This window comes from Magallana gigas, chromosome 3, assembly GCF_963853765.1.
Source record: "Magallana gigas chromosome 3, xbMagGiga1.1, whole genome shotgun sequence".
In the NCBI taxonomy this organism is placed as follows: domain Eukaryota; kingdom Metazoa; phylum Mollusca; class Bivalvia; order Ostreida; family Ostreidae; genus Magallana; species Magallana gigas.
In genome coordinates, this window is record NC_088855.1 from 5,910,044 (window position 1) to 6,155,000 (window position 244,957).

General features: G+C 33.9%; 17 protein-coding genes and 3 long non-coding RNA genes across 43 annotated transcripts in view; 12 read left to right on the forward strand and 8 right to left on the reverse strand.

Annotated features, from left to right (window-relative positions):
- Nucleotides 1-4,999: 4,999 nt before the first annotated feature.
- LOC105331601 (dnaJ homolog subfamily C member 11) lies at nucleotides 5,000-15,143 on the reverse strand. The gene is made up of 17 exons (XM_011433867.4): nucleotides 14,988-15,143; nucleotides 13,025-13,154; nucleotides 12,797-12,870; nucleotides 12,525-12,623; nucleotides 11,989-12,068; nucleotides 11,403-11,580; nucleotides 10,975-11,042; nucleotides 10,745-10,815; nucleotides 10,428-10,552; nucleotides 10,261-10,340; nucleotides 9,566-9,682; nucleotides 8,713-8,868; nucleotides 8,279-8,348; nucleotides 8,084-8,190; nucleotides 6,710-6,803; nucleotides 5,902-6,031; nucleotides 5,000-5,351 (listed from the first exon to the last, which is right to left on the reverse strand). The coding sequence occupies exons 1-17, from the start codon at nucleotides 15,060-15,062 to the stop codon at nucleotides 5,305-5,307; spliced, it is 1,701 nt and encodes a 566-aa protein (XP_011432169.2). The 5' UTR covers nucleotides 15,063-15,143; the 3' UTR covers nucleotides 5,000-5,304.
- Nucleotides 15,144-16,613: 1,470 nt separating this feature from the next.
- LOC105331602 (uncharacterized) lies at nucleotides 16,614-34,213 on the forward strand. 3 transcript variants are annotated; one of them, XM_034483327.2, is made up of 12 exons: nucleotides 16,614-16,848; nucleotides 16,966-17,128; nucleotides 20,778-20,851; nucleotides 21,600-21,645; nucleotides 23,736-23,888; nucleotides 24,959-25,126; nucleotides 26,429-28,072; nucleotides 28,282-28,434; nucleotides 28,968-29,087; nucleotides 30,510-30,629; nucleotides 30,750-30,850; nucleotides 31,217-34,213. In XM_034483327.2, exons 3-12 carry the CDS (start codon nucleotides 20,786-20,788, stop codon nucleotides 31,253-31,255), a joined length of 2,610 nt encoding a protein of 869 aa, XP_034339218.1. In that variant the 5' UTR covers nucleotides 16,614-16,848; nucleotides 16,966-17,128; nucleotides 20,778-20,785; the 3' UTR covers nucleotides 31,256-34,213. The 3 variants fall into 3 exon arrangements, with proteins under 3 accessions (XP_034339218.1, XP_034339219.1, XP_034339217.1); XM_034483328.2 differs by having other exon boundaries at nucleotides 17,042-17,128; XM_034483326.2 differs by lacking the exon at nucleotides 16,966-17,128.
- Nucleotides 34,214-34,818: 605 nt separating this feature from the next.
- Nucleotides 34,819-39,712, reverse strand: LOC105331603 (uncharacterized). The gene is made up of 4 exons (XM_011433870.4): nucleotides 39,519-39,712; nucleotides 37,243-37,306; nucleotides 36,906-37,033; nucleotides 34,819-35,144 (listed from the first exon to the last, which is right to left on the reverse strand). The coding sequence occupies exons 1-4, from the start codon at nucleotides 39,621-39,623 to the stop codon at nucleotides 34,950-34,952; spliced, it is 492 nt and encodes a 163-aa protein (XP_011432172.3). The 5' UTR covers nucleotides 39,624-39,712; the 3' UTR covers nucleotides 34,819-34,949.
- Nucleotides 39,713-40,242: 530 nt separating this feature from the next.
- LOC105331605 (uncharacterized) lies at nucleotides 40,243-45,403 on the forward strand. Of its 3 annotated transcripts, none has more exons than XM_066078248.1 (7): nucleotides 40,270-40,516; nucleotides 41,263-41,655; nucleotides 42,260-42,295; nucleotides 43,196-43,306; nucleotides 44,338-44,947; nucleotides 45,058-45,085; nucleotides 45,249-45,403. In XM_066078248.1, the coding sequence occupies exons 1-5, from the start codon at nucleotides 40,453-40,455 to the stop codon at nucleotides 44,352-44,354; spliced, it is 621 nt and encodes a 206-aa protein (XP_065934320.1). In that variant the 5' UTR covers nucleotides 40,270-40,452; the 3' UTR covers nucleotides 44,355-44,947; nucleotides 45,058-45,085; nucleotides 45,249-45,403. The 3 variants fall into 3 exon arrangements, with proteins under 3 accessions (XP_065934319.1, XP_065934320.1, XP_065934321.1); XM_066078249.1 differs by having other exon boundaries at nucleotides 40,274-40,516; nucleotides 44,901-44,947; XM_066078247.1 differs by lacking the exons at nucleotides 44,338-44,947; nucleotides 45,058-45,085; nucleotides 45,249-45,403 and having other exon boundaries at nucleotides 40,243-40,516; nucleotides 43,196-43,584.
- A 548-nt stretch (nucleotides 45,404-45,951) lies between these two features.
- Nucleotides 45,952-57,559, forward strand: LOC105331606 (vacuolar protein sorting-associated protein 4B). Of its 2 annotated transcripts, none has more exons than XM_011433873.4 (11): nucleotides 45,952-46,113; nucleotides 47,028-47,139; nucleotides 47,385-47,532; nucleotides 47,854-47,933; nucleotides 48,040-48,159; nucleotides 48,397-48,434; nucleotides 48,578-48,696; nucleotides 50,885-51,115; nucleotides 55,963-56,182; nucleotides 56,547-56,687; nucleotides 56,884-57,559. In XM_011433873.4, exons 1-11 carry the CDS (start codon nucleotides 46,090-46,092, stop codon nucleotides 56,983-56,985), a joined length of 1,335 nt encoding a protein of 444 aa, XP_011432175.1. In that variant the 5' UTR covers nucleotides 45,952-46,089; the 3' UTR covers nucleotides 56,986-57,559. The 2 variants fall into 2 exon arrangements, with proteins under 2 accessions (XP_011432175.1, XP_011432174.2); XM_011433872.4 differs by lacking the exon at nucleotides 45,952-46,113 and adding an exon at nucleotides 46,788-46,939.
- Nucleotides 57,560-58,750: 1,191 nt separating this feature from the next.
- On the forward strand, nucleotides 58,751-66,925 carry LOC105331612 (vacuolar protein sorting-associated protein 4B). The gene is made up of 10 exons (XM_034483339.2): nucleotides 58,751-59,004; nucleotides 59,440-59,483; nucleotides 60,682-60,761; nucleotides 61,405-61,524; nucleotides 61,770-61,807; nucleotides 61,898-62,016; nucleotides 62,161-62,361; nucleotides 65,689-65,908; nucleotides 66,142-66,282; nucleotides 66,451-66,925. Exons 1-10 carry the CDS (start codon nucleotides 58,981-58,983, stop codon nucleotides 66,541-66,543), a joined length of 1,080 nt encoding a protein of 359 aa, XP_034339230.1. The 5' UTR covers nucleotides 58,751-58,980; the 3' UTR covers nucleotides 66,544-66,925.
- Nucleotides 61,520-65,859, reverse strand: LOC117693132 (uncharacterized). Its single transcript, XR_004604386.2, has 3 exons — nucleotides 65,718-65,859; nucleotides 62,137-62,351; nucleotides 61,520-61,999 (listed from the first exon to the last, which is right to left on the reverse strand). It is a non-coding gene; the product is annotated as an uncharacterized lncRNA (long non-coding RNA).
- A 3,235-nt stretch (nucleotides 66,926-70,160) lies between the features above and the next one.
- LOC136273569 (uncharacterized) lies at nucleotides 70,161-73,578 on the forward strand. 2 transcript variants are annotated; one of them, XR_010711737.1, is made up of 4 exons: nucleotides 70,161-70,354; nucleotides 71,260-71,315; nucleotides 72,160-72,570; nucleotides 73,412-73,578. It is a non-coding gene; the product is annotated as an uncharacterized lncRNA (long non-coding RNA). The 2 variants fall into 2 exon arrangements; XR_010711736.1 differs by having other exon boundaries at nucleotides 72,170-72,570.
- Nucleotides 73,579-76,554: 2,976 nt separating this feature from the next.
- Nucleotides 76,555-97,325, forward strand: LOC105344075 (vacuolar protein sorting-associated protein 4B). Of its 2 annotated transcripts, none has more exons than XM_034483336.2 (11): nucleotides 76,555-76,620; nucleotides 77,344-77,455; nucleotides 77,578-77,692; nucleotides 78,438-78,517; nucleotides 83,657-83,776; nucleotides 84,004-84,041; nucleotides 84,228-84,346; nucleotides 84,603-84,833; nucleotides 85,177-85,396; nucleotides 93,421-93,561; nucleotides 96,966-97,325. In XM_034483336.2, exons 1-11 carry the CDS (start codon nucleotides 76,600-76,602, stop codon nucleotides 96,978-96,980), a joined length of 1,212 nt encoding a protein of 403 aa, XP_034339227.2. In that variant the 5' UTR covers nucleotides 76,555-76,599; the 3' UTR covers nucleotides 96,981-97,325. The 2 variants fall into 2 exon arrangements, with proteins under 2 accessions (XP_034339227.2, XP_034339223.2); XM_034483332.2 differs by lacking the exon at nucleotides 96,966-97,325 and adding an exon at nucleotides 94,263-96,002.
- Nucleotides 97,326-97,938: 613 nt separating this feature from the next.
- Nucleotides 97,939-106,570, forward strand: LOC105344073 (coagulation factor XIII A chain). The gene is made up of 16 exons (XM_066078250.1): nucleotides 97,939-98,285; nucleotides 99,033-99,540; nucleotides 99,814-100,068; nucleotides 100,218-100,487; nucleotides 100,609-100,727; nucleotides 101,040-101,153; nucleotides 101,485-101,659; nucleotides 102,186-102,330; nucleotides 102,734-102,837; nucleotides 103,188-103,350; nucleotides 103,440-103,543; nucleotides 103,617-103,703; nucleotides 104,003-104,203; nucleotides 104,623-104,783; nucleotides 105,282-105,421; nucleotides 105,916-106,570. Exons 2-16 carry the CDS (start codon nucleotides 99,033-99,035, stop codon nucleotides 106,091-106,093), a joined length of 2,724 nt encoding a protein of 907 aa, XP_065934322.1. The 5' UTR covers nucleotides 97,939-98,285; the 3' UTR covers nucleotides 106,094-106,570.
- LOC105344074 (uncharacterized) lies at nucleotides 106,193-120,930 on the reverse strand. Its single transcript, XM_034483340.2, has 23 exons — nucleotides 120,800-120,930; nucleotides 120,489-120,600; nucleotides 117,056-117,187; nucleotides 116,705-116,818; nucleotides 116,215-116,334; nucleotides 115,813-115,926; nucleotides 112,905-113,195; nucleotides 112,537-112,755; nucleotides 112,073-112,216; nucleotides 111,822-111,941; nucleotides 111,582-111,719; nucleotides 111,372-111,491; nucleotides 110,964-111,080; nucleotides 110,626-110,757; nucleotides 110,321-110,440; nucleotides 110,075-110,200; nucleotides 109,443-109,568; nucleotides 109,168-109,287; nucleotides 108,736-108,867; nucleotides 107,734-107,859; nucleotides 107,135-107,257; nucleotides 106,829-106,963; nucleotides 106,193-106,745 (listed from the first exon to the last, which is right to left on the reverse strand). Exons 2-23 carry the CDS (start codon nucleotides 120,571-120,573, stop codon nucleotides 106,612-106,614), a joined length of 2,988 nt encoding a protein of 995 aa, XP_034339231.1. The 5' UTR covers nucleotides 120,574-120,600; nucleotides 120,800-120,930; the 3' UTR covers nucleotides 106,193-106,611.
- Nucleotides 120,931-122,421: 1,491 nt separating this feature from the next.
- Nucleotides 122,422-139,245, forward strand: LOC105344072 (uncharacterized). 3 transcript variants are annotated; one of them, XR_010711738.1, is made up of 6 exons: nucleotides 122,422-122,499; nucleotides 123,644-123,705; nucleotides 133,939-133,998; nucleotides 134,119-134,145; nucleotides 137,226-137,342; nucleotides 139,058-139,245. XR_010711738.1 is itself a non-coding variant. In XM_011451653.4 (5 exons), exons 2-5 carry the CDS (start codon nucleotides 133,953-133,955, stop codon nucleotides 139,228-139,230), a joined length of 363 nt encoding a protein of 120 aa, XP_011449955.2. In that variant the 5' UTR covers nucleotides 123,644-123,705; nucleotides 133,939-133,952; the 3' UTR covers nucleotides 139,231-139,245. The 3 variants fall into 3 exon arrangements, 2 of the variants coding, with proteins under 2 accessions (XP_011449955.2, XP_011449956.2); XM_011451653.4 differs by lacking the exon at nucleotides 122,422-122,499; XM_011451654.4 differs by lacking the exon at nucleotides 122,422-122,499 and having other exon boundaries at nucleotides 133,939-133,994.
- On the forward strand, nucleotides 125,083-132,486 carry LOC117692802 (uncharacterized). The gene is made up of 5 exons (XR_004604113.2): nucleotides 125,083-125,419; nucleotides 127,017-127,179; nucleotides 128,269-128,354; nucleotides 129,328-129,422; nucleotides 130,168-132,486. It is a non-coding gene; the product is annotated as an uncharacterized lncRNA (long non-coding RNA).
- Nucleotides 139,246-142,522: 3,277 nt separating the features above from the next.
- On the reverse strand, nucleotides 142,523-170,933 carry LOC105340534 (deoxynucleoside triphosphate triphosphohydrolase SAMHD1). Of its 2 annotated transcripts, XM_034483342.2 has the most exons (18): nucleotides 170,791-170,933; nucleotides 168,494-168,728; nucleotides 167,293-167,359; nucleotides 166,429-166,498; nucleotides 165,932-166,092; nucleotides 165,397-165,512; nucleotides 163,735-163,811; nucleotides 162,681-162,824; nucleotides 157,075-157,104; nucleotides 155,872-155,919; nucleotides 151,812-151,976; nucleotides 151,627-151,718; nucleotides 150,309-150,365; nucleotides 148,891-149,092; nucleotides 147,261-147,347; nucleotides 146,211-146,315; nucleotides 145,963-146,094; nucleotides 142,523-145,191 (listed from the first exon to the last, which is right to left on the reverse strand). In XM_034483342.2, exons 2-18 carry the CDS (start codon nucleotides 168,714-168,716, stop codon nucleotides 145,045-145,047), a joined length of 1,923 nt encoding a protein of 640 aa, XP_034339233.1. In that variant the 5' UTR covers nucleotides 168,717-168,728; nucleotides 170,791-170,933; the 3' UTR covers nucleotides 142,523-145,044. The 2 variants fall into 2 exon arrangements, with proteins under 2 accessions (XP_034339233.1, XP_034339234.1); XM_034483343.2 differs by lacking the exon at nucleotides 157,075-157,104.
- Nucleotides 170,934-172,005: 1,072 nt separating this feature from the next.
- LOC105340538 (protein hook homolog) lies at nucleotides 172,006-174,925 on the forward strand. 3 transcript variants are annotated; one of them, XM_011446651.4, is made up of 3 exons: nucleotides 172,006-172,148; nucleotides 172,292-173,738; nucleotides 174,003-174,925. In XM_011446651.4, exon 2 carries the CDS (start codon nucleotides 172,300-172,302, stop codon nucleotides 173,287-173,289), a length of 990 nt encoding a protein of 329 aa, XP_011444953.2. In that variant the 5' UTR covers nucleotides 172,006-172,148; nucleotides 172,292-172,299; the 3' UTR covers nucleotides 173,290-173,738; nucleotides 174,003-174,925. The 3 variants fall into 3 exon arrangements, with proteins under 3 accessions (XP_011444953.2, XP_011444951.2, XP_034339235.1); XM_011446649.4 differs by having other exon boundaries at nucleotides 172,028-172,172; XM_034483344.2 differs by lacking the exon at nucleotides 172,006-172,148 and having other exon boundaries at nucleotides 172,179-173,738.
- Nucleotides 174,926-179,637: 4,712 nt separating this feature from the next.
- On the forward strand, nucleotides 179,638-185,698 carry LOC105340536 (T-cell activation inhibitor, mitochondrial). The gene is made up of 9 exons (XM_034483346.2): nucleotides 179,638-179,788; nucleotides 181,178-181,286; nucleotides 181,767-181,887; nucleotides 182,289-182,511; nucleotides 182,894-183,117; nucleotides 183,624-183,715; nucleotides 184,137-184,378; nucleotides 184,789-184,920; nucleotides 185,248-185,698. Exons 1-9 carry the CDS (start codon nucleotides 179,724-179,726, stop codon nucleotides 185,483-185,485), a joined length of 1,446 nt encoding a protein of 481 aa, XP_034339237.1. The 5' UTR covers nucleotides 179,638-179,723; the 3' UTR covers nucleotides 185,486-185,698.
- Nucleotides 185,699-186,767: 1,069 nt separating this feature from the next.
- Nucleotides 186,768-194,062, reverse strand: LOC105340539 (leucine-rich repeat-containing protein 69). Of its 2 annotated transcripts, XM_011446652.4 has the most exons (10): nucleotides 193,661-194,062; nucleotides 192,996-193,122; nucleotides 191,766-191,838; nucleotides 190,599-190,794; nucleotides 190,273-190,344; nucleotides 188,676-188,777; nucleotides 188,538-188,578; nucleotides 188,357-188,380; nucleotides 187,614-187,752; nucleotides 186,768-187,247 (listed from the first exon to the last, which is right to left on the reverse strand). In XM_011446652.4, the coding sequence occupies exons 1-10, from the start codon at nucleotides 193,835-193,837 to the stop codon at nucleotides 187,137-187,139; spliced, it is 1,062 nt and encodes a 353-aa protein (XP_011444954.1). In that variant the 5' UTR covers nucleotides 193,838-194,062; the 3' UTR covers nucleotides 186,768-187,136. The 2 variants fall into 2 exon arrangements, with proteins under 2 accessions (XP_011444954.1, XP_011444955.1); XM_011446653.4 differs by lacking the exon at nucleotides 188,357-188,380 and having other exon boundaries at nucleotides 186,991-187,247.
- Nucleotides 194,063-196,311: 2,249 nt separating this feature from the next.
- Nucleotides 196,312-215,472, reverse strand: LOC105340540 (uncharacterized). Of its 5 annotated transcripts, none has more exons than XM_034483348.2 (5): nucleotides 215,355-215,472; nucleotides 212,708-213,493; nucleotides 198,181-198,555; nucleotides 196,837-197,053; nucleotides 196,312-196,583 (listed from the first exon to the last, which is right to left on the reverse strand). In XM_034483348.2, the coding sequence occupies exons 2-5, from the start codon at nucleotides 213,152-213,154 to the stop codon at nucleotides 196,405-196,407; spliced, it is 1,218 nt and encodes a 405-aa protein (XP_034339239.1). In that variant the 5' UTR covers nucleotides 213,155-213,493; nucleotides 215,355-215,472; the 3' UTR covers nucleotides 196,312-196,404. The 5 variants fall into 5 exon arrangements, with proteins under 5 accessions (XP_034339239.1, XP_011444958.2, XP_011444957.2 ...); XM_011446656.4 differs by lacking the exon at nucleotides 215,355-215,472 and adding an exon at nucleotides 214,725-214,872; XM_011446655.4 differs by lacking the exon at nucleotides 215,355-215,472 and adding an exon at nucleotides 214,121-214,279.
- A 2,518-nt stretch (nucleotides 215,473-217,990) lies between these two features.
- Nucleotides 217,991-230,949, forward strand: LOC105340541 (transport and Golgi organization protein 6 homolog). 5 transcript variants are annotated; one of them, XM_011446658.4, is made up of 17 exons: nucleotides 217,991-218,011; nucleotides 219,598-219,686; nucleotides 221,422-222,467; nucleotides 223,227-223,365; nucleotides 223,664-223,782; nucleotides 224,414-224,576; nucleotides 224,684-224,757; nucleotides 225,021-225,133; nucleotides 225,311-225,502; nucleotides 225,660-225,768; nucleotides 226,026-226,259; nucleotides 226,751-226,876; nucleotides 227,112-227,270; nucleotides 227,961-228,477; nucleotides 228,699-228,850; nucleotides 229,516-229,629; nucleotides 230,068-230,949. In XM_011446658.4, exons 2-17 carry the CDS (start codon nucleotides 219,605-219,607, stop codon nucleotides 230,251-230,253), a joined length of 3,525 nt encoding a protein of 1,174 aa, XP_011444960.2. In that variant the 5' UTR covers nucleotides 217,991-218,011; nucleotides 219,598-219,604; the 3' UTR covers nucleotides 230,254-230,949. The 5 variants fall into 5 exon arrangements, with proteins under 5 accessions (XP_011444960.2, XP_065934323.1, XP_034339241.1 ...); XM_066078251.1 differs by lacking the exon at nucleotides 217,991-218,011 and adding an exon at nucleotides 218,509-218,597; XM_034483350.2 differs by lacking the exon at nucleotides 217,991-218,011 and adding an exon at nucleotides 218,693-218,712.
- Nucleotides 230,950-235,971: 5,022 nt separating this feature from the next.
- Nucleotides 235,972-244,957, reverse strand: part of LOC105340542 (cell death abnormality protein 1) — a 9,884-nt gene continuing 898 nt past the window's right edge. Inside the window, exons 2-11 of one of the 3 annotated variants that reach the window (XM_034483352.2) lie at nucleotides 243,872-244,087; nucleotides 243,002-243,220; nucleotides 242,469-242,618; nucleotides 241,734-241,889; nucleotides 241,442-241,585; nucleotides 240,992-241,126; nucleotides 239,961-240,101; nucleotides 239,289-239,318; nucleotides 238,956-239,046; nucleotides 235,972-238,329 (exon numbers count right to left, since the gene is read on the reverse strand). In XM_034483352.2, coding sequence (XP_034339243.1) covers nucleotides 238,242-238,329; nucleotides 238,956-239,046; nucleotides 239,289-239,318; nucleotides 239,961-240,101; nucleotides 240,992-241,126; nucleotides 241,442-241,585; nucleotides 241,734-241,889; nucleotides 242,469-242,618; nucleotides 243,002-243,220; nucleotides 243,872-244,087 — 1,370 coding nt within the window. In that variant the 3' untranslated portion in view covers nucleotides 235,972-238,241. Of the gene's footprint in view, nucleotides 238,452-238,955; nucleotides 239,047-239,288; nucleotides 239,319-239,960; nucleotides 240,102-240,991; nucleotides 241,127-241,441; nucleotides 241,586-241,733; nucleotides 241,890-242,468; nucleotides 242,619-243,001; nucleotides 243,221-243,871; nucleotides 244,088-244,957 lie in introns of all 3 variants that reach the window. The other 2 variants (XM_034483351.2, XM_011446661.4) reach the window with 2 other exon arrangements.

Sequence of the window (244,957 nt, forward strand, 5' to 3'; positions counted from 1 at the left end):
TGCCACGAAAATATGACTTACAGAAGTTTTTAAACCTCCATCTTTTCTTTCATTTTAGGATTAAATTACAATTTTTTGACAATATTAGAATTTTGCCATACCAAGTTAAAAATATAGGAATAATGGATATAGGCACAACTTGGACATTAGAATCCACAAAGTTTAAACATGTTAAACGCGACGAATTATTGATATTTGTTTCGACCATGAAGCGGAAGTTACTCGATTAATTCTACGTAGCTACAGAAAAATATTAGACTTTTCTGATGGAAAAGCAATTTAAAAAAAAATAATTCCTTGATCCATGAATTACTGAATCTGCAGAAAATTAAACATTACATGGTTTACTACCTGCGCTGTTGGTTCTTTGCAGTGGAATAACGAACTATCGCTATACATTGCATGCAAGCCAATTAAAAGTCGGAAATAGCTGTTTTAAAACCAGGAAAATTCAATCTAACAATTTGAAAAAAAAAATGTTTTCTTTGACAGTTTACATCTGTGAAGGTAGCGATCAGAGCAGAAAAAAATGTACATCACGTTTTCCAAAATATCAACTATTTCTTTTCTATAGATTTGTCTGTGTCTATAAAGTATCTTATACCCCCCCCCCCCCCCATGTGCGGTAAAGCTAATAGAATAACATTTTTCCTGTATAACGCACCTCAGTAAATTTTTAATCAAAGGAAATCCGTTGTTGTAGGTGTGTGTACGTGAATTCAACACAATATTTCAACCCACATGCTTAGCCATATGGAACTATCTTTATTGACCAGTATAACAACTGATGAAATAATTGTGAGCTCAATAATAAAGTTTTAGTACACGTATATAATAAATAACTTTTATTTATGATGAGTTACAAAGGCAAACACATTACTAAGTACATGAATGTTCATAGCATTATTAAATAAACATAAACAACACAAAGAATTTCTAAACACTTTGTCGATTTATCACAGTCAATAGCAAAGTTCTGAAAACACTGACATGTGTCCGTATGAAATTCGGCACGGGACGACGTTGTTGGTCTGTCATATCCGTACAACTTTGTATTGACTCCTTGTGTTGTCCACGTGACACTGTTTGTCTGTTTGTCGATCTGTGGAACTGCTTGTGGGTGCGTTCTCTGCCTGTTGACACGTGACTTGAGGATCGGCTGGGATCGCCGTGAGGACTTTACCAATCAGGGGGCTGGGCTGCTTCACACCTGGTCCACTTCCTCTATGTCCCTGTCGTCTCCGTCGGAGTGGTCCGGAATCTCGCCGAAGATCTCCATCTGTAGACTGCGCATCCTCTCGGCCTGTGTGCCGGCGTAGTCGTGGTACACGTTCTTGGCTCCTTCGATGACGGCGAGCTGGAGTCGGTAGGTGTACCGGAAGGTCCGTAGGTTCCTCTCCTTGGCGATGTCGTACCTGGTCTGCATCCCGGACAACTTGTAGTTCAGGAGAACAATCTGCTCACAAGCTCGCCGGAACTTGTGCTCCGTCGCCGCTAACTGGAGCCGCAGGCGGTGAGTCTGCTCCTCGCCATCCACCATTTCTACGTCTGTATCCATGGCAGCGTCGTTGTCGATCGTCACTGGGAAGGTTGGTTTAGAAGTGAACACTTGTGTTTCCATGTTGATTATGGTACTGTTGATTGCAATAAAGGGCTTTATATAGGGAGGAGGAAACAGCGCTCTCAAAATGTCACACAGAGACTGGAGCATTCTGATTGGTCCGCCGGAGGACGATTGACTGGAGATAATCGGAGTGCGATAATTATCACACTGGCGTTGATAATCATATTAAGACTCGAACTTCGTGTCACAGTTATGATTGGTTCAAATCGATCACCAAAAAGCTGTACACCCAATTAGCGGAATGTCATATCGGAATTTGTGTTAATTACAAGCAATGAGTATTTGATAACGGGACTTTTCAGCTAAATATATAACTTTGAAATATTATTTTTAAAATATATATGAAATATAATTTATCTAATATAACCAATTAAGAAAAACTTCCTCTGACTTTTAAGTGATTGCAAGTTACTTTTTCTTTATAAAATCTATTGCGTCACTAACACGATTTCATTTTGAAAATACAATATTACAAACTCGTGTAAATACCCGGTACTTTAAATATGTATTTGCAGAAAAGAAAGGCCATTCAAAATTAGACATCAGACTTTGGTCAATAATATTCCGTCAGGATATTGAATTTTAAAATACAACGAAATACTGCCTGTTAATCCGCCTTATGAACATATTTGACGATCTGTTATTTGCCGTGCGTAGGGAAAATCGAGATTCTATACATGTATATTGTCTTCTGGTTTTCTGACATGTATTTCGTCAGAAACTGAACGGTTACATGTATCTGCACTTTAACGTGTCATTATAAATTCCACACTTACATGAGCATGCACTGCATTTTACATTTGGTTTTGTTATACTTTCATGTTAAATACTGAAATCTGATTGGTTAAGACGCAGTTAATAATATTTACTATTACCCTCAGCGTTAGCAACGCACTTGGCAACGGGTAACATTAAAAAATGTTACATGCGCGAAAATTATGCGCGTACGGTTCGCTGTAGAATTCACGTTATTCCTATATAAAAGCAGTAAAATTTTCTTAAAAATTTAAAAAAAGACATTTAGTATAACAAAATAAATAGTGCCTGTTTGGGAGGATAACAGTTGAAATTGACACCCCTCGAAAACCATTGTCAACCTCCGCTTCGCGTCGGTTGACAATGGTTTTCTCGGGGTGTCAATTTCAACTGTTACCCTCCCAAACAGGCACTATTTATATAATGGTTGTTAATATGAAGTTGTTATAAAGACTCTTAATTTGTAGTGAGTGGGCAATATAAGTTTAAAAACTTGTTTTCAATCGCAATCGGGTTAAAAACACAATATAAGCGTTATATTGGATAGTATATTTATTTTGGGGGGTCGATGAGAGAGAGAGAGAGAGAGAGAGAGGAGAGAGAGAGAGAGAGAGAGAGAGAGAGAGAGAGAGAGAGAGAGAGAGAGAGAGAGAGAGGTTCTTTTTCTGAATAACATCAGTGTGGTTTCTGTTTTAACCATATGCACACGACAAAAAGCCGCCAAAGGAAAAGCAAGCTGGGAAATTTACATAAGCAATGATGCATAATACATGTACAGCATCCATTATGAATGTATAATAACGTACTCTCGGTCGTACCTCTGTAGCGAGCTACATCTTTATCTTCACCGACCACAACATGCTCTAATATTCATATATCTTTATGTTAAGCAATGGAAAATAGCTTTGATTTTAATTTGTTTCAAATAACTTTATTCGGACATCATATGAAAATTAGATTGATTTTCCGGTAGTACACCATTTGACGTTTGATTTAATTGTTCCGAAATTATTTAATAAATTCATATCCTGGATAACACCTAATTCTAAGATCGCTTAATTTTTTGTTTATTTTATTTTAAAGAAATTTTTTTTTTATTGGTTTAATATATTCTAATTAGATAACACTAACATCGGTGTCAGTATATGCCGTAAACCTTCAGTGTAATCAACAATCAACAATAAGTAATCAGAAGTACGAACACTAATTAATTAGTTTGTGATTATATTGCTAACGCGGAGTTTATTTTAGCTTGACACGGATTTCAGCTTGGACAAATCCCCGCTAATCTGTTACAAACCAAGAGGGAGTGCAGGCCAAGTGCAATTAACAGTAATTAACGACAGATTCGGTAGGACTGACGTCTGTCAGATTGGCACTCTGTAACAGTTTCAGCAATAAAATGCGGTTCACACTTTGGGTCAATTAAGTATAATTATTCGTCATTCAATGTGCGAATTTTCCATAAAAAATATCATTTTCGTTAATTCACTACTAGAAGAATAATATACACAGAAACCTGTTTGATATGAATAAGGGTATAAGTAAATAAGGATTCAATCATTTCACATTGATTTACAACAAGAAGAATATGTACACAGAAGTCTGTAAGAAACGAACAAAGGTATAAGAAAATAATGATAAAATCTTTCACATGCTGTCAAAAATTAACACATACCATTGCCATTTTTTCTGGTTTGTTTTGTTTAATCTTTTATTTGGGGTGGGGGTGAGGGGGTGGGGTTGGTCGTGGCTTATTGCAATGCTTAAATTTTGTTAATAACGTGCTTCCCGATACACAGTGGTAGTTTGTCTATGAATGCTGTATTCTGACCACACCCGGTCTGTACCTTGGTCAGTAAATCTAAGGCGGATGTTTCAAACACAGACGACACCGAAGGCTGTCCTTTGGTGAGAACAAGATGTTCACGTGCAAAGAAGTCGGAACCGCGGGCCGGAGGGGGCTTACCCCCCCCCCCCCCCCCCACTAATTTTGCAAAAAAGACATAACTATACCATAAAGTGTTTTTGCTAATCAAGATTTCTGTAAGGTCTAGCCTCACCCCCACTCTCTATTTGCTTCGGACGCCACTGCACGTGTATCGTCTGTTAATGGAACACCGTGGTAGAGAATTAAGGTCTCCGCGGGGGGTCAGGGGAGGTAAGGAGTGGGTGGCTTACCAACTGTTTACAGGATCAACACTACAGATTACACATCTGGTGATCTAAGCTTACACTGGACACGATCATTAACAGACAGAATTTTTGTGTACAGAGGCTCTCCGATAAGAGATACAATATGTACCAGAAGTTCTTCTATTGAAATTTGTCAGATTTAAATGCTACTTCTGTCACATTTTGCTCCAAATTGCTGCACATTTTAATTACTATTTAGATTTTTAAAAAGCCATTATCATAAAAGAAACATTCCATATCAGAGGAAAAGGTGGATCAATTTTTGTTGAGACATAATACAGCAGTAGTTATTACATATATGTACTACATGTGACCTTGAAAATTCAAATTGTACTAATTCAAATTACAGACTCAAAACATGAGACTTCCAAGAAAATGTTAACCAATGTACCGGTAAATCTCTTGATGAAGTCAAAACCCACATAAAACATCACTTTTATTGTCAACAAATCTTATTCAATTACACACATTCTATTAACATCACAGTTTGACTGATAACTCTGAATGCATAATGAACGGCTCCCCAAAAGGTAGAGCATCTGGTGTGACTGAAGGTTTTTAATGCCTCGGCATCCGAGAAAACCATATAATACCCATATTATGTTTACAAGTATTTAAACTGTGTTATGGAGTTTCAAAACATGCACAGGTACTAGTTATTCATGTCTCTGAGATAAAACTAATTCTGGTCAAGGAAATGCCTGTCAAAACCCTAGATCCCTTCATGGTCATTGGTGAGCAAAGGATTCATCTTTTTCATCCTGCATCACATGCCCTGGAACAAAGATAGCAGTTTGTATAATAATTACAGAGCAAGCACAATGCCAAGAAACAACAAACTTGATGATGTGACAATGACTTAATTCTACACATACACAACAAACTCTTTGTTTTTTAAATGTATGAAAATAAGATCACGTTATAAAATCAGTCAGCTGTTTACAGATGCAAGCATTGGCATGATTGATGAAATTTCCATCATGAAAGTGTGCAGGTGCAGTCAGAAAAGGAATGCATTATTCATAAAAATGAGAAAAAATTGTTGATTTGGCCACAATTGTAAGTCTACATGAGATTGACCATTAGTTTTCATCAATGCACAGTTCATACACTTGTAACAAAACTAACTAAGCTTAGCACAACACTAAAGCCTATTTTTATGGTCTTGGACCAATCAAAGGGAAACCCCCAAAGTGAAAGTTTCCCAATAGTTCATATGTACTACATGTACCGGTATTTCACCAATAGACAAAGGGACCACAAATGAATACAGCAATATGATTTATTAGAAAGACAATGTGCATTGACTGATGGCCAGATCTTACTCTGTAGGGGCAATCGGATGGGGTCTTTGTCTTCGTACGTCACTTGATGAGGTCGATTCCTAAAGTTGTAGCGAATATACAGACTCTTTTCTTGTCCTGGACACGGGTCATAAAACCCTGGCAAGTCACTCTGTAAGACACAGCACAAAGTCAAAGTGGAAATACTGTGAAATCATCATTGTTCTTAATAAGGAACCAATGTTTGTGGCATTTGTGGAATCCCTTATCCACGAATTTACATCCCCACGCACGTACATGTATATTAATACACTCAATGCACTCAAATATTTTTCCTTAAAAATAGCTTACTGGTAATCATTATAATGGTAATTGCATACGAATATTTTTATTGCTAGTGTTAATATTACTAAATTTCAAAAGTCTTTTATATTTTAGTTGATATTGTTAATTACTAATCAGAAACCCTTACTACGTATGTAGTACATAAAAATATACGCGAAAAAGGCTGCGCGCGATGCTACCGCTTTTCAGTTTAAAATCTACCTATTTTTCATCACTGTAGGTTAACATGTATGTGTATATATACAAGCTTTTGTTTAATATTTATCAAAATTATCGCAACCAACCCATGAACCAGGAAAATTTTAGCTATCCATAAAACATTGACCACCATGAATTAAAACAATTTCACAGTAAGGGACAGTGCCTGATTAATCAATTCTCGCATCCAACTTTTTTGTTTCTGACCATGAACATGAGCAGAACAATGTATTTTCATCTAGTTACATGTAGTTCATAAAATTTTTTTTCCTTTTATTAATGAAATGATTGACAGCGTTGGACGTACCTTGGTGTTAGATTCCAGGATGATGAGTTGGGAGTCAGTAACCTGAGCTTGTAGTGGGACTTTCACATCAATGCATTCTGATTCCACTAATTCACTGGGAGACAAAATACAGGCTTATCAGGTAAATCAGTTTGGTGGTGAGAAAAAATACAATTGCTGGGAATCCTTGTCTTTGTTTTGGAAATAATTTAATCATGATTTTTACTATCTTTTATACAGACATGGCAATAACTGTATGAACAAAGAATTCTGAGAAATCTAAAAGATTAATGACAATCAGTATTTCACAACTAGACAATAAGAGAGAGGGCTTGTCCAACAGACTACTGGTAATTAACAAAACCTAAATGATTGTCTATAGACTACCTACCCATCCTGCGTGACTACTAGAAATAGACAGAACATTGATGAATAGCAAGTGACTACCTACCCATCCTGCTGACTATTAGAAAGAGCATTAATGATTTCCATGTGACTATTTAATACTCCTAGATGACTAAAATGCAGAACTTCAACGACTTTCAAGTGGCTACCTATCCATCCTTGATGACTAATAGACAGCCTTAAAGGGGCATGGTCACGATTTTGGTCAAAAATTATTTTTTCGATTTGAATGTTTAAAATGCTTCAGTAAGGCATTTTTAATAGGCAACCAAAATTTGAGTGTCATTTGTTGAGTTATAAGCGAGATACAGAGCTTACAATTCCTTGCTATGTAAACAAAGCTTTCGTTTACATTTTGAACGTTGAAGTGAAAATTCCAGTTTTAGACCTAAATTGAATGTGTTAATTGTTAGGAACTGTTTATTTATGCTTAAAATGAATAAGAATATAGACAAATCTTGAAAAAGATTTTTTACTGGTGTATTGAACCTATGTAAACAAAAACAGGGCACAAGCCTTGTTTACATGACGAAGAATTGTGACCCTTGTATCTTGCTTAAATCTAATCAACGGGCACCCAATTCCATTTGATCATTAGAAATGCATTCCTAAAGCATTGTAAATAATAAAAACAGAAAAATAAAATATGACCAAAAATTGTGACCATGCCCCTTTAATAACCGTAAAGTGATATACCCAACTATCCTAGGTGACTTACACAGAGCCTAAATGACTATCAAAAGACTACTTACCCATCTTAGATGACTAATACATAGAGCCTAAATGACTACTGTAATTTTCGCCCTTCTACACTTGCAAACAGTTTTGCCCTGTATTGAATGCGCCCAAACACAGTTGTGTTCAAAGAAAAATAATTGAATCATCGGAATTCATCCAGTCTTAAATTCGCCCGCTGACAATGAGAACGAAAGGGGCGAAAATAAAACGGGGGCGAATATTTCCCTGTATTCAGTATCAAGTGATACCTACCCATCCTGGGTTACCAATCGTCCATACAAGGCCTTCAGAATAATCAAACCATTCCTGTTTGTCTCTTGCTCCAAACTTTTCTCTACAGTTCTCTGCATCAATTCTACCTATAAAATTTATAAAAATAACCATAACTTATGTCCTCATAAAAAACCCGTTGGATCAAATGGTGGGTTCATAACAGAGAACACTAACCGCCGCCTCAGCATCTTTCTTTTTTTGTTGTAGCTCATCAGAATCTCTTTCCTGTTTCTTTTTGAGATCTCTGAAATAATTGACACATTTGACATGGTTATCAGTATACGAGTAGAATAGTATGATGGATTTTACATAGGAATATAATTTCATTCTGAGCTCGGGTACATATAAATGTATAATTCTAATAAATGTACAATTATAAATGTATAATATTTCTTTGTTCATCTTGACTGAACATAAATACCCGTAAAGTTTACAAAACTCAAACATGAGGGACATTGTTATATTAAAAGAGCCCAATTTGTACTGTATTGTGAACTAAAAATTCAGTCATATCTCATCTTATCCTACAGATATACCAACGACAGTATCTATATCATTTATTCTTTAGAGAAGATTTTTTCATGGAGAACTGTGTTTCTATATCTTACTCTGATTCTTTCCGTTTGACATAAGGATCTACAATTAATTTCTTAACAGCCAAGTACGCCACAGTAGGGAGGAACGTTCCGTAGAATATTGAAGATGGCAGCACCTGCTCCGATAGCAGGATCGGGAAAAAGTAAGACTGTCGACCTCTTCGTGCACTGCAAGTAAGAAAGCCTACGAAATGTAACAACTACATGGGGAAGGTAAAATGGCAAGAAAACAATGTCTGTGTTGTTCATTGTAGACATAAGACTACCAGTGTCTCCCATAGACAAATATCTATGACACATGTATTTGCAACATGGAAGTGAAAAAATGTTCATACAAATACCGTAGACCAACAAGAAAATTAAATTGACATTGTATAAATGTAGACCATCTTAACTGTGTGGGACATTAATAAGGTATAAGAATTAGACAGAAATGTTCATTTTTCTTGTATTTTTTCTTATGGAAAACCTAGAGCGAAGCTTTGAACAATCTACAATTTTTCTGTTGGCAATCAGTCTTGAACATACATATATACATCTTTGATGAAAAAATAACAATGGTGATATTCACTGAAAACCAATTTTTGTACATTTTCTTTTAAAAATCAGCCCTATCTTACCCTAATCATATATGTACGGTAGTTCTTTGCAAAACAATTCAAAGAAATGTAGACAAAATTAAAAAGTAAATCTTTTGCTAAAACAAAGAAGAAGGAGTACATGTTTTGAAATAATTTGGGTATACTAGTTATACGAATGTAAAGAGACCATAGAATGTGAAAGTGTTAAAAATGTTCACCTATATCATTTACTGGTAATAATTCTCATGTTTTCACAAAAAAGCATATGACAGGGATTTACTCACCCAATATCTAAACTAACTCCACCATTATTTGTAATCTTTAGCTTGGCATGGATAGTGCTGAATTCAGAGATCTTCATTCTGACACCATAGGCAAAGAACCAGCCTATACTGCCACCTCTGTAGAGAGAGAATCAACCATAAATTATTTCTCATAGCAGATACAGTGTACATTTACATGCAATACACATATTTTGATAGGAACTGCCCCTCAAACTGATGTGTAGATAGAGATATGTATGAGATTTAAACATTTCCATCAAATCTGAAGAAAAACGGTAAGCAGTTAATAATTCATGAACAAACTGACTAACCCAGGTCTAACCAAATTGACCAATTACCCGTACACACACATCTGAACAACAGTCGACTGAATCACAAACGGCAAATTAGTCCTCCATCGACTCCATCTTTTCTTGTCTTGCCATATATCAATACATGTACTATTGATATTACTCAGCTCTTACTTTATAATTTGAAGTTTATTGATTGTATTCTACATGTATTTAGAAAAAGACTGTGAAGGTGAATTGGAATTGTCTAGCAGACATATCAAATATTTGAGACCTTAATCTTCAAAACATTTAAGTTCTGTTACATCAACTGTACATATATTTAACTAGGTACATGTGTTTTGTTGAACTACTGTATACATTATCAGTACTCTTTTATCAAATAAGATTTCACAGAATACTTACATAACTTCAAAATCCATATTTGAGATGTGGGTTTCAAATGATCTGCTGTAGACAGCTTTGGCATAATTACTTTTACCAACCTATCATATAAAACAGTTGAGTTATCCAATATCTTTGAAAATTAAGCTATTACCAAGTACAATTTTTGTTTCTTATGATGGTCTTACTTGAACTGTAAAGATAGCTCTATTTTTTCCATTATCGTAGTGGATAGTTGTTCGTAAACTTGGTTTGGCAGCTACTATTAAAGCCATTTCCCCCCGGAAATGACTGTCAAACTGGTTAGAGATAACTGATCAAGTAAAAAATATCAATTTATATGTATGAAACATTAAAGAAGAAAATACATGTTCATCTTAAAGTCATGGCAAAAATACTACCAAAAGAATCCTTATTGTGCAATTATTTGCTGACAATTTAAAGAAAATAGAGTACTAAACCCAGGTATTTGTAGTTTGATAGATAACAAATCTCTAGTACTCACGGAAAGATAAGCCCATCGTCTGTCTCCTCATGGTTTCGTCTGTACCAAAAAACGTGGAACATTTACCATAACTATAACAAAGAGAGTACCCTTACCATTCAAACGCTGCCATACAAGACGTGTAAACAGGAAATATAAAACTTATGATGAAACAATTTATCAATTGATGAATAAAATCAGTTATATACTAGAAATCTAACTTTTTTGGATAATGAAGAATGTCTTATTACCATCGTTTGGTCAGCTGACGATATCCTTGCAGTGCAAATGTCATCCCAGAACCAAATCCCATGTTCCCCTATTCAAAAACAGCAGATATATTTGGTTATATGCATTTATATTTACATCAATATACATCAGTACTTACTTTATAATTTTCATTTTAGATAATATATCGATATTTCCCATATCAACTAAAAAATATTTTCCAGTTTTATCTTCTTCGCATTAAATGAGGAAACTACACAAGATACTTATAGCAACAAATAGTTAGACTTTGTTGTTAAAAACAAAATTAGGAACAGATCTAGAAAAATATTTTTAAAAATCTCTACATTCAAAAAACTATAAGTTTTTTTTCAAATATAACTGTGCATTGTATTTTCTCCAACCTTTTTATTAAATCTTTACCATGAAATAACCAATTGTGTGAGTTTACCTGTAGCCACCCTTTGTCGGAGGTCTGGCGACGGTACCCAACTAGAAAATTCCCAGATCCTATTCCATTTTTGGATGATACTGTACCCCCTATGATGGTTGTGTCTTTTGCTGTTAATGGGTACTCTACAGATTGGGAGAAGCGGATCTCTGTAATCTCAACATAATTCAGGTCATCTCTGTTTAAAAGAAAAAATTGTCATCGATATGTCTTCAAGGTGTGTTTTTAAAAACAAATTACATCACTGGGATTAAAAAAAAGAAAATATCTTACTTCATTTTTTTTAATTTCATCTCCAAAGTTAAGTACTAAACAACATGCACATGCAACTAATATACTCAAGTTCCACACGTACATTAAAGGTATTGATATATTTACAAGATTAAAGAAAAGTATAAAGGGCAATGAGATATGTTTACATGTACATAATGCACATAAACATATTTATACATGCACTTATAAGATATATTGTGTCTACCTAGGTTAATTAAATGAACTGTGATGTATGCATGTTTATTGTTCCCAGGTTAACAATTTAAAGGGAAAAAACAGAACATGTGTACAGGTATATCTACAAACTACTTACTGATATTCAGAATCATATTCTTCATAATCTGCATAACCCCCAAATACATTTGTGGCATTAATGCGGACCTCAATCTCACCCTACAAAGTATCAATCATGGTTTTTTAAAAGTATGTATATAGAGACAAGCCAAGAAAAAAGCAATGCACTTAAAATATGAACAGGCTCATAGGAAAGTTAACAGTTAAGATTGTCAGCATTTCTGGGGACAAATAGTTCATCAACTTGGGAAGGGGGGGGGGGGGGGGGGGGCAAGTATTAAATTCATTATTGTATGGGTCTGACATGTACTGCAATACATGTATTATTAAAACAAAATACATGTTTCACTCAAATTAAATAAGGCATATAAGTGTAGCATCAGGGGTACAAGAGACTCAGGTGACTATTTAGTTATTGACCAGAAATACAATAATTTAAGCCTTAGGTGAATGAAATATACATGCTACCAGTGGCTTATATTGTGCTATTTTTTATACAATGCAACTTATGTAGAACAAAATATTTGAGCTTTTTAAAAAGACAAGTAAAATTACAGCTGGACTGGTCCTCTGTAGCCTGCGCTGCTCCTCCTCATACTTCAAGCGATCCAACTCGGCAATTATTTCCGCAGGAGACTTAGTCCGAGTAATGATCTGTAATCAACCAATCACATCCTGGTTACTAATCAAGTACACTTTAAAATCACATGTATATTGTGTGTGTTTACAACAAAGTAAATATACTTACGATTTAATCTATTTTTAAAAGAAATTTCATGCTACTATGAGGAGGTTGTTATAGCCCCCCCCCCCTCTTCTAGCCATACCTCAAGCCCCTGTACATTGAGTCCTTCCATTCCATAACGATTGTATATCTCTCTCTTGTTAGGATCACTTAATACTGTAAATGAAAGAAAGATACATGTACTTGTACCGGTACTGTAGACATTAACAATAAAGGCTTACTATATACTATTTGCGTTTTTTTTTTAATGCAAAATATGGGTACAGTATAAATTCCACATTATTTTAAAGAACATTCAGTTTCATCATACTTTCATAAGCATTCTTAATCTTGTTGAAGAACACGTCAGCTTGCTTCTTCTTTACTGGGTCGTGATGTCTGTCAGGGTGAAATATTTTACTCATTCGTCGGTACGCTTTGCTGATCTCTTGGTTTGTTGCCTGTCCATGTTAAATTGAACTTTTATAGATTATGAAGTCTAGATGATATGGAAGGATATGTAAAAGGAATAAATACAGTAAAACTTGTTTAGTAAGAACACAGATATATCGAAATCTCAAATATAGCGAAGTTTTTTGAGTCCCCAGTAAAATTGGTAACAAATCTTTGCAAAATTTTACAGTTAAAACAAAATCGGATATATGGAATTTCCAGATATAGCAACATTTTCAGTCCTGTAGAGGTGAATAATAATGAAATTTAACACTTTAATAACGAATTTCTTTAAAGTTTAAAAAATTGCACTAACATTTAACTTTAACACTTTTATAACAAATTTCTTTAAAGTTTAAAAAATATGCACTACCATTTAACATAATAGCGAGTGCAGCTCGCCAGCGCGCAGCTATCTCTACCGGCAAGGCGTGTGTGAAAAGAAAATTCGGACTAGTTGCACATTCATTCAACAGATTTTTTTGGCGTCAGTAAATTGGACCAGTAATGCATTGTTTTAATCATCCCAGTAGTTCCCTGTAATCACGGCAATTTTTATCACTTCACACTCTCACGAGAATCAACAAGACAATAAAAACAATAACGATGTATACACCATGTTCTTTTAATATGATAAGCAAATATTTCTAACGTAAATTAAAAAAAAATTAAACATTAATTTTTTTTTAAAAAGTGGAGGGGGCAAATCCATGATAAGTCGTTTTTCTATGTGTAAATTGAAAAAAAAATGAAATACTATTTTTTTAACATATACGGTGGGGGGGAGCTCTATGATGAGTCAAGTTTTATATGTAGGTTTAAGAAAAAATTTCTACAGTACTGCAAAAAAAGGGGGATGAACTGACGTTACAATCACTTTAAAAGAGGAGATACAGTGCAATGAATATTTATATATTAAAATCTTTATTATTCAACAACATTGTATCTGAGATTAACCTACTGTTCTACTTATAAATAGATAAATTATAACAAATCTTGTAAACTATGAACAGAGACATAAATAACATTTATGTTTATGTTATTTATGTCTCTGCTATGAATAATGAAAATTTACTGAAAATAGGTATGTTTTATTTTTTTGCATTCAAATTTTACGTTGTTAATTTTATTTTTATTGATTTATTGTAATTCATTGTTTGATCACATGCTGTGCTCGCCCCAAAGGTCGCACCGTAAATCATATTACCGGTAGTTTGAATGAATGCATTTACACATAAATTCTTCAATTCATAATCCAATTTTTAAAGGCATCAAAATAATTTATTTTCATTAAAAGCCTCAAGTAGCAAAAATTGTAGTCTAGTCACAGGGGCTCGTCACGAAGTTTTTTCAACCTTTTATATATACCACCTCTATACTATAAAATACACAACCTTGTGTATTTTATAGTATAAAGGTGGTATATATAAAAGGTTGAAAAAACTTCGTGACGAGCCCCTGTGGTCTAGTGAAAGAAAACATGTATATAGTGAATTCGCTATAGTTATTATTAAGGGCTATTAAATTCAATCCGAATTTTCTCAAATAATATTGAGTGTCTTATAACACAGAAAAATGCAATGTTAAAGGAAAACAGCACTTCTTAAAATGAAAATCCTCACTAGATCCCCATTGTTTGGGATTGCAACTTTACGAAATATTAATACATACCACCTGATTTAAACCAAATAGATAAGAATATATTTTAAAATTGTTGCAATAGTTCTAGCAGATAGGTCATGCGGTCATGTTCAAAGTCATTTTTAACGCTAATCGAAATATGTGAGATGAAGAACAAAAACTGCTTGCATTTAGTCAGTGAAACAAAAATCTAAACTTGCCTTTTTATCCACATTCAGCAATACATAAAGATCGTCCGCTTGAAACCCATCATCATCATCCATGGAAGCCGCCATGTTTGATTAGACAAGTCGTGCGTAAAAATTTCTTCGGATTTCTCTGCTGAAGTTTTTTTTTCATTTCTAGACTATGGTGGCATAGATCTGCCACCACTTGTTAGGTAATTATGTCGACTTGTCAGATCTTGATATCGACTTGTCAGATAATTTTAATGACTTGTCAAGTCTTTTAAAATGTTGACTTGTGTCAGAAAATAATCAGATTAACTATTGCCTAGAAACTCAATATTTTGTCATATTTTCAAAGCATGTTATACACTAGGCAAAATTGCTAACGCACCACCTACTACTTCTTTGATAGTTTTAGATCTGAACGCAACAAAGATTGATAAGTATATTATTTTAACAGTTTATAATAATACAAAAAATGAAACATCATTTGTTGTAATCTTATTGACCAGTTGCTTTGAGTACTGTTTATGAAACATTGGTGCCCCCCCCCCCCCCATTATGTGATTCACATATCAATATCAGGTGTGGGCTCCATTTGCTCGTATAAATGGGATCTGTCTGTCTTTTCGCCTAGTATTTACGCGACGCTTTGGAATTCTTGCTCGGTCCCTCACATTTCCGATTTGCGCAAATTTCCGGTACAACCTTGCAATTGACGTGTGGTGCCTTTTAAACACTTTGGCTACCTTAAACGACATTTTTTTAATTTGATAATCATGCTGTGTCATGTTATAGCAAATATCACCGGTAATCGTACAATTATTAATATTTTTTCTAACCTCACTAAAGGAGCATTCTGCAGAGACCATATACCAACTGTCCTGCCACGCTCATCTGCGATCAAACGCGCCATACCCCGTCTGGTTTTTTGTGAGGTTTTAGTAATGCATGCATCAATAATAAGATCACAAGAAAGAAAGTAAAGATTTATCTTTCCAAAAGAAGTGTGAGCACGATTTGAGCATTTTTAAAGAAGAGTCACGCTTCGCCGGGTTAACATTGCATCCATTTATCCGTTTGGACATTTAAATGTCTTACTTATAATTTAGGTGACTTATTTAAACATTAAATATATCTTTAAAAAATTCTAGGATGTAAATATTATTTTATTTCAAATGGTGCGTTAGCAATTTTGTCCAGTGTATAGCTCACTAACTGTAACTGCCATAAATTTACTTGTCATCATAATATATAGTCGACAAAAAAATCTAACAAGCTATAACATAATTATCTGACAAGTCTACATAAATATCTGACAAGTTAACATAATTATCTGACAGGAAAAAAAAAAATTGGCCACTAATGAGGACATCGTTTAAACAAAATTGTCTTTCATATTTTAAGTCGACTTGTAAGCAGATTATTATGTCATTTTGTCAAATATGATGCGATTCAATGCCCAAATTGGAAGTGAAAACGTTTTAGTTTTAAAAATGAAAATAAGTGACAAGTCGACATAAACATGATAAAGATCTGACAAGTCAACATATAAATTATCTGACAAGTCGACACCCAGAACTGATAGGTCGACATAATTATCTGATAAGTGGTGACAGGACTACGCCACCATACAGATAACCAAACGTTTGGCAGAACGAGATTAAACATTTTTTGGATGCGGAGAAAATGGAAAACGAAGGGAAAATGGAGAATGTTTTGAGATGTATTATTGTAGGAATTCGTTTAGATACTTGACGTTTTTGGAAGTGTGGTTAGTGATATTTACTTAAAGAACAAGTTTATAAGAGATTTTTAAAGTGCCATTGTTGATGAAGGCAGAAAAGACGTAAAAAGAGCAATATACAAACCTTCCGGAAGTGAACAGGTGAAGGTAAATAAGCTATTACGTGATTTCCTGGAAATCATATTTTCTTTGTGAATTGTTTTGATAATATTTTTATTTGAGAAATGGCAGTTAAATGATACAAAAATATTATCTAATTTTTAGTTTCACAGAACGTCACAGATATTTTATTTAAATGTGTTGTCAAAGTGAAAATAACCGAGCCTGACACGGTTAACAGGTGAAAAGCAGCTGACAAGATTACCTGAAATTTGGATACATTTTAACAGGGATATAGTATTTGAATACAACCAATAACCAAAGAATGGTAAATCTTAACTCCATGATGTTTTGACCTCATAAATCTATGCTGTTTTGACTTGGTACATGTTTAAACATACAAGGTCTTGGCTCAGTTAACATGGTTAAACCTACATGTAATATGTAAACGGTGTGACCGTTGGGCCGAGCGCAGATTTAACACAGTGCAGTTTGATTTTTGTATAATAAAATCTATTTAAAACGCACACAGTAGGATCCACCAGCATGGTTGCCTACTCAAATCATTCGTCAAAGTTAAATTAAACGTCGCGTGCTCAGTCTACATTATGACGTCATATTTCAGACGTAAAACGTCTTCGGAAATAGCCGAAGATTCTTACGTGATTCCGAATTTTTTTTTTATTTCTTATTTCATTGTTCATCAATTTAATTCATATGAATGCCAGTGTAATAAAATTGAATACTTTATTCAGAATCTTAAAGATCAGTTCCTTGACGTTAATGTTTTTATTTTCCATCTGATAATTTGAACAAGTTGTGTTTCTTGATTGAAGCACTATTGAAACTTACCTGGTTTCCTTTTTAATTTCTTTTAATTCAAATTACCTTCTATTGAAACACTGGAGCTTATTAAATCGAGTTTAGGGGCAGTCAATCAATGATCGAACTAACTTTTTAAAAACAAAATGGCTGCCAATATGGCGGCGCCCAGGGCTGGAAGAAATTTTTTTTGGCCTTAGTACCCCTGATTCAACTTTCATTTTTCACTGATTTTCTTATATATACGTGTTACCATTAATCCTCGCTTCGCTTGGTATGTTTTGACCTGATTGATGTTTTAACCTGTGATATTTTGACTGCAAGGATGATTTGACATGTGATATTTGACCTGGTAAATGTTTTGACCAGCAGGGTTCTCATTAAGTGCTGCGTGCCGGTGACCGACGATATTGCCGTCTATTTTTACAATGGCGCAAGTTACTTAACTTTCAAAAATAAGTATGATCATGTAGCAAAAAATCAGTAATGCAGTTGAGGTCTTGGGTTATCTTGTTCCATCGATTTATTAAACGTGGTGAATGTAAAATCATAAAGAGTCTTTAAGACAAAATAGAATTGCTGTCGTTTGATGCTTTCCTTATTAGATCCCGAAACCTTCTTTAAAACGCAGAGGTAATTCCGAAATTATACTCAGACAGGTTCAAGTTTACTAAGCGTTTTTTCTTTTAGGGTTTTGTATGAAGCATGGGAAGCGAAGTAAAATATAAACAAATTGATGGACCAACTGTTATAGAGATTAATAATGGCACATAATTTCCTTGTTTCCATAATTGTATGACGAATTTAAATTCGTATTTTATATTATATTTCTTTGAAATAAGACTGTTCTTTTTAATTCTTTAACACTAATGAGGGAGGTCCCTTCAGAAATCATTTATTGTCTCTAATTTTATTAATTCACAAAGTAAACACTCGAGCGTTTCTATTTATATAATAGTGTTGTGTTGTGCATGTACTATGCCTAAATAGTAGTCAGGGTTTGATACATAGTGCATGAGCCGGAGGCGAGTGCACTGTTTATCAAACCCTGACTACTATTTAGGCATAGTACATGCACAACACAACACTATTGTTATTATTATGCCGACTGTTGAATATACTGACGTCCTCTGCTATATTTAAGTAACATTAGCTGTGACATTCGAGTGTTGACAAGTCCCTATAAATTATCACTGGAAAAGCAAGCTTTTGGGTTTTTTTCAAATAAATCAATTGATTTGATTATTTATTTAATCAACAAGTTGTTGTACAATAAAAATTCAACAAAGGTTTATGTTCTTTTCAAGAAATGAGATACGTTTGGCCTTACCGAGAAAATTCGAAATGTTTAGCAGACGAAATCTCATTGAATTTTTTTCTTGTACATTCTTTATCAAGCGTCATGTAAAAAAGCGTTTTTGTGATTCTCATGTAGAATTTCTTTGAAAAATGTTCAATCAATCTGTTCAAAAGTTTATAAGAAACTTTAACTTTAAAATTACCGTCAATAATGAAGTGTTTTTGGAAAAATGAATAATTTTAATTGCTTGATGTCAGTCGTTTATATCTACGTTTTATATATATAAATACTGTTAGTTTTAATAATGGCTTATTTAGCGTAGCGGTAACGCGTTGGGCTTCAAGCTTGAAAGATTTTAGCGTCGTGAGTTCGAATCCCGCTGTTGGCGCTTGAAAGATTTTCGTTGAAAACATTTGCCATGCTCTATTTCGGCATAGTATGCTTACGCTATATAAATCCTTTAATACTATGCAAAAATAGATGAGTATTGAATATATAGTGACAAACTGACAGAAGGCATAATAATCAATTATAGGTTAATATGAGGATCTGATTTCTTTCTCAATCCCAACATGTTGGGTTGGCGCACAGGATCATTGGTCATTCCAGACCAAATATTTCGCACATAAAGGGTTAATGATGAACTGAAAAACAAAATAAAGTCTTATTCATTAGTCAATTTGTAACACAGCAATGTTAAGGCGTCCTTGTTCTAAAATACGGCTGGAAAACAATATTATTTGAATCATCACAAAAATACTTTGACTTAGATTATTTCTTAAAATCTATGTTACATTTATTGACAATGATGTTAAACATTATATTTGATGCATTTTTGTGAGTGAAATGTACTTTGTAATCACGTGACGGGCGAATCCTAACATTGCAAAAGACCTAATTAAATTTCATCAGTGCAGGTGATTAATGACATCAAATCATAAATATTTTTAAGAAAAATCCTTTTGTTATGTCATATACTTTGAAGTTTGTGCTTGGGCTTGAAATAGATATTTCGTTTATAAAAGATATTGTTGAAACATTCAACAAATCATCCAAGTAATGCACATTTTTGCTAATCAAAAGCAATTTACAAAAAATTGGGGTAAATCCGTAGGTTTCCCATGCACGATTCACATTGGTGCTTATATTCTCTACAAGTTTTATATAAAATATTTTAAAATTGTGATGATCTTTCACCTGCGCCAAGATAGTTTAAAATTTCTACATTTAGTTGTTTACATGGAGCAGGGAGAATCTCCAAACCACTAGATTATAATTAGTCTTTTACTTAAAACGAAGCTTTAAAACTGCCGATTATTTGATACTTGTGTATAATGAATGAATAAATTCTATATGTCTGGCATTAACGGCAGCATCTATGTAAAGGAAATATGTGGTTTTATTACTGGTTTGATATAATTCACTTTTAACGTTAAATATACATTCCCTGAGAACTATTGACAGGAGTGCAGATCGTGACGTCAAAGTTAAATATGACATCATATTGTATGAAAAAAATTAAGTACAGACAAGTGACAGGTCAAAATATGCCCAGAGAGGTTCAAGATGTCACCTCCTGCAATGTAAATTTTAAAAAATTACCCCATACCCCCCATTGACCATTTCTTTTCCTCCACTTAATATTGATAATAAGAACCCTGAACCTGTTACATTTCAAATCCAAGAGATGTTTCGATCTGTGATGTTTTGATGTATGGTGTTTGAACCTAATGAATATAAAATACCCATAAATGTTAGATATATCATAGAACTATGATTTACCAGTATCCATATTGTGAATTTTTTGTGTATTTATTTATAGAAATAGTGTATATTGTATTTCATATTTTTTCAGCAATAACTATGGAATCTATTGGTAGAGTTTTCATCCTGTTTGCTTGTCTCATATTCTGTCATAGTAACCGAGTAGTAAGTATTATACCTGGTCATGATGGTAGAAATATGTCATCAGTAACAGGGACGTATATACTAACGGGATAGGCAACTCCTACATTTACCATGTTTACTTCCCAAACTATCACGTGAGCCTTGACAAGTTTTTAAAACTCTGTTTAAAACCAGTAAAATATGTCAATTTTTTTTAGTAGATTATTTATTTCCTCTTGTTAAAAGAGATAGCTTTTTCATATATTTTTAATCATATGTAGTTAACTAATTTAGATATAAAGAAAATAACCATTGATTTTTACGTACTCTCGGAAATGGGGCAAAAACGGGTCAAGGGGTTTTGAGAACTCCGTCATTATTATGATCAGATCAGGGTTATAAGGTACAAATAACAATTGTAGAATAATTTCAAGATAGTTTTTTAAAAAGTTTTATAACAATATATCAGGTAACATCATAGATATATGAAGTTAAAAATGACCTACCAAATCATGTACCACGTGATTTGGCGAGATTTGCCTATCCCGTTAGTATATACGTCTCTGTCAGTAATTTAGTTTACCGGTATTACAAATATTAAAAAGTTTCACAGCAATTTGGACCTTGAGACAAAACATTTCAAGCTCATTTAAGTAAAATTTAGATTGAGTATTTATTGTCTCAATATCAAAAAGAATGTTAAAGGCTATCAATAATAATACATGTAATTCTTTAAATATCTTAATATTTTAAGTTGTATCTTTTTTTCATATTGAATTTTTCTTTGCAGAAAATAAGAAACGGCATTGAGTGTCGAACAGACATTTGTAAAATCAGTAAGTATTCCATTACTTCTGTTATTTTTTGTGTATATTAACCACTTTCAGTTATATTTAAGGATTTTCTTGTGCTGCCTCGTAAATTTATTGCTAAGCACGGTAATTGTAAACTTAAACAGGTAAACAATTTCAAGATAGAAAATTTCCTTTGATATGAATAAACAAATATGTGTATTACAGATACTATACACATTTTTATTTCCATTGAGTCATACTGTGTGGATTTACATTTTGGGTTACTCAGGGTTACAGAATTCTACAATTTGCATGTAGCTTGCATAATACAGTTTCATGGTGTCTACTTTATTTGCCCCATTAAGGCATATATGGGTAGTGTTTGTCATGTCCGTAATTGAACCTATTTTTCCACCGTCTGTTATCTTTTTGTCCATCTTGCATTGTAAACAGCTTTATAATTAGCTTAGTTTCGGAGGCTTTGCAAAATTTCTCATCAATTATTTTACAAAGACCTATGTATAGCGATTCAACTGTGTCATAATTTTATGGCCATTACCCTAAACTCACCTTACCTTGTTTGTGTTTAGTTATGTTTCTAAGACTCTGTTCAACATTATACAAATATCGACTTGGGTTGAGGGCAACATTGATTATAATAGCCCCCGAGGGTTGAAATATTGCCCAACGTGAAGCCGTGGGCAATATATTCGTTCCAAGGGGCTAATATAATTAATGTTTCCCAAATACACAGTCAACATTTGTTTTGTTATATGAAGAAACAAATCAAAATTTAATAAAGGATTTAAAAACAGATTGCTATAATTTTCTCAGCTCAACATAGAATTCCCAAATTCAATTTTACGCATTGCTCATTTCCAAAATATCAAACGGTCACAGGTGATATTCCGCCGCCCGTATGAATTAAGTTACAGCTGATCTAACTGATTTTGTTTCACAGTAATTCACGAATCCTGATATCCGTTATGATAGCAAACCATCGCATTGCACGTCAGTTGTTAACTTACCTTGACTGATTGCCTAGTATGACATCACCTTGTTTTGAAGTTGAGAAGAGTTATTTACGTCAAGGATTACGAATCAATTAAATAGGGAATATTCTCTAGATATTGTTCTTTGCAAGTCAATACTAAAATAATGTTGACCGGTCAATATTTTTCGGACGAGCTAATATTACAATTATTGAATATATTTGTCTATAATTTATATAGAGTTATATAGTGACAATGTACTACTGAATATAACAATTTTTTTTTATCAAACAGTGGTACATAAGGATAAGATCAATTTAGTTGTTATATTTGTCTGACCTTGACTTTCTCTATGACCTAGACCTCACTAATACTTTCTAACATTTTAAAAGTTCTAAAGAAGGTTAAGATGGTATGTTTGATGAGCTTATTCAAAGTGACAGTAGTGACTGTTTCAATCGATAATTTGCTCAGTTGTTATTTTTGTTTTGATATTTTCTTCAAAATTAGATACCTGTACACTTTTGTTCTATAGTTTATTGAATAAAAGAAACATGTAACAGGTCAGGATACTAACATGTTGATATCATTTACTGGTATCTAATATTAAACAAAATATTTATTCATACAAGATTTAATTTGAGGAACCATGACACCGCTGTTCATGCATACATTTGATATGTACCGGCAGTACACAAAATGTACCGTTTTGTTTTTTTACCCCATTCACTGTGTACAGATGGGACACCAAAATTTATGGAATATGAAAATTTGTACAGCTTTTCAAATTTGTTGCTAAATGCCGCCAATTTCAACTAATTGTTGCTTGCAAGACACTGGAAAACATCACCTGTGTTTGACAAGTGACCTACCGGTACCTATAGTTGTGTAGTGTACACAAACCGTCGCATGTGAAGATGTGATCTGCCAATTAGGATAATCATCTCAATATAAATCCGTATCAAAATGGTAGCTTTGTTTTTAAAAGGTAACTGTATTATAACTTTTGATGTTTGCGAATTGATAAAAAAAAAAAAAATAACCAACTTTAGAAACAAACCAGTGCATGAATCTGCCCCAACTCTCCGTACGTAATATACAATGATTAACCAATTTTTTCATTTCTATTTTACTTTTCAGATCAAAAGTTCATCTCATGTAATGAGAGTGGACAGATTGATAAGTGTGTAGATTGTCAACCTGGAACCATTATGCTTGATAAAATGGATACATACAATTGGGAAACTCCTCAAGAATGTCTGCCAAGTGGCTGCAATGAATGTGATCTATCAGGTACCGGTACATTCAATAGATAGTGCAAGGTGAAAGTGTAGGGTACAATATGAATTGTATGGTTTAATATGCTTCCATTGCCAAGGGGCCATAACTTTTTGAAACTGGGAAAATTAGTGCAATCTTTTTAAAAAAATGATCTTTTATACTCTTGCATTTAGATAGCAATTTGAGTGCATAGTGAAAAATTAGAGTTTTATTTAGCATTTTCAGTATGAAATGCAATAATTCACACTAAAGGAAAGTGTCAGAGACAGAAATTTTGATTTGTTATACAGTACATATAATATATTACCTCCAGTTTATAAGTTTATAAAAATATTATTATACCTCTGTCAGACCTCTGTGTATTTTTTTATGAAAAAATTATGACAAATTAACATGCTTTATGATTTTGACTATGTTTATTACCTTAAAATAGTTTCCTTGCTAATTACCCATGAAGTCATTGAAACTATTCATTAGCAGCATTTGATTTCCCTTGAATACCATCTCTGAAGAGATGTTATCTAACTTCCTTCTTTAAATTCAAGGCAGATAACTCAAAGTTTTCTTGGTATTATAAAATACTAGTACCTATCCACTGGTTTTTCAGACAATAGCAAGTTTATTGTTCCCCCTCAACAGCAACTATTTTTCTTAATTCCTGTCTCATGGACAATAACTTGCCATCGTCCTCATAGTCAGTGAATAAGTAGGTATATACTGTGGAATCATTAGATTTCGTGGTGGCTCAATTTTTGCTGAATTCGTGGGTACCTCTTATTCACGAATTAACCTCCTCCACGAATTAATAAATTAGGGTAATAAAGTCATATTTCCTTTGTAGGTTTTAGAGAATACACGAAATTCCGTCCCCATGAACTTGTAAAACGATTTAAGCAATCCACGAAAATTGGCCCCCACGAAATTTAATGATTCCACAGTATTGATACTTGGGCTGAGGGAATAAAACTTACTTTGTTTCATCATAATTAACTCGCTGTAGGTTCTCTATCTTCACCATTTATTGTAACCCATTTGTATTTTTAATAGAGGTTGTGGAATGTTTTAATTTCTCTTTTCACCAGAGGCTGTGCTGGATAACCCAGACACTTGTGGAATCTCAGAGATGGCCAGATGTGTGTGTGATCTTACCAAGCTCTTCTACGGGGAAAATAAACATGGAACAGCCACTGCCTGTACGAAGAAGACCGGGGACCTTTGTAATCGACCGGGGATACAGCTGAATCAAAGAGGTGTGTACCACTAATTGTATACTCACTACCCAGTATACTGTAAAGATTGATTATTTTCAGGTTTCTTATGATATTCAAAGTATATTTTCATAATTGTAAATATATTCAAAGCATATTTTCATAAATGTACTGATAAAGTACCAGTAAAACAAGTCAAGCATTAATTACGTGAAATCACACATATGGTGTAGTTTCTGAGGATCTTGGCAAAATTCTTTAAAATATTCTGTTAAATTTTACAGTTGTAATGAAATCTGATGAAGTGATTTTACAGATATAGATGAAGTGTAACTGAGCAGTAAGGAATTCTAAAAGACAGCCGTTTTGTTTAACAGATTTATTAAACGTTTTAAAGCATTGACCTATAAACAAAGAAAAATACATTAGACAAAATACAATTTTACATGTACATTCAATATGTTTTAGTTTCGATATTTCGTTGATAAAAAGCAACCGTTACTTCAGTATTCATTTATATGGTAAAACATGTTTTGTAAGAATTTAATATTAGAACTTACAAACAAGTTTCAGAAATTACAATGGCAAGATTAACTGCAAAAATACGGTAAAGTATAAACATAAGCATAAATAATATGCCCTAATCACTATCATGGTAGAAAAGAAATATATAACTAAATATAATATTAACATACCACAAGATGCAGCTGATATACACTGGATTGTCCGACGTCAAGAATGACGTCATTGAAAATGAAATACTGCCCAATTTTGTTAGTTTGAACGGTTACTTATACTAATAGAGAATCAAATTGGATAATATCATGAACCAATGAAATTAAAGAAGCATACGCGCACAATAAAACTTTAGATGAATAATATTTAAGAATATACTACACAAAACGAAAAAAGAAAATCCAAAACGAATAAATACATATGAAATAAATAGTAATAAATCTGTTCTACCACAGAAGGATTAAGTGAACACTAGCTTTTTAGATCAAAATTTGTCCATTTTCTGATGTCAAGTGTTATTCCTATGCTTGTTAATTTCTCATATGTAGAACCACTAAGTCAGTATCATCCAGCTTTGGTCTAAAATTTTGAAAAAATCTGAAAATAGGATGTGTGTTTTATTTACTGTATAATCTACTTTTTGAAGAACTACCTTGTTAGGAAAGTCAATATGTGTACTTGCACTTTTTTATTTGATTACACATGGATAATAGCCATTATACCGGACTTACCCAAAGTAATAATGTTGAAAGGAGAATGTGAGCCCTGCATATTGTTATGCATTATACACATTATCATACTTTATCCAAATTTTTCTGATGTTAATAGGAGAATGTGAGCCATGCCCTGCAGGGACAGAGAAGACAACCAATGATTTCAGTCTATGTAAGAATATAACGGAATCCAGGATCCTTACTACAATAAGACCTGGGACAGGTTATCAGCCCCCCATAACAACACCCAGTCCAGGGGGGAATATGTCTCGGTTATCACCCAAAGAAGACAGCATTGGTACCCCTGGTATTGTTGGTATCACTGTTGCTGTTGTTGTGCTGCTTGCTGTTTCACTAGGGATATTTGTCTACAAAAAAAGAAGGCATCCTCAAGAAAAAAGCCCATCCTCTAATAACATCTCCACTGATGGTTCCTCTGGAAATAGCGATGGAAATAGTGAGAAAAGTTTATTGATGAAGTCTCCTCCATCATTAGACTTAGACAAGAATGACAACAAAAGTTATGTGAAGCCCACGGGAATGGTTAAACCCATGATAAGTGTGGACAAATCTAAAGATTGCGAGGACGGAGATACTCATTTTAGTATTGAAGATGAGGTAATGCACCAAGGAATACCACGTGGAAATTTCATGGCTGGAGACAATGAAGAAAGAAGTGAACCATCTATCCCACTGGAAACAATGGGTCCAGAAAACAGCATCACTGACGTGAAGGCTGAATATTCAGCAGATGAGACAGATTTGAAAGTCCCTGTTGCAAGTGTGAGGGGAAGACCTGTTGATTATAACACTACTGTAAAAGCATTGTATTCAGGAGAGACTCAAGTGAAACAAATTGTGACTGGTCCCTCTGATGGAAGATCTCGTAGGGTTGGAGCTTTCCCATTAGGGGAAGAAACCGTCTTGAAGCAAGTTGGAAGTGATAATTCAAGAGCAGTGTGTCAAAGTGACAACACAATGGTTAAACCTTTTGTGGTTTCGGGAGACACTGCTGTAAAACAAGAGGGACCCGATTTAAGTAAAAAGAATAGTGAGGTGAAAATTGGTTCAGTGAAACCATCTGTGTTTCTAGAAGAGACTAACCCCAAATGCTATGACTCCTTGGACACCAATAGAACAGTACCAGTGAGTCCATCTACACCAGAGCAGTTTACAAACCAAAGAACTACTGCTGAACACAACCAAGTTTATGACACAAACTTTCCAGATATCTCAAATGGAGAGGAACATTCATCCCCTCCCATTCAAGGACAAACCCGAACCTATAACTCCAGTCAGCAAAACTCCTTCCAGCCTTCAGTGTGCCATACCAAAGCTGAATCAAAGGCCCTCAACACAGAGAGGGTTCCTCCTTCTGTTGACACAAGACAATTGTCACAAAACAATACCAGTGTTAATGCTAAAGAGTTTGTTGCTCCACAAACTCAAGGTTCCCTTAGGACTTCCGATCAAGTGTCATATAGTGATAAAATCCATGGTCAGAAAAATTGTGGGTATTTAAAGGACGGTAACACAACGCCAGGGGTTTCCTCAGTAGGAGTGACCTCACACGGAGAACCAGAGAGAGGTGGTAGTCATGACGATGAGGGAGGAGCGGAGGAAGGGGAGAATCTTTCCCCACGGACAGGTAGTGGTCTGATGACCCCAAGGGTAACCCCTATCTGTCGTCCACAGAGAGTGGAGCCAGTAAGAGCGCTGCAGATGACTGCTGTACAGCCCAGTCTGCAATGTACTGTTGGTAAGTAAAGGTTCATTCCTATCTGAAATTTATTGAATTTTCCTTGATGTTTATGGTGAATGTTAGACTATTGTTTCTGTAAACAAAGGAGTTAGACTAATGTTTCTGTAAACAAAGGAATATATTACCCCTGCTCCCTCCTTAAAAAAGTGAAAAGACCTTCATAATGATTTAAAAGGTGTTCTAAAAATATCTGCTTTCTCTTTAAGGATCAGTTGGCCGAGTGAATTCCAAAGAATATGATCAGAAGGAGGATTTGAATCCTCTGCATAGACAGATTTCTGGCCAGAATTCCAGTGGATCTATGTGTCAGAACTCAACTGTTGAAAATTCCACAGCCTCATCTTGCTACGGCACAGCAAGTAAGATAAATGTTCATTGCATCTGTGCCTTTTGTTTGGAATGTTGTCCTCATTGCCAATGATTATCTGTATTGAAATTACTGAGACTGTTCAAAGTGAATTCTACATGCAATTTAAATAACAAAATTAATATGGTTGGTTGATTAGATTCAAAGAAGCTCAGAACAAGTGATTTTTATTAACTTACATTACTTTTTACAAATACTTTGAGCATTCAAATCCCAAGAAGTCGAGCTGATCTGCCATTTGTACAGCTTTGATATTGATCCTTATCAAGATTGTTTAAGATTGTTATCATATCTCTTTGTAAGAAATATCATGTAGCAAACATAGCAAATTGTGTAATACATTTATTTTATGAAAATAATAAATGCATTTTTTTTAAGCACAACAATGTTGCTTTTATGAAAATAATAAATGCATTTTTTTAAGCACAACAATATTACTTCATAATTGCCTCTTTTGTCTGATTTGTTTGCAAATGAAGGGAACCAGCAGTTCTTGTTACATTGATGCATTTATTAAAATTGTAGGGAAGTCAGAGATGGAATCCAGTGCAAAAAATTATTACTCAGTCCAAGGAATTCCCAGTGAAGCGTGTTCGCCAGAGCCAATCGTCATTAATCCGCTATTGCGCTCAGAATCTCACGAAGGTAACTGTTGTATTAATGCGTGTTGTCCTTTAAGGTTCATCAGCTCTTACAATACATATATACAACCAATAACAGTTATGAAGTGATTATGACATAGCACATACAGGTAACTCTCGATGGCTCGAACTTCAATCGAGTCTAGGGTCCCGATTCTTTTCCCTATATAACTAACCAAATTTACTCTTGATTTCTCGAACTCTTGATCTCTCGAAACCCTTATTCCCTCAAAGTCAAACTGCAGTCCCGTTGTTCATAATCTATAGTTTCTTACTCTCGATACCTCGAAGTCGCTGTATATCTCCAAGCCTTATACCTAATTACCACCTACTTGGTCATTTAAATGGCTCAAGGCGTTAGACGCGGGACCCGTGTCACGGATTGTTTATTCAGGCGACACTTGCCCTGCAACGTGATAATTGTTTGATGACTTAATATACGGATACCTAATCTATAATTATCACAACCATTTTACGATAATTTGGAGACGCAATGAAAATGAGAAATTAATTGAGACGAAATGATAATATTGAGCCATGGTCAAATTTTAGAATTATAAAACTGTTAAAAGTATGCTTATCAGCATCATTGTCATTGTAATGATTATTGCTAAACAAGTTCTTATAGCTGGTGAAGGACCCGTACAGTGGGAACAATGGGTGATTCTCAGTTATCACATTTATGACATGTCGATCGTCTCGCAGTCCAGTAGTACTGAGCAATCTGGTCTCAATATGATGCATAAAATAAATAATTATTATGAATTTATTCAATAGTTGTTTGTATTTATTTTAAAAACATCCTGTATATTTTAATGAAAAGAAAACCTTTTTTAAGCATGTGCATAAAGTTAGCACTAAATAAATGGCTTAATCATAACATCCAGTAAGACTAATTTTAAAACCCGTCGGTCAACCAGGAAAATTCCGTACTCTTGAAAACTCGAACTGTTGAAACTTCGAAGTTTTTCCTCGGTCCCATGGACTTTGAGCTATCAAGAGTTACCTGTACCTTGTGGGACTATAAACTTGACTTTCATGGTCAAAAAACCTGCATCAATCTTTAATTTTCTTAGCCCAAAAATTTAAAAAGCAGATTTTTTTTTAATGCCAGATTTGAGGTCCAAAGTATCAACTTGGTGTTAAAAATTGAAAAATTTGAGATATTTACCCCTTGAAAAATCAACAAAATAAATGTTTCAGCATTTGACACAATGCAACAGTACAAAGCCTCACTATTTTATAGTTCTACCTGTAGTAATCCCACTCATTAAAGGGTCATTATACTGTTACCTTAAATTCATAACCACAAAAGTTTTTGGAAAAATATTGACAGAATGATACATTCTTTTGATTGGTACATATACATGCAAATTGTCATCATGATTGAATTAGTTCCACTAATTTTACACATCAACTTTGACAGCCAATGATTCTCATCAGCCAGTGACTTACAACATGATGCACAACAAATCCTTGGGACTTAATGGACTAATGGCTGCCCCTTCACTGAGACCTGACTCCTCTGATAGTGTTTCAGGGATAGGTAATGCAATTTCTCTGTTTTAAATTCCAAGCATATCTGAGCTAAATTACTTTTGAGGTAAGTTTGCTCCTAAGCCATGCGATTTACTCTTTTGATGGTATCATACTGTCATATTTTCAGCCGAAAACCGAGATATGCCCATGGTGATCAAAAGAGAGGAGATCCCCATGCCAGCTAGATTCGAGGAGAGCAATAGGCATCAAGTAATCCCCAACTACCAGGTAAGGAACCAGTAAAGTCAGATTATTGGGCTCATAGTCCGTAGCTCTTTTATCAAATGATTTAGATTCATATTTTTTGCAAGGTACCACCAAGGATCATTAAAATTTGTCGATGCACCTCAAAGTCTGACAAAAAAATAAGCATTTTATGGCCATCATGATTTTTTGTTTCGTCTTAAAATATATGAGAATTTTTGCTTGTTCTACAGTTTGAGAGAAATGTTTTTAAGCTCTTTGACTGGTTATGTTGGATTGGGAATTTGGATAGTAATATATCTAAGACTTGAGTTTATATAAGTGTTACTAGGTATTTACTGGTGTGGGTTGAAAGCTTTTGGTACAGTTTTATGGATTTTATTCTTTAAGATTGACCCAGCGACTTTGGAGTCCGGATACTGTTCGTAACCTGATGATCTGATGAATGACAGCCTCTGACCTACCCGCTGTTACCTCTAATGTACTGGAGCTTTCCATCTCATCACCTTAATATCAACCAGTTCCCTTGAATATGGGATAAGTGTATATTGATTGCTATGCAATGAAAAAGCCTACCACGATATTATCCCATACATTCCTTATCTGTGTCCTTTGTCTTAGAGATTGTGTATTGTGCTTTAATTGCAATGCATGTTGTACGTGTACAGTGTAGTGAGTAATCCGCAGCAATGAGTGCCATAATATTTTAGCCGCACATATTCATGTACAGTATTTTGCTTTTCTTTGCCAGCAGAGGGAGTTGCTCAACAGATTTGTAACATTGTAGCTCATTGAGACTTAGTGAGCTGTTGAGCAATGTGTTCAGTACCTGTGTACTTAGAGGTGCCATCAATGTGTATCTAGAGAATGAGCTGTTAATCATGAAATCTTTGAAAATTTTAATCATGACGATCATCTCAATAGAAAATACCATTAAATCATGAACTGAATGAGATAATCAATTGTTTTATCAGATTGGTACATACAATACATATATGTAGTTTTTGTAGTTACTTAGTGAATGAATCTTTATATGGAAAAAGGTCCATAGAATTTAATTTTGCTTACCAGTATATATTAATCAGTGAATACACATTGTATAACAATAGCTCAGCTTCTTGTATGGTCATGTCATTCGACAAATCACTTAAATTAAAGGATGTATGCATTAGTAACAATATGTTACATGTATGGTAGTTGCAAAGGGTTAAGTATACATGTCAACTTGATAAGTCTGAAATTTACCTGTTATCAGTCTTAAAGTGCACATATATGCACTAATCGAAACATCTACATTTTGAAGATGATTCCATAAATTCCATTACATGTAGCAGTGAGAAAGTCAATTATTTAGTTACAATTGACAGAACTGCTAAAGCTAAGTGATTTTACACAGACTTGGCTATTGAATGGAACCTCCTATTTTCTGACATTGTTCTATTAAAGTCCAATGTATATATACTGGTAATCATACAGTTCTTGCCCATTTGTAATGTCCCGGTATACCCTGCTTTATGAGCATCAGCAGTAGTGATGTTTTACATTTTGTATGAACATGTGCATTAACTTAGACTTTTTGTTAAATGGACAGTTTGTTGTATATTGTTACCAGTGCATATTATTATTCTACTCTAATCATGGCTCCATATGTTTTATTAAGGTTTGAAAATATTTTTTCTCAGTTAAAACAAAAAAAAAAAACTCGTACAAAATGATAATGGTATATCTTTTTCTGTATACGTAAATTTGAAAAATGTGATCATATCAAATACCCAAGAAAGCAGAGTAGTCCATGTTGTTCATGGTTTAATAGAAAGCCGTGTTTTATGCCTCTAGGTGCAGCCGTTAGACATACAATGTAAAGTTTGCAATATAAATCATTGTTTTTCGTTTAATGAATCTGATTTTAAGGTCTTAGAATGAAGATTAATGCTTGAAGTGTATTTTTACATAGATAGAAGAGCATATTTTATAAGGTGTTTGTATTTTGATATGGATAGTTTTAAGTTTGTTTGATGGAAGGTTGTATGTGTATACCTTTTTTGAGTGTGATAAAGGAATGTGATGGTTAAATTTTAAATGTTTTTATCAGTTCAATGACAAAATACATTTACTTTACAAACCAGCATTTTTTTAGGGTAATAGTTTTAAAACTGTGATAATGTAATTTTTGGGAGTTTTTTTAAATCAACTCTCCTATGCAGTCACTCGGACAAACCGAAAGTAAAACAGTGTTTGGACCTCAGCACAAATCATTGCTCCTGACAAGACTTAGTTCTTGAAAATAATTGATGAATTCGATGTAATGTATGCTAAAGCATTGTTTTTCAAGGAAACTTATTTACAAATACCTTAAAAATAGTCAGATTTTAAATGGTACGAACAATTGAAATATTTTTTGTAGTCGTATGTATTCCTACGCCAGAGTTCAATATAGTCTCGTTCAACTCGACGCTCGGCTGTCTCCATAAACCCTTGTTGGAGATTTACGGTGTCAGCTGAGCATTTGGTTGAACGAGACTAGAGTTCAATATTGCTTGGATCCATATAATTTTCGAGAAATATTTCTATTACTGATAAATAGTTTGATTGAATTCATTTTATCTTTAAATATTATTTAACATGATTCATATGGATGTTTCTCGACATTCTAGTCGAAAGGGTTAAAAAATTCATATTAATATAAAAATATGCGTAATTCAAATTACCGTAGAAACTAAGTACACATGTACTTGTCATGCAAAATAACATATCATTGATTTTAAAATAAATAAACATTGACAAAATAAACTCCCGCCAGTTCTTCAGTACTTTGATTGAGGATCTGGGCCCTTGGTTCTCTAATTAAGTATACTGTTAATCTTGTAAGACAAATTTGAAGTAAATTTTCGTTTAGGTTTGGTAGTTTTTACTTTTAACACGTCTAACTCAGCGTTGTTATGTGTACACCCATGATTTGTTCTAGCAGTAGGGAGCGTTACTGAATAAATTCATGTAATATAGCAACTACCTGATGTTTGTAAAAAAACATGTTGATCTGTTCAAAGGTTGTCTGCAGTATGCGTACACCGGTGCATTAGATTATGGTTGTCTGGGTGGGGAAAGTAAAAATATCCTCTCACTGTGATATATATATGTTGCATGTTTTGTTTATGTTGTGTACAAGGTTTTGTATTAGAAATGATGGAAAAGTGAGTGTGCGAGTTCTATGTAATCTGTGTGTTTAAATGTCTAGTCTTTTTTGAGTTTCATAGAGTTGTAAACCAGTATGTTTATACATTTGTACTTGTAATAATCTTGTTGGCATTTTATGTTACTTGCTTTTTGTTGAATGAAAGTGCACATGACATATTGCATTGCAATAAAAATTTCACAAACATCACAAAATTTTGTGCTTCATTATTTTCTAAAAATATTATTAATTAATAACCCCAAATTAATAAAATCTTTTTAATACCTTTAATTAATATAATGAATAGACAGTGTCTTAAGTTTTAAATTTTTTTGAAATAAAGCAAGCTAAGGGTTGGACCTCATGCACTTCTGCATGACTTTAACCCCTTACTTGGCCTACAGAGAAACAATCCCTTCTTAGAAAAATTCAGATGCTAAATTGACATTTCATCGGGATTAAGATCGGGATCAAAAACCACACATGCATCAAGCAAGGCATGAGACTTTGTTTATGTTGGAGTTACATGTGCTTAAAAATCAAGCCCAGGCCTTTTAACCCCCCTCTGGAAACAACACACATTAAAAATTCAGATGACCTTGCATTGTTATAAAACTGGGATAGTCAGAAATCATAGCATTGTTTTTCATCTCATAAAAAAAATCAGCTCCTGCCCCAAATGGAAATGCTCCAAATTCAAAGGGGAATTCAGGAGTTATTTTGCCTAAGCCATTCTTTGACGTGAACCTTCAGTGAATTATTGTAGTGACACCTGCATACTGTTTACCCTTGTGGGATTCAGTTGAAGAAAAAGAAAGAATTCAAAACTAATTCAGTTTATTAATTTTTTCATAAACATATCCATTCTTTCTTAGTACACTTACTGGTCTCAACACTTTGAGAAGTAAGCATACATTTAAATACAGATGTAATGGTTTTAGTAATTAGAGTCTATGAGGTCAGTGCTCTCTCGGCCAGAACCCTCTTGGCATTTTCTTGCTCTGATGCAAAGTCAATAGCTTTTTGCTTCATTATAGCATCATTGACTGTCTTCTTTTTCTCGTTGGCTCTGTCAATCACCTTTCCAAACTTTAATTTGGCGAGATAGAAAATGAATCCCCATCCAAACACAAAAAATAAACCAACCTGCAATGTTAATATACACATATGATGGTGAGTAATCAATCAGAAGTATTCAAATAGAATATTAATGTACCTTACTGATTAAATATGTGTAATATTAAAATTTGTTATACTTTCATGTTAAATACTGAAATCTGATTGGTTAAGACGCAGTTAATAATATTTACTATTACCCTCAGCGTTAGCAACGCACTTGGCAACGGGTAACATTAAAAAATATTACATGCGCGAAAATTATGCGCGTACGGTTCGCTGTAGAATTCACGTTATTCCTATATAAAAGCAGTAAAATTTTCTTTAAAATTTTAAAAAAGACATTCAGTATAACAAAATAAATAGTGCCTGTTTGGGAGGATAACAGTTGAAATTGACACCCCTCGAAAACCATTGTCAACCTCCGCTTCGCGTCGGTTGACAATGGTTTTCTCGGGGTGTCAATTTCAACTGTTACCCTCCCAAACAGGCACTATTTATATAATATCATTCTATATTAAGAGAATTATACATTAATACTAGAAACTATGCAATATCTCATAAAACACTGGTAAATAAAGAAGTTTATCTGCCTCCTACTTACTTTAACTTTGGGTACCAAATATACTACCAATACCCCTGGTATTCAGGTAAAATTGAAACCAACAATTACCTATCATGATAGGCATAAGTTGCAAAACATTAAATATAACAATTCAAGAAGTTCTCAAGGAGAAAACTCTATAATAACAGCTTGTCCAAAATACCAGAAGTTTTCCTGTTTTTTTTTATGATTTTGATAATTCATTTGACAGAAAAACTTCAAAAATATAATTTTACTGAATATTTTGAAAATCAGACTGATGAACAATAGTGTTCTTGACTTCTTTTTTCGTGAGATTTCAATAATGCTCGAAATTAAAACCAATCTCTAAAGTTTGATAGAATATGTTCAACAGACTGTTTACTGGATGTAGATATTAGTGAGCAGTAAAATCATCGTTTTATGAATTAGTTGCGAGTGAAACATTTGATTCAACTTGTAAATATTTATAATTGAACCAAGAATGCCACCTCCAGTTGAAAGTGGCAAATGTCCAGTTTTCCTAATGCCTCATGTTCTGACATTTTTCTGGCATGTAAAATATCAAAATCATGAAAACAGACAGAAAACGTCAGAAATTTCAAACTATATAAGAATCTAAAATTGCCACCTAAAATGAACATCATATTTTTACTGTAACGGTACTTATATGTTTTCTCTGTACACATGTACAAATGAAGTTTCGATATTCATGATTTTAAATTTTTTTCAAAATGCCCTCAATTCTGCAAGATGACATCATAAAGTCAACCTTTTCCAAACATTTTTTTTAGTTTTTGCCTATAATAGCTTATTTTAAGACAATTTTTCTTTCAGAAAATATTGAACACAACCTAGAACAAACAAAATACTTTATTAAAGATTTATCCATCCAAGACTAATGACTAACAGAAAGATTTTATTCAATTGTTTAAAGCTGTGTCCTATATTTCCCATATATGGCATTTGTGGGGGGTTGGAGAAGGGGAATATCTGATATTTATGTTTGATTGAGGTGAATGTGGGCTCTGTAAGAACAACACAAACACTTATAGTGGTAATCTGGTCTGAACTGACAGTGAAAAGACTCAGAAATTAAAAAAAATTCTTTTCTTTCACTTTCTGGAAGGGGGAGGGGGTTGCCACAGTACAAAATACTGCCTCACTGTTTTAGGTACTCGTGAAACATGCCGTATATATATACTTACATGCCACAATCCTCGCATTGAGTACTGGTTGAAATGATAGCGGAAATAGCCATATTTTGCGAAGGCCAAGTCGGGCATAAATCCATCTGTAGACTCTTCAGCACAACGATTCATTGGAAGGCCCTTGTCTGTCAAAAATGTATTTGCACTATGTTAGTAATGTTAGATTTACAATACTTATTTTAGAGTAGTCCATGTATCGTACAACGTCACAATCCAGATCTTACAAAATTGGTTTGACGTTAAAAAAAAGTTTTACATAGCGTTATTATCTTATATATGCTAAGTGATTGTTGAAATAGATTAAAGTTGTCGAAAGCAGAAAAGATATACTAACCCAAAAACTGGTCCTCTTTGAACTCTTTGGGTAAAAAGTCATATCGTTTGGGTGATGTTGGGGGCTAAATGAATACAAACAACAAAAAGATGAAACATTTAATGTCCTTGGAATCAGCACAAATAGTTTTGGAAAAGTACAAGTTTTATGTAAACAAAAATGAATTTAATGCCATGAAAATATTGACAAACAACTTTTCAATCATGCAAGTTGATTTTCTTACAGAGATGGATTTCACTCAAACTTAGAAATGAAACTTTTTACATACCATCAAATACTATTTTACATTTTTTTCTGAATGACTTTAAATTTTATTTTTTTTTTACCTATTTCCTGTTAATTTCTTCATTAAAATACTACATATCTTAATACTCACGAAAATTGAAAAGCAAACCAAATAACAATAATGATTTATTGTCTATTCTCAGATTTATCACACATCCCTAAATATTTTTTTTTGTATTTCATTTTCTTTACACTGAGCAGACCAGTCAGTAAATCTAAAAAAAAATTGTGTCATTAATGCCCAACCCAATAACTGACTGGTCTAGAATCAGTATAATACGGTACATCGAATTACCGAGATGACAGAATTTACAGAAATGACACCTGAAATTACCAGAATGACACTAAAATCTACAAAAATGACACTTTAAATACATTAAAATGGGAATATATTATATTATCTATTTTTATCTTTCAGGCAAATGCTTCATAACCAAACAGAAATAAAAACCTCAGTTAAATATCGTATTTATTAAAATCAAAGAACAGTAACTCTTAAAAAGACAATAATGATTTATTGCTTATATAAAATAAACTAAGGAGAAGAAAAAACAATATAAATTAGTAAATTTTAATTAACGATATATATAACAATCAATGAGGAATTTTAATTGCATGCTTTTACAGTATCATAGGGTCCAATTACATGCATGCCCATCTCATATTTGTTTAACGATCCAACCATTTTCCGTCTTGCAAGTATACTATTACCAACTTTTTACAATAATAAAGACATTAATTGATATAATTTAAGGTATTCGATGTATAACAACCACATTTTGTACCTTATAAATGAATGGTCCAATATTCTTAATCATGATATCATTTTGAAGGTGTTATCAAATACAAATACTCCACCAAAGGAATTTTCAAAATTTTGATTATGGTCCAACTAATTACACCTTGAATTTTGCATTGAAGTCTATGGGCAATGTATGTTTTATTAAGATATTGTAAAAAGTAACCTAAAATTCAAAAAACTCTTTTGGTTAATACATGCATAAACTTTCTCTTTATTTAAATATGAAATAAAATGAATCATTTACCGCAGATATTTTGAGAAAATTAAAATTTTGTTTTTTTCATCAAGGGGAAATAACTCTTTAAAAAAAATTTAAAGTGCAAAATGACCAGCTCCTTATATGTTTTCTGTCATGTGAATTTGGTTCATTTCACGTTCATAGTTATTTAGCAATACATATTTAACTAGTTTAAAATGATTCAAAATTGTTCAATATCCCTTCATTATACATTGAATACCTTAATATATTTGTGATGAAAAACATTTTTTATTAATGTCATTTCTGTAGATTTTGGTGTCATTCCTGTAATTTCAGGTGTCATTTTGGTAAATACTGTCATTTCGGTAATTCGGGTTACCCAGTATAATAGTAATATTTAGAAATGCGCCACAGGTGCTTGTCACATTTATACCATCCATACATTAATTCCATATGTATTCATTGTATATCTGGGTGGGCAATTGGTCCCAACCTGAAATGTATTCAGCAGAGTTGGTGCTAGTGAACCTTCACCAAAATTGTTGTTGTAGGTAAAGGGGATTAAGGTGAGCATTCGCAACCACTTGCTCTGCTGAACACACCTCTGACAGATGAATGCACGAAGCAAACAAATATTAATGATTAATATAAGTGATCCAGTCGTTTAGGATGTTATTATACTTTTTGAAGACCTAAAGGAATAAATTTTTGCAACAGCACTAAAGGTTACATACTTTAATAACTGGGTACATAAACACAAATGTTTAGCTGGAATTTCCTCTGTTATACTTCGAAATTATCGTTAACAATTTTGCAAAATGCATCAATTAAAAAGTCAGATCAATAGAGTAGATGAAATGATTTCTTGCAAATTATTAAGACTGCATGAAGACCCTAAAAAATCCGTTTAATCCGAGTAAAGACCATCAGCATAGACGATGAAGACAGTGTGCATTAGTTGACAGTTAATTCCTTGGAAACTTAACTTACCGGTTGAAACAATGACTTGATGTATGGGTAATTGTTCAGACTGAACATTCTGCCAATTCTGGCATACATGTTCTGCTGAAACACATATCTCGCCGGGTTCACCATGGCTAGCTTCAAGGTGATGAATATGGCGACCACGGGTGCATTCGGAAAGCCTCTGGCATGAGCCCTGAACAACGGAGTTCCGAAAATCTTGGGCGATGGGCGGTGCTAAATACCCAGTATCACCCGATTAAAAATTGATTACGAATTAAATATTTTATAGGGTAGTGGTAAATATATGTATTCATTATTCATACGGAATGGGATAGTGCTATGATTTAAAGAGATAAATCAAAAGGGATATATAAAATTATTTTGATTTACTCAGAAAAAGATCTCAGAAATCACTCTTAGTAAATTTAGATTAAGTGCACATATAATGCCAAATTAAGAAATAACAGATTTTGTAATGCTTGCAATACTGATGTATTTAAAGGGTGAAATTCATTGTCCTTTTAATAAAAATAAAATAAAGCAAACTTTCTATACAGCATTTGTACGAAATTGCTTAATTGGTTGGCACATAATTTTATGTAAAAATATTATAATTGACAAAAAAAAGAAAAAAGAAATGCGACAATTTGGGATGGGGGAAGGCTAGGTTAATTAAACATGTTATCAGATTTTCTCAGAGAGAGAGAGAGAGAGAGAGAGAGAGAGAGAGAGAGAGAGAGAGAGAGAGAGAGAGAGAGAGAGAGAGAGAGAGAGAGAGAGAGAAAGTGTTATGGTAAATTTCTTTCACGGCTTGGTGAATACACCTAGTGGACTTTGGGTCAGCCAAATCTATTCGTACTTGGCCAGATATATTTCTGAAGTATAACAAATTACCTGGATGTTCAATTGACCATGAAAATGACCCCTTCGTTCTCGATGTGTTTATCGATGCAGATCAATGGAAGAAGTAAACTTTCTCCTACACACCATCATTCTATACTTTTACTATGCTATTTTTCTTGGTAAGTAATATTTTTCTATAGATCTATATCGAAATTTTTAAATTCAAGCTTTGGTGTGAATTGTTGATGTGTGCAGATCTCGACCGTCCCTATTTATTCAAAGAATAAACAAACTCCCAAAGTATTTATAAGACAGTTTTACGCATATAATCACTAATTAAAATCGTATTGGCATAATTAAACTGTATAATGGTTACATATGAATAACAAATGCATAGCAGTCACAGACTCTTAAATATTTAATCTATAGATTTATATGAACTACTTATGACGATCATAATTGTATGCATTCTTATAACAATCTTGTCAGATCCACATCTCATTATATATTCCAGGACATATATAATATACAAGTCGACAGGTGCGCGTTTTTTTCTCTCTGTGCATCTTAATGCATTAATGTCACATCATGGCATAAGAACGCACTATCTGTATCAAGCTGTAATTTGTACCTGTTACACATATACTGTTCAGAAAGACAATTAACGTGTAACGGTTGGTCGAATAGAAATTTACAAACCCAACAGAAAATCACAGCGCTATATAAAAGAAATTACAATTCACGTTTACCTGTAATACAGTTTGAAAATTATCAGTGTAGAAAAACTCATGTTGATATATTATATTATTTGGCTAAACGCGTTTTAAAAGCTTTTCTGAGAAAAATTAAATATATCAAATGCATTGCTAAAATCAAAATATGCAAAACAGTAATAATACAATTCAACGTTTGTGTAATTTCATAGAATTTGCAAATTCACAAAACATCGCCATAGATGTCGCCCGGAAGACCGTAATTCACGGGGAGGAGGACCTGGTGATCACGTGTTCACTCCTCCGCTACAGCGAGCTCCTGAAGGTGGACAGTATACGACTCCTGAGGAATAGCTCAGGGGGCAGCGAACAGGTCATGGGCACTCTCACGGACACCCAGCGCCCCCTGCCCACACAGATCCCTGGGGTCAGGGTCACCGGCTCCCTCCGTCCCCTGTGGTCAGCCAAACTCAGCTTTACTCTGGCGAAAGAATTTGTAGATTGCCAAAACGAACGCGCGGGGTATATGTGTTCTTTGACGGGTATGGACCAATCGTTTATACCGGTCCAGCAGTTCACCGAGCAAGTACCGGTAGACGTGGCAGGTATATACACGAATGTAAAATACTGCATTGTATAATGCGCGTAAATATATCTCCTAATTTTGCAACACTCTCGTGTAACCTTGGTATGTTTCTACATGTATATTGTCCAAAGAATTTATTTATGTTATCAAAGCATTTGAGTCAATTCTTAGTAGTTCTTCAAACTAGATTGCCTCCTGTTCAATTTTAGGAAAGAAATTTTTACCTGTTTATCTGTTTATCTGTTTATACTAATATAAAATTGGAAATATATATGAAATCCCTCTTCACTGGACTAAAATACGACTAAGATACAACAAAGTTTAAAAGCTTTCACAAATTTAAGGGATATCTGCATGAATGAACAGAAGTAATTTTTACGCCAGCTACAGACAGTGGACATTTGATCGGAAAATGTTTGGCTCGGGTTAGCTAAAATCTACCAACAACAGTCTGGTTAGCTTTGCATGCGTACCAATGCGCTTTTTTAACGTACGTGCATGATCGACGACTTACAATGTATTACGATCTGTATATTATAAACCTTATCCTGACTTATCCTACAAAAGTGCTTTCCGGGAAATGTTTTAGAATACGCCACTCTCAGATTTTCTTTCCCTTTTAGTTAAATGCAACTCCCAGAAAAGGGAACCTACAGCTTGTAAGTACTTGACCAAGTATCTAATATGTTAAGATTTTTTTATAAAGATGGAATCTATTTAACTAAAACCAGAATTTTTTAGAGTTAAATTAGAGAATTATTTTCTTTCAGATACGGTACATGTTTGCGTTTTAAAACTTTGAATTCCTTTTTACATTGTTGAAAACACTGTATCTATTTACCTTGTTCAGTGAAATATATTACAAAACAAAGCCACCTGACGCTGTATATTTCTCAAAGTAAAATATATTCACCCTATCTAATAACAATGTACTATCAGGTAGAGGGTAAATATTTTTATTATGGGAAAAATATATAACGGTAGGTGCCTTTGTTACTGATATACTATATATGTATTTTGTAAAAATGATAAAACCCTTATTCATAATGAGATTTCTCTTATTTTTCATGTTACTAGTAGAACAATATTCTCTTATCCATGCATGAGACCCACTTGTCTCTCTTAGAGAGAAACATTTCTTTACTCTCGTAATTTCAGCGAAGAGAAACTTGTCGTTTACACAATGTGTATACGGTAAAAATATGACAAGAGAAATGGAAAAAAATATAGAGAAAGAGCTATACCAATGTTTATTCTATAGAAAATTTCACTGAGGTGAAATATGTTTTTAATAAACTGCCTTGGCATTGGCATATTTTTTGGAATTGAAGAGATTTCATTTTATCGAGATACATCTTTTTGATTTAAAAATAAAACGATATCTTTCTTAATGACTTACCGTATAAATGTATATCCATGGTCTAAAAATGTTCAAAATGGAAAAAGAAAACCCCATATTTTAAGGTTACGGATAAACAAATAATTGTCATAAAACAAAGAGCGTAAGTGTATATATTTTTGAATACTACAGAGGTTTGTTATACTTTCTTTTTCAATAGGTTTATACAAGCAGACACACAACGAAGTGATCGTTATTGGAATAACCGTTGCCATAGCAATAGTTGCCATTGGAGCCGGTGTTAATTTTGCGGTCTGGAAAAAATATCACAGTAAGTTGTTCAATGGTACAAAGGTTAATCTTTGCTGTTTCTTGACTGATCATGAGATATTTTAATTTATTATACTTTCATGTTAAATACTGAAATCTGATTGGTTAAGACGCGGTTGGTAATCCGTTCTATTACCCTCAGCTTTAGCAACACGTTTGGCAACGGGTAACACAACGAATTGTTACATGCGCGTACATTATGCGCGTACGGTTCGTCGTAGAATTCACTTCATTTCTATATAAAAGCAGTTTTATTTTCTTTATAAATAAGACATTCATTATTATAAAATAAATAGTGCCTGTTTGGGAGGGTAACTGTTGAAATTGATAACACTCGAAAACCATTGTCAACCTCCGCTGTGCGTCGGTTGACAATGGATTTCTCGGGGTGTCAATTTCAACAGTTACCCTCCCAAACAGGCACTATTTATATAAAGTTGCTCCGCTTACGTAACTTATTATAGTCATCTCAAAATAGATGCATTTTACACCCGATGGCCAAATAATACCCCCCCCCCCCCCAAAAAAAAAAGCTTACAAATAAAGCACATCTGAATGCTTTTCTACAATCGAAATAATTACCACTCTCCCTCCATTTATACATGTAAATATACTAGTATTAAACCATGCACCATCGCCCATGGCTAACAAAGATGGTATTAAACTCACGAAAACCAAACACACATCAAATACAAAATTCGGGTATTTTTTTCTCTTCAGCGAGTTTTAGCGACATTGTAAACCCACTGTAAATGAATGAGAGAGTAAAGATGATACATGGTCATGATGTCGCATCTGCATCGACTAAATAATATATTCAGTAGATGCAGTCCACATCATCTTGATTGCACTATAGTCGAAAAAAGTTCCAGATATGCATTACCCGTAGTTTAAAGTGATGGAAATATGTATAACGTGATCAAAACTTCTGAGAAGCCCGTTAGTGAATATATTTACATAAAAAAAAAATATTATTTCAGCATCAAATATCTATTGCATCATTGTTTAATGCGTCATCTTTGTTTCTTGTAGATGTTCTGAAGAAGTAAGACTAAACGCTGAACGGAGGTTTAAATTAATCGAAATTAGACTATAATTTTTTTTTTAAATAGAACCATTTTAACAAGACCTTGGACTTTCGCTAGGACGTAACAATCTATTTCTGGCGTCATAACAAGTTAGTTAAAACGACGCTGATTTCAAGTGAAAAATACGCAGATTGATGCTCTTCAAAAAGCCATGGCCGAGTGGCCAGCAATGAAATAGACAGGCCTACGTCACATTGCCGTTTGACACAACTACCCAAAGTCCAAGCTGTTGTTAAAATGGTTTTATTCACCTTGCACGTACAATTAGTTTATAAAAGTATCAAAGCATGAAATATGCAAATGAATATATTTCTTACGGGAAATGTGAATTTGATAAGATCGATAAAAAGTTAAAATTATGGGTAAACCTGCACAGGAAAAGAAACATGACAGTTTCAATGTATAATAACACATTTAATGATTTACGTAACAGTCTAACTATTGGAAAAATAAATCTGTGGATATTGCTATTATTTAAACACTTCAGTATTTTCTATTTTCATACAGCCACATGAAACACACAGAAAGAAGACAAAGCCAAATCGCGAAGCAAGGTAACATTTAGATTGTAGAGAAACTGTCATTTTAAAAAATCTATAGCCTTTGAGATTAATAAAAATGCATTTGTATTTTACATGGTATATTTTCGTTGTATTTTTTTCAGAAACCGAATCCACCTTAAAGCGAGAAAGGTCTCTCTCTCTCTCTCTCTCTCTCTCTCTCTCTCTCTCTCTCTCTCTCTCTCTCTCTCTCTCTCTCATATATGAATGAATGAATTATAATGAACAAATGCAACAAGAAAGAACTTATTCGATCTCATTAATATATCATATTGGCTTAATTTTCGGTCCACAGACCCCATTACTCGGAGCTGGACATTCCGGAACAGGAACAGAACACGTACGACGTCCTCAACCCGTACATAGAACCGGTCTCCCACGGGCACTAAACGTGTACAATGTACTCATATACAGCTTTAAAGCTTTGCAATAAATATGTTTTTATACAAACTTTTTTTGTTTTTGTATGTGCTTGTTAAAGGGGCATGGTCACGATTTTGGTCAAGTTCTATTTTTCTGTTTTTATTATTTACAATGCTTTAGGAATACATTTCCAGTGACCAAATGAAATTGGAGAGTCAGTAGTGAAGTAATAAGCAAGATACAGAGCTCACAATTCTTTTTCATGTAAACAAGTTTCGTGCCCTGTTAGATTAAAATTAAGGGAACCTTATAATAAGGTTAATCGCTAATTGGGTACAGCACATTATTTTAGTTTTAATAAATTGTTTTTTCAGAAAGATGAACAGAGCGTTATTTTCATATACATTGGGAACATTTCACGCTCACCAAACCGTAGAAAGAGTTTAATTTTAAAAACCGCACAAAACATGATCCTGGTGCAATATGTATTGTCAGAATGAAAACGTATACACTGTGAATTATTAAAATTGCAATATCACAAACAAACTTTACGAATATTTTATTCAACACGCTGTACACGTTAAATCAATAGGAAACCAGTCTACTTTCCGGTAATTATGCCCCTCGTGAGATATGGTCATGTGACACGGAACTAGACAGGCTACCATCTTGAAATGAATCAGACGAGGAATTGATAAATAAAGGGTGTTTAGACCCTAAATTTACTTGATTATTAGTTTCATAAACAAGTATTGCTATACAAATTAACATCAATGTCTTCAGGCAATACATTACAGGTAAAGTACACAATTATTAATCCCAGGAATTTGGAAATACTTGCACATTACATGATCAACTGTTCATGGAATAAATTTAGCAATCGTTGTTTATATTTTATGTAATTTATGGTATTTACAATAGGTCGTTGATTTTGAGAAAGCTTCACAACAAATTGTGTCAAAAGGAAAAGCTCATGCAAGTGTCACAAATCACAATCAATTAAAACGTGAGTTGAGATGCATCTACTGTCTCGGACAGTGTCGGACAGATGAAGTTGAATATTTGTTGAAACTAGGGTTATTAACTAATCAAATCCCTCAAAGAACCAAATATGGGATTTGATCAAATTTACTGTGTCTCAATTCTTGGGATAAAATATGTTAAATGCCTTCAGCGTTTGAAGAATTTTTTTTAAAATTATGATACCCTATAACACTTCAGTATTATTATAGTATCTCAGACTATTTCTAAGTCTTATCATCGTTTGAAAATGGTGGTAAATAAAGAATCAAACCTCACTTGGTATTTCAAACTATACGGTAATTGAAAATCCTGTTTTATTAAGGGTATAACCAATGATGTTGTGCAATGTCTATAAATAGAAGTCTGCAAGTCCCATGATCATGATGATTTGCATGTGATATCTAACCAATAGTGGCATGACCATAACAAATTTCTTATTCAATATATATGTATAAAGACTGGAATTTGGCTTCCAAAAGCCATTTGTAAAATACATCTGCAGCTGCGGTTGTTCTTGTGATAGGAAAAGACGCCATAAATTCTATCTTTGGACGTTATGTTAATGGACATGGAGCCTATATACCTGGCACTGCTTTACTTGTAAAAACAAAAATTACATTGCTTGGCTTTATAGAAATGTATGAAATGTAAAAGATTTTTTTTTAAAATGTGATAATTTTATTTGTAGAAAGCCATAGAGCTAGTAACCAAAGCCACTGAAGAAGACAAGAACAAAAATTATGAAGAAGCTTTACGACTGTATGAACATTCAGTGGAATATTTTCTGCATGCTATGAAATGTAAGTATTACAATGAATGAAATCTATTTTGATATACATGTATATACATTGTCATTGTACTTGACATATGTACATCTACCATACCATTATTTCATTATTGTTTTTTAATTATATGTAACAACCTATGCCATATAATAAATGTCTTGTGCAAATTAAAAATGAGTGAATGATAAATTTTATTAGTAATGTAACAGCTAGCGTGGAAATTCATTGAACCAAAAGTAAAACCCATCAAATTGTTTCAGATGAGGCACAGAGTGAAAAGGCAAAAGACAGTATCAGAGCCAAATGTGCACAGTATCTAGATAGGGCAGAAAAGCTGAAGCAGTTTTTGAATAAAAAATCTAAAAAGCCTGTTGCAGATGGAGGAGGGTCAGGATCAAATAATAAAGGGTAAAAACAAATAGTCCTCATGTTTTAAGTGTAGCATCACTTGTTGTAGAGGGGTGGTGATATCAAAACCAAGAAAGACTAGTCCCACATTGTTAAGAAAATAACTCAGTGGAAATGTTGTATGCTTTAATTATGTTTAACCTTTTGTTAATGTATTGATAAATTCATATCAATTTTTTAATTCGAAAAATACATCTAAGACTTAACATATACATGTACACACACATTTTATTGCATTTTTCATACAGATTATGTGTGCATGCAGGTTGTAATTGATGTGTGTTATTTTGATGTGGCTGTAACTTTTTTCCACCGTTTAAGGAAATCTGCAAAGAACAATGAATCTGAAAGTGATGAGGAGGAAGATCCAGACAAAAAGAAGTTTTCCAATCAGCTATCAGGTTTGTCTTGAAAATTTTATTTCAAAATTTTGTTTGATTAAAATACTGAATGACATTAACATATACTGAATGCATTTTTAATAATGTTTTCCTTACTTTATGACAGGTGCCATTGTTATGGAAAGACCAAATATAAAGTGGGATGATGTTGCTGGTTTACACATGGCTAAAGAAGCTCTTAAAGAGGCTGTCATTTTACCTGTAAAATTCCCTCACCTGTTTACTGGTATAACATTTGTTGTTTGATTATTTACAAAGGCTTAAACTTAATAATTTAGTCAGTTAATGCTTGTTTTATGGAACACACCCAAAATTTATGATTTTATTTTCACTTTGAAAGATACATGTAATATATTTGTTGATGGTCCCTAAAAAGAAATTTATTGTAGTAGCTGTAATGTATGTTTATTATAATAACTGCTAATGAGTATTATTTGTTAAACACATTTTCCTGTATTTTCAGGTAAAAGAAAACCTTGGAGGGGGATTTTATTGTTTGGAGTAAGCATCTCTATTATATTGAATATGTGATAGATTAATTGGTATAAGAGGTCTGGTTTAGTCAGATAAATCTATACAGTATAAAAGAATCCTTGTCAAAAAAAGAGTCGCATGTTTATAAAACTTATTTTTCTATACTTCAGCCCCCTGGTACTGGAAAGTCTTACCTAGCTAAGGCAGTGGCTACCGAGGCAAACAACTCCACATTTTTCTCGGTGTCCTCATCAGATTTGGTGTCAAAGTGGCTGGGAGAAAGTGAAAAGTAATATTTCTCTCAAATTTCCCTAATGCAATATAAATGTTGTAAAATGGATTCTAAGATGCATGATTATACTTAGTTCCATCTCCTTTTAAAGAAGAGTAAATATGTTCTCATATTAAACAGTATCCAATTTTCACATTCTTAAAGTGATCTTCATTTTTAGCTCACCTGAGCCAAAGGCTCAAGTGAGCTTTTCTGATCACAATTTGTCCGTTGTCTGTCGTTGTCGTCGTCGTTGTTGTCGTCGTCGTCGTTGTTGTAAACTTTTCACATTTTCATCTTCTTCTCAAGAACCACTGGGCAGATTTCGACCAAATTTGGCACAAAGCACCACTAGGTGGAGGGGATTCAAGTTTGTTCAAATGAAGTGCCACGCCCTCTTTAAAGGGGAGATAATTGAGAAATATTGAAAATTTGTTGGTATTTTTCAAAAATCTTCTTCTCAAAAACTATTCGGCCTGAAAAGCTTACACTTGTGTGGAGGCTTCATCAGGTAGTGTAGATTCAAGTTTGTTCAAATCATGGTCCCCGGGGGTAGGGAGGGGCCACAAGAGGGGGATCAAGTTTTACATAGGAATATATAGAGAAAATCTTTAAAAATCTTCTGATCAAAAACTATCAGGCCAGAAAAGCTCAAATTAAAATTGGAGCATCCTTAGGTAGTGTAGATTCAAGTTTGTTCAAATCATGGTCCCCGTGGGTAGGGTGGAGCCACAATTGGGGGATCAAGTTTTACATAGGACTATATAGAGAAAATTTTTAAAAATCTTTTTCTCAAAAACTATTAGGCCAGGAAAGCTCAACTTTGAGTGGAAGCATTTTCAGATAGTGTAGATTCAAGTTTGTTCAAATCATGGTCCCCGGGGGTAGGGTGGGGCCACAATTGGGGGATCAAGTTTTACATAGGAATATATAGAGAAAATCTTTAAAAATCTTCTTGTCAAAAACTATTAGGCCAGGAAAGCTCAACTTTGAGTGGAAGCATCTTCAGATAGTGTAGATTCAAGTTTGTTCAAATCATGGTCCCCGGGGGTAGGGTGGGGCAACAATAGGGGGATCAAGTTTTACATAGGAATATATAGAGAAAATCTTTAAAAATCTTCTTCTCAAAAACTATAAGGCCAGAAAAACTCAAATTAAAATGAAAGCATCCTCAGGAAGTGTAGATTCAAGTTTGTTCAAATGATGATCCCCGGGGGTAGGGTGGGGCCACAATTGGGGGATCAAGTTTTACATAGGAATATATAGAGAAGATCTTTAAACAAAATTCTTTTTAAAACTATTTGGCCAAAAAAAGCTCAAATTGGCGTGTAATCATCCTCAGATAATGTAGATTCAAGTTTGTTCAAATCATGGTCCCTGAGGGTAGGGCGGGGCCACAATGGGGAATAAATTTTTATATATAGAGAAAATCTTTAAAAGTCTTCTTCTCAAAACTATTAGGCCAGGAAAGCCCAAATTTGAGTGGAAGCATTCCAAGATCATATAGATTCAAGTTTGTTTAAATAAGAGTCTAGGGGTAGGGTGAGGCCACAATGGGGGATGAATTTTTACTTAGGAATATATAGAGAAAATCTTTAAAAATCTTCTTTTTAAAGACTATTTGGCCAGATAAGCTTAAACTTGTGTAGAGGCATCCTCGGGTAGTGTAAATTCAAGTTTCCAAAATCACAGTCCCTAGTGGTAGGGCGGGACCGTGATGGCAGTTTGAATTTTTACATAGGAATAAATAGAGAAAATCTTTAAAAATATTCTGGGAAATATTTCGGTCCAAAACTCAGTACTTAGTGTGAAAGCACAGGTTATGCAGATTTAAGTTTGCATGATGAAACCATGATTCCCTAGAGAAAAGCGGGGCCACGTAATGGGGGGGGGGGTGGGTATATAGGAATAGAGAAAAATCTTCTTACAGGTACAACAACAAAAGGGGCTTGGTATTTACCAAAAAATAAGAGGTGGATAAAATTTGGCCGATTTTCAATTTTTTTAGCAAGATCTACTGTACTCAGTTGTCAAGATATTTTGATACTGTAATGCTAATTTGATCAGAATTAAGGCAATTGTTGCTCAGGTGAGCGATGTGGCCCCTGGGCCTCTTGTTGAAATATGTTTTATCTTTTTGATTTTCAATAAAAAACCATATAGGAAGGAAAAATCTCTTGAGGTAAAATCTTTTGTTGATTTTCAGATTGGTAAAGACATTATTTTCGTTGGCTCGTGAAAATAAACCTAGCATTATATTCATTGATGAAGTGGACGCACTGTGTGGATCGCGTAGTGAGAATGAGTCTGAGTCAGCTCGTAGAATCAAGACCGAGTTCCTGGTCCAGATGCAGGGTGTAGGAGTGGACAATGATGGGGTCCTTGTGCTGGGAGCCACCAATATACCATGGGTCCTAGACTCGGCCATTAGGAGAAGGTAGGAGTTGGAAAGAATGGCACAAAACAGATGTCATAGTCTTGAATCAATTAACACCTAATGCAAGTTCAGGGATAGGGCAAGTGAACTTAAATTCTGACTTGCCCAAATGTAAAAATTGATAGCCCAAAATTACAATATAGTAAGAAGACGACACCACATTTGTTAATTTAATTTAAGTAACCCACAAATATGGTGACCAAATACATTCTATTTTGTAAGCTCAGCTAGTTGCTGGATAAAACATTGATAGACCAGAATTTTTGGCATACTGTAGAATCATTAGATTTCATGATGGCTCAATTTTCATGGAATTCTTGGGTACCTCTCATCCATGAATTAACATCCACAAATTATTAAATATGGGTTATAAAGTCATATTTCCTTTTGTAGGTATAAGATAATACACGAAATTACGTCCCCACTTACTTGTAAAACTTGAGCAATCCACGAAAAATTGGACCCCATGAAATTTAATGATTCCACAGTATTAGGGCTGTCACAGTTTCAAACTTTTTTCGGGTCGGGTCACAAAATATTCGGTTCGGTTTCGGGTTTTTCAATTCGGGTCAGAATAATTTCACATTTTTAAAGCCTTATGTACTACAAAGGATTATTAGTAAAAATTCATTATGAAGTTCCTTTCTTGATAATTTTAAATAAATTAACCTGTGGTCGATTTTCCAATGCGTCTTTTGTTTTAAGATAAATCTTGATGCTTATTTTAATAAATGGTTACAGGAAATTTGATAAATCAAATATGTTAACAAAGTATGCATTATTTATGATTTGAAACGAGTAAAGTCTAATGATATGTTCGTGTATTTTTGAGTTGCAGGTAATGCACACTGTGTTCTGTTTTCTGTAACCACGCTGATTTCCCCACATTATTTTGCATGGATTTGACTCCTGGATTTCCTATTTCAATCTCACTATTATTTAATCCAGAAAATTCTTACCCCAAACATATCAAGTAAGAAATATTGGCAACATGTTTGATGTCCAAATCCTAAGCCACCATCTTTGTTAATAGAACTAGTTTTTTTCCTTTATACACAGGTATATTGCATGATACTTTTATTTAGGATGAGAGAATAATCATCGGTATACATGGTCAGTTGTATACATGACAATGTTTATGAAAAACAAGCAAGTCCACACTTTTGAGCCTTCTAATTTCGACGCCATTTTTCATAGAATACTGATTCTATTACATAAATCGGAACCGAACCGAAATCCGGAAAAAACAGAACCGAAACCGAACCAAACAAATTGTTCCGTGGTTCTCGGTTATTTCGGGTACCCATGACAGCCCTACACAGTATTGAACCTTATCAACTTTTAATTACATGTCTTGTTTAATTTTTCAATGGATGCTTCTCCCCTAACAAATTATTAACGGAAAAGACTGCAAGCAAAGGCATTCGAAGTGCAGTCTTTGCTACCGACATATTTCATGATCAAGATAACTAGTATAACAATTATATTTGATCTAATAAATTCTGTGCCTATTAAAGCAAATAAGATGAAACTACAGTTTTATTAGCTCACCTGAACCGAAGGTTCAAGTGAGCTTTTCTGATCACCCGTTGTCCGTCGTCCGTCCGTCCGTCTGTCTGTCTGTCCGTCCGTCTGTAAACTTTTCACATTTTCAACTTCTTCTCAAAAACCAATGGGCCAAATTTAACCAAATTTGGTACAAAGCATCCTTATGGAAAGGGGGTTATAAATTGTTAAAATAAAGGGCACATCCCTTTTCAAAAGGGAGATAATTGCGAAACATTAAGTATAGGGTGCATGTTTTTAAAAATCTTCTTCTCAAGAACCACTGCACCAGAAATGCCAATATTTACACAAAAGCTTGTATATATAGTGAAGATTCTAAATTGTAAAAATCGTGACCCTCGGACCAAAACTGGGGCCCCAGGCGTGGTTCAAAGTTTAACATAGAAATACATAGGAAAATGTTTTAAAAATCCTCTTCTCAAGAACCACTGCACAAGAAATGCCAAAATTTTCACAAAAGCTTTTATATATAGTGAAGATTCTAAATTGTAAAAATCGTGACCCTCGGACCAAAACTGGGGCCCCAGGCGGGGTTCAAAGTTTAACATAGAACTACATATGGAAAATGTTTAAAAAATCTTTTTCTCAAGAACCACTGCACCAGAAATGCCAATATTTACAAAAAAAACTTGTATATATAGTGAAGATTCTAAATTGTAAAAATCGTGACCCTCGGACCAAACCTGGGGCCCCAGGCGGGGTTCAAATTTTACCATAGAAATACATAGGAAAATGTTTAAAAAATCTTCTTCTTAAGAACCACTGCACCAGAAATGCCAATATTTACACAAAAGCTTGTATACATAGTGAAGATTCTAAATTGTAAAAATCGTGACCCTCGGACCAAAACTGGGGCCCTAGGCGGGGTTTAAAGTTTAACATAGAACTACATATGAAAAATGTTTAAACATTTTCTTCTCAAGAAATGTAATGTTACAAGGAACTGCTGTTCAGGTGAGCGATGTGGCCCATGGGCCTCTTGTCAAAAGAATGTAACATAAATATGAGATGAGGATATAATATACAATGAATTTTATATAGCAAGGCATGTAGAATTAGATTTAATAATTGATTAAGAGTTAATAATGGACAAATTATTCAAAATCAACACTGAGGCTTTTCCGATTTTCTGTATGCAAAGTTGTATAGTGAAAGTTTATTTTTACATTTTTAAATTATTTCCTTCAATTATTACTATTAAAATTTTTACTTGCCAAGTCAAACAATTAAGTTAATAGTTTCAGTTGGATGAAATGATGTTTTACTTGCCCCAGGCAATCAGACATCCATTATTGTCGATCCTTGCTAAGTTGTATATGTGTCAATGAGAACGAAAAAAATCATTTTACTTAAAAATGTAGCACTGTTCATTTAATTATTTGGTGAAAACATGTTTATTATATCATTATTGTTTATTAAGTCTCCCAAACGAAGTTTGGAGACTTATTGTTTTTGTATGGTTTCTTCTTCTTCTTTCCCTCTGAACTTGTCCGTCGCGTTTCTCAGAGATGGCTGAACAGAATTGTACAAAACTCTAGGATACGTTAGGCCTGCATATCTAGATGTGCACGCTGGTTTGATTTTTGGGAGTTGATTTTAATCAACTCTCCTATGCAGTTACTCTGGCAAACCGAAAGTGAAACAGTGTTTGGACCTAAGCACAAATCATCACCGCTGACAAGACTTAGTTCTTGAAAATAATACAAAAATTTGGTGTAATGTACGCTGAAGCATTGTTTTTCAAGGAAACTTATTTATAAACACTTTGAAAATAGTCAGATTTTATATAATACGAACAATTTAGATATTTTTGTAGTCTAATGTGTTCCTACGCCAGAGTTTATTAAAGTCTCATTCACCCAGGCGCTCGACTGTCTCCGTAAATCTTCGACAAGCAAGTCGAGCGTCTGGTTGAACGAGACTTGAGTTCGATATCAATAGTGCTTGGATCCATACGATTTTTAGAATTGTTTCGATTACTAATACAGAGTTTGAAATCTATCTTTAAATATTACACAACATGATTCATATGGGGTTTCTCGAAATTCTTGTCAGAAAAGTTTAAAAATTCATATAATAAAAAAGCGCATAATTCAAATACAATTCAAATACTAGAAACTAATTGCCATGCAAGATAAGTTGATTTTAAAATAAATGATAATAAAATCAACTCCCGTCTGTACTTCAGTACTTTGATTCTCATTTGGGGTTGACCAACCACTTTTCTGGGGGGGTCAATAGGTCATGGGGTCTATCATTGAACCTTATGGGAAAAATCTTAGACTCTATTGTAAATGGTTATAACTTTAAAACGGACAAAAATAATAATATAGGGTTTTCAGAAACATATATTGCCTGTTACAGGCAATATAAAGGGTTTATTAGATCTGACCCCTGGGGTCATCCCCACCCCCAGAAATTGGAAATGGACATATATCTCAGAAACTGTTAGAATCCTGACACGTAAACCATATATATTTTTGTTCCATGTATTAAGGGGGACAAATGGTATGTAGGTCATGGGCCCTGGGGGTGGTCCTGACCCCCCTCAAACAGGAAGTGCACAAATAACTTGAAAATGGTTAAGATCCCAACACCTTAACCATATATATTCTTGTTCCTTGTGTCAAGGGGCATAAAATGGCATGTAGGTCAGTGGCCCTGGGGGTGGTCCTGACCCCCTCAAACAGGAAGTGCCCAAATATCTTGAAAACCGTTAAGATCCTCACCCCTTAACCATATATATTCTTGTTCTTTGGGTCATGTTGGTTCACCTGATGTATAGTAAAGGACCACTGGGGAACATCATGAAACTTCAGATATAAAAAAAATCAAGTTCTAAATCTTTTTGTCTGTAAAGTTTGACCCATGTGGGTCATCCTTATCCCAATGATGGCATTGTTTGTTTGGGAGACTTTATAATAGCCTCGATTATAATTACATCTTGTTATTACTTGTGATTTTTGTAGAATTAAGTATACTACACCTTTTGGTTACTGTGGTTTCATTAATATTCAAGGGTATCAATTTTCGTGGATAAAGTGAAAATCACAATTTCAAGGATACGTTAATTCGTGGCCAATGATCCTATCAATACAAAATGTTAATAGAAATTGCACTTCAATGAACATTTAATTTCGTGGATCAACTTAATAACGAAATCCACGAAAATTGGTATTCAACGAATATTGATGAAACCACAGTATTGCAATATCATGATAGTATTTGAAGTAGCATGAGATCATTTTGAAATAAATTGTGGAAATATTTTTTTTTCTCAGATTTGAAAAGAGAATTTATATTCCCTTACCTGAAGCCCCTGCAAGAACAGAAATGTTCAAACTTCATCTGGGAAACACCCCTCATTCAATCACAGAGGAAGAATTCCGAGAACTTGGGAAGAGAACGGATGGGTACTCTGGAGCTGACATACAAGTCGTGGTCCGTGATGCTCTGATGCAGCCTGTCAGGAAAGTCCAGACAGCTACACACTTTAGACGAGTGAGTCGAACTCTGATATTAACATGTTCTGAATCAGCCGAAGAATCTTATACAATGCTTGTACAAAGTAATGCACTAAATGATCTATTATTTGTTGATATGCTACCATTACTTATTTAGATGACCCCACTTAGTTTCTTAGGAAAAATTTTAATATTAAGTTATTAACCAGATTATAATGATAACTAAACCCAGTTTATAATGTGCCACTTCACAAATTGACTTGTGTTTATTGAGGTGCTAGATGATCAATGGCTTACACTGACTTGTGTTTATTGAGGTGCTAGATGATCCATGCCCTACACTGACTTGTTTGTTGAGGTACTAGATGATATACTACTTTTATATTCACCTGCTTGTTTAGGTGCGAGGTCCATCACGAGATGATCCTAATGTGATAGTGGATGACCTTTTGACCCCTTGTTCTCCTGGAGCCCCTGGGGCCATAGAGATGACCTGGACAGATGTGGAAGGAAGTAAACTTCTGGAGCCCATTGTATCAATGGTATGTTCAATCGAATGGAGATACCATCACATCAAGTTTCATTCTTATTTTTCACAACAAAATTGCTTAACTTAAACACACTCTGTATTAAACTACTGGAATTGTGAAAATGGAAATGGAGGAGTTATGTATTAATTACACTATTTTGTTGTATGCAGTTTAAACTACAATTATAAAAATATTTCTTTTTTTACAGTCTGACATGTTGATGTCATTAGCCACATCTAAACCTACAGTGAATGAAGCAGACTTAAAGAAACTGGAAGAATTCACTGCTGATTTTGGGCAAGAAGGATAGAGAGAGCCCTAGATCTCCCAGTGTTCTCGTTTCTTTTTGTTTTTAGTGTGCATAAACCCAAATGGCAACAGAAGACATATCTGGTGTAGAATTCTGGTCTGCCTGTACACACAATATCTGATTACGTATGGTATGCCTGTGAGAGATGTGAATTGCTCATGACTTGGATATCTAATTATAGACCTCATTATACCCTGTTTGCCACTGAGCAGTAACAAATAATGCTGTGATAGAAATGAGTATATGATATCCATGTGGTTTTGTGACTTTTCTTGTTTAAACTTTTTATTCTTTCTTCTGAAAATCTTTTTCATCTGATCTTGTCCATTCTGTTGAATGACTCGCTCAGACTGCATTTTGTTAGACTACTTCTTTGATAGGAAACAGAACTTGTGAAGGGATTGGTGCATAAGCTGTATGCTGCATTACACGCCTTATGGTGAATGAATGTTGCCCTGTCTTATTTGTTTCTTGTACATTTACCAGTGTAAATATTGTGCTGAAAGGATGTGCTACACATTTGTATATAACTGTTGATAGACATGTAGAATTAAAAATCTTGATATAGATCATCTGAAGTAGTTGTTTATGCATAGAATCAAATAACTGTCATGTTTTATAAAGAAAGTATATGTGTAGTTCATTACCTTGCTAAACTTATAATGATGTGTCCGCAAAGGACAAAACATTAAAAATTTACAAAAACAAAAATGAATTTAGTTGTATTGCTGTACGTGTAACCTTTAATTAGAGGTGATTTTGTTATAAGATCATCAGTCAATCAGTCTCAGTTCAGGAGTTTTTTTTAATTCTTTTTTTGTCAGCGCATTTACCGCTGTACAGATTAAAAAAATGTAGGCTGCAAGGATAATAATATATTAGCTACAGGTCCGTAGCTCTCGATCTGAAAAAAAAATCGGATCGACGACCTTGGAGCTACTGTTCCATACATATTGAAAGTTGCAATATTTATGACGCACAAAAACTTGAGCTAGTTTTGGACTTATTAATCTTATTTCCATACAAATTCCCGGCGATACATTACAGGTATAATATACGACTACCCAGGATCAGTACTTGCACAGTATGTAACCAACTCTCCTGTGAAAATTAAGCAATCTTTGTTTTTATTTTAAGTATTTGATTATATTTTACATTTAAATGGTGCTCTTAATGAAGTTTTACAAGTTCTTGTGTCATAAAAAACGAAACAAATTTTACTTAATATCACAAATACCAAAAAGTACAACAAAAAGATCTTCTGTACATGTCTCGGACTGATGAAGTAGAATTTTGGTAGATTTTAGAAAAATCAAATACGAAGTTTGACTATCATTTATATATCATTGATTCGTGGGCAAAAGCAATTTTTCTATAATTTTAAGCTTCCAGCTTTTTAAAAAGCTTCAAAACTAATATATAAATCATCCTTGCAGTGCATTTTAATATTTTTTAGTTTCGTTTGTTAATTGTTGAATCATAAATGCTTCATGTTTGTGAACAACTAGAACCCGCGTGGTATCTGATGAATTATATGACTGACATGGAAGTCAATTTTCAATTCAGTTTATTGACATCACTATCATATGTTGGCATACAGTAAAATGAAATCTCAAAATTTTGTATCATTGTGCAATGTCTATAAATAGAAGTCTGTAAGTCCCATGATTTGCATGTGATATTTAACCAATAATGGCATAGCCATAACTAATTTCTATGTATACATATATTCATCAGTCAGAATCAACGAAATTTTCGATTGATTAAAGAAATGTATCTTATAAACGACGTTACAAACTTTGCCTAAATCCGTCGCGAATGTAAACATGCCACCATGTTGTGCGAATAATTATTGCAACATACTGTTTGTGTATACTATATAAATTCGAAGGGAGTTTGGTTTCCAAATATCCATTTGTAATGACTCTGCAGTGGCATGCTCTTGGAACTAACACAATCTGGAAGACATGAATTGTGTCTTTGGACGTTATTTTAATGGACATGGATCCTTTACTACCGGTACTGCTTTAAAGGGACATAGCCACGATTTTGGTCCAAATTTTTTCTCTATTTTTACTGTTTACAATGCTAAACTATCAATGCATCCAAAATTTAAATGTCAGTCGTAATAATTCTTTAGTATACATGTAAACTAGACTCGTGCCATGCTTTAGCTAGCTGAGCTTTGTTTATACATAATGATTAAAAAATTGTGAGCAATGTGTCTCGCCTACAATTACTCAAATATTTGGTTGACTATTAGAAATGCCTTACTGAAGCAATGTTAACATTAAAAACGAAAAATGGGTTTTGACCAAAATCGTGACCATGCCCCTTTAATTTACTGTAGTAAAATTAAAATTATTAAAGTTGAAAACTTAGCCTTATCAGCTGTTTATAGAAATGTAACAAATGTAAAAGAATTTGATAAAAATATGAACAATTCTTTTGTAGAAAGCAACAGAACTAGTAGCAATAGCCACTGGAAGATCAGATAGGTAAAGTTAGCTACTATATATTAACTGCATGGCTACTGTGGATGAAAGAAAAGTTGGCTACTAGTAATTAATTACTATGATGTTAATTTCTATCTGAATTTATTATTATCATTCCAATAGGGTACTTGATCCAAGGTTAGAAATGCAACATTAAAAGAAACACTGTTAAATTATATACATATATTTACATTTACCGAGTATGATTCCCTCTACTTGGTAATATAAACGTCTACCTCGTCCTCTGAATAACATAGATTTAACTTCTGGAACTCAAAAAACTCATGTAATCTCGTTACCCACTAATTCTTTATCTTACAATATCTCAGTTTTGACAAATTTGTCCATATCATTCAAGAAGCTTCACAATTTTTATATAAAAGGGAGATATCTTCTAGTGTTGTTAATGTCATTATTCTACTTAAGGTCGTTCAGATAATTTGGTGATAAATTTATTCAGATATCCCTCTTAATCTTGACAGCTACCAGTTCTTTATCATATTATCATAAAATGTCTCTTTTTGATATTTTTTCCCCATATTTTCTCAAGTAGCTGTATATATTGATTGAAGATATCTACTAGCATAGTTAATATTAACATTTTACTAAGTTATCAAAATGATATAACTCTCAAGTTATTCAGATATCTATTTTAATCACGTCAGCTAATAGTATTTTATCTTACATGTCTCATTTTTGACAAATTTGTTCATTATTCATTTTCAAGTAACTGCGTATATAACTGGCATATATCTTCTTGTGTTGATAATATCATCGTTGTACCATGTCTTCCGCATAATATGATAATAAGTTATGCAGATATCTTTTATTTTATCTCGCCAGCTACTAGTACTCTCTCTTAAAATGTCTCTTTTTTGACCATTTTGTCCTTATTGTTCAAGTTACAACTGCACGAGCGGGACCTTTCTACAGTATTTTGTACAAAAGAATTGATGTTAATGAGTTGTTTGCTCATTTTATTATCAAATCAGTTTCTGTAAATGCACAAAGGTTAAAATCAATATTTCATTCCTGTTGTTTGATATTTTAGAAGTGGTTGTAATCTATATTTTACCATTTTACTGGTTATTTACTAATTTTTTTTGGTGAAATACATGTATAAGATTATGTCCGTGCATGCTGATTTGATTTAATATGTGTTATTAGGATGTGGTTGTAATTTTTATTGTTGCTGTTTTAGGAAATCTGCAAAGAGCAGTGAATCTGACGATGATGAGGAGGAAGATGCTTACAAAGAGGAGTTTTCCAATCAGTTATCAGGTTCGTCTTACTCTTTATTTCATTTGTGTGCTCTTTATTTGATCTGATTTGTTTTTCATAATTCCCATACGATGCGACATTTTTCTCTGGAACCCGAGCCAATGCTTGGTCAATGGTCAGTGATCGCCTTCCTACTGCGTCACAAAATATTGTTGATTCTGTGTTGTATTTAGAACTCTTAGATCATTAAAAATCTAACGAAGACTAGCTCAAGTTTCTTTATTAACAAGTGTATCGAAAGAACAAGTAATATCATTGAATTCAACAGTTAATCTGCATTGGCTAAGTGAGAAGACACCGCAACATTATACGACATCCCCGTTAGGGCATTAGGCTCAAGTATTAGGGCCAGCTGCACCATCATTAGGAGTCTAGAAGCCGTATTCACTAGTCTCCAATACTATATAGAGCATTAGAATTAGACTCCAAGGATTAAGACATTGATTAGGCTAATTGGTAAGGCATTTATATAACAAAAAATATAAACATAAATGATTTTATTACACTTGACCTAAAATGCAACAAAACTTGTAAAACATAAAACATTACATTTCTTTATATTTAAAGATTTACTAAAATTGACATAATTAAATTGTAAACACTTTCATTACATTTTTCTTTCTCTTTTACTTTTTTATGATAGGTGCCATTATTATCGAACGACCAAATGTAAAGTGGGATGATGTTGCTGGACTACACATGGCCAAAGAAACTCTCAAAGAGGCGCTTATTTTACCTGTAAAATTTCCTCACCTGTTTTCTGGTATATATGTATTTATCATTTGTTGCTTAATTATTTGTCAAAGCCTAATTGTTTATTAAACACTTGCTATTTCATAAAACACTCTTATACATCATTTATATACTACAGTTCATGTATAATGTCAATGGATTTGACTAAAGTCATTAGGCAATTTTATTTTAGAAGCTAGAAGGTACATATTTATTTAAGTAGCTCTAATTAAAGTATGTAAAATATATTAAGTACATTTTTCTGTATTTCTATAGGTTTTAGAAAACCTTGGAAGGGAATTTTACTGTTTGGGGTTGGTACTTCTTCAATGTTAAATGTGTCCATTTCAAAACAAAAATCAACTAACGTTTCAATTTATATGATATGTTTTTCTATACTTCAGCCACCTGGTACTGGAAAGTCCTATTTAGCCAAAGCAGTGGCTACCGAGGCAAACAACGCCGCATTTTTCTCGTTGTCCTCGTCAGATTTGGTGTCAAAGTGCCTAGAAGAAAGTGAAAAGTAATTTTTCTTGCAAAGAATCTTAATTTACAATAAATGATACATTGCATACCTAATTAGACTTTATTTCATCCTTTTTTAATTGAAAAAAAAACCATGTGAACCAAAAAAAAAATTTACGTAAAATGTTTTGTTGATTTCCAGGCTGGTAAAGACATTATTTTCGTTAGCTCGTGAAAATAAACCTAGCATTATATTCATTGATGAAGTGGACACACTGTGTGGATCGCGTAGTGAGAATGAGTTCCTGGTCCAGATGCAATGTATGGGGGTGGACAATGATGGGGTCCTCGTACTGGGAGCCACTAATGTACCTTGGGTCCTAGATTCGGCCACTAAAAGAGGGTAAGAGTTTGAAAGAAGGCCATAATAGAAATGGTCTAAATAAAGTCGAAAGTCATGAACCGCTTAAAAAACTTTTTAAATTCAATTTTCAAAAAACGCTTTGTTTAAAAATATGGTAAAACGTATGAAAATAAATGTTATAAAATTCTTTTTTCTTGTTATATGTATAATAATGCTGCAAGCTTTCTAATATCTGGGATAATAGGTATTGTTTTTAAAGTAAAAGAAAGAAATTTCAAAGAAATTCAATTTTTAAATTGTTTCAATAAAAGAGACTATTAAAAGAGACTATAATTTGTAACAAATAATTACACTTGTGATTTTTTTGGTAGTGTACAACTCTGCACTAACATTTTTATCTGCTTATTAGTGTGTTACATACGGCGGCGTGGAACGGCCAGATGAAAAAATAAAAAATTCTTATTTGTTCGGACAAATAAGTTATTTGTTCGGACGAATTACGATTTGTTCGGACAAATAAGTTATTTGTTCGGACGAATTAGGATTTGTTCGGACGAATTAGATATTTGTTCGGACGAATTATGATTTGTTCGGACGAATTACGATTTGTTCGGACGAATTAGATATTTGTTCGGACGAATTAGATATTTGTTCGGACGAATTATGATTTGTTCGGACGAATTATGATTTGTTCGGACAAATAAGTTATTTGTTCGGACGAATAACGATTTGTTCGGACGAATTACGATTTGTTCGGACGAATTAGATATTTGTTCGGACGAATTAGGATTTGTTCGGACGAATTATGATTTGTTCGGACAAATAAGTTATTTGTTCGGACGATTTAGGATTTGTTCGGACGAATTAGATATTTGTTCGGACAAATAACTTATTTGTTCGGACAAATTGGGATTTGTTCGGACGAAATAGGATTTGTTCGGACGAATAAGTTATTAATAGTGGTGCATGTATGAGAGAGAGAGAGAGAGAGAGAGAGAGAGAGAGAGAGAGAGAGATGTCATAATCATGGATACATAAATGTGAAAAGTCTAATCAGTTTACATGATCATGCGCGGATCCAGAAAAATTTACCGGGGTAGTGGTGGTGGTGGGGGGTCTGATAGATAGTTTTGTTTGCGGGGTGGGGGTGCAAGGCCCCCCGACCACCCCGGCTCTAGATCCGCGTATAGATGTATGCCAACTGTAGGCAGCGCAGGTTTTTTCTTTGCTAACTATAAGTTTTATTTCGCGCAATGCCAGAAGAAATGATTCCAATAGTCATAATTATATGATTCCGCAGGTGGATTTCGATTGTCGATGTTTATATTGAAAATATAGTCATTCTCCTGTTTACTTGGGACACTGGACATACGAAATTATCTTTCGCCTTAACTTTATACATATACATGTATACGATCAAAGTTAACTGATATGCTTCGTGGAATTGTAATAATCGCACAATTACTTAAGTGACTTATAAAACAAACTAGTTTTTACTTATACTTTATAATATAAAGACTACATGTATATTTAGACTACATGGATCTGCTCTGGTAATGATGTAGTTGAAAGGGGGGGGGGTCAAGCCACCCCTTTCCTTCAAATGATAAATTGCTAATAATATAGACATAGGTGTTACATGTATACTATCTGACATGTATGCAATATCTGACATATTGTGCTGCCAAGCTCAATTTTCAAAATCTATCTATCTAAAGGATTGGAGTTATATTATCATGGTGCCATGGGTTTCCGATAGTCTAAAACTAATGTTAACCTGAATGGTTGTCTCATTAGCCAACTTTGAATCTATTTCATTTTTAAGATCAGACATAGCATCAAAAATCGTCGATACAAAATCAAAGTTAGTCGTCATCATATGCAGTTTTTATCTATAAATAACCTGGATGCCGCATTCGACAGATGAAAATAGGCGTCAGATGTTTACGATAGTATGATTCATAAACAATATTTTTCAATAATAGTTAAGAAAATGAGATACAACCTTTTGAAAATATTGTATAAAATTGTCAATTGTTTTGTAAGCTTTTATTTCACCTTAAATCGTCCAATTATTTTAATTTTCCCCATAACTTGATTCAATCAGTTATGATTATTCAATCAGTTATGATTATTGATAATGTTTTTATTTGCACTCCTAAGATTCCAAAAATAGGAAAACTTTACAAAGCCATATGATAATTTTAACATGCAAGTACGTCATCAGAGGTCTATTTGACGGACAATAAGTATTTTTATCATTAGATTCTATTTTTATTACTTTTTTGCATTATAGTTAGGATGTTGGGTTATTTTGCTGACTTTATATTATAATTAGTTTGTTTTATAAGTCACTTAAGTAACTGTGCGATTATTACAATTCCACGAAGTATATCAGTTAACTTTGATCGTATACATGTATATGTATAAAGTTAAGGCGAAAGATAATTTCGTATGTCCAGTGTCCCAAGTAAACAGGAGAATGACTATATTTTCAATATAAACATCGACAATCGAAATCCACCTGCGGAATCATATAATTATGAGTTGAATTGACTATTGGAATCATTTCCTCTGGCATTGCGCGAAATAGAAACTTAAAGTTAGCTAAGAAAAAACCTGCGCTGCCTACAGTTGGCATACATCTATACGCGGATCTAGAGCCGGGGTGGTCGGGGGGCCTTGCACCCCCACCCCTCAAACAAAACTATCTATCAGACCCCCCCCCCCCCCACCACCACCACCATCCCAGTAATTTTTTCTGGATCCGCGCATGATCATGTAAACTGATTAGACTTTTCACATTTATGTATCCATGATTATGACAACTATCTAATTCGTCCGAACAAATCGTAATTCGTCCGAACAAATAACTTATTTGTCCGAACAAATCATAATTCGTCCGAACAAATCATAATTCGTCCGAACAAATCCTAATTCGTCCGAACAAATATCTAATTCGTCCGAACAAATCCTAATTCGTCCGAACAAATAGCTAATTCGTCCGAACAAATCCTAATTCGTCCGAACAAATAACTTATTCGTCCGAACAAATCGTAATTCGTCCGAACAAATCCTAATTCGTCCGAACAAATAACTTATTTGTCCGAACAAATCCTAATTCGTCCGAACAAATCCTAATTCGTCCGAACAAATAACTTATTTGTCCGAACGAATCCTAATTCGTCCGAACAAATCCTAATTCGTCCGAACAAATAGCTAATTCGTCCGAACGAATAAGATTAATTTTTTTTCTCATCTGGCCCTTTCACGCCGCCGTAGTTACACCATTTAAAAATTGCAATATAGATCATAATGGTGTTTTAAATTAGCATGTTAAATGATGGAATATTCGTTCTTTTCCAGATTTGTAAAGAAGATCTACATTCCCTTACCTGAAGCCCCTTCAAGACTAGAAATGTTCAAACTTCATCTGGGAAACACCCCTCATTCAATCACAGAGGAAGAATTCCGAGAACTTGGGAAGAGAACGGATGGGTACTCTGGAGCTGACATACAAGTCGTGGTCCGTGATGCTCTGATGCAGCCTGTCAGGAAAGTCCAGACAGCCACACACTTTAGACGAGTGAGTGGAACTTTGATATTAACATGTTCTGAATCAGCAGAAGAATCTTATACAGTATTTGAACAAAATACAAAACTACATGACCATTATTTGTTGCGGTCCTAGTCTGCGAGATAATAAAATTCTTACACAGAAGACCCTGCTTAATATAAAAGTTCTCTTTTATATATCAAAAAGACAATTCCTCATGTTTCAGTATACGTTCATCTTCTCAAATTTACTATTTTGTTTAGGTGCAAGGACCATCACGAAGTGACCCCAATGTTATAGTGGATGACCTTTTGACCCCTTGTTTTCCTGGAGTCCATGGGGCCATGGAGATGACCTGGAGAGATTTAGATGGGAATAAACTTCTGGAGCCTGCTGTATCAATGGTTTGTTTTATTGAATAGAGACCATTAGATAAAGTTTTTTATCTTATATTTTATAAGAAGTAATGCAAAACTTTTATGTACACTATGTGACTATTAAAACTGAAGAATTTTAAAAGTATTCATTTCACTGTTAATGAAATTACTACGTTTGTTAATTGTTATTTACAGTGCGATATATTGACGTCATTAGTCACGTCTAAACCTACAGTCATGGAAGCTGACTTGAGGAAATTTGAAGAATTTACTGATACCTATTTATAGACCTCAGACCCCTGGTTTGCCATTGAATACATGGAATCCATGTGATCTTGTAAATTTTCTTGTTCAAATCTATTAGAGTCTTTATCTGACATTGCCTATTCTGTTGAATGACTCGCCCCGACTGCAATTTGTTAGACTCTGCTTCCAAGATGGTGAACACAACATGTAAAGGGATTGGTGCATAAGCTGTTTGTTGCATTAAAGCGGTGAATGAATGTTCACCCTTCTTATTTGTTTACTGTAAATATTGTGCTGAAAGGGTGTGCTACACATTTGCATTAAACTTTATTAGAAATGTAAAATTAATAAAATTTGAAGTAGTTGTTAATGGACAGAGTCGTGTTTTATGAAAAAATATGCTGAAAATACAGTTTTAGTTCATTACCTTTCTAATCTTCTAATGATGGTGAGTCTGAAATGGACAAAACAATAAAAATATACATAAACGAAAATGAATTAAGTTGTTTACTAGTTTCTGTAGGTTTAATCATTTTACGCGGGAACAATGATTTTGGCTCGTTCAGTCAGATTTTTTTGCGACTTTGCGCTTTCTTTCTTTTCGCCATTAAAATCACAGTACTAAAACATTCTTTTTAATGATCAGAATAAGAATGATTGATACTTTATTGGTAAGAAATGATAATTGAATGTGCATATTTAGGAATTCGGATTACATTTTACCCCAAGTTGAACTTAAAAGTTTGACCATTATTAAATACTAAAATATAGTTTAACAGCGCATCTCGTTTGAAAAAAACCCTGATTAGAATATCATGGAACTTGGTAATTTATACTTAGAATATAGTATTTATATATGCTATTTTACAGGAAATTTTAATTTCTTCATTTTTTAAAAGTGGGTTTTGCAAACGAAATATCCGGTTATTGAAATGTTGAAAAAGACGGAAGGGCGGTCGGGCAGTTGCCAAAAGGACTCCCCTAATGGACGGATAACTTCTACAGCTATTTACATAGGAAGTTTGCAGATTAATTGTACATATATCAGGATCAGAGGTCATTGCCAAAAACATTTATATAAGTCGGCAACGCGGGTTAAAGCTGACATGAATTCATAAATACGCATTATTTCCCTTTTATCTCCGACTACCGCCATATTAGTTGTCGATTTCCCATTGTTCTGCTCATCGCTACACACCCCCTATATAAGACCGAGAGCACTATTCATGCTTCACCGCATTCAGGTATTTCATACACCCGAACACGTTACCTTGGACGAAAAGACGTGTAGAAACGCGTTTTGAACAAAAATAATATGACAGCCATTGCACTGATAAGGAATATATCCAATGAACGACGAAACAAGACATACTGAAATCTAGGCACATAAACATAAAAAATCCTCGATATTTGTAGACCCTTTTCCTGTTTATCTTATAACATCGCACATGCGCAACCACACACTGTGGGTGATCGAGCAATGTCAATGATCGCATGGAAACGGAGCGTTTTTATAGAACCGATGGAAAAGAGTCGCTGTTACATTGTTACTTTCTTGGATTTATTATCATTTAGCTACTGGGTTGGATGTAGTGCCGCCGGGGTTTCAAAAAGATGCAGACGTTGTGCAATCTGTATCGACGACACACGTGTTCGATGTGCATGTGAAGTAAGGCAGCATTGTCTGTGCAAAATGAACGGATACTAGTACCTTGGAAATTCTATCAAAGAATAAATATATTTTGTATTTTATTGATTGTTGTTTCCTTTATTCTCTATTGCAAACATTTTACTGCAATGTGTAGTAGATGCATTTAGAAGTCCGTGCAACCTGAATTCCTCGATCGGAAAGCAACCGACCGTAACTTTCTCGACCAGTATATATACCCCAGTGGCAGTAGAGGAGCGATCGAAACTAATATGGCGACCAAACGCTTTTATGAATTCATGTCAGCTTTAATATGTTGTTTTTTCTGTCGCCCTCTTCATATTCCGCATGGATCACTAAACATTTTATTGTTTAGATGTCCTGTATTGTTAGCCATTTATACACTGTTAAAGTTATTCTTTAACTTGATTTTGTATCTTGCAATAAAGTGGTTATATCATTAGGTTTTAGCGTAAAATTATAATATGAGGTGGTTAATTCATTGAATGCTATAAAAAATCTTATTTTTTATTCAATACATAACATGCGTTAGCGGCTTATGTAAATCTTTTCTTCGATGATTGTAAACTAAAAAAAAACCAGCTAAATTTTCTCTTATTTAAATTTGAGTCTGACATCGTCATTATTATTTCTTACAGTCCATGATTTTTCTTGGTTCGCTGTATGTTTCGACCAATCAATAAACGGGGCGTGTAGATTTCAGTCTGGCTGTTTCTATAGAGCTATGAATTAACTATAAGTTTCCGCAGAAAAAGAGAATCATCTCGGTATATGTAAATTTTTAAACAATAAAATGCTTTCTTTGGTGATTCATTCGGGATATGAAGGTAGTGACATTATCAAAGAAAGCATTTTATTGTTTATATTAACATCTTTCTTTAGCTAATTAATAAATTGATTATAAAAAGTTAGTAAAATTCACTAAATTACTGTTTCGTCCAGTCCGTGAGTTAATTTACTTAGGTCGCTGTAGATTCAGACCAATCGATAAACAGGACGTGTCAATTTCAGTCCTGTCACTTTCAGCCGCTGTAGATTTCGACCAATCGATAAATGGGGCGTGTAAATTTCAATATGGCTGTTTCTATAGAGCTATGAATTGACTATATTTTTCCGTAAGAAAAAGAGGAAATTATACATGGTAGATGTAAATATAATGGGATAAACTCATTTATAAAGAGAAAAACTCCTTATGTGTTTTGTCAGTCGTTATGCCATGTACATTGTAGTACACTCTTTATGTGCTGTTGCAAAATCCTGTAAAAGAGCAACATTTTGACATTAAATGATAAATTCTTTACTTGCAGTATTTATGTCATTTACTTCTTTGCTTTTGTCAAGTCAATATATGTTGTGGTCATTATTTATATAGTGTGCTAAATTAAAAAATGACTATGTTTTGAATGTAAAGTAAAATTTTTGTTTTCAACTAAAAATAATGTTTTATGTTCATAATGTTATAATTTTGCACCCTTACCTGTCAAAGCTATATTAAATATTTCTCTCCGTGTGTTCTATGATGGACAACAAGATCCTCTGTAAATTAACTTTAGTGTTTCTTTAAAACTTTAAAATAAGAGTCCGTTCCATTTATTAAAAATCTATGTGAAGCAGGGCTTAGGTCTGGGCAATTACAAAGTTTGAATTCATTCCGGTTAAAATTCCGGACTTTTTGAACTTATGTTTTGACGAAAATTAATTGATTTTCATAATCATAGGTTTTTTAAAAGAAGAAGTTTCGAATTGAAGAACAATTTTCATAATATTTAAGATGACTGACTGCTCTCTCCTTATTAATCGATATTTAAACACAAAAATAGAGTCTTTATCATTCATAAGGTATTACAGATAAGAAAAATAGGGCAAACGAAACGAACAAGGTACAGGGCGAACAATGATTATGACAAAGAAACTTTATAAGTCGGAGCCAATATTCACGGTTTAGGACTCGTCAAATCTTTTTCCTAGAACACAGGTCTTGTCCCCTCGGTGGAATTTGACCGGCCCTCATTCATGATAATGAACGATTACAACTATTACTCTCGCGTTATTATCGGTTACAATTTGAGATCGGTTTGTCCAAGGTGAGTCAGCAGTATGGGATTTTACTTACACTGCGAAAAACATCGTTCTAGACCGTGGATCTTGGCCCCTTGATGAAATTTTTACAACCCCGCAGTCATAGTAAGGAATGATTCTGTTACAATGAGCTCTTCATTATAAGACTTAATATGGATGGTTTATATAGAATACGTTTAGTTTCTTCGTCAAGGTTTGTGAGTAGCTGAGCGTATCAGAAATCCATGACTCGGTAAGATGTTTTGGTATATCCCAAGCAATAAGATGCAGGGGGTATAATATATAATGTTTAACCTGTTTGTCCATCATTCAGTCTGTCCAACAGTCTTTAATTCTCTCTGCCAGTCCTTTGTTTTTGTCAGCACAGATTCAAATTACATTATTTTCCGGAAATGTTCCCATGTTAAACTTACTTAAAGTTTGTCCATTTTTTGAGTATTGAAATAGTTTTACGGAGCACCTCCTTCGAAGCGTGATAAATTTGATAATAATCCGTGTTGTTATACCCCTGTAAAACAGTAACTATAAAACTCTATACGAAAAAAAGTCCAGCATTTTGACTGTTGGAATGGAACTGTTAGATTAGAACTGTTAAAATCGACTGTGGGGTCACAGTCCGCGAAAACGTGTTATTGATTAGAAGGGGTATAACAAAACAGTTGTTGACTGTGTCTCGGGCAACAGTTGATCTGTCGGACCAGCTCGCGCACTGTTGTTGACAGATCAACTGTTGCCCTCGACCCCAGTCAACAACTGTATAATATATCATTAGAAAGCTATTTAGTATGCTATTTTACATGATAAGTATGCTATTTTACATGCTAATTTAATGAAAAAGATAAGAAACATACTAGTACATGTGCATATTTGAGCCAACTTTGACTTGATTATTTTTCTGGGATTAATGTTTATTTTAATTTTTTGTACCCAGCCATGCATCATGTGTAACAGTCCAGTAATGTTGGAGCACTAAGTGTATGTATTGTTCACGTTTTCTTATTTCATTACAGGGAAAGCAAAGAAGCATTGTCATATAAATCTGAATTCTCAAGCCAATATATTACAGGTACAGTATAAATAACCCAGGAAGTACTTGCACAGTGTTTAAACAACACTCCTGTAATTTAGAAACCCCTGTTTTTGCTATAGGTAATTGATGATGTTTTACATTAAATAATGTGTTTAAAATAACTTTTAAACACTCTTAAGTGATAAAAGACCTACGGAAATTTCTCATCATCACACACACTAAAAAGGCAAGTAGAATTTATTTATTGTACTCGTCATGGACTGATGAAGTTGAGTTGTACATTGTTAAGAAAAAAATATGGTTGGTGCAGTCCTTGTAAAAATTAAATTTGAACTTTAAATGCATGCACCATTCTTGCTGTTGAAATAAATACATGTATTTTATAAATTGTTGAAAATTCTAAAAATGCCTTATGTTCCTAAATCAAACATGATCGAAAGTGAAGTCTAGTTTCAAAATGAAATTAATGATAAAATTCACATCTATGGATATATATAGAATGTTCAAATATCCTTTGTTTAAGATCTACAACTGTCCGAGTGGCAAATATCATAATATGAAAAAAAAACCCCACATTAATTCTGTCCTTGGGCGTTATGTTCATGGACATGTCGCCTATATTTAAGACACTGCGTAACTTAAAATCCTCAAAATTATAAAGTAAAAATTCTTCATAAAAATCAATTTTATAAAAGTTCAAAAATGTGAGATATTTTTTTTTGTAAAAAGCTAAGGAGCTAGTAATGAAAGCTTTTGGATACGATAAAATTAAAAAAAAAATTAAAGAAGCTTACCTTTCCATGAATATTCAGGAGAAAATTTTCTGCATACTATGAAGGTTCATGTTAGTATGATAATGAATGGAATCTATTTTGATAAGTGTTCTTTAGAAGATGGAGGAAAAACAGGATGAAATAACAAAGCAAATTGAGGAGTATCAAGATGAAATAATAAGGCATATGGAAGAGAATCAAGATCAAATAATAAGGGAGATGGAAGAGAAGCAAGATGAAATAATACGTGAGATGAAGAAAAAGCAGGATCAAATAATAAAAGAGATGGAAGAGAGGCAGGATCAAATAATAGGACAGATGGGGGAGAATGAGGATCAAATAATAAGGAAAATGAAGAAAAAACAGAATCAACAAATAAGGCAGATGAAGAAAAAGCGGGATCAAATAATACAAGAGATGGAGGAGAAGCAGGGTCATATAATAAGGAAAATGAAGAAAAAGCAGGATCAAATAATAAAACAGATGGAGGAGAATCAGGATACTATTAAAAAAGGCAAGTTAATGTTACAAGTCTTTATGTTTGATATATATATATATATATATATATATATATATATATATATATATATATATATATATATATATATATATATATATATATATATATATAAAGCACTGAATAGAATCAACAACACTGGGCATCTTTAAAGTGTCGGATCTAATATATAGATACTAAGCCAGTAAACTGAATATAAAAAGCACTAAAAATGGCTAACGACACGAACAATAGAAATTGTCAAATTTGACAATTTCTATTGTTCGTGTCGTTAGCCATTTTTAGTGCTTTATATATATATATATATATATATATATATATATATATATATATATATATATATATATATATATATATATATATATATGATTAACGTCATACAAAAGGGTGGTGAAAGAAGAAAAAATCCTCCCAGATTGTGCTTTTGAAAGATAAAAAAATGTTTTAAAATTGCATAAGCTTTGTAAAGGGGTGTAACTATTGCTGTGCATGCAAAACTTCAGCAGTTCTAAGAAGCTGAGGAAATAATTGTCTGGCATTGTAATTGTATGGATTTTTTTTAGTATGGACATTTGAATATCAACCCAGAGGTTGAATTTTACTATCCAGCACTCGTAATAATGTTTGATATAATTAAATCATCTTATAATTAATATTTTGTTAAATACACATAAGTTATGCAACTTTATATGTAATTAAAGAAGCAATTACCTGGTATTTTATTTTACAGTATTTTGCACCCAACAATTGATGTTATTGCATTTTTCTTAGTATGTATTTGTATGTATTTGTTATTTAATTGCTAGTTCAATTCCCAATTTTTTGGAACCTATTTTAGACAGGAAAAAAAAGCTAAAATCTAAAAAACCTGTGGCTGATGGAGGAAAAGCAGGATCAAAATATAAAGGGCAAGTTCATGTTGCAATATTAATGTTTTTGTGCAAAAAGATAAAATAAATTAATTGACATTGCAAAAGGGGAGTGAAGGAATGCAGCTTTTGAAGCATGTCAAACCTAAGTAGTTGAATGAATCTCAAGAAAGTTCCACATTATCATCTCAAGTGAGCTCTCATGATTACTTTTTACAATTTCGACTCCCTCTCCAGAAGAACTGGACCAATTTTTACCAAACCTTGTTCAAAGCATTATTTGATAAAGGAATAAAGGTTTTGATAAAGGAATTCAAATTTATCAAAATGAAGGAATGCACCCTTATTCCACGGGAGATAGTTGAGATTAATTGAAAATTCATGGTATTTTTTTTCAAAATTCTTCTGAAAATCCAATTAAACAGAAAAACTTTTACTTTTATGGTAGCATTATCAGTTAGTGCAGATTGTGTGGAAGACTTTCATAATTATTGTTACCTAATTACTGATTTTTCCGTTTTTAGCTCACCTGAGCTGAAAGCTCAAGTGAGCTATTCTGGTCACATTTTGTCCGTCATCCGTCTGTCTGTCCGTCTGTCCGTCTGTAAACTTTTTACATTTGTTTTGATTTTCGTTTCTTTTTAATTATTTGTGCTTTGTAACCTGGGAACTATCGTCTGTATTTTGTGATTTTTACGTATCATATCAAACAAAGACTTCGATAAATCAGACAGTTACATGTAACTGCTTACCTGTGCAAATTAAGCAAAATCTGATGTATTAACAATGTACTAAAATACAATTCATTCTATCCGTTATTCGGTATGATCTTTTGCGTAATTGTAGATTAATGCAATGTGTTTTGTTGAGATATTTCTCGAGTTTATTCAGTTTAAATAGAGTTTAATATCGCTGACGAAAATATGTAGGTATATACATGTATATGATTCATTTTGAAAAAATAAATTGTGCTCTTTATTTGTTATAGTGTTTCTTACAGTATGTTTTTAAAATTGTTTACAATTTCTATTTACTAAAGCAATATTTGAGTGATATTAGCTTCGAATAATAGCAAGATACAGAGATTTGCTCACAATTTTATGTTTGTACACATATCTGAGGCCATTCTTTTTTTTCATTTTAAATGCTGAATAGTAAATACCAAGTTAAAAATCTAAATCTGAATGTAATAAACTCATGTGAGCAAAATATGACTCAAACCTAGCAGAATTGTGAGCTCTGCATCTTGCTTATAATTCTACGATTGACGCTGAAATTTTGGTTGATCATTAGAAATTCTATATGAATTAGAGTATGTTAAAAACTGGTACAAAAGAATTAAAGGATGATATGCTGTATATAACTACTCTCTGGGGCCCCTCTTTATACAATGAAAAATGTGAAATCTACAGCAATTTTGATAGTTTTTCAGACACAAGTAAATAAAAATGACAGCGTTAAAACAGTTTCCATAGTTCTGACACATTTCTGTTGCTGGGATAAAGGAATTATCGCTATTCCTAAGAATATATTACAGCGGAAAATTATCCTGGTTTGTAGCCATTTGTTATTTTTGAAAAAAGATGAAAAAAATGGGTGGATCAATCTTATGTGACTCAAGTTATAAAAGTCACACGAGTTTACGCGAGGTAAACAACAGTCATTTAAATATAATGGAGAAGACAATTCAATTTTTGAATGTTTTAAATTTGAAGAATTGAGCGCATTGAGGTACAATTTTATTCTTCACATCTATAGGATTTTTGAAAATAAAATACAATAACTATTTTATTATAATTAACAAAAATACAATAACTAGTAAGTAGTTGAGGAAGAAAATTTACCTAGTATATGCTCTCATTTATTTTGTTGATCGCTTTATAAAGTGGGGAGGGGGGGGGGGGAGGGCAGAACGAAAATAAAGGAATTTGGAAGTTAACAGTGTACCCCTACCAAATGTTTCGTTTTAAATCTTGCGTAGGATTTTCTATTCTGGGTAAAAATAGTATTCCATGTTCCATGAAGGTACAATGTCAAAGATTACGTGTAAATACCTTTTGAACGCCCATTGTTGCTCAGCTGAGCGATGTGGCCCCATGGGCCTCTTGTCTCGATTATGACAAAGATGACAGAGCACACGGTGGGTGAGACCGGTCAGCAGAGGATACTCACTCTCATTTTTTAGAGGTCCGTGTATGCTCAGCTCCTGTTTTGTATTTCATCTTTGGACATTTGATTTAGACCACTGTTTGTTATCACCGTATATCAGCTGGTCTGTAGCTCCCGATCTGAAAAAAAAAATGGATGGACGACTTGGACTATGTACAGTGCCACTTATTAAAAAAAATTGTATATCATCTGATATCATCTCTTTACTTGCCGCTGATAGTCTTTTAAACACCTTCACCAGCACTGTAAAGTGAATTGGTGCAGTTTGTTTACATGTCTAAATGGCGACTCTCGATCTCGATGTAATTTTAACATACTTGATTTTCTCAGATCGGTAGCATGTTCCGGAGAAAGTCTGAGGCAAGTAAAGAGACGATATCGGTAGTAAATTGCATGAAAAATTTAATAGTACTAATTGTTTTCACAGAACTTTCGTATAAATAAGGTTACTCAGTCCAAAACTAGCGCACGTTTTGAAGACACAATTTTTTCAATGTGTGGCATTGCAGGTCCCAGATCGTCCATCCGAATTTTTTTCAGACCGAGAGCTACAGACTTGAAGCTAATTGCAAACAAGAACAATCCGAAAGTCCTAGGCTAAATCTTACCTAACCAGAATTGATATTCAGTAAACGACTAGATCTCATTTTGCAACCTATACATCGTTCTGAATCGATTGATAGATAGGTGGAATTTTTCAAGGTCAGAGGTAATTTTTCGTTGCGTTGATGCGTTTGAAGAATTTTATATCTTAGGATATTATGTCGCAAAAAGTAGGCTTTTATTTTTTTGTTTTATGTACGGTGAGATATTGGAACATATGAAAGTTTTACAATGCTTTTAAGTGTTTGATTCATAATAAAACATTTCAAAATAGAATGTTACAAAAACTGTTGTTCAGGTGAGCGTTGTTGCCTATGGGTCTTTTGTTTTAATTTTATTTCAGGGAAAACAAACAAGCATTGGAATATGAATTAACACTAGAATCTTCAATGTCATCAAATTCTTTAGAGGTACAGTAAAGTAAATCTAGAAAGTACTCGCAAAGCGTATATCCAACTCTCCTGTAAAATATAAGCAAACATTGTTATAACTAAGCGTAAAAAAAGGCAAGCAAATTTCACTTTTCGTAAAAACTAAAAAAAAATGTCCACTTGCGCAAATGAAATTGAATCATTATGCAATGTACATGTAAAGAAAAAACAAAGGTTTATCAAGTTCATGTAAAAATTATATATGAGCATTAATTATCCTTTTTGTATCGTTGATTTGTTCACAAAACCGATTTTTTTGCTTTAAGCTATTTAAATGGTCAGAAAAATATATTTCTTTGTATTACATGTATTTATGTTTCAATATTTTGTCTGATTAAGATACTTATTGACATAAACGTACATTAGTAGTACACATTTTTTGGAGTTGAACTATGTTCAACTTCCCTAGGCTGTCACGCTAACTCAGCACAGGAATAATTTGTGTGGAACAAACTACTCAATAAAATGTCAATACTTTTTGAAAAAGGTACTGAAAATGCTTCATGTTCTAAAATTTCAACAACCAAACCTCACTTCGTATTAATGGAAGATAAGATTTAAAATAAAATTAATTTTACTTGCTCGTGTCGTTAGCCATTTTTAGTGGAAGCCTTTACTCTCTGTTGCCCTTTACTCGTAAAACAAAAAATTACGAACGTTTATTTGATAAAGAAGTTGAAATGTGAATAAATTCTTCTGTAGAAAGCCATAGAGCTAGTAACCAAAGCCACTGAAGAAGACAAGAGCAAAAATTATGAAGAAGCTTTGCGATTGTATGACGACGCAATGGAATATTTTCTGCATGCTATTGAATGTAAGTAAATAAACTGATAAAGAATGAAATCTATTTTGATATTTTATTTTTAATAGTGATGTAACTAACAGCTAGCATGGAAATCCACTAAACCAAACAAAAAATGCATTAAATTGTTTCAGATGAGGCAGAGAGTGAAAACGTGAAAGACAATATCAGAGTCAAGTGTGCACAGTATCAAGATAGGGCAGATAAGCTGAGGCAGTTTTTGATTGAAAAATCTAAAAGACCTAAAGGGTGAGAACAAACACAAATACTTGTTGTAGAGGAGTGGTGATATTAAAACCAAGAAAGACTAGTCCCACATTGTAAAGAAGATTATTAAATGGAAACATTTTATGTGTAACGGTATTTTTGAATTATATTATTCTTCTGTTTTAATTTTTATGATTGCTCTCCGCGAGCAATGTCATTACATAATTGACCCCGTTTAGAAAGATTGCTCCTCGCGAGCAATGCATATCATGTATATATAGGACGGTTAAAATTACGGGGGGATTTTATTATTTTTCTATTGCGGGAGATACATGTGCAGTGCAGTTCAGCCAGTGATGTTTTGATATTTTATTTGTGAAACTTTAGATTTTTATCGTGATGTGATTAACTGTAAATAATTTACTTTGTATTTCTATTAAACTTAAGCGTATGCTTTAGAGGTTAGAGCATTATAATCTCAAGGATTTAACTGGGAATTATTAACATGTTAGTTATTTACCTGTGGATTTCGTAGAATAGAGCCGTTTACCGCTCGACGGCGCTACATATGCTTTAATTGTCTTATGTTCAACCTTTTATTAATGCATTAATAATTCATATTGATTATTTAACCTGAATAATACACACATATCTAATTTAATTTTTCAAACTTGTTATTTGTTTGGTTATTCTCTAAGTTTTTGTGAAATACAAGATTGTTTCATTCAGGTTAAAATTGATTTGTGTTATTTAGATGTGGCTGTAACATTTTTTTCCACTGTTTTAGGAGATCTGCAAAGAACAATGAATCTGAAAGTGATGAGGAGGAAGATCCAGATGAAAAGAAGTTGGCCAATCAGTTATCACGTTTGTCCTGATTATCTGATCTGATTCAGAATTCTATTTCAATATTTTGTCTGATTAAGATACTTATTGACATAAACGTACACTAGTAGTACACATTTTTTGGAGTTGAACTATGTTCAACCTCCCTAGGCTGTCACGCTAACTCAGCACAAGAATAATTTGTGTGGGGCAAACTACTCAATAAAATGTAAATTATGTATTCCGCGTTCAAATAATCCGTGTTAATCGATATTGATAAAATACACGAAAAGATGAATATGATGTTATTAATATCAATTTCATCTTTTCCGGAACGTCTTTTTATCCCAAGGAACCCCAAGGATACCCGAGGGAACCCCAATGATAGAAAGTAATACCTATTTTACCCAAGGGGTTCTCATTAGAGTGCAAGGGTCGCCCCTCTGTACTCCAAGGATACCCCATGGATACCCCAAGGAACCCCAAAGATACCTAATGATACATATTTATAACTCTTGATACACCATAGAACCCCAAGGAACCTCAAGGGATACTCTAGGAATACCCTTATATCGGTAATATGAATTTTATAATTCTTGATACCCTATGGAACTCCAAAGATACACTAATAATACAATTTTATATGTCTTGATACACTTTGGGCCTCTTTGATATCTAAAACAAATCATTAGGTATCCCAGGGAACCCCATGGATACCCCAAGAAATTTAAAGGATACCCTTATAATACGGATTCATAACACTTGATACCCCATAGAACATCAAGGATACCCTAATAATACAAATTTCAAATTCTTGATATCCCTGAGGACTCATTGTTATCCCTGACACACCCTACAGATACCGGTACTCAATTATGATTTTCAACCGATTTGACAACACTAATTGTTAAATTCATCCAAAGTGAACAGATATTTTAAGTCAGGAGTAACATTATTTTTATCATACCAGTATATATTGGGGTATCATAAGTTTTCCTTGGGTTACCCAGATATGTTTTTATGATATTCCATTGAGTCATTGGGTATTAATTAGTAATATGTTTTACAGTAAAACCATTGGGGTGGTTATTAAATTCTTTCATTGGGGTACCAATAGTTAACCTTTGGACTCCAATGAATATCCTGGGGTATCAATAGTTATCAATTTTTATCATTGGGGTATCCTTGGGGTATCGGGAGTGACGCTTGGATTTTTAATGAGACCGGCCTTGGTTATCAAATTTACTTTCCATCATTGATGTATCTATGGGGTTCTCAGGGGTACCCTTGGGGTTCTCATGGGTATCCTTGGGATTTATTTTGGTTCTGTGGGGTTCCAAAGGGTGACCCTTGGATTCCAATGAGACCCATCAGGGGCGGGGTATTTATGGTTATTAATTTCTATCATTGGGGTATCTGTGAGTTTCCCTGGGGCATCCTTTGGGTTCTTACGGTTTACTTGGGGTACCAATTGGTGACCTTTTGATTCAAACAAAACCCCTTGGGTATCAATAGTTATTAATTTCTATCATTGGGGTACCTTGGGGTTGCTTGTGGTGACCCTTGATTTCAATTAGACTCCTGGGGTATCACTGGTAATTAACTTCTATTATTGGGATTCCTTTGGGTTCTTTTGAGTATTCTTGGGTTCCTTGGGGTACTCAGAGGTGACCCATGAACTCCAATGAGATCCCTTGGATATAAATAGGTATTAATTTCTATCATTGAGGTTCGTTTGGGTATCCTTTGGGTCCCTTGGGGTATCCTTGGGGTTCCTTGGGGTAAAAAGACGCACCTCATATTTTCTATTCAAATTTTTATTTAATTCTTGATAGATATCTGGAGTATAATGAGTTATTGTTTTTGTTTATGTTTTGTAACGAAACGTGCTCTTAAAAGAAGTGCTCTTGACGAAACGGACACAGTGGCGCGAAACCGCTTTGCAAATGAGTACAATGAAAACTAGTTCATTGTTTGTTTTATACCTTTAAATTAATGGATACCTTAAATATATTAGAACAATTTGTATACGAATACCTCACAATTTTTCGTGTGAAAATTCATAAGTTTAAATTTTCGTACATTTAAATATTCATACACGATAGCGTCATCAAGTTTTATTTACATTCGAAGAAAACTGCTTATAGGAGAAGAAAGAAAATCAGGTTTTTGCCGAATCCTTTCAAAGTCAAGGTAAATGCTGAAATAACGTTTTACTGCACGAATTCGTATTTCCACCAGAAAGTCAGCAATTCCGTTAGATTAGAGCCGTATACGTGCAAGCCGATGTTCGATGTTCACGTGTTTTCGTTTTAATTTGTAGTTAAGGTAGCATAAGGCCTACGTAAAATTTTCTGATTACGTTTAAATCTATGATATAAGAATCTAATATTTGAATATTTTAGTATGAACCTGAAAAAAGACTTTTGTCATAATTTGTGTGTTTCATATCTAGTGTGTTTTGTTAGTCTGCGAATCTGAAAGTTATAATAATTGAAGTCTTGAATGCACTGGATCACAAAATTAAAAAAAATTCTTTTTTAAAATGTGTAAATGATATGACGTTGATGTTTTATTGGTATTTATTAATTTGTGCAATAGTATTTACTATGACTGTACATGGTAGTGGTCTGTGAAATCATTGTGCTGCAGGGTGTAAGAGGCAAAGTTTTATGAGTTTGCAGGTTTTTATTTCGTGAAGTCGAGAAAAAAGAGATCAAATGCAAGTATGGTTTAACTCAAAATGTGATGTTGATTTCAAAAAATAAAGAACATATTAAGAGTTAAAAAACATGGAGAGGAAAAAATTATCATTGATTATTGAGATTAAATCGTTAAGCATCCAATGGTAAATGGAACAAACAAAGAGATGAACATTCTGGAGATGAACTTTCAAAAGAGAGGAATTTAATGCAAATCAAGGAAATGGGAATAGAACAGTTATTTTACTGACATACATCAATAAAAGGGAAGGGCGTATTTATATGTGTATGTTCAGTGTATCAAATTATTATGAGGGAATTTTGTTTTTGAAATTAAAACCAATATGCCAAAGAGATAAATATCACCTTCTTGTTCTAATGAAAGGAAGTAACAACAAAAGGGTGTTTGTGGTAGCAGTGATGTTGAAACAAGAGGCCCAGGGGCCACATCGCTCACCTGAGCAACAATTGCCTTAATTCTGATCAAATTAGCATTACAGTATAACCTGAATCTACATTATCTGAGGTTGGTTACACGCCAATTTGAGCTTTCTTGGCCAAATAGTTTTTTAAAGAATCTTTTTAAAGGATTTTCTCTATATATTCCTTTAAAAATGTATCCCCCAATTGTGGCCACACCCTACCCCCGGGAACCATGATTTGAACAAACTTGAATCTACACTACCTGAGGATGCTTCCATTTTAATTTGAGCTTTTCTCTGGCATAATACTTTTTGAGAAGATGATTTTTAAAGATTGTCTCTATATATTCCTATGTAAAACTTGATCCCAAATTGTGGCCCCACCATACCCCCGGGAACCATGATTTGAACGAACTTGAATCTACACTACCTGAGGATGCTTCCATTTTAATTTGAGATTTCCTGGCCGAATAGTTTTTGAGAAGATGATTTTCAAAGATGTTCTCTTTATATTCCTATGTAAAACATGATCCCCCTATTGTGGCCCCACCCTACCCCCGAGGACCATGATTTGAACAAATTTGAATCTACACTACCTGAGGATGCTTCCATTTTGAATTGAGCTTTCCTGTCCTAATAGTTTTTGAGAAGAAGATTTTCAAAGATTTTCTCTTTATATTCCTATGTAAAACATGATCCCCCTATTGTGGCCTCACCCTACCCCCGGGGAACATGATTTGAAGAAACTTGAATCTACACTACCTGAGGATGCTTTCATTTTAATTTGAGCTTTTCTGGCCTAATAGTTTTTGAGAAGAAGATTTTCAAAGATTTTCTCTATATATTCCTATGTAAAACTTGATTCCCCATTGTGGCCCCACCATACCACCAGGGACTATGATTTGAACAATCTTGAATCTTCACTACTAGAGGATGCTTTCATTTTAATTTGAGCTTTTCTGGCCTAAAAGTTTTTGAAAAGAAGATTTTTTCAGGTTTTTCTGTATATATTCCTATGGTAAACTTGATCCCCCAATTGTGGCCCCACCCTTCCCCCGGGGACCATGATTTGAACAAACTTGAATCTTCACTACCTGAGGTTACCTCCACACAAGTTTAAGCTTTTCAGGCCGAATAGTTTTTGAGAAGAAGATTTTTGAAAAATACCAACAAATTTTTAATAATTCTCATTACCTCCTCTTTAAAGAGGGCGTGGCCCTTCATTTGAACAGACTTGAATCCTCTTCACCTAGTAGTGCTTTGTGCCAAATTTGGTTGAAATTTGCCCAGTGGTTCTTGAGAAGAAGATGAAAAAGTGAAAAGTTTACAACAACGACGACGACAACGACAACGACAGACAACGGACAAATTGTGATCAGAAAAGCTCACTTGCCCCTTTGTCTCAGGTGAGCTAAAAGGTGTTTTTGGTGATTTTCACCAAGGTTCTAGTATATTTCCAGAATGGAGTTGAGGAAGACAGTGTGTTTCAAATGCACTCATCAATATTTTGTACAATTTAAAGGAAGTTCTGGATTGAACTTCAGGATATATAGATTTCATTTTGAAAAATGGAGATGAGCTGTATCAGCACGTTTGTCAGTATGCTACACATGTTTATTTAAATCCATGTGATCTGCCAAAATATTTTTGTTTTAAAAACACATTGTTACGATGCGTGGTCTCGTCCACATTCTTAGGCAATATTAGTGAACCATTTGTGGAAAATGGTCCTTTTCTGTCCCTAGAGTCGGCTATATCTATGTGTTTTATTGATTCGCCTCGAACAGGTATCTTTGTTTGTAAAGAAACGTTCTTAGCCAGCTGGACAATTTCTAACTTATGGGTCAATGTCAAAGCAAAATTCTTTGAACTGCTTATCTTTATATTGTCTATTATTTAAGCAGGGCCCTTTGAGATGGCGACCATCTCAATGTTGTCCAGTAATTATTCTACATTGTACAACTACAAACATACTAATGATATCAAAATTATGCGAGTTCAACTCCCATGAGTACTTTCAGTACTTTGATTAATATTGTTTTCTTACTTTACGATAGGTGCCATTGTTATGGAAAGACCAAATGTTAAGTGGGATGATGTCGCTGGTTTGTACATGGCTAAAGAAGCTCTTAAAGAGGCTATCATTCTACCTGTAAAATTCCCTCACCTATTTACTGGTATAACATTTGTTGTTTTATTGTTAGAAAGCTTAATAATTTAGTAAGGTAATACTTGTTTTATAGAACACCCAAAAGTTATGATTTTATTTTTATTTTGAAAAGATACATAAGAATTATCTGTTGATGATCTCTAATAAGAATTTGTTGTGGTAGCTGTAATGTATGTTTATAATAATAGCTGCAAATCAGTATTATTTGTTGAGCACATTTTCCTGTATTTTCAGGTAAAAGAAAACCTTGGAGGGGAATTTTATTGTTTGGAGTAAGCATCTCTATTAATACGACTTAAGCGAGACCTCTGTTTTCAATATTGAATATGTGATAGCTTAAATGGAAATTGAGGTTTGGCTTTAGTCAGATTGTATCTATGCTGTATAAAAGAATCCTTGTTTAAAAAAAGAGTCACATTTTCCTCAGTTTATATAATTTATTTTTTTAAATACTTCAGCTACCTGGTACTGGAAAGTCTTACCTAGCTAAGGCAGTGGCTACCGAGGCAAACAACTCCACATTTTTCTCGGTGTCCTCGTCAGATTTCGTGTCAAAGTGGATGGGAGAAAGTGAAAAGTAATTTTTCTCTCCAATGTCCCTAATGCAATATAAATGTTGTATAATGAATTCTTAGAGGCATAATTATTACTACCACCTTACTTCCATCTCATTTTAATAAAAAGTAAGCATGGTCTCACATTAAACAGTGGCCAATTTTCACATTCTTGAAAGTGATCTTCATTTTAAAATAAATTTTATCTTTGTGACCTTGAAAAAAAAATCATATTGGAAGGTAAAATTCTTTGAGGTAAAATTTTTTGTTGATTTCCAGGTTGGTAAAGACATTATTTTTGTTGGCTCGTGAAAATAAACCTAGCATTATATTCATTGATGAAGTGGACACACTGTGTGGTGCGCGTAGTGAGAAAGATTCTGATTCGGCTCGCAGAATCAAGACTGAGTTCCTATTGCAGATGCAGGGTGTGGGGGTGGACAATGATGGGGTCCTTGTGCTCGGTGCCACCAATAAACCATGGGTATTAGACTCGGCCATTTGCATAAGGTACATGTAGGCAGTTGGAAGAATTAAAGAATTGCAATTACTAAATTGATTGCCATGAACACTTAATTCAAGTTGAATGCTATTTGAATGGAAAGGAAAAATACTTTTAATATTTGCACCAAACATTTTTCTGATTTTGAAACATATATTCTTGCAATAGTAACAGATCATGACACTTGTGAATTGATTTTAGAACGCAAATTGTAGCAACACATTCATCTTTAATTTTCAATCCATTAGTATATTAAACCAGTTAGACTTCGGAATATAATTATAGCTTTTTTTAAATGAACATGCACATGTATCATTTTAAATAAATAGTGAAATATTATTTCATTATCAGATTTGAAAAAAAGATCTATATTCCCTTACCTGAAGCTCCTGCAAGAACAAAAATGTTTATTAATTATCTGGGAAATACCCCCCATTCAATCTCGGAGGAAGAATTCTGGGAGCTTGGGAAGAGAACTGAAGGGTATACTGGTGATGACATACAAGTCGTGGTCCGTGATGCTCTGATGCAGCCTATCAGGAAAGTCCAGACAGCCACACACTTTAAACGAGTGAGTGGATATTTATTGGTCGATTCAGAAATAGAATCTTATGCAAAACTTGTTAAATAACTTGTTTAAAATACAGTACTAACTGAAACATTATTTGTTTCTCCCTCACATGTTTGGTTCAGGGTTAACAAAAATATTTATCAAAAGCCGTGGGAAATAAAATCAATGTTTGCACATGTTGCATATACTTGCATAGATCTGTACACGTTGATGTTTAATAGGTTTGTGAAATACATGGTGAAGGGGGTTAACAACTCATTTTGTTTTATTTGCATTTATAGGAGAGCTCGTTTTCAAGAACGAGAACTCTTTATAAATTTAAAACATACATTACGTCTTTCCCCTTATAAAGTTAGATACTTTCAATTAACATTAGATTTTAGATAAAGTACAGTATTAACTATAACACAAATATTTTGAATGATGTATCAGTTCGGTTCAGAATGAAAACTAACAATAAAGTTAAATCGCAATATCGTGCCAGAAGCTTAACACACCGACCATTATGCACATGCACAGGTTTTTCGGCTGGTGGTTTGAAATGAGAGGTAGTTGTCTCTGGGACGGTATTTGGCCGCATTTTTGAAGTTGTTGATGTTTCATCGATGCTCTGAGTGGCCTTTGAACGCAATATAACATCGGTATATGCAGGAACAACATCTCTGGAGACGAGGTTACTTGACTGGTTTCCTTCCGTATCCTGTCCTGTACTTCCTTGAACACAGGTAGAGCTCGTTTCAAAATACCGTCGGTTTTCCCACTTGGTGACAGCCAATGTTTACGTCAGTCGCTCGCTAGACTCAGTTAGCCGGTAACTTTGCCGGCATCAAAAGCATGCCGCCGTCACAACAACGCATGCGGTAGAAACAGTGCAATTACACTAGAGATATTACACTGCAGGTCGGAAAACAATTGTTCTGCTTATTTATTATAATATATATTAAGTAGTATTAATATGCATCATTGAAATGAATATATAAAAAGTATCATAAACATACGCAGACACTCAGAGAGAGAGAGAGAGAGAGAGAGAGAGAGAGAGAGAGAGAGAGAGAGAGGATTAGCTGGCTAAGCGTGCAAGAAAGCTTGTCTAAGTAGTAGTAAACCATTAACAAATTCCTGGAAAAAGTTATCTAAAATTGAGGAACGTGTCGTCTGACCTTAAGAAATCAAAATACAAGCAACATTTGTCAGTAAACGCATGTATATATGCATGCATATATACTTGCATGCATGCATGCCTTTTATAAATCTATGTCAATGAATACTAAACAGTCGTTAAGACAGTTCTTTGATGCCGGCAAAGTCTACTATGGTCGTACTGCGTCTGAGTTTTCGGTGGCATGTCTTTGATGCTGGCAAAACGACGAGTGTCTGGATTTAGCGAGCTGCTGACGAAAACAAGACTGTCACCAAGTGGGAAAATCGATGGATTTTTGAAACAAGCTCAAAGTATAAAGTAAGATGTATTTCATTCCCCTGCAGATCTTGTACAATCGCTTCTTAGTCTCTTTCAAGAGCTAACACGAATCTTTGTAGACTTGGAGGTGTAGATAATACATGTTTCTTAAACATACTTTCCAAAGGATTATGGTCCGATTTAACTAGCACTCTGTGTCCATAGACATAATCATGGAATTTCTTACTCTATCTGAGGATATCGATGTTGTGTTTCTGTCAGTGCGCGCGATCAATACGTAACTAGCTTATCATCCTGAATAAATACGGTACCTAGTTCTTTAGAACTGGCATCTACAGACAACATCACTGACTTGTTTGGATCAAAGGATTAAATGATAGGTGCACTCGTTGTCATGCGTTTCAATTTCTCTTAGCTTTCTTTCTGTTCACTTTTTCATTTCTAGAGAGTATTTTTCTCAAATAGTTATCGCAACGGACTGTAAACTTCTGATAGATTGGGCATACATTTTCCTAAGTATTGAACAAAGCGCATGAATGTGTGCAAGTCGTTCACATTTTCTGGACTCTCCATTTCCTGTAAAGCTCGGACTTTTTCAGGGTCAGGTTTCAGACCCGAGTCAGTAAATCTGTGTCTTGCGAAAGTCATCTCTGAGCGGCTGATCTCACACTTGTCAACGCTGAGTTGTCTAATGTTGTTTCGATGCAGCAAATCGTTTAACCGTTTGTTATGTTCAGCTTCTGAATAATTGCCTCTCTTCAATCGAGATCCTGAATCATTTTGGATATGGCACGTTGAAACACTTGAGATGCGGACTTGATCCCAAAGGGCATTTAAGTATATCGAAAACGTCCAAACGAAGGATTCTATGTCTAGTTTCGAACTTTCATCACAAGTTTGTTCTGCCAAAATCCAGATGTAGCCTCTAATTTGCTGAAAAGCTAGGATCCAGGCATCCTAGCTGCAACTTCTTCAACAGTTTTCAAGGGACATTGTTGCTGGTGTTGGCACGGTTTATGTCGCGATGATCAATGCAAATCCTTATCTTTCCATTTGGCTTAGTAACCGTCACAATGTAGTTGACCCATCTCGTCGGCTCTCGTTGCTCCACTATTACTCCAAGTTCCATTCTGTCCAGCTCTTCCTTGACCTTGCCCCTCAAGGCTATTGGAATCTTGTGTGGAGTATCACTGGCTGAACGTTTTCATCCACTTTGATTGAGTAAATGCCTGGTAAGCATCAAAGTCCACTGATGAAGTCCTTCTTCTTAGTAATCTTAGGAAATGTCATGTGGCACAGTACGGTTTCTTTTCTCGATGCTGTGTGTTCGCTGAATGATTCCTAGTCTAGAACATGTGTCAGCTCCCAGAACAGGGTTCACAGTTTGGTCAATGATATAAAATTTCACAAACAGCAGGAGTGCATCATTCCATACACAGGGTAGTATAACAGTACCAGCACAAAGAATGTAGTTTCGAGAGAATGACTTCAGTTTTGAAAAATTTTCAGGTTTTTGTCTATTTTCTTGAGATCAGCTGTAACGAAACATTGCACTGAGCTTCGGAGTCAAGTTGAAAGTGAATATTTGTGCTCTTTACCTTCACTGTTTCATACCATTCAGAATCATGAATTTCACCATTAACATTCACTGTATCAATAAAGAATTCTTCAACTGATGCAGGCACGTAGCATCAGGGGTAAGGGTGGAGGGGGGGGGGGGTTGCTTCCCCCCCCCCCCAACTTTTTTGGCACTGCAACATTTTTTCTTAAATGTACGTACAAAAAATAGAATTGATATGGAGTTGCCCCCTCCCTCCCATTTTAAGTGGAGCATGTAAAAAATTGAATTGAAAATACAATCAAAGTACTGAAGTACTGACGGAAGTTGATTTTATCGATTATCATTTATTCAAAATCAACGATATGTGATTTTGCATGGCAAGTAGTATCAGTAATCGAAATATTTCTGAGAAATTGTATGGATCCAGGCACGATTGAACTCTTGTCTTGTTCAACCAAACGCTCGGCTGTCTCCGTTTATCAAGCAAGAGAGACTCTATTTTGTCGGATATTAACGGAGACAGCCAAGCGTCTGGTTGAACGAGACTACATTGAACTCTAGCGTAGGAATATATACGACTTTACAAAATATCTTAACTGTTTGTACAATCTAAAATCTTATTATTTTCATGGTATTAATAAATACGTTTTCTTCAAAAACAATGGTTCAGAATACATATTATCGAATTTATCGATTATTTTCAAGAACTAAGTGTTGTAAGCGGTAATGATTTGTGCTTAGGTCCAAACACTGTTTCACTTTTGCTTTGGCGGAGTAAGTGCATAGGAGAGTTGATAAAAATCAACTCCCAAAAATAAACAGTGAAATTTTAGTTATAGGTAACCCCCCCCCCCCCCGATTGTAAAGTAACAGTTTTCTTTTTTTAAGTCAAGATTTTTGGATGACTCTGCCCCTGTAACGAAGAAAATCGACCCAGGTTGAAAATTGACCCGGGAGTATTTTTTCAACGTTGAATATTGACCCGGGGTCATTTTTCAACGTTGAAAATTGAGACCAAAAGTCGTATACCCGGGTTCATTTTTCAACAGTTGAAATTTTTTTAAAAATCTGAATACCTCTACACGTTGAAAATTGACCCTGTTGAAAATTGACTCCAACTTCAGTCAACTGAAGTAGAATTTGTTCCACCCGATATAAATGTAAGGTTTATAATTAAAAGCTCTATAAAGTTTTAAAATTGTAATTATTTTAATTGTAATTTTTATTGTATTGATTATTGTCCGTTACATACATTGTATTTTGAATTCGTTGATTGTTTTAAAGATTGATTTGTCCAATTGCAGTCATTAAGTTTAGAAGTGAACATTTATTATCTATTCATTTTACTACGTAAATAAAACACAGAAGATGATCTTTTTTCCTTCCGGATGGGATGGGCGAGTTGGGCTAGCATTTTTCTTTAACCTATAATTGATTTTTATTCCCTCGCGGGACAGAAGTTTAAGGTCACCAACTACAGATAAATTATTAGTCTTAACTGTCCGATTTTTTTGTAGTTTGAAGAAAATGTTTTATTTGTTTTCAAATGTACTAGAACAAAATGAAAATTGATGTCTTTATGTCCAAAAGTACACAAATTAACATTATTTCTCAAGAGTGTATGAGCTGGCACCTACAATGAATATCAAATATATCTCTTAAAGCCCTGCATCCTTTCTGAAACTACTTATCCCTTAAGGTGGAATAACACACCTGGAAAAATTCACTCAAATTAACAGTTAACTATTTTATTATGGAAGATATAATGATAAATAAACTTTACATATGTAGAATAAGTGAAAAAGGGAAAATCTCATGGAATATACTATCCACTGTCAATTAGGAAATAGTGCTAGATGTTTAAATGCTGACCTTTATAAAGATTATTTTCCAATACTTATTGGTTTCATATTGAAAATGCATTTTTTTCTTTCAATGCCCTAAAAATGATAAGGAAAGAAAAAGTCTATTTTATTGCATATCAAATTTGGGCATCCAAAAACGTATAACTTTTGACTTATTAATTGCTGTCTGGAGACAATGATATTTCTTATGCTAAAAAATCTGCCTTAATATGTAAGTCAAATGATGTATCTGTATATGGGTTTTGCTTGATTATTCTTTCTCTTCTTACCTATTTACCATTGTTTTGTTTGTTTGCTTATTTTATCTGCTACCCATTATTTATATTTTCATCTACTTTATGATCATATCGAGCATTAGTATGCTATCTTACATCCATTTATTAGATAAGCACTAGATTAAAAGCTGCATTGAATTAGATTATCTGTAATAATTATTTGTACCTTGTGGTACCTTATGGTGAAGGTTTTCATAGGCATTACCTGTTGTCTGATCCATTCATGTAATATATTTACATAATAAAATATGTTCAAATGAAATCAGTATCTCTATTTTCAAAAACAGACATCAACCCCCAAATTTCCCTTTATCAGGATATAATGATTGTCCCTTTATTGATATAAGCTTGTCATATGTCTAACAAATACAAATATTCTTTTTAAAACAATATCTTTGAAACATAAATACCACAAAAACAGCGGTGATATGCGAATAGTAAACTACGAATAAAATAGTTAATACATAATTGAAGGGATAATATGTCAATTCGAAAAATAATCAATGAATTGTTTCATTGTTTTCGTCTGCTAAAACATGTAAATGTAGAATAAATATGAAAAAAAAAATCCTAAATAAATTGAAGTTATAGATTATGATTTGTTAGTTTGTGCTTATTTTGCCGTTGAATTTTGAACCGGTTTCATGATCAAAATCCCACGATGCGTGTCAATTTTCAACGAAATGGAGTCTGAATTCAACACCTTTGGTCTCAATATTCAACGTTGAAAAATGGCCCCCGTTTCAATTTTCAACCCGGGTCAAAATTCATCGTTAACCCCCCCCCCCCCCCCCGTTTTCAAAAACGATGCTACGTACTGTGATGTGTCTACTGCATGCATAGTCTTTGATCTAAAGTTTTTGTTTGAACTAGCACCAGCACACTTATTTCCTGCGTGACACGTAACTGCAAATGGGTTAGGATTTTCCCACTTTCTACAAGTTTCACCATATGCAGGATATCGTTTGGCCACAGTATTTACAGTCTTTCACTATCAATATCAATTTACTTTCACTTTCAGTCGGTGCTGACTTCCGGCTTTGGTATCCTACCTTTCTAGATTCCATGTACCGATTTGTCTCCCATAGACTGTATTTGCTGCATAGAAATTTCACATGTACGCGTAAAGTTAGTAGTTTTCTCCAGGGTCAAGTCTGAACCTTCACCAATGCATTTCTCATGTACCTTGTGATCCTGGGTACCGAACACGATAGCATCTAGAATCATATTTTCCTGATCCTGATATCCACACTCTTTCACAAAAAGACTGAAATTGGCGAGAAATTTTTCAAACGTTTCTCCTTCCTTCTGTGTCCTACTGAGGAACTTGTATCTCGAATAAACACGATTTGGCTGATAGGTTCTACGTTGAATAGATATCTCTCCCCGTGTCGCCTATCAGGTAGTTACAATGATCCTCATCCTTATTTTTGCTCAGTGGGCCCTTTCTCCAGAATTCCACGTGTTGTAGAAACTCCATAAGGCGGATTTTATCATGTTTATTGTTGCTCAGGCTCCCATGGACCCCTTGTTTTAAATTTTATTGAATCAGTATTCATCCTTGTTTTTACTTTTAAAGCCACAAAACATTATGACTCATCGCAAAAATTTGAAAAAAAAGTCTATATAAATGTAACGAAAAATACCTCTGAAATGTTGAGAGTGTTTTTAAAGCTGAATTCATAAAAGTATTTGGTCACCAAATTAGTTTTGATCGCTTTTGATCGCTCCTATACTGCCACTGGGGTATACTAGTATAAACCGGTTTTGAAATTTACGGTCGGTTGGTTTCCAATCTAGACATTCAGGTTGCACGGACCTCTATATGCATGAACTACACAATGTAGTAAAATGTTTGTTATAAAGAATAAAGAAGCCAATAATAAATTAAATACCCAATATATATTTATTCTTTGAAAGAATTTTTAAGGTATCCGTATTATTTTGCACAGATAGTCACCATGCAACCTGAATGCCTCGATCGAAAAGCAACCGATTGTTACAAAAACTATCTCAACCGGTATATATACCCCAGTTGCATTAGAGAAGCGATCAAAACTTACATGGCGACCAAATGCTTTTATAAATTCAGTCAGCTTTTACGGAGACAAACGAGCGTCTGGTTAAATGAGACTAGAGGTAAATATTGCCTGGATCCATACGATTTTATTAGAAATATTTCTAATACTGAAACATACTTTGAGAGAATTAAACTTATCTTTAAATATTACACAAAATGATTCATATTGTGTTTTCCCGGAATTCTTAAAATTGTCGGAAAAGCCCAAAATTTCATAATTATAAAAATGTGCGTAATTCAAATACAGATAAGAAAGTACTTGTCATGCGGAATTACTTATCATTGATTTTTAGAAAAATATATTCGATAAAATCAACTAATGTGTGTACTTTAATGCTTTGATTTAAACTAACTACAAACTGCTCATGATTCTCATCATGCGTTTCGCCAGCAGAGAAACTAACATACCAGTATATAATGTGCCACTTCACAAAATGACTTGTGTTTATTTGAGTGCTAAACTCTGTCCCAAGATATCCTGGGTTCACATTTTGCTTTGGATGATATTTATCAATACCTCAGGGTTCAAGCGATGTACATTCAAAAGTATGAAAAATTTCCAAGATATCTCAGACGAAACGCCCCTGTTTGCCTCTGAATTTTTCCGAGTGAAGATGATAATGTGTCAATAAAGTTATCTATGAAATTATCCCTTTCAACTATGCCAATTGCACTCTCACAGGTATCTGTAATTTTATCAAAAATCGTTCAAAAGTGCTGCATAAATATCTTGGGACAGACTATAGATGATTCATGGCTTACATTGACTTGTTAATTGTGGTACTAGATGACATACTACTTTTATATTGGCTTACTTGTTTAGGTGCGAGGTCCATCACGAGATGACCCTAATGTGATAGTGGATGACCTTTTTACCCCTTGCTCTCCTGGAGCCCCTGGGGCCATGAAGATGACCTTGACAGATGTGGATGGAAATAATTTTCTGGAGCCCATTGTATCAATGGTAAGTTAAAGGGGCATAGGACCTCACGATTTTGGTCAAATTTTATTTTTCTGTTTTTATTATTTACATTGCTTTACAAAAGCAATCCTAATGTTCAAATGAAATTTGGGTGCCAGTCGATGAGTTTTAAGCAAGATACAGGGCTCACAATTCTTCATGTAAACAAGGTTCATGCCCTGTTTTTGTTTACATAGGTTTGATATACCAGTAAAAATTCTTTTTCAAGCTGATTTGTCTACTTTCTTATTCTTTTTAAGCATAAAAAACAGTTCCTAACGATTCACATATTCACTGTAGGTCTAATACGGGAATTTTCACTTCAACATTTAAAATGTAAACAAAAGCTTTGTTTACATAGCGAAGAATATTGTACGCTCTGTAACTCGCTTAGAACTCTATAAATGACACTTAACTTTCGGTTGCCTAATAAAAATGCCTTACTAGAGCATCATACACATTAAAAGCGGAAAAATAATTTTTGACCAAAATCGTGACTATGCCCCTTTAAATCGAATGGAGATACATATACCATCACATCAAGTTTCATTCTTATTTTTCACAACAAAAATGCTTAATTTAAAACTCTGTTGTGAACTACTGGAATTGTGAAAATGGAAATGGAAAAGTTATGTATTAATAACACTGTTTGGTTATATGCAGTTTAAACTGCATTTAAAGTATTTGGGTGTTTTTTTTGACAGTCTGATATGATGATGTCATTAATCACATCTAAACCTTCCGTGAATGAAGCAGACATAAGGAAACTGGAAGACTTCGCCGCTGATATTGGGCACTTTTATTAGGATATTTTGTGAGAGGAAGGGGCCTTAGATCTCCAATTGTTCTTGTTTCTTTTGGTCTTTAATGTGTATAAACCCAAATATAAACAGGAGACTTATCTGATCTGATCTGTATGGTATTCTTGTGATAGAATTGAATTGCTTTTGACTTTTACACTCGTAGTTCACTGCAGAAAGAATTGAATATAATATGATGAAAGATGCGGAAAGCTAAAGAGCAAAGAGTTATACCGGTATATCATATCTATGTAATTATTAATATGGGTTTCCTATATGCGTAATTAGCTATTACAAACTGTATGAATAAGGGAATTAAATCTTGTGTAACTGCCAAGGGTTTTACCTCTTAAATGTTTCCTTGTACAGTGGTTGTTAGCAAAGGTGAAAATTTGTCACATTTTATTTTATTTTCACTCTATTTTAATGATATAGAAGGAATTTTATCAACAAATGATGTAAAGGGTTTGACATCACTATCATGTATCAATTAGAAAACAAATGTAATTTGTATTTAAGACATTTTGTACTATTTTATGCAGATGATACAATATTATTAGAAAGTCTTGATTATCTTCAACACCAACTTCATGTTTTTCAAAGATATTGTAAAAGCTGGCACCTCAAAGTTAATAGTGATAAAACAAAAATTGTCATATTTAACAAAGATAGATCCAATGTTGACTATTCATTAAAGTACGGAGACATTAGCCTAGAAATTGTAGATGATTTTAAATACCTCTAAGTACATTTTTGTAAAAAAAAAAATAGATCTTTCAATCTCAATATGAAAGAACTCTGTGAAAAGGCTATCATGTAATGTATAGTTTAAAAGGCAAATGTAGATATAGAATATGTCAATTGATTGTAAATTAAATATGTTTGACAAAATTGTGAAACTTATTTTGCTATATGGATGTGCAGTTTGGGGATTGGTAATATTGCACTGGTTGAAAAATTACATCTGAAATTCTGTAAACATAACTCGGACGATATCCATTAATAATTAATGTTAAAGTCTCCATGATATGATTGCAATGTAGAGTAAACTTAAAATATTGAATGATTGTGGTCTATCTTTTATTTTGTAACAATAAAATGTAAAATATCCAGTGGCTTAAGAAAACTGTTTTTCATATCCTCCTAGACCAATTCAAGCAATCATGGAATAGCGAAGTGCACAATTCATGCAAAGGTTTATAGTTTTAAAACCACGTTATTCTTGGAAAAATACTTACTGGATATGCCTTTTAAATATTAAAATGTTTTTGTACTTTAAAAACAGGTAATGCAAAATTGCCTTTAGAACGAGGTAGATGGTATGATATATCTCGTAATACCATATGTAACTATAATTGGATAGGAGATGAATTTCCTTATTTTTTCATTGTACAGATATAACAATTAAAGATAAGAGAGTTTTATACATTTTTCTATACACAACCAAGTGTTTACACATTTCAACATTTATTTAATACGAATAAAAAAATGTTGATAAATCTGTGTAAATTCATTAAAGTTATAATTGAGAGAGTTAGCTCTCTAGGTTAGCTACCAATCAATCATACTTTTTCCCTTTTCCTTTTTTCATATTTGCATTGTCACTCTCCAATGCATGCAATGTATCAAGTGTATTATTTTTCAATTGATTCTTCTTAATAATTTATGCAGTTAAGAGAATAAAGAAAATGTCATTGTCAGTGAAGATATGATTAAACGTATGATGTAGTAGTACTTTATTTCCAAGTATTTCCCACCGTTCTGAGATATAGTATTTTCTTGGGTTTTTTTGGCCAATCCTAGGTGATATACTTAAAACATCGTTAGAAGGTCATTTAGGATTATCATGTTTGCTATTTAATTTTTTTCCCCTGAAAATCAATTGCCACAGTGTACACACGGTAAATATGCAATTCGCGTTAATCGTAGTGTATTTAAAAAGCCAAAATAAGACTAAGTGCCTCAAACACTGAAAATAATGAAATATAATGAAAAAAATCAAAATGAAATTAATTTCAAAAGTATTATGTCATGATGCATAGTTTCTATTTTAAAGCATTAAACATTTATCAAGGAAATCACTAAAAATTATTTAATATCATCTAAAGTTATCATAGGTAATTATGATTACAGAAAGGAAAAGCAATCTAATGCATACGATTACTTTTAAAGATGGATGCAATCAGCTTAAATTGTAATCAATTACTTTAAAAATCAAATGCAAACGTAATTTAGTACATTACTTTTTAATTTATTTGTAGTAGCAACCCAGGAGTGTTGGGTGTATGAGCACTTTTTCTTAAATACCTTATGTATTGTGTTCACGATTTAAAAATGCAACTTAAAAAATATATTTTGAAATCTAGTCTTTACCTCATTATACACATCTTAAATCCTCAAATATTTTGGACATTGGTATCTATGATGTGTATCTTTCTCTTTTCAGTTAAAACGTACGCTCTTGCTTAAAGAAAGATATCGTGGCAAACATTAAACACGTGTTTGTTGTAGTTGTTTAATTGCATATCTTTAGGCCTTTCTCTTTAGTGATAACATTTTTAAAATGCTTTTTTTTTATTCACAAGAGTTTTGGACGTAATGTTTCAGATTCCTGTTGATTGAGATAGCCCACTACACCAAAGCGTCACAAGATTGTGAGGATTGTAAATTTGTTTTTCATAAGGATGGCAATCTGTAACCGGTTTACCAATTACTCGTCAAAACGATGGTAACCGGTCACAAAATCAGTTATCGATTTGGTTGAATATCATTATACATGTGGCACGGTATTTTAAGTTTTGCAGAATCCGAGAACAAATCCGTCTGAGGCTTTTGTCAATATTTACTGATTGAAATTGTTGAAAGTCATTTTTTAAGATAAGAAAATGCTTTTTACATGGTTGATTTTTTTTAAAATTTCCTTTTGCATTATGCTATATTTAGTAATAAAGTCATTTTCTGCTGATCTGAGAAACCATTTCAAGGAAAAGTGGTGTATAAAAACACCTCCTGAAAGTCATCTACTACTCTTTGTATTTATTTATTTATTTGTTTATTTATTTATTTATCTAGTATTTATTTATTTATTTATTTTTTTACTTTCATACGACCTTTTGAATGCCTTTCATTGCCAATTTTTTGCAATTTGAAATTCTTAAAATAGTGATTATATTTCGAATATGAAATACTTTTACCTATATGATATCGCTAATTGAAGGTGTGCCACAAAAACGAACACCTATCTTTTCTGCAGGGGCTACACATGGCAGACGTTAACGATGTTTGTCAAAACTTACAAGCGTCTGTAAGAAACTCCTCATAATGGTGAACTGGCGGGCGATGCATCAGTTGTAGATCTGGTGACATTGTGAAGTGTCCACATCAAAGGACCCGTCGCGTTCCGAGAAATAAAAACCGACACCCCCTGGCAGAGACCACGCCCAATAGCGGGATCTCTCGGGATAGTGTCAAACACAGCGCAATTAAACTCAAGCGCCATTACACTTTTTATGATACAATGTTCATTTTGGTATTCTTGTTTAATCTAATATTTAAAACATAAAATTTCATGTTTTTATATCTATGTTAAACGAAAATAACTGTATAATTTTAGTAGATTAATTGACAGCGCAGAAATCAACTGTATAATTTTAGTAGATTAATTGATAGCGCAGAAATTGGCAAGTATACAGAACGTCTACATTACTCCTACATGAGAGAAGAGTCTCGCCCTCAGCTATACCAGCCTCGTCCCTTTTTATGTCCATGTGTTACTGTAGAAGTGGGAAAAAGCAGAGCCTCTGCAATCTTTGCTTTCACGCCTTTATTTGTATAATTTCCTCCGTGCAACACATGGCTGAATTTTCCAGCGTGACGGTTTGTGAAAGAAATTTTTAACGTCCAAGGAGTGCTCTTCGTCACCAAAACGTGAGTACTACGTTTAACATTGAAGATAAGATATTGATTTGACTTTGACTGAATGATTGATCATATCAGCTTCTCTCTCTCTCTCTCTCTATTAAAGTAGTTTGTTCTGATAACAAAATCATCATGTAATGCATTTCTACAACAAAATATGTTAAGAAAACTAAGCAAACTTGATCAGGATTCAATGGGTGTTAGTTTCTTGTCTTAAGTTGTTCAGTGCGTTGTATATAAGTGATTCAGAGTTCTAAAGTGAATTAATGTATGCCACGTATTTGAAGGAAAAAAGCAAATTAAAACAAAGTGTTTTACCATGATCATTCAATTGTCGGTCAATTTTATTGCGCGGAATTCAATTCATTTTGATCATCGTAAAACAGTTTTGTTGTATTTTTTTTATTGATTTATTTTCTCCAATAAAACTACCGAGTGAACAAAAGTAAGAGTATGTTGTCTTGTTTGGGGAGGAGGAACACCCTGTTCAAATTCTAATACGATTTCTTTTGTTGTAAGCCCCAGGGTTTTATTTGTGTTTTGTTTTGTTTTTGGGTTTTTTGGGTTTGTTGTTGTTGTTGTGTGTGTTTTTTTCTTCTTTTTTTTTTTAGAAAAACATGTGAATTTTGCATTCCGTACCATATGTTGTTTAATTGACCTATGCATCGTGTATCTTTTATATACAAAATTACATATTAATTAAATTGCCTAAGGAATTGATTATCCTGATAACGTATTTAGATTTTTATAAAACAGATGACATACGAGACTTGGAGTCCTAACAGGCGATTTAACCCGCCTTCATACAGCGACTACCGTCGTTTGCGAGATGACAGACTTGGTGGAAGCATGTACAATGATACTGGATTTAACCGGGTTCCCTCTTTCCGGAATCGAGCCTACAACATTCCTGTAAACATCGACATAAATCCGACTATGTCGAACCCTCGGTCGACCGACAATGTTATTCCTGTAAACATCGACAGAAACCCCTCTCGCTCGGCCGATACTTTTATTCCTGTTAACATCGATAGGACTTCAACTGTGTCGAACCCTCGCTCGATCGACTCTTTCATTCCTGTAAACATCGACAGAACTCCCGCAGTGTCGACCCCTCGTTTGACTGAGCCTTTTGTTCCCATAAACATCGAAAGATCGCCAGTTACAACTGTAAACCATGGCACGGCCCCTGACTACTCCAATCCATCGACTAGACCGCTAGAAAATGGAGGACCTACTTTTTCAAGGGAACCAACTGTTTCTTGTATTTATCATTTTTACAAAATATAAACGTGGAAAGTTTTACGAGTGGGCGAAATATTATCACTTCACGAAAATCGTTGCTAAATGATATAACCATTGTAAACTAAAGCATAGTGGGTTTTTTTACAATTACTTCAAATTTATTTATTGAGTCATATTTCTATCAAAACCTAACTTCGTAAAACTATCTACGTTTGAAGTATTTAAAACATTAATATTTGTTGGTGATTTATATAATGTTTAATAACAGTCATGTAAGACTTTGTTGGAATAGTCGACAGATTTCCTCGACCTGCCTATGACGATGATTATGATGCAGCGGACGATGACGTGTCCTCAAACCGCGCCAGGGTCTCGGCGATAGACATTCTGAGCGAGGAGAATAGCAGGCAGCACCACACCGAGAAATATGACGCGGTGCAGGCTGGTGGCCTCGTGGTCAGGAGAGGACAGCCCTTTAACCTTATGCTGCAGTTCGACCGGAAGTTTAGTCTGAAGAAGAACACTCTCAGGCTGGTATTCAAAACAGGTACAAGAGAATACAGAATCGTTAACGCGTAAATACAGTCTTTGGAACACTCAGAATATTTTTTTTTTAGAAAACCCAACAAGTGCTAAAGAAGGTTTTCACAATTCACATATTTTATAAAAAGTGATTCATTTTTGTATCTGCTGTAGGTTCGAATCCCAAACCAGGTAAGGGTACACATATTCAATGCCTGCTGCAGTCGGAGAGGAGAACCACAAGTTCCAGCGAATGGACAGCTGTCCTTAAGAGTCGCCACAAGGAAAATAGCGTTGTTGTTTCGGTGACGCCTCCTGCTGACTGTATTGTCGCAGAATGGCGGCTCACTGTGGAAAATATCGTGTCCAATTCTGTGAAACCTAGAGCTGTGAAGTACACTCTGAGAGAGAGCATATTCATTCTGTTTAATCCTTGGTGCAGAGGTACTATATCATAAGCATTTACAATTTAAATTTTGAATACCTTACATGTTTGTATTTTTCTCAACCGATTCAAATTTCTTTATTTTCTTTATTTCAAACTCCATGGTTGTTGAATTAACAGAGGATGATGTATACTTTCCGGATGTGAGCAAATTGGACGAATACGTGTTAAACGACAGCGGAGTAATCTTCAACGGCGACGCGAAATACGTGGGACAGAAACCGTGGTTTTATGGTCAGGTGAGTTGTATGTACTGATGCTGCCGCATACAAGTGTTCCACTTAAGTTTTGAACAAGCTGGTTGTATTATGTTTACATGTTATCTATAATAACTATCATTTACAGTATTTAATATTAAAATCATCTTCGCTAGCCAATGGTCTACGATCAACTCCGCTCCTACACGTTGTGGAGGAGAGGAGTGGGTCGTAGGCTCTTGGCTAGCTAAGATGTATTGAAACATAAAACGATTCCTTAGTTTGAAAATTCAGCGTTCAGTAATAAATATTCCATAATGTGCACACGATTCTAAAACTGAAACTTTATTGCAGTTTGAAACGGGGATCCTTGAAGCCTCTCTGTTCTGTGTTCAGTTGGGATTTGACTCGAAGTTTGGATACGCCATGTCCAACCCTACCCGAGTGTCCAGAATCATTTCTAAGATCGTAAGCGTCAATTTCAATTCGTATCCAATTTAAATCTTGATCACATGATCAAGATGGGAAATTCAAGATATTTATACTAGTAGCTGCATATGACCGATTCTCGAGCGAGTACCAGTTTATTTATCACACTGCAATGAAAAACAATTTAACTTTCAAAATTACACGGAGGTGGAGGCAATAATCGGTAATTGGCGAGAAATGGTCTTTACTAGTACATGTATAAGCTATGACGGATTCAAATTCCACAAAAACAATGCATTTGAAATATTAGTTTACACGATTAAACGTTTTTACCTAATTAAAACTGAGTTTTTATTTATTTTCCGTGAAGGTTAACTTTAATCAGGACAATGGTGTGTTGGTCGGAAACTGGAGCGGAGACTACAGTGGGGGAAAGAGTCCCTCCTCTTGGAACGGAAGTGTGGCCATACTGCGGGAGTTTGTCTCCTCAAAGAGGCCCGTCAAATGGGGGCAGTGCTTCACATTCGCTGGAATCGTGACAACCAGTAAGAACAATTAGCTATAATAAAGTAAAAGAGAACGCGCTTCTATTCTTTAAACTGTTCAGTCTGATCAAATACATGTACGGTAATGGAAACCTATCGATACTAATGTCTTTTATTAATTTTCAATCTAAAGCTGAAAATGATTACATGACAAATTATTTGTCATGTAATCATTTTCAGCTTTAGATTGAAAATTAATAAAAGACACTAATGTGGATACACTGAAATGAATACATACTTTCATCGGTTTAGAATTTTCAAATTTTACAATATTTTAGTAAAGCAATGCATTAAAAAGTTTAAGAAAGGTATAGGTCTAAGCGGGATTTGAACTCATGACTGACAGCTTTGTAGTTAACGCTCAAACCTATTTCGCTACGTTCTAAGTAACAATATCTGGAAAGAAAAGAAATATACTTCCTTCCATTTTATTTTTTATCAGTCCCCCACCGGTTTAACCGTTTGGCCGAGCTCCTCAAATTCTCTCTCTCTACACGGTGATTAGTCTGTATCTATACGGTTTCAGTTTGCCGAGCTCTAGGGATACCGTGTCGGACAATCACCAACTTCTCCTCTGCACATGACACGGACGGAAACATCAAGATTGACATCTATGTGGACGCCAATCGGAGAGAGGTGGTGCCCCCGAGCCAAGCCAGGGAAAGCATTTGGTGAGTTGTTTCAACCAGTCTTTCTTTGCTTGGGGTACCTGCTTGTATTTCTTAGTACACTACCCGTTACCTGTTTTTTAACATACTTATATAGTTTTCGGTATGTTTAAACAGGATACCAATGTGTTCTCCAGCGCAGTGGGTAAATTCACAGACCAAAAACGAATTATATATTTGATATGATAACGCACTGTTTACAAAATAGACAAAAACAAAATCTTTAAGCTTTGTAGCGAAGTAGGAGTGTTTTACAAATTTTTCTCACGTTACGAGTTTTCGTAAAAGAACTAATATTGAATGAATTAATGGCGCTGATCAAAAATACGAGCTTATATATGATTATCATGACAAACGGGTTTGGGAGATGTTTAGTAGTTACATGTATCGTGTGCCCCTTTTGTAGGAATTTCCATTGTTGGAACGAGGTATGGATGGAGAGACGCGATCTTCCGACAGGTTATGGTGGATGGCAAATCATCGATGCCACCCCACAGGAAGAGAGCTCTGGTACAGTGTATTCATCAATTAGAATTAATAATGATAGAATGAAGTAGTACCGATCCTCATGCAGTACTATAAGCAAAACATAAAGCGGTAAAAAAAATAACAAAAACTCGTCTTTTAATGCTATGAGATAGATATAAGTAGTTCATACATATCCAAATGCAGTAAGCTAAACAAAAAGCGGAAAAAACAATAAATAAAACTTGTTTTTTTATTTTATCTTTTAACATTTATTTGCAACACGTTAACAAAAATCTGCTGATTAATATCAACCTTGCCGTCTGCACCAGGTATTCAATAGCTGCCAAAACGGCAACAACTTTTATTTTAAATCGCAACTTACACTCTTTCAGGTTTTAACCAATGTGGTCCAGCATCATTGAAGGCCATTAAAGAAGGCAGGTGCGAGCTCCTGTATGATACACCTTTTGTATTTGCGGAAGTAAATGCCGACAAAGTAGTGTGGGCTCGAGGGGAAGGAGGAAAATGGTCAATCGTCAGTCTTGACCCGTCAGCGTGAGTATTGATGTCATAAACAAGAGAGTATCCAAAACAATTATTTCAATTTCATGAACTACATATTTGATGTTTCAATGGACTTTCAGAATAGGTAAAAAGATCAGCACCAAAGTACCAGATGGACTTCCGGTGAGAGGTGGAGGAGCAAGAATCCGCGAGGACATTACAGACGAATACAAATTCCCTGATGGTACATCACTGCTCAATAAAACACTTGTAATGCATGCTCAAACGTTGATTTTAAAGTAAAATTTGCATTTCAGCTTCCTTACGAGAGAGACTGGCTGTGAAGAAAGCAAGTCGTGCTCGAGATGCTGGAGCTCCATACATCAACGAAAACAGCGTGGCAAGTGCTTTCTAAAAATATATCAATTAAGTGAATCCAAGCGAACGTCAAAGTATAAATGTATAGAAATAAAATGTTCAAAAGACTATTAAAGACAGTACAATATTGGTTTAGATTTTTTTAAATACCAGTTAATAGAAAATTCACCTAAAAACCTCAATGCCTTACATTTTAATTGATGAAAGTTGGGAATAAAAATTATTTTACCATATTCGCAATGATATGTTAACCTTTTTAATAAAAAAAAATTGATCAAACCGAATGACATTTCATGTTTACAAATGGATTTGATACTCTAGGAAGACGTGCGCTTCCACGGTTTTGTGGACAGGAACTACGTCACTCTGGGCCAGGATTTCGTCGTGAGTTTCTCCTTCACCAACACTGGGGGCGCGGCAAGGACCATCAGCGCCAAGATGCTGTGTGAGACCGTGCAGTACACGGGGGTGCGGGACCGAATCATCAAACAGCAATCCTACCAGCTCCCGGTGTCCCCCAGATCAAGTCAGTTACTTCATACTAATATTGTTCATTACGTCATTTCTTGTTGTCTTATTTAGTTAGTTTTCTATTTCAATAAAGGTTACTTACATGTACACATACAGAATAAAAGCACGGATATTTACTCCACAAATTCATGCACAGATAACTGGATTCTTTGTATACTCAAGAAAAACAAACGATTGATAATGACTTATTCTCTCCTTATTTAGTTTTTAATTAATTAAACACGCACATAAAATTTGATAAGGTTGTTTGAAAAGATATCTAATAATGATTGAATCAACCTTATACAGCATATCATAGAAATCACATCTTTACTTGACAATGTGATTCAGTTTTAACAGCAAATTACACCTTAAAGAGTTGTCTAACTTATTAGAGAGCAAGGGACCCTTAAACAAAACTTTAACTCTTTACAGACGGTGAAATGTCTATGGAGGTTCCAGCGTCCGATTACTTGCACAAAGTCAACGAAAACGCGACCTTTAAAGTCTCTGTGGTAGCAGAGGTATTAGAGACTGGCCAGTTGGTCACATGGGATGATGAATTTCGACTTCTCAAACCGGAAATGGGAATTGAGGTACAAGTTATGCTTGTCGCAAAAATCATTTTCGTAGCTTTAAACTTTAGTTCTACTGAAAAATGCGAGTTTACAGACTGTGGACCAACAGGTCCCCTATTCAATATCTAAAGTTATCAAAATTCCATCACCTTGTTTTAGAAAATTATAACAGCATACGTTTGTGTGTACAGTAAATTGCAAGCTATCTGCATGCTTGCAGCTGCAGCTCTACAGTCTTTCAACCCCAATTTTCTTGTCAGTAATGCTACACTTCAGCATTTGGTTAACGATTTTTCGCAATTTCTTCTCATTCTCTGGTATAAGCTTTGTATAAATAGCGTGTTTTAGCTCGTTTATTGGTGTGCTGATACTGGAGAAATCTCTATTTCTGGATCCCGCCTCACTGTTGTCTATCAGTCTTTATTTGATGCCATACAGTTTCTAACGGAATTATTGAATGCTAACCTGCACGCTATTGGTTTATTCCACTTAGAGATGTGCTATCTATCATTGTAGGTACTCTCATCTTCCGTGGAGGTAAACAAGCCATTCCAATGTCGCCTGAGGTTCCAGAATCCATTGAATACTATACTGAGGAACTGCTCTATAAGTGTAGATGGACCAGGTATTGACGGAGAGTTCGACCAAAGGATCAGGTCAGGACTTACATTATCATTTAAATACAGTGCAAACAATTCAATTTAAAGGATATTTTACAGTCGATTTAATCGTTGTTGATTTGTGGAGTTTGATTTAAAAAATAGCACAAAGAACGTTAAAAATTACACAAACGATACAAAGAAACTGCTTAGATATGTACAACAAACTTTATTTACTTATATGTAATTTAAACAAATTAATGTTAATGTTTTTACCTTGGCCATTGTACCTTTACTTTTTCTATTTCATTATACCATGATTAAATACTTTGTTTTTAAACATTTTTATTACCTATAAAGACAGGCGAAGTTAATTCAATTGCGTCGAAATTTTTAAACATCGATTTTTTAACCATTATTAACACTGTATCTTGCTACCAGACCGGACTGAAGAAACACCATTATAATTCTTTGCATATTGCAACACAAATGTACTGCTGTGCGAGGTCTTAAATATATTCTTAAGTTATTTACAATTTCGATTTCTAAAGTGATGTGGCACCCAAAACTGAATGGGTAGCGGAAATGACGATGACCCCCAAAACAGCTGGGCGGAAGCAGATCACAGTGACCTTTAATAGTGACGTCATAGACAACGTCAGTGGATCAGCTGATGTCATGGTGTCGACATCTTCACAGAAGCATGGGCACTTGTTCCATTGTTTTTAGACAGAATATGATGTCAATCATTTATTCTTTTACTCACCATTTTACATATCACTTGGGTTTCTTGTACATGATATTTAGATAAACAAATACAAAAGCAACTATAACATTAAATTTTTTACCGACGATTTGTCCATATCCATAACCTAATTTAAAGCGATGATTCAGAAAAAGAACCGAAATAAATATTTGTCGTTTTACCATTATAGAAGAAATTGAAAGCAATGATATCAATGGGAAATTTGTATATATTTGTGTATTTGTATGTTCTTATTATGCATTATCATATTATATTATCTTATCAAAGATGCGTTTTACATGATTAAAATAACTCCAAACCAAGCTTGTTTTTAAATCATGTAATTACACTATATCATCATTGATGAAGAAAATAACGATGACAATTCTTAACCACGGTCTATTTCTAGCATTCAATATCGCAAGTTAAGGTTGTTTCCTAATTTTGGAATTTTTAAAATTTATGATTGTCAAAAAATGATTCCATCTGACTGTGCACACTCCTATGGATAACAGTTTAGCCGTGACTGGATTCCGTACGCCTTGCACACACAGTTATTGTATGTCCGTCCTCCGACCACTGCCGGAAACCCGCGTTCCCCCTGTTGTCTACAGTTATCGTTCTTGTCTTTACATACTACAAATTTACAAGATACAACGTTAATAGACATCTTATGACATTACTTGAATTCTGTGAAGACTTTACACTGATATACTTACGAAGTTTTTGTGTTGAGATACGATAGACCCCTTTAGTGTAGGCGCATTTCAGACGTAAACACACTTTGTTAGGTTTGTACAAATAATCCCACTCCTCGCCAACTTCTCGGCAATTCCCGTCCAAGTCTCTGCAGGCTAGAAACGGTGTGTTTTCGTTGTAATCTAACTATTTCATATAACATTCTAACAATTTCTTGTTTTATTTTCGATTCAAGTTTGAATAATATAAATTTCTGTAAATGATAAGCCTAATGTTAGATTATAAAGTAGCAAATTATTTTTTTAAACCAGAAGCAGACTCCTTACCTCCCTTTAACAGTTTGTAGGCAGGACGATTTGAGCTTTTGTCCAGAATACAGCCGTAGTTGAGGCATCCACTCCTCATTTCTTTGAAGCCAATCTCTAGACACTTGTTATTCACAGAACAACCTAGTACGACAAAAATTGAAAAATTCAATTAAAAGTTCTATTATAATATCAATACTTTAGCATTGAAATTATTTAAACTACTTACGCAGGAAGCAAGAACCTATAAATGCACCATGTATACTAGTATACTTTTGAAACAAATTGAGTGACTAACAAAACTATATATATTTCTTTTAAATATCTATTCAATCAAGATATGCAAAGCAATACATAATATTGTTTGTCTTCCTTAGATGTGCTAGTAAAAGACTAGTATATATTACAGTACTATCTAAATATCATAGCGCCGTGTTATAGCGATGTTTCTGTTACATGTATAAGTGTGACCTTATCGGTTTGATCAGTGACAAATGTGTACCATTTTGTTTTGCTAGTGCAGTAAATACTCAAATGTGAATCGTGCCTGATGAGAGCTGAAAATTTATGAATAAATTGGCATCTGGTGAGATTTATAAATAGCATTGCATGGCTGTTACCTCGTAGTTTTGCTGAGACAGAGCGGGAGTATCCCTTGTTGGACCTGTTGACTACACACTGCCTCTCCAGACAGCCCGAGTCCCACTTCTCCCCTCCCCGGTAACACACCCCGCCCACCGCACACCCTACAATGTATCAATGTCATCTAATGAAGCACAGGTATCAAACACAAATCCCACCCACCGCACACCCTACAATGTATATTGTTTTGCCAAGGACTAGAATGTCTCGACGTCATTGGATGAATCGCGTCACGTGGTTGCCTTATAATCCTACAATAGCATCCATGTTTGCACGAACGACTGACGAGGAAGGTAAAAAATTAGAGAGTTAATCTCTGAATTTAATTAATTTTTATATATAATCTTTTGTTTGTTTACATATCAAACTGTAGGTCCTCGACAAAACAAAACAATTATTAGGTTTGTTACTGACTGTTTACAGAAATTTGTGGTGTCGGTAAAGTCCATAACATATGTCAGTAACAAACCAAATCAGTAATAATATCATTGACAGAAGCAGATATCAAAACACAACCCCGCCCACTGCACACCGTAAAATATATCAATGTCACTCAATAAAACACATGTATCAAAACACAAACCCCATCATCGCATCAATATATCAAAGTCAATGAATGAAGCAGGTATCAAAACACGAACCCCGCCTACCGTACAGCCTTCAATTACCAATGTCAAAAAGAACTGTGCACTAACTACCGGATGGTATATACAACATACGACATTCTTACGGTATTTTTAGAGTATGAAATGGTCATGGATCGTGGGCATTTAGACTTTATCGATTTCCATGAAAAAATCTACTAGTATATTAAGTATAGTTTATTGCTTTAAATTTTATAATATTTAAAATTTTCAGGTAGATGTATATCTGATTCGTTGATCACCCGGCCTCCTTAGTAAAGCCGATAATTTATATCCCATGGAATAAAAATTGTAAGTAGAAAAATTAATGTTTATCAAAATTGCGGTTGTCATTACCTACGTCTACGATTTTTATCTGGGGTATGACTCGGCCATTTTGGTTTGAAATCCGACACCCATAGGTTACACAGTTGCCGGGGTTGGTCCAATTGCCACCATCTTTTCTGCATTCATTTTTGTCAAAGCATCCTGTATGTTATATCAAGGAATTAGTATAATACTAGTACATGTAAAATGATATAGAAGAGAAATATAAAAAAATCAGTTTTGATTATCTTTTTATCATTAGAGTAAGCTTTACGTTGCCTTGAAAATACTTAAAAGCCGTAAATTGTTTTCAGTTGTGTTTTGGTTAAAAACCGTCGGCGTTTATCAGTAAATGGATCATCAGCTGGTCTTCAATATTATTTTGAAAAAAAAACAACAACACTTTTTTCTACTCATTTTCACGATATTATAACACAGTCTGGACACACACATCGTACCTACCGTTGGCGGTGTTCTTCAGCTCCGCTCTGCCATTGTTGGACACACATCTGACATTGTTACAGTTCTTTCCTTCACCCTGACTCCCCACCGCAATACAATTACCGTCCTTGTCTTTGCAGTCTGCAATAAACCCAACATTAAATTATCTCCCAGCCCTCTTTGAAGGTCATTTAATTAAAAACAAACGAAGTTTTTCTGATTCCTACTTTAGAGATGACCTCTTTAGGTTATTTTTGTTTGAAAGTTTAATTAGTGTTATCCCTCTCTGTTCAGACCTTGACTATAGACAGCCATCTCGGAGCGCCTGAACTGTCCCTTCTTGAAGACACGACAGACGTAGTGCGTACAGTCGTGTTGTCTAATCTCGGTCTCGTTTATACATCCATCCTTCCACTTGCAGCCTTATGGATACAAAATCAAGTAAGCCGAATCTGAGTATTATTTTTAAATTACACAATTTTATTGGTTAAAATTAGATCACATGAACTCGGTAAACCTCCCATTAACATTGCATGCAAATCTGTATCTCGCGAAAAAAAGGAAGATATGATACAAACGTACAGTATTAATTTTAAGAGAGTTACTATATTGATAACTATGGTTAGCCAAAAAACCATGTTTTTGTCGTATTTCCATTTAAAGGCTAATTAGCTATTAAGTGATGACAACCATTTTTCATCACAATCTCAACTGCATTGGAATAAGCAGTACTGACCGCTAAAATATTTACATTTTGTACCGAGAGAAACCTGATAATACTTTTCAAAACCCACTTTTTATAGTGTTAACTATTTGTTTTTTCATTCCCATTTTAGTGAAAAGTTGAATGGTTATCCAAATACATTCTTGGCAGATTTGTAAACATATTTTGGATCAGTATCCTTATAGTATATTTTCAAGAACTTACCAAATTCCACGATTTCGCTGCCAGAACTGTAGACGTTTCCGTTTCTACGCCAGTAGCACCGCTTGATGGAACAGCCGTCTCTGTAGGTTCCATTTACTGGGACACACTTACCGTTCACTTTACAGTCTGGTTTAAAAGACATACATTATATTTAAGAATACGTCGTCTATCCATTTCTCAGAGAGAGAGAGAGAGAGAGAGAGAGAGAGAGAGAGAGAGAGAGAGAGAGAGAGAGAGAGAGAGTACCTGCATGAATGACGTCCATCATAACCATGTTCTTTTTCCTGTCCACTTTACATTTTCTTTTCACACAGTCTCTATCCATCTGTTCTCTTTCTTTATAGCATCTACCATTAAATTTGCACGCTGGAGGTAAAATAACCCAAACTTGCAGTGGAATCTGATAGTTTTTAATTGCTTTCATGAATTTGAGACCATGCAGTTGAAGTTAATTTGAACATAGAAGCTGTATTTGGCAATGTAATGTCAAATACGTGAATAAAGATGAATGCGAAGTTATTTGTAGTATGAGTGATATTATATGATATTACCATATTTCTTTATGTTCGTCTTTATTTTCAGATTTCCTGATCCAGATGTTGTCAAAGTACAGTTCATCACATGACAGCTTTGGCTTTTCCACGTGCTGTTGATGTCATGGCATTTCCCGCCTTCATTACATCCTGTTGATGAAGCAAAGCATCATATTGCTTTTGATCCGCCGTGTTATTTTGAAGCCAGTGAACTTAAAGGTTACAAATCCATTCGCAACAATCATTGAACGGATTCTATGCAAACATTACTGTTATCTACTCAAACTAATTCTAAAGGAAACATTCTTCTGCTCTAGTGGTTAATCAATGCGTTATGTGACGTGTGTGTAACTTACCCCCTTTGTAGAAGTCGAGACCGCAGTTGGAGGAATGTTGCTCACATCGATACGTGACGCAGTTCATGACCTTTGTGGTATTGAGGGCCAGACATCCGCCCATTCCGTCACTACAACCTACATGTTACTCACTGGTTAGTTCAATCCGTACACTTCATCACAAAGAAACATTACATATGTTGCTAAATACCTGTTGTTTGTACTACATAAACCGATTTCTATACACACTATGATACGTTTGCCACGAGATTATTAAAAACCAAAAATGTCCAAAATGATTTTCATGTTTATTTGGTTCTTCGTATAACGAGTAAGTTTTGCACATTTGCTTTTTAAAAAAATTCTCTTTATCGAATCTAAGAACATCCCCTTGTTAATTGATAAAAACCAAAACCATTGTCGACATACCAGCACGGACTAGTTTGTAGTATGGTCTGTGTACTTGTGGGTGCATCCTGCACTGCAGTTCATAACATCCGCGTCTTTTGCTAAATCCAAGACCTCGACATGTACTATCGTCCATACAACCTGTCAAAGACAGGCAACCATCAATACAAACTCCTTAATTAAGTCTATCTCTATTTATTCTGAATATCAGATAAATGACAAACGGCTTGCCTTCGTGTTCTTTTTTAACCTTGTACTTGGGATATGGTCCGTCTTTCTCTTTCTGACATTTGTACCGGGTACACATACCACCCTTTTCCTCCGTCCATGTGGTATTTTCTGGTACACACTTCCCGTTCCACTGACAGCCTAATCTTGTCCAGTTAAAAAGCAAAAATTAACCAAATGGCAAAAGCTTCTACAAACAAAATATTTCATTATTGCAATGTTGCAAGGTACTGTTTTGTTTACCGCCCTGTAGGACTTTGAGGTAACGAAGATTGTTTTGGTAGCTTTCACAGTTATATAAAACGCAGCTTTTGGTCACATTTTTTCCCACTTGTATCATGTTTCCGTCTTCATCTTCACAGCCTTAAATAATTTGTTTGTTTTGAGATTTTGATGATAGTTTCAAAATTTTGATTAAAAAATGATTACAAAATTGACAGCGATCTCTTTTACATGTAGAGTAGAACAATGGAAATTTAAGGACAAAAGTTTACCACACGTTATGGGAGTGTAGTAGCAGAAATATATGACGGTGTTGTTGGTTCCACGCTTTACTTCCGGTAGAGAACCGTTCTGGGCTACTTTTGTGTTTACATTCTCATCATCAAACAGAAAAAACTCCAGCTCGTGAAGCATGCCTTTGTGTAAACAAATCACAGTTTGGGGAAACATTAAAAAAACAACAACAACAAAGACACTAAAAACAATTAAGACAACATACACAACAATGAAACTGTGCCTTACTGTCGGCGATGAGTTTTATCCATTACAAAAGAAGAAGGAACAATTTCTTTTGAACTGATATATTTAATTTGATTCGCTTTTTAAAGATATTAGTTATTGTACGCTGGTTGGTTTTATTTAGCCATATAACCAACATAACAATCCCTCAAACGTATAAAGAACTTTGAATAAACATGCCACGAGCTACAATATGATGATGTCAGCAGTAGCTTACCCCGCACCGACTGGCATTCCGTGCTACCATTGGCCATAAACAAAACGAACGGTTGATCTTTGGGTAAAACTATTGGTGTTTCCACGTCACCGTCAGATCGGCAACAGAAGAAGAACCCCGTGTCTTTTTCATAAACACCATCTGGTACCGATCCATTCACACTCTGCATAAACTCTAATCCATTCAAATCGTCCATCAGAATAAACCCTTCATGAAATTCTGTTACGTTAAGGAAAATAATATTTTGTTATTTACCATCTATATACATGTATTACGAATTTCAATGAACAATATTTTTTTGCCTTGGTTTTAACATTTTTGAGTGTCAGGGTATGCATTAAATTTTCTTAGATTATAAACAATGTCACCATTTGGGCATTGGCCGGAGACTCGGAATATACAGTATTTCCCCTCTTCCCAGTACGTTTGATAGCGAGGCATCGAGAAGGGGTCTCCCGCGTGGTCGTGGATGCAGAAGTGGTGCTGGAACAGGATCCTGGAGTAGTTGCCATAGAGATGAAACGAGAACGAGGGCATGGAGTTGCCATTACTGTAGTGAAGCCGGCTTCCGTTGCTCCAAGCTGTCGGCATGTCGTTACTGGGGCAACCACTGTCCGCCATCAATAATCCGTAAGGCCCCTTTGGCCAGTACATGACCTCTACAACATAGACATGACCTCTACAACATAGACATGACCTCTACAACATAGACGATATTGTGTTTAAATTCCAAGTAAGATTGAGTGGGTTGTGTTCAATAGTGCATGGATTAAGTGTCCATTACATTGCCAGAATCAGTCTAATGAGCTCTAGAATTACATAATATACATGTTTGAGTAGATTGATCTCTAGTGGTGAAGTATTAAAATGAACTGAAATTTATGGATTCCTTCCAAGAAAATGTACATGAAGTTCAAGTTTTTACCTAATATCATATTTATTAAATTTTTTGATATATAGTTTATCAAAAGATAGCTGCAGGTCTGTAGCTCCCGGTCTGAAAAAATTCAAATGAATGACTTACCGAGAGATACAGACCTGAAGCTTATCAAAAAGCAGCAATAAATAGAATTTGAAATAAAAATGCCAAATAACACTAGACAATCCATATTATTAGTTATAAATCGTTTATATTCTTACCATTGGTAAGTTCGAATTATCAAGGTCTTCCGTTTTGCAACGGAAGACCTTATTGTTTTCGTTCGGTTTCTTTTTCCCTATTATTATTTTTTTTTTCTTACAAAATTTGTGCAGGCGATTTCTCGGAAATGGCTGAACCGATTTTCGTGAAACTTTCAGATCTAATAGATATTAATCCGAACTTAATATAATTTTTTTAATTTGATGACGTCATTTCCGTTCTTGAGAAAATGACGTTTTAGCGATTTTCAGAGGGTCGGCTTGTCCAGGGATCTCCTCCTAAACGGTAAAAGATATTGAGTTCAAACTTTCAGGGATTGTTGACAAGAGATTGTAGATGTGCAATTTGGCATTCATATTTGTCATGCTCAAAAGGCGTTAAAGCTCGCCTGGTCACGAAAATTGAAACTAAAAAAACGTCGTAATTTTTCATGGTTTTCTTAGTTTATCTCTTTTCTGAAAAATATTTTGTTAACACATGTAATACAAAAAAAGTTGATATTTACGAGACCTTTCATTTGATATCAGGAAAAAGGGGCTGGACCCTAAAATTAGGGGACCAAAGGGCTCTAAAGTCTTTCATCTGTAGCCCTTTACTGAGGGATATTTTGTGAACAATTATAGAAGCAAATATGTTTATTTTACAGTTATGTATCCAAGCAATGAAATGATTTTATCATGTGTTACGTAATTAGGGGTTTTTAGGGGCCAAAATTCCAGAATTTTGATCACCAATATTTCAGAAAGGAAAAATATTTTGAAATGCAGTATAGAAGAAAAGATGCTCAGAATGATGTATTAGATCATATGCAATTTTCAAAATTTCGTTAAACGGCCCCTATAAGGAGTTGAGGGATCGGCCCCTAAAATGATCTTTCCCGTATATCTCAAGAACGATAACGAATTTCTAAACAGTTGTTGAACAAAATAGGTTGTGATTTAAATGACCTTTTATTTGATATCAAGAAAAAGGGGCTGGCCCCTAAAATTAGGGGACCAAAGGGCTCTAAAGTCTTTCATATGTAGCCCTTTACTGAGGGATATTTTGTGAACGGTTATAGAAGCAAATATGTTTATCTTACAGTTATGTATCCAAGCAATGTAATGATTTTATCATGTGTTACATAATAAGGGTTTTTTAGGGGCCAAAATTCCAGAATTTTGATCACCAATATCTCAAAAAGGAAAAATATTTTGAAATACAGTAAAGAAGAAAAGACACTCAGAATGATGTACTAAATCATATGAAATTTTCAAAATTTCGTTAAATGGCCCCTATAAGAAGTTAAGGGATCAGCCCCTAAAACGTTCTTTCCCATATATCTCAAGAACGGTAACGAATTTCTAAACAGTTGTTGAACAAAATGTGTTGAGATTTAAATGACCTTTTATTTGATATCAAGAAAAAGGGGCTGGTCCCTCAAATTAGGGAACTAAAGGGCTCTAAAATCTTTCATCTGTAGCTCTTTACTTAGGGAAATTTAATGAAAGGCTATAGAAGCAAATATGTTTATCTTACACTTATGTATCCAAGTAATGCAATGATTTACTCATGTGTTATGTAATAAGGATTTTTAGGGATCAAGAGTCCATAAACGATGACCACCTTTATCTAAAAAAGGAAAATATTTTGAAATGCAGTATAGAAGAAAAGATGCTCAAAATGATGTACTTAACAAAATGCAACCTTCACAATTTAGTTCAGCGGCTCCAATAAGGAGATAATTATAAGGGACTGGTCCCTAAAACTTTTTTTCTCAGATATCTCAAGAACGGTGACGAATTTCTAAACACTTGTTGAACAAAGCTCTTATTCCTGAAACAAAATAGTATCTGGCCCTTAGAATGTAGACCCTGTTTTTCTATTCTAAATAATGTTTAGCTGTTAAATAGTAAAATCAAGATCGAACATATATCTCAAATTCTAAAATCAGACGGAAGACCTCCTCGTTTCTCGCAACGAGATCGTGTCTAGTTATTCTTACTATTGGTAAGCTTATGTTTTTTCCACTTATTATTGGAAAGTTTACATTGATTTTTACCCACTATTGGTAAGCTTATTGGGAAGTTTACATTGATTTTTACTCACCATTGATAAGTTTATTCAATGGTAAGTTTACATTGATTTTTACTCACCATTGGAAAGCTTCTGGTAGGTGACGGCGTTGGACGTCTCCATACACTGGTACACGGAACATCCGTCATGCCAGAAGGAGTTCAGTGCCCGACATTCTCCCTCAAACGTACAGCCTACAACGAGACAGGTGCCCTGTCCTTACTTTGAAACAGGTACTTTGTCCTCACTTTGGACAGCGAGACAGGTTCTCTGTCCTATCTTTGGACATCAGAACACATCGAGAATTAGCAGCAAGATAAACTCCATGAATGTTTATTTATTTGCATGCATTATTTGATATATGCTTTAGTCTCACATCATGTAAAATAAAATTGATCAAACTCTTAGTTCGGCTGTTGTAAAATGCAACAACAACTTATAGAATCTCGTTAACAAAACATAGATTCATATTTCCTCTTTACCTTTTGACAGAATTACCAAATGGTAGCAGGAACCATTCACAATTTGACACTCAACAGTGTCACAGTTTTCATAGAATCTTTCCCCCACAGTGCGGCAGTTACCGTAGGAATCTAAGCAACCTGTCATAAAGGTAATTCAAACAAAGTGTTAAGAAAAAATGAATTATAAATACATGTTGACATTGTTTAACGGTATTTATTTTTCAGGTAATCCGCTATGCAAGGATTATTTTAGGATAGAACCATATCAGACATCTCCATCTTTAAGAGCGAAACCTCATTGACTGACGACATACTCTTTAATTTGATAGAGAGCAATCTTTCGAGTTTTTAACATAGTTTAATATTGAATTTATTGATTTATTAAATTGTTAAATTAAAATTGATTAAATCACATTGTATCAAAATTGGTTCCATTTCTGGGACTTGCCAAAAGATACCAAAGATTATCTAATTTTTAATTAAAATCATGAATGCAGGCTAACCTTACCTCCCTCCACTAGAGAGTAGTGTGACATCTCATCCCTGGTGTAACACTGGTAGGTGAAGCACTTCTCGGTCCAAGTAGTGTTCGTGTTTTTGCATTTACCTTTAAACTCACAACCTGAACATTGCACGTGATTACTCAGAAATTTGAAAGAACATACTTGAAAAATTAGATAAATCTTTTATTTCAGCAATTTACCATTATGCTCGTACGTTTATGTCGTTCTTTTTAAAGTAAGATTTTTACAGTTATTTTTAAGGCAAACTTTTCCCTTAAAATATACATTAATATTGGTTTGGACATGGCAGGGTTAATACAGTGATTTTCTTTCTATAAAATGTAAACGAGTATGACCTTCTTTGATCGGTCTGTAGAATCCGTTGACACATTCGTACACGGTGCAGGGCTGGCCCTGTTTCTTCCACTGCTCGCCGTGGTCATAGTTGATGCCGTCCATCAAACACGGACAGATCGGCTTACAGTCGCCTACAATTTCATTGAAAGACAGAAAAGTCTACATGGGTCTAAAGGCCAAAAAGTCAAAGATTTTTCCCAACAAGAGCTATTATCAGTCGAAGAAAATTTCATTTTATCAGTGCTGAAATTAACTGAGTTAATGTTGCAAATGAAATCTAGCGAACAATATGTTTACAGTTTAAAAGGTCACGAATTAAAAAAATGTAATAATAACATTTACAAAAGTGACATAAAAAAGAAATTCAGAGGTTTATATATTCAATATCAATATAATTATAAAGTTCTTAACATTAATATTTTGATTGATTTTGTGTCGAGGTTGCCGTCACTACTTTTCTTCTCTCAAAATTCATCATAAAGACGTGGACAATCCATACAGAGCGCTTTTTTAGTAACTATCCAGCTCATTACTCATAAGCCTCTTTTATCCCAATTGAATATTACAGGTGATCATCTTACATGTTTACACGCACTATGCATGTTTATCATGAATAAAAAAATACTTTCTTTTAATCAGTACTGATTCATATATAGGCATGCAATATAATATGTTTTCATTTTCCAGAGAGAAGCGGAGTACAGGACCCCCCCCCCCCCTTCCGCCCTGATCCTCAATCCTTATGTTTAAGCAAGGAAACCAGAAAACATGTCTTAAGGCTTGATAATAACCACATAAAGCTTAAAGATGACACATCAAAACAGATTACTCCAGGGAATTGCTTATGGATATTTTACAACGTAAGCTGGCAAACAATAAATATCAGCCCAGTTATCTTTTATGGGGGATTATTGTTAGGTAAGTTGACTGCTGAGAATCAATTATATCTCAGCACGTTACCTTGATAAAAACGGCATTTCCTCGCCCTGCGCTTAAGAGTCATATAAACATATAAACTTGTAATGTTGTTTTCTAACGGGATATAAAATCTTAATTTTACTTCTTTTTTATCTGAATTTTTAAGGAAATATCTCTCATAAAAACAAAAGGAAAATAACAGCACATGTCTATGAACTCTGTCAACCCTGATGATAATTCCATGCATGGACCACCCCTCTGAACTCTTCTCGTTATCATGAATAAATTCATGCTCTATTCCGATTGGCTTCTTTACACTTTCGTGGAGAAAATCTCACCAAATATGTTTTTGCTTACGCATTTATCTATCAATTACGTCTTATAACGTGATCGTTATCTCCGCAACAAAAAAAAGTTTGTTTCATTTTTCTCATGGTTAAAATTGGAATCAAATATTTATAAAAACGATGAAAGAGTCAGAACGACTGGCCGTTGATTTCCGACTATGAAATACCAGGAATCTATAATGTACTTTGATTTTGCTATTTTTCAATTACATTTTGGGTATTCATTTAAACAATAAAATGCTTTCTTTGGTGATTCATGTGGGATATGAAGGTTCTGCATTTGCAGAAAAAATACGTACATAAACCGGATGAATCATTAAAGAAAACATTTTATTGTTTATATTTACATTTTTTTAAAAACAAATTAATAAATGGATCATAAAAAGTAAGTTAAATTAACTAAATTTTTGCTAATGTACATCAGTACGTTATATAAAAGACACAGCCAATCCGTCTATTATAGGATTATTTCGTGCAGCGCGTGGTTTCCATTAGGTCGCCGACCAAATGTTTCGACCAGTCGAAAAACGGGGCGTGTAGATAAAAGTACTGTCGGTTTTAATAAAGCTATGAATTGCAATCAATTTTCGTAAGAAATAGAGTGAATCAGACTTGGTGGATGTAAATATATTACAATGTTGAAAAAAAAATGTACAAGTTTGTAAATAAATTAAACAAAACTGGCGTTGTTCTTGAACTTGATAACTTATTGAGGGTAAAATCAATATTTTTTTATAAAACAGATTCCCCAATGACATGTGAATGAACTTTTAAAATCAACTAAAAGATTCTCTTTTCCTTACATACTTTGATTATTTAAATGTTCGTTATAGAGGTAAGAGAAGTAGGCCGAATCAATTAATTTTTGGGCGTCATCATGATAACTTGTATACCCATGAGTCTTGCGTTTTTGAATTACAGACTGTAAGTATTTTTATAATGTATAAAATATCCCTCTTTCGAGATCTGTTGTACATGATGAGGGTATATGTAGATTATACCTTTTCCCTAATCTTTTATTGAAATTATAGGTAATGTTTAGGTAGTTTGCAGTGATATGCTTGAGATCGTAATACACTAGAAGTATAAAAAAATTAAATATAAACATTTTTTATTCATTTCTCCCGTGGTTAGTGTCATTCAAAACTAGAATTACCTTTTGCTTTTCTAAAATTTAAAATTTTATTTTTCAATACATTGTATTATCTTATGAAAGAACAGGTGCCCTGTAGGGTTACATAAAGCTCTCGAACTATTTGCCCGCATGTCTTTTTAGTATTTCAAAAAGGTCTTGTTTTTACAAATACTAAAATTCTTAATATGAAAGGAACTATTCTCTGACATGTTATAGAATATACAAACAACTTTCAGGGTTGTTGTTGTGAAATTAAGGATTTAGCTTCATTCTTTTTTACTATTCTTTGGGCAAAATATATAGTAAATTACACACTTAAGCAATGACAAAAATTATTGGGTTTTTGTCTGTTTGTTAAAACTTTGATTAAGATGTTGCGTTTACTGAGTTATAGTTGCAGCTAATAGTTATAAGGAATACAAAAAGAGAGCGCATATGTGTAAATTTTAAATTTACTGGCTGGTTGTCATGTTGTAAATTTTGTATTTACACTCACCCAGTAAATTCAAAATTTACAGCATGACAAATGTATATATACAAACATAAATACTAGTAGTTACTACAAAGTAGTAAGCTTATAACTCTGATTGGTGTTATTGGTTGACTGTGCATGTACAAAATTAAAGTAATATGAGGGTAGATCGAGATTCAAACATTATGTTTCCAGTCTTTCCTGTCTATAGATAGTTTTTAAACTCCTACAGGTAAAAAAAGAAATCAACCCCATAAATACTTCGAAACATATCAGACAAAATAGTAATAACTGATTAAGCGTACAGCTACTAAGTTGTTTCACTTTTAAAAGTAACCAATAAACATATTGTGACTTATTGAATACCCAGTATCAGAATTGATTTGGAAGTTCTATAAGTTTTTCCAACGTATTGTCATTTGTTTCATGGCAGAAAAAAGCGTAATTAGAGTTTCTTGCTTTCAATTGTAAGTAAAGCGTCACAAGAATAAAAGTTTTTTCTTTTTAAAAATATCACCCCAATTTCCAAGTTTTAAGATGAAAATAAAAATCCAGCTTACCCTTGCCGCTGAGGAAGTCAATGGGATTACTTGGTAGTGCTGCACTATAGCTGACACTGACCATCAGCCATAGCAGAATTGTCATTTTCCGAGGCCTTATTACAGCATCATTCTATGGAAATGTACCAAAATCGTGTTATTTGTGAAAGAAAAAGTTATAACACATTATAAATCAATTAACGATGTAGGAACGCGTATTTAAATGTCCTGCTCTGCTAAGAAGCGTAAAAAAGCTTTATGTTCAATTACATAATATAAGCAGTTAAATATTTTCTTCATTTGCTAATTTGACTTTAATATCTTTTACTGACCTTTGAATACACACAAAAAGATTTAATTACTCGGCCCGCGATTCCTGTCCTGTCTTAGCGTTAATCCGACACCCAAGCAATAATTCCTTCAGAGGCGTTTTGATATCATTTTTTATATTTAATCGATTCCTCCATCCACATCTCTTAAGTCGACGCGCAACCAGCTGTTTCCAACCTAAGTGGTCGCCATTAGGGCTTGGTCAATATACAATACCAGCTACTGACAACTTTTTAAGGCCATCTCTAAATCAATTAACCAGGTATTATTCTTTATATTTACATGTGTCTGAAAGGCATAATTGATGATGAGGCGCCATGTGATCTTATTATTTAAGTTAAGTTCTTTGCGTAAACATTTTGGTAAGAAATCAAGTACACTTTTTCTTATTTCTGGGTTGACCTCATCGTCTTTTAAATATTATGTTGCAAGTTTCTTGCTTAAACACTAACATCACTATCAGTTCACGAAAAAATGTAATTATATAGGTATGATACATCGTATATATGAATTAATAGACTGCACACAATTTTTAAACCGACTGTTACATGTACTAGTGATATCGCTCGTCACAAAAAGAGTGTTTACGTGTTCTATGAATTAATATTCGAATTTCAGGTTAAGTTGAAGGGGATCGATGAGCACATTCTAAATGATCGTCACGTGACTTTAAATAGATCAAAACAGGAAGGTGTGATATCTAGCAACAAGTATTGATATTGCATGCATGTAATATGAAATGTGATTTATGTAACTGAGAGGAGATTGTTGATGATTTTCATTTTATATTTATTTGTCAAATTTATCATAAAACAAGAATATTTAGATAAAATAATGAATTTGTTTTGTAGCACAAATACAAGGTAAGTTATTTGGGAAAGTATAGCGTCCATGAAGACTTTTGATTATTCATATAAATACGAAATTTCACGCAAGGACACAATATTTCTTAATTTTTAATTGACTCAGTTCAAAGGACGCTCAAATGCACAATCAGAAAAGTCTAGTTCCACGGTTCTTATAGATAAAGTAATCTGCCCTTTTACAACTTAATGAAATACGATTCTCTGAAAGGCGATAACTTGTGTTTATAAAGGGCCTTTACGTAAATGGAATTCTAATACCGTTGTTTAAACATTGAAAAAGTGCACACTTTTTTGCACTTCATCATGTACTTTTGCAGCTGAATTCAACAGTAATTTTATACGTGCAATATATGTACTTTTAACATTTCGTGATTCTTTATGAAATTTTATATACGTCAGCGTAGCAATCATTTTCTTTTGATTCAGTATTTTACTATTTATGGTAGGATGAAAATTCCAAGAAAATTCACGTGCATTGCAGGTACTATTTTCTAAGATAGACTAACCATAACCATCATAAAAGATTGTTTATTTCCGAGTTTTACACGTAACGTCTCATGTTTACAGTCAATTTTGACCAATCATTTTTACTAAAAGCTGCAATTGCGTCAAAACACTACAAACCACATCAACAAATTGCCTTCCGAAAAGTTATATGACTATTCATAAACCAGAAGTAAAAAAAAATACTATTGCAAAAAAAGAAATCAAATGTATATTATTCTTAACAGAACGTTGTTTCTGAAGACGAACATGAACATAGAGTGTGGAAGATGTCGGCGGTAGATCCAGGGAGTGGGAAGGAATCCCCCCCATTCTCAGAAATACTGTCAGTAGTGAGTCTTCATTTTAGAAACGCAGTATGAAGGTAGCTATAGCTTTGCAGGAAAATAATAATATAACATACATGCGCGGATCCAGAAAATTTTTCCAGGGGGGGTCCGAAGGATAATTGTGTTTGCCAGGGGGGGTCCGAGGCATATTTTCGCGATAATTTTACTATGTAAATTTAATAAATTTTCATTTTCCAGGGGGGGTCGGGACCCCCCCCCCCCCGACCCCCCCCCCTCTAGATCCGCGCATGAGTCATAACCCGCGTCGGTGTGTCATGTAAATTTTTCAGCAGTGTAAATTCTCATTACGGTCGATCTGAACGTTTCATATATGGAGAAGCAAATTCTCCATGCGTGGCGAACAACATGCACGTCTGCGGGGTTCGTATTGTCAAGAGAAAAAAAAAGAAAAAAAAAATACTTATTGGATGTAAATATATTGGTTGAGAACCCTTTGTGTATCTGGATCCGACAATAAGCATACATTGTTTGACAAAGGGAAGAAATAATTAAAATTATCTCCTTGTGTTTTTATCTGTAAATCTACGCATTTAAAGAAAGCGTAAACCTTATTGTTCAGGACTGTGTCACGTGGTAGGGAAAACAAACAAGTACATTTACACAAATAATCGAAGAAATTTATGACAGTTACACAAATTGAAAAAAAACCCGCCAATATATAAAACTACAGTTTGAAGGGAGTTTCTCGCCGCCAACAATGCCAGTGCGCTTAAAACAGGAATTGTCCGATCCTACAAATATCTTACCCTGGTTCATCCCACTTATGGATACTAGAAATACCCTGAATTCTTACCAAAATATCTTTTACACAGTTCATTTTCCAAAAATAGTCATTAGGAATTTACCAAATATCAATATTCCTTTGACATGTGAAAATTAAAGTACTGTTTGTAGTTTTAGTACTTAGATTATACGTATATCACTAAATTGAAATTCTGTCCAAAAACGCAAGAAAAATTTCAAAATGTTAATCAAGAAACCAAACTCATCAAATCAAAAAGTTAATGCAGGATTCGGGTCGATCGAAATTATATCCAATTCTTAATGAATGTATGTCATACAGAGGCCCGCGGGGGGCCGAATCTAGTGGTTCGACAGTTGAACATGACATTAACCCATATTACAGAGAAATACCCTGATCCCTAACACGGCAGCACGACTTCCCTATCCTCGGATCAGCTTGACAAGGTAAGAACAATTTCAATCGGCTTCCTTATTGACAAATTTCTTTAGTTTTCCCTTACTTGTGAAACTTTACAATGAGAATTGCTGTTTGGATAAAACAAACGCAATTCTTTCTTTTCCCTCTTCTCCTCTTTCCCTCTCATTTAGAGGGAATTAAAGATATCATATCGCATTAAAGATATCATTCCGTCCATAATAATTCAGAGAAGTCATGCTATTTTTGCTGTAACGAAAATAAACTTTCTGCCGATTTGAATACCAACTTTTCAAACGTATACCCATAAATTTACAAAACTTCAAATGTAAATTAGATGAGTGAAAAATTTAACCATTATCATGTTTATAAACGTAATGAGTGAGTGTTAATGTATCTGAAATCTACTGCCATGCAACAACTTTACTTTATTTACTGTAACAAAAAAAATCATCGTTTTGAGTTCATCGACAAAAATTTAATTTATATAAATATTAACAAGTTTTCAAATAAGTCTTATCATACATAAGTATATTACAAGATATTATATAACACGTTTATAAAATCAGTCAATATTTTATGTTCATTTTATCATACATATATACCACTGCACGAAAAGTCGCGTTTAATATAATTTTATAGATTCGTTTACCAAATTATATTTCTTGTTTTTAATATAATTTGTGTATAACGTTATATTATATGCAAAATATAATGTCATTTACTTGATTGGATTTTATAATAAAGTATAATTAGATTTAACGCGATATACAACAAGAAAAATGTAGTTTAATAGAAAAAATTATACGTTTCGTTTAAAGAAAATTAACATTCATACGTAAATACATTTATACATAACGTTTAATAATGTTTCTGGTATTCAGGAAATATATATAATAATTAATGTGTCAATAATATGTTATTTTATACAGAATAAAATGTTGTTTACGTACTCATATTGCAAATACACAAAATCGTCTATATGTATCAATGTATCTGATATTATGTTCTGATTTAATCATGGGAGGGGTTCGGGACGGTAAACACAAAACATCCTAATGATTATTTTTTCAGACACGTATAAGTAGATTAGATACAATACACAAAAAGGCATAATAAAGTTTAATAGAAAAAATATATAACTATGATAATTTTAGTTTGATCTTTATATGTGACTTTGCTTATACTTGAAGTTTAACTAACTAAAGTTTGATTTGAATTAAATATACAACTCACAAATAAAAAATATTTGACTATAACAATTGATTCAGGATGAGAGAGAGAGAGAGAGAGAGAGAGAGAGAGAGAGAGAGAGAGAGAGAGAGAGAGAGAGAGAGAGAGAGAGAGAGAGAGAGATAGTTTGTTTAACCACTACGCGCATGCGAATCAAATTAAGCCAATCAAAAATCGAGAGAATTCTGAACCCGCCAAGCTGCGTTGGAGATAACATGTCGGATTCGAGTGAAATAGCGAAGTAGATCTATCAGAATTTTGTGCTCTTGGACTGATGAATCATCAGATTCATACATCGACGAAATCTTTAGGAAAACATCCATTGTCAAGTGCCGAAAGGGAAGAAAAAGTCACCACCATGCATGGCCATGTCAAGCAGGTAGAGCGCTCGTGAGAAACAAGATGGCGAAACAGTTCCACAACATCAGTCCTTTGCCTCAACTTCTGTTCTTACATGTAGCAGCACCTTGGAGATAGATTCGCCGGCCAGTAGTACCAGTTGTTTAATAGGTATGGTGGTGATTACGGCATCGATAAAGAAGCGTCCCATTAACACATGCTCTTGTAATTTTATAGTTACTTCCCCTTGTGAACATGATTATTTCCCTTGTAAGAATTACAGTCAACTCGTAACCAAACTGATTTGTAATCAAATAGTCGGATAGTCCAGGTGAAAAATAACTTCAAATTACATGATTATGCCCACAGTCATATCTTTTTAATATTGATATTCATTTAAATAAATATTGTCGTGACTATGTCATATTATCAAATTACCATATTATCTACCGGTATAAGTATTTGTACTCACAGATGCTTGGGGACGGGAACCCAACCCCCATATTCACCCCCTTCCCCCCCCCCCATTCACAAGTTATTTTTTCACCATTTGACACCTTATGAAATTAAAGAGACCATCATTTCCAGCCGGTCAGTACTTTTTCAGTTATGAGCCCGTCCTATGATATCGCGGTAGTTAGGCCTATATTATTTTGTCATAAAATCTATCAATACGAAAATATTTCCAGAAACTAATATTTTGTGAGTTTATATACCTCAGTAATGTTTAACGTGTCTGTTTACAATGTCTAAAAACATTCCGACGTCAAATGTCAATTTCAGCGCGTGCTACTATAAGTAAACAGAAATACCGCGATACCATAGAACCAGCGATATCATAGAAACAAGTATAAATAATTTAAGGATTTCCTAGGGAGGTGTCAAATTTTACAAAATGGTGTCTGCTGACATTGCAAATTCTTTGCTTTTTATACCAGGGGTATATATTTTATTTCTACATAGCTTTTGCGTGAGTTGTGTTTTTTAAATGTAGCATAAATCAACATATAGTTCAAAATAAATGATAAAAAAATAACTTGAGAATGGAGGGGGGGGGGAGCAATGATTAAACACACAAGTTTCAAATTTAATCAATGTTGATTATAATTTGTCCCAAGTTATTGCTTCCATCACTTTTTGATGATTTTTTATAAAAATACACCTACACTCAAATAGAAGTACAGTTGAAATCGATGAAATGGAAAATATATCAAAAATATCTCCATTCAATGACATATCATTTTTCACTCATAAAAGTTCACAGGAAGGTAAATAAATTTCTTACGGAAATTTATAATAGGAAATGTCTACATCTTATCACCATCTGGAAATCTCTTGGAATATATACCTTGCACAATTTTTCAACGTTATCCAGGCTATTTCATGGCTGGTGCAATGTAAAATCCCCATAGACTATTTTGAGTTGTATATTGAGATCTGAAGTGGCAAAAGTCAGAGGGATGTTTCAAAACAGATAATCTGAAGATATCTCGTATCTATTTTGAGGATGAACATAATTTGAGCACATAGGTATTTATGATTATCAAAATATCAAGAAAAAGTGAAAGAAGAAAAAAACTCGGGACAGAGTGTAGCTATTAACCAAGAATTGCTACCCATTATAGTCACAATCTGTAAACTATTGATTAAGAGTCGGCTTGGGTATACGAGTCGGTTTGGGTACGACTTGACTTGATTCCCCTTTAGAGGCCTAGAATAACTCTTCAATGCCTGTATTTTGATTTATTTTCACTATTTTGATGAATAGCACCAGCATCGTGGCCTCTTTTCAAGTTGAGAAAGATTGAGTTTCAGCAGGAAAAAATCTTTGAGGGGCAGAAGGAAATCATCGCTATATACTCTCTGAAAGTAATCCATCGCAAAAGAAAGGAAATAAGAAAGTTACAATATGTGTACCCAGCCAAGTACATGTAAGTATATTTGATGTCAATAAAATATTGGTCTGATTTGCTATATTTAACATATAACCGCAAAAAATATAGGGATGGGACAATACACCAGTGCATCACAGTATATATTTTGACGATATTTGGATCGATACATTTACCATTAATACAGCGATACCGTAGCGAACTTTTTTTTTATTTTCCAAAAATATCCGAGCTTCATATATCAGCTATTTTAAGTCCGCGCGCCTAATATGAAAGTACAAAGATGGCAGAAAACCTCGTAAAGTTGTCGTGATTTGTACCAAATCTGCTAAGTAAAGTATCGTCCCAGCCCTGAAAAAATTCATGACTGAATTGAAGCTGCAGATTTTTTTTTCAGTGATTAATCTATTGTAGCTTTTTGTTTAAATGTTTTTTGAATTAGGTTTTGCTGGAATCTTGTTTGGGGGGGGGAGGGGCTAAGAATTAGTGGATTATGTGGTACATTCTCTGACAAAAAACAGGAATTAAAACAGTAGGCTTCATCTAAACACAACATTTTACAAAGCTTTGGCTAAAATAAATAAAAGAATTGGGTGATAAAGCCTTTCATTTTTGTTGTACACCTGATTTCCACACCTAAAACTCATGATGTTCTGTATACCTTACTGATTTTTTTTTTCATGTTTGAATGTAATATTGCTGAGACATAACATACATATATTTGATAAGCATAAATGTTGGGACTGGCTTGTATATTAATATACTGTGGTTTCATCAATATTCGTTAAATACCAATTTTCGTGGATTTCGTTATTAAGTTGATTCACGAAATTAAGTGTTCCATGAAGTGCAATTTCTATTAACAGTTTGTATTGATAGGGTCATTGTCCACGAAATTACGTATCTTTGAAATCGTGACTTTCCCTTTTTCCACGAAAATTGATACCCTTGAATATTAATGAAACCACAGTATATTCAATCATTCGTACACATCTAAAATTTTTGTTAATTGTATTATACAGGCTTATACTGTATGTACATGTGGAGCGTATTGAGAGGAGTTATCTCAATATCAGCAACTATAATTGTATGGCCTTGGTATGATATTTTGTGAATGCATACTTTCAGATTGCTGTGCATGATGGATACTCCCATGGAATTTCCCTAGGATTGTAGTGAAAAATGAAATCCGATGATGGAAACCAAATATTGAAGTAAAACTTTTTAAAGAATTAATAACTTAGACCACACCAATAAAAATTTTTGTTTGCAGGGTTCGTCACTAACCTTAGTCCGTTAGTCACAGACTAATAGATTTTCATATGGATTAACAAAATTTCTGTCTAGTCAGTCCGGTCAAACTAATAAAAAGTTTTGCTAAAAAAATGTGTAAATTAACAATGTGTGATTGTCGACATTTTAGTGGAAAACCCTGACTGTATTTTTATTATCTAGCATATGATACATTGCAGTGATTATAGAGTTACCGAGCGAAAACAACAGAGGTATGCAGGATATTATGGGTGACTTGATTATTTCTTTGCCGTAAGGGGATGTCCGAGAAAATTAATAGGTTACAAGCGCACGTGTTCACAACAACAGCTTCGAAAGGGACGCTTATGTGTTTTAAAAAAATAAAGGTGAAACGAATCTCCTGTGAGTTGTTTAATTTAAATGAATTGTTTTACGTTAAATAATTTGTGATAAATTGCTTATTATTTTAAACAGATTTTTAAAGAACTTAGACATTGAAAAGAACAAGGTAGCTCATAGCCATGATCTAATTTGCATAGATCTATTTGTAACATCTGTAATAGTGGCATAAACCTAGTACACAGAGATAGTGAATACGCAGCTCTTTGCTATGTACTGCATAGCACAATACAACTAAACGTGCAATACCTGTAAGAAAAGCATTATAGTGTATATTATGCACCCCTTTCTTACAAATGCTATTTAAAAACTCCATACTCTATATAAGGCAAATACGATAATGCTTTTTAATTGATTTCTGACAGGCACATAAAATTGCCTGCGGACTAGTTAAAACGAACAGGCACTAGTCCGGCTGGACTAATGCATAAAACAGTTAGTGTCGAACCCTGAGTTTGTCAGATCCCGCACTCTTGTATTTAAATAAAACTTTACAAATAATATTCTAAATTTTGTTGCAATGTTATATTTTAGATGCAATAAACAGATATTTCCTGTCTATGCAAGATAAAGGAAGGAGAGAGTTGATTCTTTCAAGAAAGGAATGGAACTGTATCAAGGAAACAAGGGTATGCCCAATTAAATGCACTGCATGTTTTGAGAGTCTAGGCCATACATATGTTCAAATGTCCCTGTTTACAACTGCCAAAATCGTGAACTTGTATTGAAGTTCTAATTTATGCTGTATTATATACAGTGACTGTTCTATTGATTTAACTTACCTTTTAAGATTAATAAGGAGTTTTGATGTATAAATCGCATTTGCAGATAAGGAAAGAATTAACAGAAATGTAAATACTTGTTATTATGCCCCCTTCAGACAAGGGAGGGAATACTACATTGCTGTTGTTGATCGGCCGGTCCACCAACAATTTCCTTTAACACAGAGGTTGCTCCTATTGATATGAAATTTGACACACAGATTCATCATAATAATATTTTGGTCAAGTTTGATTTAGAGTCTAATTGAGCAATTTTTGACAGAGTTATGCCCCTTGGATATGGGAAAATCCCAATTATTTGCTTTTTCGTTCATTTCTTTGTAGAGGTCTCCAAGGAAAAAGGGGACAATTGTGTTTCACAAATATCTCTTGTTTTTTGAAATATATAGTCTCATAACTGCAATAGTGTCTGCAGACAAATTTTCATGATGCACAAACGCCTGTTACTCCTCTTTCCAAAAACAATGATTTAATGCTTAAATAAATTGTCTGAGGAATTTAAAAGAAAAGCCTGAACATTTTACAATGTTAGCTTTTTAAAGACAATATTTGTGTATAAACATGTGTATTTATGTGTGTATATATGTTGTAGAAAATGGAAGTTATACTATAGACAGGCTGTCGGGCTGTATTTAAACAAAAGACCTTCTGGGATGAGGAGAAAAAGAAACAAGTAGAACCTGTATTTCTTGTCGAGTACTTGATGATGTCATCAGAATATGAAAATGATTGGGAAGATGACACAATATATGAAATCACATCTCTAAAGTGGCGCTCTGACGAATGTTTAATTGGACACCAAAAGTTCTGCTCTGAAATCCAAATGTTCAAAAAGGCAAAGTATAAGACGTGTAAGGACCAACAATGAATCATCTAGAGACAAACCAGAAAATATATCAAATGAACAGAAATGTGCATTTGAGATTTTTAAAAAAGTTGCTACTGTCATGTATAATTAGCTCACCTGAGCTGAAAGTTATTATATGGTTTTACTGATATGCAAGCATTTTGACATATACATTGTTGATTGTATAAGATTGTTAACTCCGTCCCATGGACAATTTTTGTTCCTCGCAAGAGGTTCATATTTTGATGTAGGTGTATTATCCATGTATAAAGAGTTGTTTAACACTTCTTGAGAACTGCAAAGCTCAATATGTGATATGACTGTAAAATCATTGCAAAATAGCTTGATGTATTGTTGTAGTATGATTAACCTAAAAATATGCTGGGTATTTTTTTAAATACAGGATCTGATATTACTTGTTCAACTCATACTGTTATATAAAAGAATATTCATTGTGTATTTTTTTATTGTTGAATTTTTTTTTATGGTGATCAATTACAGATTAAATTTGGCCATTATGATTTTCAATTTTTGTCATATTGGCATGTAACGAAGTCATACTTTTTTTATCTCAATTTATTTACAAATATGTTTAAGTTTATTTCCAGTAATTAGTGCATACATCTTTATAGCATAATAGAAGTGAAGACAATAGGAGGTTATTTATTTTTAAAGGGAGCTCTGTTGGCAGTTAGTTGCAGATCTTGATACCCAAGTAAGAGAAAGGTGGCGTCTCTGACCGATCCTTTTGCTCTTGCTTGTGGGCGAGTGAGGCTTCCCTGTAAAAGGCTTGTATAAGTTTAAAATCATAGATCAAATTATAAACTAAACACATATATAAGTGATATAAAGTGGTTATTTTAATGAATATTTTATCATAATTTGTTTCTTTTGTTTTGAGTAAGGAGTTAAAGACGAAATTTTTGATAATTTATTGAGTAGAGAGTAGTTTTTATGGACATCTAGGCAGTTATACAGGACTTTTTGTATGTATATCTTTCAGAGCTTGTTCCTGAATCTTGGGCGTAGACTAGAAAATTTACGGAAAAAATACAATTTTTATCTCAAGTTATTTTAATCTACATATTTGTACAATATTCACTTATATAATTAATTAGCTCTATAGTGAACAAAATTTGTTGTTAAAAATATACAGGAGACAATGCAAGAGTATTTTGAAAGGGCTTTGCTGGCAGTAAGTTGCAGATCTTGATACCCAAGTAAGAGAAAGGTGGTGTCTCAGACCGATCCTTTTGCTCTTGCTTGTGGGCAAGTGAGGTTTCCCTGTCAGTTTCTTACAGATGCAAGGAATAAACAGACAAGACTTGATAAGACATTTCTGAGTAAAATAATGGGGAACTGTTTTCTTTTTATGATAAGTAAGATTGAGTTGAATATTATTAGTGTCATAACTATATTTTACATTCTGTACATGCATATGCCAGACCTTAATAGGATAGACTAGAAGAACTTTAATTGAAAGTGAATTTTAAGCAGGAGACAATGAAAGGTATTTTGAAAGGGCTTTGCTGGCAGTAAGTTGCAGATCTTGATACCCAAGTAAGAGAAAGGTGGTGTCTCTGACCGATCCTTTTGCTCTTGCTTGTGGGCGAGTGAGGCTTCCCTGTCAGTTTCTTACAGATGCAAGAAATAAACAAGTCTTGATAAGACATTTCTGAGTAAAATATTGGGGAAACTGTTTTCTTTTTATGATAAGTAAGATTGAGTTGAATTTTTATAGTGTCATAACTTTTTAAAATTTTGTACATGCATAAGCTTGATCTTATTCCAGACCTTATTAGGATAGACTAGAAGAATTTTATTGAATTTCCATGATTTAAATTTACCATTTCGCCAAATTTTGATAATCAATTATTGTTTGCATTGGAAGTTTGTGTAAATTAAAATTACTTTATATACGTTCAAAAATGTTAACTGAATAGTCTGGACATTAGAATATGTATTTTTCTTTTTTGTATAATAAATTTTCAATATTATAATGTAAAACCTAAGAAATTTTTTTTAAAATCACATGAAGTGTTTAAAATTAGAGATGCACATGTACATCCTATTATTGAACAATTTGGTATTTGTATGCATCATATATATAAATATATAGGGTTTTTTCAACGCTATTACATATAATATGATTGTTAATATATATCTTCTCTGAAGTGGTTTTCATGGAAACTCTTATCTATTTGCAGTTATGAACTATAGAGTATGTATGTAGTATGTATGTTTCTATGAAAACAAGCTATTTTCAAAATACATGTACTAGGAAAGAGAATTTGTGTGTGCGTGTGTATGTATTTTAGTGACCAGTATATAAGTAAAAAAAAATGATTACTTCAGTATTGTCAATTTTCAACAATTGCTTTTCTTTATCCACATGCATTATATAGAAAAACTGACTTTGTCTTGTAATTTATGTTGTATATGAAAATACGCAAGTTAAAGTAGAATTTGTTATTTGCAGACCATGCAGCAATTTTTATGGGTCTGTTTCAGTTTTGTTTTTTTTTCCTACTAGTCCATATAGATTCCATTATTTCCATTTAATGTGTATTAGCCTGCATTTGCTTAAGTCAAATGTGCATTTCACAATTCCAAATTTGGACATTTTACCTAAGTATTTTTTAAGAACTATATCAGAAATTGTAATGGCATCCATTTCATATGTATCTGATCATGACGTACGTATATATTGTAATTTTCTAAATTGTGACTTTTATGCTTAAAACTTTGAAATGTTTTGCTCTGTAAGAATACATGTATTTTTTTTTTTACATCATCGAGACTTTAACATGCAATAAAATCGAATCTTAAGTGGACTTGTGTGTGATTTTAATTTTCAAAAATGATAGCAAAAACAATTTCAAAGAAAACAACTGGATGTTTGAAGTTATATAAAGATGTATGCGGTGGTATAATTATTTAATTAAACGAAAATAATAATGACGTGAAATAAATACAATTCTAGTTTATATTGGCAGGTTTAATCAAAATATTCTCGTTGCATAAACAAGAGGTATAATGTAAGTTGATAAAAGCGTTTATTTGAATGTTTTAGGAAGTTTAAGATATCCGTATATAATTTAATTGTTGACAGTTTTATAATGTAAAATGTAAATTAAACGAGAACAAATAATGAATTAAAATTCAACATTAAATTTTATTAACCAAACAAATTTAATATATCCATTAAACTTAATTTTTTGAGCATGTTTAATGAAAATTATACGTTTTATATACAAGAGGTATAATGTTAGTTTACGGAACACTTAAATCTGTACGTATGAGTAAGTTTACAATTTTTCCGACATTATTAAATTTGTTCTTTTACGGAATCCAGTAAACTCATATTAAATGCTAATTATTTTTAAACGTTTTCGGGCACACAATATGTAATACTACATACTTAAATTTTAAATAATCGTAACGTTTAAATTGCATTTAAGGTGAAATTAAACGCGACTTTTCGTGCAGTGTACATGTATCTGTATTTTTTATTAGGCTCCGGTTTGAAGATGGGCGCCTTCAAGAAACACCTGACTCTGTATCTGCTGTTTGTAGGTATAGTACACAGTGCAATCACACACGCATACTTTCAATGCATATCATTTTTTCCTGGATTACAGATAATATAAAATCGACTTGCATATAAACTCAATCATGGCCTTTCTAATTTTACAGGACTTCTTCCAGCCGTGCGTTCACAAGGTAAATTTTCACATGACAAAATTGCATTACAAACTTCTTGTGTTGTTTTAACTTGTTTGTTAAAAATAATTTTTCAAATGAAAACATAAACACAGGCATACGTTTTTTTTATTTTCCATGTGTATTTGTGTATAGATCATTAGATAATGACAATGTGTATACATCAAAATTATTACGAAACATACCTCATTTATAAGAGCAGTCAATAATTCTTTACACTAATTTAAAAAAGGTCCCTCTTCACTTAAAAGATGCATGGATAAAAAATGTAATTATCAATTTGGTTAAGAAGGTCGTTTTTGTTATACCTTTTACATATACATTGAAGTTCCATTTGGAAGACGGTATAAAGAGTTGAAATTATTTACAGTCTCCGGGTTGTGCACTTCCTTTCCTTTGTGATTGGTTGAAAATACATGATGTGAAAATTTACATTTATTTCATTGGTTGAAATACTGTTCGGCGCAAGGGAGATAATTTTCTGATGAGCTTTTTCACGTACGACTTAACAAATTTCGTAGATTTCAAATCTTAAAAAGTGAGAAAACGAAAAAGCAATACATATTGCTATGAATGAAATTCAGCCTTTGGTTTTCAGGTCAATACGGAAGCGTATTAGTGCCACATATACACTTCACATTGTTTTATTTTCTACACTTTAAAGTGTAAATTTTACACTTTAATCTGTAAAATTTACACTTTAATCTGTAAAATTCACACTTTAAAGTGTAAAATTTACACTTTAATCTGTAAAATTTACACTTTAATCTGTAAAATTCACACTTTAATCTGTAAAATTTACACTTTAAAGTGTAAAATTCACACTTTAAAGTGTAAAATTCACACTTTAAAGTGTAAAATTTACACTTTAATCTGTAAATTTTACACTTTAATCTGTAAAATTCACACTTTAATCTGTAAATTTCACACTTTAATCTGTAAAATTCACACATTAAAGTGTAAAATTCACACTTTAATCTGTAAATTTTACACTTTAATCTCTAAATTTCACACTTTAATCTGTAAATTTTACACTTTAATCTGTAAAATTTACACTTTAAAGTGTAAAATTCACACTTTAATATGTAATAAATATTTTAATTAGCAAATATTTCAAACTTTGTCTTGAATACAGTGACATCATTACACAGTGATATTTTTAAAAAACCGTGGATTTTTCAAATAGATATCAGTGGTTTTATGCCTCGGCTTTCTTCCACACTTTTTTATGATGATTTTACAATAAAAATAACAAATAGTGTTGAATTACTGATCATTCAAAGAATATACTTTATGTAGCATTCTGTCTAAACCTCGATTTAGCATATGTTCGTTCAGTACTTTGAGTTGTGTACAATAAAATTGTACTGTATACAAATGAATAAAATTGATGCTTAAAACTAGTAAAAGTCTTGTATACTTTTAGCAGGCTTGAAGACTGTGTATTTGCATAAAAGTGAACAAAAAGTCAAAACCCCAAAACATTGTTACAGATAATTCTACATTTTATGTTGCGGCCACCATATAAATATAATTATGTGGTGGCCGGCTGGCCGTCAGAAAAATTAGTGGTGATCGCTAGTTTTAAGTCCATTGAATTATCACTTTTTTCAGTTTTTGATCTGATTGAAAAAGACGAGGGAAACAGCTTGCATTATAAAAAGCCCTAAGCGTTGAACATTTTTTTGGCCATGTGACACTGATACATTTTGTCTAAGAGAATTTAATTATAACTGTTTCAGTTTTTGAAAAATTGAATACTGTTAATGAGAACTCAATTCTCGATTGCAATGTTTATTATTAATGCAAGATAAAAGAAATGTCGGACATTTAATTAAAACAACCATGTGGTGTTGACATAGTATTTTACAGATTAATGTGTGATTTTTACAGATATATGTGTACAATTTACAGATTAAAGTGTGAAATTTACAGATTAAAGTGTAAAATTTACAGATTAAAGTGTGAATTTTACACTTTAAAGTGTGAATTTTACACTTTAAAGTGTGATTTTTACAGATTAAAGTGTAAAATTTACAGATTAAAGTGTAAAATTTACAGATTAAAGTGTGAATTTCACACTTTAATATGTGAATTTTACAGATTAAAGTGTAAAATTTACAGATTAAAGTGTAAATTTTACACTTTAATGTGTGAATTTTACAGATTAAAGTGTGAATTTTACACTTTAAAGTGTGAATTTTACAGATTAAAGTGTGAATTTTACAGATTAAAGTTTGAATTGTACACTTTAAAGTGTGAATTTTACAGATTAATGTGTGAATTTTACAGATTAAAGTGTAAAATTTACAGATTAAAGTGTAAATTTTACAGATTAAAGTGTAAAATTTACAGATTAAAGTGTAAATTTTACAGATTAAAGTGTGAATTTTACACTTTAAAGTGTGAATTTTACAGATTAAAGTGTGAATTTTACAGATTATAGTTTGAATTGTACACTTTAAAGTGTGAATTTTACAGATTAATGTGTGAATTTTACAGATTAAAGTGTGAATTTTACAGATTAAAGTGTAAATTTTACAGATTAAAGTGTAAAATTTACACTTTAAAGTGTAGAAAATAAAAAAATGTGAAGTGCATATGTGGCACTAATACGCTTCCGTAGGTCCAACTTGTTGAAAGTAACATTCTACAATATCTATTGAAATTATTTGTTTTTCTTTTAGCATTGTTTATTCAAATACACAAAAAAAATTGATGCGGTATGCCTAATATCGGTAAAGTTATTTGCACCTTAGATAGATAAATGCAGTGGGATAACTTTGATTTTATCAATAAGAGTCTACGACCCTACCTAAGATCTCTTTTACCCTACAGTCGATCTCAACTTACAAGCTCGGGTACACAGTTCTCAATTTTAGACACGCAGGCTTAAACGACACATGACACAAAAATGTTCGGATAAATCCACTCGCCATGCTATGTAGAGGAAGGTGACATTTATATAAAAAAAAGAATTAAACTGTCTTTGATAACTAATTGCTGTTTATGGTTTGTTCTAAAGACGGTAAGCTTTTTTAAAAAAGCTAAACTTGTATTAATCTGAATTTCAATTGCAGGTGGGGGAAACTGTATGGCGGACAACGAATGCAACTTTCCTGTGGGCGGGGTTTGTAACGGGCCTACTAATTCCTGCCTCTGCATCAATGGATACACCGGCAGCTTTTGCCAAACAGGTCAGTCTTTTTGAAGTTTGATACATAAGATTTCTTTTTTCCAAAAATGGTTTAAGAACGATTTTTTTTAAAAGGGAGGGATGGTGCTGAGTGCGTCATCACGTACGTGTATAGCAGTGATGATATTAATTCCCTTTTAATACTTCTATAGATATACGGGTTCGTGCCAAAAATCTAATTCAAAATAATTCAAATTTTCATCAAACGTATGCACATTCATAAACTTGCTTGTAAAATTTGTATAAGACATCTTAAACGATGCTTGGAAGAAAAAAAGGATCGTCAAACTCACGACTCTAACTCATTGCGCTATGCTGTAAGTAACAATGTTAGGAGCTAAAATAAAATATACTGGATTTTATTGTTTATTTCGATACAAAGTAGGTCACAATATGTAGGTGTCCCCACTTTAACAGCAAAAGTACGAAAAAGACAACTAACGATAAAAACATTACTTATTGGGGCATTTAGAATTAAAGTTCATAATCAGTGAGATGTTCAATACATTTGAAAGCATTTTTTTTTTCAGGTAGAGGAATGCGTTTACTTATACGAAAAACTGGATTTAGTAGATTCTGTTTTGTCGATTTTGTATGCAGTACAATCGTTTTTCTTAAGATTTATACATGAACCAAGTAGTTGCAAATATAAAAATATCTTTCACGAGCATGGCTTTTATTTCAAACTGCATAATCACTGAAAAACTCTGCTTATAATTACAAATTAAGTGACAAAATATAAATCAACTAATGACAGAATGGAAATGAATTATTTTTGTTGGGAGTTTAAACAAAACACATGGGATTCGCCTTCTTCTGAGCAACTTTGAAATCAAAAATCTGAAATCTTTGAAATCCTTCACCCATTGTCCGTCCGTCTGTATTTGTTCCTAGACCTACTGGGCCAATTTCAAACAAACTTAGCACTGTGTAAGGCTTGGCCTCTGTGGGGGGTTTAAAAAGTGGATATGTTAATTCAACTTTGAAAAAAAATAATGAAAATAAGCGAGAATAAAGTAGGCACTAGTATATATCGTATTAATCTTTACCTCACATAAACATGTTTTTTAATGTACGTTTGTTGCTGTATGATGTGATTTTTTATATCGATAGGGCCATTTTATTCTAGAAAAAATAACTCATACTAACACTTATATTCAACTTCGAACCCTGTCGATAGCAACAACAACGATATAATAGTTTGCTCATTTACAAAGCAGGTTCGTTTATGCCACTGAAACTAAAAAAGTAACACGAGTTGGTGTTATTCGTACTTTTGTAATCCACATAAAAGTCTATAAGCACATGCGATATTAATTAAGTTTTGAATTAGTTTCAATTCAATTCTTCAACTATTCAAATTAGAAGTCGCTCTAAAAAAAACAAGTTTTAATATGTAAATCACTTGACACAGATCTATCAAATTTCAATCGTTTAAAAGGATTGTAACTGAAAACCCTGAAAAGTCAATGAAACTAAACCAAACAAATGAAATTAAGTACAGCTTTGGTTTATAAATCTTTACAACAGCATTTTCGCATTCAATATATATATTTGACTATCAAATTTTACATTGTAAAGTAACGACTGCTTTGGTGGAATTGAGAAATTTGACGGCAACTTATTCCCTTGAAATATGTACAATTCCACATCATACTTTGAGTACTTTCAGGACTTTGATTTACTATAAGACATTGACTCTTATCTTTCATATAGCCCCAACCACAGGCAGTAGTAGCCCCTCGACAGCCTTAACAAGCCCGAATAACGCTGTCCTCCTGATTAGCCTAGCGTCCCTGTTCTTTTGGTTTCTGAGCAAGGAGCGGTCACGCCAAGAAGAGGATTGGATATTCTACTACACTCTTTACCATCAGTATTTGTACCATTAGAGACATTCTGTCAATGGCAGTAGTTGGAAGTATGTCTTGTTAATGTTGTTTATTTTTACAGTACTTATCGCTGATTTATTTTATCTTGTAAATCCATGTAAGTGACGCAAAAAATAGTCTCTGGAACTTTTTTTTTTTATAAACGAAATATTCTGAAATTTCACGCTGTTCTTCCCATTAGGTTATTTTTCCTACTAATTTGAAGTAATTAGAACATACCTTATAATTTATAAAAGAACTGACTGTACAGTTTAGTAGGCTCAATTTTTTTTGAGAACATTTGTGAATTGTTTAACAAATAAAATTTCTCCATTTTGAAATGTTTTGCTATCGAACATACGTGGTTATAAATCAATTAAAAAAATTGACTGACTTCAATAACAAATATTTTTTCTGCATATTTTGCTACAAAAATGTCGGTTAATCCCCAGTCGTAATCAATGTTGGCAGTAATATGTATGTAAGAACACATTTAAAACCCATTATCATTGTTTTTCATCAATAATTTGTGTATTTCAGCAAACAGTCGGCGAGACATGTTACAAAGCTGTTCTATTCAATATACAATGAATTCTCACACCAACAATTCCATGTCATTTATAACTAGATTCCTCAGAACATCAGCTGGTGTTATGATCGTTAAATCAAGGTTTTTTGTTATTGTACATCTATAGAGGTATCACGTGTCGTTCAATCGCTAGCATGCAACTTTTTAATTTTATTTCAATATCGAATTAGATAGGGTCAATGAGTGCTTAGAGCACCACGACTAAGCTGGTTGATCGCTCCTGACCAGTGGTTGATCGTCAGATTATTGCGTGGTAGGTTCGAATCCCTCTGTGGGACAGACGACGTCGGATAAATCATAGTCCTGTGTGGAGAAGGAGTTGGTTCAGTCACTGTTCAATCACCAATGCCCAGTCAGAGATGCTAATTTAATTTGCATTTTATTATTCTTACAAGACTTCAGCTACAAGCAATCCTTAAAAATTCCTTAAATAGATGTTTTCTGTTTATTAAATTTAAAATAATTTGGCATTTGGTTCATTATCAAAATCTATTATAAAAGGGGAAACATGAATTTTGGTTTACGAAGGTTTGCAGCTGTACAGTGGACTATTTAAGATTATTATACTTTCATGTTAAATACTAAAATCTGATTGGTTTAGATGCAGTTGATAATCCGTGCTATTACCCTCAGCATTAGCAACACACTTGGCAACGGGTAACATTATATTTATAGCACTAATTATTTTATTATACTGAATGTCTTAAATTTAAAGAAAATTTTACTGCTTTTATTTAGAAATGAAGTGAATTCTACGGCGAACCGTACGCGCATAATTTACGCACATGTAACAATTCGTTGTGTTACCCGTTGCCAAGTGTGTTGCTAACGCTGAGGGTAATAGAACGGATTACCAACTGCGTCTCAACCAATCAGATTTCAGTATTTAACATGAAAGTATAATAAAACGAATTGTTACATGCGCGTAAATGATGCGCGTACGGTTCGTCGTAGAATTCGAGTCATTGCTATAGAAAAACAGGTAAGTTTTCTTTAAAATTAAGACATTCGGTATAATAAAATAAATAGTGTCTGTTTGGGAGGATAACAGTTGAAGTCGACAACCCGAGAAAACCATTGTCAACCTCCGCTTCGCGTCGGTTGACAATGGTGTCAATTTCAACTGTTACCCTCCCAAACAGGCACTATTTATATATTAGAGTGCTTGAAGCCAGGCCAAGGTATCAAGTTTATTATCAGCACATGTACTGGTGAAGTCGAAGCCGAGAAAACCATTGTCAACCTCCGCTTCGCGTCGGTTGACAATGGTGTCAATTTCAACTGTTACCCTCCCAAACAGGCACTTTTTATATATTAGAGTGCTTGAAGCCAGGCCAAGGTATCAAGTTTATTATCAGCACATGTACTGGTGAAGTCGAAGTGTCGAGTTTCCTGTTTACTTTGGTGAAGTTTGCGTGTCGATTTTTTTTTGTATCAGTTGTGATGAGGTTCTAGTGTCGAATTTTTTGTATTTCTTGATGAGATTTAAGTGTTGAATTCCTAGTCTGCCATGGTGAGGTCCAATTGTCGAGTTCTTTTCTGTTATGGTGAGGTCTAAGAATAAAATTTGATTTCCTCGTCTGCCATGTCGGAGTCTATGAGTCGAGTTTCTTGTCTGCCTTGTTGATGTCTTAAGTATCAATGTTTTTTAAGTCTTGGTAATATCCAAAGTCTCTTTTTCTTGTCAGCCGTGCTAATGCGGTCTACTAGAGCCGAAGGGCCAAATGTCGAGTTTCTGGTCTGCCCTGGGCTACTGTACTGTAGAAAGCATGTAGGTGGCCTGCATAATATTGTCAAGATAAACTTGGAACATCGGAGGCGTTATCCGAGAGGCCGACATTTCAGGTGTATTGCAGGTGACCAGAACAAGAGTTTTACGTTTATTCTCGCCGTGGACATTCAATATGGCAGCTCACAAATCAACCAAAAGATAGCATCAGTCAGCACGCCACGTCATATCCTGCAATGACATGTCCCGAACTAGCTGCAGATCTATAGCTCAAGTCAAGGAACATTCGGGTTGACAGGCCAACCCCAACTACAAGGACTTAGGTTTTGGTTGGGACGACAGAACCACTTTAAGTTCAAAGTTTTTAGTTTTCAATTGGATCTGTATTCCTTCAACAATGAATAACTATTACTATACAAGGTCCAAGAAAATCAGAGGAATTTGTGGGATGGGGTACATGTAGGTGAAGTCCTCAATATTCTGTTCGTTTTCATCAAGCCCCATGAACTTGAACTGTGTAGATTAATGATTGGCAAACATTTTTTAAAAATCGAACTGAGAGTGCGTTATTATACGGGGAACACGGTCAAATGACTTGCATTCTTACTCTGTTAAAAATCTCATTCTTTACATTTAACCCGGGAGCCAACATTTTTTTTTTTTTGAGAATACGATCCATGGTGCAAGGTAGATGTGCATTATGACTTCACAATTTTCGTTTACATCTTGGAGGCAATTATATCTGACAGGTCATCAAAATCCCAATACTAGTTTGTCCATGGGCCCTTCTCTTGTACATTGTATTTCAATAGAACTCCTTGAGTTAGCCTACCACTGGAACAAAGCCTATAACTGGGACAAAGCGTTTCCAATGTCTTAAAACATTATTAACTTATACATCTTTATCAAATTTATCACATTTATAAACAACCAATAGTTCTATCCGTCTTTATAACAGCAAATAGGTAACCATGTAACCGAAGCAATATCACAAGTCAGAGTAAGATAACACCCACTTTATTCACGTGATATCAGATACAGTGGTACATAACGAAACAGTCATCTTAGTTTGAATTTCTTTAAGCAATACATAAGTAGAAATTTGCCAGTCATATGATATTTTGGCTGTCATGCATAACATATTTTTATAAAAGATACATGTACACTAGTGTACATTTAAAGCGGTCTTATGAGAACTTCCGAGTATAATGTTCCGGTAGGACTACAGTACTCTACATTTCTATATTTCATCTATCTAGAGGTAAAGTCTGAGAAGGGTTAGGGTTAGGAGCACGTTATAGGTACAGTCCATGTACAGGAAGACTAGAATCGTGAAGGACGGTAGACAGTAAAGAGTAGAGACATTACATCCTTAAGATTAGAGACATTACATCCTTAAAAACTCACACAAGTCACGTGACTTTGTCACATGACTTCAACTACAAAGGGGAGCTTTATAAATAACAGAGTTGTGAAATACAGGTATGGAATCGATTGAGCAGTATAAAACTGTGATTAAAATCTACAAACACAACAGTTTGATGGTAATTTAAACCAATTACAACATCCTGTAACAAAGGCTTACTTGTTGGTATATATGGATACATACTTTGCCTATTTAAAAATGTGAAAAACATGCAAATTGCAATACAATATTTCATAACTTGTACATATTATATGTAAATAAAATAGCACAAGCGGCAATAAATAGCTTTAAATAATATCTAATGGTTGAAAATAACACAGCAAGGATAAAAGTTAAAAGCAGATAAATCAGCGAAAAAAGTACAACACATAGGCAGGCTAATCATGCAGAAGAAAATAGAATAAAATCCAGACACATTGGCACATGTAGAGAAATGGGACAAAGAATTTGGCTTTTGGGCTTTGGGGTAGTTACATGTAAAAGAGTAGGCTACGAGACAACCTCAGTCATCAAATCACTAAACCATGGCAAAATAAAATAACAAGGCCATGACACAAGTCAGCTTATCATGATGGCACAACAGTGATTTACAATCGTGGTCCCAGTTAAATGGAAGGAATTGTAAAAGTTGAGGAAGTTATTCAATCTGGGCGAGGGAAGGTTATAAAGCTTCACCATAAGACAAAAAGTCCTCAATGCATATAATATATACATGTATGTTGTTGATTTTCCATGTATAGGTGATTTAGAATGTGATGCACTAGTCAAGTTAATTTATACAATGGATCAGAATAGTTGGTGGTAGTACACTGTACCATGGCAGTGGTTCTCATGTGTACTAGAATGTTAGTGCAAAAGAAAATACATTGATACGAAATAGCCATGGCAGTGGTTTCAGTAGAAATTTGAAGCAGTGATTTAAGAGGACATGAAAAAAGACTTAACCAGTGTAAATGATTATCTAAAATGGGCAAAAAGACAACTTCTTCAAAAGAAGTGAACTGATTGATGTTAAATAGTGGCCATTTAATTTGTAAAATTCAACTGAAATTGAGGTATATACTACATATGTAATACTGGTATTGCACTGTCACTGATAAAGATGATATGATATCTGACTAAACATACAGGATCAAATACAGGATGTTTTATTATAAGAAAAATTTCAAATGTGCCTTGCTCAAGATTAAATTAAAATCAATGTGGGGTAGTGAAAACTAATGCCCTAACTACCGATACTGAAGTGACTACCGGTATATATAATCTCGTTACGTTTCTTGCACATGGCATGGAAAACAATACAAGTGCTGTTTTACAAAACCATACTAAAAGCGAATAAAATCTGTGGAAAGAGTATTGATTCGATATACTGTGTACAACATAAATCACTGGGATAGAAAATGGATTCTATGTATATAAAAAATACTGTAAATTGGATTTCATTTAAACACATTTGCATGGAAAATAAGTTTTTCTGTTATTTGAATATAACCAATAGTAAAATTGGATAAAATAAACAAAAAAATTCTACTAAAAAGGAAAAAACCCACGTAAAACTCAAATTACCAACCAGAACATAAACCGATGAAGACGGGTGCACTATTGCCCTGGAACAATGGTAAAAATGTTTAAAACTGGTACAGAATATCTCTGAGATACAATGCAACACTTCTTTTTAAATTCATCAACACTACCAGGTAAACGAAATTGAACTTTAAAATTATCATTTCAGAAATCAAAATCAGAATATTTGGAACAAAAGTACATGTACATACTGTAGAAGCAGAAATTTCAAAGGATAAAATTCCATTTATTTGTAATCTCAACTTGTTTAATGGGGGATTTAATTTCCTTTTCTCATAAAAAGAACCAATTCAAACCTATAATCACATGACATTTTCAGGAGAATTTTATTGGACAGATTAGTATATACAAGAGAATAAATGAAATTAAATCCTCAATGAGAATTTCTGCTTTTATAGTACACTTGTACCTACAATAATAGGTATCACTCTAATTCAACTTCATAGTGACAATAGTCCTAACTACCAAGAATTGAAACAGAGCAGCTTGATTTGGGACATCTTTGGTTTAGTCAAACTTCAGGCGGGACTTGAATTTACTGGCAGTCCCAGGTGTGTTCTGACTGTCCGGGATTTTAGAAGACTCTGGGGTTGTACTGCCTGCCGAGGGGTCAGACTTGAGAGGGGTCATGTCAGGCATCAGGCTATCATCACCCTGAAAGACAATCAACCTCAATTGACCAAATCCTTACCCCCTCCTGAATCATTATTCTATCATAAATTCAATACTCATCCATTTTTGCTTACATGTAACAAAATAGTGCACACCAAGCACTTTGACAAAAAAATGTAAGATTGGCACAAGCAGGAAACAATGTCACAACCAATAAAGTTCCAGTGTGCTACCTATTAAACCACTACACACATGAAAGTTATGCAGCAATAGATATCCAATTTACATACATAAAAATTATATTTTTCCATAACAGTGTCAATACTGACAAGAATTTCAAAGTGAAAGTCTCTAATAAACTTTTAAACAATTTGATTAAACAATTTGTAAGAAACTGGGTTTTTTTTTTTTGGAGTCATGAAAATACTTTTTAATTTGAGGCTAATAAAGGATAGTGATTATGACTTGTTGAATTTATAAACAGCCAAGCGCTTTAAAATAGCAAATGCCTTGCTTTTCAAAGATTTTTTTATTTTACAAGACAAAAGACAAATGTCACAGCTACTTATCATGGCGCATCAGTATATAGCAGTCAGCATATTGATATATTGTTAAGTAAATGTGGATATACAATGCCTAAATAGTAGTCCGGGTTTGATACATAGGGCATTCACCTCTGACTCTTGCACTATGTACCAATCTTGACTTCTTTGAAGACATAAAATATGCAAAATACACTATCAGAGAATTAGCTAGATAAATTGTATCTTAGTAATGAAACGTTAGTGTAGCAAGATTGCAATGAAGCCTTACCACAGAGCACTGATGCTGTTGGCGCCACCTATTGAAGGCCTCAGTAGCCTCTTGAAGGCTTGCCTCGTCGGGTTTCTTACAATAGAATCGGATCAGTTGTTCTGCAAACTTCTCAGGAAGCAGATCAGACACCTAGGGTTCAACAAAATGCTGTAGTGAGACAAACTGTTGTAGTGAATTGTTGTAACTAAAGACACATAGTTGACTGCGCAAATGAATAATTGTTAAACAAAATAGCCTCCTCCTACTTGATCCTTCCTGACTTGGATGGGGGCGGTGGGGTCTTTCTTGTTGTAGAAGCGGACGTGGTCTATAGGATTCTTGTCTTTCATGCCATAATCCAGAAACACCAACTGCAAATTTGCAAAGTGAAAATTAAATAAACTATTAAGACTAATATTTTACTAACATGTACACTATCTCTAAGAATTGAATGCAGTGCATGTATTTAAGACATTTTAGGTATGCATGTGTAAGCATATGTTCAAAATGTGAATTAAAAACCATTTAATATTATACATAACATTTTTCATTACATGTTCAATAAGATACTGTACATTAAAAAAATAAACATTGTAAACTGGCGAGAAAGGTGTAATGAACAGTTGTCTGAGTGCCAGTGAGTGGATAAATATTCTGATACATGTACATGAAAATAAAATTATTCAAAAGGTATTTTTGACAAAGTAAGTGTTCACTCATACAACTTGCATAACATGCTATACTGTAGTATTGGCAGTCATTCTTCCAAAGTATCAAGAGACACACTCTGAAACGATGGGGTAATAATTTTTTCCTTTGTATAATATACAATTCAAAATTTTGATCAAATTTTGGCTAACAAAAATTGTGTGCAATACACAAGACTAAAAAAAAGTGAAGAACATGCAACCTTATAATTATGGTTTTTTTGGTTGGTTTATTGTTCGCTTTTCAGAGAGAGAGAGAGAGAGAGAGAGAGAGAGAGAGAGAGAGAGAGAGAGAGAGAGAGAGAGAGAGAGAGCTTTGGGATTAAGTAAGTGTGCATAGATAACTCTACCAAAGAAAACAAATAGACCAATCAAATTGTTTTTACATCAAAGGTGTGTATAATTTTTATCCTTAACACAGCTGCATGGTGCTACCAGAAAGAATTTGATTATCATAAACATAATAAAGTTTTAGAGAGAGAATTTTTAAATTAATTTTGTATAAACAAGATAAAATATTTACATGTATAATAATATAATTAACATTATAAAGTTTTATGAGAGAATTTTTGAATCAATTTTATATATAAAACAAGATAAAATATTTACATGTATAATAATATCGTCTCTTCCCAAATGACTGCCCATATTCTTCAAGATTTCCACAAAATCGTCTTTTACTTTCTCCTCATAATCCTGAAAATTACAAAAATATGCTTAATATTTTAATAAATGATTGTATATAATATCATCATTAATTTTCTCATGCAAAAGTAAATAAATTTTTAAAATTTATCAAACATTTCATATCAGAATGATATAACACTACTTTCTTAAACCCCTTTACTGCTTGTATTATTCCATTGTATTGCGGTACATGGACGAAAAATAACGTATCCTATATGCCAGTATACTGGTTTAATTGATCAGGCTCTGAATTTTCTTACAGGCTTGGTATTTAAAAATTCTGATTTGAATTAAAAATGGCAAATGCATTTGTTATTGTTCCTAACACGAAAGGAAAGACGGGGATATGGACACATTTTGGTTTCAGTTCTTTAATTAACAACAAAAATGTTTTGTTCTTTTTTTTTTTATAGACTTATAGCGTAAATGAATTATGTATATAAAGCAAAGTCAATTACAATACATTAACATTAAAGAAAATTTCAAATTTTGATAAAAAACCCAAAAAAAACCATCACAATACATTTTAAAATATCGCAATGTATTGCAATACAAAGGTTACATTTACCCCCAAAATCTAGCCCTATATGGAAGCCAAAGAAATATTCAAACTTTTTATTCCAAGTACACTGATTACTTGAGTAACAGTAATGTACATATTATGTACACTGATTACTTGAGTAACAGTAATGTACATATTATGTACACTGATTAATTGAGTAACAGTAATGTACATATTATGTTTTTTGTCAACTCATACTCCTTTTCTTCTCATATATCCCATGAGGCACATATGTACATGTAAAGTTATATTTATGTAATCTGCATAGTCATAGATATTGAGGATCTAGTTTTAACTTCCACTCCATTTCATTTTTTTTTTACCTGTACATCATCCTAACTGTTTGAGGTCTTTAGGGGATAGGCATGCCCCACACACTTATTCCAGTATAACTTGGTTATAGCAAAGTCCTAGAGACCAATGAATGGATTTACTTTGTTATATCTATAAATCATTATATCCATATAAGAAAAATCAACATATGCCTGTTTTCTATCACCAGACTACAATTTTTGCTAATTGAGGCTTAATTTAGAATGAAAAATTTAATACAATCTTTTGATACCTTTAAATAAATGGATTGTAAATGAAAGAATGTTTGTGAAAATAAATTCATTCAAACTATTATGTTAAATGGTAGTGCAAACTTTTTAAACTGTAATAAATTTGTTATAAAAGTGTTAAAATTCATCATTATTCACTATATCCATAAATTTGTTTTAACCGAAAATTTCTCAAAGATTTCGAAAGAATTTTACCGAGGACTCAATTTTTTTTTGCTTCCGAGATTTCGCTATATCTGTGTTCGTTCAAATCCAGTTTTACTATATCTCCTTTATTGTTTGTCTCCCCTTTCGTGTTGGAGCCCCTCAGGGTATTCCTGTAGCCAATTCACTTGTGCTATCTTTTCTTTGATGTCAGAGTCCTTTTGGGGTTTGAATGTGCCTCCCACACTTGTACAGGGTGTTACATTATATTTTTCCCAATTACCTTCTCTCTAACATCAGAGTCCTTTGGAGGACGAGTGTTTCCCACACACTTAAACAGCTGTCTTCTCTGGACTCTCATCAAGATTTCTCTGGACTCTTTCAGTTTTTCGTCCGTAGACCAAAGAATTTGCTCAACAATGAAGTCAGTCAGTTTTTGATAAGCCTCCATGTCATCAACTGTCTCTGATAATTTACGCATCTTTCTGAAATTTTCAGTTATTTTTAAAACAAGTGTAAAGTGAAAACAATATAGTTATGATGCTGTTTCAAAGCTCAAAGAAGTACGGTAATGCAAAGCTCCAAAACAATGGAGTTTGTTAAGACATGTTAAATTCTGGATGAGACTTTAGCAGCTTATAAGCTGTTAGGATTTGAATTAGAATATGCGAAATCTCAATTAAATTTAAATTTTATATTTACCTTCTTACTTCTGTCAAAATATGAAATATACTGTCACTATAAACAAATGCTATGCTTCCTTTCCTTGTCTGATACCAGACTACTTCTAATCATAAATTCATTTTTAGGGGCTTCCGTCTTCAGCGAAAGACCCTACTATTATTCTATTGTTTCTTTTTCACTTTTCTTATTATTATTTTTAACCTTTTTTTTTTCTAACAAATTTTGTGCAGGCGATTTTTTCGGAGATGGCTCATGGGATTTTCTTCAAATTTTCAGGACTGATGCCTCATCCTCTGAATTTTATACCAACGGAACAGTTTTTAAAACTTTACTTCCGGTCAGAAGTTATCTTCGTTTTGTGATTTTTAAAAGTCAATTGTCTCTTAGATTTCTTAAAAACGAGTAAAGATAAAGGACTGAAATTCTTAGAGATGATAGATCTCTTGTTTTTCTGGTGTACCTCGGTAAAGCAAATGTCAGCCGTCACTTCCGGTCGTCACCAGAAGCAGATTTAAAAAATATCAAACTTTTTTGTTTTATATTTTCCCCCAAAAAGATGATAGTGACACTTTCACTGATTCAGAATATGTGATTTGTTTTAAAATCGATCCACACGTTCTCGAGATATTAAGCATCAAAGTCCTGAAGCAAGAGTCTGAGTAGCTCAGAGTCGTGGAAATGTGCTCAGGCGACCCGGACTCAAGCCCGAGTGCCAAAATCCCCCCCCCCTAATTTTTTGCGTAGATTAACAATTTTGTCTTAAAAGTGAAGGATTTTATCTCATATTCTCTAAAATCAGATGGAAGACCCACTCGTTGCTTGCAACAAGATGTGTATAGTTATTTTCTACATTATTATTTTGATTCAATTTTGCTTTCCATTTTCAATTTTACCCATCTTGCTCCAAGTTTTATTCCTATTCAGAAAATTCTATGGCATACCTTGAAGCTTAATATTCTCATTTTCAGTGGTTGATTTTAAATTCAGTATGTGTCTTGTTTGTAGTTCTGGACCTACCCGTTTGTTCCTGGAATCGTCATAAACTCATCAGCCTTCAACATTGCCTCAGTTATCCTAAAAGTAAAACATCAAACTATTGCCAGGTATACATGTACGTATAAGCTTGAAGTCACGTGTTAATATTGGTGCAAGCCGTAGCAATTTCTTCAAAATCAACTTTTTGATGCCCTTCCACTATTGAAGCAAAAATATTTAAAAGAGGCATAGTGACACAAAAACCATAACTTACCAAAAACCTGTTTTTACATGATTTCCATGATCATATTTAAACACAAACTTTTGAAAAAAAATTTAGTCATGCAAGCACAGGTTAGTACATTCTGCAAATAATGTAGCATGATTTAGCATAACAAAGCCACCTCTCAGAACAACCTCATTTTTTTATGAACTTAAAGAATTTTTATATTTATTGACACACACTCTTTCTAAATGCATTTTCTTTCTGACCGTTGTCATCAAATAACCTCGAATCCTATTTTTCTCTCATAGTGTCATTCCCATTACATGTATTACTAAACCTTGACAACGGCAACCATTGGGCAGTCATTTAATGTCCAATACATAGTTTTGTTGAAGTGTAATTTCTAATTAACCTCAATGGCTTGTAAGTTAAAAGTGGATTAATTAAATGTGTAAAACCTCCAATAAATTCATATTCCACATATTTTTTATTTCCAGCGCCAATTTCCAAAAAGTATAATACTTTTTTTGAGCCACTAGGTGACTATAAACACCTGATTCTAATATAAACAGAGGCATATGAAACATCAATGTAAAATTGGTAATACAAAATATAAGGATAATTTTTCTTTATAACCAGCAATTTACCTACTTCCAGTATATCAACATGACTAACCATTGGACAAAGTGCCCGGTTACAAAGAAAGAATTCTGATCTTATAAAAGAAGGCTAAACATCAGAAAAGCTCATGCTTCCATCATACCAGTTCAGATATTCTATACATGTATCTAATTTGATAATTATGCATAGATCATCCCTGTTATAATTGTCTCCCTTACCAAAGAGAAGGAAACCATAAAACCCGGTTAATAAAACCATAAAATAATGTCAATTGGTGTCAAAAAGAAACATCAACACTCTAGCAATCAGCTACTTGTAACACAGAACCAAAGAACAAAACAAATTCAATCATTACTTAGTTGAAAACATCAAGTTATCAGAAACAAAAAATATACAAAGCCAGATACCAAAAAAACTGCCAAGCATCAACGACAATAGAGAAGAATGATTAATTGCTTTGACAGGGACAGAAAGGACATCGTCATTTCAAATGAAATTAAAAAAATGACCTACATTGTTTCTATGATGTTTCCCACACTGTGTTGATATGCTCGTCTGTGCAAAGTGTTCCGAGTATGAAACATGTCGTACAAATTTCCTACTTCCTAAAAAATCAAACCATACAGACATTACAAATTTGTATTTTTTCAAAGTCACAATTTTTTTCCTTTTATACAAGAGCACTAATTGAAAATAACCTTATCTCTTGAGCATATCTGCAGTTCATTATCAACCTTCAAAACTCTGGCATACTTCATACATCGAGTATGATCAAAGTTATTCTTGATCCCGAGCATGTGGCAATCCCGAGCAAAATAGTCCCATTTGTCCACATCAATCCCATTTCTCTTGTTTGCCACAATCTGTTAAAAAGCAACATCAGACACTTAAACATCCTAAGACATTCTCCTACACCACTAGCTCGTTGCACGCTAGCTACACTCTCGGTAAACAGTTCACATAAAACACTGAATGGTTTCCTTGTTATGCCTCACGGTTTACCCTAAACGTTTCAAGCAAGAAAGTGGCAAGTTTTTTTGGTGTAGTGGTATGCTTTAGGGTTTCTAGTATATAAAGATTCATCTACATCCATTAGGTTTCGGGACAAATATACATACTGAAATTTACATCAAATAAACAAGGATTATATAGTTTGGCAAACCTTACCAGTATGGACAATAGCATTCAACATGCTATTGATTTGAAAGTATACTTGACAGCTTAAAATGATGCTCACATTGTGTTTAGAGCACACAACATCCTAATATAAAGAATTCAGACATCAGCACTGACACTGAGATCTCAATATTAATAAAGATATTGGAATTTGTAAAATAAATTTCCGGACCGACAAAGATTCTTCCAGTTTACAATTTCATTGCACAGGGAGCATCCAATTTTTGTGTAACCCAACAGCATTCATTTATTTATTAAATTCAACTACAGACCGTGAAACGTACTACTACACCAAAAAAGCGTGCGACTTTCGTGCGAGAAACGTTTCGTGTAAACCGTTTAGCGTTTCGTGTGAATCGTGAAGCGTTTCGGGCAAAGCGTGCAGCGTTTCGGGCAAAGCGTGTAAATCGTTTCGGGCAAAGCGTGCAAGAACCGTGTGAAACGTTCATCAGATTTCATTCGGAACTCGATCTCTGACAATTTAATTGTTTCAAAATAGCGCTCATGTTAAACTTTACTTTAAACTGATTGGCAAAACTCCTTTGAGATATTCTCGTGAAAAAAATCTATAAAAAAAGATATACTTAAGATAAATCTTTTTACAAAATTGAATTAATTTTTAACAAACAAAAGAAAAGTACGCGTATTGAAAGAAGACTAGTTACTGAGACTATTCGGCTGTGTACAACCAGTACAAATAACCTCAGACATCGGGTAAGACCTGCACCTGGCTGAACCTGTCAATCAAACTCTGTGTATTCGTTTTCATTGGATGGTCACGGGTCTCTTTTTTTGTCAATAGCCAATAGAAATTTAATGACTTCAAGGTAGTCGGAATCAGTATTTGATGATGCACACAATTTCAATGATAGATTATTTAACATTAATTTGAACAAAATTAAATGTAAACATAGAAAGAAAATATTCTGTTCATTCTATGAAATGCGGGAAGTAATTCTTCTGAATCCCGATTAAAAATATTTCTACAAGTTATTATTTTAATTATTTAAACACTGATAACGGAAAACAACAAGTAATTAACACACTGAAATTTTCCTCAAATGTACACATGCAATTAATTATTATGGGAATCTATATGCATGGTACTTAATTCAAATATATTATGATAGATATAATGTACGCCTTTATGCGGGGCGCCGGTTATGTATACGAATATTGAGACAAAAATCTAAATCATTTTTTATTTTTTGTTCTTTCCGAAATCCAAAATAGTAATGACAACTTTCTTAATTGTTTAATCCATTGATTTTTCTCTGTGATGTTATGTACCGTATTTTCCCGACGACTCGTCGATGCGGACGACTCGTCGAATTGCCCAGTTTTCGCCAAAATTTTAACAAAATCCTTCGATACGTCGATCTCAGACCATACGTCGATCTTATCACTTCAAAATGGCCTATAAAACTGCAGTAACATTATCAGTGTATGATGCCACGATGTCACCGATATTGCTACCAATTATTATTAATGATTAACATTTAAACAATTACGCTTTATACTTATGCATCAAATTGTCAAATACTGGCAACTTCTACAAAGTCGCTTGCATTTTAAACAAATCCCGGTATCACGTGTTATGCAAAACTAAACTTACTTTGTCAGAAATATTTTATTCCCAAGCATTAAAATAAGTATCCACTCTGACTATCGCCAGTGTATTCGCCATTACGTAACCAGCCACCTGTTGACTCGGCGCGTGGTCAATGTTTGTTTAACAATTTCCGGTGTCATAGGCATGCACCTGTCTCGTGTCGGACTTCAAAGGTGGATCTCAAGTGCAGAAAGCTTAGCAATTACTATGATTTGATGAAACTTGTTTACTTTGTATCCAGTAATGCAGTTACACGCTATTGTTTTACATAGACACTGTTAGGAATAGATCGATCATTTGAACGACTTGATAATGACGATATACGACATACATACGTTTCCTAAAAAAATTATCTAACAATAATCAAAGAATTGGACAATAATTAATCAATGAACTATAATCACTCTTATAACAGTACTCTTTATATACACAGGGAGTGAAATTGCCGTAAAGATCTCAGCCTTAGGGCAAGATTATTAACACAACCGGTGTCAGCCTATTGTATAAACAGTAGTATTGATAATTGCCGATTACGTATTTTAAGATTGACTTTGACCATTAAATATTTCTGATTTATACTTTCCACTAACAACTCTTTACAAATAAAATAATTATATTTAAAAAAAAACATCCCCCGGACCTACTGCAATATTTTCTTCCATTCAAACTTGGTTTCAATTTTACTGCGCAATGTTATCTTCCTATTAGTGATACATAGAACCATGCGACGATGTGTTTATAAAAACGGAACGGTAAAACTTTTAATTGATTAAAGACAATGTAACATTTTTTAATAACTGTTGTTATTATTATGTATTAAAGTGTTGACAGATGAGTGAAAATGATAATTATTAAAGATGAACAGTGAATTCAACAACGTAATTTTCAATCACACAGCCAACTCCAGATGATTAAAACCAAGATTTTTAATGCTATTTTTAAAAAATTTCTGACATCGAGCCTACGACAAGTCGAACAAGACGATAAGTCGGGCGCTCTGCTTCAGAGGAAAAAAATACCGACTAATCGTCGGAAAAATACGGTACGTAACATTTATTTACGCGAATGATTCGACATAAAAAAAAATTAATCGGTTGTTTTATAGCATTTTGCTAACTTATGTGACTAATTTTATTTTACATAACTTTCAAAATTATCAATGTAAATAATTACAGGTTTATTTACAGTTAGTATTTTTACATCGTATTCTCTGAAACCAATAAAAATATATTAATGTGAGAAGAAAAAACAAATCCCGCCGAATACTGAAAAACCGATTTCAGTTTGTAATCATACGGATTTTATTTTTGGTATTGAATATTGTGTTACGGTAACTTTTTTCTCTGGAATTTTTATTATTTACGGGACTAATAAGAATCATGGATATTTCTTTTGAGCAATAAATATATTTATAGAAGTAATATTTTTGGCTAATTCTGTGAATAAATAATTTTTTGCTTTAAATATAAGTACCAAACTAATTTATTTAATCAATTCAATACTTATGTACATATATGTTTCTAATATCAGTATTTCTATTATTTTGTGTTTTCTTCAAATTAATTCTTACTAACAGAGTCAGGGTAAAAATCCTAGAGGACCCGAATCGATCAGGATAAAAGCGTGTCCAAAGCGTGTGAAAAGCGAGCAAATCGTTTCGTGCGAGAATCGCTTCGTGTAAACCGTTCAGCGTTCTGTGTAAATCGTTTAGCGTTTCGGGCAAAGCGTGCAGCGTTTCGTGTAAACCGTTCAGCGTTTCGTGTGAACCGTTTAGCGAGCGTGTAGCGAGCGTGCAGCGAGCGTGTGGTGTAGTAGTACGTTTCAGGGTCTGTACTTATATCTTTTAAGAGAGGTAGTCTCTGAGATTTTATTTTGGTGAAACTTTGTAATTTCATAAGACAATCAAGTTTGTTAAAAAAATTATTTGACGATTTAAAACTGTAAAATTGGACCATGCAGCTTTAAATTACCTCATAAAGAAATCCTTTGTCTTTACTTCTTCCACTGTATGGCCAATTCTAGAATGAAAAATATATATAACTGACATTCATCATATCATAAATCTTAAGTCCATAAAATTCAGTTAAAATTTTTTTGGAAAAAAATTAAAGTAGAAAATATTTATACGAATTAAGTGAAGACATAATGTTTTACTGTTCATTAATGATGTACAAGGACAATAAAAAATAAAAGCTAATTGTTAAAGTTTTTTAATTAGCACTAATAAATGTACCAACAAGAAAAGTTTGTTAATGAGATCCTTTTCTCCCTGATATATGATCTTAAGGTCAATAGGAGCCAACCCCTTAGTACCATAATAGCAATGCATTAGTTAAACAGTATTTAACATAGCTTTATCAGTAAACTTAGACTCTGGCCTGAAATTTGATGTGGTCCATTACTTCCTGTGTGCAACTTGAGTAAGAAGTTTGGTGACACAACCAAGCAACTTTTAATGTTTATACATCAGACTGTTATGTCAATGCTAGCTGCAGGACTGTAGCTCCCTATCTGGAAAAATTCGGATGGACAACCTGGGAGCTACAGTGCCTCCCATAGAAAAAAACTGCAATTTACGGCGCACAAAAAATTGTGCTAGTTTAGGACTGATTAATCTCAACTCCGAACACATTCTGTACAAATGTTTGATTCCAAAAAATTCCTCGGACATTTTACTGCAGATATCGTCACTTCACTTGCCTCTGATATTCTTTTAAACACCATCACAAGCTCCGTATTAAAGTGAAGTGGTGCAGTTTGTTTACATGTAAAAATGGAGATTCGTTCTTGACGTGAATTAATATACTTCAATTTCTGAGGTCAGATAGCATGTTTAAGAGATAATGCGACAACAAACAATTTAAAGTAAACATGTAATACAAAGAGCTTCTGCAAGGTTAAGAACAGCTTGGACGCAGTCATGTAAAAGCTCAAGCTTTTTAAAAAGCCTCCCATGAAGATTTATTTGTCTATCAAAATTGTGAACAAGAAAATCTTGTCATAAAATCTGCATTAAAAGCAAGAATACAACCTGGTAAAAGAGGTTATTTTACCAGTTGTGTTCAAGCGATTTGACAATAAAGCAATAAAGCAATCTGCAATGAAATCCAAACTCATTGCTCCCAAGTCTCCCTCGTACAACATCTAATTGATAATAAGTTTCACCTACCTACCTTACAAGTTGGACAACTTGTGTGCAATGCCTACAAAATGGTTTTAAAAGTTGTATTTCGAAACCTTTAACCTAACTACTCGCTACTGTTAATATAAAACTGGTGTCAATATTTGGGGGAATTGTTACAATTAAAAGGAGTTGAAGTGTATATATGAAATGATTGTAAGTCACTAAAATCACTTGATAAATGGCATATTTATGAAAAGATTCACCTGATAAACAAAGTCCAACAATAACCCTTTAATGAAATATTCAATTATCACAAATATTCTAGCTAGTTTGATTCCTTTTTATCTGACAGTCACATCAAGAGAGCAAACATTCAATTTTTAACTGGGGCACTATTTCAGATTTTTTTAAACACTTTCTTCTGTTGGAGATACTGTTTTGGAATTACTCTATTCTTAATAAAATTAACACTGACTTAAATGTTGACTAAATCTTTAAAAAAATTTTTAGGCAAAAATCATCAAAAACTAGAAAACTGACCAGTCAGGAAGGGCCCCGCTATGACAATTAATATAGAGAAGTGAAAAAAACTTTGAATTCCATCCTCTTTATATTAACAATGATGAAACATAAATGCCCAGCAGAAGATGTAAAGAACTGGACTATATAGGATCTCATGATTTGTAGTTGGATATGATTTTCATCCAACAATTAAAGTGTTTTTTTCTTGAGCCTTAGTTAGGGGATAAAACACACAAGTTGGATAAAAATCATATTATACTGCAAATCATGAGATTCTATTTATCCCATATTTTATACACCGCAATCAATGTTTACACTGTTTATAAAACTCTACATTATTTTACTTCATTATGCCTAGGCAAATCCCATTGTAAAGTCACAACTGTGGGATATCAAAAAAATATCCAATGAGTCATATCCACGGGATAAAGTGGGTTAACATGGGATGAAATAAAATTTGTTAAAAAAACAAAGAATTGATACCAATGCAATGATACCTAGGCTTTGCCTCTATTCAATAAAATTATTATAAATCATTGTGTACGGTATTTTAACCGAAATAAAATATGAATATTATATTTTAAATCCATATTTCAAAGAATGTACACAATACTATACACATCATTCAAAATTGACCTTAACTTCAAAACAAAGTTCATTTGCAGACACAGGCAGTGCAGTAATTAATCTCAATGTGACAGATAAAGATAAAGCTTAGGATTTTCTTCCTGTGGAAGGTTAATTAATCCCAAAGGACAAATATTGCACAGCCTTCCATGTATACAATGGTAACATTCTCAGCAGTTATCTCTCTTTGCCCATTCATTCTCAGCAGTTATCTCTCTTTGCCCATTCTTCTTATGCATAGTTAGGAATCTACCCCACCACCCCAGCTCCAAACCAGAAGACATAGAGAACCAAACTTAGCATCAAAATATGTATTTCTGCCTACTGAACTACCATACCAAATTTGAACTTGATTGGGCAACCATAAAAAAAGTTATTAGAAAAAAACAGGAAATTTGTGGACGGAAGAGTGACAGACGGACGGACGGACAGAAGGACGGACGGACAGAGTGATTACTATAGGGCACCCGCAAATCCTTGCGGGGCCCTAATTAATATCAAAGTAAGATGCATATCTCTGATACTTGTATAATTATTATGTACAATTGCAACTGATCTGCAAACCAAATCCATCTTGTAAACTGTATGAGTTAAGGGTACAATAGTGGTATTTTTCTTGCATTAACCAACCCCACTCACTCACTTGCATGCCATTTTTAGGATTTCAATAACCAGATTTTTCCCACGGAAAACCCGGTTAAAGTGAAAATGTTTAAACAAATGATGAAATAAACTACTAAAAACACCTCTACTAGGAAAACAGCTTGTGGAAGCCATTGCCCTACAAAGAATTAAAATGTTGTAAGTGTGACTAATATATATCATTACTTACCATCCACTATTTTCTACAGTAAATGAAAATTTAAAAAGTCATCAAATGTATGATGAAGAAACCTTTAACCAACAGCAGCAACTAGTATATGTGTAAATTAAACACTGGGTATTTGTTAAGTCCATCGTTTTTAAAGTTTGTTCACTTTCTCTCTCATGCTGTTTAAACCTAAGGTTGTTATGTAGGAAATAAATTCTTCTTTTATGGGTGCTTATGAAAATCATAGTTTAAAAAATCTGATCTAAAACCTCCCATATTTATGCTCAGAGAATAAAAAATAAAATGAAAGAAAAAGTAAGCAATCTCACATACACAACGCTCCAACATTGCAGAATACTTGACAATTCTTCACATAATGAATGGCAGAGTATGTATTAAATACATAAAATAATTTAATAAAGGGACACAACAAACAGAAAAATTATCACATCAAAACTTCCTGCAAATATGTACTTAAAGTGTTAACAACTACAATGTTTTATGAAATTTTATTTAGGGGTACACAAGGAGTTGTTCTGAGAAATTGTTTCAGTACAATGTACTACATTTGCTAATGGCCTGGATTCTGTTTTAAGGTGCCTCACTACACCTTGAAAAAGTTTCTCAAATCAGCAGAAAATTACTTGATTTTGATAGAAAGCATGATGGATAAGAAGTATATATGTCAAATAGGCGAAAAAATGTACAATTTTAGTTAAAAAATGATATTTTCAAAAATTTCATTCAGTAAACATAAACAAAAGGCCCAGGTGGATTCGAACTCATGACCTGCGGTTCACATGCCTGATACTTTAACCACTGAGCTATGACGATATACATCTGAATCGATTGATACAAACAGTTTAACAAAACATTTAAATCGCCATCTTGTGACGTAGTGTCTTAAAAAGTATAAGTCTCGGTGTAGTGAAGTACCTTAAAGGGCCAAAATTCACACAAAAAAGGGAAACCCAGAATTTCATGGTAATATGCACATCTACATACTGTGTCCTTATTACCATATAACGGGTAATTTTTACTGCTGTAATTTTTTACGAATTTGTCATAAAATAGGGTGATTTGAATTTTTACGCGTTTTTTTTTACGAATTGGACATGTCCGTAAAAATTTAAATAATCTGTGGTAAAATGGGGAAATTTCACCGTGACTTTGTTACAGTTGACACATACATATACAAATCAGAAAATCGTTTTTCTGTTAACGATTCCTTATATTTATAGCTAGGGATGTCAAATTGGTTAATTTTTAGTACTCGGTTACTCGGACGTTTTTCCGATCGAGTACCCGGGTACTCGGTAAGAATGTAAATAAATATGAACAAGTACATTGATACCTGTAAAAACTTGGTCACTTTTGTAGAAATTCCTCATCTTTAAGACAAATGTGATTTAACATGTTTGTCGTTCCCCCCGTACATATAGAATAAGCTAGTTTACTAGCACAGCTGATATTTTACGTTTTTTGAATCTTCAGTTCTTTTAAAATATTTTTTAAAAGACCTAAACTTTGAAGTTTAGGTCTGTTCAATTTCTCTACTGTATGCTATCTAATTTATATAATAGACTATATAAACGACGATGTTTAGTGAAAACAAATCATTAAAGTAAGCCAAAAAATAAGGGTCGAAGACAGCCAAAGGTGAGAAAAGCTAGGTAACAGGTGCTTGGTCACGATAATTACTATACAAACACTGCCGCAGGCGATAACGGTCATTTAGCAACGGTCAATTAGCATATTTAGAGGCGTAGGAAATCCTAATAAGGCCAAAAAAAAAATTATTCCTGTTTCCTGTCGCCAGACCGACCCTATCTTTTACCCTCCGACCCTTAAAGTTTTTTTGTGATCATGGTGGTGATCGGCAACTTTGCCAGAATTTCCTCAGAAAGAGAAGTGAAGATGACCAAGTCTTCGAAGTTCATAAATGTGTAAATTAACCTCACTGGCGAAAGAATGATAGAAAAATTAATCTACAGACATTTTTACTGCATAAATATACCTTGTGGTGAATAACTTGCGACTATCTTACCTTCAGAGGTTATAAATACGGGTGATGCAACAACATACTGTCTATTGGAAATTACAAAAACAATGTTTATTACTTTAAATCCTGATATTACAGTTAGTCAATAACCCGCTATTAGTTAATAACTACAACAGATGTTAAAATTATCATAAAACTGCTTTCTATATTATCTTGAGAATTAAACAGATCCTCTACATAATGTACGGTAGTAAGTGGGTCAAAGGGTTGGACTAATACTAAATACACGTAAGTACAGAGAGTGATTTAATTAATCATGTTGATATTGACATTAAGCTAATACAATACAAAAATATTTATCCAGAAAAGGATAAATACATGTACATTCATACACGTAGATAAAATTTTGCAAATAATATTAGTTTTTATTTTTAATTAAAAAATTCATCTATTTTTTTTCTTTGCCTGTTGTTTTCTATACATTACATGCATCAACAATACAAAGACCTTTGGAAATTTTAAATCATCTATTTACATACTGAACACTGGGAATATACATCTCTCTCATTATTACATACATGCTCCTAAAATAAAATATTTTTTAAAAATAAATTTTTTTTCCTACCTACCTACCCTAATTTTTTTGGTCAAGTGACCGGAAACAGGAATATTTTTTTTTTGGCCTAACTGTATGTACAAGTGCAATTGACGTTTTAAGTTTTAAAACCGATGTTTTAATGCATTATTAAATAAACCTAAAAATATTAAAAAATATACATCCGAGTAACCGAGTACCGATTTTAGTATTCAATACTCTGACGTTCGATCGAGTACCTGGTTAACCGGGTACTCGTTGACATCCTTACTTTATACATTTACCTTTATTTCATATGTGATATACACTTTACTTATTCCTATTTATCTGGGTATCATCATTGATGTACACCATGTGCTCATCTCAAATCGATTTACCGGGAAAAAAAGAGAGACAACTCCATTTCAAAAAATTTTTCTCTCTCTCTTTCTTTCTCTCCCAACCAAAAAAGACATCTAGCTACTAACATGGATTTAAACGCAGTTTTAAAAAATACTCAAGAATGACTGAAAGATCTGTTATCACCACCTGACCAAAAACGCCCAAATATACGTACATGTACATCCGTCAGGGACTGAGCTGAAGGTCATGATCATTACTCTCATACGTACGATGTAGAAATTTACGTGCGGTGTTTTTTTACTTCTGTGAAAATTTATGCGTTTAATTTTTACGGATTTATATAACTCGTAAAAATTAGTAAAAATTAGCAGCACGTAAAAAATACACGTAATACGGTATCTATGCAGTTTCACTTAATTATGTGCATTGTTTTAAAAGGAGTTCTGCTGACATATTCTTCGTAAATAGCCAAAATTCTAAGTTCAAAAAGGGCAGAAATTCCCAGAAAAAGAATGGAACCACATTCTCCTAGTAAATAGTACATCTATACATTGTGTCTTTATTCTATGCAAAGTTTCACCAAATTTTGTGCAGCAGTTTAAAGAAAATAATTTATTTTAAAAAAAAATCTCTGAATATGAGTAAAAAGTCCAAAATGTGAAAGGGTTAAGCACAAAATATCCACTATCAAAATATCTTCAAAATCTGCATTCATAATATATGTATTACGGTGATAACATTAGAGACCATCTGTACCTTTTGGATGTGTTTGCGCGGTCCCGCGATCTGTTCTTTAATGAAAGTCCTGTCTTGTTCTGTCAGTCCATACTTCTCAAATTCCCCCAACAAGTTGTTACTGCTCACTAAGTGGTCAAACATCTTCACAGATAAAGCTTCATGCTGAAAAAAGTAGATTTATGTCAAAATACTGCAAGACTTTTGTATAGTATGCATCCCCAAAAGCTGGGTTTAAAATGCTGTTCCTAATAAGTATATTACACATCCAAAAAAAACAGAGAAATTTTTAATTGATTGAATTTCAAAATTAAGGTAGAGAGCTTCATGAATAATTGAATATCATAACCATGCACTCAGATTTTCTCCCCTGCTGTAGATGTAATAAAATTTTCTAGGATTAAATGCATTTAATTAAGTGGCCATATTGGTCCCGCCCTAGGGCTTGAATCCTTGACCCAAGGGCCATGAATTTCACAATTTTGTTAGAGGGCCTAATGGACATCAGAATCATGCATTCAGATATCCCACTATTGTGAAAATGGAGAAGAACATTTTCTAAGATTTAATACATTTACACTATGTAGCCATATTGGCTTTGCCCCAGGGCCAAGAATTTCAGAATTTGACAAATGGCTTCATGATGGTTATAATAATCATGTTTTAAGTTTTTTCTATCATGTGTAGGAGTAGAGAAAAAGATTTTTGCCTTTTTTTTGTTTTTTGGCCCCACCCATGATACCCTGTGAATTGCATGGTCATAAATTTCACAAGCTACAGTATATGTATATTCCTTTCATCCTGAAGATGAATTACAACAACAAAAATTGTAACAATCGGCCTTGTAGTTTTCAAGAAGTTAAAAATGTAAAATTGTAAATGCATGATCCAAAGATGGAAGACGACCAGTGGAAATAGGTAAAATGTGTAACTCAGGTGACCTAAAAATCATATAAATGACATCATACATCATTAAGTAAGGACAAACAAACAAAATTTACTGTTTGTTTAATTTAATATCAGGAAATATAATTTGCTCCATTAATAATAGCGTTAAATAAAAAATAATAATTACCTTAATTTTGTCCTTGTCCTTGGGTCGGGCAACAGGCAAAAATTTATTGTCAAACATGTGAGACAATGGTCCATGTCCTACAGTGAAAGATCCATCTTCTTAAATAACTTGTAAATATTAGTTTTGCGGTTTAAACCATAAATAATCTATACTACTATATTAAAATAAAAGACTCGAATTTTGGGGCTTTAATACCGATAAACCAGAAGAGTACTGTCTTTTGTTTTATAGATTTTAAACATCATTGGTACTTGAAGATAACCAATTTGTTTTTTATATTTTCTCAATCAAGCTTCACTAATTGATAATTAACGAAAATTCTGGAAATCGTCCAGATTTTTTGGATTTTACAATCTTGCACATGTGCATTCTACATTCACGCTAAATCACCGAAGGCTCTTTAGTTTGTGTTTCCACAATATCACATTTGGATAAACTCAGAAACGATAATACAAATACTTGTAAATTTTCATTGGAAATTTGCTTATATAGAGCGAGTTCGATCACAAACTACCGTTGCCGTGGTTCGACTACAATGAGATCGAACTCACTTTAGTCCAACTAAAATGGAACCGTGGTCCAACCAACGGAGTGACTCTGGTCTGTCTCTGGTCAGGTAGTTTAAAGATGGCGGTGGAAAGCCGAACCTCCGAATTTTGCTTATTTTAATCAGCACAACATGCAATGTGTTAAATTTTAGCGCACACACATATGATTCAATGTGCTTACATGTTATTTTCCTTCTTTTTTCATGAACAATAAAATTATGAGTAGCAATTAACATCTTTCTCATTGTTTCAACCAGACATCGACCAATGTGCGTTCGAACACAGACATGCGCACCATAAGTTTTCCTTACTACCGTGGCTGAACTCTAGTTAATGATCGAACTCGCCCATATTCTGCTCATCAAAGAAAATATGGGAGATAACGCTAACACAGTGCATTTACTTTGAAAAATCCTGAGGGTTCCGAATGTCATCATGGTGTGTAAATTTGAAGCGATTAAAAAACATTGGTGAAAAAGTGATTAATTCTTCAATAATATAAATTAAGTTTTGGATGAAAGGTATTTACAGCCCCAAAATGGTTTGTTATGAATAATTTGACTATTATTTTCGATGCACCTTCATCAATTTTCTCCAAAATCGTTTCAGAGTGATTCTGCAATTTTCTGCTACATTACGGGTATATGGGAGGCATTATAACTGCATGTGGTGAGGGCCTGTCCCGAGACACAATTAGATTGTTCTAACTAAGAAGAGTGTAGTGAAATTTATAGCATTATTGTAGGCTTAAAGCGTGTCAACAATACGGTGTGTCGATGTATCTATTCTGTAAATGTCCGATATCATATGCAATGTCAACCCGTGCACGCACGGGTTAAAGTCTAGTACGTGCTTAAAATGTATGCCTGTAAAAAGTTAAGATAATTTTTTAAATTAAGGATCAACTGTTGGTTTTGTTCATCATGACATGCCAAACACACTTAGAATCTGACAACCTTATCTGTTAAATCAAACCTTGGAAAGGTTCTTTTTCAGCCTTTCACATGAGTATTAATTGACAAGACTTAGCAAGTGCTCTACAATCATGTAAGTTACAGTGTATACAATGTATGTATGTCACAAACTAAGCTATAAGCCGTAACTGCTGCTATACCTAGGTCATGACACAGTCCGGCTATCTGAACACACAGGACATCAGTGTTGGAGATCCCCAGGTCAGGCTGTCGCTTTCTGAGGGTGGATGTAAGCTGTCCAGCCAAATAACATACCCTGGAAGACAGAGATAATCTAATAATCATTACCTGTTATACAAAAAGCACATAATATTTTAGCAATAGCACCTTCATTATACAATATAATGGTAAGCAAGAACTTTTTTTTGCATTGGATCTGAATGTACGATAAGAATACCCCCCCCCCCCCCAAAAAAAAAAGAAAAACCAGCTGTTAACAAATTCATTCTATTAGTGCAAGTAGCAATAATTTTGCAATAGTTTCAAGTCTGACAGACAGAACTATTTATAATTCAAAACATTTATGGTATTTCTTATTCTACATTCATGAAATGTTTCGCTACAAACTTAAAAACTCTCAATTACAATATGATTGTTTTGAATTAATGAAAAAATGATACCAACAGGCAACAAGTATCCTGGGATTTGATCTACCCTCAATTTTGCTATAATTACCCTAAAGAATGCTCAAATCGATTGTGAGCTGCACCGGGATAAACAAAATAAGTTCCTCCAAGTTGTTTGATGGAGCGCAGTCGCTGGAACTGAGGAGTGTCTACTATCTTCACACAGAGGGGGTGGATCTCAATGTGTCCGTGAATTGGGTCATTCAAAATCTGAAATGTACATATGCTTCAGTAAACGGCTTGATAAGCTTATGTACCAGGATTTGTGATTACACAAAGCTCAACCTAGTTTCACAAATCATCTCATTATCTTATCAATTCTTTTTTTTTTTTTAGATAAACTCATTTGAAACATATATTACATATAAAACTTCATAAATTTTGGAACAGTGACATTTATTTACAAATTGTTTCATCTCACTTGTATTGCAAATTATCAACCCCTAAATCTTTATGTCAAGAACTTTTAGATATTGAAGTTTTGATTACATGTACATGTATTAGTACATATCATGTATTCATTTCTTCCCCACACTTTATTATTACCTTATATCCATAAAGTCCTTCAGTAATTTTCTGGATACACTTAATAGCTTCAAGTCTCCTACCAAGTGGTCTAAATAAAAATTGGCAACTTTTTATTTCTTTTGGAATAAAATCCATAATGTTGTTTCAATCATCAATTATAAATTATTTATGTTGAATAAGCTCACTGTTGACATTTTAGAAGCAGTATAAAAGTTACAATTTTTAACAATTTATAAGTTGTTTACAACAGAATGTCTACATTTATGATTTTAATTTTTTATATAGTTTATATTAACTGAACTAAAACAATCATTGATTCAGAAAATTAAACTAAAAATAGATCACTTCCTAATACCTACGATTCAGATCTTGTACACACACTACATACCAATGCCATTAAAAAATCTTAACCTTTTGTGTGCCAATTTGTTTTACAACAACCCAGTGTCCCAGTACTGAGTTGTTTTAGACATTAGCAAGTTTATTAGCACATCATATTTGACAAAATATTTTTAGCAATGGTTCATTCAATCTGTTGAAATTTAAAAAAGATACTGTTTAATATCAGCCCTCTCTGACACAAAAGAACCAAGATGGATTTTACATTTTTGCTTATTTCTGATAACCATGGCAACATAAATTAAGTTAAATGAAATTTTTTTTTACCCTAATTTTTTGTCATTAAAAGTTCAGCCTAAAGAGCTTGAAATGTATCAATTTTATTCTATGTACAGGTACATGATAACAACTAAAAAGTACAATCTAAGAAATATACCGTTATCAAAAATAAGTATCAATTAAGTTTATTCAATACATGAAAATCTAGCAAACTTTTTTTTCTAAATCCATCCACTGGAATTTGGGAAGTGGTATCTTACTTACTTAATTTCTAGGTCCTTCAATTGACTTTCTGTGACTCTGTCTATCAGTTCATTAGTCACACCCTCTTCTACAAATTAAAGGTGAAGAAAATAAAAACCCACAAAATTACATGTACACCTCTCCCAAAAACAAGAAACACACAACTCACATCATTATATTTACATCTGCCAAGTATTATACCCTCTATTTCTTACGGAAACTAATAGTTAAATCATAGTTCTATAGAAACAGCCAGATTGAAATCTACACGCCCTGTTTACTGATTGGTCAAAATCTACAGCGGCTGAAACTGACAGGACCAAACTTGACACGCCCAGTTTATCGATTGGTCGAGACCTACAACTACCTAGGAAAAATCACGGACTGCACTAAATAATCATGACGACGTCAGACTCAAAGTCTCACAGGAGACAATTTGGCTGTTTCTTTTAGTTAATGTACTTACGTACATTAACAGTAATTTAGTGAATTTTACTTACTTTTCATAATCAATTTATCAATTGCCTAAAAAAAAGATGTTAATATAAACAATAAAATGCTTTCTTTGATGATTCATTCGGGTAATGAAGGTAGCGATCATTGCAGAAAAAATTTACATATTTTTTCTGCAATGTCGCTACCTTCATATCCCGAATAAATCACCAAAGAAAGCATTTTATTGTTTAAATGTGCGAGTTACAGAACCAGGAGGAGGGTAACATCCCCCCCCCCCCTCTTGTGAAAAAACTCCAATTTTCCCCCTTTTAGGAATTACTTCATCATTGACAGATGGTTCTTACATTTGAACAACCACTTCCCCAAGAAAAATTATCTGAATCAATCTTTGCAGGGTTTTTTTTTATCAGAGACAAGGTTGTCATCATTTCTAATCTTAATGACTTTGGAATACCATATCATCAGATTATCTACATGTACAATTATTGCTGGGTTAATTTCTTTTAAACTAAGATTTGCTAGATTATTATAGCTACCCAAAAAGTACAAACACCACCTTGCTCTAGCTTTCAAAGCTGTTGGGAAACTCCCTTGTCTATGTTTAGTCAAATGTAAAAAAGAAAGCAAACTAACAATGGTGTATTCATCTGTAATGTAATGTTAATATAACAATTTTTGATTTCTAGAATGTGAATATCAAAGGAATTACACACAAACAAATAATCAATCATATTAAATGAAAAATTTGGTAAAAAATCTTTCTAACCTTGCAAAACTTTGGCCACATCTGCGAACCCCTTCTCTGCGAGAAGTTTAAGGCAGTCAATACTGAGTAGATCCCTGTCCATGGAGACGATGGAATCCTGGGACAGGGGCAGATCATCCTGAGATTCCCCCTCCCCACTGGGCTTCACCACATACTTCTTGAAAGGAACAGCGCTGTCCTCATCAACACCCTTCCGGGTGGATTTCCTTTTCTTGGGCGGCATGTTTTTTCACATCTACAAATATATGTGTTTTTTAATTGTCAAACTATAAAAACCTTTTTCTTTATCCAGGAATATATAACTATAGTGAACTTGTACAGTAAATAAAAAGGGATCAAAAGAATTTCACACAGTTTTTGACAGGTAAATGGGGATAGTCAAACAACATGAAAAATTAAAATAGAGAATTCATCACGAATCTTATAACAAATCTGACATTAAATAGATAAAAGAAGGAATGATTGTGTTTAGACAGGGGTAGAGGGGGGGGGGGGGGGGATTCCAAGGTCTAATTCTAGCAGTTTTACTAAGGTGAAATCATGAATACATGCAAGTTTGAATTTTGACCCCTGTTTGATCTGCCGCACGTATAGTTAAAAATTAAAATCGATAATACAACATAGCCATACCTGTTAACCCAGATAAGAAAATACTAGTAAATAATATTCATTAAAATTATTTTTTGCATTATATATATAGGATAGATTTTTAATTCACAAAACAACATGTATTTCTCCAGTATCTTTAAAAATGATATCTGTTGTAATGTCTATAGCATCCCTGTAATTCATAGTACCGGTACTATTTACTGGTATTTTCTCATCTGGGTTTCACTGCATATTCAAAATATGCAAAATAAATTTTCTGTGTTTACCCTAGATGTCAGCATGCAGTGATGGTTCAATACTCAACAATAAGAAGACTTTATAATATAAAAAGTGGCACTATTGACTTCTTGTATTGTACCATGCAAACAAATTAATAGTTTTCTGAACACAACAAAAGTTGTAATTGCACACTGGTAGTCATAGAAATAATAAAATTTAAAATGATTGCAAATGCATTAATTACAATGGTGAAATAAAATATCTAACAGTATATTTAAAATATATTTGCATTTCACGTAAAAAAAAACGTCGTTTACGCAAAATCTCCCCCTTAGCCAAGTTGGTAAGGGGGAGATTCTCCCACATAGCAGCTTTGAAAGGTTAACAGGTATGACATAGCCGACACACAGGGAACTTTCACTAAAGGTCTTTTCTTTGCTTACATTCTGAATGAAGGAAGTGTTTGCGCAAACTTTGAGTCAAGGTGATCAACATAAATGCGTCCATGCTACTGTGTTCATGTACAACCCACAGGAACTGAGATACAACTTTTTACAGGTCAGGCACAATCTCTTATTTTATCTACTACGTATCAGTAGCTTATGGCCTTATGTGCTAACCAGCACAGAGAGGACAAAGCAGTATGCATCCATATATGTAGCTATATATAATCTAGCTATTTAAGTATTTTGGGTTAAAAAGTTACCGATAATTTGCTGTTTAATCAAATCAAATCTAAGTCTAAGATGTACTCAAAACATTGCAATATTTCAACACTTTTAGTGAAAAAAATCTTTACTAACTGGTCATTTCACAATGCAAATTGGCGGGCCGGGTATTCCACGTTGGAGCAAAGATAAAATTCAGTATTTATATTATGATCAGCTCTAATGATGTAAATGACCGACAAACAATTATCTTATCAATCATGCAGGGTAAACTTTCTTTGTGTTACTGCAGACCATTAATCTAATGTAACTGCTTCTCAACACAGTTGCTGAATTTAACAGCTAAACTCTTAAAATACCCTCCCCCCACCAAAATACAATGAAAAAATATTTGTCCATGTTATGTAGCTGAATAAACGCTTTGATTAAACATGTTTAGGGGTATATATATATTCAATTAGGCCTTATTATTTTCCAAAAAGAAAGGGAAGCCCTTAAAATCAAAATGTTTTGATTTCCTGCGCCGATTACATGCGTTCATCGTCTCAGTATTTCTTTCAATAAGCCTTTTAATGGAAGGTAAAAAGTCTATCTATATATACACACACCAGGTTATGAATATGTAGATGGGGACCGTATGTATTTGCCCTATTATTTCCTTGCCATACAATGATACAATGACGGCTTACTGATAAAGATAAACTTCCTTAATTTGAAAAAAAAAAACTGTGCATGCGGTTATTTACACATATTGTGCGACAACACAACTCATTTATTTTAATCAATGAGAGGAAATATTACCCGTAGTTTGTAAAACTTTTTAAATTTGACAGGTATCTGTCCAGCCTGGGGCCCAGTGGAAGAGCGGGAAATAACACGTCAGCTAGTGGTGAAGGTTTCGGTAGAACCCGAACCCAGGAGATTTCATACCTAGAGGATGTAGTCTCTCTGTATTTCAATATTTAATAAAAAGGCCTTTATAAAAGTTAATTTACATTAAAAAATATCAACTTTTAAACTGTGATGTTGTTAATATATTTTTAAAATTCTATTTTTCGTATGTGGTAGATCGGGATTTCGTTTATATTTCTTATTATTAGTATTTCAATCCCGATGTGATTTTATTCTAATACTTTGGTAACGCCCACTTTATACGATAGCCAATAACTTTTAATGATAGTTGTCTCTGTTCTCTTTTCCGAATATAAACCCATGTAAGTCCTTATTTGATGAGGGAGACAGTTGGTTTTGCTAGCTACTTTTCTCCAAACAGAGAGAGGGAGGGAGACAGCTGGTTTCGCTAGCTACGTTTCTCCTGAGTCCCCGTCTCGTCTGTCTATTTGAGATCCCTTTTAAAGTTAGGTTTTAGGGTTGGGGGATTTTGAGTACTTGTAAACTTGTGTTCTTATTTTGTTAAGTTTTGGTTTATTATATCTGGTTTATCTACATTGAGAGTATAATAAAGTCGTTTTCATTCCTTTATAATTTAGTAAAGTTTAATTCTTAATGTAGAGATCAAATTCAGTCTCAAAACAAAAATAAACACAACGCGAAGTACTGATAAAAACCTAATAGTATACGGCACTGACCTGCTCGACCCCCCCCCCCCCTCCAAAAAAAAAAAGCAAACACAAAAATTTCTAAAATGCTAAAAATGGGAAGAAATTAAATTAGAATTGATAGGTGACAGATAATGTAAAGATACATGTAATAAAACATGTTTAATGAGAATGACACATTTCTTTGGAAAAAATATTGAGAATCAACAATACATAAATTGCTTGTTAACAGGTTAAAGACCTCAAATTCAAATTTCAGATAATTGGTTTACATCAACAAACAATTTCATTATTTTAGGGTCTATAAAAATGACAAGAACACAATCTGGTCATTCAAGTCTTTTGATTTTTCGGATATTTAGTTGGTATCACAGGAAGCACTTGGGGGGTTTTCGCAATAAGAATATGGAAAAGGGCGAGCTTGATCCGAATGGCCGAACACGTCTTTTTTCAGAATATCACCCAATAAGATAACTGACATGTGATTTGTTTGGCCAATCAAGACACGCATGCACTAAGAGACGTACGAAGAACGTTTTCGTTCATACAAATAGTGCGCGTTGTGCAATATCTGACAAACAGTGAAACAGACGGCGGATAGTAAGTGTACCAAATCTGTTATAGGTAAACTGGTAAATTAGAAACAATTTGTTAACAGGTTATAGAACAAGATTTTAACTTTTAATTTCACATAATGGAATATAATTTTGAGGAGTCGATTAACAAATTTGATTGCTTGTTAGATAATCTCATGGAAAGTGATATCATTGTTGACGACGTGGATTTGGGAGTAAAAGACGAAACTGAACTCTCCCCGAGTCATTCCACGGATAGCGGGTATGGTGAAATCATGACCAGCCCAAGTCACTCGGTGTCCAGTACAGAGGACGCCATTTCTCTAAGTGACGAACAGATGCAGCTTTTCCCAGACAGCTTGGATCAGGAAATCACGGGGTACTTGTCTCGTGATGACTCTAACGATTCTGTTGACATTGTTTCAATTGCAGCTCGAGCCCTAAATACGCCACCCTTACACGACTTTGTTGAATGTGACCAAACAAATGAACAAGACAATGCGTTGACAGTTGGAGCTATTTCTCATGCCAAAATCTCACTCAGGAAAACGCGAAGATCATCTAAATCACAAAATGCATCAGAATTTAAATCAAAAGTGAAACATGAACTAGGCAAAGAAAACCAGAGCACGGTATCAGTATCATCAAAATTGCCCCCAATCAAAGTTATTAAGGTTATCAAAACTAAAGATACCAGCTCGATGGAAGAAACGCAAGAACAAATCTATGAGGCGATGGAAGAGAGAAATCGAAAAAATGCCATACAAGCTAAAATGAATCGCGAGAAGAAAAAGGTCTACATTAAGAGTCTGGAAGACAATGTAGAACAGTTGAAAAAGGAAAACAAAACCTTAAAGGTGAATAATGAAAAGCTGCAAAAATCTTATGAAACCATGGAAGAAGAATTGGAGTATTTGAGAAGTGTTTTAGCAAACCAAAGTGCCTTATCAAGCCTACTAAAAAACATTCCACAGGTCAAAAATGTGCAGTTGTCCTCAACCTTTTCTAGGAAAAGGAAGTCAATTGAAAGTGACCATGACTATCCCTTACCTAAGAAGTCTGCGGATTTAGCTGGAGTTTGTCTCCATGTACACCAGGATAAAGTATCGTTGGAATTCTGTGCCAAGTGTTCGAGTGCTGCTTCTGTGATTGGCGTAGTTCAGTGAAAACGTGATTATTGAATCAAGTGAATACCCAACTTGCCATAGAGTGCACAAACCTATCCCTGGTTGGCTACTAGGGGACTATGTCCCATAACTGGTGGTATAAAGTATCGACAGAAAATTGGCTCATATCTTAACAGCATATTAAAGTTTTGATTCTTTGTAAATCATTTATTATGAAAACTATGGGTTTTTTTCATACTTTGTTATGCTTGTGACGATTTGAGCCAGTTAGAGAAATCATGTTTATAAAAAACAAAAAATCGACCCAAAAAAAGAAGAAAAAACTTGAATCTGATTAACTGACATACAATATTGATGCAATGTATATGTGTATGTAATTAAGAAACAGTTATTAATGATTTACAAGTTTCTTTACAGGAGAGTTTGGATTTGCACACCCCATCCAAGCTTTGATCAAGAGCTCCACTGGCAGACTTACCTTTTTTTTGGTAAGGTGAAAAAATTGCAGAGGGTTCCCTGGATCCTAGCGACTCCAGGGTTCCCAAGCTTTGTAATTCACCAACAGCATGATTAAATGATTTTACATCTTGACTGTCAATATTTTTGTTATACATCGATGAATGTATGAATAAATGTCAGTTTTGTAATTTTCTAGCATGATATGTACACAAAAAATTCATAATGTTTTGTATATAGATGTATATATGCTAACATATTTCAAGAGACTGATCACACTTTTTTACCATATTCAGAGAGAATCGACCTGAAAGAGTTGCAATCCCCAAGAAATTCTACATCGGTTTAAGGCCTGGGTTCATTATTGTTAAACAGGTAGTAGTTGATTGGGTTACAGGTATGGTATGGGACCCCAATCAGGAAGGTTACACTGATAAATTTGGTGGGAAAATATTGCTAAGTGCTAATCAGAAAAAAAACATTACTTCAACAGCAAAAAAGATCTCAGAATCTGTTGTATGGTCTTTTAACTATTTAAATACGTTAATATGCACATGTATTTGTATAGATTATACCATTCATGTTGTTAATAAAAATAATGATACATGAAAATGTTTTATTTTTGCCATGAACTAACAGATGTCTTTTCAGTTTGCAGTCGTACCAGAGAAGAAAAATGCGATTCAATGCTTTTAAACAGAAATAGTGCTACTGTACATGTTTAACTTGGAGGGATGATTGCTTCTCTCTTGGATGGATCTTGTGCACACCCACTGCAGAAAAACTATATACCCTTTAAATTATGAGTTAAGAATATTGGGAGCTGAAAGCCTTTGCAACTCTTGTTCACCAAAGCCCAAATGTTCAGTTACTGTCACCATCCATTGATACCACCCGAATGAGAACTAAAATTAGATTTTAAGATAATGGAAAGTTGAAAGGTTATTGTTATCATCTTAATGGTAACAATGTGTTTACAACGTTACAGTTAATGAAGTGTAATGTAATGGGAAAGTTTGAAAACAGAACTAGTACTAAGAAAGTATCAAATTAATCAATAATTGTAAGTTAATTTGGACAATTTATATGGAGATTTTTATAAAAGTTGTAGTCTGGACTATTGAACTGGAAAGGTTGATCTAGAGTAAGTACTGACAAGCTTGGTTCACAAAATTTCTTAAAATTGCTTGATTTTAAATACAATAAATGTGATGCTGTTTGTTTTAGGTAGTCATTAGTTTTTAGTCGGTGGTTGTGCACAAGATTAAGTCATTGGAATGATGCGGGAAAACTGATTATGGAGAGAATCTAATTTAAATTTGAGCTATACATATTGCTAGATGGCTCTTAATATAATAAGTAGAAAAAAGAACTTAAACTTATGAAACCAAGGAGGCAGTAGGCACGCATGGCTGTATGTATACACACTAAAGGAAGCATCTGTAACTTTAGAAGTGCTAGATGTATTCACTTAAATCAATGATATAAATAAATGATTATGTCACTTTGGCAATCTATTTTTTAAAAAATTAGACTCGTAAATCCACTACGCAGAGGAGCAAATCTACAAGTCTAATTTTAAATTTTAGATTGTTGCTTTGGTGCCATTCTTCACTCAAATTAAAACTGAATTAAGGTCATGCGACACGTTCCTCAATTTTATTTAACTATATCAGGAATGTGTTGATGGTTTACTACTATTTTGACGAGATTTCTTGCAAAAAATTAGTGTACCTTACCAGGCATTTCTGCAAAATACTAGAGTTTGCAATTTTCTATATAATCATCTTGAAAATACACTTGAATTGCTGATATAAAAATAAATACGTATACAGCACAGTTCACTTTATTGGACCTCTATCTCGGCCGGGGCGGGGCTTTGAACACACGACATCTAGAACCTATAAGCTTCTGGCAGTGAGCGGCCATGGTTCTAACCACTCGGCCATCTAGACACGTAACCACATCAAATTGAATTTTAATCATTTTTAGAATAATTTTATTAAATTAACATTTTTTATTGGAACTCTTTATTACGAGGAGATACAAAAAAGATTCTCAAGGAACGCGTCGTCTGACCTTAAGTTGGCCATGACAACTTGTCGTATGAACAAAACACGTCTATGGTCTGTCCCAAGATATTGCTTTGGCCATGACAACTTGTCGTATGAACAAAACACGTCTATGGTCTGTCCCAAGATATTGCTTCTATCACTTTTTGATGATTTTTTAAATAAAATACATATACCTGTGAAAAAATGTTGAAAGGGAGAATATATAGGATTTCTTCATTGACACATCGATTCATTTTTCACTCGCGGGAGCGAAAACGAATTTCGGAGATCTTGTGGAGATTTCACAAAAAATCAAGAAAGGAAAATATGTATAACTTGCCATTTTAAAATAAGATGAAAAATGAATAATTCGTTTTCCATTCGTTTGTAAAGTGTTTTTAACATGGGACCAAGTAAAAACGTTAAAATGACGTTGCGATGAGTTTGTGGTTGCGCCGGGTCATTAGAAGTAGGCAAGATTGTTAGCTTACCAGGAATGAACAAATGATGTTATCAACTTCAAAATTTGTACATTAATAAAAGACAAACTAGTTTATTTTCAGGTGAAATTTCAAAGATTTATCTTTTTTCCCATGGGAGTAAGAGTAAATGTCTCGATAATTTCCGAACAACCCTCGTATGAGTAAAAAGGAATCATTCTTTTGAATATTATGAGGTGACAATTTCGGTCGGAGCGTGGTCAAATCTATCATAGACCTTTTTGCTTTTATTGGATTTGATCACGCCCCGACCGAAATTATCACATCGTCATGAATGATTCCTTATTCCTTAAATAAAACGCAAGCCGAGCATATATTCTACAACATAACACTTTAGAAAATACTAATTCACGGACAAAAATATTGTCTTATTCATTGGCTTGAATCCGAAAAAAACTTAAGGGTCATCCACACCTTTGGGAAAAGTTCTAACCCCGGGACCATAAAATTTACACGAACTCGCTTTTTACAAAAGGAACATTTATATAGTGAAAATCGAAAGTGAGCTTGTCTAACTTTTATGACCCCAGGGCCTGTATACAAGCCCAAAATTCTAAATTACTTAAAGATATGGATTCCAAGCATGTGTTTGGCTTAAAAATGAAATAAAAAGGTTTCAATTTTGGGAATAATATCAACTTTTGAAATTTTACCACTATTAATTAAAACAAAAGTACCTTCAGTATTCGAACTCTGGAGCTGCGGGTCAGTAGATCGAAGCTTCACCCATTGCGCTAGAGAGATAAACACTAATATTTCACCCCTGCGAATGTTATTGTCATTCAAATTTTAGACCACGTGGTTTTATTTGACCCTTTCAGTTTCGCAGTAAAAATCGTACCTCGTGTATAAAGTCTATTTCACAGTATCTAGGTTCTTGTAGTCTATTATAAAATCTAGAGGTTAATTGATTTTAAACTTTATCTTCATTAATTGGTGAATAAAATGTGTTCTAGAAATAAATGTGACTATACAAAAATTAGTTTTTGTCTGCTGTTGCAACAACTAACATGCTTAAAAGAGATCCCTCCTGATGATTAATTTGCGATCCGCGCCTGACCTAGTAATAACATCAGTAGTGAAACAGACTATACCATTTTATGCAGAATGTTCCTTGAAATTGGCTCGATATACTAAGTTTTAATGCAAAACAGACAGCCATTATTTTTTTCTTTAAACATGGTATTGCACACCACAAGCATCAAACATGGCTATGATTTTATTAAGCAACCCAATGTTTATATTACCAACCACTTTACACGTGGTTGAACACGAACGATAACTCTGTTCTGAATATTATCGTTTAATATAAATAACTGCTAGATGGTGAAATAAGACCTACATCTTGAAAGCTTTTCCCGTTTTAACATATATCAAAGTAGGATACGATATGAAAAACGACCAGTACTTACGTATTTTGAGAATATTATCCGAACACTTATACTTCCGCTCGAAATTTCACAGGAACTGAACAAATCTCGGTGAAGACTCGTGAACTTTCATTCGAGCACCTCTGGATTTATTACTTACTTAGCAACGATTAAGAAAACATTCCGAACACATTCGCAGGGGTGTATTTGGCGATAACTGATTCATAATGGGTAAATTAAAGTCGCCATGTTGTAATGTACTGTCATAAAGAGAAAAAGCAGTGGGATGTCGAGGATCATTACAGCTAAATATAAATCCTCAAAAGGGGGTCCGGACACCCTAACCCCTTCTGGTAAATTAAAATTTTTTAAATTAGAAAAAATATATCGAACCTCGGACCACCCCCTAGCGGAAAACGTAAACATCCCTTCCACCCCTTACCACTAGATTGGAAAAAAGGTTCCGGATCCGCGCATGCTTGATAAATATTAACTGATAATGCATCAAACACCATGCTCAGTTTTTGTACCGACCTGTTCGGACTCATTTTTTAAAAATTGTAGCTGGGTTGGACCTCTGATGAGTGGCAGACCCTGGAACGTTTCCTAAATGTGCCCGAAACACTGATTCGTTTCATATGTCAGGTCCTCTACGCAGTGGCGTCGGAAGCAAATTGAAAGTTGGGGGGGGGGGGGGGGGGGTAAACTAATCCTCAGAAATATTAACAAATATTAATATAAAAAAACCTAATTCCCAGAATCATGAAAATCCTAATCCGTGGGTGGGTGGGGGCTGAAATCTCTATGAAACTATGTGCCTATAATGGTTAGGTCTAACTTTGCAAAAAAGTGGGGGGCAAAGCCCCCCTAGTCCCCCCCCCCCCCCCTACCCCCCCCCCCCCCCCCCCCCCGGTTCCGACGCCTATGCTACCGACGACCGCCACGAGTAGTACCGGGTGTCAATGATTGTATACACGGGAAAGAGAAAATGGGTGAATAAGACGAAGCAAATGTCGATTGCATTCTATTATCTTCAGAAATATTGACAAATATTAATTTAAAAAAACCCTAATTCCCAAAATCATGAACATCCTAATCCGTGGGTGGGTGGGGGGCTGAAATCTCTATGAAACTATGTGCCTAATGGTTAGGTCTAACTTTGCTAAAAAGTGGGGGGCTAAGCCCCCCTATCCCCCCCCCCCCCCCCGGTTCCGACGCCTATGCTACCGACGACCGCCACGAGTAGTATATACCGGGTGTCAATGATTGTATACACGGGAAAGAGAAAATGGGCGAATAAGACGAAGCAAATGTCCATTGCATTCTATTATCAAAAAAATACAGTTTTAAATCTATTTTAATTTTTTTATATTATTATATTTGTTAATTATATGACACAATCATCAACTGCGCAATTTCTAAATATAGTGGATAATTATACATGTATTTAAAACACGAACAAGAAATTCCCGGACATCCAGATTTGATATACTTAGTATTTTACTAGAAAAACCTATTTTGTTGCAGTTTAACCCATTTGGTTTTTCAAATTTTAAAAAAGGAAATGAATTTTGGATAATTATACATGTATCTCTATATACCACTACAAGAATGGTATTCTAAGGTTTTCCAGATATGGAACGTATAGGTAGGGATGTAAAAAATTCAACCCTATTTATAAAATCATAACCTCATTTTAATAAGTAACCAGTCACTCAAACTGAATGATTAAAAGGTTAAGAAATTTTCAGAATTAATGTCCAAAAGAAAAGACACAAAAAATACACTATATATACATAAATATGAACATGTATACATAAATCGATACATATTGGCCTAATTATATATTATGTCGATAAATAGAATTTAATACTTTTTTAATTTTTAGATCACCTTTCTCGAAACACATGAATATTTTTTTTTTTATTTATTTTGATGCGTTGAAAAACGTTCCATGTTGAAGATATTCCATCTTATAATCTTGTTACCAATCAAGTAACCCTTCCGAATAGTAAACGAATAGGTTGTCTACTAAACTGGTTCACGTTACATTTGAACTAGTTCGCCTTGATCAAAAACAAAACAATGGTGTCATGAATGTCCTTCGTTGTCCATTTAAAAGTCGCCAAGCTTCATTATCGTGCAGCTGTCTTAATCTGTAGGTTATTATGGAATATGATCAACGTTATATATAAAGCGGAGACATTATATTTCAGGCCTCTACATAAGAAAGTTCTGGATAGAACCTGAACACCTTTTCGTTTTTTGTTTTTTTTTGGAAATGCTCAATAATCAGGGTTGTACTGTTGCAGAGCCTGTAGGTAATAAAGTAAAAGTCGTTTATCTTGATGGTACATTTTGTTCAGGACATTACATTGTACCCAAAATCATTTGAAACCATTTTACTGCCAACTGAAGTTGTCATTGATTTTGAACACGTACTCTTTAACTTGTTAAAAATCACTATTTATGTCAAAATCATTACATTATCAAACTGAAAAGTGGGGAAATACATTTAAACACTTAGATTTAAACTATGATGTTAAATTCTTGTGCTCAAATGAGGCATTTCGGTGTTTTTGAAGGGCATTTCGGTAAATCACGGGTATTTCTGTAATTCTAGTTACCCGTTAATTTACGTACCAAAATCATCTCCACCGGCCCGGTCCATCTGTTCATTAGCTGTTCATTGGTTTGTGATCCAATATTGCTATACCGAGTAGGCCCTATATATGGTATCACATAAACTCTTTAAAAATATGTTGCGCTTAATGCTGCTTATCATAGTGGTATACTTATATTCCCATTAAACAAAGTAAATTTCTTACAGTAGATTTTTTTTAAGGTATTCAATGTATAATGAAGGGATATTGAACAATTTTGAATGGTTTAAAACCAGTTAAATATGTACTGCTAAAAAACAATGAAAGTGAAATGAACCAAATTCACATGACTGACAACTTATAAGAAGCCGGTCATTTTGCACCTTAAAATTTTTTAAAGAGTTTTCTCCCCTTGTTGAAAAAATTTTTTTTAATTTCGTCAGAATATCTGCGGTAAATGATTCATTTTAATTCATATTTTAATAAAGAGAAAGTTTATGCATGTATTAACCAAGAGAATTTTACAAATTTTAAGTTACTTTTTACAATATCGCATTAAAACATACGTTGCCCATAGACTTCAATACAAAATTCAAGGTGTAATTAGTTGGCCCATAATTAATATTTTGAAAATTCCTTTGGTGGAGTATTTTCATTTGATAACACCTTCAAAATGATACCATGATTAGGAATATCGGACCATTCATTTCTTAGGTACAAAATGTGGTCGTTATACATCGAATACCTTAATTCACAGTGCATTAAAGTACTAAAAGATAATTGATAAAAATTTGAATGATAGACAAATTGATCCCTTCACAATAACTGTGAAATTGCTCTTTAGCAGGGAAAATTGATAAGTAATTGTAAGTGACGTAGATTAAAAAATTGATGTTTCACCAAACTATGTAAATTTGCCTTACAAAAGAGTTTTTGAATTTCAGAACTTTAAGAATTTGCCGGTGTTTGAGTGTGAGTGAGGCAGCTACCGCTTTGAGACCATTCTACTTCACAGTCCATCCAGATCTCTTTGGACAGCACCCCAAAGAAAGGGTAACGTTATTCAGCAGCACTATAAATGTATATATGTAATATCTTGTATATACTAATTAATATAGTTATATTATTAAATGGATGCAGTATTGATTTTAATTTTAAAAATATGTCTTTGAATTTTTATTGTTTCAAAGAATGACTGCCTTTTCAACCTTTAGGGACTTTCAATGTTTATATGTAAATATTTATCAGAATAAAAACCTACAAAATGTTTTGAATTTTTTTGTATAAGACGCTGCAACAAATATTGTATATTACAGTTATTTTAGAAATTGTATTTAGTCCTCACTTCTGATGTTTAAATAAATTAATTACTGGGGGACAGTGCTTTCTATTTGAAAACCTTCTTTTATAGAAATCTGAATGATATAAATAGGAGTATCTAAATGTGTCTTTTTCATTTAAGTTTCCAAACTGGTAATCTTTACTAATCCTAAATTTCTAAACTTCTGTGACTGTCACTTCATTTTTAACCAGTCCATCAATGAAGACTCCCTTAAAAAGCTACATCAGTATATATTTGCCCTCAGAAAGCAGGAGAATGTTCCACCTACCAATCTGACATTTTTTGCCAAAAATGATGCTGACAGAGACCAAGGTAAGGTTAGAAATTACTGTAGATTCCTTATTTTACGCGAGTACTTAATTCGGCAATTCTACCGTTTTTTATCAAATCGCAAGAACATAAAATCGTGAATGCAGAATTTTTATCATAGTTTCGTGTAGTTTACAAATATCTGAAAAATAAGAGAGATTTTTAAATTTGTGAGATGTGCTTCTTGCGATTTTATGCGGATATTTATTCCATAGGCTTAGGTAGAAATCTATAGTACTCACTTTTAAAATCATGTCTCACCATGTTTTATATTCATAGGATATTAGAAATAATCAACGTTATCTCATTTTGTAATAAGTACATGTGTTTGGAAATGTACACTTCAACTGGAGTCCTTAAAAAATAAGTCGGTTTTAAATTGCAACCAGCTCTTTGTCTTTCAGGTCTAAGTCATATAAAGGTCCATCTGGCCTCATCAAGCATCCGCGACACTGTCACTACAGTTCTCACTTCCTGCCAGCTGCCTCTGGATTACATTAACACAATATCAGAAGTTCCCACATCCTCCAAAACCAAGGTGCACCATGGACCGGATTTCAGAGATATTTTTGCTGGTCGTAAAGGAGGAGAAGCGTTTTACAGAAAAGTGGAAAAATTAAATTTACTGTAAGTATTTTCCAGTATTAATGTACGCATTTACCTTAGGTAGTAGGAATACTGATTTATATACATGTATCGGTGATGTCTAATACATGTATAAGATATATTATTGAAGAGATACATGTAACTCTCAGAATATTAATTCTATATGAGTATCAAGTGTCAACAAATCCAGGAAAATTTTGCAGATGGTACAGTATTTGAAAATTCAAAACTAGCTTTTGCAAGACTTTCATTGGTTTTGATTTCTCACATTTGCTTACATATGTATTATCTGTATTGATTCAAGTATCATTAGTTTATCCATATGACAGATTATAAAAGAAAACATAAATTGTTTATTGTTAATTCTTTAGTATCCAACCAAACCTTTATTTGTTTATTGTAGATCTTGGATAAAAACCAATTCCAAAATATCCAGGAAGAAATCACAAGAATCCCGAGATTACAGTAAGGATGTTAAAGAAATCACTGGGCGGCTGAAGAAGATGGTGGGGGTGAGGGCCATCGGATGGCACACCAACTGGGGGCCCCGTCGATTCACTGCATGCCTGACCTCATTAGAAAAGGTTTCAGAAAACCACCCAATCGTAGTCAAAAAATTCCTCTTTGGTAAGTGACTTAATATCAGAACAGTAATTTTCTTTAAGCCCATATTTAGTGTAATAGGTGCATGTATCTCTGTTACATAACTTAATACGCTATATGTGATTCTGTATTGATACTTTTAGTTTGAACAACATGTTATCATATTATACATATACATGTACTGCATGGCTTTGATGGTGACATACATGTACCATTATATTTTCCCCGAGGTGACATAAAGCCCTGGAATTTATGTTGCCCGATGCCAAAGGCAGAGGGTGATATAACATTTCAGGGCTTTCCTTTTACTGAGGAACAAATACTGTATTGTCACCAGAGAAAACAAAGGCGTGTTCAGCAGAGCCAGTGGTTGTGAGCGCTCGACAAAATTTGTGATGCAGATATAGTGAATTTTGGTGAGCGCTGGCAAGCAGGCAATCTGCTGAACACGCTTCAGAATAACAGTATGTATATGCATTGAGAAATTAGAATTAACTACTCTGAAATGCTTCTAAACCTATACTTCACAGGGAGGAATGTGGTATTCACTGACAGAAATGGAGTCAGTTTGTCAGGGGAGGTGTGCCTGAACCATACCGATGTTCCCCAAGTCTGGTTAATGGTATGTTTTATTGTTGTCTGGTTAATGGTATGTTTTATTGTCTACCATGGTGAATTTGCTGTTGTTTTAAGGCATAATCTTTTCATGTTAATTTGTTGTTGTTCAGTTTTATTCAAAGAAATTCTCTAAATAATACAGTTTCATGTATCATGTTTTCAAACTTTTATTGAGGTTACCAACACTACATACAAGTACAATGTATTTCAGAGTTCATGACAAATGGTCACATTTCTTAAAGACCATATAGAGCTCTACATTAAATTTTCTAGTTTATATTCTTCATTTTTGCATTTCTGGGGTTATTATGGTTTTGGTAAAAGATCATATTTTGCATTTTGTAACGCAATAGATAGGTAAATGCTACTCTGCAGATTTTCCACTTATTATATTTATCATTGTCTTACATGTACTTGCTTTACAGAGACTGTCATCAGTTCCTGCTTATGATGCTGTGATAGAACGCCTTCCCTACATGGAACAGGAGTTATCTCGCTTGTTGTGTCACATCAAGATCCGGCGACGGGAACGACACCACATCGTGATGGCCGAGGAGTATGAGGTTCTATTGAACAAGATTTTAAACACGATGCGACGAAACCAGGATCTTGTGAGGCGAATGTTTAGAAGTGGTGATCTTTCACGCCTTGAAATGGTTGTCGAGGGGTAAGTTGTTAGAGTTTCAATTGAGAATATGTGAACTTAATAAGGTTATGAATTTGGCCTAAAATTCATTCAGAGTTTAGGGTCAGATACAAGTAACATCAAAACTTTCTGAAAATAGTTTGATTTTTAATTCATTCTTGAAGAACATCCAATGTACATGTAAATCATAATGTTGGCTTTCCATTACTTTTGAAGAGCATATAAATAGTTAATATATTTATGAACATATTCTGTAATACATGTATATTTACACATTTTTAACAGAATTCATACTTTTCACATATTTTCTAAAATCATATTCTTCTTCATTGATCTGAAGAATTATAGTAAGGTTATTCACAACTCACATGTGAAATTTTGTTTGTATATGTATATTTGGGACTCATGTTAACATTACATGTTGTTTACAGCTCCTCGGCCCCACTAACCTTGACAAACTTAGGACAGTATTTGATTCCCGTGTCTATGCCCGGCTCAATGATTGTAGATTTCATAGCCAAAACACAGCAGCAGGCCGAAGAGCGTTTAAAGGACGCCATCTCGTAAGTCCTTGCACAGACTTTTATGTTTCATCTAACAAAAGATTCATGTTACAGTAGGTTTCATAAAAAAACTTGTTTTTGGTATACCAGTAAATATTCTGTTAACTAACGTGCGTGTACTGGTATATCATTATACTGAAACAACTGTTACTGTTGCATTGATCATAGAGCAGTTTTGTGAGGAAGTTTTATTAATGAAATAAATTCTGAAAATACTTGTAGTCTTGTACAAGATTTTATATGTCACATACATGTATTTTTTTTACAATGTTGATTTTGTGTAGATGAAAGAACTTTTATAGCAATGATACGTTGTGCCTGTTTTAGCCTGAAGATGATTGAAGATGAAGTGATTCAGCAGTGCCAAGATAAACTAGGTTTGATCCACCTGGAGAAAGACTTAAACATCTCTCCCGCCCAGATGACGCAGTGCTGTGAGAGACTGATGGACAATGCTGATGAGATCACTACTTACATGGAGGGCGTTCGTGTGAGAGTGACACAGTATTATTCTGTCACGGACGATGGGTTAGTGTGTATACCGTGGAACTGGGAAAATGATTGAGTCAAATTCATACACAATATTTGGTTTTATTTTTATGAGGGCATTCTTGGAGTATTAATAAATTACGTTAATGATTTATTAAATCTTGCCTTGTTACACCAATTGTGATATTTTTTTTTATAATATCAGGTTTTAATATTTTTTTTATGTATATGTATTACCAATACATGCATTAAAAGCTTTGCTGAAATATAAATATTGTGGTTACCTGTATGACACTTTCTTGGGTTATATTTTAAAATTAGTGCATGATTTTAAGAAGCGAAGATAAGATTTCATCATATATTTTCTTTCAATGTGGCTTTTGAACAGATCTTTAACATACCCCTAGTAAATAATAGCATGTCACAGGGTTTATTTGCTAATCAGAAAAACCCTAAGGTGCAAAATATATTTCAACTGGCTACCGATATCCCTCAACAAATGATTAAGCAAGTACATGCAATGTACATTGTGTATAATAATCGTAATCATGCCTGTATAACAAATCTGTTGGTGTTGACATATTCAGTGGCGGATCCAGGATGTGATGAAATGGCGGGAGTCAAGGGGCCGCCTGGAGGCTCTCAGAGGGCCCAGGTAGCTGGAAAGCTCCCAAGTACCTGGTCCAATTTCATTAGTTATTCTAGCTTTATTTATGTACTTGATACATTATAAGATTTATGAAAATAACAACTAAAATTGGTTTGATTTTTTTTCTGTAGTTCTGCTAATTGTGTGGATTTTTTTTTCATTTCGATCATACAAAAGGGGGCAGGTCCCCCTCTGAATCCCCCAATGTTATTTTTATGTTAAAAAAATAGAAGAAAAATAAGATGTAGAAATAGGCATTTTAATGTTAGAAAAAAATATAAAAATAAACTTTCAATGATATAACAATAAAAATGTGTTTACAAAATCAACAATAATAAAACTCAAAATACAAATACCAATTCATGTTATCGGTAGTTAAGTTTTAAGAAAAACTACCGGTACTCGATATGCACAGATTTTAGAGGTGTGTCACAAAAAGCAACTGATGTTGCTCTTTTTTTTTGGACAACCTACCCCCAATGCATGGCTCCAGCTAGACACATATAATAAATATTTGGGCAAACATTTCTTAAAACTTCAAACTTTTGTGAACAAGTGAATGTAAATACAAATTTCTATACATTAAAAATATACAAGAATAATTTAGATGGCAAAATGATAAAACACTCTCTTTTATTCAGGAAAAAAAAAGAAAAGTCTGAATTAAGATAAAACGTCATCTGCACATTTTATATATATTCTCACAGACGTGAATTTTAATGGTAGTTTATACCATGCAACTTGCTTAACTCTGATATGCATTTCAAAAAGGCCAATGCAAATTCTGTACATAGTCCAGACAGAAACTCCAGCCACTTTAAACATTAACAGAATATTGGACATAAACACCATAGTCAGTTACATGTACATATCACTGGAAAAACTTTGTTTCTCTTGCAAAGGATTTTTGATGCTAATTCAAAGGAAATACACATGTATATAACTTACATGTGTTTATGGGTCACGATAGTTTAATGAGGACACATATCAGCATCAACATATTCGAAGAGCAAATCACATGATACGACAGAGTTACTTCTCTTGGACAGACTCCTTTAAACAATGATCTACTTTGAGGTCAAGGAAAGGCCACACCATAGTAATCATGCCCTGAAGAGTTGAAACATCGATAGGAACAGAGTAAAGCCCGCACTGGGATCAGACCCGACAGGTTGTTGAGTTTCAAATCCTGAGAAATAAATCATCAGTATGATCGAAGTTTTAAAATGTTACACACACTTCAAGAAGCGTCAAAGAACAGAATGTCAAGTTACACCAAAGAAAGCTATGCATTTTAAAAATACTGGGGTCATATGCTGGGATAGCTTGATACAGCTTTATGTAGAGTGGATTCCACTTAAACTGACAGTCAATTTGTCAGAGAAAAATTATCAGCATGAAGTTAGATATTGTATAAACCCTCCTAGAAGCATCCAAGAATGCATTACACCAAAGAAAGCTATGCATTTTAAAAATAATGAGGTCATAGTTGTAAGCAGTTACTGGTACATGTACTAGCTATTCATGTCCTCATAGTTAAATTACAGGTCCTTACCTCTCTAGCATCTACAAAGCGTACACACTCCAGCCATGTATTGAGGAAGGACTCCCCACACACGGCACATTTACTGGACTGGGCCAGCATCTCCTTGATCTGGGGGTAATGGCGGATAGCCTTCCTCAGGTAGGACCACCTACAATCAGTTGTAAAGGAGTCAATAACTCATGAAACATAACCCGTCGGTCCCAATTATAATTAAAAACTTCATTGATGGTTTCATACTGCCTCAAGTGAATAGTAACTTGGCTACTGTTCTACTTATGGTAAATTTCAAGATCAACAAGAGAAATTTCTGTAGTAAAAACAGATACTGGTATATTGAATTTCATATTTCTTGGCAAACTATTGGTAACTATTTTTTTACCATAAACCAGTACCGTATTTATGTACCTAGTTGTAATTTTCAAGAACCAGAATAAGGCATCAAATCTGATTACATTCAATACAGACTATTTTTTTCCATCATCCATCTTCATCACTCACAACATGAACCAGGTACCCATACATTGTTAATGGTTTTATTTATTTCATGGAAAGCATGCATATATATGTAAGAATATGCAATGACACTGAAGCTGATTGAAAATTTACAACACATCAAGCATGTTACAAACATTCTCTTTGGGTCAAGCTCAGGGAAACAGCCTTTAACAACTTTTCATTAACATTGTAAACTTATACATGAATTACATTAGGATATAGAAAACCATGAAGTATAAAGTGGAAATAAATGTCACCTGTCTTTTCCAGCAGTCGGTTTACTGAAAATTACTCTTTTAGTTTACAAATAGAAATATTTCTATATGCAACATGTATCTCACATATAATATATAGGTTGCATGAGTATATAATTGTGATTGAATTTCAGTGAATTTATGCAGCGTTAAATAACAGTAATTAATAATATTTAATTCTTACCTATCCTTGAGTTCCTTCATAATGTATCTTGCACCAATTTCCTGTGAATGAAATGAAATAAAATATGTTATCATCATATTCTACATAAACAGTTGATTGTTATGAGATTAATATCCCTCCTACTGCCTTACAATATACCTTCAGTGAGAGGACCTCCTCTTCTTGTACTGAGTGGACAGGAATGTGTTGTAACAGGGGGTTTTCCTCACAGTGTAACTCTTTCAAAGGGAGAGCACTCAGCTAAACAGAAAATTGTCTTTTTATAAAGTAAATTATACAGTCAACGCTTGCAATTACATGTAGTTAATTTTTTAAACTGGCCAAACAGTTCAATGAGTCTATTCAAAATCAAAATGCCAGGAGAAATGCGAATATTCTGACTGTCATGTGAACACAGAGTCTGTTATAAAATTAATTTATTTTTAGACATGATTTTCTCAAATTATGAGATTTCTGAAGGAAAAAAAACTCCAATTTTAAGGTCAGACGACACGTTCCTCGAGAATCTTTTTTGTATCTCCTCGTAATAAAGAGTTCCAATAAAAAATATTAATTTTATAATTACTTTGAAAATGATCAAAATTTACTTGGATATGGTTATATGTCTAGATGGTCGAGTGGTTAGAACCGTGGACGGTCACTGCCAGAAGCATATAGGTTCTAGAGGTCGTGAGTTCAAAGCCCTGCCCCGGCGGAGATATTGTTCTAATATAGTGAATTTCGCTGTGCTGTAGATGTATTTATTTTATGTCAGCAAGTGTATTTTCAAGAAGGTTATATAGGAAATTGCATACTCTAGTATTTTGCAGAAATGCCTGGTAAGGTACCCTAATTTTTTGCAAGAAAGCTTGTCAAAGTAGTAGTAACCCATTAACAAATTCCTGGAAAAAGTTATCTAAAATTGAGGAACACGTCGTCTCACCTTAATACAAAATTGACAAAATGCAAAAACTTACTATTTTTAGGATTAGAAATTGTTTAAATATGGTTTATTCTTTTAACTTTTACTTTATTAGAGATTTGTAGAACCTCTGACAATGTACAGAGTGAACATGCATGATATTTATTAAGGTCGGACGCAACGTACCTATCTTCCATTTGTTTTCTATTTTTTCCTATCTCCACAATGTGAAGATTTCTAAAAGTAATTTCATAATTATATTTTCATGTTATATGATACTTTTTTATTTAGATATAAGGTGTTTAATTAAAATTTATAAACATGACTTTATTTATAAGCTTTCAAATGCATTTTGCATGCTCCTGTTTTAAGATAGCCTGGTAATGTACCCTGAATTTTTGGGAATAAACAGGTTTAAATGTTAATAAAATAAGGAATAGTATATCAAGGAAAATTATATAAAATTGAGGAACGTCTTGTGAGTCCTTATGTATACATGTATATGTACCCGGTAGCCATTTCCTTCTATCTAAGTTTACTTTATTATCCTTTATACATGTGTATTAGAACCATTTTGATAAGGCCTTGGACTTTCAGTAGGATGTAAATATCTATTTCTTGCGTAAAAACAAGTTAAAATGACGCTGGTTTCAAGCGAAACATACACTGATTGCGTAGCCTTCGCTCAAAAGCCAGACAAATCTTGTTGATTTCAAAGAGCCATTACTGAGTGGCCAGCAATGAAACAGACAGGCCTACATCACATTGCCGATTGACACAACTACCCAAAGTCCAAGCTCTTGTTAAAATGGTTCTATTTTGTTCCTGTATTACCTCAGTAGGAAAAATTCTCAGTTCATTTGCAGCAATATCAACTGTCCTTAATTTATAACACTTTCCTAGACTCTGCAAAATACATCAGGAGAAAGTACAATTAAGTAAGACGGCTTATAGATCATTTTTTGTCAAGAAAGAAGACTTACATAAACATATACCAATTTTAACATATATTTAATAAAAGTAGACATGTTTACTGGTACACATATACTATTTATTAATTTAATACTAATTCAATCATCAGAGAACTTTAAATTTTTGTGAGATAGTGAATTGATATTTACATTACATGCTGCCTCTGAATCCCCTTTTACATAACTCACCTCTGGCAATTCTCTAATTTTGTTCTTCTGAAGGTACAATTTTTCTAGATTGACAAGGAATCCAAACTCAAGCGGAAGACTTGTCAGTTGGTTATTGGCTACATGGAATTCCTCCAGTCTAAGTAATGCACAGATTTCCACGGGCAGCTCTGTTAACTGGTTCGAATCCACTGACAGATGCTGGAGACTAGACAGTCTGGGATGGGAAATTCAGAGTTATGATACAACTTCATGAAGATTTCTCAAAGTACATGTCTATTTATTATATGTGTACTGTAGTCATTGCACTATACTGATACCAAAAAATATTTAATCTAGCACAAACACATAATATGAGAACCTTTTTTTTTTTTTTTAGATTTATTCAGTATAAGAACTACATGTAGGAGAAAAAATTTATACATGTACCAAGGTAAATGTAAATTTCAGATGTGACCTCAAAGGTTAGGATTTGAATTGCTATAAAAGCATGTATGATAGAGATCAGTCCTCACTATTAAAAGAGTTTTGTCATTGAAGTAGTCATGTACTTACATAATACATGCATGTTCAATATAATTAATAGCTATCAGTTTACATGAGTCATATTCGTAATTGTTGAATATAATAAAACTATTTTAAGGTCAATATTAATATGGATTAAAGTACATTGTAATTGAAATACTTTCACCGCTTTAGAATTTTCAAATTTTACAATATTTAATGAAAAAATTGCTTTTGAAAATATTTGGAAAAGTAAAAATAGTAAAACTCCCAGTGGGATCATCTTCGCTAGCCAAGGGTTTTCGGTCCACTTTGCTCCCCATAAACTTTATGGGGAGCAAAGTGGACCGAAAACCCTTGGCTAGCGAAGATGAGTGGGATTCGAATTCATGACTTACAGATTTGTAGTGAGTCCTTTAACCCACTGTGCTACACCGTTAGGTGACAATACTGGGAAAGAAACTACTTACACAATTACACTTCATTTAATTGTTTATTTCGATAAACAATACGTCACAACATGGAAGTGTCCCATACCACCTTAATTTTGCGATTGATGCCAGGCCTTGTAGTTGGGTTATACATTGTGTTTTACAGTAACACATGCATTATTTTTATTCATATACATTGCATGGTCATCAAAACAACAATGCATTTTACAAAATTGAAAAATTTGTTTCTTACCTACATATTTCAGGAGGAAATGTTTTTAGGTTGTTTGAATTTAGGTTAAGGAATGTTAAATTCCTCAGGTTTGCTGAAAAAGTAATAAACAGAATGTTAAGAAGGAGAATTAATCCTGATAATGTATGTTATGTTGAAATATGAAGAAAAATAAAAAGATTTGTGGATACAGCTGAGACATCAATTTCATTTAGATGTGATAATTAGATCGGTTTTATTGCTGAAGCTAGATAGTGGTTCAAATCCTGGTCTGGTCCATCATTTTTTTCTATCCCATTAAATTTGGTGCCTTGACCGACAAGTTTTAATACTCTTGCCAAGGAAAAGAACCTGGGATGGTGATATTCAAGGGTGAACGATCTGGAGGAAGGAATGTGACGGTCAGACTGTATAATTGATTGCCAGTACATGCCAAATAGCTCAGAATGAATAGAGATTTAGAAGGCCCTGATTTGAATCCTGTCATTATTTCTCTCTTACATATGAATACTGTGGAATCATCATTGTTCATGAGGGACCAATTTAATGTTTGTGGCTTTCATGGGTAACCCTTGCTAATGACTTTACATCACCGCAAACCTATATACACTATTATTTGTTTATTATTTATTAAAATTAGCCTAATTATACTACCAACGAAATTACGTCCCCACGAACCAGAAACATTTTGGCTACAGACAGACATTGACCCCACAAATATAATGATTCCCCAGTATAACTCTGAACTCGGAAATCATTAGATTTATTAACAAACAGCTGTATAAGATGTCCACAATTTATACAGGCCCCCTGAACCTCTTGTCAATTAAGTGCTATCTGGCACCAGTATTTGAAGTGGTCTTACAGTCACTTTCCTCTCCTCTTAAATCATGCCTTCAAAGATTACCCCAGGCTCTTTCCAGCTAGGGATGGTCATGGCACCAAATTTATTGGGATGAGAGAAATATGATGGATCAGACCAGATTCAAACCTGAGCTCCCTAAATCTATAGTCAGGTGCTCTACCAACTGAGCTATTTGGGCCCGCTATATAATCAAACCAGTCTGACCATCACACATGTTTAATTCTTGCCACCACATATAATTTCATGTGTTGATATTGTGACGTTAAAATATTCTGGGGAGAAATAATACCTGGGAAGGGTTATACGCCAGTTAAAAAGAAATATAATAATACCACAAAATGTCAGCGTATTCTTAAATAAGACAATGTTGAATAATTTGGACATACTTAGCACTTTTGGAGCCAGAGTTTTCAGCTTGTTGTTGAACAGATGAAGTTTCTCTAACATTGTAAGATATTCAAGGACTTCGGGTAATTCTTCAAATTCATTATTTCCCAGATTTAGGATCTGTAGCTGAAAACAATAACAATGATCGACTCGAATCAGTTCTCGTCAGAGGCTAACTGATGTAAATATATACTGTAAGGTGAAAATAAAATCGAAGGTGCTAATACAAATAATTAATGACCGCCCCCACAAAAAAATAATCAAATGTTTATTTACAGCATAGGCGTCGGAACCGGGGGGGGGGGGGGGGGGGGGGGGGGCTAGGGGGGGCTTAGGCGCCCCCCCCCCCCTTTTTTTGCAAAGTTATACCTAACCATTAGAAACATAGCATGATAGAGGGTTGAGCCCCCCCCCCCCCCCACTTTTTCTCGTAGGAATGATTATTGTTCGTGAATTTACCTTGAAAGATTGAGAAGTTGGATTCAGAAGCATACTAGCCCCCCCCCCCCCCCCCCCCCCCCCGGATTAGGTATTTCATGATTTTGGGAATTACTTTTTTCTCAATATTTCTGAGGATTAGTCTCTAGGCCCCCCCCCCCCCCCCACTTTCAATTTGCTTCCGACGCCAGTGTACAGTACTCACGAATGTAATCAATCTACTTACCTGAAACAAGTGACTAAGCTCCATTGGAAGAGTATTTAGCTTGTTCCCTCGTAATTGAAGATGTAAAACACAATCAAGCTTTCCAATGATCTTTGGCACTTTGTCTAATTTCTTATTGCATAGGTTTAAGGCTTTTGGTTTACCCTTAAGAGCACGAACAAGCATAGTGTCCGCCATTTTGACGCTGTTTTGTTGCTATACAGTAATGATACAACCTATAGATATATGAACTATGGTGATCTCAACAATCAATGCTTACTTTGATAAAACATATCAAACACTTGATTAAAACATGAGTAAGTATTAGTATTTTATAAAGATGTAATCGGATAGTATTATAAATGAAGGCATATTCGAAAATATACCCTATCGCTAGCTTTGTATGTATATTACCATAGTAGCTTGTACATTATTGATTCGAATTAAGGTTCTCGGGTATTCAAAAAACTCTTTCCGATTCAATTCTTCTTAAGATATATTCCACGATAATACTAAATCACTTAAAATCAATATTATAATAGTTTTTAGCTATTCCTTTTGTCCGGTATAGGTGCATGTTCCAGAATGCTAAGCATATGGAGGGGAAAATTATATGCCTGGTCACTTTTCCACAGGGGGCCCAAGAAAATTCTATGTCGTACCCAACATATACGAAGATGGGTGGATAAGGCGTGTAAAATGCCCATACACGGTCGGACAAGCTACTGAAAAATCAAGATATAGATAAATCTGATTTTTTAAAACAAAAATCATTTAAAACAATATATATTTAACATATCACTGATTTTTAACGTATAAATATGTTCAATACTTGCAATATGTTGACTGAAACAGGTGTATACCGTATCAAAACCTGCAAATACTGTCATTTTTTTAGAACTTCAAGGCATTTTCTTTAATAGAATGGTTCTGTGCTCCATATTTCTCTCATAGTCTAAATAAGGTCTATTGGAAAACAAACGGATTTCAATCAACAAAAACGTGGAGAGATGACCCACTATGCGTTAGAAATATCATTTTGTATACAGTTGAACGTTTTGAAAAAATAATACAAGTCCGTAAATTCGTGGTCAAAGTCACACATAACGTTTTAACTTCCTACTTAGCTTTGCTGAAATGGCTCAGTGGTTAGGTTACCTGAAATATGCTAACCTTATGTATCTAGGGTTTTTATGTTATGGGTTCGATTCCACCAAAATTTCAGGCAACTTTTTTTTTCTTATCTTTTGTTAAATATATCAAAAACTAAATATAGTTAGAAATTGTGCTTTTGCAAACTTGTATTATAATGTATTTAAATAGATTTAATTGGGGAAAATGAATTCGAAATTGTATTTCACTACTGAACCGAATGGGCATTTGCGCCATCTTATTCCCCTATCTTCTTTGTTAAAAAGTCAATACTCGTCCAATTTCTTTTAAAGGAAAAAAATCTTAATTAAACAGACAGAGGTGGTCTGTAGCACTGAAACAGCTCTGCACAGAAATTTCAGTCACTTAATTCAAACCACGTAAAATTTATCAGACTTGATTTTTACGCATGTTATTCATATACTTGTACGCATAGATATTTATTAATTCATTCATGCATTCTAAAATGTTACATGATCGTTAAGCAGTAGAATGCTTTGTTTAGTGATTCATTCATGATTTAAAGGTAGTAACATCATAGAAAATATACATGCATATAACCGCTTTAGCGGGTTATGTAAATCAGTTTTTTCTGCAACGATCGCTAACTTCATAACCCACATGAATCATCAAAGAAAGCATTTTAATGTTTATATTTACTTCTTTCTTTTAATACGTTAATGAATGGATCGTAAAGAGTAAGTAAAATTAAACTAAATCATTGTTAATGTATACCAGTACGTTAGATTCTGATACACAGGCACTTGACGTTATAAATTTTTGTCATAATAAAAATGAATACCCTATACCAATAACTCTGTCGTCTTATTTAGGAAATTGAGTCAGACATTATGATTATTTTGTTGTCCATGGTTTGAAATAAACTGGTTAGAACTGGGGCGTGTAGATTTCAGTACTATCACACAACGCAGTTTCTATAGAACTGTGAATTGCAATCAATTTCCAAAAGAGATAGAAAGAATCATACTTAGTGGATGTAAATATATTTATGATATTTTCGAAGTTTAAAAAAATCATTATATTTTATAAATAATGAAGAGGGATCCCATAATAAAATCTGTTTTATAGGCAGTTTATACAGTCAGTTTTGCAGTTGATCAATATTTACACACCGGAGGAGAAATGCAGGCGTATTAATTTTTCCCCGTTTAACCCACTCTTATACGCTTGTAGAAAAATGGTTAAATAATATTAACTGTGCTTGTAGCTTTAACTACTGTCCAGAGTCAAATGAGTATGCTAGTTTTGGGTTAAACCAAATCCCGAATGTGATATAATTTTTCACAGTTAAATATGAAATACCAAAGACTAAATTAACGAATTTTTTTTATAATTTATTTTTTTCGTAATAAAAATATCTAGTAGCTCTGTTAGAATAATTTTGTAAATAAATCGTGACAACAAGTAGGTTTACAATAAATATTCTGATCCTCTGACTAGTTCTCAGGAATGTACTATTTGACTGGTTCCCTTCAGTCAGACGGCTACCGTCCTTAATCCGTCACGTGGATCGGATGCTGGTGTATCTATAAATACTGCTTCCGCTACAGCTTGTCAGGAAGGGTGGGATGAGGCCAAGAGATGGGAACTCTTCACGAAAACATGTATTCCCGCAGTCCGTTGCGTATAAGGTCTTTACAAACAAACTCATTGTGCTTCATCTTGAAGAGGAGTGCGTTCGATATGGAATGTTCCGATTCGGCTAAGGTGATCATTTCTATGAACTTTGATAGAGACATTAGGCCGCGTATGGCCGGATTGATGTCAAGCCCTGAAAATAACAGATTGAATAAATTATTGTTGGAATTTTTTTTTATCTAGAATGTATCACAATTATGCATATCAAATTCATTTTATACCCAAACACAACCGCTAGCGCAATCCACTGATGTAAAACATGTTATCATGGTTTTTATTCAGCTTGTCGGTAAGATTTTATTCCCCAAGCTCAAACTTATCATGAATAGACCAAGAGCCACTGGAAAATCTTTGATAAAATACACGATGGTGAACAAATTGTATACCTGTGTGGAAGTTAAAGGAGAGAGCCGCCTCCCCCTCCGCCAACACAAAGGTATCACAGTCATGGAAGTAGGCCACCGTCTCACACCTCTGGGACAGTTTGATCTCAAACAGACGGGGACTGAATTTCATGTGGTTCAATGCGTATGACTCGCTCAGCGACTGCTCATACCCCATTTTATAAAGGTTGAAGCACTTCATGAAAATGTTCCTCATCATCTGTAAAATAGAAAGATATAAACAAGCCTTTGTCAACGGTAATATACTTTAGTTCGATTGGCTATTCTTTACAACTTTTGTATGGAAATTAACGAACAAAAAAATGTGCAAAATACTGGGAAGTTGATAGCTTCTACGTCAGAATATAGATTGCACGTCGCAATTTTATCTTACACTGTCTGTTTTCACCCATGCAAAACTAAGATAAAGCCAATTGCATAATAATATCTTTTCCAAATGAGAATTGACTGTATTGAACGTCGCAACGGATGCATCTAATACTAAAAATAGCGCTTTACGATCTGTTAATGCATTGAAACTGACGCAAAAAGCGAGAATCTCGCCAAATCTCAATCGCATGTAAGCGAATGTAAAACGCTTTGAATTCCAAGGGTAGTGCTTAAAGAGTTTTTAGTCGGAATGTAATATCTATATCGTGTATTAAATGATTGCAAACAATTTAACTGCTAAATGAAACTTGTATTTAAAAAATTGAACATAAATTACTAATCTATAAAACTTGGTAACAAGTTTCATAGTTTCAGTTTTTCAATATAAAACAGTCATAAATGCATAACGTTATGGTATAAGTCAAACGTTGTTGAACATCACTTCCAGGGTATAAAATTAATATCAACATGTCCGCTTCTTTCTAAGTTTGTAGCAAAAGCGTTATCTAAAAATAAATAAAAATCGCTGAATTTTGCTGATCGTAAAGAAATTGAGAACGGGTGATACTTTAAGTGCATGTTTAGTCAAATATTTATCTGTAGTGGTACTAAGATTCTTCACTTAGATATGACACTTGTCAACTATTATAAAAAGACGGAAGCACTGATACACAACAAAACAATTAAATAGAAAGACGACAATTTTTTCTGCCTCTTAAAGAAAAGGGTCAAGGCCAAGATCCTAAAAACTAAAATTTGTCAACTAGATTTTAGTTTGAATTTTAAATATCAATGCAAATCAATCATTTTTTTTTTTTTTGAAATGTTACAACACGAAAGAATTAAAGAGACCAGACGAAAACATACATAAACAGCCAGACATACGGACAAAGTGTGAGATCGTGTCTACCTATTACCAACCCCGTCTCTGGCTGATCATCGATAATCGACACTTACCGATCGATCGAGAATTGTCCTGAGAGCTTTGACCACGGATGATTCGCACTTTGAAATGGCTAGTGATATAAATCGATGTTTGCTGTTGCCGAAAACCTTCAGACTAAACCCTGGAGAGCAATCATTGTCAGAATGATATGCTCCATAAGCTGATAAATCAAATGTCAAATTATGGACTCTTTTTTCTGGCGTAGGAACATCCCGCGCCTCTGTGCGTTCAATGGCGGCTATAGCACCGTAAGCATTACAAGAGTGCTGCTCTGAGAATTCGTCCAATCCCAGCAATCGCGATGCTTGTCCATTCCTTCCGTCGCACGCTATGACAAGTAATCGCCCTTGAATTCCATCCAGTTCTTTGCATGTCTCTTTGTCAAACTGAAACCACAAGAAAAATCGTACTCATTAACTATATATCTTTTAATATACATTGAATCATCTACGTACTTGCGCGAGGAAGACATTGCGTCAAAATGAAAACATTTTGAAATTTTGACGTCGACGCTAATTCGAACGCCACTAAAACTGTTCAACAGCTGGATGGTCGTTGCCATTTTTAGACTATATCAAACTCCTTAAAAAGAAGAGCTTTGTATAAAGCTACATGTATAGTAAAATATTCAAATTTTTAAGTTTAAATATCAGAACCTACATGTATAACGTGTCTAAAGTTTTAAAGACTGATGGTTTATTTGTTGCCCTTCTTAAACTACCTCTTGAAAGAAGATGGGTGAATTAGATAGCGCAAATGTCCATTTGGTTCAGTCGTAAAATACATTTTCAAATTTATATATTTCCAAATAAACCTATTTGAAAACATTTTGATAAAAGTTTAAGGGATTTTTAACTACATCCAGTTTTGGGTATTCTAACAAATGACTAGAAAAAAAAATATTGCCTTAAGTTTTGGTGGTATTAAACCCACAATCTAAAAAGCCTAGTTCTATATTGTTACCTTAAGTCTGGTACTCTAACCACTGAGCCATTTCAGACACAAAGAATTGTGCAATATACAACATTGGCCACGAATTTATGGACTTGTGTTATTTTTCTAAAATGTTCAATTGTTTGGATACAATATGATATTCTTAATATATAGTGGGTCATCTCCATGATTTTGTTGATTGAAATCGGTTTGTTTTCCATTAGAACTTATTTAGACTATGACAAAAAATATTGAGCATAGCCCCAGTTTATAAAAGAAAAGACATTAAAGTTCTAAAAAATGACACTTTTTGGATGGTTTGATACGCATATGTTAGTTTGAATCAACGAAATTCATATAATAGAAATATTTAAGGGTTACAGATCGATGTTATATGAAATTGTTTTGTTTTGAAGGATTTTTCAAAAAATTATCAGATTAGTTAATCTTTTAATTTTAGAGTATTTTATCCGTACTTATATAGGCAGTTTACACGCTTTACCCACCCATCTTCTTTAAGGACGTTTTGAAGACAGGAAAACCCATGGACTGGACAAAATCCCTCACCAGCTACAGGCCTTACAATTGGTTAAATTCAAGCAATTTAGTATACAATTGCACTAGATTTCTAGTGTTTACACGAATTTTAGAAAACGTAATTTATATATTTTTTTTACATACATGTACATATCTACGTAAAAGTTTTTATCAGGTTTTTTTTTTCACTTTAAAGCAAGACTGCAGAATTCATGCTTAATTAAACAAATCCTTATATATAAAAAGCTACATCAAACTTCCATATATATTGGGGAAAACGGCATGTTGTCGGGTCTTTAATTCCAAAACCCATTTTATAGTCAGTAAATGTGTGAGCAGAATTGTTAATGATTGAATTGATCATCGTTATAAAATCAATATTGTGGTCAGATCGGCCCATGATTTGATGTGAACACATGCCTGCGCGATTAGGCGCACACTAAAAGCGCAAAAGCTTTTACCGAGAAAACTAACCTGTGAAAATTCCATTGAAATCATTGTGTAAATCTGTACATTTAGTGTATTAAAATTCATGCTAGTGATTTGGGAATAAAGAGCCTGAAATGTTATGACGAGAGAGCACTCACATGTTACACCATGCAGAAACGAGGTGTAATTTAATTTGCATGACAATTCGTTGCGATGAAAATTAAACAATCGATAAAGAAATGAAACCATATCCTCGCAAGATCATTCAATGCAAAATTACATCCTTTGAAAAAGATTTGAATTTTATTTTATCCATATATCCAAAATAATTTTCAAATAGAGACTACCTTATATGGATGATTTAAAGGATACATGTACATGTGGCTTTGTATAGGTCGAAATTAAAGACTTTAATGCCATGAGTTCGTAAAAACATATTAATTTCCAATATTTTAGATTTCTTGTGTTTATGTTTTTTAACTGTGAGTGGAACATGGAATGTCCGCTTAATCCCTATTGTCCGGTGGACTTAATCATTCCCCAAATACTGTTCCTTATTATAACAGCTTGTTTTATGTGCCAGACTTCACCGTACCTACAAGTCTGTTTATCATTCAAATCATATCTTCGTATCTTATCGATAAAAAGGTCGGTGTATTATCATTATTATCATCATTCCGACCCGTCTTCTATCAAATTCAATTGTAACGTGAAATCTGTTTCCATTTCAAAGAGATGTCAAACAGTTTGATACACAATGAGCTGCGTTCTTTGAAGGTGAACAGAGGTGAAAGAAGAAAACTGGAGAATTTTCCTCCTCAGCGCCCCCTCCCCAAAAAAACCCGGATTCGTAAAATTCAGTTTCCCTGCGTGCATGATAGTTCCCAATGTGAATACCTGCTTTTTACTTTGAATTTCAAGTATTTTGAAAGTATAAAATATCATAATTAAAGGATTAGTTTATAAAGACTGGTGTTCTTCAGATTGATGTATGGTCACTTCATGGTCACTATAGCATATATACATTGTAACACTGTTACATGGTCGCCTGAAAGTGCGAAAATTATGATATTGTAACCGACCCCCCCCCCCTCTATATTCCAAACCCTTTATCTCTCCGGGTCCATTAAAATATCGTAATAGAATTATAAACGACACTGGCGAAAATTGTCAAATCATGGTAAGTAACGACCGTATCAATGCGTCAGGGATATTAAACAGGCTTAATTAACGCCTGTTTCTGCCACGTAACCTGGTATAGCTGTCTCTGGGCTAGAGATAGGGACTGTTTCTATTAAAATACTGGTCCAATTATTGTCAAAGCTGTGAGAGAAGGCAGCAGGCTTCAGCCAGTAATTGATTCATTAAGTTAGGACCAGTGAATTTACACCGCGCAGACTGGTATAGAATTAGCGCCTTCTAACACACTATTTTTATTTGAAACAAATATTATTATGATTTATGACTATGATATTTTGATATATAATTGTCCAGGATTCATTTGAGTATAATTTTCAAACGAATCGTGACAAAGGGCTATGGAGATATCGTTTTACGACAGCGCGCGGCCTCTCTCAAGATCTGTTCAACACCAATCAAAAACAAACATGCATCGTCAAAGAATCAAAGGTCTTTGATAATAAACTCTGTTTCTATCAACAAATGAAGAAAAACGATGCCATAAAATAATTACAAGATTTCTGAGAACCATATCAAAGACAGACATATACATCTTACATGTCGAAGCCATCATTACGCGGGCCGCACATTAAGGAAATCCATCATTACGGCTGCTCGATCAACAGTAGAATTGCTGGCTTAGTTTGCCCAGTGTGGGAATTGCACCACGTTTCACTCAATGCATTTAGAAGTCTTCCATTTTTTTTATTATTTGTGTTTTCACCAAAGTGTGTATTGAATGTATTCTTATGTAATTTAAGAAAACTGTTGAAAATAATTACAGAATCTTATTATTATGTCACCCGTTCAAATGTTGGCGAAACATAATGTATTGTAAAGTTTGAAATTAACTTGTTCATTCATTTTCTCTTTGTTTAATAAAACCCAAAGTTTAAAAAGCACTTAATTATTATGTCTACAACTAATAACTTAATCTAGAATAGGCGAGAAAAGAAGGTCTTAATTCAATAAAGATCTAAAAGGAGTGGGCCTTGTAATTGTGGATTTACTTAATCTTATAGTACAACCGATAAGATTAAGAAGCGATTACCATACACTATGAATTGTATATAACGATTGAATATATTTACATCTAACATCACCAGTTTCGTAGTTAATTGGGTATAAGCACAGAATATAACGTGTAAGCATTAACAGTGCATGAAGTGCACAGCCCTCTCTTAATAACCTAAACTCTCTCTCTCTCTCTCTCTCTCTCTCTCTCTCTCTCTCTCTCTCTCTCTCTCTCTCTTTCTCTCTCTCTCTGATTTATTTAAGGACACAATTTTATGACCTTTTAAAGAGGCGATAAAAACTACAGGTTAAAATCTACAATTCAAAGAGCTTTTGTCCGAGTTAGAGATTACTGACTATACAGAGGAAAGGTTTTACGAGATTGCAGCAACCAAAAAGTTACCTTACTGCCGAATCGCAGTGTGACGTTGTTGTCAGGTGTCGTCAGCCTGACCAGAATAAACTCCACAAACACACCAACTTTTGTTGTAAAGTTGTTATCATGGCGACAACCCTCGATGTTGTCAAAATCTATTCCCGATTCTCTAAGAAATTCCACACTTTGTCGATCAAATGTCAACTGATATTGTCCATTCAGAATGCTCTTCCTGTCCTTTTCCTCAAAGATTACGATCTTGCCGGCCCTGCCCGATCTGAGGGCCAGGAAAGCCGCTAGCAGCCCAACAGGCCCCCCTCCCACTACCACCACCGTCACCTGACGAAGGGAGCGTTTGACTCGGTCATAGAACGTCCTCCACCCCGTAAACAAGGCTAGAAACAACAGGGTGATCAGCATATTCTGCTGAAGTTGGTAATCGTGTACAGACTCCATGGTCGAATTACAAGTCATCCCTTCCTTCTACAGGCCGTAATGCATCTCTTCGACTCTGTGGTGAGTGATGAGCGCCGTAAGAGGATCAGGTAATAACACCATATTGCTTTTAATTATGCACGTTAATGCCATCCTGATAATTACGGTCTTATATACATGTATGTGATGTAATTATTGTAGAGCCACGTTGAAAGTTAATACACTACTTTTGAAGAATGGATAGGTAAAGTCCGCATCGATAGCACTCGTTTACTATGGTATCTGCTCCACAAGGACTCGGATGGACTTCTATCCCGAGGACTACCTGTTTGGTTCGGAGCCCCTCTCTGGATTCCCTCTAGTGAACAGTATCGCCTCGCTATCTGGGGGACTCATCTTCCATATCCGCGCATGGTCTCACTCGATTCATAAACACTTAAACAGCTCCGATCCTTTAACACTTCGCGTGCGACTGGGTTTTAACTAAATTGAAATATTGAGGGCTTGTTTGTGTTTATCACCCTTTAATCTGTATACCACCGGTATATATGTTTAGTGAACTAGCGATAGGAGAGAGTGATCCACCAGTGCTGTTTGACGGACAATTATTCCATCAGTTATGGCACAATGCGTGTGCCCAGTCTCACTCTTTCCCGGAGAGATAACGCAGTTCTCAATGCACATTATATTTTTACACCAGGTTGTTTTTTGACGTCACTGACAATTTTCTTCCTTAGATATCACAGATGATACTTCATGTTTTGTTGACACACATTTCATGTTGACAGTCAATTGGGATGACGTGCGATAAATCCATGCACGTACGGCGACCGTGCAGTGTCACTTTTAAATTATTTATGATTAAATTTACGAGTAACAGACCGGCCAACTAACAGATCAAAGAAGAACACAAATAATGATTGGAAGTTATTCTTCTCCATCCGTTCGTCTTAATAAAATTTATTTACAGTTTGACTCTTTTGTCAAATGCGGACGTGATCAATTTTACTTATGAACCCCCCCCCCCCCAAATAAAAAGGAAAAGAAAATTATCAAAATAACTTAAGTACACGACTATACATATATAGTCAAGTAATTAATCTAATTTGATAAAATCAAATTCAGTGAACGACAATATGCATGAGTTATTAAAAGCCATGTTTCAAGTAATGAGACAGATTGCATGCGCGGATCCAGAAAATTTTTCCAGGGGGGGGGGGGGTCCGAAGGATAATTGTGTTTGCCAGGGGGGGTCCGAGGCATATTTTCGCGATAATTTTACTATGTAAATTTAATAAATTTTCATTTTCCAGGGGGGGGGGGGGGGTCGGGACCCCCCCGACCCCCCCTCTAGATCCGCGCATGGAGTGTATCAAAATAGACAAAAATGTTCATCATATATCTCTGCATTACAGAGGACGAATATAAAGCACCTGCTTCCACAAGAAATAATTGTATTTTCCCCTGGTATCCCTGCTACTTCTAGGAAATTCCATTTTCTTGACTTTTGAGCTGGAGTTCGGTCATTTTGTAAAGACATAAGCAGCTTATGTGATAAGTAGCTATATAAGCAAACTGAAAGGGACTCCCTTAATGAAATTATTAGTAATAAACCTTTCTTGGTGTTTATATGAACGACTCATCCAAAATGATTATAAGAATTCTATTTAAAAAAATTGATTGCTCTAATTGGAAACTGGTAGATGGTACATCTTTCGGTGTTATGAGGTTCTGTTGTCATTGAAATCATCATACTATATTATAGAAACTTTTTATAGTAAGTTCTAAATAAATATTGTACATTGTTATCCGATTATATGTGCTTATGCCTTCCTTATCTCTTTCCATTATCATGGTATACATATTGTACAATGCTTTTCAAATGCTTGATTATAATTTCTGTTTTATCTCTTTTAACTTTTATGATTGTAATAAAACAGACATGTTCTTCTATTACATTATATTGAGTAAAGGAATAAATTAAAACAACTTGTTACTGGGCCTACAGAAGGGAGAGTCTTTTACCTTTTGCCCCCATCCCCCCCCCCCCCCACCCCAGTAGACGTCCTTGTTACAATGGTCCTCGTATATTTACTGGTTTTCCGATATGTGTAAACAGGCTACTTACTAGTACATCTAGACTTTAGATTATCATAGAAAAGAAACCCCTCGTAGATGAGAGCAGAATCAACGAACAATGTGTAGATAGAGTTTCAGGAGATGTCAAAAACCCGATAATGATAGTCTTCCTTTGTACTGGCAGTGCCTCCAATATTGCTTTATTAAACCGACATAACAGACAAAAACCGATAAAAAAAATTGTCTACCAACCAAACAGGATTTCCCAGGATTTATTGGGGATAACGAGAGCGTTCACAAATCGTCACTTGAAAGGACCAAGGTCCATTAGGTATAGGGGGACCCGGCTCCAGGGATCCTAGGGACAGCGTGGTGATATACGGCGGGTTGGGAAAGCTCAGAATTGACGGACTGTAAAATACAGCGATCATAAAGACACCTTGTTGAACACGATCAATGAGAGGGAACCACCATTCAGAATAAATAAAACGCAGAGTATTCTTCCGTCTTCTATTTCTTTCCGGTGATATCGGTTTATGGTAATCCAATTCCTAGATTGATTCTGTCACAGCAATTGATGAAGGTGTTAATTAATCAACAATTATAAGTTAGAGGCCATGGACGTCCCTATTAATAAAACTTCCTTAGAATAATGCGAAATTTAGTACGTACTCCCTTGTCAATTGACTGCCATGCATGTCATCTCTCTCTCTCTCTCTCTCTCTCTCTCTCTCTCTCTCAATGTGTTGAACAGATATATATGCAGACATGGATTCTTCCTTATCCCTTATTCTTTCAATTTTCACCAAAATAGTTTTAGAAAACTAATTGTCTGCAGACTTAGTGAAATTGGCAAATAGACGACAATTTAAGGGCAAATTTGCTTCGGTAAAATCAATCCCGCTAATGTAGTATTCTCCACAATTACCGGTTTGATAAAAAAAAATCCAGTTGATGAGCGCACATTGATCAAATGCACTAAAGATTTCCATACGACCAGGAGATTTCTCCTAATCAACGTTTTCAATATGGTTACTTTAATCAAAATTTGTGATAAAAGCTAATTATTTACCACTTCATTTCTTAAAATCTCGGAACATCCACACATTGTGGGAGAGATAAAAAAGCAAGATCCCTAAATTATTTAGACTCGGGATCAATAGCAAAAGATGAATTTGCTGCAGTGATTATGAAAAATAAATATCTAACTGTCACATTGTACAGAATTGAATATACCTGAATATAATGATCTATAAAAAGCCACGTAATTCATTGAAGATTATATTTCAATCGCGATTTTTTTTTTTCTTAAATGAAATATGGTTACCTCATTATACATTTTCGTGACCAGCACGAAGTAAGAGCGATAACTCGAGGCTAGATGCAAATTTCTGCATGCTGCACGAATAATTCTCGATAAAAATTTTAATGATAGTTGTTTTAATTTGCTATTTGCAATTATATTATCAAAAAATGTTTCTTTATAAAGTAAACTAAGAAAAATTAAAAACCAAAATAGAGGTCGTTTGACAAAAGCTCTGCGGTCCGAAAACTGCACTCTAAGCGGGAAGTTCCCAACAGTATCACCAAAATGCCAAATATAGAACATTAAATTGTAGTCGGGTGTAAAAGTTCAAAGTGACAGTTACTTAGTTACATGTACTTAATAGCCAATATATATATTCTGTAGAGTACGATAATCACCAGATTATAAACAAACCAAAGTATCCCTGTAAAATGTGACAGGTTATAACCGAATTATCCAGTACAATGTGACAGTAGGGTTATTACCAAGCTATCCTGTATAATGTGACAGTTAGGTTATAACCAAGTTATCCTGTACAATGTAACAGTTAGGTTATAACCAAGCCATCCTGTACAATGTGACAGGTTATAATCCAGTTATCTTGTACAATGTGATACTAAGGTTATAACCAAGCCATCCTGTACAATGTAAAAGTTAGGTTATAACCAAGTTATCCTGTACAATGTAACAGTTAGGTTATAACCAAGTTATCCTGTACAATATGACAGTTAGGTTATAACCAAGTTATCCTGTACAATATGACAGTATATCCAAATCATCCTGTACATTGTGACAGGTTATAATCCAGTTATCTTGTACAATGTGACAGTTAGGTTATAACCAAGTTATCCTGTACAATATGACAGTTAGGTTATAACCAAGTTATCCTGTACAATATGACAGTATATCCAAGCCATCCTGTACAATGTGACAGGTTATAATCCAGTTATCTTGTACAATGTGACAGTTAGGTTATAACCCAGCTATCCTGTACATTGTGACAATTAGATTACTGTAGACGTATTTTTTTCCACGGGGTCATAATTCCGCGGAATCACAATATCATTTTAATCCGCGGTTAAAAATTTACGCGGATTCTTTGAATGAAAAAAAAATCATTTGAATAATTATTATTAAATTTGGTTCTGAGCGATTTTCATTACCTAGAATTTGTCCAACTTTGGACTTAAATTGTAAGAACTGTTCACTGTGAACAGTAATTATCGGTTGTGCACTAGTCGGTAGTCACTAGTTCGCCGTCAAGATGTTACGACGCTGGCTAAAATCGTCTTGTGAAACACCACATCTTTAATTAATAGTAACTGTCAATTTATGGGTTCACATGTAGTTTAAATTATGAGTTGATCAGTTTTATCACTTAAAAGTCAGAGCACAAAGGGATCTAAAAATTGCAGTAAAAACACGGGTCTTAGCGTGTGGTTAATTGGGTCATTGAAAGACACACTCGCTTGGGGCTATTTGTCGTCTGACACGTGCCGTTATCTCAAGCTGGGAGAAGTTTAAATTTCATGCAAGTAAATTTACAGAAAATTCAAATCTTTAGGAGTATTAATTATTTATTAAGTGAATTCTCAATACAAATTCGTTTGACAGTATGCATAGATAAAAACGATATACACTGGGTACACGTATATGCAAGTGTTACATGTATAGAATGTAGTAACTTCCAATTATTCTTATTCATGTAATGCAATTTTAAAATTACATTCCGAAATGCACTTTAAGTACACTGGGAAAAAATTCCGCGGAAAATTTGTGCCCGCGTTCATAGCGTAAATTAATACCACGCGGACAAAAGTACGTCTACAGTATAACCAAGCCATCCTGTACAATGTGACAGTTTGGTTATAACCAAGTTATCCTGTACAATATGACAGTATATCCAAGCCATCCTGTACAATGTGACAGGTTATAATCCAGTTATCTTGTACAACGTGACAGTTAGGTTATAACCCAGCTATCTTGTACATTGTGATCATTAGATTATAACCAAGTTATTCTGTACATTGTGACAGTTAGGTTATAACCAAGTTATCCTGTACAATATGACAGTATATCCAAGCCATCCTGTACAATGTGACAGGTTATAATCCAGTTATCTTGTACAATGTGACAGTTAGGTTATAACCCAGCTATCCTGTACATTGTGACAATTAGATTATAACCAAGCTATCCTGTACAATGTGACAGTTAGGTTATAACCCAACTATCCTGTACAATGTGACAGTTAGGTTATAACCCAGCTATCCTGTACAATGTGACAGTTGGGTTATAACCAAGTTATCATGTACAATGTGTCAGACAGGTTATATTATAACCAAGTCATACTGTACAATGTGACAATTAGGTTATGCTACATGTACGTCAAAGAAAGTGAAGATGTCAGATGGTTGACAGGTTAAACTTGACATGTGTAGCTTGTTGTACAGTGTGATAGAAGAGTCCTATTGTAGATAATCAATGTCAATCCTATAGAAAAGAATCCAATCTTGCAGAGAAACCAATCATCATCACTCTCCTATATTCGTAGAAACTGTAATTTTGTTTTTCATCAAATCCAATAACGACCAATGGTATTAATACATGTAAAGCCGTCAGGTGATGTTACGTTACGAATAGCTATGTGTACAGCCCTTTGTTACAATTAACGATTTCTGCAATTAAAGTGCAAAGCTTTTATGAAAAGTTATTTGCATTTGCAAATGAATCGAACCCTGCAATAAGTTAAACAGAAAAACTTTGTATTTTGAATTCTCTAAGACGGAAAAAACTTTTGCATGCCTGCAGTGCGAAGCCAACCAGGAAATGGACCGACGTTCGAGGGGACACAATGTGGCTTTAGAACATCGATTGAAAGAAAAGAATCCCAACAGCCTCAGCTAGGAGAAGCTTTTAAAATTACAGATTTAGCGAATTGATGGTATCTTTTATCAGTAAATTCAAAACAGCGAAAAGCGGTCGGTTTGATGGCTTCGCGAGATTAATGAAGAAGTGCAAACTGATAAATTTTGAAACTGAAAAGAGTAAGTTATTGGGCAATTTTCAGTAAATTACTTTTAATTGATGAATAAAATGGATGATGCCAGCAGGCATGGGCTTCACTGTATAAAACCGATTGTCTCATGGGGAAAACCAATTCAAGCTTCTTTGAATCCAAGTATTTGCACAGTTTCCAATTGTCTTGCTAAGTGTGGATCAAAGTGTACAGCGCATTATTGGTCCTTTTAGATGAAAACTATCGTAAAATTTTTACAACATGTGCAGCGTATGAAGACGAGTGCGCAAGAAATGAGCGAAAAAACATTTCACTTGATGATTTGCAATGACCAGATATGTCTTCCTGTTGTGGCGATTGATCAAGGAATAGAACAGCATCTTTCGTGTCACGTTACACGTGTTGAGAGTTTGCAAGCGAGCATGATGATTAATGTCCGTCCATAGCTGCCTGTTTAAGGGAAATGAAAGGTATCCTTAAGGAGGATTGACTGTTTATTAGAAACCAGATCTCTCGATCATAGAAAAATGCTACCTGGGGTATTTTCTTTCAGTACTAGACATAATAACATAGTCACGTGACAGTATAGGGCAGTAAAAAAAATAACGTTCTACTCTTAATTAGTGAATGTAGCATCTCTGGTATACGGTTGTAGAAGCTCTTTATTTTTTGCTTTCAGTGCATCTTTTATTTATAAACCAGCGCAGCAAGAGACCGAGTTTAGGATTTAAACTTCTATCTTGCACTTTTATAAATTAGATTACGGAATACTAGACGTTTTATAATTCATGTATGCTTTCATCTTATTTTCTTACGTGTGCCTCAATATCATTTTTTTCATCATCGAATGGATTCAAATATACCGGTATCAAATTGAAAATGCTAGCATGTTTCCTAGACATAATAAGATTGCATCGTTTAAATTAGGCTCTATGGAAAGTCATACAAGAAAAAAAAATATACCGTAACTTTTTTAAGAAAACGGATAAATTAATAAGAAAAAAGATAAATATAACAAATAAAACAGAATTTAGTCATGGCTTGCTACATTATGTGTCAGTCTGTGTATGCTTTGTTGAAAGCTTAAAATGCCATCCCCTCTTCAAAAATTTGAAATAAAATAAAGAAAAACAAATAATTAAATGACATATAAACACATTTTAAAAAATCAAACAAAAAATTGATTGTAAGGTTCACTAAGACATCTAGAATTTCTATTAAATAGACGTGTTAAACTTGTAAGGTAGATACGTGTTATTTAAAAAATAAATTATTTCCGAGAGAGATAGAATTCAACAAAAGAACTTAATTCATGCACCGTGTTCAAAATCCTTTCAGATAATTGTTTTACTTTATGATGATTGAGAATATCTGTTATCATGTTAAAGAACAAATAATACAACCTCTGCAAAATTTCGAAATACTGCGATCGAAAATTTTCTTTGTTTAAGATATTCAGGCGGTTATTTTATTTCTTGGTCTTCTTTGATAAAATCTTTAAAAATGATTTTATTGGTGCTCGCTCGCTCGCTCTCTCTCTCTCTCTCTCTCTCTCTCTCTCTCTCTCTCTCTCTCTCATACTTTTAAACTGGAATGCGGTGGTATCCAGTTATTGTTTTGACTATGTCGAATATTTTCGCTGCCAATACAGAATTTATTATTCTCTGGTGGATATGGGATCTCCGAGCATAGACAATTGTTTTTCCGGAGTGATCGACTATTATCGTTCCTCAAATTGTATGAGAGTAAATTAACTTACACTAATGCGACGCATATTTGGTGATAGTTTTAAATATGGCTTATATGGTGTCCTTATCATGGAGAACTAAATCTTTAAAAAGGTGTCCGTTTTTGGATGGACTGTAGGATTCTAAATATCTAGTCAATGAACGCTAAGTACGCCCACAATATACAGGATGCTACACCTCGCTAGTTTTGTCACTGAAATGGGCGGTTGATGATTCCTTTAAATCAAAGTGGGCAAGTTCAGGGCTGACGATAAAATGGTGTATATTGTATATTTATATTTAATTTGTCACTGTTTTGAACTACAAGTCACACAGAAAAGAAAATCAGTTTGGAAATGTTTGTCTTGTTAAAAGGAGATAAATAAGAATTGTCATTCAACAATGCCAGACAATTTCAATTCTTCTTTATGGAAACGAAGCGGCTCGTCCAGCATGGGTCGTCTCCTTCTTAGATTTCTCAGATGCGAATAAACCCTGTCAACCCTGTCAAATTAACTGTGTTCAAAGAGTGTTTATTTCACAATTGTTGCTTCGTCTCGGTTTGAAACTCAAGTGAAATATTGACCGAGATGCCCATTTTCGCTCATAGTAAAAATCGACATTTTATTATCTATGGCAAATTCATAAAGCAATTAAAATACCATTTAGTCTGTTTACCCCCATTGTGTGATACTGACACGAGTGTGTTATCATTACCCTATAGGGGTGCATGTTCATAACAGGAACAAGTGTCCGTGGTTAAGATATTAATACAAATGTTTGATTTTCTACAGATAGACAACAGAGATTAGAACACACACTGCATACACACAATTCTATATATAAAATATAAAATTATCGTCGCTTTAAATTTAGAAACAAAACCCATAAAATTTGTGACGAGAAATACAAATCAGGAGACTTTCAAGTGAATTTTTAAATTCCTTTATTATAGATGAAGATAAAAGTAAAATCGAAGAATCTTTTATTTTACAGTCGTTTGCTTTTTAATTTTTTGTCGTTCGGTAACGATTTTTTAATTGAGTACAATCTTTTTAAACAAAGTATTCAAAAGGTTCAATACGGTATGAATTGAATTTCAATATAAATCACTAATTATGTTATGTATACTACGATTAACATCCTTTGAAGTTTGCCAATTGCTGTTTTCTATAATATCCTTTTGAACAACTAATGACTGCAATATTCATTAATTTTCCATCAGATATTTAACGAGGAGTATAATCTAGGTATTCATTTGGTATAACAATGGGGTTACTCATAGATCTAAGTTCGATGCAGTTATAACGACTGGTGTGTAACAAAACGTATTACAGAGTATGACGTATAATACCTTACTAGTAGGTATTGGTTAACAGTACGAATCAAGTCAAACAGTGTGAACATCAATGTCAACATTGTGGTAAACAAGTCCCAATCATATCTTTACAACATGTATGCCCATTGGTATCCCGGGTTGTGGTTTTATACAGGTAGATTGTCTTACCTTGCAGGAGAACTTGGTGACCGTGTTCTTGTTACAGCGTCGCAATGTTGTCAGCATATACTCCAAGTAAATCCCCACCCTGGTGTAGAAACACTTGTTGTCCCAGCATCCTTCTAAATTGTCAAAATCCACCCCTGCTTTGCGAAGGAACGAGACACTTCTCCGGTCGATTGCGATTTGGTAGTCCTTTTTCAGATTTGCGATCTTGTCGATCGTTTCGTAGATGGTCAGTTTTGACACCCGTCTAGTTTTCAGGGCCAGGAGGGCCGCCGTAAGCCCAATGGGTCCCGCTCCAAGGACCACCACAGACACACGCGCCCTCTCGTGGCGTACCCTGTCGTAGAAGGTTTTGACAGAAGCGAAGAGGATGACGACAACCGCCGTCATGATGACGTTGGGTTGGATCTGTGGGAAATAGGACGGAAGTTCCGTCTCGTCACAATCCATCCCGGAGGATCCAGGAAAGTCCGGGTCAGTTAGTCCAATGGGAAATCTGGGATCATCACATAGTTTGAACGATATGCGAGTTTGTCATAAACCCTATATAAGTACAACCGTACGTTATTATATACAGGTAGTATGTCAAAAACCGTTCATTTAGCATACACAGGTATTTTGTCAGCCACCCTTCCGCTAGCCGTTGTTTTGCGGTTTTCAGCTGTGACTGTCCAAGAGCCGTGAGATCAATGAGTAAGGGACCGCTACTGACATGGACCAGCCATAACTCACGGCAGAGAGAGCATCGATCCCAGCATGGCTCTTTTGAGTACTCCCTTCTTTAGTAATCTGTAAAGGTAATGAAAATATTATTGATATTGACTGCTGATCTCCCGGTCTGCTACACCTGTAGCACAGTCTTATAGCGCTACCTGATACCTGTGGATCAGAAGCCAGGAGGTCATTATCGAGCTGCTTACACTACATATAATTATACATGTACTTACTGTACATGTAATATACAGAGGTTTACGTTTACTCTAACAAGCATTCAAGCCATTAAAACAAAAACAAAATAATAAAAATATCAAAAAGAGGGTGACAAAGATTGAGGGTATATATATACACACCTCCCTGATATCATTCTTACCTCAGATAAACCTAACAGTACAGTGCAGGTTCTGACTTAGATTTTAAATGTAAATCAAATAATGACATAGTTTACTACAGAAGCTATTCAAGGAATTGTTTCAATCTAAATACTGTTAATTGACCACATACTCAGCTTATTGTCCTTGAGCTGTACCACTCATCACAGTAACATACTACATGTACATCTATTGTAGAACAACTGTACTGTATTGTCATTATGTTTCGTTTAATATCTGCATTTTACATCCCTCTACCCCCCCCCCCCTTTTATTTTCCGCAGTTGATCGTGAATATGATTTAAATGATTACATAATTCGAAATTACCTTCGTGTTGTAAAACTCTCATTCCATGATAACACTGACTAAATTGGGCTGTAGAGGAGGTCGTACACTGTATGTATCCGATATACTAAGCTCGGGCTATTCGTGAAATCCGTATCAAATATCTATGTCTACACTGCTTATTGTGGGCCGCATATCATCACAGCATAATTCACATAGCGCTGATTAAAATGTCATAGAGCAAGTTCGTAACGGATGATGTATAAACTACAATGGTGCCCGAAGCCCCCAAACTAGCATATAATAAATGCATTTTGTATAGTGATGTATGCACTTGGGCATAGCCATAAGGAGAAAGAAACCACTAATGCATGAGTTATATACCTTTTTAAAAGAAAATTAAAGAATTTTAGTTCTTATTGATAGCCAATTTGGAGTTTGATGACAGTTTAACACCAAAAGCTTCAACATAAATCTAAATCCCTCTTCGACAAAATGAACTCATTTTCAAAAGACGTTGCAAACCGTTTTCAAACAAGCGAATAGAAGATACTTAAATTAAAAGCTCTATTGACGACCACACTTCTGACATTTTCTCTGAAAAAGAACAAAATTTAGGGGCTGAAAGTTGAAATAAAATCCATACCTATTATATCACTTGTCAGTCCCTAATCCCAGGTTTTTGGGATTCCTTCGCCGTAATGCGCATAATCTAGAGATATAAGGAAAGTCCCTCCCGCTATCTCAAACAGGGATAAGACATCAGTTTATTGCTTCGTTAACCTTTCCAGTGATAGCAGAAAGTAGATTTTTTATTGTTAAGAGCATGTCTGTCAAGCAGGCTGCTGATAAAGCAAAACAGAATTGCTAGCTTTCTATGTAGCTTTCACAATATGCAGGTGCGTGCTTTGTTTAGAATCTAGGGATGTTTATTTTTCTTCGATGAGCTTGATAAGCGGTTTACTCGGATCCGAAATTCTGAAGTTTCTAACAGTATTAGTCCCCTGTCTAGTGCTATAAGTAGACACACGGAGACACCAGGAGATTCTCCGATACAACACGTTATTTTTTCTTCTTCTCAGAAATCAATAACACCTTGATATAATGCTCAAACATATCGAGTTCGTAAGCTTTATTAAAATTTTGTCATAACAAACTCAAAAAGAAATCAATCTTTAAACGATATTTGGAGAGAGAGCGAGAGAGAGAGAGAGAGAGAGGGAGGGAGAGAGAGAGAGAGAGAGAGAGAGAGAGAGAGAGAGAGAGATGTCCATACCTTGGGTGTTATCTTATAATAAGGTTATGTTTCGTGGAGGGTCACACAGACTTATATAATTCCTGTAATAAAGTCAAGCCTCGCCGACAATGAGGTAGGGTTGTATGTGGATAGAATTTCTTTATCACATTAGTTACATTCGGGTACACAGTTTTACTCAGATTTCATGTTTCCATTGTATACAGATCTAAAAGAAGCATATTATCCTTCACACATACAGGAAATACAAGTAGTTATACACTAAAATAGAGGGCATTGTTATAGACAGATGCTGGGTCCGTTTTGACTCTTTTGATATTTTAAATACAATACATATGCACACACTTCCAAATCGAGTATGCTCGAACCTGTATATATGGTTAATCTAGGTGATAGTTATTTTAAAAAAAGATAGATAAAATTTGCAAATCTTGTGATGCACTCCCAAAATCAAGATTGTATTAGAAAACAAGTGAATGGAAACTCCCATGGAATTTTCCAAGAATAATTTGGGTGGAATTGAAGAATCTTTGCGGCCTTTTATTACCGAGCTAACTCATCTTTGTATCGGACGATGGTGTACCGTAACAAGTGAATGGACGCTTGAGATTTCTTCCGCAGCGGAAACTTGAACTCTAGTACAGACGTACATAGATACTACATGTATAAACGAACATGTATTGTGAATGGTTGAGAAATGTAAAACTTTGTTGTGATCTCGTGAATTACTAAAACATGGTGTGTCAGATTTTTAGTCATTCGAAATCACAACAACATTAGTTACGTCGGAGATAATGAAATTATGGTGAAGTAGTATTTTAGGGTTTCCCCACCCCCTGGAATATTATGCATGTAGGGAGAAAATATTGAAAACGTGAATTATTACTACCTATCAATATAGCCATATTAATTCTTGTCTTAGCACTATTTTTTAAAGATAAGAATTGTTTAATTTCGAAAATTAAGTATATCTCTTATCAACAATTTTACGACTATCCGCTCCCAGCCGGAACCTCCACTCTGTGCCTTGTCTAAACTTTTGAACATTTCTCTGAATTATGGGTTTACAAAAGATGAACATATAGCAAAAACCATGACCGTATAAATAAAACATTTACATTATACTGTATATTTACTGTTTACGTATTTAAAACATTAATGGCTACGTAAACAGTACGGCCGACTTTTCTTACTTGTAAGTGCACTTGAGCCTTGGGTCTAGACAATGCGCCCATTTTTCGGGCATCCTACCGCATTGTTTCAACCACAAATTACGGCAAGCCGTTTTTACTATTTATCAAGAAAAGAGATGATTCTCAAATACAATGTACATGTATAATATTTTTCAAAGAGATATATAAAAAGAAAAAAGTGACATTTCTTTGATTTTGATAGATATCTTTTTAATTCAAAGTGATATGTTTTGATACTTGTATCTCTTACGAGAAAGAACAACAAGAGATATATATCCTTAAAGTGATACTACTAAAACCAGCACTGAATTTCGAAGCATTTACGAGTTTTTGCGTCGTCTTTATAAGGATTACCGTGAATAAAATGTATCAATGACAATGAATACTCCGCATATTCCCTTAATGGGAAATTGATTATTCGCATCTCAGAAATTTAGTTCGACATCGATTGTCGACATTTTGATCTCAACAAGGTCTAGCCCTTCCATTAGGGGCATCAATATAAGTATGTGATTACAAATTTTATGATAACTCCCGTCCTTGTTATAATCGGATGCCAGAAGTGGAGCTTCGGGTCGCGGAAATTGATATTGAAGTAATGTGTGGTACTGTGATTTCTAATTTATCAGACACCTGCCTAAATTATCAGGCACTTTAACTGATGTCATGAATTTTTGTCCATGTAGAGCACTGATTGCGGCAATCCCCTCGTACCTAGCCCGTAGTCTCAATGCAATCTAAGAGCAGAGTGGGCCATTGTTTAGGACTCGATTATTGTATAAAGTAACAGTTCATATCAATTCGATTGATGACGTTGATACAATTCATGCTGTTCAGACCGATCCTACCGTTTTGCATGAAACTGCGCCACTGAATTCCTGCACGAGGGATTATACTTTTGAAAAGTCCCCACACCAGTGTTGTATGTGGAAACTGGGCTAACTGCCTATGAAACAAAAATTGTATGTTATATATCTAAGATATATTTAGTGTAAACAGAGAGGACGGCGCTATATTTGAAAGCGATCAATGTACAATGTACTATATAAATTATGCATGTCCCTAGAGGTTCATTGATGGGTGAATAAACAGTATAGCTTTATAAAAAAAATCATAAAAATGATTAATAGCATTTATTTGTTCAAACTTTAGTTGGAAGCAAATTAGCTGTTAATAAGCATATTAACGTTATCAATCACTTCTCCGTTCAATGAACTTTTACTCATGGATAAAAAAAAATTATTTTTATTTCACAATTTTGAAAATAAGATAGGGCACCAAGGAAAATAAAATATAGTTATATAACATATATTCATAAATTTGGCAAATAATTTACATTAGAGGACAAAAAGACAACTTTTTATTTAAAAGGATATCAAATATTAAGTTGTTCGGAAACATGCTGGTTTACCGACTTGCTTTAATTTTAGCGTCATTGGTATTTTTCCTGTACGATTTCACATGTGATTTTTTTTCATATTAAAGGTTTGTACAACTTAATTGAGTAGATGATTTTTCAGTCCTCTTTGACCATTTCATGCGCCATCCCTTGATACGCTCTGTACTACCACCCTTTTATACTGTGGATTACAAGCTAAAAGGGTGCAAAATGAAAGCAAATACTGCAATTCTCAGAATTTCAAACACGCTGAAAAAGAACTTCGAAATCGAATGCATTACGTAGGTGTCAGGGAATCCCCTTATCCATAATCATTAGAATAAAGATAACGTTATCTTTTACCCGTTGAGCTAAGGATGGTTCATGAAATGGTCAAACAGGACGTTTTAACGATATAACAATAAACTGACAGATGGCGATTCTATTTTGATAAAGTTTAAACATCCTGTGATGTGTATACTCTGTCCCAAGATACCCTCGATTCATATTAAAGTATAAAAAATTTCCAAGATATATCTCTGTCAGTTTAAATGCCCCTGTTAGCTTATCAGATTTCAATACAAGGCTAAAAAATACAGCAAGCCTGGATGATAACGTTTAAAAATTGCACAAGGTATTTCGAGTGACTCCGGAATGGAGAAAAGATGTAAAGATTCCCCATTATAAATCTCTGTAAGAAATCTATTTTCAATCCTGTGATTTTTTTCGAGTGAAAAATGATAATGTTTCAATAAAGATGTTTTGGAAATTTTCCCTTTCATCGATTTTAATTGCACTTCTTTCACAGGTATGTATATTTTTATTTAACCGACCAAATGTGCTGCATGAATGTCTTGGGACAGACTATAGACATTTTACCAAGCTCTGCTGGAAAGACCCACAAGGTTGGAAATGACACCAGCTGTTGTTAATATTGGAAAATTGTATGATGAAAAATGTAGATTCGTTCATTCATTGAAATTATAAAATGGTGTATGATGAAAAATATTTGAGCTGAAATTTTGACATAATGTCCTTATTTTTACTAAGATAAGTAACCAAAATTTGAGACAAAATATTAAGACATGAATTAAGAAGGACTAAGATGCAGATCTGTAGCTCTGTAAATTTCATGTTTAAATGCTGTAGAGCTACAGTTCCTCCCATACAAAAAACTTTACAGCACACAAAAACTTGTGCTAGTTTTGGAATAATTATACAAATTTCCCTAAAAATTCTGTAAAAATATATACCAAATATTCTACACATATTTGCTATATATATAAGTTAATTAAACACCTTCACCATCCCACTAAAGTGAAATAGTGTGACTTGTTTACATGTCATGACAACTCTGAGATGCACTTGAATTTAACATACTTCACTTTCTGAGGTTGGTAAGAATGTTCAAAAGAAAGCTGAAGGCAGGTAAAGTAATGATATCAGTCTGCAGAATTTTTGGGTATGAATTATTCCCATAAAATGTGTTTAAAAATTAAGATAATCAATCTAAGACAGTATGTCAAGAATTTTCTTGAAGAGCCACAGATCTGCAACTAGGAAGGGCTATCCTGAAATTTATCAAGTTTTTCTGAATCTACACCAATATTATTGATACATGCAATCATTATGAAATATGCAGGTACCAATATTTTGTAATGTAAAAGAAAATTCTTAATTTTTTTTTCTACAGATATATCATGGCAATGCATGGAATAGATATCAATGAAGTGTTTCATCTGATGAAAATTTTAGTAACACCTGAATTAAGAAAAGACAAAGGTAATATGTATTTCTATTCAACATGATGTCAATTATCTAGAGTATTTAACTCATCTGCCTCAACCTGAAATGGTTTTGTTTGGTATTCCATAAAACAAAACTAATAGCTGATAATGATTCATTCTATATGGTGGGCAAACATGCAATACACAACAATGCCATGCTGATATGTGAACAGACAGATCAGTTTACTTATGAAATTTGTTAAACTTACTATAATTGGTGATGAAAAACAATTTATTTTTGAGAGCTGTGATGTTAAACATCAAAAAATGATTTTGAAAATCATAAAGTTTCAAGTTTATTTACAAACAAGTTTATTTTAAAAATTCATTACCTCAAAGTAATGATCAGAAATTCACCATTCTATAAATTATTTATTTTATTTAACAATTACAATATGGCAAAGCAAATCAATCATTAGATATTCTAATTTTGACAACATGGATAATTATTCCATTTGATCATTTGGAAATAGAATCATTTCTCGGAATATTTTGTTTTACTTTTTTATTATGAATAATTAATTTGTTTCAAGGAAATGTATTTTGAAAAAAATAATTCTCTTGGTAAAATGCCAGTTTTAAAAACAATCAATTTTATTCATTCTTGTAATTTATCAATTATTGTCAATATTTTATATTCATACATTACTTTTTTAGTTTTCATTTCTGTCAAATATTTTTATGCTCTATATTTAATCCAACTATACCATGTATTCAGAGGACATGAAGAGAGGTATATATAACATGTATAAATACATATAATTTTCCATTGCCTGAAACAAATGTGAAAACAGTTATGCTTACTAATGCAGTCAGATGAAATTAGAACCATTTTAACAAGGCCTTGGACTTTCCCGTAGGACGTAGCTATCATTTCTTGCGTCAAAACATGTTAAAAATAACGCTGTCTTCAAGTGAAATATGCACCGATTGGGTAGTCTTAGCTCAAAAGCCAGACAAATCGTGTTGATTTCAATGAGCTTTCACTGAGTGGGCAGCAATGAAATAGACAGGCATACGTCACATTGCTGTTTGACACAACTACTCAAAGTCCAAGCTCCTGTTATAATGGTTCTATTGAACTGGTTAATGTAAATCAGTACCAAAGTATGCACAAATTATTTATTCAGATCCTTGGAATGTTTGTATGTAAGTAATTAGAAAATATGTGGATGATTTAACATCATCTGATTCCCCAAACATATTCACAAAAAGCATAAATATGTGTGGAAAATACATGTAATCTTACACATAAAGAAGTTGTAATATTTTTTTATGGCTGAGAAACATACTACAAATATGTTGGAATGCTGTAATGCTTTTATATATATTTTGATACAGTGGAAAGACTTAGTATTATTGATTACATATTGATAATGTTAATGTTACTATTAATAGTCTTATTTCTTCTTTAGAACCAAAAGTAATATCTATCAATGGCAAGTTTAGAAAATCTGAATTGTGGTAGTAAGTTCATGTGTAGATGTAGTGTTGGAATATACATACTGGTACATTCGTAATACATGTAGTACATACAAGCATGTTAGTTATGTTGTTAAGTCACTCTCAAAAATGAAACCATTATGTTATTACTGTACATGTACATATTTCAAGCTACATGACATACATGTACTGGTATATGTTTTGTTATGTAGCTTAAGCTTTAATCATGCGTATAAAAACCAATGTATTTTACATCGAAATTTTATAATGTAAATTTTCTTTACCAGATGCTGGGTTGGAGCAAACAAATTGTGTATTTGATGCAGCCTTAAGTCTTGGCCTAAAAGCATTTTGGGAATCACTAGAAAAAAAAAGTTCAGAATTCAAGGAAGTTTTCCAAAAAAATAGAAACAGACTGAAACACAAGTACAGAACTGATTCCACTCTGCATACATATCTAGAAGTGTGTCTAGTTTTGTTGTATACACTTCATGTTGCCCTGAAAGAAAAGATGTCAGAATTTAAGAAGACGGAACAGAAGAATTTGAAACCAAATGAGGCCCCTCCTCTTTCTCCAGACATCTTGAGTGTGGGCCAACAGAAGACTGTCCTTTCAATTCTCCAGTTCACTGTGGTTCTAGGACTCTGTCCTCATCTACAACCAGGAATCGGTATCCCTATAGAGAGGCGGTCGGAGTTTGGGAAACTCCTGTTGGAGTCTTCAATGTTGACTGCTTTGTCTGGTCATGAGCATTATGTGTCTCTTCTTCAGACTGTGTGGGTGCTGATGACTTGCTTAGATTCTCCCTCCCTGGGGCAGATTATACTGTCCCGTCATCTTAATGACATTCTGGCTGCTTTATTACAACTTGTTCATGGGAAACAGACGGCTGTTGATAAAAACAAGACATCTCCAGAGATATGTATAGGAGCTGATCACAGGGAGGAGAAAGGAACAGCCAAGGAGAGTGGGAGCTCAGGATCTGGAAGCTTGACTCCTGCTTCTGTGGTTGATATGGTTACTCAAAAAGGGAGAATGGATTTCACAAATGGGACAGAGGCAGAGATAAAAAAGAATGAATCAGACAATCAATTTTACAAAACAGCAGATAAAGTGGACAACAAAACAAAAGATGAGACATTTGTAACCAGTTCTGATGTGCAACAATCTAAATATGATGGTCACGGTCCATCGCCTTCTGACCAGTGGATGGTAGACACCTCATTTTGTGAGGAATCTCTTGCTGATCTCACCAAGAAGGTCCATCCTTCATTGCTGGTCCGAGAACTTCTGATTCTGCAAGGTGCTCCAGGACCAAGTTTTACTAAAAAGGTAACAATTTATTTTATTATACTTTCATGTTAAATACTGAAATCTGATTGATTGAGACACAATTTATAATCCGTTCTATTAACCTCAGCGTTAGCAACACAATTAGCAACAGGTAACACAACGAATTGTTACATGCGTGTAAATTATGTGCGTACGGTTCGACGTAGAATTCACGTAAAGCAGTAAAAAATTCTCTAAAATTAAGACATTCAGTATAATGAAATAAACAGTGCCTGTTTGGGAGGATAACAGTTGAAATTGACACCGTTGAAAACCATTGTCAACCTCTGCTTCGCGTCGGTTGACAGTGGTTTCCTCGGGGTGTCAATTTCAACTGTTATCCTCCCAAATAGGCACTTTTTATATATTGCACAAATCACATGGCCTTGTCTGTTTCATTCTGATTTTATACAAAATTGTGCATAGTTAAATGATTTTGTTGTAATAATAAAAGTAATATTACAAGTGTATGAAACATTTACATGTACATGTATTTATAGGTTATGCAGTAATTGTTTTTGAATCCACTGAATTGATATTGGGTCTCTGATTCTATATTGAATTGCATTTGTACAACTGTCAACAATTGTCACCTGACTCTCACTACAATAAACTAAATGTAAAACTGTAAAACCTTCCTTATGAGACATGGAAACATGGAAGTCACCCCCCCCCCCCCAACCACACACACACACAAAAGTAGCATTATCACAGTAAAGATTTGTAGACCAGTACCTGATATTAAGATATTTTTTTCAGCAATCTGTGAATCGTAAATTTGCACTGAGTCAGTCACCACAATGGCTGAGGAAGGTGTGTGGTCGAATGTTATCCAACATTTTAACTGGACCCAATGGAGTTCTCAACATCATTAAAGGGATGCTGGGAAATGTTCCAGGTAAAGCTCGCCAGTTTTGATTTAACGTTTAAATGTGTTTTTTTCCTTCAGTTTTACAGTGTTTCATCACACACAAGACAAAGTGAAGGTAATTTTAAACTTAAGTTTCTATGCACAGTCAAACACTTCTATAGAGAAGTGCCAGGGATGAGCAATCTTGATTTGTTATTAAGATAATTTCCTATATCCAATATGTTTATAATACATTTTAAGACTAGGGGAATGAAACAGACTTTGCTAGAATTGTGAATTTGTTATAGGCATAGTAGTCATGTTTTACTGTATTGTGACTATTCAGATGACAGTAGCTGTGGTCCCCCGGACTGGAGAAAGTTTGATGCTGTCGCAAAAGTGATTGCTACCTGTCCTTCCAACATTGAATCACTCGAAGAATACTACCAGAAAATTTCAACGCAGGTACTTGTACATTATGAATAAATCATCCATTAACATACCCTTCACCTGGTTCACTGAAGCATGGATACAGTATACCGTATATGTGGTAATTTTTGCGATCATTTAATTTTCACTTCTTTTGCAATCTCTTCTTAATCGCAAATGATTGGATACGCAGAAAATATATCCTGTATCATTTTCTACAAGAACTTTTTAAATCGCAAAAAAAGACTGATGCAAATTAAAAATGTTACAGATTTCCCCCATTTTCGCAAATTTTGTGACATGGGAAACCAGATACCGGTATATGGTAAACGCTAGTAGGAATTCATGCTTTCAGTAAAGTCAATTTCATTCACCTTATCCCTAAAACATTTAAAAATTTTACTGTATTCAAATATATTCATTTACTTGTAATTAGAGGGAGACACAAAGACCAATTTTAATGACTTCAAATTACATTGAAAAATGTAATGAATGATGCTCAGTTACAATTACTTTTTTTTAGTTACCCTATCCCTGAATTCTAATAAAATGAGTTACATTTATAATATGTCAAAATAGCTCATCCCTGGCTCTTTGCTGTGATGTTTTACTGTAACATTTTCTTAGCTAGAAAGAGAGAGAGAAATTTTCATGATGATTTTGGCAGATTTTGCAGTTGCTGCATCCCCAGGACAGACAGATAGGTCGTGGTTTGCTCCGTGTGGCCTGTACAACGATTTCTTCCATGACGGCCCAAAACACATCACTGGCAGAGAAATATCTGATTCAACCTATGTGTCGACCCCTCTTAAACAGCACAGAATATCATGGTGTGCAGGATCTTAACTCATTGGATGTGTAATTTTATACTTCATAAATGTAGTTTATGAAAGATGTTTTCCTGTCATATATTATCCTAGTATTTTTCTTTGTCCAGAAACAAGTCAAGAAAAGCAATTTATCATAGCATCTGAAGCAGAAATTCGAGACTGCATTGAAGGTCTTCATAAGGTAGGAAATAGGAACCTTACATGTATGAAAAGATTGTAAATTATTGAGAATTTTATTTACATATACATACATGTAGGACACTGTAGCATATTGTGGTTAAAAGTTCTAACTTTTTTTCATCCGAAATATGAGATTTAACTTCTAAATGGCATGCAATTGAGATAATTAAGCCAATAAAATAAATCGTATTTATGTAGATTTGCATACCATGCATTATAAGTTTGCGATGCAATTTTGTGAATAAAATTCTTGTGGTGTTTCAGGTGTTTATCGGGGGAGTGGAACCATGCAGTTTTCTGTACACGTCCTTACTTCCTGTTTGCCAGCCTCTTTTTGAGCTTTTGTGTTTCACAAGGAAAGGACCTTCACATTTAAGGTATGGCAGTATGAACCAGATTTAGATATGTAAGATGACACTGCTTCAATTTTGGTAATTTTGATATTGGCTAATAAAATGACAATTGCTCTAAATATTGAAAAACAAAAGAAAAAGGTCTGATGAAAATAATTTCTTAAAATTAGATAAATACTTTTCAAATAAAAATGTTTTCAGTTCCTCATCACAAGAATTACTGGTATCTGTGCTGAAGAATATGGACCAACAACTCTGTTTGTCTGTTTTAAAATTCCTACTGTTACAAGATAATACAGACCCTGGTGTGGAATCCTTGAAGGTCATACATCCTAATTTGACCTTTGCAGCAGGAGGCCAGGGTGGTGTAGTCTTAGTAACAAGACTTGAAAGGTTTGCCTTTACAGTAATTTGAAATTTTACTAATATTTGTTTCTAACCTGCTTAGTTGAAATTAAAATATGAAGCATTGATTCAAAGACTTTGTTAACCAAGTACCAAAGTATTTGTTGGTGTGTGATTCTGATGATTATATCTTTGTTTCTTTCAGTGATACCAGTGAGAAAGACTACATCAGAGTTGTAGGGGCTATGGTGGACATCCTCAAGCCTCTACAGCAGTCAGGGATAACTGGGGATTTCCTTATCTTCACTTTACAGGTACTAACATCATATCTTACATTTACATGTTACAGGTTATAGGAACATTAAGTAGATTTTTGTTGTTTAAAGAAACTTGTGGACATGTGTTATTATCATACATGTACATGTATATCGAAAAATTTAATGCAGGTTTTTGAAAGCTAGAATCCTTGTTTTAATATTGTAGGATTTTTTTCAAAATATCTAGTATGATTTAATGTGATGTGTTATTTTATATAAAATCAAACAATTCTATGCTTTGATTTACATTTTAGGAACTCCAGAGGATAATACACCATGAAATCTCCAATGAGGTACCAGGACCTCAAGAATCCTTTTCTGCTCCTTCAGATTCCTCACAGACTTTGTTAGACATTGAGGACCAACAACACCAAAAACTGAGGTCCTACCACCAGAAAGTAATGGTCCTCAATGTTCTGGCCCAGCTATGTGAGGACCTAGGGCCTAGCTGTATCAAGAGCCCCTCACAAACACTCCGGTTTGTACAGGTCAGTCTCCTCAGTACAGAAGCAAGAGTGGGTTATATTTTCCTTGTGTTATTTTCGCCCTTCTACACTTGCAAACGGTGTTTCCTGTCTAAAATTTGCCCAGACATGCTTGTGTACTAAAAGATTACTTAAAATATTTGAATTTGCCCAGTCTCAATTTTGCCCACTGACAACGAGGGCAAAATCAAGGGGCAAAAATAAAATGGGGGCGAATAATTTCCTTTATACAGTATACATGAATGAAAAATGTATATGTAACTTTAAGGAGAATGTAATTAGGTGGATTTCTAATGTATGTCAAATAAATTCATATGTATGTTACATGGATATTTTTTTCGTTATACAGCTGTTGTCTGTGGTCTGGATAATGTTTGATATCAGTGCTGTATATTCATAATTTTCAACGTATCACTGACATTGTATGTGCATACATAGTGGAGATATTCCGAGATACACTATGATTGTTAACCTTATTAAAATTGATTTTCTAGGCAACCTTAGAAAGGGCCATACAGATCTGCAGCCAATCAGATGATGAGATGACTGGCTATTTTGAAAGCGAGACTCTAACCATGGCAATGGGATTGTTGACTGCCATGTTATCTGGTGCTGTTAAGGTATTCATATTTTCCATACACGTTCTCATCTTGTGTTTCTAGTAAACTCCATTAAAACTAGGATTAGATTAGGGGTCATGTAAAGCATTGTTAATTTGTTAAGTTGTCACTACATGTATTTCCAAAACTTTGTAAAATCTGTCTAATATGGTTATTTGTGTTTGAAAATTTTGTATTTCTGGGTAACTAAAATCAAGTTAAATCTGATGTAATATTAAAAACAATGTATGTGTAGATGAATGAAAAAGACAGAGATGATATGCAGATTCTGATGCCTCTACTGGACACAGTCAGCAAAGTTCACTCTGACCTTACTGTACAGGAAATGGCCTCTGACCTCAGAATTGCCATAGCAACTCATGGTGCTGTGTGGTCTGACAAGTTACAGAAGAAGGTTAAAAATAAATCATTTTAGTTTGCATAATTATTTGGTCATAGGATCACTCTTTATCAAATTTATAGAGGTTTTCTTAAAAAGAAACATTTCAGCAAAATCTCAATTGTTTTGAATATACTAGTTACAGTAAAACTCGTTTAGTACGAACACGGATATAGCGAATTCTCGGATATAGCGAAGTATTTGTGAGTCCCTGATCAAATTCTTAACAATTCTTTGCAAAATTTCACGGTTATAACGAATTCGGATATAACGAATTTACGGTTATAGCGAACTGATTTTGAGTCCCATAGAGGTAAATAATAACGAAATTTAACAATGTTATAACGAATTTCTTTACAGTTAGAATAGTTTTCACTACCATTTAGCATAATAGTTTGAATGAATTTATTTTTAAATAAATTTTTCAACTATCAATCCGATTATAAAAGGTATCAAAGTAATGTAATTCTTATTTTAAGCCTCAATCAGCAAAAATTATAGTCTGGTGAAAGAAAATATGTATATAGTGAATTCGCTATAGTTATTATTATGAATTCGTTATACGGATATAACGAATTACGGATATAACGAAGTAAATTCATTGGTCCCCAGGACTTCGCTATAACCGAGTTTTACTGTATTTTAATACTACCGGGTAGTTATTTTAATAATAGAACTTCTTATGATTTGGAAGATGCATTGTAGGTATCAAAGACCAAAGACTCTCCAGAGCCAGAGGACAGAAAAGCCAAACCTCTTATTGAGGAGTTGTCTGACAAAACTCAATCTTGTAACATCAGTGAAAAAACAGACAGGAGTCGTGAAAGAAATAACAATAAAAAGTCAGAGCTGGAACAAGCAATGGAGGAGATTTGTGACCCCTTAATTCCCGTCAGAGGTCATGCTCTGATTACCATGTGCCGCTTGATGAAGCAGAGGGATCCAGAAGCTGTGAGTAAACAGGGAATGATCCTGAAGATCTTCCAGGAGAACTTGAGTCATCCGGACTCCTATCTCTACCTGTCATCCGTCAATGGGTTGGTAGCCATGGCAGACATCTTCCCTGACATTGTCATACCTTGTCTTGTCCAGGAGTTCAGAGGAAGTGTATCACAGAATACAGACAAAAGTGGAAAGTTACCGGGTCAAACTGGTGGCAAGCATGGTGCAGAGACCAGGATGAAGGTGGGGGAGTGCCTAGTGCAAACCTCCAGAAATCTTGGCAAGTTGTTTAGTTGATCAAGATGATTTCAAACAGTCCAGTGATTTAGAGTACTGTACTAGTTATTACTTTACTAAAATGTAATCGTCAGCTATTGCCCCTCTCTCTGTGCAGGTTTTAAAGTGTACATTTGCTAGGATTGGAAGAGAACCTTTTTATCTGGATCCATCAGACTTCTTTTGCTCTTGTTTTCCTGACATAACTGTAATTATACATTATAGGTGATCTGGCACCAAAGTATAGAGACCTCCTTTTATCAGCCTTCTTGGTGGGAGCCCGAGATCCTGACCCACTGATCAGAGCTAGCAGTATGTCCAATGTAGGGGAGGTCTGCTCGGTGCTTAGGTTTAACCTGGGACCCATCATTCAAGAGGTTGATAAACTATCACGTACATTTTAATGTAAAAGTATTTTACTGTTAATGTAAACAGTAAATGTATTTCATTTAGTTATGTATTCTTTTAAGCTTTTTAAGCAGAAGGCTCCTTTAGCTAAATGTTATTTAAGAACAGAAATCAATATTTACTAGTTTTATATGATATAAAATGGTTTGGTGCAAATTATGCTTTATAAACACCGAAACGGTTTATAAAAAGGCGTAAAATGTTCCAAACAACTTTTTATTGAATAAAACTAATAAATATTGAATTCATTGCCTATAATTTAATTTTTGTAATTAGTTGAGATAGAAACAGTCATTTGTTCTTTAAAATGACATCAAATTATACAAAATTTAACTGAGATGTCAGGCGGATTGATACATTTTGACGTTAGTGTAACTGTGACGTACATACAATATAAATCATTTTTTTAGCCAATCAGAAATTGCATCACAACCAGATCTATAATTAAATTATTCACAGATAGAATTGATATAAATATCCAGAATTAAGCTAAATCAAATTAATGCCAATGTGTAAGAAAATCAATGTTTGCCAAATATCTTATGCTTATTGTAATATGCACATTATATAAGTCAACATTATCAACATTGGGATGATTCTGTGTAAATGAGCATTCTTTTGACTCTTAAAACAGGTTTTTGCCTGCTGCAGTGCTTTGTTGAAGTCCGATTCCGACGCTGAAGTTAGGAAGGCCTCGGCAATGACCCTCGCTCTGACACTGAGGGGTCTAGGGAAAAGTGCCATTCAAGTAATTGTCCAGTTTACTGATTTTCTTAAAAATTGGATCCTAGAAAATTAGCTGACTATTTGGATGTTACCATTGCTTAATTTGAATAAGAAATTAACTTGGATTCAAAGAAAAAAAAACTTCAAAGATTAATGCTGATAAATAAAGAATAATGGTTCAGAAATAAAATTGTAATACAAGTCCAATAGCTGAATTAAAGACATGATTTATGATAGAAATCACTCATACATGCAAAATATAGTAAATAACTATGTTAGTTTCCGATTGATTGATGTGAGTGTCAAATACAGTTGATCCCCATCAGAATTTCATTTTTTGAAAGATGCACAAAGTGAAAATATCAATTAGTTAACAGAGTTTATATACTAGTAATCTAGCTGTTTTTTTATTTTTTATCGCATAATTATGCATTTTTATTCTGTAAATCTGTTTTTACAGATTTTGGATTCAGTGATGAGGGAATTATACCAGCTGCTGAAGTTGACATTGAAATCAGAGAAAGATGAAGGAGTACAGAGACAAATTGTGCTGGCCCACAACGAGTTGGAGGACATCATGAAGGAAGTGTTGTTTCCTAAACAGGTCTTACAGAAGAAAATACGAATTCGTGATGCTGAATTTTAATAATCCACTCTTGATTGTGAATAAACAAAATATTTTGACAAATGCTGCATATGTCATGTTTTCAAGTTAAATGGGTAGACACCAGTACAATAGAGATATCAATTGATGTTTTAAAGTTCAGTGAGCATGCTATACACAAATACATTATGAAAAGTGTCTTGTTTCTCATTCAGCTTAGATATCTTATTATCTTTAAAGTCAGTGATTAGAATCTCACCTAACCCTAGCCCTAACCACTGACAATACATTTAAGAAAGAACATGTTGTTAGAAATTTATTTGTGACTGTGGTAGAAATTCGTCCTTAGAGAAAGCAGACCTCCCTTTCATATATTCATGTACTTGTACCGGTATATATTGACCTAATGACACATGTAGGTATATCTTTCATCAGTACATGTACAAGTGTAAGGTTGATGATATCTGTACTTGTACCTGCTGATATGACATGTATAGGAATATGTTTTAACTTCCTTCTTCAGTTACAGATAACGGCGGTGTAACCAATGGTTAACATTCATACGGTTTCTTCCCGTTTTGCACACATTTGTAAATTAGGTATCGAAAAAATGTGTGCGAAACGGGAATTTGACCAGGTGAGATAATTGCCTAATTGCTATAGTCTATATTACAATTCCTGCGAGGGCAATTGACAATAAAATAAATAAAACATATCTACTCGCAACTGATATTTACATTTATTTTATGTTACAATATTAATTACTTGCATAAAATCACATTTACATAATTATTGACATCCATATTCATGAATTTGATTTTAAACATCAATTTGGTCATGAACAATTTTATTACATTTTTTTAAACATGAATTTTGCAAAAATGTTGAATATGTAGCGCCTTTCTTTAAATTACTGCCTTTAGGAAGTACATGTACATGTTTAAAGTTTGAAGAGAAAATATCGTATGTTAATATTTAATTGTTATACTTTCATGTTAAATACTGAAATCTGATTGGTTAAGACGCAGTTAATAATATTTACTATTACCCTCAGCGTTAGCAACGCACTTGGCAACGGGTAACATTAAAAAATGTTACATGCGCGAAAATTATGCGCGTACGGTTCGCTGTAGAATTCACGTTATTCCTATATAAAAGCAGTAAAATTTTCTTACAAATTTTAAAAAAGACATTCAGTATAACAAAATAAATAGTGCCTGTTTGGGAGGATAACAGTTGAAATTGACACCCCTCGAAAACCATTGTCAACCTCCGCTTCGCGTCGGTTGACAATGGTTTTCTCGGGGTGTCAATTTCAACTGTTACCCTCCCAAACAGGCACTATTTATATATTATTGCTTTTGCTGACATAAATGGAGGAAATGCGTCTAGTGAAAACGCTTCCAAATATTTTTCATTTATGTTGTGGCTTGAATAATCGAAGAAAATAGACGAACTGTATAATGATAAATCGGCAATTTTATATGCTTCAAAAACTCATATTTTTATGTATTTAATCTCTGATTTGAAAAACCAGAAAGTGGCCCGCCATACACTAAAGCGGTTCTGTCAGAAGAACTACTGTCAAGGTCGCTACTTCAAAGATTGAAATATTTTGTGATAAAGACCTGTTTTCTTTCATAATATTCTTTCTTTTGATACCAAACAATCAATTATAAACATGCGTTTTACATAATTTGCAACTCAACTGTAAAAAGAGACACGGAGTACCTCATATGACTGTCCATGTAGTTTTCCCCTTCATCATATAATTATCCATTGAATCAGCTTCCAATTGACTTGGGACCAGCAATGTTTTCCTAATTCATTTGGTTTTATATTTAAGGTAAATGGACAAAAATGTGAAAGTCAAATCATGTAATCATTATTTTTTTATCAGTGCGCGGAAATTGAAGACTTTTTAATTATATCATTATCTTTATTTTATCAAACGAAAAAAATGGTGATAGTAATTAGTTATAAAACACAACAAAATATCTATATTCTTCTTGTTCTATCATTAAGGCGCTGATAAAACACAGGTAAAAATCCAGGTAAAATCTTTGACCGAAAGCAGACTATAATTGCTATCACAACACAAATCACACCTATTGTTCCCAATTATCAAATGTGTGCAAAACGGGAACACAATCATTCATACACCTATTGCAAATTGTGAATTGCTGCTTTTCCAGCTTGATCTAAATTTAAAGATTGAAAGTTTAGTAAAGACAGCAAGAGATATATAAAAATCGAAAAAGAGATTTCTGAAGTTACAACACCGATGTCTCAATAGTACTATAATTCGATTAATAGTATAAAAAATTATGTTAATTTTTCAAAGCATAGTGTGCATCAGAATGATTTTTGTTCAAATAAAGTGACACCTGTATACATGCTGTCCCGCAGCAATAGCACATGCGTCGCCATAGCAACAGACTACTTCTGGTCCAAAACCATTATTGTGATTGTCTTTGGTTTCTCTGATCTCCACAAGATGACCATCCTTTGTGAATCGTAGAACAGTCTTGGAAGAGGCATTAACAACTACGATATTAGTGCCAGGTCCTATCGCCACACCCATCGGTGACTCAAGCATCTCCGAGGGAAATACCTTCAGCGTTTCCCCTTTTGAATTCATGCAGAACAGACGGTTAGAATTCGTGTCTGTTAGGTAGAGACGATCGGGACTGCAGACACATATGTACTGAACAGATAAACCGGGACATTTGAAACTCTGAAGGCGGTTGTCTCCGACGCTAAGAATGCGGATGTGCGTGTTGCTGGCTATGTAAATGTCTCCTGCGAAATAGTCCACCCCAAAACAGGGAAAATCTGTCGGTAGAAACCGTGGAAACCCTAGCTCTTTGTGCGGGTAGTATTGCAGGTTTACAATCTGAATACCTTCTGGAGTGGACACTGCAATCTCTTGGTTCTCTATCACCGCCACGTCCCATGGCGAGCGTCCTATTTTGTAGCAATTCCAAACCCTCTGGCTGTCATATGTGAAAAAGCGTTGTTTGACGTTGTCACATATGATCAAAACGTTTCCTAGGTAACACATACCGGTGATGTGCGGCAGCTTGGTATGAGTCCAGCGCTTGACCATGAGCTTCTCTTGACATTTCAATTTCTTCATGGTTTCTAATTTTACCCTCTCGCAGCTTAACTCGAGTAAACCGGGTATTTGTTGGAGAAAATCGTCGAATCCCTTCTTCTTCGTTATATTCACACTGACTTTTGACATATCGTGTCGTTGTGTATGAAGGAAGTCTTTCTGTTCCTGAACCTTTGCTTTCACAAGGCAGTAATTTTGAAGTTTCTCAGCAGTTTTTGCAGGGTATCCTTCTAACTTGTTAGACGCGTTCCTCAAAATTTCTCGCTTCGTTTTAAAATCATCGATATTAATTTGTAAAGAACCCCTTTCATTTTCCACCTCTTGCAGGTTTGTTTTTATCTTGTCTTCGAGTTCTGTCAATCTGCGGTTGACATCGTTTTTAAGTTCTTTAAATGTTGCCATAATTTTTTCTTTCCACTCGCCGATCTCAATGCTATTTCTCTCCATTTCATATATCAGAGCCATCTGTATATCCATCAAAGACGAAAAACTCTGCTGAAGTCTGTGTAGGTCCGACTCGCTTGGGGTTTCCATGGCTGCCTCATGAATATCTTTCATGTCGCAATGCTTGTGTTGCAACCTTGTGCACTCTGCGCAGCAAACGGTTGAGTGAGTTAAACAGTAATTTGTGGAATGGTAGCCATGTTCGCCACATTTTTCTAAATTCACGCTGCTAAAGAAATCGGATGCAGTAGATGGATCGTCGACAGAGACAGAATCCAAAACAGAACTGAAATCTGACGAGGATCCGGGCGTCGAAAAAACTTCAATGCCATCCTCCCTTGATTCCTGTCTGCAGAAAGAACTTTCTTGCTCTCGGCCATCGCTAGATAAATCATCACCCATTCTGTCTAGAGCATTGGCATAGAAGGACTGGGTGGACGCATGCCTGCAGTCTTTACAATGCGCCCCACAGCTACAGCACCATGTATTGGTGTCAGTCCTACACGTGCCCTCCGTTATCAACAGAAGAGAAAATTCAGCTGGGATGTCTTCTACAGAAGAAGTTTGACTGTCCCCTGAAATGCCATATTTGGCGCCGCAGACTCTACATGTGATATTTTTATCACCTTCTCCGTGTGTTTGTAAACATCCCTGACAAAGAGTATGGTAGCATGGAAGAATATAAAGCACAGAGGCCGCTTGTTGACAAACTTGGCACTGTTTGTCTTTTGAATTGTCCATTTTATGACGAAAAATTAATCACAGCTCTAACAAAACATGTAAAACGTTGGTTGCACCGGTGAAATCAGAATTACCTGTGACGTGAATTTAGACTCCGAGGAGAATTTATACCTTCATCAACAGGAAGATAGCTGAATTAGGTGTATGACAAAGGGTTATAAGGTCAACATGACAATTTATTAGATTATCGATATCGTATAGATAGAGACTACCGGTATATATTACTAGATATATCAGTACTTTGATAAAAGCTCTCTCTCTCTCTTGTATGAATATGCACTTGTAAATATATTTTCCAATCAGACATTCACCAATAGAAATATATACAGTGTTATAATAAGAGAAATTAAATCTTGTGTTCTCTTATTTAATTACTGACATAATGTATGCATTGAGTTACCATGGTTAATAATTAAACTAAAAAAGCAGCTTTTTTCCCTTAAAATTCTAAATAATCCTACGGCTCTGAATCAGTGTATGTACATGGAAATAAAAACTAACGTAAATTGAACTCGTTAAAATCTTATAGGTTAGAAATGTTATTTTTTTAAATCTAATCTACGATGGTGCAATGAATTTAGATTGTTGATATCTAAAAAGTGCGGCGAGTTTGGCCTTCATCAACTGAAATATATAAAATGGATTTTGCCACGGCCTCTCATATTGAATTGAAACTTCGGGGTGGGTTCAATCTTATTAACTGTATTACTTGAATGGGTGGATAAAGTTGTTCGAAGATAACTGCATGTATCGTCGTCCCGGGTACAAATTAATATATATTTTGTTTTGAAGCTAAGGTTCATTTTAAATCGCAAAGATATACACATGTAGAACAAGGAGAAATTCAAAAATTGAATATAAAATGATTTTTTACCCCTTGCAAGAGGTTGTTGTTGTTGTGGGGGGGGGGGGGGTTATAATGATTTTGACCCATATGTCAGTCAGTCCTTGTTAATTTTGCTAAAGCAACTTGTTGGTCCCTTATAAACTTTGAATATTGGCCATTAATTGAAAAAAGTACTCAGTTAGACCGCTGCATGGAATTTCGCGAAACTTTTAGACTATAGGGATACAATATGTAGATTTACAGGAAATATCGATTCCACCCCCCCACCCCCCCCCCCCCCCCCGAACTGTCGTTCTTTTAAGCTTAGAAGAGTGACTAGCATTGAATTTAACCCCTGAACCGAACTTATTAAGTTTTATCAAGTAGGTGTTTAGGCCACAATGTGTAGATGTGCATGTTATCATGGAATTCCAATTCCTTTATTTATTTATTTTTGCAAATTTTAGTCCGTTTAAACTTGCAATCTCTTGTGAATTTGCAGGAAATTTGGACGTCATTTGTTACAATTCATTCATTTGCTCACTTTTTATTTTATTTTCACACAATTTGCAACATGGAAAATACAAATCACTGTATAATCGTTAATAGTCACAACTAAAATAAGAACAAACCCAGAAAATGTCTATTTATTCATTAATCGTACCAAAAAATATAAAATATTCTTGGAATATGAATAAAATATAAAACAACAAAATAATATAACAATCCTAACAATAAAGTCCTCAACAACATGCACGCTGGCGTTTATTTCTTTTCCATTGAAAAACGTTTTCAATACTTGATTATTTGTACAATGTACGAGTATTTGATAATTTTTACTTAAAGTACACTGTATTAGTAAATATAAAAATACACTAGCTATCCTAGTATAGAGGTATATAAGTAAACATGAAAGAACACAGTACAGCACCTTGCAAAAAGCTATAACACCATCCACCAATACAACCGCTTACAAACAAAAAAGCCCAAATGAAAGGTTATCTCATCTTATTTGATTACTTTAAAGTTCACCTGAAATATCCTCCATTAAGAATTCTTTTACTATCTGCAACTACAATGGTCTTGGTAATACATGTGTCTTACTATTTTAGGTAATTGCAGGTGAATGCATATCTATGGGAAGAGATACACCTTTCCTTTTTAAATATTTACATTTTTACAAATTGAATTTGTTGTAAATTATGATTTATGGTCAGTTCTATCATGACGAACCACGTAATCAGTTATATTTAGAGAAAAAGGACAGGAATTTTACATAGTCATACAGATCTTGAAGTCAGTTTACAACCCAAGGCTAATGTCCCTAATGGACCTAGAGGTCACTCAGTTTATATACATAATCTTAGAATATACAGGTAAAAATTATTTATATCATTTTAAAACAGATTTACAAAACAACATTCAATTTGATACAGAAAAATCATTAACAACCTGTAAATCAAATTCAAAATTGCATATATACAGATTTGTATAAAACATGCACCAAATAAGATAATTAAAACGCATAAACGACATCACAATTGCAATGGAATAAAAAACCCAAAAACAAAACAAACCAATTTACAAACAAAAAAAATTTGCATACATCAAATACAAACATGTCATTCAAAAAAGTATATGAAATCTAATGTATAACAGGAAAACTGTCCATCTGACATATCTTAATTGACTAGTCATTTTCTGATAATTTTATTTTATGTCAGATGGATAGTTCACTTAATCAGACTACAAACCAACAAACATGTCATATACTGGATAAAGACAAACAATCAACATCATGGAGAACCATTGCTCCACACAGCAGAAGTGATATAGCTGCTGAAATGAAGATGTCCAAAAAAGTAAAGCTTTAAGGAAGTCACACAACGTGCAAATATTGTCAAGGATAATACAGAGTAGTTGAGCAGAACTAGTTGCTTTTGAAAGTTAGTGCCTATTGTATGAGAGTTAAATGTTCTGCTGCTATATTGACCACTGATGCCAGAACAGTGAACATCTTTGCAGAACCAGAGCTAGTGCAAATGCCTGACATATCAGAGCACTGACTGACAACATACAAACACACAAAATGTACTAGTATTCCAGTTATTGGTATCTTTCCTCTGCAGCAGAATGTGTATATTTACATAATTAAATTAATGTCTTTGTAGCACTGACTATGTCGAAAAAGAAAAAAGTAAAAGCAGAATATATGACAATAATTGATCACTTATAGGACAAAGAGTTATCAACATGCATATGTCAATGCACTGCATGGACATAGTTGTTTAAAAACACTGAACATAGTTACTGACAGAGTGCACTTGAAATAGTTATACTTTCTAAAACATTAATGATATATAAACATGCAGTTAATTACTCTAGCTATACTTACTAAAGCATTAATGACATATATAGTTACTCTTTAACACCATAAGACATAAGACACACTCACTTGTTGAAAGCACTCTTGGCATACTGATCAAGAACACTTCACAAAGCACTTGATATAGTTACTTAATGAAAGCACTTGACAAAATTAGTAGTTGCAACACTTGACATAGTTACTTAATGAAAGCACTGGAAAGAGTTGCTTGTTGCAACACTTGACATAGTTACTTAATGAAAGCACTGGACAGACTCTTGCTTGTTGCAACACTTTAAATTATAGTTAGTTAATAAAAGCAATGGACAAAGATGTAGTTACTTGTCAACACTTGACATTGTTATTTAATGAAAGCACAGGACAAAGTTGCTTGATTCAACACCTGACATTGTTACTGTGAAAGCACTGGAAATAGTTACTTGTCAACACTTGACATACCGTACCTACTTAACGAAAGCAATGGACATGTCACTTGATGCAACACTTAACATAGATACTTTTTAACGAACGTGTAGTTACTTATTGAAGGAGCTCATTGGCATGGCGCTGGAGTTGGAGAACTCAGATCTGTTCATTGGCATTGCATTTCTCCTCCATCGCAACCTGTAAGGTAAGAAGGTGGGGGTTAGAATCTGTATGTAGGGGAGAGCTCCATCCGTTCTTCTGTTCTAGACTGTGAGTAATCAGTGCGGTTCATTGGCCGAGAGTGTGTCTGCATACGATACCTGTAATGAATATTTGAGTTTTTTTGTAAGTGTATCATTATTGTGTTGATTTAATATTTGATGTGTTTTATGCATACAGAGATGTGAATATAAACAGTAAAATACTTTATTAATTCTAGACTTTTTATATCAACAATGTAAAATTTTCTGAGAGTTGAACCTCTGCACCGACTATTACAATAGCACACACATGTACTGTGATTCACATGACAAAAACATGTACATGTACTGTAGTGATTGTGATTCACATGACAAAAACATGTACATGTACTGCAGTACACATGACAGTAAAACATACATGTACCAGTGGTTCACATGACAAAAACATGTACTAATTTACATACCATAGTTCATGTGATAACAACATGTACTAATTTATGTACCATAGTTCATGTGATAACAACATGTACAGGTACCATAGTTCATGTGACAATAACATGTACATGTACCTTAGTTCATATACAGATAACAAGCTTTTTTTTGAATAAGCTGTAAGTAAATTACCTGTAGAAGCAAAAGCAGGCGATCATTAAGATTCCTGCAATCCCAATCCCGATCCCAGAGCCAATGGCAAAGGTATAAATGTTGAACCAGACTGCAGCAAATAATTACGGCAATAAAATCAAATTGATTCAAAACTCTGGAATCATTTATATGATAAATTTACTGGGAAATTCAAACAAATGTGCACAAACAAGAAGTACTATATTTTTCATTGGAAACTAGAAAAATAATCTGCATGGTGCTACTTCATCACAGTTACCGGTAACCATTTTTAAACAACTCTCAAATCTACTAACAAATAATAAATTGAAATTAAATTGTACATATACTCACATTCTTCATCAAAATCCTTCAAACAGGTATCTGCATGGAGAAAAAGGGAAAACAGAATTCAAAATGCACTGATTTTGATGATCTTGATAAATTTAACACTGAACCAATAGAAATCCAGACACTAACTTCAGAGTATAGAAGCTGTGATAGAGACCTTTGAATAATTAATTTAATTTTGGTTGTAACACCTTGTTTGATTGGTATAACAAATTAAACTTCATTGTATAACAAAACTTGCCTACTTTAAAATATAATGGGCATGCAAATTGTATTAATCTGTTTGATGTTACATTAAAGAGGGCTCGATGGTCGTGACCATTTTTAGACTGTATTTATCTCCTTTAGAAGAATAACTCTGTAGAAAAATACAGAAAAATATCCAAATTGTAACATCAAGATATATGCACTTTTTCTTTAGTTTATAATATAGTGCATAGATATACAAATCATGTCTTAAAATTTTGGGTAGATCTGATGGTTAATTTGTTGACCATTCAGCCTCCTTAATGTTCAAATTACTCATCCAATTTTAAAAATAATGCACTTTATTTTCTTAACTTAACCTCAGAAAATCAAAAGAAATAAATTTAATTTTTACCTCATATATATAGAAGCATAACAAACTTTTTTATAAACCGCTAAACTTATATTTAAAATGTTGGTGGTGCTTACCAATGTCACATTTCGGGCCGCTCCACCCCTCTGCACACTGCGGCTGGAGACAGACTCCATTGATGGGGTCACAGGTCCCATCAAGACAAAACAGTCCACAGTTAAAAGCACACCTACTCCCATAAGTACCTTTAGGACATCCTGTGTTAAAAATGCAAAAAAATGTAAGTCAACATTTGTTTAAATAAAGTTAATTAAGCTTTCAGGAATCCCTGGCAAGATTCTTAACAAATCCTTGGAACTTTTTACAGATACATTGTATAACGAACTTGGTTATAACAAATTTATGGATATAGTGAGCTGATTTTGAGTCGCATTGAGGTGAAAAATACTGTAAATTTCTAATTAAACGCGTGAATTAATATTTGCTTAAAATTCCGAGAAGTAGATTTCACAAATTTTAAAATCTCGCATTAATTTTTTGGACAGATATTAACTATTTGGAATTATGATAAAAATTCTGCGTTTGCAGTTTCTGCATTTGATACAAAACTGTTGATTCGCTGAATTCAGGACTCAGGTAAAATAAGGAACCTACAGTAGCATACTTTACACCTTTTACAACACACTGATATACAGTGTATAATTTTTAAAACTTAGAAATACCAATTTTAAACACAATTGTTTGGAATAATTTATTTGCACCCAAATCCTTCAATTTTCCATCATTCTGATTATTTTGAGTTTCCAGAGAAGGTGTTTTATTGTTTTCCATAATAGGCAAAAATGGTAGTACATGTAATGTGGAAGGAAAAATGTATGCAGCGAATTTGCTATACTGATTATCATAAATTTGTTACACTGATATAACAAATTACAAATACAGCAAAGTATATAAACTAGTCCCTTAGACTTTGCTATAATCAAGTTTTACTGTATTTACTATATATTACACTGTGGCCATTAAAAATAACAAAAAAAAACACAGGTCTACACACTCAGTATTAATAGAATTACATAAAAAACTCGTTACTCAGACCTAGAACACTGCAAAACAATTAGAGGTTCAAAATGAAATTAGATTTGTATACCAGAGCACTTGTTTCCATTGTAGCCATCCAGACATCCGTGCAGACAAGTTCCGTCCTTGACATTACAACTGCCATTTACACAGCCTTTGCTGCACTTCTCACTGCAATCCATGCCATAAGTGTTGTTTTCACATCCTGTTGAAAGAAATGACCAACAAGTTGAAAAATTTGACCTCTGACCTTTCTCAATGAATCAGACATTAGGTGGCTAATACATGGCGCTAATATCACTGATTAAGTTTAAGGATGATGACTAATTAATGGTAGGTTGCTTATATCTATAGGTTGAAAAAAGTGGGCTTATTTCAGGGACCAGGATAATGGTTGATTACTTAATATGAAGGTAACTGTTGATATCTTGGATGAAAAAAATTGGCTGATATCAATCACAAGGTGAGAGAATTATGGCTTAAATTATGTGGGTAGCTGATATCCAGGATGTTGACTTACTCTGGTTACAGGGATGGACATTTTTCCAGCCCGCAGCACAGCCCTTGGGGCAGGTCCCATCAAACGGGCTACACACCTTATCTTCCAAACAGTTCCCTACACAGGTCTGCTTACAGCCATCTCCATAAGTTCCTGGTGTACACTCTACAACATACAGGGTCATATATATAAAGCAGTGACACCAGCATCAATAGTAAGCAAGTTTAGTATTCTACACACACAGGTTTATACATTTACCAATACAATTAACAAAGATAAAATACAGAGTAGAGATGAAGAGCTGTGCTTTTACTTTGGTCACATTGTGTCCCTTGCCATCCAATGATACAGCCCAGCAGACACGCACCATTGGACTGCGAACAGTTCCTGTCCTCAGAATGAAGCTGTGGTTTACATTGCGAGCTACAGGACTGACCACAAGTAGGTCCATATTTGTCAGGTGGACAAGCTGAAAGAGATCCAATTCTATTCGATGATTTATCAGACATTTAGACACTGTAGATTTCTTATTTTACAGAGTATCAAATTTGGATGGCTGTTTTGTTTCATATCACATGAACATTATAAGATTGTAGTGCTGAACTTTTAAAATACTTCCATTAATTAGTAAAACAAACTATAAAAACAACAAAAGCAAGACTTGAGGATTCCCAAGGGAAGCATTCCTTGCTTTTCATTAGGAATTCACAGTAAACTGGTATTTAAAAACAAAACCCGTTTGTTAGAAATAGATTGAGTCTATGTTGCTTATTCTTTGCTAATTAATTTCATCATATGCGGTTTGATTAATATTCATGGACACCAATTTTTGTGAACATAGGTTTTAGTAAAATACACAGTTCTAAAGTTACCTTAATTAAGATGATGGTTATGTCAACAGAATATGCTGTCACATACAACTGTGTATTTTAATACTTCATCATAATTCTCATTTGAAAATAAGACAGTGAGCTTCTAAACAATTTTCATGCATAAACAAAACTAGACTCATGCATAAACAAAACAAACCCAGGTAATGAATGCTTACTTGTGTTGCAGAAGGGGTCAGTAAATGGATGTTTACAGTCAAAGAACCCTCTACATCCTCCTGTGACTACATTACAATCATATAGGGAGGAGCAGCGTCCATTGACACAGGGAACACAGAACACATCGTCGGAGGGACGGCTACAGTTCGCTGGAAGTAAACAAATGTAAGTTCATACGAAAAATAAAAAGAGGATGATAAATGGGAATAACAGTAAGTAGCACCATCAACATAATTCACTTACTGTTTTACCGCTTTCAAAACAGTAATATATAATATATATTAATGATTTTCCTTTTTAAAAGCTTACTATTTATAAGGGCAAACTTCACATAAATAGATGTGTTATTTTAGATTTCACTATCACTTTTAAAAAAAGCTTACAGAAAACATATGTAAACTAAATCTTGAGAATAGTGAGATTAAAACCAACGTGATATTTCTCCAATCTCTTTGATTCAAGTTTGTCTTGATTTTACTAGGAAGACCTGACAAGAGACCATCCGTTGATTCATCCTCATCTTGATACTCACGGTAAACATAAATACTACACGACTCCTTAAATGTTCTCCCCTCCATTAACAACTCTGTTTTTATCACATCCTTGTATATGTCTCTGGAACATTGATCTTTTAGGTCTCCTGTTGGCATAATGTCTGTTAGGTCCCCCAGGTCCTCATAACAGGATCCTCCCTGTCCAGGCGTCATCAGAACTCCTCTAACAGGAGGATTAGATTCTACCAAGTAAATAGCTGTCATAATGTTCATAAAATACAGAACCAGAAACAGTTAAATTCTCTTATTATGTACCAGTATATTTTATATATGAAAGATATTTACTTATGTTTGTCGAGAGCATGCTAAATGAGTATACATCTTCTTTCTAAGATACCCAAGACAAAACACTCAAAATGAAGACCAGTCAGAAAGTCAGAAGACCAGAAAAAATACATATATGTAACTATATATAACTAAGCAGGATACCCTTCTATTATAAAGTTACAAATTTTTTCCCTCAGGCTAAATTTTGTTGAATTCGTACAGTGTAGTTTCAGAAAAGATGGAAAAATTTTAATAGTTTATGGACACAAATTGCACACTGACAGATGTGTAGCAAGAACAATTGCTTTACCTATATATTATGTAATTTTTTTATTAACTGAGATTAACCCAACAATATATACAACAATACAACATAACTTTCTTCTGTCAACTTAATTCATATTCAATGAGAAAATGCTATCTTTTTTTTTATAAATAATTGTGCTGAATATTGACCTAATATGGCAACGATGAACTGTGAAATACAGATGACACCTACCGGTACTTAATTAACGCATTTTGCAATGCTTCGGTGAATTCCTCTTGTACAATAGATATAAACCGACTCTGTTTATAGTTACCTGTGCTGTTATAGACTATGCTGTAGTAGTCAACATCTAGATAAATCATGGATGACAGTTTATCTAAATAGCTCGAAAATGGAATCTGATTGACGAAGTCTGGACAAGTAACTGAGGATCCTAGTCGCCCCGGGGGGACAGATTTCAGCATCGTAAGCTTCAAGTTGTAGGGAACAAATTTGGCTGCGATCAAACCGAAAGCACAACCAAACATAGCTACCAGGAAAGAAAATCAGAACAGTCAAACAGGGTTATAACAAACTTTGCAATGAGGACCAATAACAATAAATAGCAATCAAGTATACTGTATCAATTAAAATTATTTCATTTCCTATAATAGGTACACATTAGCTAGTGCATGTAGTATATACTACATGCAATTTATTTGGCAGTGATATAGTTAAAAAATATAAACAGCAGTTTAAAAGGTTCACTGGGATATGAACTTGGTTGGTCACATGATGAAATCCTGTGCAGCCAGAAGGGCTTTTCAATAGATTTGATCATGTACCAACCAAGTTCATGTTGACATGTTATTTAGTTCACTTCCGCAACTATAACTATAGAACCATAAAAGGACTATGTGCGGTATGGTCGAATATCTGCCCCCGATTTCAACCAATTTTTAAATAGTATCGTATAAAAATAAGATCTTCACAAATCATTGTATAGAGTATGCCTAGATAACTTTAATCTTGATTTTAGTCATCATTGCTCATTCGTTGTTTATCTATGACGTCACCTAAATGACCTTATTCCCGCAAATTTGCAAACAAATCAAAATACTCTCATTTTTGCTCAATATTCGGTAGTATAGAGCGCAGGTCTGCTCAAGTGCGATTTTAACATGTTTTTCTTCAGACAGTTATACACATTATACTAAAAAATGGTACTTGAGCAAGCCTGCACCTGATGTTTCACAGTCGGAAAACCATCAGAAAACACCCATATTTTGCCACAAATCATCAATTTATCAAAATAATGCAATCTTCATGACGTCATTTCTACAATATGACGTCACTGTGGTGATAACTTTTTACACCTTTATTTCCAATATGATTTTAACTATCTTTCACCTTTTTTTTA

Bases quoted from the DNA above. Each gene is read 5' to 3' on its own strand.
- LOC105340534 (XM_034483342.2), bottom strand. From the start codon at position 168,716: ATGCCGCCCAAGAAAAGGAAATCCACCCGGAAGGGTGTTGATGAGGAC. The intron at 162,825-163,734 runs GTAATTATTATT...TACTTTTTTCAG, and splicing joins AGGACAAGGACAAAATTAAG to CATGAAGCTTTATCTGTGAA. The intron at 151,977-155,871 runs GTAATTTAAAGC...GCTTTTTAACAG, and splicing joins ACAAAGGATTTCTTTATGAG to ATTGTGGCAAACAAGAGAAA.
- LOC105344073 (XM_066078250.1), top strand. From the start codon at position 99,033: ATGACATACGAGACTTGGAGTCCTAACAGGCGATTTAACCCGCCTTCA. The intron at 100,069-100,217 runs GTACAAGAGAAT...TATCTGCTGTAG, and splicing joins CAGGCTGGTATTCAAAACAG to GTTCGAATCCCAAACCAGGT. The intron at 100,728-101,039 runs GTGAGTTGTATG...ACTTTATTGCAG, and splicing joins AACCGTGGTTTTATGGTCAG to TTTGAAACGGGGATCCTTGA.
- LOC105331602 (XM_034483327.2), top strand. From the start codon at position 20,786: ATGGAATCTATTGGTAGAGTTTTCATCCTGTTTGCTTGTCTCATATTC. The intron at 20,852-21,599 runs GTAAGTATTATA...TTTTCTTTGCAG, and splicing joins TCTGTCATAGTAACCGAGTA to AAAATAAGAAACGGCATTGA. The intron at 25,127-26,428 runs GTGTGTACCACT...TGATGTTAATAG, and splicing joins GATACAGCTGAATCAAAGAG to GAGAATGTGAGCCATGCCCT.
- LOC105331605 (XM_066078247.1), top strand. From the start codon at position 40,453: ATGGAAGAAGTAAACTTTCTCCTACACACCATCATTCTATACTTTTAC. The intron at 40,517-41,262 runs GTAAGTAATATT...GTAATTTCATAG, and splicing joins TTACTATGCTATTTTTCTTG to AATTTGCAAATTCACAAAAC. The intron at 42,296-43,195 runs GTAAGTACTTGA...CTTTTTCAATAG, and splicing joins GAAAAGGGAACCTACAGCTT to GTTTATACAAGCAGACACAC.
- LOC105344075 (XM_034483332.2), top strand. From the start codon at position 76,600: ATGTCATCAAATTCTTTAGAG. The intron at 76,621-77,343 runs GTACAGTAAAGT...ATTCTTCTGTAG, and splicing joins TGTCATCAAATTCTTTAGAG to AAAGCCATAGAGCTAGTAAC. The intron at 77,693-78,437 runs GTGAGAACAAAC...CCACTGTTTTAG, and splicing joins AAATCTAAAAGACCTAAAGG to GAGATCTGCAAAGAACAATG.
- LOC105340539 (XM_011446652.4), bottom strand. From the start codon at position 193,837: ATGGCGGACACTATGCTTGTTCGTGCTCTTAAGGGTAAACCAAAAGCC. The intron at 190,795-191,765 runs GTAAGAAACAAA...TTCCCATCCCAG, and splicing joins TTTCCTCCTGAAATATGTAG to ACTGTCTAGTCTCCAGCATC. The intron at 188,778-190,272 runs GTAATACAGGAA...TTTTCTGTTTAG, and splicing joins TGAGAATTTTTCCTACTGAG to CTGAGTGCTCTCCCTTTGAA.
- LOC105340541 (XM_011446658.4), top strand. From the start codon at position 219,605: ATGGCAATGCATGGAATAGATATCAATGAAGTGTTTCATCTGATGAAA. The intron at 219,687-221,421 runs GTAATATGTATT...TTTCTTTACCAG, and splicing joins TGAATTAAGAAAAGACAAAG to ATGCTGGGTTGGAGCAAACA. The intron at 228,851-229,515 runs GTTGATAAACTA...CTCTTAAAACAG, and splicing joins TGGGACCCATCATTCAAGAG to GTTTTTGCCTGCTGCAGTGC.
- LOC105340536 (XM_034483346.2), top strand. From the start codon at position 179,724: ATGAATGTCCTTCGTTGTCCATTTAAAAGTCGCCAAGCTTCATTATCG. The intron at 179,789-181,177 runs GTAGGTTATTAT...TTTGAATTTCAG, and splicing joins TCGTGCAGCTGTCTTAATCT to AACTTTAAGAATTTGCCGGT. The intron at 181,287-181,766 runs GTAACGTTATTC...ATTTTTAACCAG, and splicing joins GACAGCACCCCAAAGAAAGG to TCCATCAATGAAGACTCCCT.
- LOC105344074 (XM_034483340.2), bottom strand. From the start codon at position 120,573: ATGACAATTCTGCTATGGCTGATGGTCAGTGTCAGCTATAGTGCAGCA. The intron at 111,942-112,072 runs GTAAACTTTTGT...AAATTATTTAAG, and splicing joins CTACACTCCCATAACGTGTG to GCTGTGAAGATGAAGACGGA. The intron at 107,860-108,735 runs GTAATGACAACC...GATACATTGTAG, and splicing joins GATAAAAATCGTAGACGTAG to GGTGTGCGGTGGGCGGGGTG.
- LOC105331606 (XM_011433873.4), top strand. From the start codon at position 46,090: ATGTCTTCAGGCAATACATTACAG. The intron at 46,114-47,027 runs GTAAAGTACACA...TTTTATTTGTAG, and splicing joins CTTCAGGCAATACATTACAG to AAAGCCATAGAGCTAGTAAC. The intron at 47,140-47,384 runs GTAAGTATTACA...AAATTGTTTCAG, and splicing joins TTTTCTGCATGCTATGAAAT to ATGAGGCACAGAGTGAAAAG.
- LOC105344072 (XM_011451653.4), top strand. From the start codon at position 133,953: ATGGGCGCCTTCAAGAAACACCTGACTCTGTATCTGCTGTTTGTAG. The intron at 133,999-134,118 runs GTATAGTACACA...CTAATTTTACAG, and splicing joins TCTGTATCTGCTGTTTGTAG to GACTTCTTCCAGCCGTGCGT. The intron at 137,343-139,057 runs GTCAGTCTTTTT...TCTTTCATATAG, and splicing joins CGGCAGCTTTTGCCAAACAG to CCCCAACCACAGGCAGTAGT.
- LOC105331603 (XM_011433870.4), bottom strand. From the start codon at position 39,623: ATGGTGAACCCGGCGAGATATGTGTTTCAGCAGAACATGTATGCCAGA. The intron at 37,307-39,518 runs GTAAGTTAAGTT...GTATTCATTTAG, and splicing joins TCAAGTCATTGTTTCAACCG to CCCCCAACATCACCCAAACG. The intron at 35,145-36,905 runs GTAAGTATATAT...TTAACATTGCAG, and splicing joins CAATGCGAGGATTGTGGCAT to GTTGGTTTATTTTTTGTGTT.
- LOC105340538 (XM_034483344.2), top strand. From the start codon at position 172,243: ATGGAATATAATTTTGAGGAGTCGATTAACAAATTTGATTGCTTGTTA.
- LOC105331612 (XM_034483339.2), top strand. From the start codon at position 58,981: ATGGACATGGATCCTTTACTACCG. The intron at 62,017-62,160 runs GTAATTTTTCTT...GTTGATTTCCAG, and splicing joins TGCCTAGAAGAAAGTGAAAA to GCTGGTAAAGACATTATTTT. The intron at 66,283-66,450 runs GTTTGTTTTATT...TGTTATTTACAG, and splicing joins TGGAGCCTGCTGTATCAATG to TGCGATATATTGACGTCATT.
- LOC105340540 (XM_034483348.2), bottom strand. From the start codon at position 213,154: ATGGATTGTGACGAGACGGAACTTCCGTCCTATTTCCCACAGATCCAA. The intron at 197,054-198,180 runs GTAAGTGTCGAT...TCTATTTTACAG, and splicing joins GGACAATTCTCGATCGATCG to ATGATGAGGAACATTTTCAT. The intron at 196,584-196,836 runs GTATACAATTTG...TGTTATTTTCAG, and splicing joins CTCCTTTAACTTCCACACAG to GGCTTGACATCAATCCGGCC.
- LOC105331601 (XM_011433867.4), bottom strand. From the start codon at position 15,062: ATGGCGGCTTCCATGGATGATGATGATGGGTTTCAAGCGGACGATCTT. The intron at 8,869-9,565 runs GTGAGTAAATCC...TCTTACTTGCAG, and splicing joins GGAGTTAGTTTAGATATTGG to TGCACGAAGAGGTCGACAGT. The intron at 6,804-8,083 runs GTAGGTATCACT...TTTGTCTCCCAG, and splicing joins CGATTGGTAACCCAGGATGG to TGAATTAGTGGAATCAGAAT.